The 262,500-nt window shown below is 42.0% G+C and overlaps 2 protein-coding genes across 6 annotated transcripts; one reads left to right on the top strand and one right to left on the bottom strand.

The window, feature by feature from the left end:
- Positions 1–35,402: 35,402 nt before the first annotated feature.
- Positions 35,403–39,341, top strand: LOC128691679 (leiomodin-3). The gene is made up of 2 exons (XM_053780537.2): positions 35,403–35,598; positions 37,610–39,341. The coding sequence occupies exons 1-2, from the start codon at positions 35,498–35,500 to the stop codon at positions 39,120–39,122; spliced, it is 1,614 nt and encodes a 537-aa protein (XP_053636512.2). The 5' UTR covers positions 35,403–35,497; the 3' UTR covers positions 39,123–39,341.
- A 36,499-nt stretch (positions 39,342–75,840) lies between these two features.
- On the bottom strand, positions 75,841–233,071 carry Haspin (haspin). Of its 5 annotated transcripts, none has more exons than XM_070088742.1 (13): positions 233,048–233,071; positions 210,144–210,342; positions 208,505–208,650; positions 181,471–184,471; positions 173,420–173,450; positions 152,894–152,980; positions 143,983–144,178; positions 118,336–118,521; positions 117,965–118,104; positions 112,745–112,878; positions 88,680–88,823; positions 79,393–79,544; positions 75,841–77,223 (listed from the first exon to the last, which is right to left on the bottom strand). In XM_070088742.1, exons 2-13 carry the CDS (start codon positions 210,339–210,341, stop codon positions 77,019–77,021), a joined length of 4,620 nt encoding a protein of 1,539 aa, XP_069944843.1. In that variant the 5' UTR covers position 210,342; positions 233,048–233,071; the 3' UTR covers positions 75,841–77,018. The 5 variants fall into 5 exon arrangements, with proteins under 5 accessions (XP_069944843.1, XP_069944841.1, XP_069944842.1 ...); XM_070088740.1 differs by lacking the exon at positions 233,048–233,071 and adding an exon at positions 232,693–232,769; XM_070088741.1 differs by lacking the exon at positions 233,048–233,071 and adding an exon at positions 232,533–232,666.
- Between the last annotated feature and the right edge of the window lie 29,429 nt (positions 233,072–262,500).

The raw sequence follows: 262,500 nt of genomic DNA, 5'->3' as shown, positions 1-262,500 counted from the left end.
ATGTGAACGACATGATGGAAGGGTTAGACTCAGAAGTGTCCCTGTTTGCAGATGATGTGAAGTTAATGAGGAGAATTAAATCTGATGAGGACCAGGCAGGACTTCAAAGAGACCTGGACAGACTGGACACCTGGTCCAGCAAATGGCTTCTCGAATTTAATCCTGCCAAATGCAAAGTCATGAAGATAGGGAAAGGCACAGAAGACCACAGACAGAGTATAGGCTAGGTGGCCAAAGACTGCAAACCTCACTCAAGGAGAAAGATCTTGGGGTGAGTATAACACCGAGCATGTCTCCGGAAGCACACATCAATCAGATAACTGCTGCAGCATATGGGCGCCTGGCAAACCTGAGAACAGCATTCCGATACCTTAGTAAGGAATCGCTCAAGACACTGTACACCGTGTATGTCAGGCCCATACTGGAGTATGCAGCACCTGTTTGGAACCCGCACTTGATAAAGCACGTCAAGAAACTAGAGAAAGTACAAAGGTTTGCCACAAGGTTAGTTCCAGAGCTAAGGGGAATGTCCTATGAAGAAAGATTAAGGGAAATCGGCCTGACGACACTGGAGGACAGGAGGGTCAGGGGAGACATGATAACGACATATAAAATACTGCGTGGAATAGACAAGGTGGACAAAGACAGGATGTTCCAGGGAGGGGACACAGAAACAAGAGGCCACAATTGGAAGTTGAAGACACAAATGAGTCAGAAAGATATTAGGAAGTATTTCTTCAGTCATAGAGTTGTAAGGCAGTGGAATAGCCTAGAAAATGACGTAGTGGAGGCAGGAACCATACACAGTTTTAAGACGAGGTTTGATAAAGCTCATGGAGCGGGGAGAGAGAGGGCCCAGTAGCAACCGGTGAAGAGGCGGGGCCAGGAGCTAAGACTCGACCCCTGCAACCACAAATAGGTGAGTACAAATAGGTGAGTACGCACATACACACACACACACACACACACACACCCTCCACCACTTGACACAAACACTTGACACAAACACGTACCACCCCTTCCCTAACCACCTCACCTTAGCCACCTACCCCTCCCCCAAACCACCTAACCCCTCCCCAAACCGTCTAACCCCCGCCCAACTACCTCCCTCCCTCCAATAACCATCCTCCCCCTCCCCCATAACCATCCATCCCCTCTCTCCCCCAAACCATCTAACTCCCTCCCCCAACTATCTCTACCCCTCCAATAACCATCCTCCCCCTCCCCCACAACCATCCTTCCCCTCTCCTAACCATCTATTCCCCTCCCCCTAACCAGGATGAGGACAAGGGGCTCCAAGGACGAATCTGAGAGGGAAGAATGGGAGGTAGAGCTCAAAAAAAGGGAGGAAGACTGGGGAAGGAGACTAGATGAGCTGGAAAGGAAGATGGAAGAGAGGTTAGCAGCAGAATGCAGAAGGTGGAAGCAACAGGCCACAGCAGCAGAAATCAAGATAGAGAGATTAGAAGAGGAGCTGAGACATCTGAAACAGCACAGAGACAAAGATATTACAGAAGTAGCATCGGCAATGGCTACATCGAACACAGACAACAGGTCCAAAGGAAGCATGGAAACTGAACTGTATGCAGAGGTCCTGTCAAACCCACATGGGGCCAAAACAAAGACAGGGAGCACACTAGGACAGAAAGAGAGGTTGGAAGACATTGAAGAAACTAGGACATGTGCAAGGACCTTACCAGATACCTGTGGGGGCCAGGAGCAGGTGAGCAGGAAGGATAAACCAAGAAGCATAGGGGCCATAACTAGGGAAGGGACTGAAGGAAGGAACACTCCACGGGAAGGAACTAAAACACATCAGAGGATGCAATGGGAGTCACAGTGGGAGGTGGAAAGGGAGAGATCCGTGTTTGTCTATGGGCTAGACGAAGCTAAAGGGGAAACTTATGATGAAAGAAAGCAGGAGGAGAAAAAAGCGATTGAAGATATCATGAAGGTGATAGGCGAGGGGAACATGACCCAGGTGGCAAATTTTCGGAGAATTGGGTGCTTCACAAAGAAAAGGAATCGGCCTCTCAAAGTAATTTTCAAGGCAGAATCAACCCGAACCATGATCCTGCAGGAGAAAGCACGGCTGAGAGGCAAGCAGGAGTTCCGGAGTGTGTACCTCGACCGAGACAGAACACAGGACGAAAGGAAGACAATGAAAGAGAGAGTACAAAAACGAAAGGAGAAATGGGAGGAAATGAAAAAGGAGAGCAGAATAACCCAGGATCAAATGGAAGGACAAGCGCACCCCCCAGAAACACCTGCAGAAGGACTCCAGCCACGACACCCCCAAGGCAACTGAACAATCCAAACCAACCATCACACACCGATCCCTCTGTTTCCACCCCCCGCACCACAGTTACAGTATTAGAACAGAAGTTGAAGGTTTGGTACACAAATGCAGATGGATTAACGAATAAACATGAGGAATGGCAAGAAAGAATCAATGAGAAGTCCCCAGACATCATAGCAGTTACAGAAACAAAACTCATGGAGACAATAACAGATGCAATCTTCCCACCAGGATACCAGATCATGAGGAAAGATAGAAGGGACAGGGGGGGAGGTGGGGTTGCTCTGCTCGTAAAAAACAGATGGAAATTCGAGAAAATGGAAGGAATAGATGAGACGGGAGAAAGAGACTACATAGCAGGTACACTTCAGTCTGGTGAACACAAAGTGGTCATTGCAGTGATGTATAATCCACCACAGAACTGCAGGAGGCCAAGAGAGGAATATGAAGAGAGCAACAGAGCAATGGTGGACACACTTGCTGAGGTGGCAAGAAGAGCTCACTCCAGCAGAGCAAAGTTGCTGGTTATGGGGGATTTCAACCACAGGGAGATTGACTGGGAAAACCCGGAGCCACATGGGGGTCCCGAAACATGGAGAGCCAAGATGTTGGACGTGGTGCTGGAAAACCTCATGCACCAACATGTTAAGGACACTACCAGAGTTAGAGGGGAGGATGAACCAGCAAGATTGGACCTTGTGTTCACCCTGGGCAGCTCAGACATTGAGGACATCAAGTATGAGAGTCCCCTAGGAGCTAGCGACCACGTGGTTCTGTGCTTTGAATACATAGTAGAGCTGCAAGTGGAGAGAATAACAGGAGTAGAATGGGAAAAGCCTGACTATAAAAGAGGGGACTACATAGGGTTGAAGAACTTCCTGCGGGAGGTCCAGTGGGACAGAGAACTGGCAGGAAAGCCAGTAAATGAAATGATGGAATATGTAGCAACAAAATGCAAGGAGGCAGTGGAAAGGTTCATTCCCAAGGGCAACAGTAACAACGGGAAGACCAGAACGAGCCCCTGGTTTAACCGACGGTGTAAGGAGGCAAAAACAAAGTGCAATAGAGAATGGAAAAAGTACAGAAGGCAGAGAACACACGAAAATAGGGAGATCAGTCGCAGAGCCAGGAATGAGTACGCACAGGTAAGGAGGGAGGCCCAGCGACAGTATGAAAATGACATAGCATCGAGAATCAAGACTGACCCGAAACTGTTGTATAGCCACATCAGGAGGAAGACAACAGTCAAAGACCAGGTGATCACATTAAGGACAGAAGGTGGAGAACTCACAAGAAATGATCAGGAGGTATGTGAGGAGCTGAACAGGAGATTTAAGGAAGTTTTTACAGTAGAGACAGGAAGGGTTGTGGGAAGACAGCACAGAAGGGAACATCAAGAGGGAATATACCAACAAGTGTTGGATGACATACGAACAACTGAGGAGGAGGTGAAGAAGCTCTTAAGTGACCTTGACACCTCAAAGGCGATGGGACCGGACAACATCTCCCCTTGGGTCCTTAGAGAAGGAGCAGAGATGCTGTGTGTGCCTCTAACCACAATCTTCAACACATCCCTTGAAACTGGGCAACTACCTGAGAAAGGAAACAGAAACGAGGCACTAAACTACAGACCTGTGTCTCTGACATGTATTGTGTGCAAAGTCATGGAGAAGATTATCAGGAGGAGAGTGGTCGAACACCTGGAAAGGAACAAGATTATAAATGAAAACCAGCATGGGTTCACGGAAGGCAAATCTTGTATCACAAACCTCCTGGAGTTTTATGACAAGGTAACAGAAGTAAAACACGAGAGAGAGGGGTGGGTAGATTGCGTTTTCCTAGACTGCAGGAAGGCCTTTGACACAGTTCCCCACAAGAGATTAGTGCAGAAGCTGGAGGATCAGGCACACGTAAAAGGAAGGGCACTGCAATGGATAAGGGAATACCTGACAAGGAGGCAGCAACGAGTCATGGTACGTGAAGAGGTATCACAGTGGGCGCCTGTTACGAGCGGGGTCCCACAGGGGTCAGTTCTAGGACCAGTGCTATTTTTGATATATGTGAACGACATGATGGAAGGAATAGACTCTGAAGTGTCCCTGTTCGCAGATGACGTGAAGTTGATGAGAAGAATTAAATCGGACGAGGATGAGGCAGGACTGCAAAGAGACCTGGAGAGACTGGACATGTGGTCCAGCAACTGGCTTCTCGAATTCAATCCAGCCAAATGCAAAGTCATGAAGATTGGGGAGGGGCAAAGAAGACTGCAGACAGAGTATAGGCTAGGTGGACAAAGACTACAGACCTCACGAGCACATCACCGGAGGCACACATCAACCAAATAACTGCTGCAGCATACGGGCGCCTGGCAAACCTGAGAATAGCGTTCCGATACCTTAATAAGGAATCGTTCAAGACACTGTATACTGTGTATGTTAGGCCCATACTGGAGTATGCAGCACCAGTCTGGAACCCACACCTGGTCAAGCACGTCAAGAAGTTAGAGAAAGTACAAAGGTTTGCAACAAGGCTAGTCCCAGAGCTCAAGGGAATGTCGTACGAGGAAAGGTTAAGGGAAATCGGACTGACGACACTGGAGGACAGAAGGGTCAGGGGAGACATGATAACGACATACAAGATACTGCGGGGAATAGACAAGGTGGACAGAGATAGGATGTTCCAGAGAGGGGACACAGGGACAAGGGGTCACAACTGGAAGCTGAAGACTCAGACGAGTCACAGGGACGTTAGGAAGTATTTTTTCAGTCATAGAGTTGTCAGCAAGTGGAATAGCCTAGCAAGTGAAGTAGTGGAGGCAGGAACCATACATAGTTTTAAGAAGAGGTATGACAAAGCTCAGGAAGCAGAGAGAGAGACGATCCAGTAGCGATCAGTGAAGAGGCGGGGCCAGGAGCTGAGTCTCGACCCCTGCAACCACAATTAGGTGATTAGGTGAGTACAAGCAGGGATAACAGGGAAGGCATTACAATGGATCAGGGAATACTTGTCAGGAAGACAGCAGCGAGTCATGGTACGTGGCGAGGTGTCAGAGTGGGCACCTGTGACCAGCGGGGTCCCACAGGGGTCAGTCCTAGGACCAGTGCTGTTTCTGGTATTTGTGAACGACATGACGGAAGGAATAGACTCTGAGGTGTCCCTGTTTGCAGATGACGTGAAGTTGATGAGAAGAATTCACTCGATCGAAGACCAGGCAGAACTACAAAGGGATCTGGACATGCTGCAGACCTGGTCCAGCAATTTGCTCCTGGAGTTCAATCCCACCAAGTGCAAAGTCATGAAGATTGGGGAAGGGCAAAGAAGACCGCAGACGGAGTACAGTCTAGGGGGCCAAAGACTACAAACCTCACTCAAGGAAAAAGATCTTGGGGTGAGTATAACACCAGGCACATCTCCTGAAGCGCACATCAACCAAATAACTGCTGCAGCATATGGGCGCCTAGCAAACCTCAGAACAGCATTCCGACATCTTAATAAGGAATCGTTCAGGACCCTGTACACCGTGTACGTTAGGCCCATATTGGAGTATGCGGCACCAGTTTGGAACCCACACCTAGCCAAGCACGTGAAGAAACTAGAGAAAGTGCAAAGGTTTGCAACAAGACTAGTCCCAGAGCTAAGAGGTATGTCCTACGAGGAGAGGTTAAGGGAAATCAACCTGACGACACTGGAGGACAGGAGAGATAGGGGGACATGATAACGACATACAAAATACTGAGAGGAATTGACAAGGTGGACAAAGACATGATGTTCCAGAGATTGGACACAGTAACAAGGGGACACAGTTGGAAGCTGAAGACACAGATGAATCACAGGGATGTTAGGAAGTATTTCTTCAGTCACAGAGTAGTCAGTAAGTGGAATAGTTTGGGAAGCGATGTAGTGGAGGCAGGATCCATACATAGCTTTAAGCAGAGGTATGATAAAGCTCACGGTTCAGGGAGAGTGACCCAGTAGCGATCAGTGAAGAGGCGGGGCCAGGAGCTCGGACTCGACCCCTGCAAACTCAGCTAGGTGAGTACAACTAGGTGAGTACACACACACACACACACACACACACACACACACACACACACACTCACACACACAACCATGTCGTTTTGGCCCGTTTTGGCTCAGAGGCACCCACACCGCCGTATGCACTCGGTAAAACACCTAGGTAAAACACCTAGCTCTCCTGGGTGCTTGATTCTTGTAGGATTTAGTGGTCCTGTGGGTTACGCCGTCATGTGATTTTCACTTATCATGAGGCGGGTCAAAACGACATGGGTTCGAGTCCTTGGCTAGTTACAGTGTTGCTCTGAGAACATAAGAACATAAGAAAGAAGGAACACTGCAACAGGTCTGCTGACCCATGCGGAGCAGGTCCATGTCCCCCCCCCGGATTAGACCAATGACCCACACCCCGGATTAGCCCAATGACCCACCCAGTCTGATCATCTCCACTCAAGGATGGAGCACTGCACCAGACCCAGCAGCACAAGCTAGTCAGATCCAACTCACACCCACACACACCCACTCATGTATTTATCTAACCTGTTTTTAAAACTACACAACGTTTTAGCCTGATTAACTGTACTCGGGAGTTTGTTCCAGTCATCCACAACTCTATTACCAAACCAGTGCTTTCCTATATCCTTCCTGAATCTGAATTTTTCCAACTTGAAACCATTGCTGCGAGTCCTGTCTTGGCTGGAAATTTTTCAGCACGCTATTTACATCCCCTTTATTTATTCCTGTTTTCCATTAATACACCTCGATCATATCATCCCTAATTCTACGCCTTTCGAGAGAGTGCAGATTCAGGGCCCTCAGTCTATCCTCATAGGGAAGATTTCTGATACATGGGATCAACTTTGTCATCCTCCTCTGTACGTTTTCCAGAGCATTTATATCCATTCTGTAATACGGTGATCAGAACTGAGGAGCATAGTCTAAATGAGGCCTAACCAAGGATATATAGAGTTGAAGAACAACCTGAGGACTTCTATTATTTATACTTCTAGATATGAAGCCAAGAATTCTGTTAGCTTTATTGCGAACACTAATGCACTGTTGTCTTGGTTTTAAATTACTGCTAACCAGAACTCCTAAATCCTTTTCGCAATCAGTAGTATTAAGATCTACATTATTTAGTTTATATGTGGCATGGTTATTTACCTGTCCAACATTTAGAACTTTGCATTTGTTAATATTAAACTGCATCTGCCACTTCTCCGACCATTGCATCAGTCTATTCAAATCATCCTGGAGTGCTCTAGTGTCCTCATTAGAATGAATTGGATGGCCTATTTTGGTGTCATCAGCGAATTTGCTTATTACCTGGAGTTTGCCTGGAGAGAGTTCCGGGGGTCAACGCCCCCGCGGCCCGGTCTGTGACCAGGCCTCCTGGTGGATCAGAGCCTGATCAACCAGGCTGTTGCTGCTGGCTGCACGCAAACCAACGTACGAGCCACAGCCCGGCTGGTCAGGAACCGACTTTAGGTGCTTGTCCAGTGCCAGCTTGAAGACTGCCAGGGGTCTGTTGGTAATCTCCCTTATGTATGCTGGGAGGCAGTTGAACAGTCTCGGGCCCCTGACACTTATTGTATGGTCTCTTAACGTGCTAGTGACACCCCTGCTTTTCATTGGGGGGATGTTGCATCGTCTGCCAAGTCTTTTGCTTTCGTAGTGAGTGATTTTCTTGTGCAAGTTCCGTACTAGTCCCTCTAGGATTTTCCAGGTGTATATAATCATGTATCTCTCCCGCCTGCGTTCCAGGGAATACAGGTTTAGGAACCTCAAGCGCTCCCAGTAATTGAGGTGTTTTATCTCCGTTATGTGCGCCGTGAAGGTTCTCTGTACATTTTCTAAGTCAGCAATTTCACCTGCCTTGAAAGGTGCTGTTAGTGTGCAGCAATATTCCAGCCTAGATAGAACAAGTGACCTGAAGAGTGTCATCATGGGCTTGGCCTCCCTAGTTTTGAAGGTTCTCATTATCCATCCTGTCATTTTTCTAGCAGATGCGATTGACACAATGTTATGGTCCTTGAAGGTGAGATCCTCCGACATGATCACTCCCAGGTCTTTGACGTTGGTGTTTCGCTCTATTTTGTGGCCAGAATTTGTTTTGTACTCTGATGAAGATTTAATTTCCTCGTGTTTACCATATCTGAGTAATTGAAATTTCTCATCGTTGAACTTCATATTGTTTTCTGCAGCCCACTGAAAGATTCGCTATTTATTCCCTCATCTATGTCGTTTATATAAATTGTGAACAGCAACTGGCCCAACACTGACCCCTGCGGAACACCGCTTGTGACGTGCCCCCATTCTGATTTCTCCCCATTTATGCAAACTCTCTGCTGTCTATTTGTCAGCCATGCCTCTACCCAGGAAAAAATTTCTCCTCCTATTCCGTGTGCCTTAAGTTTCCTCAACAGCCTCTGGTGTGGAACTCTATCGAAAGCCTTACTGAAGTCCATATACACAATATCATATTCAGTACCATGATCTACCTCCTCAAACACCTTAGTGAAAAAAGTTAGTAAATTCGTAAGACAGGAACGCCCCTTTGTAAAACCGTGTTGAGATTCATTAATCAATCTGTGCCTGTCAAGATGGCTACGAATTGCTTCGGCAATTATTGATTCCATAAATTTTCCCACTGTGGAGGTAAGGCTTATTGGTCTATAGTTCGAAGCAAAAGACCTGTCACCTGCCTTGTAAATAGGTATTACATTTGCCATTTTCCACTTATCAGGCACTATGCCAGTTTCTAGTGATATGTTAAAAAGATTAGCCAAAGGTATGCTAAGTTCCTCTATACATTCCTTTAACACCCTTGCTAACAGTTCATCAGGGCCTGGGGATTTGTTAGGTTTTAGTTTCTCTATTTGTCTGAGGACCATGTCACTAGTTACCGCAATCGTACATAGTTTATTATCATCATGTTCTACATAATCTATTATTTCAGGAATATCGCTAGTATTTTCCTGGGTGAAAACTGAGAGGAAGTAGGTATTGAGAATTTCACACATATCCTTATCACTGTCAGTGATCTGACCAGAGTTACTCTTAAGTGGGCCAATCTTGTCCCTAATCTTACTTCTGTATACCTGAAAGAAGCCTTTAGGGTTAATCTTTGAATCCCTTGCGACCTTAGCCTCATAATCCCTTTTTGCTTTTCTTATTCCTTTCTTTAGTTTTCTCTTTAATTGAATATATTGATTTCTTAACTGCCCATCCCCTCTTTTGATACGCCTATATATGCCTCTCTTTTGACCAATGAGATGTTTTAATCTATTGTTCATCCATTTAGGATCATTTTTGTTAGATCTAATTTCCCTACTCGGAACAAAAGTTGTCTGGGCAGCTAGAACTATGCTCTGAAAAACGTCATATTGGCATCCAAGATCACCTACCTGACCCATAGTCAGGACATCCCAATTTAGCCCACCCAGGTAATTTTTCAGTCCCATGAAGTCGGCCAAGCGAAAATCTGGGACAGAGATTTGATTGCAGTTATCTGGGTAATTACATGATATATTAAAACTAAGTGATTTGTGATCACTTTCCCCAAGCTTATCATTAACCTCAAGATTATTGATTAGTGAATCTTTGTTGGCAAGAACCAAGTCAAGCAGATTGTTTCCTCTAGTTGGTTCTGTCACAACCTGTTCTAAAAAGCAACCCTGAACCGTATCAAGAAAGTCACTAGACTCAAGATTTCCTGTCATATTGTTCCAATCAATTTGTCTAAAGTTAAAATCTCCCATAATAACAACGTTTTCATATCTAGATGCCTTATGAATTTCGTCCCATAATAGCTTACTGCCCTCCCAATCAAGGTTTGGGGCCTATAAATCACACCCAAAATTAATTTGTCATGTCCCTCGAGAAACTGTAGCCAAACAGATTCTGTGTTCGATGTCTCTAATTTTATATCATGTCTAAGACAACAATTTAAATTTTCTCTGACATACATCGCCACCCCACCACCCTTCCTGTTGACCCTGTCAGTGTGGAATAGTTTATAACCCTGTATGTTGCATTCAGAAGGCATTTCTCTATCTTTCAGGTTGAACCAGGTCTCTGTTATACCAATAATATCTATATTACCTACACTTGCAAATAATCTTAACTCATCTATCTTATTTCTTAAGACACCTACTATTTGTATAGTAAACCTTAAGGGAGCTAGTCACTCGTTGTCCTCTACTATCCCTCTTTGTTTGTTGATCAATTGATTTGCCATTACTAGCAACTTTATTTTGAATATTGTCTTTTAAACATATCCCTGAGGTATCCCGGTAATAACTGTTGTTTTTAACCCTAATGTTGCAGCCTGATTGTTTCCCACAAACACCCATACCTCTATTATCAGTTTAAATTCCTAGACAGGTCATCAATTACCCTCTCAATTGAATTGGCTAATGCAACCACTCCATCCCCAGAGAGATGAACCCCATCCCTTGCATACATATCACGTTTGCCAAAGAATAGGTCCCAGTTATCAATGAATGGGATTGCAAGTTCCTTGCAGTACCTGTCTAGCCAGCAATTTATACCAATTGCGCTAGACATCCATTCATTGCCCACTCCCTTTCTAGGCAAGATGCTACACATGACTGGGATCCCTCCCTTAGACCTAACTACTTCTATGGCTGACCTGTACTTATCCAGCAGCTCCTCTCTCCTGCCCTTCCCAATGTCATTACCCCCAGCACTAAGACAGATAATGAGCTTGATCCCATTACCTGCCATAATATTATCCAACCTGCTGACTATGTCACCAACACCAGCTCCGATATCGTTATCGATATATATATATATATATATATATATATATATATATATATATATATATATATATATATATATATATATATATATATATATATATATATATATATATATATATATATATATATATGTACTCACCTAGTTTAGGTTGCAGGGGTCGAGTCCGAGCTTCTGGCCCCGCCTCATCACTGGTCGCTACTAGGTCACTCTCCCTGAACCATGAGCTTTATCATACCTCTGCTTAAAGCTATGTATGGATCCTGCCTCCACTACTTCGCTTCCCAAACTATTCCACTTCCTGACTACTCTGTGGCTGAAGAAATACTTCCTAACATCCCTGTGATTCATCTGTGTCTTCAACTTCCAACTGTGTCCCCTTGTTACTGTGTCCAATCTCTGGAACATCATGTCTTTGTCCAACTTGTCAATTCCTCTCAGTATTTTGTATGTCGTTATCATGTCCCCCCTATCTCTCCTGTCCTCTAGTGTCGTCAGGTTGATTTCCCTTAACCTCTCCTCGTAGGACATACCTCTTAGCTCTGGGACTAGTCTTGTTGCAAACCTTTGCACTTTCTCTAGTTTCTTTACATGCTTGGCTAGGTGTGGGTTCCAAACTGGTGCCACATACTCCAATATGGGCCTAACGTACACGGTGTACAGGGTCCTGAACGATTCCTTATTAAGATGTCGGAATGCTGTTCTGAGATTTGCTAGGCGCCCATATGCTGCAGCCGTTATTTGGTTGATGTGCGCCTCAGGAGATGTGCCTGGTGTTATACTCACCCCAAAATCTTTTTCCTTGAGTGAGGTTTGTAGTCTCTGGCCCCTAGACTGTACTCCGTCTGCGGTCTTCTTTGCCCTTCCCCAATCTTCATGACTTTGCACTTGGTGGGATTGAACTCCAGGAGCCAATTGCTGGACCAGGTCTGCAGCCTGTCCAGATCCCTTTGTAGTTCTGCCTGGTCTTCGATCGAGTGAATTCTTCTCATCAACTTCACGTCATCTGCAAACAGGTACACCTCGGAGTCTATTCCTTCCGTCATGTCGTTCACAAATACCAGAAACAGCACTGGTCCTAGGACTGACCCCTGTGGGATCCCGCTGGTCACAGGTGCCCACTCTGACACCTCGCCACGTACCATGACTCGCTGCTGTCTTCCTGACAAGTATTCCCTGCTCCATTGTAGTGCCTTCCCTGTTATCCCTGCTTGGTCCTCCAGTTTTTGCACTAATCTCTTGTGTGGAACTGTGTCAAACGCCTTCTTGCATTCCAAGAATATGCAATCCACCCACCCCTCTCTCTCTTGTCTTACTGCTGTCACCATGTCATAGAACTCCAGTAGGTTTGTGACACAGGATTTCCCATCCCTGAAACCATGTTGGCTGCTGTTGATGAGATCATTCCTTTCTAGGTGTTCCACCACTCTTCTCCTGATAATCTTCTCCATGACTTTGCATACTATACATGTCAGTGACACTGGTCTGTAGTTTAGTGCTTCATGTCTGTCTCCTTTTTTAAAGATTGGGACTACATTTGCTGTCTTCCATGCCTCAGGCAATCTCCCTGTTTCGATAGATGTATTGAATATTGTTGTTAGGGGTACACATAGCGCCTCTGATGCCTCTCTCAGGACCCATGGGGAGATGTTATCCGGCCCCATTACCTTTGAGGTATCTAGCTCACTCAGAAGCCTCTTCACTTCTTTCTCGGTTGTGTGCACTGTGTATGTGTGTGTGTGTGTGTGTGTGTGTGTGTGTGTGTGTGTGTGTGTGTGTGTGTGTGTGTTTGTGTGCAAAACAACCACAAGGGGGTTGAGTGATAGCTGTAGGCCCTTCGTGTTGCAGCCAACGCTTTTTCAAGAGCCTCCAATAGTGGAAGGAATGGAGATCAACCCAGGTAGGTGAACAGGGACGTACATCAGTTGTAAGGAAACGTGCCCAGCTTTTCATCTTGAGTCGGGACTGAATCCACGTCAGTCAGATGTGAGCCCAATATTCGGCGAGTTTCCATAACAATATTAAATGATGTACAGAATTCTCGGAGTCTAAATGCCTCGCATGTTACAGATGTGGGCGCGTGCAGAGGAAAAGTTCTTAAACTGGACTAGCGTTGAGGAGACTCTGGACACTGTGCCAGAAGCAGGGGTGTGTGTGGGCTCCCCTCAAGGTCATCTACGCTCTTTTACTGGGTTTGTTGCTGCTGTCTTCCTCCACCAGGGGACCCCCAACAGCTCTGCTCAGCTTGTCAGTAACTGCAGCAGTCTTGTGACCAGCACCGAGAATGCTGCCCCCAACAACTCCACCTGGATCAGTCGAGGGAACGCAATGCTTGTTGATTATACAAAGGAAGAATTGTGTTCTCAGTCAAGAAACAGTTTGCTGCTAATAGAACTCTCTGATTATAAAGGGATGCTGAGAATATGTAAAGTGTTTAGCGGACGTTTTCTTACAGAAGAAGAGGTGAAGTCTGGTAGTTTTAATGTACCCAAGATTAAACACAACACATGCACCACGGACCAATCACATATGTCATGGGTGGGCAACAAGGACTCATTTGAGGAGGGACTCAGGTTCCAGTGCCCAACATTACTGAACAACGGCTCCTTGGGGTCACGTAACTGTCTGAGTGAGCTAGAGTGCAGCATATGTCGTGTGCCTTCCACACTAAGATATACCCTCTACGGCGCCATTAACAATTTTGACAGATATTACTTCTTACGCATGTTGCCTGATGGAAATATTTACTTTGAAGGAGATGACACCTCCAACATCACACAGGAGGGAGAATTGTGGGTGCTGAGATCTGAACTTCACCGAAAGACCTGGGCACTGAGAGGAGGATCCCGGCCAGTGGGACGTCTTACCTGGTACTCTGGTGTCCACAACATAACACTGACGCTCACTTCCTGCAACATATTACAGTTCTCTTCACATGATGGTGTCTGTTTACCCAGGAGTCAGCGATGTGACCGTCGGAAAGACTCTCCCGATCGCAGTGACGAAGAAGATTGTCGCAAGCGACTAGTGACTAAGGAACCAGACTACGATCATGAAGTCTCACCAGCACAAGATATGAATGAATTAGGTGTAGTTACGTATAAATACGACATCTTCAACATCGACCACATCACCAGCAAGGAAGGAATAGCATCCCTCGACATAGGGTTCTACATGTCTTGGCACGACCAACGGATCCGATTTTATGATTTAGGAGAAAAGATTCGCTTCATTTCGTGTAACGACTTATGGTACCCTAGGCTGGGCATGTATGCTGGGTATAAAGAAGGGTCAGAGGTTGACATGGACTGCTATAATTCACGATGCAACGCGTGGAATGATGCTGCTGTCTCTGAGCAGTACGACCTCGAGGACGCTCTAATGGGTAAGTTGCATGTTGTGATGAATGGTTTGAAAAACCGACAAGTTGAAGATTGAGACACTTATGCAGCATATGGGAATCTTTATTCAGGAAACGTTTCGCCACACAGTGGCTTCATCAGTCCAATACAAAGAGGAAGGCGTAAGGAGAGGAGGAGTATGAGGTAATCAGTCCCTCAGCCTGGAGTCGACATTCTACAAGATTGATGGACTGAACACATCGACTTCAGGCTGAGGGACTGATTACCTCATACTCCTCCTCTCCTTACGCCTTCCTCTTTGTATTGGACTGATGAAGCCACTGTGTGGCGAAACGTTTCCTGAATAAAGATTCCCATATGCTGCATAAGTGTCTCAATCTTCAAGTTGCATGTTGTTGATATATTCTCCACGGTGTTTGTCATAATGTGAGCCGTTCATTGTCTCTCTATGGAGGTGCCTTCATGCAAGCAAGAGACTCCTCATTGAAGGAATCGACGATACCCCTTTCCACGGATCAACCCTGACTGCATCGCATTCTTCCAGATACTGTATGACACGTACTGGTTTAGCTTTCCTCGCATAAAGACAATAGTAAATAGATGCATTTCAGTCACTGCGCGATCCGAGAAAGGTATCCCCGTATTCCATAACCCTAGTCCCTTGTGCCTCAAGGTATGAGCCTGGAATAGTGCAGAGTGTGGCATAAATTAATACTTCAGTTGAATACTAGCTTTGAAGATTTGAAGGGAATCAGAAAAGGCATTTGCAAGTCATCATATTGGGATATTACACAACCCAAATCTAATTCAAACCTTTCAAAGAGACCAAAAAAAAAAAAGATCAATATCATAAAACACACAAACACATTAAGTTTTAAGCATGGAAGGGATGAGGCTGATCAGAAAAATAAAAAACAGTATTTCAATTTTCCAGTTTCCAAAAACGCAAATTAGGACCCATACAGACCAATATCACTCCAAACTTTTCCCAGGTAAACTTGATCACCTTGTAAGAAAGTAATTAAGCAACTTGTATATAACATACAAGTTTTTAACGATGATCTTGAGAGTTGGGCAGGTTGGGCAATGAGAAAGAACGTGTTAATGCAGTAATTGTAGATAGACTTCCAGAGAAAATATCTACAGGACTTAGTAAAGCTACAGAAAGACTTTCACATAATGTAAATTTAGCACTTTCTGGGGTAAGTGATGATTCTGTAGGCCCAATAAATATTTTGATAGGTAGTGACTATTATGCCTCCTTTGTAAAAGGTATGGTAAAGAAATGTGGTGTCACCCTTTTGAAGACTGCAGGAGGCCATGTAATGTATGGTAGGATTCCTCACAATAATAATTCATGACTAGAGGAAACTACAAATACCATAACTGTGTGTCTTACTCATTAAATCGTACCCCAGTATAATTCTTCCATAGAGGATGGTGTTGAGCCAGTGCATAAATTGTGGGAATTAGACAGCATTGGAATAAATGTAAATGAAGGAAGTCCAGACGATTCTTTTACTCAGGAGCAATACCTGAGAGATGTAAAATTTGAATCTGGACAATACTGGGTGCGACTTCCGTGGAGACTGAACCATCCAGAATTGCCCACTAATTACAGAATGGCATATGGACAGTTAAAGGCTCAGCTCCGCGAACTGAGTAAGACACCAGAATTGTTAACTGCCTATAATGATATAATTGCTGAGCAGTTAATTAATAAAGTTATAGAAGAGGTACCTCCTGAGCAAGCCAAAATTTATGGTTACTATTTGCCACATCACAGAGTGAAGAAGAATTCTAAGACCACTCCTCTGAGGATTGTGTTTAATTGTAGTGCCAGGAGTAACAAAAATGTGCCTAGTTTAAATGACTGTTTGATGACAGGTCCGTCGTTGACGGAAAAATTAGGAGATATCTTATTAAATTTCAGGATGAAAAATTATACCTTTACGGCTGACATAAGTAAAGCTTTCCTAAGAGTGGGTTTACAAGAGGCTGACCGGGATTGTACCCGCTTCTTATGGCCTGAGAATCCTAGTGACCCACTTAGTCCTCTGAAAACCTTTCGCTTTAGGAGCGTATTATTTGGTGCTACATCCAGTCCGTTCCTACTTCAAGCGACGATAAATGCACACCTTAAACATATGGAAAGTCCATTGAGTAAAGTAATGAGCAAACAATTTTATGTGGACAATTTCCTGGGTGTGATGTCAACTGAAGAGGAACTGTTAATGACTTATGGAGAGGCTAATGAAATAATGCAAAGTGCAAATATGCCTCTGAGGGAATGGAATAGTAATTCATCCAAATTAAAGGACAAAATAAGTAAAGATTTCCCTGGAGATGAAGTGCCAAAATGCAGTAATGTATTGGGTTTAACTTGGGATACTGAGAGAGATTTGTTAATGTTAAAACCTAATAATTACAGTATGCCCAATAAATTAACTAAGAGAGTTTTGCTTGCTGAAGTTTCCAAATGTTTTGATCCACTAGGTTTAGCGTCACCCCTTACTATAAGAGGGAAATTATTAATTCAGGAAGCATGGAAACTTAAATGTGCTTGGAATGAAATTCTACCTGAGGAATTCATTAACAGGTGGGATGAATTAATTAGTGATTATGAAAAAATTCCAATGTTGGAGTTCCCACGCCAGGTGGCCAATCCAAATGGGAAAAATGTACTTCACATTTTTTGTGATGCTTCAAAATTGGCATATGGAGCAGTTGCTTACCTTCAATGTAATAGTGTTATTTCTCTTGTTATGTCTAAGGCTAAAGTGTCTCCAATTAAATCACGTACTTTACCTCAGTTGGAATTAACAGCCATTTTTGTAGGTGTCAATTAGCTAATTATATAAGAAATAAGTTGCAGGAGATAAATATTAGCGACACTGTAATTTGGTCTGATAATGAGTTATCCTTACAATGGAGTCATAATGGAAACAGTAAAATTGTGTACATACACAACAGAGTCGCTGAAATTAATCAGATGCAAGAGAAGTATAATAGTTTTTGTCAGCATATGTTAGCATTTAATCATATACCTGGTGAGGAGAATCCAGCTGATTTCTTGTCTCAAGGTTTACCTTATGCTAAATTTGTAAATGCTGTATCATGGTTTAAAGGACCGAGTTGGTTGGTAAATAAAGCTAATTGGCCTGTACAAAAGGCGTATATTGCTCCTGTTGAAATTACTGTGACCACCGCTCCAATAGTTTGTCCTCCCTTAGCCATTGATATAAATAGGTATTCTTCTTTACCCAAACTAATCAATGTAACTAAGTTGGTGTTTAAATTTCTAAACAAGATGAATATATCATATAAGTTTTCACATCCTCTTGAATACTGGATAAAGAGGGTACAAGAAGAAATCTATGGAAATGAGATTAAATTGATGATGGAAAGAAAAATTGTGAAAGGTTCCATAATAGAGAAATTGGGGCTGTATTAGAAAACAATATAATTAGGTGCAGAGATAGGTTACAAAATGCTGAATTGGATGATTATGCTAAACACCCTATCTTACTGCCCAAAACTCATCATCTAACAAATTTGATTGTTCTAAATGCCCATAAAAATGTAATGCATGGTGGGATACAAGATACCTTAAATTGTATTAGGGAAACTTTCTGGATTCCACAAGGATGGCAAAGTGTAAAAAGGGTGATTAAATGTTGGGTAATATGTCGCCGTGTGGATGCCAGATCCTATATGTACCCAGGTCCTCCACCATTGCCAAAGGAGCGTGTACAATTAGTGAAACCATTTGATGTAACAGGTGTAGACTATAGTGGTCCAATAATTTTAACAGGTACTTCAGATGGTGTTCCACTGAAAGTGTATGTTTGTTTGTTCACCTGTACTACTACTAGGGCAGTTCATTTAGAAGTGGCACAGGACTTGTCTGCAGAACAGTTTATACAGCTGTTTCGAAAATTTGCAGCTATGAGATCCTGTCCAAGATTGATGATTTCGGATAATGCCACAAATTTTGTAGCAGGTGCTCAACACTTGATAGAATTAAATAATAGTAACGATGTTGAATCTCTGTTAACCCAGCGAGGGTGTACCTGGAAATTTGTTATTCCTAGAGCCCCTTGGCAGGGGGGGCTGTACAAAAGACTTATAGGCACAGTGAAGCGGTGTCTCCATAAGGTACTACACCGGAAGAAAATTAATTTGGAAGAATTCCATGCAGTGTTAGTGGAGGCGGAGAATCGGATAAATAATAGACCTCTCTCGTACATGAGTGATACACCTGATGCAGATGTATTAACACCTCACCTAATATGTGGAAGGAAATTGGAAGCTGCCCCTGTCTATAGAGATAATCCGGAAGAAAGTGATGAAGATTACAATGATGCGGCAGTGTTGTGTAATAAATTTAAAATGTTAAATAAAGTAATTGATCATTGGTCTAATGTGTGGCGTAAGGAATATCTTCTTACACTACGTGAACACTTTTATGATGCGATAGCGGCAGTAAATCGACAGACCATTCAACCAGGTGACATTGTGTTAATTGACACTGAACAACATCAAACATTGTGGCCTCTGGGCAAAGTATTGACATTGTACTCAGATGCACAAGGTGTTGTCCGGAATGTCAAAGTGTTGTGTCGTGGCCAGGAAAGTTTACGCACAATTAATAAATTGATTCCCTTGGAATTAAATGACATTCAATCAAATGTAAATGAAAATCTAAGGGAAAGTGACACAAGTGATACAGAAGGTAATGCTGACGAAGTGATGCAGGAAGAGGAAATTGTAGTAAGACCTACTAGGAGAACAGCCACTCAAGCCAGAACCGGCTGGAATCGTCTCCTAAAGGAAGGAGTAATTTGAGTCATTTAGCAACGAACTCCGCCTGGCCGCAGTGTGGAAAATACTGTGTATATTTTCCAGAAATACAGTAGTTATATGTATATAGATGGCCATACTGTATTTAATAAAAATTATGTTATCGAAAATGGGAAGCCTGCGCCTGTGCAGACGAGACTCACCATTGTTGTTTGAATTGAGTAACAGACGTTAGTTAGTAATGGGAAGAGTTTTTCGTGCTCTAGAGGTAAAATTGGGTTGACACCTCTCAAATAGGAGGTGAAATTGTTGGATGTGCATTTCTGCATAACTTGAGATATCAGGCGACTGGACAAGACAGCTCCAGGAACCTCAGATAAGTCTGTTATGTTTAACTCTGGCCAGTGTTATTTCATGTATAGACAGTGAGGTTTTCTGAGTATGATACACATTAATCTCCAGCCAGATTGGTGAGTGATATTAAGATATTCTCCTTCTGTTATGTGTATGTGTATATATATAATCCTTTATTAATTTAATATACAGTCCAAAAATTTATATATTTACCAGAATTCCTGGTGATGTATCTTTTATTTATAATTAATAGGTCTAGAGCAACTTGTGGATATGACAGTGGTAGGTATCGAAGGGGGACATTTTTTGCGACCTAGGTGTCCCAAATTCCTACTTGTCTAACTGATAAATAATAATTATGTTTGTTCATTTACTGTTATGTACATAATGATACATTCAGATAAATGCAATTTTCCACAGAACCTGTGTCGGTCATATAACAACTGTGGAATGGGAGGCATTCAAATTCGATCCATGAAAGTCCATTTTCCTTGGATCAAGAGCCTTTCACCAGTAAGATAAAATAATACTACGCCATTTCGAGATTTAAAGTAACAAAAATAGACTCCAACGAATCTTAATGGGTACTATCCTGGGGCTAAGATATAACAACCATTAAATATCAAAGTCATTCAGTAGAGGTAAACTGAAAATTACTTAACGTGTTTTAACGGGAATAAAAACATCACGCCACGCATAAAAGTGTTAAATCTGCTGCTATATATATGAACTCCACTCCGACGTTGTCGAATATTTTGTCACCTTTTTTTTTTTTTTTGAATGTATAAAGTTCCGCTACTGAGGATTTCAGAAGTTATGTGAAGTATTGCAGGATGCTGGGAGTGTGTTCAGTAACTCTGGTCGTCAGCAACGTCAACATGTCATTTGTTCCAAGAATTTGGTCACCTTGACCATACACAAGTGTTGAAAAATTCAAGCATATTGGATGAGGCTTCTCGAGTTTTGAGTGATGTAAATGAGAAAAGTTGCAAAAAAAGAACAAAAAATCAGGCAGCTTTTTGAAGATCCTCCTTAAGAGATATCTAATGATTAGAATTTATTATTATTATTATTATTATTATTATTATTATTATTATTATTATTATTATTATTATTATTATTATTATTATTATTATTATTATATTAAAAACTAAGCGCTAAACCTACAAGGGTCATACAGCATCTAATGGTCCAGGTTGGACCGTAACTTCGACATAAGTTCCTCTCTCTTAAGCGACTAACTTGTCTATTATCCAGTCTCGTCTAGGTTGTGTTTGCTCCCGCTGGGTTATTTGTCTCTCCTCTTACATTATTTTTTTAAGGGTAAATAGTTTTTTAATGTTTTGGTAACTTTAGAAATTATATCAATGTTTTACTAGTGGTAAAACAAGTGTTTGTGTCAGGCGTTTAGCAGAGGAAGGATTAAATCTGCATTATTCCTTGCACTGAATCACCCACACAAGTTTAATGATTTACATAATTTATGAAATAATAATAATAATAATAATAATAATAATAATAATAATAATAATAATAATAATAATAATAATAATAATAATAATAATAATATATGTACATTCCTGGTATATCTATTGTAAGATAAGGTGTACATTTCTTGCAACATGCTTGCAGCTGAAAGTTAATCTGACCTTGCTGGGTTAGTCACATGTGTCCTAACATTATCATTGTATGTTCATAGGAAGGTACCTGACGGGGCTGCAGCAAACCTTGAATATTTATACAGAATGCCGCGTCAGCATCCCTTGTAAGTTCCACTTCCACCGCTTCCCCTTCGGCAGCCAGAAGTGTGTTGCGTCATTTCATTTCTTGAAAGTTATCATGGAGATGAAGTGGCAGCATGTAAGCAATGTGACTGGGCTTTACCCCGTGCATTACAGCGGCGACCACAACCTTCTGGACTACAAACTCATCAAGGTATCAGGAGAGACTGTCGTGGACGCCCACGAAAAAGGGGGAGAGAGTTCCTTCGCTGTCATCACGCTCTATCTACAGAGCCTTTGTGACTACCACCTCCTAAACAGCTTCGCCCCAAGCTGTCTCATGTTCGTCATCTCCTACGCAACATTCTTCTTTCCCATCGAAGACTTCAACGAGAGGATCATGGTGTCACTGACCTCCTTGCTAGTGTTGGCAGGTCTCTTCGCGCAGGCCACTGGTTCCTATGTTAAGACACCTTACTATAAACTGCTCGATATCTGGTACGTCATCCTCATCGCCTTCTGTTTCTGCGTCGTTATTGTTAACGTCGCCGTCAACTCGGTGAGAATGCATACTAGGTCTCGCACCTACTGTGTGCCACACAAGACTGACAAAGTTAACTTGTTCCTCACGAAGGCCAAGAGAGTTAACTTCGTGGCCCGTACCTTATTTGCCTGCCTCTTCTCGCTTTTAGTTGTCATATACACATGCTTTGCACTGGACGTTGTGTAGTTTGCTCTTCGCTTCAAAATCTATCAACTACTCACGGATTAATAATAATAATAATAATAATAATAAATCTTTATTTCTACAAGTATATGATACAACTTATACAGACCATACCTGGAGTATACCTGGAGAGGGTTTCGGGGGTCAACGCCCCCGCGGCTGGGTCTGAGACCAGGCCTCATGGTGACATCAGTGATATACTATATAGAAAGCCCCTGGTTGTGTAGATCATTTCAGGCAGATTAGGTTAATTTTGTCCCCAGGATGCGAGCCACACCAGTCGGCTAATACCCAGGTAACTACTTACTGCCAGGTGAGCAGGGGCAGCAGGTGTCTTAAGGAAATAAGCCTAAATGTTTCCACTCGTACCGTAGATCGAACCACGGACCTCAGTGTGTGATCTGACCCCTGCACTAACATGCAAGATTACTTCAGTCCTTAAAATTGTAACTGAAGTAAACTTTCAGTGTACTGTATATACACTGAGAAATATGTATGTTAATAAAGTTCAGCATATTTATAATAACTTGAGTTATATAATGCTAATATAATACATGTAATGATAATACTAAAATCTGGAATTCATTACCTGTAAATATAAAAGAAACACTACCTGTTTATAAATTCAAGTCTCTTCTCAAAGATCACTTACTCACCCAAAACCAAATAAATACTGAATAACTGAACCTTATAAATTGTATATCTTAAATGTTTCTCACGATTATATCACATAAATGTTAAACCTAAAACCGAATCTAACTTTATTATTTTTTAAATACACTACCTAACAGAATCCTTCATATGACTGAATGTACAACAATGCATGCAACCATATGACCTGTCTTTGTAATACTCACTTGTGCTTTATAGTAATCTGTTTACAATAATGTTTTATCACTGATTTCATCATTGCTTAGTTAATCTTAAGTTAATTTTAAGCCAGCCCGTAATGCTATGCATAGTATAAGTGGCTTTGGCATGCTGCTCTTACCTGTATTTTTTTTTACCTCTGTATGTGTGCTCAAATTGTTAATAAATAAATAAAAATAAATAAATAAACTAGTATAACTACTAAAATGTTGTGATTCACTGCCATACACTGTGTAATTATTTTTATTAATATATTTTAAGTACAACATCGTATTGTTACCCTGATCTATGTGACCTTGTACTCAGGATGACCTTTTTTTGTCATACTCCTTCGCTCTTCTGCCAGAATCCATCAAACACGATAGTTTCCTGTCATAGTAAATTAAACAGGAAGTTTTTTTTCTGTCATACTGCATCATATAAATATGTGTTCTTGTTATGTTGTATCATATATTAAAGTTGTCCTGTCAGACTACACCATACGCTAGAGTTTACCTGTCCTGCTACATCTTATGAGATTCATCTCACACTCAGTCTCATAGGATAGTTTCTTCTCATGTTTTATCACACAGGATAAATTTGCTGTCGTATTTCATCACACGGAATTGGATTCCTACCATAATCCATCACACATGATGGGTTTTCCCTGTCATACTTTATCACATAATGATTTCCCTGTCATGGAAATATAAACACATATGCAGTATAATGTGATCCTTTATTGACTACGTTTCGCCCACGCAGTGGGCTTTTTCAAGTCACTTGATGTGATGAATGGTTTTGAAAACCGACAAGTTGAAGAATTGAGACACTTATGCAACACATGGGAATCTTTATTGAAGAAACGTTTCGCCACACAGTGGCTTCATCAGTCCAATACAAAGTAGAAATGGGTAAGGAGAGTAGAAGTATGAGGTAATCAGCCACCTCTCTGGCCCTATGCTGCACTTACTACAAGAGTGATGGACTGAACACATCGAATCCAGGTTGAGGGACTGATTACCTCATACTTCTACTCTCCTTACCCATTTCTACTTTGTATTGGACTGATGAAGCCACTGTGTGGCGAAACGTTTCTTCAATAAAGATTCCCATGTGTTGCATAAGTGTCTCAATTCTTCAAGTCACTTGAAAAAGCCCACTGCGTGGGCGAAACGTAGTCAATAAAGGATCATATTATACTGCATATGTGTTTATATTTCCATTGTGTCGGTATTTTATACCATTTATTTCCATTTCCCTGTCATACTCAATCACACAGAATGATTTCCCTGTCATTTTCAATATAACTGGAGTATTTTTCCCGACAGCCTCCATCACACTGGATGAGTTTCACACATGAGAAAATGAACTCTTTCTTCAACATATATTGGAGTATGCGGCACCAGTTTGGAGCCCATACCTAGCCAAACACGTAAGGAAACTATAGAACGTACAAAGGTTCGCAACAAGACTAGTCCCAGAGCTAAGGGGTATGTCCTAAGAGGAGAGGTTAAGGAAAATCGACCTGACGACACCAGAGGACAGGAGAGATAGGGGGACATGATAACGGCATACAAAATACTGAGAGGAATTGACAAGGTGGACAAAGACAGGATGTTCCAGAGTTGGGACACAGCAACAAGGGGACACAGTTGGAAGTTGAAGACACAGATGAATCACAGGGATGTTAGGAAGTATTTCTTCAGCCAGAGTAGTCAGGAAGTGGAATAGTTTGGGAAGCGATGTAGTGGAGGCAGGATCCATACATAGCTTTAAGCAGAGGTATGAAAAAGCTCACGGTTCAGGGAGAGTGACCTAGTAGCGACCAGTGAAGAGACTAGGAGCTAGGACTCGACCCTTGCAACCTTAACTAGGTGAGTACAACTAGGTGAGTACAACTAGGTGAATACAATCACTCTTCCTGCAACACAATCACTCTTCCTGCAACACAATCACTCTTCCTGCAACACAAAATCTTGTTTTTCCCTGTCTTATTTCGTAATCACGTTTCTTGTTGATGGTTCGAAATTAGCTTTAGTCCACACAGTGTTCTGTAAACACACACACACACACACACACACACACACACACATACACACACACACACACACACACACACACACACACACACACACACACACACGCACACACACACACACACACACACACACACACACACACACACACACACACACACACACACACACACACACAGAATCTCCCACCAAAAGACCCCACCCGCGACATTCCCAACGCAACTGAGCAACCTATACTCCAACCCACTCACTGTTCCCTCTGCCACCAACCCCCATATCACAAACCTCACCCCAACAGCTGTCCCTTATGGGCATTCTGACCCCACCCCCATCAACACATACCCCACCTACACCACAGCCCCATATAGGCCCCCACCAAGGCTCTCCCTCCCCCAACCCCAATATACTTGCATGACCACAATGATAGAAAAGAAACTAAAGGTTTGGTACACAAATGCGGATGGAATAATGAATAAACATGAGGAGTGGAATGAAAGAATCAGTGAAAAATCCCCAGACATCATAGCAGTCACAGAAACAAAACTCGCTGAGATAATAACAGACACAATCTTCCCAACAGGATATCAGATCCTGAGGAAAGATAGAAGGAGTAGAGGGGGAGGAGGGGTTGCACTGCTCATAAAACACCAATGGGGATTTGAGGAAATGGAAGGCATGGACATGATTGGAGAAAGAGACTACATTGTAGGTACAATTCAGTCCGGAGAACATAAAGTAGTCATTGGAGTGATGTATAACCCACCACAGAACTGCAGGAGGCCAAGAGAGGAGTACGAAGAAAACAACAGGGTGATGGTGGACACACTGGCTGAGGTGGCAAGAAGAGCTCACTCGAGCAGAGCAAAGTTACTGGTAATGGGCGATTTCAACCACAGGGAGATCGACTGGGAAAACCTGGAGCCACATGGGGGTCCCGAAACATGGAGAGCCAAGATGATGGATGTGGTACTTGAAAACCTCATGCATCAACATGTCAGGGACACAACCAGAGAGAGAGGGGAGGATGAGCCAGCAAGACTGGATCTTGTGTTCACCCTGAGCAGTTCAGACATCGAGGACATCACTTACGAGAGGCCCCTTGGAGCTAGCGATCATGTGGTTCTGAGTTTTGACTATATAGTAGAGTTACAAGTGGAGAAGGTAACAGGAACTGAAGGGGACAGGCCAAACTATAAAAGGGGGGACTACACAGGTATGAGAAACTTCCTGCAGGAGGTTCAGTGGGACAGAGAAATGGTAGGAAAATCAGTAAACGAGATGATGGAATATGTGGCAACAAAGTGCAAGGAGGCAGAGGAAAGTTTTGTTCCCAAGGGAAACAGAAATAATAGGAAGACCAAGACGAGTCCTTGGTTTACCCGAAGGTGTAGGGAGGCAAAAGCTAAGTGCAACAGAGAATGGAAAAGGTACAGGAGGCATAGGACCCAGGAAAACAAGGAGATTAGTAGAAGAGCCAGAAACGAGTATGCGCAGATAAGGAGGGAGGCCCAGAGACAGTATGAAAACGACATAGCATCGAAAGTCAAATCTGACCCGAAACTGCTGTATAGCCACATTAGGAAGAAGACAACAGTCAAGGACCAGGTGATAAGGCTGAGGAAAGAAGGTGGAGAACTCACAAGAAACGATCAAGAGGTATGTGAGGAGCTCAACACGAGATTTAAGGAAGTATTTACAGTAGAGACAGGAAGGACTCTGGGGGGACAGACCAGATGGGGACACCAACAAGGAATACACCAACAAGTGTTGGACGACATACATACAGATGAGGAGGAGGTGAAGAAACTGCTAAGGGACATCGATACCTCAAAGGCAATGGGACCGGACAACATCTCTCCATGGGTCCTTAGAGAGGGAGCAGATATGTTGTGCGTACCACTTACCACAATCTTCAACACATCCCTGGAAACTGGGCAACTACCTGAGGTATGGAAGACAGCAAATGTAGTTCCCATTTTCAAAAAAGGAGACAGAAAAGAGGCACTAAACTATAGACCTGTGTCATTGACGTGTATAGTATGCAAAATTATGGAGAAGATTATCAGGAGGAGAGTGGTGGAGCACCTGGAACGGAACAGGAGTATAAATGCCAACCAGCACGGATTCACGGAAGGCAAATCCTGTGTCACAAACCTTCTGGAGTTTTATGATAAAATAACAGAAGTAAGACAAGAGAGAGAGGGGTGGGTTGATTGCATCTTCTTGGACTGCAAGAAGGCCTTTGACACAGTTCCTCACAAGAGATTAGTGCAGAAGCTAGAGCATCAGGCGCATATAACAGGAAGGGCACTGCAATGGATCAGAGAATACCTGACAGGGAGGCAACAACGAGTCATGGTGCGTAATGATGTATCACAGTGGGCACCTGTGACGAGCGGGGTCCCACAGGGGTCGGTCCTAGGACCAGTGCTATTTTTGGTATATGTGAACGACATGACGGAAGGGTTAGACTCAGAAGTGTCCCTGTTTGCAGATGATGTGAAGTTAATGAGGAGAATTAAATCTGATGAGGACCAGGCAGGACTTCAAAGAGACCTGGACAGACTGGACACCTGGTCCAGCAAATGGCTTCTCGAATTTAATCCTGCCAAATGCAAAGTCATGAAGATAGGGGAAGGGCACAGAAGACCACAGACAGAGTATAGGCTAGGTGGCCAAAGACTGCAAACCTCACTCAAGGAGAAAGATCTTGGGGTGAGTATAACACCGAGCATGTCTCCGGAAGCACATATCAATCAGATAACTGCTGCAGCATATGGGCGCCTGGCAAACCTGAGAACAGCATTCCGACACCTTAGTAAGGAATCATTCAAGACACTGTACACCGTGTATGTCAGGCCCATACTGGAGTATGCAGCACCTGTTTGGAACCCGCACTTGATAAAGCACGTCAAGAAACTAGAGAAAGTACAAAGGTTTGCAACAAGGTTAGTTCCAGAGCTAAGGGGAATGTCCTATGAAGAAAGATTAAGGGAAATCGGCCTGACGACACTGGAGGACAGGAGGGTCAGGGGAGACATGATAACGACATATAAAATACTGCGTGGAATAGACAAGGTGGACAAGGACAGGATGTTCCAGGGAGGGGACACAGAAACAAGAGGCCACAATTGGAAGTTGAAGACACAAATGAGTCAGAGAGATAGTAGGAAGTATTTCTTCAGTCATAGAGTTGTAAGGCAGTGGAATAGCCTAGAAAATGACGTAGTGGAGGCAGGAACCATACACAGTTTTAAGACGAGGTTTGATAAAGCTCATGGAGCGGGGAGAGAGAGGGTCTAGTAGCAACCGGTGAAGAGGCGGGGCCAGGAGCTAGGACTCGACCCCTGCAACCACAAATAGGTGAGTACACACACACACACACATATATATATATATATATATATATATATATATATATATATATATATATATATATATATATATATATATATATATATATATATATATATATATATATATATATATATATATGTGTGTGTGTGTGTGTGTGTGTGTAATTTGCTTCTTTTTCAGAGGAGAGGTTTAGTATATTACGTTAGGTTAGGTTAGGTTAGGTTAGGTTAGGTTAGGTTAGGTTAGGTTAGGTTAGGTTAGGTTAGGTTAGGTTAGGTTAGGTTAGGTTAGGTTAGGTTAGGTTAGGTTAGGTTAGGTTAGTCAGGAAACAGGACAAGTGTTTCCTGACGCAGGTCTTGGTCACATGACGACCTGCAGCTGCAGCTTTTGATCATCTGACCGAGACCTTCCACTAGCTTACTGCTCCACCTCCTTAAAACTTATGGTTATTATTATAACCGGCATTATATTAAATAATCATAGCTTATCAACACTTTATTCTTATAATAATCTTGTGCTTAATGTGTTTATTGTATAAATTTGTAAAACCACTATATATAATAATGTGTGAAATTATCCTCAATAAAGCTTTGAATATTACAGCTTTGCAGTTATTAATGGTCTGCGCTGCTTCTCTTTGATGAGTAACATGTATGTTCAACACTTGGGGTATCTTTACTGTGGAAACACTGCGCCTGCACGGCAGGCTTCTTTAGTCGAATGGAGATGACTTTTATACTGGAGACAGTATTAATCTCTTATTCTTGATTGAAGGTGATCATTTCTTTAACCTTGATTGAAGGTGATCACTCCTTTAGTCTTGATTGAAGGTGATCATTCCTTTAACCTTGATTGACGGTGATCATTCCTTTAGCCTTGATTGAAGGTGATCATTCCTTTAGCCTTGATTGACGGTGATCATTCCTTTAGCCTTGATTGAAGGTGATCATTCCTTTAGCCTTGATTGAAGGTGATCATTCCTTTAGCCTTGATTGAAGGTGATCATTCCTTTAGCCTTGATTGACGGTGATCATTCCTTTAGCCTTGATTGAAGGTAATCATTCCTTTAGCCTTGATTGAAAGCTAGCATTCCTTTAACCTTGATTGAAGGTGATCATTCCTTTAACCTTGATTGAGGGTGATCATTCCTTTATTCTTGATTGAAGGTGATCATTCCTTTAACCTTGATTGACGGTGATCATTCCTTTAGCCTTGATTGACGGTGATCATTCCTTTAGCCTTGATTGAAGGTGATCATTCCTTTAGCCTTGATTGAAAGTTAGCATTCCTTTAACCTTGATTGAAGGTGATCATTCCTTTAACCTTGATTGACGGTGATCATTCCTTTAGCCTTGATTGAAGGTAATCATTCCTTTAGCCTTGATTGAAAGCTAGCATTCCTTTAACCTTGATTGAAGGTGATCATTCCTTTAACCTTGATTGAGGGTGATCATTCCTTTAATCTTGATTGAAGGTGATCATTCCTTTAACCTTGATTGAAGGTGATCATTCCTTTAACCTTGATTGAAGGTGATCATTCCTTTAACCTTGATTGAGGGTGATCATTCCTTTAACCTTGATTGAAGGTGATCATTCCTTTAACCTTGATTGAAAGTTAGCATTCCTTTAGCCTTGATTGAATGTGATCATTCCTTTAACCTTGATTGAAGGTGATCATTCTTTTAGCCTTGACTGAATGTGATCATAACCTTACCCTTGATTGAGAGTGATCATTCCCTTAGGCTTGATTGAAGGTGATCATGCCATTAGCCTTGATTGAAGGTGATCATGCTTTTAGCCTTGATTGAAGGTGATCATGCCTTTAGCCTTAATTGAAGGTGGTCAGCCTCTTAGCCTAAAGAAGAGACATGAGGATGAGCACTTGTATACTGGAGCCAGAAGTGAAGTGCAACAGATGGAGGCAGCATCACTGATGGGCGGGGCCCACCAGTGTAAGTAGATCATGAAACTAAAATTGTTTAACAAGAGACATACAGAGAAAATTCTCTGAGTCAGGACACCTTGTTGTTGCTACCTTCCTTTTGTTGATTCCTGGAGTTTACCTGGAGAGAGTTCCGGGGGTCAACGCCCCCGCGGCCCGGTCTGTGACCAGGCCTCCTGGTGGATCAGAGCCTGATCAACCAGGCTGTTGCTGCTGGCTGCACGCAAACCAACGTACGAGCCACAGCCCGGCTGGTCAGGAACCGACTTTAGGTGCTTGTCCAGTGCCAGCTTGAAGACTGCGTGGGGTCCAAGAGTATGGTCCAGGACCTGTCAGTAATTATATCTGCTCTTTCCGTGTGGTTATTAATTACTCTGATCAGTATTCAGTCAGGTGCGGAAGCAGGTGTCTCAGTGGTTCTTGCCTTCCTTGTAAAGTGTTTATAGACAGTATTTTGCTTACGTTTGCCACACTAATTAAATCTCAGAAAGCACGTGATACCATAGGCTTTTAAGAACATAAGAAAGAGGGAGCACTGCAGCAGGCCTACTGGCTCATACTAGGCAGGACAGATTATATATTCTAGTATAATTTACGGCACTGCAACGTTGATAAGTATGCAGTGCAAAAAAATGCGTGATACCTGAAGCAATTTCCCAAGACTATATAAATAAATTAAAGGTGATTTCGCGATGCATCAGTAACATCTTCAAGACACTGTGAAGGAAATTATCCGGAGTTGGTCTATATACATGACGAATGTACCTCATTATGTCTACAACTTCTCATATAAAAAGTTTTTGAGAGCTGCGAGTCATCTTTTTTTTTATTATCACACTGGCCGATTCCCACCAAGGCAGGGTGGCCCGAAAAAGAAAAACTTTCACCATCATTCACTCCATCACTGTCTTGCCAGAAGGGTGCTTTACACTACAGTTTTTAAACTGCAACATTAACACCCCTCCTTCAGTAAATATTATGTAATTTTTTGTTATGTTTAGTACAGCCATGTGACTGTATACAAGAATTGTTGCCCTCTTCTCTTGCAAATTATGCGCCCTAAAGTGCCCGAAAGTGCTCTGAAGTGCCCTAAAGTGCCTGAAAGTGCTCTGAAGTGCCCTAAAGTGCCCGAAAGTGCTCTGAAGTGCCCTAAAGTGCCTGAAAGTGCTCTGAAGTGCTCTAAAGTGCCCGAAAGTGCTCTGAAGTGCCCTAAAGTGCCCGAAAGTGCTCTGAAGTGCCCTAAAGTGCCCGAAAGTGCTCTGAAGTGCCCTAAAGTGCCCGAAAGTGCTCTGAAGTGCCCTAAAGTGCCCGAAAGTGCTCTGAAGTGCCCTAAAGTGCCCGAAAGTGCTCTGAAGTGCCCTAAAGTGCCTGAAAGTGCTCTGAAGTGCCCTAAAGTGCCCGAAAGTGCTCTGAAGTGCCCTAAAGTGCCTGAAAGTGCTCTGAAGTGCCCTAAAGTGCCCGAAAGTGCTCTGAAGTGCCCTAAAGTGCCTGAAAGTGCTCTGAAGTGCCCTAAAGTGCCCGAAAGTGCTCTGAAGTGCCCTAAAGTGCCTGAAAGTGCTCTGAAGTGCCCTAAAGTGCCCGAAAGTGCTCTGAAGTGCCCTAAAGTGCCCGAAAGTGCTCTGAAGTGCCCTAAAGTGCCCGAAAGTGCTCTGAAGTGCCCTAAAGTGCCCGAAAGTGCTCTGAAGTGCCCTAAAGTGCCCGAAAGTGCTCTGAAGTGCCCTAAAGTGCCCGAAAGTGCTCTGAAGTGCCCTAAAGTGCCCGAAAGTGCTCTGAAGTGCCCTAAAGTGCCTGAAAGTGCTCTGAAGTGCCCTAAAGTGCCCGAAAGTGCCCTAAAGTGCCCGAAAGTGCCCGAAAGTGACCGAAAGTGCTCTAAAGTGCCCTAAAGTGCTCTAAAGTGCCCGAAAGTGCTCTAAAGTGCCTTAAAGTGCCCTAAAGTGCCCGAAAGTGCCCTAATGTGCCCTAAAGTGCCCGAAAGTGCCCGAAAGTGCCCTAAAGTGCCCGAAAGTGCCCGAAAGTGCCCTAATGTGCCCTAAAGTGTAAAGGATCCCAATGGAAATAAGCCACTTTGACTTTTTTGGGTTATCCCAGGTTCTCTACACATATGCTGCTATGTATGATAATCTATGTAACTGTATTTGTGTATACCTGAATAAACTTACTTATTAGGTCTCTCTCTCTCTCTCTCTCTCTCTCTCTCTCTCTCTCTCTCTCTCTCTCTCTCTCTCTCTCTCTCTCTCTCTCTCTCTCTCTCTCTCTCTCTTTTACACAGGGTTTGACAAGGTTAGGTTAAGGATCCCTAGCTTTATTGACAAGCTAAGAGCTGTTACCTACATCAGCTCATTTGAAAGCATTTTTATTGTTATGAAATATACAAGTAGGGAACAGGATGAACTTGCAGCCATCTGTGGGCCAGCATTTTCATCTGATCAACTGACTTTATCCCGTTGACATAATGCTGTACGAATGTGTTCCATACTCGAGTCATCCTGGGGATAAATGATCTCACATGGAGTGATGTTCTGGAGACGGGTACAGCCAGAGTGAAGTTGCTGCTTTCTGCCCGTCTTGTGGTATAGAAGCTTGCTTCACGCTGTCCTCGAAATGGATCCAAGTGTGGTACTTTGACAATATTGGCCTTGTACATAACAGTAAGGCCACCCACATCCCTCCTATGTTGAAGGCTCTACTGAAGTGACAGATCTATCCAGGATGGGTCCAGGCGAGAGATGAGACGCCTTGCTCTGTTCTCTACTCTGTCAACCAGTCGCAGGTGAGAAGGGGGGCAGGCGAACCAAGAACGTGGAGCATACTCAAGGTGTGAGCGTACTTGTGCCTCGTACAAAATCTTGCAACCCCTGCTGTCAAACAGATGTGAGATACAGCGAAGTGCTGTAAGCTTCCTGGCTGCCTTGTTTGCAAGATTTACAACATGGTTTTTCATGGTCAGTTTAGAGTCAAAATTCACCCCAAGGATATCAACTTCTTCTCCGGGTGCAAACACCCTCCCATTCATCCTTACTACTGCACCGACATTACAATCATGGTGCCTAGAGATCATCATTTGTGTTTTCTCAGGTGCAAATGTTACTTGCTATCTATTTCCCCAAGCTGATATAGCTCTTATCTTGTGATTGATGTAGCTTAGAGCAACTGGTATTTCTTCTCTTGGATAAGTGAATGTCAGTGTACAGTCGTCTGCATACGCATGGGATTCTGGGATGAGATGAAGAAGGTCATTGAAGTAGACATTCCATAACAATGGTCCCAGAACGCTTCCTTGTGGAACACTTGCCTAAATAGGATGTCTTGCTGATTCTGTTCCATTGAGAACTACCCTTAGAGATCTACCATGAAGGTAATCACTGAGGAGACATAGCGTAGAGCCTGCAATTCCCAGAGCCTGCAGTTTTGCTAAGATACCCTGGTGCCACACCCGGTCGAAAGCACCAGCAATGTCCAGTGCTACCACACAGCGGACTTTGAATTCATCCAGTGACTGGTGCCACTTAGTGGAGAGGTTTAACAGCAGATCAGCAGCAGAGTAACCTTTCCTGAAGCCATATTGACGGTCACAAAGTAGTGAGTGATAGTCAAAAAACTTTGTCATTTGTCTTGAGATTATTGTCTCAAGGAGCTTGCCAGTGATTGACAGGAGTGACACTGGTTTGTAGTTGCTGATTTCTGCTCTGCTCTTCTTTTTGTGAACAGGGACTACATTTGCCTCTTTCCACAGAGAGGGCCATTTACACTGTACTAGACAGTGGTGAAAGATGCGAGTTAAAGGTGCTGCTAGCTGATCTGCACATCTCAGCAATCTTGGGCTCAACTCGTCTGGGCCCACAGCCCAAACAAGTTGAGAGAGAGAGAGAGATGATCTTCAAGCTATGCATAAACACTAGTATCACTGTACTATTATGTGCAATGTACAGACATCAGTGGCAACATGCAGACCCCATCAACTTCCTAATGGAAAATGTGGACTCCCTTCTGCTACAACACAACTGTCAACGTCATAATTGTTGGTGACCTCAACCAGCACCTTATACAGAGGGGCTTTGATGATCTTTTTGCAGTATTTGACATGAGAAACTTTGTTGATTTCCCTACTCACATCTCTGGCTCCTCCCTTGACCCAGTAGTGAGCGATCTAGCAGAAGGTATAGTCACTTGTCAACCCCTCGGCTACGTTGGATCATCTGACCACAAGACTGTTTTTACGACACTTAAGATCCCAACAGAACGAGGTGAGGAGTCCACACGCACAACCTGGCTATGGGAAAGAGGTAATTGGCCAGCCCTTTGCTCTGAGCTCTCCCTGGAACGCAGGCGGGAGAGATACATGATTATATACACCTGGAAAATCCTAGAGGGACTAGTACCGAACTTGCACACGAAAATCACTCACTACGAAAGCAAAAGACTTGGCAGACGATGCAACATCCCCCCAATGAAAAGCAGGGGTGTCACTAGCACGTTAAGAGACCATACAATAAGTGTCAGGGGCCCGAGACTGTTCAACTGCCTCCCAGCATACATAAGGAGGATTACCAATAGACCCCTGGCAGTCTTCAAGCTGGCACTAGACAAGCACCTAAAGTCGGTACCTGACCAGCCGGGCTGTGGCTCGTACGTTGGTTTGCGTGCAGCCAGCAGCAACAGCCTGGTTGATCAGGCTCTGATCCACCAGGAGGTCTGGTCACAGACCGGGCCGCGGGGGCGTTGACCCCCGGAACTCTCTCCAGGTAAACTCCAGGAACCCCAACTTTAGCTCCTTAAAATTCCCGCTGCCAGTCCAGTAAATTCATGTTTAGTCAAGGACACCTTGTAATATATTACACAATAAATTTTTACTGCTCTCATATTATTTTAAAGATTTGAGATAAGTTTTTTCATCTTAATAGTGACAAGTAAATAAGACCTTTTTCTTACAATGAATGCTCTCAAGTTTACACCAGATATTAGTGTTCGTTTGTGCAAATGACTGTGGCTCAAAATTCCTTTGCGTCACCTGAAATAATAAGTAATGTTTGTTACATTATTTGTATTTACTTTAATGGGTTGAAATATATTCCTAAGAGTAAAAAGATAAACAGATGAGCAATAAGTGTTGGCACGATTAATTTATATAATCCGTGTGACTACAGTGATGGAGGTATCGGACGCGTCTGAGGCCGAGGCTTTGTAATTGTTTCTGTGTAGTCCGTGTGTGAGCTGCCTGTAATTTTTCTACTCAGAGGAGGCCGCTATGGCATTTTTTGCCCAACCTTCTATCCTTGAGCTGTCAGATGACGTCCTCCTACTCATATTCTCCTATTTGAAGTCGTGGGATCTGCTTACTTTGTCACAGTAAGTTAATTCATCTCGCTTGCACAATAGGTTTCTCTTATTTAATCACAATTAACTAGTAGTAGTATTATAATCATGGGGAAGCGATAAATGTTTAAGGATATTACGGGTGTGTAATGTGAGGCTGGATCCGAGGAAGTGGCTAAAAGCTTCAGTTCCTTGGATCAAGAGCCCTTCGCTATCCTTTATGGTGATTAATTTAAGATGTCGAGATATTAAATGGAATTGTATCAGGTAGCAAATCTTCAGACTCAGCCAGTAATTACCTGTTTGTGATTATCTGTGCAATTACCTGTTTATGAATATCTAATTATTTGTGATTATATGTCTGTAATTACCGATTTGTGATTATCTGTAATTACCTATTTGTGATTATCTGTTTGTAATTACCTATTTGTGATATCAGTAATTAACTATTTGTGATTATGTGTTTGTAATTACCTATTTGTGATATCAGTAATTAACTATTTGTGATTATGTGTTTGTAATTACCTATTTGTGATTATATGTGTTTGTAATTACCTATTTGTGATTATCTGTAATTATCTATTTGTGATTATCTGTTTGTAATTACCTATTTGTGATTATATGTTTATAATTACTTATTTGTGATTATCTGTTTAAAATTACCTATTTGTGATTGTATATTTGTAATTACCTATTTGTGATTATATGTTTATAATTACTTATTTGTAGCTACAAAAGCAGAGTTATGCATGTGGTGTTCCATCTTCAAGAATTTCTTCGTAATCTTCAGAATTTCCAGTGGTTGTAGCACTTAAATAGTCTACTGCATTTTCTTCAATATACTGCTGTTTCCTCTGGTTGTCCCTACTGCTGGTACAAAAAAAATCCTCTATCATGCCCTTCCAACTTTCCTTTTTTTTTTTTTTAATTCTGGTAATCTTTTTGTAGCTCTTCTTTGAACCTTTTCTAATTTATTCATGTCGATTTTAGAGTGTGGGCACTCTAGTGATGACCTTAGCTAATTTACTGCAACGTGATTTATTTCATGATTCAAATATAGAGGTCTTTACTGGCAAGTCTAAGAACAAGGATGGTGTTGGCATTGCTGTGGTTGCTGGTGAGAAGTCTTACTGTGCACAGCTACCATGAGAGTCCTCAGTATTCATTGCAGAGCTCCACACAGTCCTCGCAGTTGTTGTCCTGTTTGTATATTTGTGTGTGTGTTGCTTCCAGAGGTCACCACCTCCATGGACCAGTCCCAGAACAGGCCTCCATGTACAGAAATGCACTATAATTTTAAGTTGTAGTTTTGGAAAATCAGGAAACACTGTCCAGTGAGCATCAGAGAATGCAAAACAACCAGTGGTGACCATGTATACCTTTTTGCCATCTTTCTTTACCATCACTCTTTATCAGAGTTACTGGTAGGTTGACTTTGGCATAACCATCTGCCAAACTCATATCAAGGTACAGTAGCTTTTTTTTTTTTTTTAAGTTTTGATCATGCCCTGTTGCAAACTTACTGCTAAATTTATGTGGGTTTTACTCTCACATTTCATCTCTTGGGCATTTTATAAGCATTTTACTGTGGTTTAGAATAAAAGCTTAATAGAAGACTGCTCTTTTTTTAAGCTACAGGTTCATAGATACTATTTTGCTGTACAGGAGGGCCCCACTTATACAGCAGATTAGGCTCATGGCCACCTCTGTAAAGTGAAACATAACCTTTTTTCATTTTTAGATGCATATAAAAGCCTAGTAACATGTTTACACTATCATATATTGAGTAAAAGAGCTGAGCCTAAAAACTGCATATACATTACACACACATTATTTACCTTAAAATATTTTCATCCTTAGCTTAGTGAGTGATGAATATATTTATTGTAGAAAGTCTGAATAATAAAGAATGGGTATAATTGAAAACCGCTGCTTTAGTGAAATGCTGTAAAGCAAAGCGCTGTAAAGTGGGACCCACCTGTATATGTGACATCACACACAACACCTAGATTAAACATATTACAATTTCTGTGTCTATTTTCAGAACATGTGAACGTTTCAACAAAGTGGCAAGTGACAAGTCATTGTGGATTGATGTAAACTTCAGTGAAGGATGTTTATCATTACAGCAACTTAGGCGATGCCATGTGTTTTTACGCCCAACTACACGCCGTTTAATTCTGCGAGGTCATAAGAAGAAATATGCAGGGACTCCAAAATGGAAGACTCCTCTTATAAGTGCTGGCCTTTTAAAGTTGATTGGAGAAAGATGCCCTAATCTTGAGGAATTAACATTAAGTGAAGCATATATTGATGCCAACAAACTTAAAGTGACCGATTTTATGCCTGTCCAGTCTCTTAATAAATTTTGTCTGATTGACTGTGAGTTTGTGAATTTGCCATCACCATTAAGAGATGGGTCATATTTCAAAAGAACACACAAAATTCTTCCTAGATTAGAATGTTTGAAAATTATCAAGTGCACTTGGGTAGATGACTATGATGTCATGGTGCTTAGTAAAGTTGACTCTTTAAAGAAATTGGTACTAAGAAATTTGCCAAAGGTAGGAAGAGCTATGGCATACATTGCACTTGGCTTTCGATTTGGTTTCCAAAATTTAGAGGAATTAGATATGAGAGGGACTAGCTTGGAAGACAATGAAGTTATATCAATTGTGAGGAATGGAAAACTCAAGTCCCTCTATTTAGGTCCAATGGGACCCATTAAACGCTTGCCAGAAGAGCCCCCAGGAGGACACAACCTTATTATGCCAGATCCTCGGTGGCAGGAAGAAAGGCAGCAAGTTGTAGTTATCAATGTTGGACCAAATGGGCCTCAGTGGCGACAGGTAAATGATGAGGAACTGGATGGAATGGGTCTTCAGTGGGTGAGAAATGCACCTGTTGTCCAACACCACCAAGAAGACGAGGAAGATGAAGACAGACACTATTTCATTGGTAAGGATGGAAGGCCAGTTGAAGCAGAAGAAAATGATGATGATGAGGAGGAGGAGGAGGAGGAGGAGGAAGGTGGGGAAGATGATGAGGAAGGTAATGTTGCAATGAAAGAAAAAGCTGAAAAAAGACAACATAAATCTTTTGGAGGTGAGACAGCAACTGGACAGCAAGGAAAAGTGCAGGACAGCTCAAGTGAAACAGATGAAGACGAAGAAAAGAAAGGTGATTCATTAAAAAACAATCAGCATAAAGAAGATGAAGGTAAAAAGGATGCAGATGATCATGAAAATAGTGAACAGTCAGAAGATGATGACCCTGATAATGATTTGCAACAAGTCCGTGATGAATGTTTGTCTGATAAGTTAGTCCTTGCATTTGGCCAAGCAACTGAACACCTGCATACTTTGGTAGTTTCTGGATGTGCTATCTCTAACTATGGCTTACAGGAGATAATTCGGTTGGTTCCATCACTACGGCTGCTTGATGTAACCAACACAAATGTAACTAGTGGTGCTGTCCAAGAGGCAAGAGTTGCCCGACCTGACTGTGTAATATTGGGTGGTGGGACGAGAGTAGTGCGCCAGCAGAATGACAGATGATGTTGATTGGGACATATTTACATGAATATGAGAATATTCTGTTCTGTTGTATAATATGGAAATTAATACTGTATTGCCTTTGATCCAGGTATTTAAGCCTAGTGTGTGCTTAGTAAATATACAAGTACAATATGGCACAAGAGCTTACTACTGTAGTAAGATAGGTAATACTGTACTGTACAAAGTGCAGTTGCTGGATACAACAATACCTCAGGTATTCAAAACACAATGAGGATGTTGATTAACTGAAATTATCAGTACTGTATTGATATTTGTTATTTATATGTATTTTTTAAAGTATGCATACTGTATATGTGTATAAATAATACATTTATGATGACATCAGTGATTAACATAGATATTATATTATTGTTTTAGATAATGCAGGCACTTTCTAAGGAGAACTGATGTTTTTTAATGTATTGTGTTGAACATTCACTGGATTTACAAGACAACTGAAGGCTGTAATATATCTGTGACTAGTTTTGAGAGTTTTTCTACTCTCACAGTCTAACCTAAAGCCTGACTTTCCTGGTGACTGCCTACTCAGTCAGACATTTGCTGCTCATGGCCTGTAGGCTCAGAGAGCCATCACAATCTGACTGATCAGGCTTTGGAACTTGTTTAGTTCCTTATTGAAGACCTTTGTTCATACATTATCTTTTGCTTAGCATAGTGAATGAAATCACTTCTGGATATGTTAATTAGTTGGTATTGGTAGTCATATTAATACATTTTCTGAAAAATTTGCATTTTAATACAGTTCAGTTTTTAATTAAGAATTTTAAATAATACTTACTTTTGTGTTTATATCAAAATAGTATATATATTTTTTTAGCTAGTTATTGGTGTATTAATTCAATGCTTATTGCTCTAGTAACTAAATTATCATAGTCTCATATATTGCTTGTACTGTACAGTGAATAGATCAGAGTAGCAGTGTTCCTAATTGGTCAGACTTATTTGACAAATATATTTGAAACATCTTGAATTTCTTACGTGGTGATTATAGGAGAATTGCTTCTAAAAAAAAAAGTCTCAAATTCCCTCCTTCATGCAAATGTTTTTTTCTTCCTAAAACAGTTTACTGGTAGCTTATAAATTACTACTAAAATTTGTTGAAGAGAAAACTTGCACAACGTATGGAATCTGTTTTTTTTTTTTTCTTCTTCTTATTTTTACCTCTGCCCGCAAAATATTTTACTTTTTCATGTACAGTATGTATATCATGCATTACTGTAGCTAACTGTAGTTTTAGAGACAGTAGAACATTTAAAAATGAAGTAGCTGTACTGAATATTATCTTGAAATACCGTATATAAATACATTCAGAAGACTGGCACCCGGACATGTTTATTGTGTCTGCCTACCTCTGAAAATTACAGGTTTAATGCAAATTCTCCCCATGAAATTTTAACTAAAACTCACGAGCATTATCTTTAAATTCCTTTTTTACCCTAAGTACTTTTTTCCCTTTGCTCCCAATGTTAGACCTTCCTTAAGCATCACATTATTCCCAAAACCATGTTTTACCTCTGCAGCAAGAACTTTGGAGCCAAGGTTCTCCTCACTCTTGATAATTTCCCTACTCTTCCAGAGGCTTTGGTGGATATGTATCCACATCTTTAATACAATCACTGATTCATGAAATTATTATGACATTTAAGTGTAACTGTGCATGAAAAGTGATGTGGAAATTTGTTTCAGCACTGGAAGCTGACTCCAAGCTTGGAGAGCCAAACTTTTAGTGTAAATTTAACATTATAGATGCAATCAGCCACATCAAAAGTCCATGGAATGAAGTGCTCCAATCGACACTAAATGCAGACTGGAGAAAATTCAGGTCTTGTGTAGCGAATATTTTCACAGGTTTTCTCTAAGTTGAGAACCAGGTACAGGAAATTGTTCAGCTGGCAAGCAGATTGCCAGGTGAGGGCTGAAGATATGCAGGAAAACGTGAATAACTGTTAGATGACGACAGAGAAGTCCAAAGGAAACGTTCGCAGAGCTCAGTGCCCAGATACAAGGGAGGCAGATAACAGAGGAAGAACCTGAGGCAAAACAACTTCGCAACAGTTACACGAACAATTCCATGTTGCTGCTAAACAAGCAGACTTTTTCACTGAAGAGAACCCTGATAAATCTAAAGGCACTCCTTTGAATTGGGGTCTAGAGCAGCTGGTGATGCCTTACCATCTGCTGCCCAAAGTACTGGAGGGTAAAAGAGACCAAAGAGGTATTACGAAACTAATCAGTACTCCAGTACAGTTTTCAACATCAGTAAAAACAACCTCACCATCCCTCTCCACTCTTATCAGAATCATTGACATGCACCAGCAACCAGAATTTAAGGTAAAAATTAATATTTATGTAACTATCAGTATTAAATACTGTTGAGTATACCTGGTAAAGTGTATGGTAAAGTTATTATTGAAAGAATTAAGAGTAAGACAGAAAGCAGAATTGCAGATAAGTAAGGAAGCTAGAGGAAGGGTAGGGATGTGTAGACCAAATGTTTGCAGTGAAGCATATAGGTAAACAGTATTTAGATAAGGGTGAAGAGGCTTTCATTGCACTTAAAGATTTGAGAAAGGCATGTGATAGGGTGGATAGGAAAACAGTGTGGCAGTTGTTGCAGATGTATAGTGTGGCTCAGGTTAGAATATGTAGGAGAGAGAGAGAGATTATTTCCCAGTAAAAGTAGGCCTTAGACAGGGATGCATGATGTCACCATGGTTGTTCAATATATTTATAGATGGAGTTGTAAAAGAAGTGAATGCTCAGTTGTTGGCAAGAGGTGTGGGACTAAGAGAAAAAGAATCTAACACAAAGTGGGAATTGTCACAGCTGCTTTTTGCTGATGACACTGCTTTTGAGAGAGTCTGAAGAGAAGTTGCAGAGGTTGGTGAACAAGTTTGGAAGGGTATGTAAAAGAAGGAAATTAAAAGTGAACATAGAAAAGAGCAAGATGAGGATAACAGAAAATTTAGGTAATAAAAGACTGGCTATCAGATTGGAGGGAGGGAGTGTGGAGGAAGTGAATGTGAACATTCACATATTTGGGAGTGGACTTGTCAGCAGATGGATCTATGAAAGATGAGGTTAACCATAGAATTGATCAGGAGAAAAAGGTGAGTGGAGCACAGAAGTCTGTAGAGATAAAGTATGTTATCCATAGAAACAAAGAGGGAAATGTATGAGAGTATAATGGTACCAACACTCATATATGGGTGTGAAGCATGGGTTGTGAATGCTGCAGCAAGAAAAAGGCTGGAGGCAGTGGAGATGTCGTAGTGTGGAAATTAGGAAGAGGTGTGGAGTTACAAAAGGTATTCAGAGGGCTGAAGAGGGGTTATTGAGGTGGTTTGGTCATTTAGAGAGGGTGGAGCAAAATAGAATGACTTGAAGGGTGTATAAATCTGTAATGGAGGGGAAGAGGGGTGTGGGTCATCCTAGGAAAGGATGGAGGGAGGGGCAAAAGAGGTTTTGTGTGCAAGGAGCTTGGACATGCAGCAGGCATGTGTGAGTGTGTTAGGAGTGGATAGACATAAATGATTTTTGGGACCTAATGAGCTGTTGGAGTGTGAGCAGAGTAATATTTTGTGAAGGGATTCAGGGAAACCAGTTAGCCGGACTTGAGTCACGGAGGTGGGAAGTAAAATGCGTACAGTTTAAAGAGCGGTTTGGGATATTAGCTGTTTGAAGTGACATCTAAGCTGTCATATCTGGGCATCAGTGATTATGTGATTGTGTGAATGATGGTAAAAGTGTTTCTTTTTTGGGTCACCCTCATTGGGAGACGACAGTGTTGTCGAACTTAATTCGGTCCCAATGTCCCATAAAGAATAATGCAAATAGAATAAATTCATTCCAGACCAAAATTGACAATACAGCCTCTCCTCACTTAGTGACGTACTCGTTTACCTACAACTCAGACTTACGACAGGCTCTCTGACCAGTATGCATACCTAAATATACATAGAGCTGATTTTCTCTATTCTGTTTATTACTCTATACAATATACTACTGTATAAACATTTAAAAATATACTAGAAATGTTATAAATGGTGCAAAGGTAACATTAAAACAATATCAAAGACTGTTGACACAAACCCACTACCATTATAGTATGCTCCTCACTTAGCGATGAATTCGTTTACTCCATCGTTAAGTGAGGAGAGGCTGTATAATAATTTATTAATAATAATGTACTAACTGCTACATAAAAAATGTGTAAAATTATACAGCACACGAAAACTAAAAATGAATACTAAATGAAAATTTAACTGAAATACAGTGGAGCCCCGCATACCGGACGCCTTGCATAACGTACAATCCGCATACCGGACGCTTTGATCGCTAAAATTTTGCCTCGCATACCGCCCAAAAACCCGCTCAGCGCCCTTCGTCCGAGACGCGTCCAATGTGCGGCCTGAGCCAGCCTCATATGTTCCGCCGGTGGCATTGTTTACCAGCCAGCCTCCGCGGTAACATCCAAGCATACAATCGGAATATTTCGTATTATTACAGTGTTTTCAGTGCTTTATCTGGAAAATAAGTGACCATGGGCCCCAAGAAAGCTTCTAGTTCCAACCCTACAGCAATAAGGGTTAGAATTCCAATAGAGATGAAGAAAGAGATCATTGATAAGTATGAAAGTGGAGTGCGTATCACCGACCTGGTCAGGTTGTACAAGAAACCCAAATCAACCATCTCTACTATTGTGGGCAACAGAAAGGCAATCAAGGAAGCTGTTCTTGCCAAAGGTTTAACTGTGTTTTCGAAACAGAGATCGCAAGTGATGGAAGATGTTGAGAGACTCTTATTGGTGTGGATAAATGAAAAACAGCTAGCAGGAGATAGCGTTTCTCAAGCGATCATAAGCGAAAAGGCTAGGAAGTTGCATGAGGATTTAATTAAAAAAAGGCCTGCAACTAGTGATGATGTGAGTGAATTTAAGGCCAGCAAAGGTTGGTTTGAGAGATTTAAGAAGCGTAGTGGCATACATAGTGTGATAAGGCATGGTGAGGCTGCCAGTTCGGACCACAAAGCGGCTGAAAAATATGTGCAGGAATTCAAGGAGTGCATAGAAACTGAAGGACTGAAACCTGAACAAGTGTTTAATTGTGATGAAACAGGCCTGTTTTGGAAGAAAATGCCAAGCAGGACCTACATTACTCAGGAGGAAAAGGCACTCCCAGGACATAAGCCTATGAAAGACAGGCTTACTTTGTTGATGTGTTCCAATGCTACTGGTGATTGCAAAGTGAAGCCTTTATTAGTGTATCACTCTGAAACTCCCAGACCGTTCAGGCAAAAGAATGTCCTCAAGGAGAATTTGTGTGTGCTGTGGAGGGCAAACAGTAAGGCATGGGTCACTAGGGACTTTTTCTATGACTGGTTACACCATGCATTTGCCCCCAATGTGAAAGATTACCTAACTGAAAAGAAATTAGAACTTAAGTGCCTCCTGGTGTTAGACAATGCCCCTGGTCATCCTACAGACGTGGCAGAGCGACTTTATGGGGACATGAAATTCATTAACATCAAGTTTTTGCCTCCTAATACCACTCCTCTCCTGCAGCCCATGGACCAGCAGGTTATTGCAAACTTCAAAAAACTGTACACAAAAGCTCTGTTTGAAAGGTGCTTTGTAGTGACCTCAGAAACTCAACTGACTCTAAGAGACTTTTGGAGAGATCACTTTAATATCCTCAATTGTATAAACCTTATAGGTAAGGCTTGGGAGGGAGTGACTAAGAAGACCTTGAACTCTGCTTGGAAGAAACTGTGGCCAGAATGTGTAGACAAAAGGGATTTTGAAGGGTTTGAGGCTAACCCTGAGAGGAGTATGCCAGTTGAGGAATCAATTGTGGCATTGGGGAAGTCCTTGGGGTTGGAGGTTAGTGGGGAGGATGTGGAAGAGTTGGTGGAGGACGACAATGAAGAACTAACCACTGATGAGCTGATAGATCAACTTCAAGAGCAAGAGGCCAGACCTGAGGAAACTGGTTCAAAGGAGGGGAGAGAGAAATTGAAGGAATTGCCTACTACAAAGATTAAGGAAATGTGTGCAAAATGGCTTGAAGTGCAAACCTTTTTTGATGAAAATCACCCTCACACAGCTATTGCAAGCCGTGTTGGCAACCTGTACACTGACAATGTTGTGAAACATTTTAGGGAAGTCATAAAGGAACGAGAGGTACAGGCCACTATGGACAGATATGTTGTGCGAAAGAAGTCCAGTGACTCTGAAGCTGGTCCTAGTGGCATTAAAAGAAGAAGGGAAGTAACCCCAGAAAAGGACTCGACACCTCAAGTCTTAATGGAAGGGGATTCCCCTTCTAAACACTAACACTCTCTCTCCCCTCCTCCCATCCCATCAATCATCACCAGATCTTCAATAAAAGTAAGTGTCATGTAATTGTGCATGCCTTTTTCAGTTTGTGTGTATTAAAATTAACATTTCATGTGGTAAAAAATTTTTTTTTCATACTTTTGGGTGTCTTGCACGGATTAATTTGATTTCCATTATTTCTTATGGGGAAAATTCATTCGCATACCGAACATTTCGCATAACAGCCAGCCCTCTTGCACGGATTAAGGTCGCTATGCGGGGGTCCACTGTACTGTACAGTAAATGAAAATTTAACTATCAGAGGAGAGCTAATGGCAAAATTCTAGCAGCTTCAAATCTTGCAGGAGAAAGCTGGTAGGCCTACATGCAAAAGAATGGGTCCGCATGGTCAGTGTGCATGATATAAAAGAAAATCCTGCAGCACGCAATGCATAATGAGGGAAAAAACTGCGACTGTTTTTGGTTTAAAACTACGAATTTACGGTCTATTTTCATATGGTATTTATGGTTGCATTCTCATTTCTTGGTCTCATTTGATAGAATGGAGGATATATTACAGAAATAGAGATGATTTTCAATTGTTTAAAGATTAAAAGTAGCTTGAAATTGAGCTCAAAGTAGCGGAAATGTTTGATTTTTACCGATGTTCAAGAGTAAACAAATCATGTCACATATCCAATACATATCAATTGGTGGGTCTGCTATGCATTTACAAATGCACTGATATTATTTATACAATTATTACAATTATGCAGTAGTCAAAATAACAGTAAATTTTCTATTTTTGTGTGAATGAAAATTCAAAATGAAAAGCAAGCGTAACATAAGAGGGGCCTGGAGACATGACTAATGAACAGATAAAATGTTGTTTTAGTGCCAGGAATATCTGCATTGTTTATGCTGGACCTCTTCAAGGGGGGCTCCTTGGCATGGTGAAGAGGCTCTTGGTCTGAGGAATTAGACCTGTTGGTCTCCTCAGACCAAACCTAATTACCCCCCAATCCCCCCTTCCCTATCCCATCCTCCCTTTTTCCTTTCCTCCTCCTCCCCCGCGTCCCCCCCTTATTCCCTTACTCTTTTTGGCCTTTCGGAGTCTTCCCACAGGCCTACTGGTTCCTAGGTAGGGGAAAGGGTACCAGGGTCAGTCCCATTCTGTTGAGGTTTTTGGCGGTGGTCTAGTTTGCCGTGGAATCTGGATCGCCTGGGGATATCCCGTTCCCTCTCCGGTCTTCCAGGGGGGATGGCTTTGGGTGTCTTTCGGGCGACGGGTGTATCTCTGGAGGCCACCTTTCAGATTCCGGGGGTGATGGCCAAAGGAGGTATGCTTTGTGGTGGATATCCGGCTGCCCTCTCTTTTGTCCACCGAGGTAGCTTGGCAGATGTGAGGTTGCTATCCTGGATTGCTGGTTTACTGGCATGAAGGGTAGGGTATGGCATGGGTTCCATGCCGCATCTGCACTACTTGCGGTGTTGAGGTCCTCTTGGGCGCGGAGGGTGATTTCCGGCCCTTTCATTCCTCCTGAGAACTATTCCTCCCCGTTCCCTTTTTCTTTTTTTGTTTTTATTTTATTTTCTTCTTTCTTTTTTTTTCTTAAAAACAAAAAGAAAGAAGTAACCTAACCATGGAAACCCTAGTCCATGAACCTGCTACCCCCAGGCCCATTACTGATACCACACCCCATTCTGACCCTGCCTCGTTTTCTGACCACTCTTTGGGCACTCCTGATGCCCCTGTACCTCTTGCTGGTGCTGTTTCATCACCAGCTTCAGGTACCGGGGTCTCAACTGACTCCTTCGATTTGTCTGACCTCCGCCCTCCTTTGACTATGCTTCCGGCCTCTCCCTCTACAGTGCGGCAATTTTCGAATCGCCAGCCCGTCCCACATTGGACCAACAATTCTTGTAGTGGTACTGTCATTCTGCCCCATACCATAGTTCAACTGAATTTCCAGACATGTGGCAATGACATTCTTGAACAGCTGGAACTCCAGGATCTCCCAATCCTCAAAGTAGACACTTATGTCCTTCCTGCCCGCGGGCGGAGACGATACCCTTGCAATGTGGCTTGATTAACTTTCGACAGCTGTGAATTCCCGTCCTCTGTTTATGTCGCAGGACATCGGTTACAAGTTTGAAAGGTGATTCCTACACCGCAACAGTGTAGAAATTGCTGGCGATTTGATCACCCAGAGAAATATTGCAGATCTATAGCCGAATGCCCAGTCTCTGGTGCCGACGACCATTCTAATACGTCTTGCAGTTGACCTCCCTCTTGCCTTAATTGTCATGAGGCTCACCCTTCATACTCTTGCCATTGCCAGGTCTACTTAAATGAGCGTGAAATCCGTTGCCTCAAAGAAGCAGAAGGTCTCCCTTGTGTTATGGCAGTTTCTCATCACCTCTAAGGGAGACTACCCCATGTTTCTTATTCTCGTGTTTCAAAACGTCCCCCACTTCTGGGGTCCCATCTTCTGCAGCCTCCTCTGTTGTTACCCCTCCCATAGTCACTCCTGTATCTATAATTCTTTTGCTGTCCTGGGCTCAGACATCCCTACTTCAACACCTCAGTCTGTTCTGACATCTTCGAGTTCTCCCTCACAAGCCTCGGTATCAACAAGATCTCGTATGACACCTTCTACCAATCGCCGCTCTACTTCTCAGAAGTCCAAAAAATCCCCTTTGCTCAAATCTTCCTTGCCCCCTCCTTCCCTTCTTCCGCCCCCACATTTTACCTTTCCAGTCTCTGTACCTGGTTCTTCCCCTCTCACTGGCTCTATTACAAGTATGGAGGTTCACCCCCCTCCTCATTCTGTGCCTCTCTCCCCTGTCCCCTCCCAAGTCTCTCCCTCTTCTGCCACCTCCCAGGTTTCTGCTTCTTCTGTCCCCTCCCACACTTCTTCTCCAGTTCCCAACACATTTTTGCCCCCCCCCCCTACTTTAGTATAATCCATTACTGTCCCAATCTTTACTCACCCTCCTCCTCCTATCTCCAATATTGTCTCCCATACGTCTTTGAATTCAGAAACACTTGACACTATTTCAGAATATATTGCAGAGACTAAACCTTCAGTGGACACTGATCCACCTCCTGTTCCTTCTCTTCCCTCTCCTCCATCTCCACAACTCCGTTCTTCGCAACGCTCCGTTCCTTCACTGATTGAACGTCTTCCGATGCCACTGCACGTAGACTTTTCTAACCCCTCTAGTCCATAGGTGCCCTTCCCTATGGATTCCTGGTATTTTCCTCATTGCCAATCATGGCATATTTACAGTGGAATATGCACGGCCTCAGGGGTAATCGGGGTGAGCTTCAGATGTTGCTTTCCATTTTTTTCCCTGTTGGTGTTTGCTTACAAGAACCAAAATTACACTCGGCTGTTTTCCAACCTATCTCAGGCTATAATTTATTGTATTCTTCGGATCCTTTCTCAGATGGGACCTTTAATGAAAGTACCCTCCTTCTATGCAATGATATTCCGTACTGTCAACTATTTCTCCATACCTCACTGCATTACACTGCAGCCCGTATCCACTTGAATAAGTGGTTTGCAATATGTTCTTTATATCTCTCTCCTTCTCGGGCATTTTCTATCCCAGATTTTGCCTTTCTTGTTTTATCCTTACCACCACCACTTCTGTTACTTGGCGATTTTAATGCCCACCATTTCCTCTGGGGGAGGGTCTCATTGTGACTCACGTGGCATCCAGTTGGAGGCTTTTCTCGCCTCTCACCCCCTCCATGCTTTAAATACAGGTACTCCCACCCATTTTGATCCTCTTACTCATACTCTCTCGTGCATCGATCTATCGGTCTCCTCTGCACTAGACTTCGCCTGGTCTGTTCTACCGGGCTTACATGACAGCGATCATTTTCCAATTATTCTTTCTTCTCCTTCATGTTCACCACCTTTCCGTTGCGAGTAAAGATCCCAAATTGGGACCTTTACTCGCAACTCACTGCTTTTAGTGAGGTTCCTTCTTCATCCTCCATTGATGAGCTCCTACACCTCTTCTCAACGTCAGTTTTAACCGCAGCTTCTCATTCTATACCCCAAACCTCAGGCAGGCATTTTCAGAAGTGCATGCCTTGGTGGCCTCCTGCTTGTGCTCGTGCAGTGCGTTTGAAACGCACTGCATGGGGCAGGTACCGGTACAATAGAACTGATGAGAGACTAATTGATTTTAAGCAGAAGCATGCGGTTGCTTGCCATGTCATCCGTGACGCTAAACGCACTTGCTGGCGAGATTGTTTCTACCATCACCTCTGCTTCCTCTATGAGTGCAGTCTGGAAAAAAGTGAGGAAATTAAGTGGTGGTAAATACTCTCCTGACCCGGCTCCTGTTCTATGGGTCGCCGGTGTTGATATAGCAAACCCTCTTGACGTTGCCATTGAAATTGGCACTCGTCTGGTCTGTATTTCCCGGGGGCTCCATCTATGCCCCTCGTTTCTTTCCTCAAAATCTGCCAGAGAGTTAGTACCCTTGGACTTTTCTTCTCTCAGAGAAGAACAGTGTAATGTGCCTTTTACACTGCAAGAACTGGAGGCAACACTCTCAACTTGCTGATTATCTGCAGCTGGGCCTGACTACATTCATATTCGGATGTTACAACATTTACATCAGTCAGCCCATGTAGTCCTCTTACAACTCTTCAATCTTATTTGGTCACAAGGAGTTCTTCCCCAGCTGTGGAAATCTGCCATTATTCTCCCTTTCCGTAAGCCGGGTACTACGGGACGTGATGCCTCCCACCATCGTCCCATTGCTCTTACTAGTACAGTTTGCAAAGTGATAGAACGTCTGGTAAATCGACGTTTAATGTGATATTTAGTGACACAACAGTCTCTCCACTAGTTAGTATGGCTTTCATAAGGGCCGATCTACCATAGACCCCTTACTATGCTTGGATACGTGTGTTCGTAATGCCTTTGCGAATAACCAATCAGTTATTGCCATATTTTTTGACCTTGAGAAGGCATATGACACAACTTGGAGGTATAATATTTTGGCCCATGCCCACTCCTTAGGCCTCCGAGGCAATCTACCATCCTTCCTTAAGAACTTTTTAACTGACAGACATTTCCGTGTTCGAGTCAATAATGTGCTCTCCCCGGACTTTGTCCAAGCTGAAGGTGTCCCTCAGGGATGTGTTCTGAGCACAACACTTTTTCTCCTTGCTATAAATGATTTGGCCTCTGTTCTTCCATCCAATATTTGGTCATCACTCTATGTAGATGACTTCGCTATTGCTTGTGCAGGCGCTGACTGTCACCTCATTACAGTTTCTCTCCAGCATGCGGTCAACCGTGTTTCCAATTGGGCCACCACTCATGGGTTTAAATTTTCAAGTACCAAAACTCACAAAATTACTTTCACTAGACGCTCTGTCATCTCCGATCATCCTTTGTACCTCTATGGCTCCTGTATCCCTGAACGTGATACAGTCAGGTTTCTAGGCCTTCTCTTTGACCGTAGGTTATCCTGGAAACCTCACATTACAGTGGACCCCCGGTTAACGATTTTAATCCGTGCAAGAGGGCTCATCGTTATGCGAAATAATCGTTATGCGAATTAATTTTCCCCATAAGAAATAATGGAAATAAAATTAATCCGTGCAAGACGCCCAAAAGTATGAAAAAAAATTTTTTTTACCACATGAAATGTTAATTTTAATACACACAAACTGAAAAAGGCATGCACAATTACATGACACTTACTTTTATTGAAGATCTGGTGATGATTGATGGGATGGGAGGAGGGGAGAGCATTATCTTCTTACTGTTTAGAAGGGGAATCCCCTTCCATTAGGACTTGAGGTAGCAAGTCCTTTTCTGGGGTTACTTCCCTTCTTCTTTTAATGCCACTAGGACCAGCTTCAGAGTCACTGGACCTCTGTCGCACAACAAATCTGTCCATAGAGCTCTGTACCTCCCGTTTCTTCAAGACTTTCCTAAAATGGGCCATAACATTGTCATTGAAATAGTCACAAGCACGGCTTGCAACAGCTGTGTCAGGGTGATTTTCATCTATAAAGGTTTGCAGTTCAAACCACTCTGCACACATTTCCTTAATCTTTGAAGTAGGCACAATGGATTCCACAACTGGCATAGGCTTCTCAGGGTTAGCCCCAAACCCTTCAAAATCTTTCTTAATTTCCATACTAATTCTCACCCTTTTTACCACAGGGTTGGCACTAGAAGCTTTCTTGGGGCCCATGGTCACTTATTTTCCAGAAACACCACCGAAAACACTGTAATAATACGAAATATTCCGAGTGTATGCTTGGATGTTACCGCGGAGGCTGGCTGGTAAACAATGGGACGGCCGGCACATGTGAGGGCACATTGGACGCGTCTCGGACGAAAATCGGTATGCGGGTTTTTAATCGGTATGCGGGGCAAAAATTTTGCGATAAAAGTAATCGTTATGCGGAAAAATCGCTATGCGATGCCATCGTTATGCGGGGGTCCACTGTACCTCTCTGAAGGCAACTTGTCACAGCCGGCTGAACCTTCTTAAAACCCTTGCTCATCTTTCATGGGGAGCTGATCGTAGAACTCTCCTTCGCCTACATTCAGCCCTCATTTTATCGAAACTCGATTATGGTGACCAGATCTATTCAGCGGCCTCTCCTGCTACTCTCTCTAACTTTAACCCCATCCATCACCAAGGATTACGTTTATGCCTTGGTGCTTTTCGCTTCCCCTGTTGAGAGCCTCTATGCAGAAGCGAATGTTCCATCCTTGTCTGATCACCATGATGCCCATTGCCTTCGCTACTATGTACGCTCTCACGATCTCCGCAATCCTTCCATTTATAGAATGGTCACCGATATTAGTAGACGTTCTTTATTTGTTCGCCGCCCCTGTTTGCTCCATCCCTTCTCTCTTCGCCTACATTCGCTCTTGTCTTCCCTTCAGTTACCACCTTTATATGTTCATGTAGCATCTCACTTTTCCCTACCCCCCTGGGAAGTTCCAGCTGTTCGGGTATGTTCTTTCTCACTCCCTTGCTCGAAAGCCCAACTGCCTATGGTGGCTTCCCGCTCTCTTTTTCTTGACCACTTCCACTCTCATTCTCATGCCATCGCAGTGTACACAGATGGCTCTAAGTCTTCTGACGGTGTCGGACTCGCAGCAGTGTTTCCAGACAGTATCGTGCGAGAGCATTTACTATCTTCGGCTAGCATTTTTACTGCTGAATTGTATCCCATTCTTGCAGCACTTATTCGTATCGCATCTATGCCTGTGTCATTATTTGTGGTTGTCTCAGACTCCCTTAGTGCTCTACAGGCTATACGGAAATTTGATACACCTCACCCCCTAGTTCTCCGTATCCAACTTTGGCTACGCCGTATCTCTACCAAGCATAAAGATATTGTTTTTTGTTGGGTCCCTGGTCATGTTGACGTACAGGGCAATGAACGGCCGGACACTGCTGCGTGGTCAGCAGTACATGACCTACCAATTTCATATACAGGTGTTCCATTTCCGGACCATTTTGCTGTAATAGCTACCCACCTTCACACCCGTTGGCAACAACGTTGGTCAACTCCACTTGGTAACAAACTTCATTCTATTAAACCGAGCATAGATTACTGGCCGTCTTCTTGTCATCAGTGCCGAGGTTGGGAGACTACTCTCTCCTGCCTTCGCATTGGCCACACTCGTCTTACTCATGGGTATCTCGTGGAGAGGCACCCTGTTCCTCTCTGTGAGCAGTGTCAAGTTACAGTATCGATTAGCCACATTCTATTAGACTGCTCTCTCTATCACCGAGCATGCAGAATTTACCTCCGTCGTCGTCTCCGCTCTACTACTCTTTCTCTACCTTCCCTTCTTGCTGATGGACCCTCCTTTAATCCAGACTCTCTCACTGACTTCTTGACAACGACTGATTTACTCCACAAACTCTGATGATACCTTTCGCACTCCCCTCGGCCCTTTCTACCTCAATCTCTTGCTGCCCTCTACCCTTTCACCATCCACTGCCCCGCCGTTCTCCGTAACCTATTACTCATCCATCTGCCTTTTGCCACGTGATACCCTCGCTTCCTTCCTGCCCTGCAGCGCTGTATAGCCCTTGTGGTTTAGCACTTCTTTTTTATTATAATAATAATGTTTATGCTGGACCCTATTTTGAAATTGGCCTTTCCTGAATTTTGTGAAATTGGCCAAAATAGTAATTTCAGATCACTTTATTGGGTACCTTTACCTTTGAATATATACCTTTGAAGAGTTTCGAGAGTTTATCTACTCTCTGAGCCCGGCCATGGGCCAGGCTCATCTGGTGCTTGCCTGGTCAACCAGGCTGTTGCTGTAGTTGAAATAGGTAAATAGACAGTTTCTTGTACTCGATCAATAGAATAAAAAAGAGTTCTAGTGAAATAGCCGAGTTTGGTCTACTGGAAATATGAAATTGGCTCAAACTGGGTGAAATCACCAATGAGTAAATTTCACCGAGACCACCAACTTCATGATAGCGTAATTCGTGTTTTCCATCAAATTTTATAGCCCTTGTGGCTTAGCACTTCTTTTTGATTATAATCCATCAAATTTCGTAGTTTTTGTTTCATTACCTTAAAAAGATGCACAGCAAGAGCTCAGTAGATGTTTACAGCATGCGTGTTAGTCACTATACTGACTGAAACCCACACTCTTAACTCTGGTGATTACATGAACCAAGCATTGTTGATCAACAACCAAGACCACTTTTTTTCTTTTTTTTCAACAAGTTGACCGTCTCCCATTGAGGCAGGGTGACCCAAAAAGAAAATACTTTCGTCGTCATTCAACACTTTCACCTCACTCGTACATAATCAGTCTTTAAAGAGGTGCTCAGATACAACAGTTTAGAAGTCCTTCCAAACTACCAATATCCCAGACACCACCTTTAAACTGCAGGCATTGTACTTCCCATTTCCAGGACTCAAGTCCAGCTAAATCTATAATCAGTTTCCCTGAATCCCTTCACTATATATTACCCTGCTCACACTAACGGCTCGTCAAGTCCCAAAAACCATTAGTCTCCATTTACTCCTAACACACACACACACACACACACACACACACACACACACACACACACACACACACACACACACACACAGGCTACAAGCCTGGTCCAGCAACTGGCTCCTAGAATTTAACCCTGCCAAATGCAAAGTCATGAAGATTGGGGAAGGGCAAAGAAGACCGCAGACACAATATAGTTTAGATGGCCAAAGACTGCAAACCTCACTAAAGGAAAAAGATCTGGGGGTGAGTATAACACCGAGCATATCTCCTGAGGCGCACATCAATCAGATAACTGCTGCAGCATACGGGCGCCTGGCAAACCTACGGATAGCGTTCCGATACCTCAGTAAGGATTCGTTTAAGACTCTGTACACCATCTACGTCAGGCCCATACTGGAGTATGCAGCACCAGTTTGGAATCCACACCTAGTCAAGCACGTCAAGAAATTAGAGAAAGTGCAAAGGTTTGCAACAAGACTAGTCCCAGAGCTACGGGGATTGTCCTATGAAGAAAGGTTGAGGGAAATCGGCCTGACGACACTGGAGGCCAGGAGGGTCAGGGGAGACATGATAACGACATATAAAATACTGCGCGGAATAGACGAGGTGGACAAAGACGGGATGTTCCAGAGATGGGACACAGACACAAGAGGTCACAATTGGAAGTTGAAGACTCAGATGAATCAAAGGGATGTTAGGAAGTATTTCTTCAGTCATAGAGTAGTCAGGCCATGGAATAGCCTAGAAAGTGATGTGGTGGAGGCAGGAACCATACATAGTTTTAAGGCGAGGTATGATAGAGCTCATGGGGCAGGGAGAGAGAGGACCTAGTAGCAATCAGCGAAGAGGCGGGGCCAGGAGCTGTGACTCGACCCCTGCAACCACAAATAGGTGAGTACAAATAGGTGAGTACACACACACACACACACACACACTCACACTCTGGAAGTCCAAACCTCTCACCCACAAAACCACCTTTACCTTCTCCCTCAAACCTTTTTGAGGGCAACCCCTACCCCTCCTTCCTTCCCTTACAGATTTTTTTTTTTTTTTTTTTTTTTTTTTTTTTTTTTTTTTTACACAGGGTTTGACAAGGTTAAGGATCCCTAGCTTTATTGACAGCTATTTACAGGTTAAGGATTCCTAACTTTATTGGCAAGCTAAGAGCTGTTACCTACATCAGCTCATTTGAAAGCATTTTTATTGTTATGAGACATACAAGTAGGAAACAGGATGAAGTTGGAGCCATCTGTGGGCCAGCATTTTCATTTGATCAACTGACTTTATCTCGTTGACATCATTATGCTGTACGAATGTGTTCCATACTCTAGTCATCCTGGGTATGTATGATCTCAGATGGAGTGATGTTCTGGAGAAGGGTACAGCCAGAGTGAAGTTGCTGCTTTCTGCTCGTCTTGTGGCATAAAAGCTTGTTTCACGCTGTCCTCGATGTGGATCCAAGTGTGGTATTTTGACAATATTGGCCTTGTACATAACAGTAAGGCCACCCACATCCCTCCTATGTTGAAGGCTCTGCTGAAATGACAGATCTATCCAGGATGGGTCCAGGCGAGAGATGAGACGTCTTGCTCTGTTCTCTACTCTGTCAAGCAGTTGCAGATGAGAGGGGGGGCAGGCAAACCAAGAAAGTGGAGCATACTCAAGGTGCGAGCGTACTTGTGCCTCGTACAGGATCTTGCAACCCCTACTGTCAAGCAGATGGGAGATACGGCGAAGTGCTGTAAGCTTCCTGGCTGCTTGTTTGCAAGATTTACATTCTACTTTGATCCATTCTCTCTAAATGACCGAACCACCTCAACAACCCCTCTTCAGCCCTCTAATACCTTTAGTAACTCCGCACCTCCTCCTAATTTCCACACACTGAATTCTCTGCATAATATTTACACTACACATTGCCCTTAGACAGGACATTTCCACTGCTTCCAGCATCTTCCTCACTGCAGCATTTACAACCCAAGCTTCACACCCACATAAGAGTGTTGGTACCACTATACTTTCATATATTCCCTCTGCCTCCACACATAATGTTTTTTTTTGTCTCCACATATACCTCGACGCACCACTAGCCTTTTTTCCTTCATCAATTCTATAGTTAACCTCATCCGCATACTAAAACCAAACCAAACAAATCCTTTCGAAAACCAATTTGTTTGACAACCAAGGTTCCACTGTACATGAGATATGATAGAGTACAGTGGACCCCTGGTTAATGATCACCTCCGAATGCAACCAATTATGTAAGTATTTATGTAAGTGTGTTTGTACGTGTATGTTTGCGGGTCTGAAATGGACTAATGTACTTCACAATATTCCTTATGGGAACAAATTCGGTCAGTACTGGCACCTGAACATACTTCTTGAGTGAAAAAATATCGTTAACTGGGGTTCCACTGTATATTGACTGCAGTTTTCTAGACTATATATTAGATAAAAGGTGGTTGTGCAGACTAGAGTATATTTTTAGAGGGGTGACATATATCGTATTATCATAGAGTGGTAAGTACAGTGAGAGTAAGAAGTGTAGAGGGTATACTAGGAGAATGTCATCAGTGAGAATGAAGTAAAGATGAATGAATTAGACGAGACAGGTAACTATTGGGATAAAGATGGATCAGAGTACAGATAATAAGGAAGAGATCCTATAGGTATGAAGCAGATTTAAGAATGCAGTGCAGGTGCAGGTGAGAAGAGGAGTGATAGGTGGGATAATAATGTAAAGAGGGTGATAAGGGACAAAAGTAAAATGATATAACTGTTTCTCCCCTTCTTGCATCAAACCTGATTACCTTCAGTATCCTCAGGAGTATGATCCTTATGGTTTAGTGCTCCCCTATGATGTAATAATAACAACATACCTTATAAAAAAAAATCAACATACGAGAATGAAACTATATTTTTGAGCCATCCTTACCTTTAACCCTTTCAGGGTCCGTGCCGTATATCTATGGCTTTACGTTGAGGGTCCAAACCCTAGATCTACGCCATGAGCTCAGCTCACTCGAATAAGCTGTGAGAAGTAAATTTGGGCCTAGATATGAGAGAATATATTTATGTGGTATGTGTGCACCACATAAAACAAATCTTGCAACACAGTGCAAAATGAGAAAAAAAACTTAGACCATTATTTTCAATTAAAACAGCGACTTTGCAGTGTTTTTGTACGTTTTTATGGTTGTATTTACGATTTCTTGGTCTTGTTTGATAGAATGGAAGATACAGGAGGGCCCCACTTATACGGCGGGTTAGGTTCCAGGCTACCGCCGTAAAGCGGAAACCGCCGTAAAGTGGAACACCCTTTTTTTCCACTTATAAATGCATACAAACACTAGATAACAAGTTTACACTAACATATATTATGTTAGCAATAGAACCAGGCATCAAAAAACAATAAAAAAGTACAATACACACACAGTGCACTCATTACTTACCTTAAAATATTTATAGTCTTAATCTAGGGTGAGACAAGTAGTATTTATTGTAAGAAATCAAGTGTGGTATGTATGGTGTCAGCCAGGCTACCATACCAGGCCACCCCACCCACACATACTATTCTATGATATTTAAGCATCCCAGAGCGATAAAATGTATATACAGTTCACTCATTACTTACCTTAAAATATAGGGTGAGACAAGTAGTATTTATTGTAAGAAATCAAGTGTGGTATGTATGGTGTCAGCCAGGCTACCATACCAGGCCACCCCACCCACACATACTATTCTATGATATTTAAGCATCCCAGAGCGATAAAATGTATATACAGTTCACTCATTACTTACCTTAAAATATAGGGTGAGATGAGTAGTATTTATTGTAAAATATCAAGTGTGGTCAGCCAGGCTACCATACCAGAGAGAAAGAATGAGTGCATGAGAGAGGACAGCATTGTTATGTAAACAAACCAGGCGAAGGTAAGTTTTGTAAACAGTGTACACGTCTGGTTTGTGTACAAGTTACATTGTGTACAGGTTGTCTCTACATTGATATGGTAGAATAAATAAAGAAGAACACTCCCATTCTCATGTAACATCATTTTGAGAAGAAATGATGCTCTGAGTGAAGGCAATGGAAGTAAGTCACTCAGACTTTTTTGGGTTATCCTAGGTTCTCTACACATATGTTGTTATGTATTTATGTTATGTATCGTGTTTATTATATAATTTTGAAAAAAAATATCACGGATGGATTAATGAAAATGTGTATATTAACGTAATATGCAACATTTAATGATACACCGAGCTCAGACAGCGTAAACAAACTGAACAGGTTATGGACGATCACTCGGTCAGGCGAAATAGACGGTATTAATACGTGTCCAGTTTTAGTTCATTCATGTACATTTGTAAGAGTTTGTGAAACTTTTACCTTATAATATTTTTATTATTATTATAATAATTAAATCACGAAACAAATACTCTTACACTGTGTACAAGTTAGTACAGAATTATAGCTATAAAGTGAAGGCATACGAAAGGAATATTTTTCTACAGTTATCCCTAGTAACAGGTGACGGGCTAGAGAAAACGTAATTCTTCCGACACTTCTACAAACCGTTTGGTAAACATCTCGTATATATTTGTATAAATTTTTATACTGTGGGTGCATGTATCATGTTGTTACATAATGTGTTTCTTATATAATTTTGAAAAAAATATCATAGATAGATTAAGGGAAATGTCTATATTAACGTAATATGCGACATTAATGCGCCCAAGAGATTATTATTATTACTATTATTATTACTATTATTATTATTATTATTATTATTATTATTATTATTATTATTATTATTATTATTATTATTGCATCAAGAGTAGAGAGACTCTTAGTAATTTTAATGTGTACCTACATGCCAGCACAGTGTGTAAGTTTATTTAGGTACAAGTGTACACAAGTTTAATTATCAAGTACAATACATATAAAATATAAAATAACTTTAAAACACTTGAAATTTTGGAAAGTTTCCAGACATAATGAGATGTGCTCAGGGAGAATGTAAACAAACTCGGTGGGCCGCTGTGACCGTATTAGAAAGACAGGTGGGGGGAGCCGTATAGCGAGTTTTGGTCATAATTTGAAATGTCCGTATTAGCGGAACGCCGTAAAGTGAAACGCCATAAAGCGGGGCCCTCCTGTATATTACAAAAATAGAGATGATTTTGATTGGTTTTAGTATTGGAAATGGCTTGAAATTGAGCTCAAAGTAGTGAAAATTTTAAATTTTTGTCCATGTTCAAGAGTAAACAAATTACCTCACACGTCTAATACACGCCAGCTGGTGGGTCTAATATACGTTCACAAATGTGGTGATATTATTTATACAATTATTACAATATTGCATAACAGTAAATCTTCTATTTTTTGGCTTAAATAAAAATTCATTATGTGAATATTATTATTATTATTATAATCAAAAAGAAGCACTAAACCATAAGGGCTATACAGTGGAACCTCAAAAATCAAACAATCCGTTCCAGGAGCTAGTTCTAAATTCGAAAAGTCTGAAATTCGAAGCAATATTTCCCATAAGAAGTAATGGAAATACAATTAATCCGTTCCAGAAACCCAAAAATATTCACACAAAAAATACACTTTATAGAGATTAATTACAGTTTTACATACAACAAATACTATAGTTTTTAATTATGTATAGTAGTACATATAAAATAACAATTTTACTTACCTTTATTGAAGATTGGTGATGGCATCTGGAAGATAGGGAGGAGGAGAGAGAGAGTTGGGGTTAGTGTTTAGAAGGAGAATACCCCTCCATAACGACTTCAGGTAAAGCCCTCTCTGAGGTTACTTCCCTCTCTGTCTTTTAATGCCACTAGGACCAGCTTGAGAGTCACTGGACCTCTGTCTCACAAAATAACTGTCCACAGTCCTCTGTTTCTGGCATCTCTTTAACATTTCCCTAAAATGGGACATGGTTCTGTCACTGAACTTGTTGCAAAGATGGCTTGTTTCAGCTTGCTCAGGGTGGTACTTCTCCACAAACATTTGGACATTATTCCACTTGGCACAAATCTCCTTAATCTTTGAAGAAGGCACCTCATCCACTCCCTATATTAACACCTTTCGCAACATCAGCTTCCTTGATTTGTTCTTTCTTTGACAGAATAGAACCGATGGTCGACTTGTTTTTCCCATTCATCCTGGCAAGCTCAACAAATCTCACACCACTCTCATACTTCTGTATTATTTCCTTCTTCACATCTATGGTGTTTCTCACTTTCTTTACCACAGGGGTACCACTAGCAAGTTTCTTTGGGCTCATGGCAGCTTACTTCACAGTCCCACAAGCACTAAACACAACGAAATAATCGTAAAATGCGTGAATGAGAGCGCAGGTAAGTGTTCACTCAAGCATAAACAAAGCTAGACTGCTCACGACGCCTGCGCGGGGACGCGGACAGAGCGGGCCGTCAGACAAATCCCGTACCCGGCGGTCCGAAAATAGGGGCGCGTTCGATAATAGGGACACAGTTTGTCCAAAAAAATGGTCCTATTTTCGAAATGTTCAATGTGATACGTTCGATTTTTGAGGTTCCATTGTACAGCCATTATGTGAATAAAAAATCAAAATGGAATTCATTTGTAAAGCCTGAAAATGTAACTAATGAACCGAGGAAATGTTAGTTTAGTTCCAGGAATGCCTCCATTGCTTGTTCTGGACCCTATATTGAAATTGAAATATTTTGAACTTTTCACTAAATTGGCCAAATTACCAATTTCCGATCGCATTTTGTAGTTGAAACAGTTGATTTGGCGATTTCTTGTGCTCAATCGATAGAATAGAAGTAATACCACTGAAATACGCCTACCATCTGACTTACGACTGAGTTCGGTTCCAAGAAACCGGTCGTAAGTCGAACTTTACTACTGAATATCAAGAACATTTTTGTAATGACTATTTTATTGTTTTATTTTGGTATTTCATGTTTTACTTTACTTTATGTTGTTAGTACTGTATTTTATACTGTAAGGTTTAGGTTGAACCCTGTGTACAACACAAATAGTTGTTTATTTCCCAGAAATTTGGCATAAAAAACACGGTCGTAAATTGAGTGGTCGTAAGTCGGATGGTAGGTGTAACTAAGAATTTGGGCGACTGGAATAATGTAATTGGCCTAAAATAGGAGTCAAAGTCGGCAAAATCACCGATGCATAAATATCGTTGACACATCAAAATTCGCGAGAGCATAATTTCGTCAGTTTTCCACCAAATTTCGTACTTTTTGTTTTATTACCTTCAGAAAAAGATTCTCTACAATTTCATAAGAAAAATAAAAAATTATTTTTTGAAAATTCTTCGACATTGGTGCACACTTTGAAATTTGGCCTCTGGACCCTGAAAGGGTTAATTAAGGGAGAAGTTTAATAATGAATGCTCTTGATCAATGGATTTGAAGCTACCCTCCTTACAGATAAAAACCAGATTAGTACACTACCCAGGCATTGTATGACCTACAGGATTAGAGCTTTCCCATGATAATTTACCTCTAAGGGTGACATACCTCCAACTCCTTGAACTTAAGGTGACAAGCTATAACTCCTAGGCTTAACAGGGCATATCTTACAACCCTCTTGATCCAAGGCACTATTATTATTATAATCAAAAAGAAGCGCTAAGCCACAAGGACTATACAGCGCTGCAGGGCAGGAAGGAAGCGAGGGCATCAGGTGGCAAAAAGGAGATGGATAAGTAATAGGTTACGGATAACAGTGGGGTAGTGGATGGTGAAAGGGTAAAGGGCAGCAAGAGACTGAACTAGAAAGGGCTGAGGGGAGTGCGAAAAGTATCATCAGAGTTTGTGGAGTAAATCAGTCGTTGTCAATGAGAGAGTCAGGATTAAAGGAGGGTCCATCAGCAAGAAGGGAAGCTAAAGAGAGAGTAGTAGAAAGATGACTTTGGAGGTAAATTCTGCGTGCTCGTTGATAGAGAGGGCAGTCTAACAGAATGTGGCTAATCGATACTGGAACTTGACACTGCTCACAGAGAGGAACAGGGTGCCTCTCCATGAGATACCCATGAGTAAGACAAGTGTGGCCAATGCGAAGGCGGGAGAGAGTGGTCTCCCAACCTCGACACTGATGACAAGAAGACGGCCAGTAACCTATGCTCAGTTTAATAGAATGAAGTTTGTTACCGAGCAGAGTTGACCAACGTTGTTGCCAACGGGTGCGAAGGTGGGTAGCTATTGCAGCAAAATAGTCCAGAAATGGAACGCCTCTTTACGAAATTGGTAGGTCATGTACTGCTGACCACGCAGCAGTGTCTGCCTGTTCATTGCCCTGTACGTCGACATGACCAGGGGCCCAACAAAAAACAATATCTTTATGTTTGGTAGAGATACGGCGTAGCCAAAGTTGGATACGGAGAACTAGGGGGTGAGATGTATCAAATTTTCGTATAGCCTGTAGAGCACTAAGGGAGTCTGAGACTACCACAAATGATGACACAGGCATAGATGCGATACGAATAAGTGCTGCAAGAATGGCATACAATTCAGCAGTAAAAATGCTAGCCGAAGATAGTAAATGCCCCCGCACAACGCTGTCCGGAAACACTGCTGCGAATCCGACGCCGTCTGAAGACTTAGAGCCATCTGTGTACACAGCGGTGGCATGAGAATGGGAGTGGAAGTGATCAAGAAAAAGAGAGCGGGAAGCCACCGTAGGCAGTTGAGCTTTCGAGCAAGGGAGTGAGAAAGAACAGACCCGAACAGCTGGAACTTCCCAGGGGGGTAGGGAAAAGTGAGATGCTACATGAACATATAAAGGTGGTAACTGAAGGGAAGACAAGAGTGAATGTAGGCGAAGAGAAAAGGGACGGAGCAAACAGGGGCGGTGAACGAATAAAGAATGTCTACTAATATTGGTGACCATTCTATAAATGGAAGGATTGTGGAGATCGTGAGAGCGTACATAGTAGCGAAGGCAATGGGCATCACGGCGATCAGACAAGGATGGTACATTCGCTTCTACATAGAGGCTCTCAACAGGGGAAGAGCGAAAAGCACCAAGGCACAAATGTAATCCTTGGTGATGGATAGAGTTAAGGCTAGAGAGAGTAGCAGGAGAGGCCACGGAATAAATCTGGTCACCATAATCGAGTTTCGATAAAACAAGGGCTGAATGTAGGCGAAGCAGAGTTCGACGATCAGCTCCCCAGGAAAGGTGAGCAAGGATTTTAAAAAGGTTTAGCCGGCTGTGACAAGTTGCCTTCAGAGAGGTAATGTGAGGTTTCCAGGATAACCTACGGTCAAAGAGAAGGCCTAGAAACCTGACTGTATCACGTTCGGGGATACGGGAGCCATAGAGTTACAAAGGATGATCGGAGATGACAGAGCGTCTAGTGAAAGTAATTTGGTGAGTTTTGGTACTTGAAAATTTAAACCCATGCGTGCTGGCCCAAGTGGAAACACGGTCGACCGCATGCTGGAGAGAAACTGCAATAAGATGACAGTCAGCGCCTGCACAAGCAATAGCGAAGTCATCAACATAGAGTGATGACCAAATATTGGGTGGAAGAACAGAGGCCAAATCATTTATAGCAAGGAGAAAAAGTGTTGTGCTTAGAACACATCCCTGAGGGACACCTTCAGCTTGGACGAAGTCCGGGGGAAGAACATTATTGACTCTAACACGGAAATGTCTGTCGGTTAAAAAGTTCTTAAGGAAGGATGGTAGATTGCCTCGGAGGCCTAAGGAATGGGCCTGGGCCAAAATATTATACCTCCAAGTTGTGTCATATGCCTTCTCAAGGTCAAAAAATATGGCAATAACTGAGTGATTATTCGCAAAGGCATTACGAACATACGTATCCAAGCGTAGTAAGGGGTCTATGGTAGAACGACCCTTACGAAAGCCATATTGACTAGCGGAGAGACTGTTGTGTGTCTCTAAATACCACATTAAACATCGATTTACGAGACGTTCCATCACTTTGCAAACTGCACTAGTAAGAGCGATGGGACGATAGTGGGAGGCATCATGTCCTGTAGTACCCGGTTTGCGGAAAGGGAGAACAATGGCAGATTTCCACAGCTGGGGAAGAACTCCTTGTGCCCAAATAAGATTGAAGAGGTGTAAGGGGACTACAAGGGCTGACCGATGTAAATGTTGTAACATACGAATATGAATGTCGTCAGGCCCAGCTGCCGATGATCGGCAAGCTGAGAGCGTTGCCTCTAGTTCTTGAAGTGTAAAAGGCACATTATACTGTTCTTCTCTGAGAGAAGAAAAGTCCAAAGGTACTAACTCTCTGGCAGACTTTGAGGAAAGAAACGAGGGGCATAGATGGAGCCCCCGGGAAATACGGACCAGATGTGTGCCAAGTTCAATGGCAACGTCAAGAGGGTTTGCTACATCAACACCAGCGACCCGTAGAACAGGAGCCGGGTCAGGAGAGTATTTACCACTCAATTTCCTCACTTTTTTCCAGACTGCACTCATAGAAGAAGCAGAGGTGATGGTGGATTATTATTATTATAATCAAAAAGAAGCGCTAAGCCACAAGGACTATACAGCGAGGTGATGGTGGAAACATAGTCTCGCCAACAAGTGCGTTTAGCTTCACGGATGACACGGCGAGCGATCGCACGCTTCTGCTTAAAATCAAGAAGTCTCTCAGCGGTTCTATTGTACCGGTACCTGCCCCATGCAGCGCGTTTCAAACGTACTGCACGAGCACAAGCAGGAGACCACCAAGGCATGCACTTCTGAGAATGCCTGCCTGAGGTTTGGGGTATAGAATGAGAAGCTGCGGTTAAAACTGACGTTGAGAAGAGGTGTAGGAGCTCATCAATGGAGGATGAAGAAGGAACCTCACTAAAAGCAGTGAGGTGTGAGTAAAGATCCCAATTTGCCCGATCAAATTGCCAGCGACTGCTACGGAAAGGTGGTGTATAGGAAGGAGAAGTAAGAATGATTGGAAAATGATCGCTGTCATGTAAGTCCGGTAGAACAGAACAGGTGAAGTCTAGTGCAGTGGAGGAAGAGCAGACTGATAGATTGATGCAAGAGAGAGTATGAGTACGAGGATCAAAATGGGTGGGAGTACCCGTATTTAAAACATGGAGGGGGTGAGAGGCAAGATAAGCCTCCAACTGGATGCCACGTGAGTCACAATGAGACCCCCCCCCAGAGGAAATGGTGGGCATTAAAATCACCAAGTAACAGAAGTGGTGGTGGTAAGGATGAAAAAAGAAAGGCAAAGTCTGGGATAGAAAATGCCCGAGAAGGAGAGATATGAAGAACATATTGTAAACCACTTATTCAAGTGGATACGGGCTGCAGTGTAATGCAGTGAGGTATGGACAAATAGTTGACAGTACGGAATATCATTCCGTAGAAGAAGGGCACTTTCATTAAAGGTCCCATCTGAGAAAGGATCCGAAGAATACAATAAATTATAGCCTGAGATAGGTTGGAAAACAGCCGAGTGTAATTTTGGTTCTTGTAAGCAAGCACCAACAGGGGAAAACCTGGAAAGCAACATCTGAAGCTCACCCCGATTACCCCTGAGGCCGCGGATATTCCACTGTAAATAGGCCATGATTGGCGATGAAGAAAATACCAGGAATCTGTAGGTAAAGGCACCTACGGACTAGAGGGGTTAGAAAAGTCAACGTGTGGTGGCATTGGATGACGTTCAAGCAGTGAAGGAACGGAGCGTTGCGAAGAATGGGGTTGTGAAGATGGAGGAGAGGGAAGAGAAGGAACAGGAAGTGAATCAGTGTCCATTGAAGGTTTAGTCTCTGCAATATATTCTGAAATGGCTTCAAGTGTTTCTGAATTCAAAGATGTATGGGAGACCATATTGGAGATAGGAGGAGGAGGGTGAGTAAAGATTGGGACAGTAATGGACTGTACCAAAGTAGAGGGGGAGGGAAGAGTGTAAGGGACTGGAGATGAAGTGTGGGGGGGGACAGAAGAGGGAGAAACTTGGGAGGGGATGGGGGTGGAAGGCATAGTACGAGGAGGAGGGTGAATCTCCACACTTGTAATAGAGCCAGAAAGAGGGGAAGAACTAGGTACAGAGACTGGAAAGGTAGTGTGGAGGTGGAAGAAAGGAAGGAAGGGGCAAAGAAGATTTGAGCAATGTGGATTTTTTGGACTTCTGAGAAGTAGAGGGGCGATTGGTATTAGGTGTCGTACGAGGTCTTGTCGATACTGGGGCTTGTGAGGAAGGACGCGAAGATGTGAGAACAGACTGAGTTGTAGTCGGGACGTCAGAGCCAAGGACAGCAAAAGGATTAGATGCCAGAATGGCTATGGGAGGGGTAACAACAGAGGAGGCTGCAGAAGATGGGACCCCAGAAGTGGGGGGATGTTTGGAAACACGAGAATAAGAAACACGGGGTAGTCTCCCTTGGAGGCGGAGATGAGTAACTGCCATAGCATAAGGGAGACCTTCTGCCTCTTTGAGGCAACGGATTTCACATTCATTTAAGTAGACCTGGCAACGGTGGGAGTACGAAGGGTGAGCTTCATTACAATTAAGGCAAGATGGAGGTTGACTGCAAGATGTATTAGAATGGTAGTCGGCACCACAGACTGGGCATTCGGCCATAAATCTGAAATATTTCGCTGGGTGACCAAAACGCCAGCAATTTCTACACTGTTGCGGTGTAGGTATCACCTTTCGAACTTGTAACTGATGTCCCGCGACATATACAGAGGACGGGAGTTCTCGGCTGTCAAAAGTTAAACGAGCCACATTGCAAGGGTAACGTCTCCGCCCCCGGGCAGGAAGGACATAAGTGTCTACTTTGAGGATTGGGAGATCCTGGAGTTCCAGCTGTTCAAGAATGTCATTGCCACATGTCTGGAAATTCTGTTGGACTATGGTATGGGGCAGAATGACAGTACCACTACAAGAATTGAGAGAAAGATGTTTTTCAATAGTGATAGGAGTAGTATCGATATTCGAAAGGAGAGAAAGATCACGAGCTTGGGTAGCATTCTGGACAGTGACGATGCATGTACCGCTCTCGAGAGCATGAAATGAAATGTCTCTACCAACATGACGCAGGAGCGCTTTGCCAATACTATGGTCAGAAAGGTAGGCAGAAGAAGAAGTCGGTCTTAAAGTAAAGAATTTAGTCCATTGTGTGGTCTGAAACTGAGCGTGGAGAGGGAGTGCTTGACGTGTCGGTCTTTTCCGAGTAGAATGGGAAGGTAACGAAGGAGCATCATCAGGAGATTGACGTTGGCGTTTAGGAGTAGGACCGGAGTTGGTCCGGCGGGAAATGGGCGGGCGATTCGAAAATTGCCGTACCGTAGAGGGAGAAGCCGGAAGCATAGTCAAAGGAGAGCGGAGTTCAGACAAATCGAAGGAGTCAGTTGAAGCCCCGGTACCTGAAGCGGGTGAGGAAACCGCACCAGCAAGAGGTACAGGGGCATCAGGAGTGTCCGAAGAGTGATCTAAACACAAGGCAGGGTCAGAATGTGGTGCGGTATCAAGAAGGGGCCTGGGGGTAGGGGTTCATGGATTGGGTTCTCCATGGTTAGGTTACTCCTTTGCTTTTTGTTTTTAAGAAAAAAAAAAAAAAAATAAAAATAAAAAAAGAATAAAAAAAAGGGGGGAGCGGGGAGTAGTAGTTCCCAGGAGGAATGAAAGGGCCGGAAATCTCCCTCCGCGCCCAAGAAGACCTCAGCACCGCTAGTAGCGCAGATGCAGCATGGAACCCGTGCCATACCCTACCCTTCATGCCAGTAAACCAGCAATCTGGGATAGCAACCTCACATCTGCTGAGCTACCTTGGTGGACAAAAGAGAGGGCGGCCGGATATCCGCCACAAAGCATACCTCCTTCGGCCACCACCCCCGGAATCCGAAAGGTGGCTTCCAGAGATACACCCGTCGCCCGAAAGACACCCAAAGCTACTCCGGGATACAGGAGAGGGATCGGGACATCCCCAGGCGATCCAGATTCCATGGCAAACTACACCACCGCCAAGAACCTCAACGGAATGGGATGGACCCTGGTGTCCTTTCCCCTACCTAGGAACTAGCGCGCCTGTGGGAGAAATCCGAAAGGCCAAAAAGAGGAAGGGCAAAAGGGAGGGGTGGGGAGGAGGAGGAGGAATGGAAAAAGGGGAGGATGGGATAGGGGAGGGGAGAATGGGGGGTAATTAGGTTCGGTCTGAGGAATTTATTATTATTATAATCAAAAAGAAGCGCTAAGCCACAAGGACTATACAGCGCTGCAGGGCAGGAAGGAAGCGAGGGCATCAGGTGGCAAAAGGGAGATGGATGAGCAACAGGTTACGGATAACAGCGGGGCAGTGGATGGTGAAAGGGTAAAGGGCAGCAAGAGACTGAACCAGAAAGGGCTGAGGGGAGTGCGAAAAGTATCATCAGAGTTTGTGGAGTAAATCAGTCGTTGTCAAGAAGTCAATGAGAGAGTCAGGATTAAAGGAGGGTCCATCAGCAAGAAGGGAAGGTAAAGAGAGAGTAGGAGAACGAAGACGACGTTGGAGGTAAATTCTGCGTGCTCGTTGATAGAGAGGGCAGTCTAACAGAATGTGGCTAATCGATACTGGAACTTGACACTGCTCACAGAGAGGAACAGGGTGCCTCTCCATGAGATACCCATGAGTAAGACGAGTGTGGCCAATGCGAAGGCGGGAGAGAGTGGTCTCCCAACCTCGGCACTGATGACAAGAAGACGGCCAGTAACCTATGCTCGGTTTAATAGAATGAAGTTTGTTACCGAGCAGAGTTGACCAACGTTGTTGCCAACGGGTGCGAAGGTGGGTAGCTATTGCAGCAAAATAGTCCAGAAATGGAACACCTCGATAGGAAATTGGTAGGTTATATACTGCTGACCGCGCAGCAGTGTCTGCCTGTTCATTGCCCTGTACGTCGACATGACCAGGGACCCAACAAAAAACAATATCTTTATGTTTGGTAGAGATACGGCGTAGCCAAAGTTGGATACGGAGAACTAGGGGATGAGATGTATCAAATTTTCGTATAGCCTGTAGAGCACTAAGGGAGTCTGAGACTACTACAAATGATGACACAGGCATAGATGCGATACGAATAAGTGCTGCAAGAATGGCATACAGTTCAGCAGTAAAAATGCTAGCTGAAGATAGTAAATGCCCTCGTACGACGCTGTCCGGAAACACTGCTGCGAATCCGACGCCGTCTGAAGACTTAGAGCCATCTGTGTACACAGCGGTGGCATGAGAATGAGAGTGGAAGTGATCAAGAAAAAGAGAGCGGGAAGCCACCGTAGGCAGTTGAGCTTTCGAGCAAGGGAGTGAGAAAGAACAGACCCGTACAGCTGGAACTTCCCAGGGGGGTAGGGAAAAGTGAGATGCTACATGAACATATAAAGGTGGTAACTGAAGGGAAGACAAGAGTGAAAGTAGGCGAAGAGAAAAGGGACGGAGCAAACAGGGGCGGCGAACGAATAAAGAATGTCTACTAATATCGGTGACCATTCTATAAATGGAAGGATTGTGTAGATCGTGAGAGCGTACATAGTAACGAAGGCAATGGGCATCACGGCGATCAGACAAGGATGGAACATTTGCTTCTGTATAGAGGCTCTCAACAGGGGAAGAGCGAAAAGCACCAAGGCACAAACGTAAGCCTTGGTGATGGATAGAGTTAAGGCTAGAGAGAGTAGCAGGAGAGGCCGCGGAATAAATCTGGTCACCATAATCGAGTTTCGATAAAACGAGGGCTGAATGTAGGCGAAGCAGAGTTCGACGATCAGCTCCCCAGGAAAGATGAGCAAGGGTTTTAAGAAGGTTTAGCCGGCTGTGACAAGTTGCCTTCAGAGAGGTAATGTGAGGTTTCCAGGTTAACCGACGGTCAAAGAGAAGGCCTAGAAACCTGACTGTATCACGTTCGGGGATAGGGGAGCCATAGAGATACAAAGGATGATCGGAGATAACAGAGCGTCTAGTGAAAGTAATTTGGTGAGTTTTGGTACTTGAAAATTTAAACCCATGTGTGGTGGCCCAAGTGGAAACACGGTCGACCGCATGCTGGAGAGAAACTGCAATAAGGTGACAGTCAGCGCCTGCACAAGCAATAGCGAAGTCATCAACATAGAGTGATGACCAAATATTGGGTGGAAGAACAGAGGCCAAATCATTTATAGCAAGGAGAAAAAGTGTTGTGCTTAGAACACATCCCTGAGGGACACCTTCAGCTTGGACGAAGTCCGGGGAAAGAACATTATTGACTCGAACACGGAAATGTCTGTCAGTTAAAAAGTTCTTAAGGAAGGATGGTAGATTGCCTCGGAGGCCTAAGGAATGGGCCTGGGCCAAAATATTATACCTCCAAGTTGTGTCATATGCCTTCTCAAGGTCAAAAAATATGGCAATAACTGAGTGATTATTCGCAAAGGCATTACGAACATACGTATCCAAGCGTAGTAAGGGGTCTATGGTAGAACGACCCTTACGAAAGCCATATTGACTAGCGGAGAGACTGTTGTGAGTCTCTAAATACCACATTAAACGTCGATTTACGAGGCGTTCCATCACTTTGCAAACTGCACTTGTAAGAGCGATGGGGCGATAGTGGGAGGCATCATGTCCTGTAGTACCCGGTTTGCGGAAAGGGAGAACAATGGCAGATTTCCACAGCTGGGGAAGAACTCCTTGTGCCCAAATAAGATTGAAGAGGTGTAAGAGGACTACAAGGGCTGACCGATGTAAATGTTGTAACATACGAATATGAATGTCATCAGGCCCAGCTGCCGATGATCGGCAAGCTGAGAGCGTTGCCTCCAGTTCTTGAAGTGTAAAAGGCACATTATACTGTTCTTCTCCGAGAGAAGAAAAGTCCAAGGGTACTAACTCTCTGGCAGACTTTGAGGAAAGAAACGAGGGGCATAGATGGAGCCCTCGGGAAATACGGACCAGATGTGTGCCAAGTTCAATGGCAACGTCGAGAGGGTTTGCTATATCAACACCAGTGACCCGTAGAACAGGAGCCGGGTCAGGAGAGTATTTACCACTCAATTTCCTCACTTTTTTCCAGACTGCACTCATAGAAGAAGCAGAGGTGATGGTGGAAACATAGTCTCGCCAACAAGTGCGTTTAGCTTCACGGATGACACGGCGAGCGATCGCACGCTTCTGCTTAAAATCAACAAGTCTCTCAGCGGTTCTATTGTACCGGTACCTGCCCCATGCAGCACGTTTCAAACGTACTGCACGAGCACAAGCAGGAGACCACCAAGGCACGCACTTCTGAGAATGCCTGCTTGAGGTTTGGGGTATAGAATGAGAAGCTGCGGTATAAACTGATGTCGAGAAGATGTGTAGGAGCTCATCAATGGAGGATGAAGAAGGAACCTCACTAAAAGCAGTGAGGTGTGAGTAAAGATCCCAATTTGCCCGATCAAATTGCCAGCGAGGGCTACGGGAAGGTGGTGAATAGGAAGGAGAAGTAAGAATGATCGGAAAATGATCGCTGTCATGTAAGTCTGGTAGAACAGACCAGGTGAAGTCTAGTGCAGTGGAGGAAGAGCAGACTGATAGATCGATGCAAGAGAGAGTATGAGTACGAGGATCAAAATGGGTGGGAGTACCCGTATTTAAAACATGGAGGCGGTGAGAGGCAAGAAAAGCCTCCAACTGAATGCCACGTGAGTCACAATGAGACCCCCCCCAGAGGAAATGGTGGGCATTAAAATCACCAAGTAACAGAAGTGGTGGTGGTAAGGATGAAACAAGAAAGGCAAAGTCTGGGATAGAAAATGCTCGAGAAGGAGAGAGATATAAAGAACATATAGTAAACCACTTATTCAAGTGGATACGGGCTGCAGTGTAATGCAGCGAGGTATGGACAAATAGTTGACAGTACGGAATATCATTGCGTAGAAGAAGGGCACTTTCATTAAAGGTCCCATCTGAGAAAGGATCCGAAGAATACAATAAATTATAGCCTGAGATAGGTTGGAAAACAGCCGAGTGTAATTTTGGTTCTTGTAAGCAAGCACCAACAGGGGAAAACCTGGAAAGCAACATCTGAAGCTCACCCCGATTACCCCTGAGGCCGCGGATATTCCACTGTAAATAGGCCATGATTGGCGATGAAGAAAATATCAGGAATCTGTAGGTAAAGGCACCTACGGACTAGAGGGGTTAGAAAAGTCAACGTGTGGTGGCATTGGAAGATGTTCAAGTAGCGAAGGAACGGAGCGTTGCGAAGAATGGGGTTGTGAAGATGGAGGAGAGGGAAGAGAAGGAACAGGAAGTGAATCAGTGTCCATTGAAGGTTTAGTCTCTGCAATATATTCTGAAATGGCTTCAAGTGTTTCTGAATTCAAAGATGTATGGGAAACCATATTGGAGATAGGAGGAGGAGGGTGAGTAAAGATTGGGACAGTAATGGACTGTACCAAAGTAGAGGGGGAGGGAAAAGTGTAAGGGACTGGAGATGAAGTGTGGGGGGGGACAGAAGAGGTAGAAACCTGGGAGGTGACAGAAGAGGGAGAAACTTGGGAGGGGACGGGGGTGGAAGGCATAGTACGAGGAGGAGGGTGAATCTCCACACTTGTAATAGAGCCAGAGAGAGGGGAAGAACTAGGTACAGAGACTGGAAAGGTAACGTGTGGAGGTGGAAGAAGGGAAGGAAGGGGCAAAGAAGATTTGAGCAATGTGGATTTTTTGGACTTCTGAGTAGAGGGGCGATTGGTATTAAGTGTCGTACGAGGTCTTGTCGATACTGGGGCTTGTGAGGAAGGACGCGAAGATGTGAGAACAGACTGAGTTGTAGTCGGGACGTCAGAGCCAAGGACAGCAAAAGGATTAGATGCCGTAATGGCTATGGGAGGGGTAACAACAGAGGAGGCTGCAGAAGATGGGACCCCAGAAGTGGGGGGATGTTTGGAAACACGAGAATAAGAAACACGGGGTAGTCTCCCTTGGAGGCGGAGATGAGTAACTGCCATAGCATAAGGGAGACCTTCTGCCTCTTTGAGGCAACGGATTTCACGTTCATTTAAGTAGACCTGGCAACGGCGGGAGTACGAAGGGTGAGCTTCATTACAATTAAGGCAAGATGGAGGTTGACTGCAAGATGTATTAGAATGGTTGTCGGCACCACAGACTGGGCATTCGGCCATAGATCTGCAATATTTCGCTGGGTGACCAAAACGCCAGCAATTTCTACATTGTTGCGGTGTAGGTATCACCTTTCGAACTTGTAACCGATGTCCCGCGACATATACAGAGGACGGGAGTTCTCGGCTGTCAAAAGTTAAACGAGCCACATTGCAAGGGTAACGTCTCCGTCCCCGGGCAGGAAGGACATAAGTGTCTACTTTGAGGATTGGGAGATCCTGGAGTTCCAGCTGTTCAAAAATGTCATTGCCACATGACTGGAAATTCTGTTGGACTATGGTATGGGGCAGAATGACAGTACCACTACAAGAATTGAGAGAAAGATGTTTTTCAATAGTGATAGGAGTAGTATCGATATTCGAAAGGAGAGAAAGATCATGAGCTTGGGTAGCATTCTGGACAGTGACGATGCGCGTACCGCTCTTGAGAGCGTGAAATGAAATATCTCTGCCAACATGACGCAGGAGCGCTTTGGCAATACTATGGTCAGAAAGGTAGGCAGAAGAAGAAGTTGGTCTTAAAGTAAAGAATTTAGTCCATTGTGTGGTCCGAAACTGAGCGTGGAGAGGGAGTGCTTGACGTGTCGGTCGTTTCCGAGTAGAATGGGAAGGTAACGACGGAGCATCATCAGGAGATTGACGTTGGCGTTTAGGAGTAGGACCGGAGTTGGTCCGGCATGAAATGGGTGGGCGATTCGAAAATTGCCGTACCGTAGAGGGAGAAGCCGGAAGCATAGTCAAAGGAGAGCGGAGTTCAGACAAATCGAAGGAGTCAGTCGAAGCCCCGGTACCTGAAGCGGGTGAGGAAACAGCACCAGCAAGAGGTACAGGGGCATCAGGAGTGTCCGAAGAGTGGTCTAAACACAAGGCAGGGTCAGAATGGGGTGCGGTATCAAGAAGGGGCCCGGGGGTAGTGGTTTCATGGACTAGGGCTGCCATGGTTAGGTTACTCCTTTGCTTTTTGTTTTTAAGAAAAAAAAAGAAAGAAGAAAAGAAAATAAAAACAAAAAAAAGAATAAAAAAAGGGGGGAGCGGGGAGGAATAGTTCCCAGGAGGAATGAAAGGGCCGGAAATCTCCCTCCGCGCCCAAGAGGACTCTACACCGCTAGTAGCGCAGATGCAGCATGGAACCCGTGCCATACCCTACCCTTCATGCCAGTAAACCAGCAATCCGGGATAGCAACCTCACATCTGCCGAGCTACCTCGGTGGACAAAAGAGAGGGCGGCCGGATATCCGCCACAAAGCATACCTCCTTCAGCCACCACCCCCGGAATCCGAAAGGTGGCTTCCAGAGATACACCCGTCGCCCAAAAGACACCCAAAGCTACTCCGGGATACCGGAGAGGGATCGGGACATCCCTAGGCAATCCAGATTCCACGGCAAACTACGCCACCGCCAAGAAACCTCAACGGAATGGGATCGACCCCGGTGTCCTTTCCCCTACCTAGGAACTAGCGCGCCTGTGGGAGAAATCACGAAGGCTAAAAAGAGGAAGGGCAAAAGGGAGGGGTGAGGAGGAGGAGGAGGAATGGAAAAAGGGGAGGATGGGGAGGATGGGATAGGGGAGGGGAGAATGGGGGGTAATTAGGTTCGGTCTGAGGAAGAAGACCGACAGGGCTAATTCCTCAGACCAAGAGCCTCTTCACCACGCCAAGGAGCCCCCCTTGAAGAGGCGGTCTGAGGAAGAAGACCGACAGGGCTAATTCCTCAGACCAAGAGCCTCTTCACCACGCCAAGGAGCCCCCCCTTGAGGTCCAAGGCACTAGATACAGCTTCCACACACTGGAGATCACTTCAAATAGTGAGTGAATAAAAGTAAAACCTTGATAAAACAGATTTTAGATCCAAGACAATGTGAACAATAAACATTGTTCATTATTTTCTAAGTCCATTTCTAGAAGTGTATACCTGCTAGGTAAACTCCTTTTGGAAGTAACTGATTATTGTTTTCAAAATGGTCCACCATTGTCATAATCATGGCAAGATTATCTCTGGATTTAATGGAAAATCAGATTTACTGGATACCCTCATTTTTTCCCTATTAGTCCATGAAATTGAGGCTTCACTGTACTATATTTTATATGCAAAGGGAGTCTACCCTTTATAGTGTGGCTTAGCGCTTCTTTTTTATTATAATAATAATAATACCCTTTATAGTTTAGCACTTAATTTGAATATTATTGCAAAGGAATCTTGATGAAAAACAATAGTAATGAGAAAATTATTTATTGATGATCAGAATAGAAAGATTTTTATAATCACTTCACAGTATTATAACAGACCAAATAAAGCCTCACTGTGAATGATGTCACAATGATTACAGTCATTAGTCATTGTTACACGGTACATATTTTTGTCAGTTTACATGTTTGACTTTTTTCTGAAAGTTTACAAACTTAATACACAGACTTTTTGGCCCCACAACTCAGGATAGCATATATGCCAGAACATCAAACTCCTTCCATGCATCCACAAGTCAAAAACAATGTTTTTTGCTAGATACCACAAAGTCATGCCACTTTCAGCAGTTAATCCTCCAAATCAGTTAATGTTGTACAGTGCTCCTAATTTACAAGTGAACTACTGATCTTATTCTGACACTAAAATAGTAATGTCAAAAGTACAGTACACTGATAATGTGAAAGCAGATATTGCATGTGTGCATTGCTGGGTCAGTTGGGTTAAGCAGATGGATTTGGCTAGTAACTGGATGGGGACAATGAATAATGGCACAAGCTTAAAGATAGACACTATGTTTGCAGTGAAACCTTTATTACATATCATCCAGGAGTGAACTTTATCAAGAATACTTTATATCATAAAGGTTTCACTGAAAACAAACCATGTCTCGCTTCCTATCAACTTAAGAATCATTCATCCAATCCCCATCCAGTTGCTTAACCTGGATAGGAACGGCATAGACAGCTTCACCCAAAGCCAGACATTTATTTGGTTGGTGTCTATATGCAGAGTGAGAACTCCCTTAAAACTTATGACTTACCTCAAGTCAGGAACACTATAATAAAAGTATAAAAAAAATTATTCACAGAAAGGACAGTGGCAAGATGCACACCTGATTATATTTTATTAAGAGTAAATTTTGTTATAATCAAACTAATCACTAAACTCAAAAGTCATACAGTGCTACATTTTTAATAAAATATATAAAAAAATTTTGTAACAATATGACAGATCAAAACAAAGCTCTTTTCTCATTATGTATAATATATAATAGTTGAAAGGGGATACAACTCTGAATATATCTATCTGCAAAATATGGTCCCCGTTATGCATTTTACAAATGTATACAAAATAAACATCAGTATCTCCTAAAATTATAAAAATATTTATCTGTAATATAACCATGAAAACCTGTATTGTTTTAAAGTCATACATCCAGCTCTCTCATTATAAGAAATTCTGCCGCAGTCTTATAATTTAACATCTGCTGCTTCAACTTTTTAAGTTGTGCATAATGAGTCTTGTGTACTTTGGTCTTCACATTTTTAAAGTAACATCCTGACACCATCTTGTCCAGTATGTAGTGAAGCCACAACACATTAGTGTATGGCGTGTACTTCTCCCATTCATTCCTGCAAACGAGTAAATATCACTTTAAATTTATTTTTTCATGTGACAACTATATCATTGTCTATAAGAGTTAAAAGCGATAACATATTGGGTCAAACAAAGGGGTCTTGAGGGAGGGGGTTACTTTGAAACTAGTATGGGATCTTCCTCCAACTAGTGCTGTTCTCCCCTTCCTTGGATCAAACCCCATTATCTCCAAGGCTTGATATTACCTATCACACGCTTAGGCATCCCCATGAATGTACTAATATAAAAACTATCCAAGAGTTAGTTAATTTTTATATTATTTATTAACACATTGGCCATTTCCCACCAAGGCAGGGTGGCCCAAAAAAGAAAAGCTTTCAACATTCACTCCATCACTGTCTTGTCAGAGGCACGCTTACACTAGTTATATAAAACTGCAACATTAAGACCCCTCCTTCTGAGTGCAGGCACTGTACTTCCAATCTCCAGGATAAGTCCAGCCAGCCAGTTTCCCTGAACCCCTTCATAAATGTTACCTTGCTCACACTCCAACGGCACGTCAAGTCCTAAGAACTATTTGTCTCCATTAGCTCCTATCTAACACACTCACACGTTTCCTGGAAGTCCAAGCCCCTCGCACACAAAACCTCCTTTACCCCCTCCCTCCAACCATTCCTAGGCTGACCCCTACCCTGCCTTCCCTCCACAACAGAGTTATACTCTCTCAAAGTCATTCTATTTTGTTCCATCCTCTCTACATGTCAGAACCACCTCAATAACCCTTCCTTAGCCCTCTGGATAATAGTTTTGGTAATCCTGCACCTCCTCCTCACCTCCAGACTATGGATTCTCTGCATTATATATGCACCACACATTGCCCTCAGTCATGACATCTCCACTGCCTGCAGCCTTCTCCTTGTTGCAACATTCACCACCCATGCTTCACATCCATATAAGACACCATTGGTATAACTATACTCTCATACATTCCCCTCTTTGCTTCCATGGATAAAAGGTCTTTGTCTCCACAGACTCCTCGGTGCACCACTTGCCTTTTTCCCCTTGTCATTTCTATGATTCACATCATCTTTCACAGACCCATCTGCTGACATGTCCACTCCCAAATATCTGAAAACATTCATCTCCTCCTTATGCTCTAACTCCAGTCTGTTATTCAATTTTTTATTACCTAATTATTTTTTTTATCCTTATCACCTTACTCTTTCCTATGTTCACTTTTAATTCCCTTCTTTACAACCCTACCAAACTCAACCACCAACCTTTGCAGCTTCTCTTCAGAATCTCCCAAAAGCACAGTGTCATCAGCAAAGAGCAACTGTGACAACTCCCACTTTGTGTTAGTTTCTTTATCTTTTAACCCCACACCTCTTGCCAACACCCAAGCATTCACTTTTCTTACAACTTCATCTACAAATATGTTGAACAACCATGGTGATATCACACATTCCTGTCTAAGGCCTACTTTTACTAGGAAATAATCTCCCTCTCAACTACAAACTCTAACCTAAGCCTCACTATCCTCGTAAAAACTCTTCACTGCTTTTAATAACCTACCTCCTATTCCATACATTTGCAACATCTGCCATACTGCCACCCTATCAAATGCCTTTTTCAAATCCATAAATGCCACAAAAACCTCTTTACCCTTATCTAAATACTGTTCATCTATATGTTTCACAGATCAACCCAAAAACAAGGCCTACTAAATGCTCATAAACAGAGGGAATGACTGCCAACTTGTTCTAAATGCCATTCCTCTACAAGGATGACTCCTTTCTCCAACCTTGAATTTCTTTCAATAAATATATTGGCATCCAACACCACAATGCCAAGTAAAAAACAAACCACTCCCAACTAAGGAACCTCCATTTTATCAACTTATGCTGTGTCCCCATTCTCAAAAACTACTATAAATCTAAGGAAGACAATCCCAGAGTTCATCAATTCAGCTCCAACAAGCAGAAATAACGTAAGGAAGATATGGGGATTACAACATGCCCTAGCAAAACATCCACAGAAATAAAAATCTAGATTGGTAATCTCTATCAAGCATAGTTAACCAACAACATACAACAAAAGTCCCAAAGTCTATGGAAACCATGATCCTTTAGGAAGCTAGAGGTCTGCCAGGTAGCATTAGCTACTAACTATATGTGCAATTTAGTTGTATAAAATACACTTACTTATTGCTCTCTCTCATTTGCCTGTAGACATCAAACTGATAATCACCCTCTGCAGTGAACAGTGAAGGGTCATCTGCCAAATTGTTATATACTATACAATTTGGCAATTTCATCCGTGACAGAGTAAAATCAATCACTGTTGCTTTTAGTCCCTGTAAAAATAAATTATATTAGTTCTCTTACTGGTACCTTAAAATATTTTTAGTTAAAAACAGATTTTATAAAACTTGCTGCATTATATAAAGAGTTACTTGATATTAATCAATATGCCAGTGTCAATGCATGCTATTTCACAAAAGATTTCTTACATAACCAATTAAAATTTGACAATAGGCAACCTAATATGAAATTTGAATATCAAGTAAATCAATCAATTCAGTGAATTACAAAATTTACACACAATATGAGGCAAGGTGCTAAAAGTAAAACAATGTTTTTTGGGTCACCCTGCCTCGGTGGGAGACGGCCGACTTGTTGAAAAAAAAAAAAAAAATCTAGGTAGTAGGTTGGTAGACAGCAACCACCCAGGAAGGTGCTTCCGTTCTGCCAAGTGAGTGTAAAACGAAAGCCTGTAATTGTTTTACACAATGGTAGGATTGCTGGTGTCCTTTTTTCTGTCTCATGAACATGCAAGATTTCAGGTATGTCTTGCTACTTCTACTTACACTTAGGTCACACTACACATACATGTACAAGCACATATATACACACCCCTCTGGGCTTTCTTCTATTTTCTTTCTAGTTCTTATTCTTGTTTATTTCCTCTTATCTCCATGGGGAAGTGGAACAGAATTCTTCCTCCGTAAGCCATGCGTGTTGTAAGAGGCGACTAAAATGCCGGGAGCAAGGGGCTAGTAACCCCTTCTCCTGTATAAATTACTAAATTTGAAAAGAGAAACTTTGTTTTTCTTTTTGGGCCACCCTGCCTCGGTGGGATACAGTCGGTTTGTTGAAAAAAAAAATCTGTAGTCAAAATGCAGTGAACCCCCGGTTTTCGTAATTAATCCGTTCCAGAGAGAGTGACTAAACCCGAATCCGAGTAATTCCGAATTAATTTTCGCCATAAGAAATAATGGAAATCCAATTAATCAGTTTCAGACACCCAAAAGTATTGAAAAAAAATGTTTTCTACATGAAATAAACATTTACCTACACAGAAAACTGATACATGAAGAATAAAACAATAATATCATCACACTTACCTTCACTGAAGACATGGTGATGTATGGAAGACGGGAGGTGGGGAGAGGACGGAGGAGTTTACAACTGTTTGGAAGGGGAATACCCTTCCATAAAGACTTCAGGTACCAAGTCCTTATACTGGGTTATTTCCCTTCATTGTTTTTAATGTCACTAAGACCAGCTTGAGTCACTGGACCCCTGTCACTCAAAAGTGTTCCAGAGAGGTCTGTTTCTGGTGTATGTTAGGAATTATGTTGGGAGACAGGACAAGATAGTCCCTTAATATGACACTAACATCAGCTCTACGGCTTATTTATCTTGCAAAATTCATCTAATATGACGTAATAAACAATATTAATAACATAGAAACATGATATATATATACTCTAGAATGAATGAAATATGGCATTAAGAATGTCACGAGTGGTGGTGTGTTTGTTGTTGGATGTATAAGAGCCACTGAAAGATAAGCCTTGCATAGTGGTGGTGAAGGCAGCAGCAGCAGAGGTGGCGGTATTAGTCAGTAGCCCTATATACCCCCAACAACAATGGAGGAGTCAGTTTTGTGCTGTCCTTTTCCTATCGGTTAATCGCTTAACTTACTTGCTACACTGTTAATGCTACACTTTATCGTTGGCTGGCGCTACAGCCTTTATCGACTCCTGCTGCTTTAATATCGTACATATTGCAGAATCATTGAAAAAGGCACATTCTCCCCTCTCTCTCAGCCTCTTACCATGGTGGCTTATTTAGCAGTTGCAAGCACTAAAGAGAATGAAATAATACAAAATATATCATATGAATGTGTGGGATCGTCCTCACTGGCTGATAAACAATGGTACACTGACTGTACATGGAGTGTCAGGGCCGCTCAGGCAGCGCGGACACGTTCAGGACCAATGACTTGTACCAAGTTCAGTGACAATCACCGAGACAATATTTGGATGAAAAAACGTTATTTATTACCAATATTACGTATTCCGATGATGACGTAATCCGGGGATCCACTGTACTGACAAATTTTCTACTTACTGGGAATAGCTGCTGTAACAGGTATTCACTATTATTATTATTACTCTTATTGTATACGTATATGTATTTCCTATTCTCAAACAAAAGAATTTATGTAGCACTTTAACCCCCTGAGGGTCAGAGTCGTAGTTTTAGTTTTGAACACTGGGTCAGTGCCATAGAACTTCCCCATGAGCTCAGCTCACTCAGATAAGCTGTGAGCAGTAAATTTGGGTCTAGCTCTGAGAGATTGGACCTATGTAATAAGTGTGCATCATATAAAAAAAATCCTGCAGTATGCAGTGAATGAGGAAAAAACTGCAACCATGTTTTTGGTTTAAAACAGTGAATATGTGGTATATTTTCTTATGGTGTTTATAGTTGTATTCACAGTTTCTTGGTATCATTCGATAAAATGGAAGATATATTACAGAAATAGAGATGGTTTTGATCGGTTTGCGGATGGAAAATAGCTTGAAATTGAGCTCAAAGGAGCGGAAATATTCAATTTTTGCAGGCGTTCCAGAGTAAAAAAAAATCACGTAACCTGTCCAATACGCATCAAATGGTCAGTCTAATATATGTTCATGAATGCACTGAAATTATCTACACAATAATGCATAACAGTAAATGAGAGAGAGTGAGAGAGTGTGTGAGTGTGAGAGTGAGAGTGTGAGAGTGTGAGAGTGTGAGAGTGTGAGAGTGAGAGTGTGAGAGTGTGAGAGTGAGAGAGAGTGAGAGTGAGAGTGTGAGAGTGAGAGTGTGAGAGTGAGAGTGTGAGAGTGTGAGAGTGAGAGAGAGTGAGAGTGAGTGTGAGAGTGAGAGAGTGAGTGTGAGAGTGAGAGAGTGAGAGTGTGAGAGAGTGAGAGTGTGAGACAGAGTGAGAGTGTGAGACAGAGAGTGAGAGTGTGAGACAGAGAGTGAGAGTGTGAGACAGAGTGAGAGTGTGAGACAGAGTGAGAGTGTGAGACAGAGTGAGAGTGTGAGACAGAGAGTGAGAGTGTGAGACAGAGAGTGAGAGTGTGAGTGTGAGAGTGTGAGTGTGAGAGAGTGAGAGTGTGAGTGTGAGAGTGTGAGTGTGAGAGTGTGAGTGTGAGAGTGTGAGTGTGAGAGAGTGTGAGTGTGTGTGAGAGAGTGAGAGAGTGAGTGAGAGAGTGAGTGAGTGAGAGAGTGAGAGTGAGTGAGAGTGAGAGTGAGTGTTGTGTGTTGTGTGTGTGTGTGAATAAAAATTCAAAATGGAATCCATGTGTAAAGCCTGAGAACATACTAATGAACAGCAGAAATGTTATTTTAGTGCCAGGAATGCTTGCATTGTTTATTCTTGACCCTATTTTCAAATTTGTGTGAAATTAACTAAATTACCAATTTCTGAGCACTTTATTGGGTAGTTGAAATAGTTGACTGGCCAGCTTCTTGTGCTCAGTCGATAAAATGGAAAGTACAGTGGACCCCCGCATAACGGACGCCTTGCATAGCGGACAATCCTCATAGCGGACGCTTTGATCGCTAAAATTTTGCCCCGCATAGCGCCCAAAAACCCGCTCAGCGGCCTTCGTCCGAGACGCGTCCAATGTGCGGCCTGAGCCAGCCTCATATGTTTACCAGCCAGCCTCCGCGGTAACATTCAAGCATACAATCGGAATATTTCGTATTATTACAGTGTTTTCGGTGCTGTTTCTGGAAAATAAGTGACCATGGGCCCCAAGAAAGCTTCTAGTTCCAACCCTACAGCAATAAGGGTTAGAATTCCTATAGAAATGAAGAAAGAGATCATTGATAAGTATGAAAGTGGAGTGCGTATCACCGACCTGGTCAGGTTGTACAAGAAACCCAAATCAACCATCTCTTCTATTGTGGGCAAGAAAACGGCAATCAAGGAAGCTGTTCTTGCCAAAGGTTTAACTGTGTTTTCGAAACAAAGATCGCAAGTGATGGAAGATGTTGACTCTTATTGGTGTGGATAAATGAAAAACAGCTAGCAGGAGATGGCGTCTCTCAAGCGATCATATGTGAAAAGGCTAGGAAGTTGCATGAGGATTTAATTAAAAAAAGGCCTGCAACTAGTGATGATGTGAGTGAATTTAAGGCCAGCAAAGGTTGGTTTGAGAGATTTAAGAAGCGTAGTGGCATACATAGTGTGATACGGCATGGTGAGGCTGCCAGTTCGGACCACAAAGCGGCTGAAAAATATGTGCAGGAATTCAAGGAGTACATAGAAACTGAAGGACTGAAACCTGAACAAGTGTTTAATTGTGATGAAACAGGCCTGTTCTGGAAGAAAATGCCAAGCAGGACCTACATTACTCAGGAGGAAAAGGCACTCCCAGGACATAAGCCTATGAAAGACAGGCTTACTTTGTTGATGTGTGCCAATGCTAGTGGTGATTGCAAAGTTAAGCCTTTATTAGTGTATCACTCAAACTCCCAGAGCGTTCAGGCAAAAGAATGTCCTCAAGGATAATTTGTGTGTGCTGTGGAGGGCAAACAGTAAGGCATGGGTCACTAGGGAATTTTTCTATAACTGGTTACACCATGCATTTGCCCCCAATGTGAAAGATTACCTAACTGAAAAGAAATTAGAACTTAAGTGCCTCCTGGTGTTAGACAATGCCCCTGGTCATCCTACAGACGTGGCAGAGCGACTTTATGGGGACATGAGCTTCATTAAGGTGAAGTTTTTGCCTCCTAATACCACTCCTCTCCTGCAGCCCATGGACCAGCAGGTCATTTCCAACTTCAAGAAACTGTACACAAAAGCTATGTTTCAAAAGTGCTTTGAAGTGACCACAGACACTCGATTGACTCTAAAAGAGTTTTGGAAGGATCACTTTAATATCCTCAATTGTGTAAACCTTATAGGTAAGGCTTGGGAGGGAGTGACTAAGAGAACCTTGAACTCTGCTTGGAAGAAACTGTGGCCAGAATGTGTAGACAAAAGGGATTTTGAAGGGTTTGAGGCTAACCCTGAGAGGAGTATACCAGTTGAGGAATCAATTGTGGCATTGGGGAAGTCCTTGGGGTTGGAGGTTAGTGGGGATGATGTGGAAGAGTTGGTGGAGGAGGACAATGAAGAACTAACCACTGATGAGCTGATAGATCAACTTCAAGAGCAAGAGGCCAGACCTGGGGAAACTGGTTCAAAGGAGGGGAGAGAGAAATTGAAGGAATTGCCTACTTCAAAGATTAAGGAAATGTGTGCAAAATGGCTTGAAGTGCAAACCTTTTTTGATGAAAATCACCCTCACACAGCTATTGCAAGCCGTGCTGGTGACTGTTACAATGACAATGTTGTGAACCACTTTAGACAAATCATAAAGGAAAGAGAGGTACAGGCCACTATGGACAGATATGTTGTGCGAAAGAAGTCCAGTGACTCTGAAGCTGGTCCTAGTGGCATTAAAAGAAGAAGGGAAGTAACCCCAGAAAAGGACTTGCCTCCTCAAGTCTTAATGGAAGGGGATTCCCCTTCTAAACACTAACACTCTCTCTCCCCTCCTCCCATCCCATCAATCATCACCAGATCTTCAATAAAAGTAAGTGTCATGTAATTGTGCATGCCTTTTTCAGTTTGTGTGTACTAAAATTAACATTTTTTTGTGGTAAAAAAATTTTTTTTTCATACTTTTGGGTGTCTTGCACGGATTAATTTTATTTCCATTGTTTCTTATGGGGAAAATTCATTCACATAGCGAACATTTCGCATAACAGCCAGCCCTCTTGCACGGATTAAGGTCGCTATGCGGGGGTCCACTGTATACTAGCGAAATAGCTAAGAATTTGGTCGACTCAGTGTAATTGGCCTAAAATAGGACTCAAAGTGGGCAAAATCGCTGTAAATACTGCTGACAAAGCAAAATTTGCAAACATAATTTCATCAGCTTTCCATCAAATTTCGTACTTTTTGTTTTACCTTCAGAAAGAGATTATCTACCATTTAACAAGAATTTTTTTTTTTTTTTTTGATTCCTGGACCCTGTGGACAAGCTTTAGATTGGGGGTCTTAACCTTGAAAGGTTTAACAAATACATCAAACTGGCATATTCAAGAAATGCCTAAACTAATATCTGCCATCTTGTTTTTACCCATTATTTTGTTATCAGAAAACTGGCACGGCATATGTCCGAACTGTGCAAATTTTTAGCTTTTCCTCTAACCCTTATATTTTCTTATGAAATGATAATCTTTTCCCAATGGTAATGAAACCAAAAGTACGAAATCTTATGGGAAACTTAAAGAATTACGCTCTCACGAAGTTAGCGGTCTCAACAATATTTACACAGCTGCGGTTTTGCCCACCGAGCCCTATTTTCAGCCAATTTCATTGTTCCAGTCAACCGAACTCATAGCTATTTCGCTAGAACTCCTTTTGTTCTGTCAACTGAGTACAAGAAACTGCCTGTTTACCTATTTCAACTACCCAATAAAATGATCAGAAATTGGTAATTTGGCCAATTTCATACAAAATTAAACTTCAAAATACAGCCCAGAATTAACAATGCAAACATTCCTAGCACTAAAATAACATTTTCTCTGTTCATTAATCATGTCCCCAGGCCCCTCTAACATAATGGACCCTCTCTTTTCGTTATTTTGTTCCAGATAGTTCAACAAAATGTTAAATCGACTAAAGCTGAAACCATTTTCCCCATAAGAAATAATGTAAATCCAATTAATCCATTTCGGACATCCAAAAGTATAAACAATTCATCTAATGTGACATAATAAACATTAAAAACATAGAAACACGATATATACTCTAGAATAAATAATATATACCATTACGTATGTGAGGAGTAAGTGGTGGTGGTGGTGTTGGGTTTATAAGGGCCACTGAGAGGAGCCGTACATATTAGTGGTAGTGAAGGTGGCAGCAGAGGCCACCAACACTATTCACACAAAAGAATGAGAAATCAAGTATTAAACAATAACATGACACCTACCTTACTTTAAACTCTTGTTGGTGTATGGAAGACAGGAGGGGAGAGGATGGAGAAGTTACACTACTGTTTGGAAGGGAAATCCCGTTCCATAAAGTGCTCTTGCAGCTCTACCCTCTACCATAATCACTATCACCTTCTACCACCATCACTACCACCCTCTACAAACCATCACAATCACTACCACCCTCTACCACCATCACAATCACTACCACCCTCTACCACAATCACTATTACCCACTACTACCATCACAACTACCACCACCCTCACTACCACTATCATAACCACTACCACCCTCACTACCCATCACAATTACTACCACCCTCTACCACCATCACTACCACCCTCTACAAACCATCACAATCACTACCACCCTCTACCACAATCACTATTACCCTCTACTACCATCACAACTACCACCACCCTCACTACCATCATCACAATCACTACTACCCTCTACCACCATCACAACCCCTACCACCCTGTACCCACCACCACTTTCGTATTTTTCTACAAACTTTTCCTTTAATTCTTTAGTGTTTCTCACCTTTTCCAAAGGAGTGGCACAAGAAGCTTTGTTTGGGCCCATGATGGCTTATTTAGCAGTCACACAATAAACAAGTGCAAAAAACAATGAATTATTACAAAATAATTCGTATCAGCTCACAGAGTAATGTTCACTCAACCATAAACAAAGCAACACTGCCTGAGGATGGGTGTGTGGGAGGCTGCGTGTGTGGCACACACAGACCTGTACCATACCACCGACGAGAACAGAGGAGAGCAACGACAACTGAGTCACCAATATTTTTACCGTACCACTGAGGAGAACGGAGGAACGCAACAAAAACTGAGCCAATATTTTTACAGAAAAAAATCGGCCAAAACTGAAACAAGCGAAAACAGAGCCCAACGAAAAGGGTCTACTGTATTACGCTTGCTTTCCATTTTGAGTTTTTATTCACACAAAAAATATAGGAAATTTTAAGTTATGCAGACTACTGTGTTATTGTAAAAATGGTATAAATAATATAAGCGGCATTTGTGAAAGCATATTAGACCCACCAGTCGACGTATACTGGACGCGTAACGTGATTTGTTTACTCTTAATCATAGGCAAATATCCAACATTTCCATTACTTCGAGCTCAATTTCAAGGTACTTTTAGTCTGTAAGCCATTCAGAATCATCTCTATTTCTGTAATATATCTTCAATTCTATAAATTGAGACCAAGAATACGAGAATACAACCATTAATACCGCACAAAAAAAATACACCGCAAAGTTGCCGTTTTAAACCAAAAACATGGCCTTTTTTTTTTCTCTCATTATGCACTGCATGCTGCAGGATTTTTTTTATACTGCACACACTGACCACTCAGACCCATTCTCTCATATGTAGGCTTACCAGCTATCTCCCACAAGACCGGAAGCGCTAGAATTTTGGCGTGGTATTACGGGATCGACACTGGCTTGCAAGTTGTAATATTACAGAACTGACAGTGAAAGGGTTAACAAAATAGCATGCAATACAAAACTATCCCCTAGATACCATCCTAGTGCTGCCTAAACTGTGCATGTCCAAATACTAAATTATATCTTAACTATACTAGTGAGTAGGGATAGGACAATACTAAATTTTTTGCCAATACCAGCACCCAGTTTTAGGCCAATGCTGATACCATAAAAATTAGCCAATACTCACTAATACTGGTATTGTTACCAATACCATCAACAGTAGGCAATACCCACCAATACCCATACTCATTCCTAGACTGATACTGTTAAAACTAGCCAATACCTACTGATGCCGATACCCACTGATGCCAATACTTTGGTACACCCCTACTAGCAAGATCCTTCCTGCAACAGAGGTGCTTTGATGTTGATGAAGGGTACTGAATTCAAGGAACTGTAGCCATTTTTACCTATCCTTGGAACAAACCCGATTCCCCCCCCCCCATTCTCTAGGCACTGTAGGTTCCCTAAAGGTTTAGTGTTACCATGGACAAAGTAATAACACAATAATAATACTATAAAAAATTCAAATAACTGTCAAAGTAAACCAACTAACTGACATCCCCAGAGATGCCAAATTAAGAAAGTGATAAGCATAATTTCTTTCTTTTTTCCTTGATTCTGGAATTATAACTTACATGAGTCTGAAGGGTATAGGACTCTCCACGCAGCTTAAAACTAATAGAAGCCTCTGGCGTCTGAGCAACTAAAACGTTGCCCCAATGAAGATCTCGATGTTCAAATTCCAACTCTTCTTCAGCAACAGCCAGACTGTATGCAATCTATAAAAAAAAGAAAAAAGAGTACATACCTTAAGTGAAACCACAGAGTAGAACAGGTGACTTCAAATGCACAAGGAGCCATTACAACACATTTACAAACACAACCATAATGTGAACACGTACGTACAAACAATCTCTTATTTAAGATGAAAACCCAAGAACTCAAATAGTTTATAAATTTGGGTCCTGGATTTAAGGCCTACCTAATGCACATGTCTACTGTGTTGTGCCCTCTGGCAACTACTATTTTGTCTCTTTCATGTTGAAACTTCAAAGCTGTCAAAATATGTTAAGCAGTTAAATAAGCTGTTTTAATGAAAATTGCTGCATGAATAAAAATTGCACTGAAAAACTACGAGGAAATACAAAATATCTTTAACACAACATTCTACCTGCAGCTTCAGAAAATAGTCTGAAAAAGTTTCTGGAACATACAATCTCAATCCTGAGATTCATGAACAGGTGAAATTTAACATTCCAACATGCTGGCTCTCACCAAGGCAGGGCGACCCAAAAATACAAGAAACATCACTCGCATACGTCACTGTCTTTGCATAGGCAAGCAGATACAACAGTTCAAATGTCACTCCAAACAGCAAATATCCCAAACCCCCACCTCCAGGACTCTAGTCCAGCTAACTGATTCTCCTGAATCCCTTCACAAAATATTACCCTGCTCACACTCCAAAAGCTTGCCAAGTCCCAAAAACCATTTATCTCCACTCCTGTCTAACACACTCGTATATGCCTGCTATATGTCCAAACCCCTTGTACAAAAAACCTCTTTCACCCCCTCCCTCCATCCTCTCCTATGACAACCCTTACCTTCCAAGCCATCCTATTTTGCTCCAACCTCTTTATATGACCAAACCACCTCAACAACCCCCCCTCAGCTCTCTGAATAGTACTTTAGTAAATCCACACCTCCCCCTAATTTCCACGCTACAAGTTTTCTGCATAATATTTATGCCACACATTGCCCTCAAACATGACATCTCTACTGCCTCGCTGTAACATTTACAACCGTGCTTCACAACCAAGTGTTGGTACCACTATACTCTCATACATTCCCTTCTTTGTCTCCACATATACCTCAATGCACCACCCACCTTTTTTTCATCATCAATTCTATGGTTTACCTCATCCTTCATAAACCCATCTGCCGACAAATCTACTCCCCAATATCTGAATTCATTCACTCCCATACTCCCTCCCTCCAACATGATATCCAATTTTTCCTTACCTAACTCAATTGATGCCCTCATCACCTTATTCTTATCTATGTTCACCGTGGCATGCAAAGAGTACGTAACCTTTATTCGGCGCATGTACACACCCTCATTTACAGGCTATCTCCCCCAACCAGCGAACCAGGTTGCTGAGAGTTGATGATGGGGCCCCGTCGTTCAACTAGTGACCAGGTTCTAGCCAATAAGAAGATGGTTTTGGCAATTGCAGAGGTTATGTGGGTACCACTCTCCTGTCTGCCCTTGTCATTCCCATTCTAGAGCTGGTTGAAGCATGGTCTGCTCTCTTGTGGCTTCTATTTCTGCCTTGCTTACCATGGAGTGCACTAATACTTATCACTGTACATAGTGTACATATTGCTGTTCTAAATTGGTGAAGGATAATATATGTCTAAACTTTTTCTGCTGTGTTTATTTTGCTCCCTTTACACCCAGGATAACAGGCCATTTGGATTCCTGGGTTGTAATATGGGTAGCCTGTCCGAGAGCTGGAGCTGGACTTAGAGAAATGGTTGAGCTTAGGGTAAAGTTCGTAGCAGGAACATTGTGCAGCTTGCTGTCTGGCATTGCATTAGCTTTGCCAACGCTTTACAAATTTTGCATGTCAGTTACTTTGTTATGGTCAGCCTTGCTATTGTGTGATCGTTCAACAGCTCGCTACTAGCTTGTTCAGTGTGCTCGCTTCGCTACGGTCAATCTTCTAGAACAGTGTAGCTGTCTGGCATTGCTTTACAAATTTTGCGTGTCAGTTGTTACTAGCCTGTTCGGTGTGGAGAATTTTGCAGTCAGCTTTGCTTGTATGCGTATTCTGCAATCATACTGTGCATAGCTAAGCGTGTTCTGCAAATTAACGTGTTACGTTGGGGTATTCTGTAATCGTACTGTGCATAGCGAATAACTTATGTCACCTAGACGAGTCAGACGTCTGGTGTCGGCACATACTTTGCATAACCTACCTAAATTGTCCCTACAGCATTGCTGGAAAATTGCTCGTTCCATTGGCATTAAATACAAACGCACTCTCACAGCTGCGCAACTGCGTTCACTGATTGCTGACAAACTTATAGAAAAAGAGATGGCACATCAGACTCCTCCCTCTACGGGAGCTAGGGCAAAAACTACTATGTTCTCGCAGGAGGAAGATGATATATCAACAGAGCAAAATAGTCAGTATAGTGCAGCTGGGTTGTCTCAAGGTGAATCAGCGTCATTGGCACTTGAGCTGGCAAAAATCAATCTTGAGCAAACTAGGGAACAGAGAGCATTCGCAAGGGAAGAATTTGATAGGGAAAGAGAAAGGAGGCAGTTTTCGCATTCTGTAAATGATTTTAGTTTACAAAAAGCAGTACAGCTTGTTCCCCGCTTCAATGAGGCCAAACCAGAAAAATTTTTCGAAAGCTTCGAAAATCAGGCTCGAGCCTTGAGGTGGCCGGAACAGCATTGGGCATCGTTGGTTCATACAGCATTGTTTGGTAAGGCACAGGAATTTACGTCAGTATTAAATGACGCTGAATTGAAGTAGTGAAGACCACAGTGTTGGGAGCATATACATGTATCCCAGCCAAATACCGTAAGCTTTTTAAATTAAGCAGGCGGCAGCTTGGTCAATCCCTGGTGGATTTTGTACGACAGTAAACCAAAGCTTTTACCAGCTGGTATAAAGCAAGTGGTGTCTCTACCTTAGAAGATCTGGTACAGCTTATTCTGATTGATAACCTGCTGGAGTCTGTGGGACCAGAGGTTCGAGTCTTTCTGCAGGATCGTGACTTAACCACTGCATTGGAGGCAGCCAGGCTGGCTGATACCTTCGAAACTAACCGCTCCTTGTCCGAGCGGTCCAGTCTCTTTTCAACAGCCTGGCATGAGCAGAGATCGTCAACCTTGGAGAATGAAGTGCCAGCCGGAGGGAGAACGTCTATGTCAGCCAACTAAGTCACCTGGTGAGCCATGCTTCTCAACTTATGGTCTACCTGCTGAGAGACAAACTACTCAACATGGTGCATCTCGACAACAGTATCCAGAGAGACACCAGCCAGAGCGACACGTTGCAACGTCTGCAGGGAGTAAAGGGCAAGCCTGTCGTCTGCTTCCTCTGTAACAAAGTAGGTCATATCCGTCCCAACTGCCCCCACAAACCCCAACCCATTGGGAAAATCTCTAATATCCCTAGTAACATGTCCCCGAGAGAAGTAGAAAAAGGTATGGCCCCTTATTATTGCAAGAGTCTTATTTCCTTTCAGGAAAACTCGGAAACAACTGAAGCAAAGACCTTTAGAGATACTGGAGCATATTGCTCACTTATAAGAGAAGGAATATTACCCCTTTCAGAGAACACTTCCTTGAATTCCTCTGTTTTATTGGAAGCATTTGGAGGAGCTATATATTCTGTCCCTTTGCATAAAATTTATGTACAGTGCAAATATTACACTGGGTACTTGACTGTGGGTGTCTCAAAAGGATTCCCCATGAAAGATGCCATGTTATTACTGGGTAATAACATTACTACTGTTAGTGCGTGTCCTGAACCTATAATGAGTAATTCTTCTCCGGTGTTGGCCATAACTCGGGTAATATCCCAAGGGTTGTCTGGAGAGAATGTTGACCCATCCTTGGACGACTCCGATCTCGGAACAGCTACGTTGTTTTACGAGGCACACCGGCCGGAGCCTCGTAAATCAAGTGAACAGACCCCGATCAAGCCTTCCTATTCCCATTATTATTATTATTATAATCAAAAAGAAGTGCTAAGCCACAAGGGCTATACAGCGCTGCAGGGTAGGGAAGGAAGCAAGGGAATTGGATGGCAGAAGGGAGGGGGGATGATCAGCAGGTTACAGAAAACAGCGGGGCAGGGGATAGTACGGGGGTAGAAGGTAGCAAGAGATTCAAGTAGAAAGGGCTGAAAGTATCAGAATTTGTGAAGTCAGTCGTTGTCAAAAAGTCAATGAGAGAGTCCGGATGAAAGGTGGGTCCATCAGCAAGAAGGGAAGGTAAAGAGAGAGCAGCGGGGCGAAGACGACGACAGAGGTAAATTCTGCGTGCTCGTTGATAAAGTGGGCAGTCCAACAGAATGTGGCTGACTGATAATGGAGCTTGGCAATTCTCACAGAGAGGAGCAAGACGCCTCTCCATGAGATATCCATGAGTAAGACGAGTATGGCCAATGCGAAGACGGGAGAGAGTAGTCTCCCAACCTCGACACTGGTGATAAGAAGACGGCCAGTAACCTATACTCGGTTTAATAGACTGAAGTTTGTTGCCGAGCATAGTAGACCAACGTTGTTGCCAACGGGTGTGAAGGAGGGAAGATATTACAGCAAAATAGTCCGTACTTGGAATACCTCTATAAGAAACTGGTAGGTCATGTACTGCTGACCGCGCAGCAGTGTCTGCCTGTTCATTGCCCTGTACGTCAACATGACCAGGGACCCAACAAAAAAAAATATCTTTATGCTTGGTAAAGATGCGGCGTAGCCAAAGTTGGATACGGAGGACTAAGGGGTGAGGTGTATCAAATTTTTGTATAGCCTGTAAAGCACTAAGGGAGTCTGAGACAACCACAAATGATGACACAGGCATAGATGCAATACGGATAAGTGCTGTAAGGATGGCATATAATTCAGCAGTAAAAATACTAGCCGAAGATAGTAAATGCCCTTGTACGACGCTGTCCGGAAACACTGCTGCGAATCCTACGCCGTCAGAAGACTTAGAGCCATCTGTGTACACAGCAATGGCATGAGAATGAGAGTGAAAGTGGTCAAGAAAAAGAGAGCGGGAAGCGACCGTAGACAGTTGGGCTTTCGAGCAAGGGAGGGAGAAAGAACAGACTCGAACAGCTGGAACTTCCCAGGGGGGTAGGGAAAAGTGAGATGCTACATGTACATAGAAAGGTGGTAGTTGAAGAGAAGACAAGAGCGAATGAAGGCGAAGAGAGAAGGGACGGAGTAAGCAGGGGCGGCGAACAAATAAAGAATGTCTACTAATATCAGTGACCATTCTATAAATGGAAGGATTGCGGAGATCATGAGAGCGTACATAGTAGCGCAGGCAATGGGCATCACGGCGATCGGATAAGGATGGAACGTTCGCTTCTGCATAGAGGCTTTCGACAGGGGAAGAGCGAAAAGCACCAAGGCATAAACGTAATCCTTGGTGATGAATGGGGTTAAGGCTAGAGAGAGTAGCAGGAGATGCCGCTGAATAGATCTGGTCACCATAATCAAGTTTCGATAAAATAAGGGTGGAATGTAGGTGAAGGAGGGTTCGACGATCAGCTCCCCACGAAAGATGAGCAAGGGTTTTAAGAAGGTTCAGCCGGCTGTGACAAGTTGCCTTCAGAGAGGTAATGTGAGGTTTCCAGGATAACCTACGATCAAAGAGGAGGCCCAGAAACTTGACTGTATCACGTTCAGGGATACGGGAGCCATAGAGGTACAAAGGATGATCGGAGATGACAGAGCGTCTAGTGAAAGTGATTTGGTGGGTTTTAGTGCTGGAAAATTTAAACCCATGCGTGGTGGCCCAATTGGAAACACGGTCGACTGCATGCTGGAGAGAAACTGTAAGGAGGTGACAGTCAGCGCCTGCACAGGCAATAGCGAAGTCATCAACATAGAGTGATGACCAAATATTTGATGGAAGACTAGAGGCCAAATCATTAATAGCAAGGAGAAAAAGTGTTGTGCTCAGAACACATCCCTGGGGGACACCTTCAGCTTGGATAAAGTCCGGGGAGAGCACATTATTAACCCGAACACGGAAATGCCTGTCAGTTAAAAAGTTCTTAAGGAAGGATGGTAGATTGCCTCGAAGGCCTAAGGAGTGGGCTTGGGCTAAAATATTATACCTCCAAGTTGTGTCATATGCCTTCTCAAGGTCAAAAAATATGGCAATAACTGAGTGGTTATTCGCAAAGGCATTACGAACATACGTATCCAAGCGCAGTAAGGGGTCTATGGTAGAACGTCCCTTACGAAAGCCATATTGACGAGTGGAGAGACTGTTGTGTGTCTCTAAATACCACACTAAACGTCTATTTACTAGACGTTCCATTACTTTGCAAACTGCACTGGTAAGAGCAATGGGACGATAGTGGGAGGTTTCATGTCCCGTAGTGCCTGGTTTGCGGAAAGGGAGAACAATGGCGGATTTCCACAGCTGTGGAAGAACTCCTTGTGACCAAATAAGATTGTAAAGGCGTAATAGGACTGCAAGGGCTGACTGATGTAAATGTTGTAGCATACGAATATGAATGTCGTCGGGCCCAGCTGCCGATGATCGACAAGCTGAGAGTGTTGCCTCCAGTTCTTGAAGTGTAAAAGGCACATTATACTGTTCTTCTCTGAGAGAAGAAAAGTCCAAGGGTGCTAACTCTCTGGCAGACTTTGAGGAAAGAAATGAGGGGCATAGATGGAGTCCCTGAGAAATACGGACCAGATGATTGCCAATTTCATTGGCAACATCTAGTGGGTTTGCTATATCAACACCGGCAACCCGCAGAACAGGAGCCGGGTCAGGAGAATATTTACCACTCAGTTTTCGTACTTTTTTCCAGACTGCACTCATAGAGGAAGCAGAGGTGATGGTGGAGACATAATCTCGCCAGCAAGTGCGTTTAGCGTCACGGATGACACGGCGAGCGATCGCACGCTTCTGTTTAAAATCAAGGAGTCGCTCTGTGGTTCTATTGTACCGGTACCTGCCCCATGCAGCGCGTTTCAAACGTACTGCACGAGCACAAGCAGGAGACCACCAAGGCACGCATTTCTGAGAATGCCTGCCCGAAGTTTGGGGTATAGAATGAGAAGCTGCGGTGAAAACGGAGGACGAGAAGAGGTGTAAAAGCTCATCGATGGAGGACGAAGAAGGAACCTCTTTAAAAACAGTCAGGTGTGAGTAAAGGTTCAAATTTGCCCGATTAAATTGCCAGCGTGGGGTGCGAAGAGGTGGCGAATATGAAGGGGAAGTAAGAATGATTGGGAAATGATCACTGTCATGTAAGTCCGGGAGAACAGACCAAGTGAAGTCTAATGCGGCGGAGGAAGAGCAAACTGAGAGATCGATGCAAGAGAGAGTATGAGTCCGAGGATCAAAATGGGTGTGAGTACCTGTATTTAAAACATGGAGGGGGTGGGTGGCAAGAAAAGCCTCTAACTGAATTCCACGGGAATCACAGTGAGACCCCCCCCAGAGGAAATGGTGGGGATTAAAATCACCAAGTAACAGAATCGGTGGCGGTAATGACGAAACAAGGAAGGCAAAATCCGGAATAGATAATGCCCGAGAAGGAGAGAGATATAAAGAACAGAGCGTATACCACCTATGTAAGTGGATACGGGCTGCTGTGTAATGCAGCGAAGTATGAACAAATAGCTGATGGTACGGAATATCAGTGCGGAGAAGAAGGGCACTTTCATTAAAGGTCCCATCAGGAAAAGGATCTGAAGAATACAATAAATTATAGCCTGAGATGTGAGAAATAACAGCAGAGTGTAATTTTGGTTCCTGTAAGCAAACACCAACAGGGGCAAACTGGGAGAGTAACATCTGAAGCTCACCCCGATTACCCCTGAGGCCGCGTATATTCCACTGTAAAAAGGCCATGATTGGCAATGATAAAGATACTTGAAATCCGCAGGTAAGGGTTCCTACGGACTAGAAGGGTTAGAAAAGTCCACATGCGGAGGCAGTGGAAAATGTTCAAGCAGAGAAGGAACGGTGCGCTGTGAAGAAAGGAGTTGCGCAGATGGAGCAGAGGAGAGAGAAAGAGCGGAAGGTGGATCAGTGTCCATTGATGGTTTGGTCTCTGCAATATATTCAGAGATTGCTTCAAGTGTTTCGGAATTCAGAGATGTCGTATGGGAGACAATATTGGGAATGGTAGGGGGAGGATGAGTAAAGATTGGAACTGTATTGGACTGTACCAAGGTAGGGGGGGGCGAAAGGGTGGAGGGAACTGGAGAAGCGTGGCAGGGGACAGAAGAGACAGGAACCTGGGAGGTGGCAGAAGAGGAAGAGACTTGGGAGGGAACAGGGGAGGAAGGTACATTACGAGGAGGAGGGTGAACCTCTGCATTTGTAACTGAGCCAGTGAGAGGGGAAGAACTAGGGACAGAGACAGGGAGGGTAAAATGAGGAGGTGGAAGATGGGTAGGAGGTGTTACCGGACCTTTTTTTGACTTTTGAGAAGTAGAGGGACGATTTGGAAGAGGTGTCGTACGAGGTCTCGTCGATACTGAGGCTTGTAAGAGAGAACTCGAAGAAGCGAGATTAGACTGAGGCGCTGAAGTAGGGACGTCTGAGCCGAGGACAGCAAAAGGATTAGATACAGGAGTGATTATGGGAGAGGTAACCACAGAGGTGGGTGTAGAAGATGGGATACCAGAAGTGGGGGGACGTTTTGAAACACGGGAATAAGAAACACGTGGGAGTCTCCCTTGGAGGCGGAGATGAGAAACTGCCATGGCATAAGGGAGACCTTCTGTCTCTTTGAGGTAACGGATTTCCCGCTCGTTTAAATAGACCTGACAACGGCGAGAGTACGAAGGGTGAGCCTCATGACAGTTAAGGCAAGAGGGAGATCGATTGCAAGACGTATTAGAATGGTCATCGGCACCACAGACTGGGCATTCGGCGATAGATCTGCAATATTTCGCTGGATGGCCAAATCGCCAGCAATTTCTACACTGTTGTGGTGTAGGGATCACCTTTCGAACTTGTAACCGATGTCCTGCTATATAAACTGAGGATGGGAGTTCTCGGCTGTCAAAAGTTAAACGAGCCACATTGCTAGGGTATCGTCTCCGCCCACGGGCAGGAAGAACGTAAGTGTCTACCTTGAGGATTGGGAGATCTTGGAGTTCCAGCTGTTCTAGAATGTCGGTGCCACATGTCTGGAAATTTTGTTGAACTATGGTATGGGGCAGAATGACGGTACCACTACAAGAATTGAGGGAATGATGTTTTTCAAGGGTGACAGGAACAGTATCTATATGGGAAAGACGAGAGAGCTCACGAGCCTGGGTAGCATTCTGTACGGTAATGATGCGCGTACCGCTCTTAAGAGCATGAAAAGAAATATCTTTACCAACATGGCGTAGGAGTGCCTTGCCAATACTATGGTCAGAAAGATAGGCAGTAGAGGAAGTTGGTCGTAAAGTGAAGAATTTAGTCCACTGTTCAGTCTGAAACTGAGCGTGGAAAGGTAGTGAAGGACGTGTCGATCGTTTCTGAGAAGAACGAGAAGGTGAAGGTGGAGAAGTATCATCAGCAGGTAATTGTCGTTGACGTTTAGGCGTGGGACCAGAGTTGGTCCGACGTGGAACGGGTCGGCGATTTGAAAATTGCCGCACCATAGAGGGAGAGGCCGGAAGCATAGTCAGAGGAGAGCGAAGGTCTGATAAATCGAAGGAGTCAGTCGAGGCCTCAGTACCTGAAGCGGGTGAGGAAACAGCACCGGCAATAGGTACAGAGGCATGAGGAATGTCTGAAGAGTGGTCCAAAGACGAGGCGGGGTCAGAACGGGGTGCGGTATCAAGAAGGGGCCCGGGGGTACCAGGTTCATGGACTAGGGCTGCCATGGTTAGGTTACTTCTTTCTTTTTGTTTTTAAGAAAAAAAAAGAAAGAAAAGAAAATAAAAATAAAAAAAAGAAAAAAAAAGGGGGGACCGGGGAGGGATAGGTCCTAGGAGGAATGAAAGGGCCAGAAATCTCCCTCCGCGCCCAAGAGGACCTCAGCACCGCAAGTAGCGCAGATGCAGCATGGAACCCGTGCCATACCCTACCCATCATGCTAGTAAACTAACAATCCGGGATAGCAACCTCACATCTGCCGAGCTACCTCGGTGGACAAAAGAGAGGGCGGCCGGATATCCGCCACAAAGCATACCTCCTTCGGCCACCACCCCCGGAATCCGAAAGGTGGCTTCCAGAGATACACTCGTCGCCCGAAAGACACCCAAAGCTACTCCGGGATACCGGAGAGGGATCGGGACATCCCCAGGCGATCCAGATTCCACGGCAAACTACGCCACCGCTAAGAACCTCAACGGAATGGGATGGACCCCGGTATCCTTTCTCCTACCCAGGAACTAGCGCGCCTGTGGGAGAAATCCCAAAGGACAAAAAGAGGAAGGGCAAAAGGGAGGAGTGGGGAGGAGGAGGAGGAAAGGAAAAAGGGGAGGATGGGATAGGGGAGGGGAGATTGGGGGGTAATTAGGTTCGGTCTGAGGAAGAAGACCGATAGGTCTAATTCCTCAGACCAAGAGCCTCTTCACCACGCCAAGGAGCCCCCCTTGAAGAGGTTCCTATTCCCAGGTTGCAGGATTGCCAGATATGTCTGTTTCCATGCCCAAGGGACTGTCCTTCCGGGAGGAACAACAAAAGGACCCTTCTTTAAAATTCGCTTTTCAGGCAGCCATGGGTAAATCCTCTTTGGGTCATCCGGTCAAGTATGAAGTTAAAAACGATTATTTGATCTGCACTGAGACTGGTAAGGAGATAGAGGGCCGGCAATTGTATGACAGGTTAGTAGTTCCAACCAAGTTTAGACCTCAAATATTAAATATAGCTCATAATACTTCATTAGGAGGTCACTTAGGAATTACTAAAACCTTGTATAGGATCACAAAAGAATTTTATTGGCCAAAATTAAAGAAAGATGTGAAGAATCATATTAGGTGTTGCTGAGAATGTCAGCAAGTAGGGAAACCTGGACATTCCATTAAACCTGCACCTCTCTAACCTATACCTGCTGATGAAGAACCTTTTGCAGATTTAATTATAGATTGTGTAGGTCCACTACCTAGGTCAAAGTCTGGAAATCAATATTTATTTATGATTATGGATAAAGTAACCAGATACCCTGAAGCAATTCCCATGCGTAGTATTAATACTAAAGCTATTCTCAAAGCTTTAACCAAATTCATTTCTTGTTTTAGCATTCCTAAAACTATTCAAAGTGATCAAGGTACTAACTTTACTGCCAAAGCATTTAGGGAAGTATTAACCCTTTGACTGTTTCCGACGTATAAATACGTCTTACGAGCCAATGTTTCTGACGTATTTATACGCATAAATTCTAGCAGCTTCAAATCAAGCAGGAGAAAGCTGCTAGGCCCACATGTGAGAGAATGGGTCTCCATGGTCAGTGTGCACCATATAAAAAAAATCGGGGAGCCAGTGGTGCATTGTGGGAATGCCATTTCAGTTGTCATTTTTCAGCATGTCTAGTGGTAAGAAATATGTGATTCCCCAGCAAATCTGGGACTCTTCTCTTCCCAAGTGATGCTCTAACACAGATGGAAGTGTCAGTGAAGATCAATTTCATGATTTGGAGGAGTTTGAGACCAAAAGCAATGGAGGGGGAGGAGGGGAGGAAGAGGAGGAGGAGGAGGAGGGAAGGAAGAGGAGGAGGAGGAGGAGGAGGAGGAGGAGGAGGAGAAGAGGAGGAGGAGGAGGAAGAAGAAGATGTAATAATATTGTTCCCTTGAAGCAAGAAAAAAAAAAGTCCACCCCATGACAGTGACAAGATAAGGGGAGATAACATCTGATAAGAGCTGACTTTGATGAGCGTAAAGGAGGGTAATATTACATGACCATCGCCTCCCTTTGTTTTTGCTGGTACACAAACATTTCTGTCTATCTATTTGTCTGTCTGTCAAGCTCCCTGTCTGTCCATCTAGCTCTCTGTCTCAGAGAGAGCCACAAGACTGTGTCATCACGTTTACTCACATCTTCAAGCAGAGTATAGCACTTTGTCTGGATTTCTTGGGTTATCCTAGGTAATTTACACTATGTATACTTGTATTTATGTGTACCTGTGAGACAGAGATAGGCAGACAGATAGAAAGAGAGACAGATTGAAAGATATAGAATGAGGGAGAAAGATAATTAGATAGAATGGAGGAGGGGAAGCAGCATCCGACCCCATTGTTTTGACAGGCAGTAGGGGTAGTGACTAATGAGACAATATGTCACTTTGACAGCTGCTGACTTCTGACTCAAAACAATTATAAGCCACACACTCCCACACAAGACAAGGAGAAGGAGGAGAAGGAGGAGAAGGAGGAGAAGGAGGAGAAGGAGGAGAAGGAGAAGAAGGAGAAGAAGGAGAAGAAGGAGAAGGAGGAGAAGGAGGAGAAGGAGAAGGAGGAGAAGGAGGAGAAGAAGGAGGAGAAGGAGGAGAAGAAGGAGGAGAAGGAGGAGAAGGAGGAGAAGGAGGAGAAGGAGGAGGAGAAGGAGGAGAAGGAGGAGAAGGAGGAGGAGAAGAAGGAGGAGGAGAAGGAGGAGAAGGAGGAGAAGGAGGAGAAGGAGGAGAAGAAGAAGAATTGTTTGTTTGTTTGTTTGTTTTTGTAAACAAGTTTTGTAAACAATATATTGATAATTATGTTTGTGTGCTTATTGTGTTGTATACGACGAGTGTATATATATACATTGCACCTTACTTTGGTCTCATAGGCCACATAAGTTATGTGAAAAAATAAAATAGTGAAAAAAACAAAAAACCTTCAATTACAAGTAAACTAAAGTTTACCGGGTGAGCGGCAGTCGCCGCTGTTGCCATACGCGGCTCATTTTCTGCAAACTTCACGGCTCTATATCTCGGTAAGTACCGATGGCAAAAATTTTTTTTTGGACTAAAACACTCAGAAAAATAATCTTAACATTTTCATAAGAAAAAATAATTTTTTTTTTTTTGAATATTTGGCGACATAGAATGACAGTTTCAGAGAGGGGCCTGAAACAGTCAAAGGGTTAACTAGGTTAGGGAGAATCCACAACTTATCCACTGCCTATCATCCTCAGTCCCAAGGCGCCTTGGAAAGATTCCATCAGACGTTAAAAACCACGATGAGAACTTTTTGCATGCATTTTCCTACAGACTGGGATGAATCACTACCTTTGTTGCTGTTCTCCGTATGAGAGACGGTGCAAGAGTCTACAGGGTATAGTCCATTTAGACTGATCTTTGGGCACAATGTACGAGGTCCTCTTCGGGTGCTCAAAGAAGGATGGATGGGAGAAGACGTTAGTTTAACACACTACAACCCATCTTCAAGGTTGCAGGTGGCATGTCAGTTAGCCAAGGCTAACCTAAAGACAGCTCAAAGTAAAATGAAACAGGTATGACAGAAGTGCACAATTCCGCTCCTTCCATCCAGGAGACAAGGTGTTGGTGCAGGAACCTACACCTGGCCACACCTTGAAAGCTAGATTTACAGGACCTATGCAGATTGTAAGTAGATTATCTGATGTAAATTATGTGGTAGCTCCCATTGATAAGACCTCAAAAACTAAAATTTACCACATCAATCAATTAAAATCTTTTCATACACCAGATAAAGTCCCAGTAATGACTCTTTCCTCGACCTCTGAGGACGACACTGATTCTTTGCACTCTATCTCTGAAATTAATATTAAACTTTCTAATTCTGTCCTCCTCAAGGATCCTAGTCCTTTAATGGAGGGACTATCTGAAACGCAAGCAACAAGTTTAACTGACCTTCTACAGTCATATCTTAATATTTTTTCGGATGTGCCGAAAAGATATACGTTAGGCTATCATGATGCAGATGTGGGAAACTCTAACCCTATTAAACTCTCCCCTACAGAGCTAATCCTGAAAAGCAGAGGCTACTTCAGCAGGAAATAGAATTTTTGTTAAAGCATGGTTTAGTGAAGGAGTCATCTAGTCCATGGGCTTCACCATGCATCCTTGTGAAGAAGGCTGATGGAGGGTTTCGTATGTGTACAGACTACCATAAGGTGAATGAGGTCACAATTACAGATGCTTACCCTCTTCCTCATCTGGATGACGCAATTGACTTTGTGGGTAAGGCTACTTTTGTGTCCAAGTTAGATCTCCTTAAAGGTTACTATCAGGTACCTTTGACGGATAAGGCAAAGGAAATCTCTGCCTTTGTAATTCCAGGAGGTCATTATCAATACACAGTTACCCCCTTCGGAATGAAAAATTCCCCCTCTTCATTCCAGAAACTTATCCATCAGGCTATTAAAGGACTTGAAGGCATGGCAGCGTACCTAGATGATATTGTTGTGGTGTCTGATACTTAGGATCAACACCTACTTAGACTTAAGGCTCTTTTTGAGACCTTTAAGAGTTCCCATTTAACAGTTAATTTATCTAAATCTTCCTTTGGCCAGGCCACTATTACTTTTCTAGGCCATGAAGTAGGTAGTGGTAAAGTTGCACCTAAACTTGCTAAAGTTCTTGCTATTAAAGATTATCCAGTTCCTCATGATAGGAAATCTCTTCAACGTTTCCTAGGCATGATAGGATTTTACAGAAGATTCTGTAAGAATTTCTCAGATATTGTAGCCCCTCTTACCTCTCTTACTAGTCACAAAGTTCCCTTTAATTGGACCTCAGACTGTAACACTGCTTTTAATAAAGCAAAAAGATTATTGTGTACTGCACCCATTCTTTTGTCTCCAGACTTCTCCAAACCTTTTTCATTACAGGTTGATGCTTGCGAGTCTGGGGTTGGGGCAGTACTATTACAAAACGGGAACAAGGAGTTGCAGCCTGTAGCCTTCTTTTCAGCTAAGTTCCAGTCGCATCAGAGGGCTTACTCTACCATTGAAAAAGAATCCCTCGCGCTGGTACTGGCTTTGGAGCATTTCGATATTTATGTGGGCCAGACATCGCAGGTGGTCACCGTCTACAGTGATCACAATCCTTTAGTATATCTCCAAGCCATGAAGAACCACAACACAAGGCTCATGCACTGGACGCTAAGGCTGCAGCCCTATAATATCAAAATTATACATATTGCCGGCAAAGAAAATGTGTTGGCAGACTCTTTATCTAGTCTAATATTCTATTTACTTAGGTTAGGATGTTAGGTTACTTGTGGTAACCCTTTCCACGCTCTTTTTTATCCCCTGGTGTGGGTTTTTTTTTTTAGTGAGAGGATGCGGGCTACCGTCCGCCTGTATCTTGGACCTATGCTAGCCCGACTGACTGCTGTCTCACTCTGAGTTTAGGGTTTGGCTTTTTGTCACGAGAAAAGCTGAGCTCTATCTAAGAGTTGGATGGTGGAGAGGAAAGGCGGTCCCATTATTTTGTGCCATGGCGGCACGGTTACCACTGGGAGGTGGCAGCCTAATCCTGATCCTTCTCGGGGTGGGGTGTGGCATGCAAAGAGTACGTAACCTTTATTCGGTGCATGTACACACCCTCATTTACAGGCTATCTCCCCCAACCAGCGAACCAGGTTCCTGAGAGTTGATGATGGGGCCCCGTCGTTCAACTAGTGACCAGGTTCTAGCCAATAAGAAGATGGTTTTGGCAATCACAGAGGTTATGTGGGTACCACTCTCCTGTCTGCCCTTGTCATTCCCATTCTAGAGCTGGTTGAAGCACGGTCTGCTCTCTTGTGGCTTCTATTTCTGCCTTGCTTACCATGGAGTGCACTAATACTTATCACTGTACATAATGTACATATTGCTGTTCTAAATTGGTGAAGGATAATATAAGTCTAAACTTTTTCTGCTGTGTTTATTTTGCTCCCTTTACACCCAGGATAACAGGCCATTTGGATTCCTGGGTTGTAATATTCACTTTCTACATTCTTCCTTTCCACACCCTTCCAAACTTGTCCATTAACCTTTGCAACTTCAGAATCTCCAAAAAGCACAGTATCGTCAGCAAAAAGTAACTGTCAACTCCCATTTTGTATTTGATTCTGCATAATTTAATCCCACCCCTCTCCCCAACACCCTAGCATTTACTTCTTTTACAACTACATTTACAAATATGTTAAACAACCATGGTGACATTACACATCCCTGTCTAAGGCCTACTTTTACTGGAAAGTAATCTCCACTCCTACATACCCTAACCTAAGCCTCACTATCCTCATAAAACTCTCTACAGCATTTAGTAACTAAACTTATTACCTATTTCATACACTTGCAACAACTGGCACATTGCTTCCCTATCCACCCTATCATATGCCTTTACTAAATCCATAAATGCAATGAAAACTTCCCTACCTTTATCTAAATATTATTCACTTATAAGCTTCAATGTAAACATCTACACGTCCCCTACCCATTCTAAAGCCTCCTTGTTCATCTGTAATCCTGCTCTGTCTTGCCTCTAATGCTTTCAATAATAGCCTTACCATACACTTTACCTGGTATACTCGGTAGGTTTAAGCCCCTATAATTTTTACACTCTTTTGTCCCCCTTCCCTTTATATAAAGGAACTATGCATGCTCTCTGCCAGTCTCTAGGTACCTTCCCTCTTTCATACATTTATTGAACAAAAAGTACTAACCACTCCAAAACTACATCCCCACTTTCTTTTAGCATTTCTGTCATGATCCCATCAGTTCCAGCTGCTTTATCCCCTTTCATTCTACCCTGGCCAATGCACGAAATCACTGCCTCCCTCTCTTCATCAACACTTAACAGTTCCTCAAAATATTCCTGCCATTTTCCCAATACCCCTAAATCCCCTATTCTGTTTGTTCCCTAGACTTTCTTAACCTAATTTTCTCACCCTCAAACTTTTTTTTTATTCTCAGAAAAATTTGTTGACAGCACCTCACCCATTATCATTTGCTCTCCTTTTTGCACACCCTCACCACTCTCTTCATCTCTCTTTTACTCTCCATATACTCCACCCTTCTATCACTTCTGCTTTGTAAAAACATCTCAAACAAACTTTTTCTCCCTTATCACACCCTTTACCTCATTATTCCACCAATCGCTCTTCTTTCCTCCCACACCCACCCTCCTACATTCACAAACTTCTGCCCCCACATTCTAACACTGCATTTTTAAAGCTATCCCACCCTTCTTCAACCCCAGCACTACCTATACTCTCTCAAGCCAACCTTTCACCCAATAGTTGCTTATATCTCACCCTAACTTCCTCCTCCCTTAGTTTATAAACTTTCACCTCTCTCTCTTACTTGCAGTTGCCATTTTTCTTTTGCTCCATCTACCTCTTACTCTAACTGTAGCTACAGCTAAATAATGATCTGATATATCTGTTGCCCATCTACAAACATGCACATCCTGAAGTCGACCCAACCTTTTATCCACCAATACATAATCCAACCAACTACTTTCGTTATGCAATAACTTATCTTGCATACAGTAGGACCCCTGTATCTGTGGGAGATACGTTCCAAGGACCTACCATGGATACCGAAACCATGGATAGTAGCAAACCCTATACATGTCCTATACATACCTACTGTAAAATTTAACCCTTTCACTGTCGAGATCCCTGCTCACAAACTTGCTGTCAAAGAATTTAAAAAAAAAAAAAAAAGATTTTTTCTTATGAAATGATAGAGAATCTTTTCCCGATGGTAATGACACCAAAAGTACAAAATTTGATGGAAAACTCGCAGAATTATGGTCTCGCGAAGTTAGCAGTATCGGCAATATTTACGCATCAGCGATTTCACCCACTTTGAGTCTTATTTTCGGCCAATTCCATTGTTCCAGTCTACCAAACTCATAGCTACTTTGCTGAAACTCCATTTGTTCTATCAATTGAGTAAAAGAAACCACCCATTTAATAATTTCAATTATCAATTACAGTGATCAAAAATTGGTGATTTGACCAATACACAATTCAAGTGAAGCCAATTTCAAAATAGGGTCCAGAATTTGCAGTACAAACATTCTTAGCACTAAAATAACTTTCTCTGCTCATTAGTCATGTCTCCAGGCTCCTCATATAACACTTCCTTTCCATTTTGAATTTTTATTCACACAAAAAATAGAAGAGTTACTGTTATGCACCCTGCTGCATTATTGTAAAATTGGTATAAATAATATTACCTGGAGTTTACCTGGAGAGAGTTCCGGGGGTCAACGCCCCCGCGGCCCGGTCTGTGACCAGGCCTCCTGGTGGATCAGAGCCTGATCAACCAGGCTGTTGCTGCTGGCTGCACGCAAACCAACGTACGAGCCACAGCCCAGCTGATCAGGAACTGACTTTAGGTGCTTGTCCAGTGCCAGCTTGAAGACTGCCAGGGGCCTGTTGGTAATCCCCCTTATGTGTGCTGGGAGGCAGTTGAACAGTCTCGGGCCCCTGACACTTATTGTATGGTCTCTTAACGTGCTAGTGACACCCCTGCTTTTCATTGAGGGGATGGTGCATCGTCTGCCAAGTCTTTTGCTTTCGTAGTGAGTGATTTTCGTGTGCAAGTTCGGTACTAGTCCCTTTAGGATTTTCCAGGTGTATATAATCATGTATCTCTCCCTCCTGCGTTCCAGGGAATACAGGTTTAGGAACCTCAAGCGCTCCCAGTAATTGAGGTGTTTTATCTCCGTTATGCACGCCGTGAAAGTTCTCTGTACATTTTCTAGGTCGGCAATTTCACCTGCCTTGAAAGGTGCTGTTAGTGTGCAGCAATATTCCAGCCTAGATAGAACAAGTGACCTGAAGAGTGTCATCATGGGCTTGGCCTCCCTAGTTTTGAAGGTTCTCATTATCCATCCTGTCATTTTTCTAGCAGATGCGATTGATACAATGTTATGGTCCTTGAAGGTGAGATCCTCCGACATAATCACTCCCAGGTCTTTGACGTTGGTGTTTCGCTCTATTTTGTGGCCAGAATTTGTTTTGTACTCTGATGAAGATTTAATTTCCTCATGTTTACCATATCTGAGTAATTGAAATTTCTCATCGTTGAACTTCATATTGTTTTCTGCAGCCCACTGAAAGATTTGGTTGATGTCCGCCTGGAGCCTTGCAGTGTCTGCAATGGAAGACACTGTCATGCAGATTCGGGTGTCATCTGCAAAGGAAGACACGGTGCTGTGGCTGACATCCTTGTCTATGTCGGATATGAGGATGAGGAACAAGATGGGAGCGAGTACTGTGCCTTGTGGAACAGAGCTTTTCACCGTAGCTGCCTCGGACTTTACTCTGTTGACGACTACTCTCTGTGTTCTGTTAGTGAGGAAATTATAGATCCATCGACCGACTTTTCCTGTTATTCCTTTAGCACGCATTTTGTGTGCTATTACGCCATGGTCACACTTGTCAAAGGCTTTTGCAAAGTCTGTATATATTACATCTGCGTTCTTTTTATCTTCTAGTGCATTTAGGACCTTGTCGTAGTGATCCAATAGTTGAGACAGACAGGAGCGACCTGTTCTAAACCCATGTTGCCCTGGGTTGTGTAACTGATGGGTTTCTAGATGGGTGGTGATCTTGTTTCTTAGGACTCTTTCAAAGATTTTTATGATATGGGATGTTAGTGCTATCGGTCTGTAGTTCTTTGCTGTTGCTTTACTGCCCCCTTTGTGGAGTGGGGCTATGTCTGTTGTTTTTAGTAACTGTGGGACGACCCCCGCGTCCATGCTCCCTCTCCATAGGAGCATTTGTGAAAGCACATTAGACCTGCCAGTTGACATGTATTGAAAACAACATTATTTGTTTACTCTTGAACATCAGCAAAAATCAAACATTTCCGCTACTCTGAGCTCATTTTCAAGGTACTTTTATTCCGTAAACCATTCAAAATCCTCCTATTTCTGTAATATATCTTCCAGTTTATCAAATGAGAAAGCGAGAATACAACCCTAAGTACCATACGAAAATCCACAGCAAAGTCGGTGTTGTAAACCAAAAACACAGTCTTCGTTTTTTTTTCTTATTATGCACTGCATGCTGCAAAATTTTTTTTTATACTGCACACACTGACCACTCAGACCCATTCTTTCATATGCAGGCCTACCAGCTTTCTCCTGCAAGATCGAAAACTGCTAGAATACTGGCGTAGTATTAGGGAACCGACACTGGCTTGCAAGCCATAATATTACAGGACCAACAGTGAATGGGTTAATTGATAAATTATGTACTATTAGTGGAGAATTATCACTTTTTCACTAATGGGAAGTACTTCTGGCTTCACTTAGGATTTAAAGAACTGTTAGCTTCTCTACTTTTGTGCTATGGGACCATTATTATAAAAAATTAAGAGGTATTTTTGGGCTACAGTAAACCATGGATACATTTACTTCTGGTACTTCAAACTTACCTACCACACCCTTTACAACCATTCCTCCCACTTTCACATTCATGTCAACTACCACAATTGCTCTCACTAGGGAGTTTTGAACCCAAAATCCCTCTCTCTCTCTCTACACTTACCTCTTCTCCAGATGCATAAACACTTACTATAACCCACTTTTCACTCCAAATAATCCTTGATTTTTTTTTTTTTATCAAGTCGGCTGTTTCCCACCGAGGCAGAGTGACCCAAAAAAGAAAAAATCCCCAAAAAGAAAATACTTTCATCATCATTCAACACTTTCACCTCGCTTACACATAATCACTTTTTGCAGAGGTCCTCAGAACACAACAGCTTAGAAGCATATACGTATAAAGATACACAACATATCCCTCCAAACTGCTAATATCCCGAAACCCCTCCTTTAGAGTGCAGGCATTGTACTTCCCATTTCCAGGACTCAAGTCTGGCTATATAAAAACAACTGGTTTCCCTGAACCCCTTCACTAAATATTACCCTGCTTACACTCCAACGGATCGTCAAGTCCCAAATACCATTCGTCTCCATTCACTATCTGACACGCTCACGCATGCTTCCTGGAAGTCCAAGCCCCTTGCCCACAAAACCTCCTTTACCCCCTCCCTTCAACCTTTTCGAGGACGACCCCTACCCCGCCTTCCTTCCCCTACAGATTCCTATGCTCTCCATGTCATTCTACTTTGATCCATTCTCTCTAAATGACCAAACCACCTCAACAATCTCTCTTCAGCCCTGACTAATACTTTTATTAACTCCACACCTCCTAATTTCCACACTCCGAATTTTCTGCATAATATTTACACCACACATTGCCCTTAGACAGGACATCTCCACTGCCTCCAACCGCCTCCTCGCTGCTGCATCCTTGAATTTACACATTTATATTCCCTCTTTTATTGCCATAACTGATCCTTCAACATTATTGCTACTCCTTCCTTAGCTCTAGCTCTATTGGAAACCCCTGACCTGAGCCCATTTATTTCTCCCCACAAACTCTCTTACCCCCTTTCAGCTGTTTCACTTAGAGCCAGGGAATCTAGTTTCTTTTCATTCATAAAGTCCACAATCGTCTCATCATCCACACTACATCCATACACATTCAAACATCCCAGCTTGAAGGTTTTCTTCTTTTTATTTTTAGTAAGCTATAAGGGGTTACTAGCTCATTGTTCCCTGCATTTTAAATGACTTTTACAACATTCATGGCTTACAGAGGTAAGATTTTTATTCCACTTCCCCATGAATATGAAAGGAAATAATAAGAACAAGAACTACAGGTGTACTTCCCTTCATCCAAAACCCTTGGGGCCTGTATTGTTTCGAATTTCAGACTTTTCGAATTTCAAAATGATTCTCAATGCCTCCACGTGGAGGTGTGGTCCAGCACGGAGATGACCGACGCTCGACGCTCCACACTCCATGAAAAAACTTCAGTTTTCAAAACTTTTCGAATTTCAGAATTTCGGATGAAGGGATGTGGACCTTTATTAAGAATAAATCAAAGAAAACTCAGGTGTGTATACATAAACATGTACATGCATGCCTAGTGTAATCTAATTGTAACAAGATATACCCGTTATCTTGTGGTTTATGAGTCAGAAAAAAGACATCAGCACTCCTGCCATCGTATAAAACAAAATACAGGTTTCCGTTTTACACTCATTTGGAAGGACAGTAGTACCTCCCTGGGTAGTTGCTGTTTACCAGCCTACTACTATATCCTTGAGAAAATTATTGCTGGCAGGTCTCATATTCTTCAGGCAGATTGTTTAATTAGACTTGAATGAGTAAGCAATCTAGTCACATCTAAATAAAAGTGTACACTAGACTATTACCCACCCAAGTCCAAAAACCTCTTCTCTCTCAGGGTAACAAATGTAGCAGTAGTCCAGCTGGATGAAGTGGCATGTTGCAGACAAGTATGAATATAAAATGACAATTGCAAAACAAGCTTTTATTTAGGGGTACTTTTATGCTTGTGAAGTGCTACTGACCTAAGGTACTGAAACTACCCTCACCTTCCTACAATCAAACCTGATTACCTCCCATTTTCCAAGCACTTTGACCCCTATGAATTCCTGTAAGGCAGTGAAGGGCCAATGCACATTACATTATAGCAACAATTCTTTTTTATGCATTATTTTGTATTTATGTGGTGCATTATTTCATGATGATAGTATTATAATTATCCATGCTTGAGAAATAGCCCTATATACCTAAAAAACTCTAGCAATGAAATACAATTTTATTAAATCAGAACACAGGGTAAGTTTTTAATATCAGTTATGACAATGATTCTGGTCCAAAGGAAACTGGACCACAGCAGCCAAGTTGTGATTTCTAAATAAACCTGTGGGCTGCTAGGAGGAACAACCTGCTAGCAACAAACAACACTGCTAACTCTACTACTCTCCTTAGCTTGACATGAGATTTATAAATAACAAAAAGGCACAGTACCATGACTGGAGTAATACACAAAACCCACACATAGGAGAGAGGAGCTTTCAATGATCTTTCGGTCCAACTTGGACTTCTCTCCTATGTGCGGGTTATTTGTGTATTATGGGATTTGTGCTTGGGGATCTACTACTGCAAATCACATAAAACCCTAAGTTACCCAACAAAAATCACCTGTTAAAATAATCATCAAATCAGGTTCTATACAAAACACACTCCAACTATTCAAAGATTCAATTTACTCAACATACAACACATCTACATTTATTACTATGCATTTTATATATAGAGTTCCCTTAGAATGAACTTCAGCCCAATGCTGACTCTTCCTAGAGCTGTAACAGAATATACAATCATACAAGAAATGGCAGGGTGACCCTTCCTCAGTGGGATATGGCCAGGGGGGAGGGGAGAGAGATAGAGATAGAGATAGAGATAGAGACAGAGACAGAGACAGAGAGACAGAGAGACAGAGAGACAGAGAGACAGAGAGACAGAGAGACAGAGAGACAGAGAGACAGAGAGACAGAGAGACAGAGACAGAGAGACAGAGAGACAGAGAGACAGAGAGACAGAGAGACAGAGAGACAGAGAGACAGAGAGACAGAGAGAGAGACAGAGAGACAGAGAGAGAGAGAGAGACAGAGACAGAGAGAGAGAGAGAGAGAGAGAGAGAGACAGAGAGAGAGAGAGAGACAGAGAGAGACAGCGAGAGACAGAGAGAGATAGAGATAGAGAGATAGAGATAGAGAGATAGAGATAGAGAGATCGAGAGAGAGATCGAGAGAGAGATCGAGAGAGAGATCGAGAGAGAGATCGAGAGAGAGATCGAGAGAGAGATCGAGAGAGAGATCGAGAGAGAGATCGAGAGAGAGATCGAGAGAGAGATCGAGAGAGATCGAGAGAGATCGAGAGAGAGAGAGTATTTTAGATATACAGGTTTGACTCACCCAATATAAGAACTCCATGCAAATAAAGGGCCCTAAATGTTTGCAAACCTAATGAATAAGCACACTATTTTAAATTTAATATTGCATCAACATCTACAGTAGTGCACACCTAATCAAACCACATCACATGAATGTAATAAACAAACAGGCACTGTATTTACAAATACTGAAAACAAAAAACATTTAAAAAACAAAAATCTAGTTAAATTTTACCTGATAAAAAATTGCCAAAGCATCTCTGGCATTGTTGAAAATGTAACTTTCCAAATCACATCCTCCATGCCCAAACTCCAACACAATATACAACTGAGAATCGAGGAATCTATCTGGACGATCATTCTCAGACCCTGTGGAAACACTAGATGAATTTCTTTGCCGCAAATATAATTAATAAAAAGACTCGTATAATATGTAATGTAAATTGTTTGTACAATAAGTGTACTTTTAATACCATCTTAAAAATAACACACACAAACCAAAAATATTCTACACAGCTGTTCTTCACTTTATGAAACAGATGCATTCCGAGCCCATACCAGGTATATTAAACTATATAAGGCCATCAACACTTTTTTTTTTCAACAAGTCGGTCGTCTCCCACCGAGGCAGGGTGACCCAAAAAAGAAAGAAAATCCCCAAAAAGAAAATACTTTCATCAACATTCAACACTTTCACCACACTCACACATTATCACTGCTTTTGCAGAGGTGCTCAGAATATAACAGTTTAGAAGCATATACGTATAGAGATACACAACATATCCCTCCAAACTGCCAATATCCCAAACCCCTCCTTTAAAGTGCAGGCATTGTACTTCCCATTTCCAGGACTCAAGTCCGACTATATGAAAATAACCGGTTTCCCTGAATCCCTTCACTAAATATTACCCTGCTCACACTCCAACAGATCGTCAGGTCCCAAGTATCATTCGTCTCCATTCACTCCTATCTAACACGCTCATGCACGCTTGCTGGAAGTCCAAGCCCCTCACCCACAAAACCTCCTTTACCCCCTCTTTCCAACCCTTTCGAGGACGACCCCTACCCCTCTTTCCTTCCCCTATAGATTTATATGCTTTCCATGTCATTCTACTTTGATCCATTCTCTCTAAATGACCAAACCACCTCAACAACCCCTCTTCTGCCCTCTGACTAATGCTTTTATTAACTCCACACCTTCTCCTAATTTCCACACTCCGAATTTTCTGCATAATATTTACACCACACATTGCCCTTAGACAGGACATCTCCACTGCCTCCAACCGTCTCCTCGCTGCTGCATTTACCACCCAAGCTTCACATCCATATAAGAGTGTTGGTACTACTATACTTTCATACATTCCCTTCTTTGCCTCCATAGATAACGTTTTTTGACTCCACATATACCTCAACGCACCACTCACCTTTTTTCCCTCATCAATTCTATGATTAACCTCATCCTTCATAAATCCATCCGCCGACACATCAACTCCCAAGTATCTGAAAACATTCACTTCTTCCATACTCCTCCTCCCAAATTTGATATCCAATTTTTCTTTATCTAAATCATTTGATACCCTCATCACCTTACTCTTTTCTATGTTCACTTTCAACTTTCTACCTTTACACACATTCTCAAACTCATCCACTAACCTTTGCAATTTTTCTTTAGAATCTCCCATAAGCACAGTATCATCAGCAAAAAGTAACTTTACTCATTACCTACTGAAAATGTATATCGCACTTAATTACCAATAGAAATGAAATATCACATAACTGTTAATGCCCATACAGGGGAAACCTGTACCCAATTCAAAAATATAAATCAGACAATGAAATTCAAAAGCTGAAAAGCCTTGTACTTACATTTTTATTATCATGTTCTGATCATTCACAGAACTTGCAATCATTCTGGCCCAGTGAATAAAATTGATGTATGACCGAGTTCGGTTCCGAGAAACCGGTCACAAGTCGAAATGGACGTACATCGAACTTTACTACTGAATATCAACATAACATTTTTGTAATGGCTATATTTTGTTTTATTTTGGTATTTCATGTTTTACTTTACTTTTTATGCTGTTAGTACTGTATTTTATACTGTAAGGTTTAGGATAAACACTGTGTAAAACACAAACACTTGTTTATTTCCCAGAAATTAGGCATAAAAAACATGGTCCTAAGTCGAGTCGTCGTATGTCGAGCAGGTCGTAAGTCGGATGGTAGGTGGGAGACGGCCGACTTGTTGGGAAAAAAAATTATATATATATATATGAGTTAGAGCTAAACAAGTAGCAATAATGTTGAAGGATAAGATATGGCATGAAAAGAGGGACTATAAATGCATTAATTCAAGGATTATGTGGAGTAAAATAAAGGTTGGATGTGAAAAGTGGGTTATAGTAAGCGTATATGCACCTGGAGAAGAGAGAAGTGTAGAGGAGAGAGAGAGAAAGATTTTGGGAAATGTTGAGTGAATGCATGGGGAGTTTTGAACCAAGTGAGAGAGTACTTGTGGTAGGGGATTTCAGTGCTAAAGTGGGTAAAAATGTTGTGGAGGGAGTAGTAGGTAAATTTGGGGTGCCAGGGGTAAATGTAAATGGGGAGCCTTTAATTGAGCTATGTGTAGAAAGATTTGGTAATAAGTAATACATATTTTATGAAAAAGAGGATAAATAAATATACAAGGTATGATGTACCTCATAATGAAAGTAGTTTGTTAGATTATGTATTGGTGGATAAAATGTTGATGGGTAGGCTCCAGGATGTACATGTTTATAGAGGGGCAACTGATATATCAGATCATTATTTAGTTGTAGCTACAGTTAGAGTAAGAGGTAGATGGGACAAGAGGAAGGTGGCAACAACAAGTAAGAGGGAAGTGAAAGTGTATAAGCTAGGGGAGGAGGAAGTTCGGGTGAGATATAAGCGACTATTGGCAGAAAGGTGGGCTAGTGCAAAGATGAGTAGTGGGGGAAGGGGGGGGGGGGGGTTGAAGAGGGTTGGATGAGTTTTAAAAATGCACTACTAGAATGTGTGGCAGAAGTTTGTGGTTATAGGAGGGTGGGGGCAGGAGGAAAGAGGAGTGATTGGTGGAATGATAAAGTAAAAGGCGTGATAAAAGAGAAAAAGTTAGCTCAAGAGAGGTTTTTACAAAGCATAAGTGTTATAAGAAGAGCAGAGTATATGGAGAGTAAAAGAAAGGTGAAGAGAGTGGTGAAAGAGTGCAAAAGGAGAGCAGATGATAGAGTGGGAGAGGCACTGTCAAGAAATTTTAATGAAAATAAGAAAAAATTTTGGAGTGAGTTAAACAAGTTAAGAAAGCCTAGGGAACGTATGGATTTGTCAGTTAAAAACAGAGTAGGGGAGTTAGCAGACGGGGAGGAGGAGGTATTAGGTAGATGGCAAGAATATTTTGAGGAACTTTTAAATGTTGAGGAAGAAAGGGAGGTGGTAATTTCATGCACTGGCCAGGGAGGTATACCATCTTTTAGGAGTGAAGAAGAGCAGAATGTAAGTGTGGGGGAGGTACGTGAGGCATTACTTAGAATGAAAGGGGGTAAAGCAGCTGGAACTGATGGGATCATGAAAGAATGTTAAAAGCAGGGGGGGATATAGTGTTGGAGTGGTTTGTACTTTTGTTTAACCTGTAAACGGACCAAGGAGATCTACGTTCACATGTGTAGTGCTACAAAAGTAGATCTACGTTTTTTTACATATTTTCAAATATAACAAAAAAAAAGTAGATCAAAGTTTTTTTACACATTTTCAAATGTTAAAAAACAAAAAGAGATTGTAAAAATTATAGAGGAATAAGTTTATTCAGTATACCAGGAAAAGTGTACGGTAGGGTTATTATTGAAAGAATTAGAGGTAAGACAATGTAGGATTGCGGATGAGCAAGGAGGTTTTAGAGTGGGTAGGGGATGTGTAGATCAAGTGTTTACATTGAAATATGTATGTGAACAGTATTTAGATAAAGGTAGGGAAGTTTTTATTGCATTTATGGATTTAGAAAAGGCATATGATAGAGTGGACAGGAGAGCAATGTGGCAGATGTTGCAAGTATATAGAATAGGTGGTAAGTTACTAAATGCTGTAAAGTTTTTATGAGGATAGTGAGGCTCAGGTTATGGCGTGTAGAAGAGAGGGAGACTACTTCCCGGTAAAAGTAGGTCTTAGACAGGGATGTGTAATGTCACCATGGTTGTTTAATATATTTATAGATGGGGTAGTAAAGGAAGTAAATGCTAGGGTTTTCGGGAGGGGGGTGGGATTAAATTTTGGGGAATCAAATTCAAAATGGGAATTGACACAGTTACTTTTTGCTGATGATACTGTGCTTATGGGAGATTCTAAAGAAAAATTGCAAAGGTTAGTGGATGAGTTTGGGAATGTGTGTAAAGGTAGAAAGTTGAAAGTGAACATAGAAAAGAGTAAGGTGATGAGGGTATCAAATGATTTAGATAAAGAAAAATTGGATATCAAATTGGGGAGGAGGAGTATGGAAGAAGTGAATGTTTTCAGATACTTGGGAGTTAACGTGTCGGCGGATGGATTTATGAAGGATGAGGTTAATCATAGAATTGATGAGGGGAAAAAAGGCGAGTGGTGTATTGAGGTATATGTGGAGTCAAAAAACGTTATCTATGGAGGCAAAGAAGGGAATGTATGAAAGTATAGTAGTACCAACACTCTTATATGGATGTGAAGCTTGGGTGGTAAATGCAGCAGCGAGGAGACGGTTGGAGGCAGTGGAGATGTCCTGTTTAAGGGCAATGTGTAGTGTAAATATTATGCAGAAAATTCGGAGTGTGGAAATTAGGAGAAGGTGTGGAGTTAATAAAAGCATTAGTCAGAGGGCAGAAGAGGGGTTGTTGAGGTGGTTTGGTCATTTAGAGAGAATGGATCAAAGTAGAATGACATGGAAAGCATATAAATCTATAGGGGAAGGAAGGCGGGGTAGGGGTCGTCCTCGAAAGGGTTGGAGAGAGGGGGTAAAGGAGGTTTTGTGGGCAAGGGGCTTGGACTTCCAGCAAGCGTGCGTGAGCGTGTTAGATAGGAGTGAATGGAGACGAATGGTACTTGGGACCTGACGATCTGTTGGAGTGTGAGCAGAGTAATATTTAGTGAAGGGATTCAGGGAAACCGGTTATTTTCATATAGTCGGACTTGAGTCCTGGAAATGGGAAGTACAATGCCTGCACTTTAAAGGAGGGGTTTGGGATATTGGCAGTTTGGAGGGATATGTTGTGTATCTTCATATGTGTATGCTTCTAGACTGTTGTATTCTGAGCACCTCTGCAAAAACAGTGATAATGTGCGAGTGTGGTGAAAGTGTTGAATGATGATGAAAGTATTTTCTTTTGGGGGATTTTCTTTCTTTTTTGGGTCACCCTGCCTCGGTGGGAGACAGCCGACTTGTTGGAAAAAAAAAAAAAAATATATATATTACCTTTTTTTTCATGATAGAGATCCCATAGATGTAGCATATCCTGATGATATCTGCCTTGTACACACCAACACTTTAATAAATGAACAAAGTTCTCGCACCAATTTTCTTCTTTGTCTGCCTTTCGTAGGTTACTCAGTTCTCTACCGAGTAAAATTCTTATTACACTGAGCATAGGAAGTTTAGAAAACTGAACAAAATACAGAATAAACTTAAATATGCAAGATAAATTATAATATCCATAATGCCAATAAATTTATTGAATAAAATGAACTGCAACAACTAATATTCATTTTCATTCATTTTCAAGAGCAATAACTAAGTAATATTACAACAAAATTTCTTAAAAAAAAAAAAAAAAAAAATTTACTTACAGAGAAATAATAATCTCTGACAAAATTTCCTTAAATGTCTTCTGAGGTTCTCCATTTACATCAAAATTTCCCTCAATGGGCATAACCTTAAGAACTGCAGCACCTTCCAAGCTACTGGGATTGGGTTGAGTCATAAATACTTCACCATATACTCCCTCACCAATTTTCTTACAACAACATAAACATCTGTGGAAACAAATAATTCAATTTCAATATCAAAGTCAGAATACCACCTCAAACTAAATATACACACCATATATTAGATCCCAGCCCATTTTCAGGCATAACTTTCATAAGAATTTGTAATGATAAATGTCTACTAAGCACTTTTTTTTTTTTTTTTTTTTTTTTTTTTTAACATGCTGGTCATTCTAGATAGTAGGTTGGTAGACAGCAACTGCACAAGGAGGTACTACATGATAGTAGGATTGCTGGTGTCTTTTCTGTCTCAAACATGCAAGATTTCAGGTACATCTTGCCACTTCTACTTACAAGCATATATATACACTCCCCCTCTGGGTTTTCTTCTATTTTCTTACTAGTTGTGTGTGTTTTAAGAGGCAACTAAAATGCTGGGGGCAAGGAGCTAGTAACCCCTTTTCCTGTATAAATTACTAAATTTAAAAAGAGAAACTTTCGTTTTTCTTTATGGGCCACCCTGGCTTGGTGGGATACAGCTGGTTTGTTGGAAGATGATGCTGGTCATCTCCCACCTAGGCAGTGTAACCCCCCTCCCCAATCATTGTCATTCACACTACCACCGTCTTTGAAGAGGCACACAAATATCTCAGTTTAGATGTCACTAAAAAGCAAATATCCAAAACCCCTCATTTAACCCCTTGACTGTCACAACCCCAAATCTTGAGGCGTCTCATGGTGTCGCAAAATCCCCCCCTCCCCCCAATTATTTTTTCTTATGAAATGATAGAGAATCTTTTCCCAATTGTAATTACACCAAAAGAACGAAATTTGATGGAAAACTGACAGAATTACGCTCTTGCGAATTTAGCGACCTCGGTGATATTTACAAATCGGCGATTTTGCCCACTTTGAGCCCTATTTTCGGCTAATTCCGTTGTTCCAGTCGACCAAATTCATAGCTTTTTCTTTAGAAATCCATTTGTTCTATCGGTTGAGTACAAGAAACTGCCCATTTACCAATACGATATTAATCCGTTCCTGAGAGCTCATCGTATGCCAAAATTATCAGAAGGCAAATTAATTTTCCCCATAAGAAATAATGGAAATCAAATTAATCCGTGCAAGGCACCCAAAAGTACTATGAAAAAAAAGTTTTACCACATGAAATATTAAGTTTAATGCACACAGACTGAAGAAGACATGCACAGTTAGTAGTACTCTACTAACGATAGAATACATGACACTTACCTTTAATGAAGATCTGGTGATGATTGATGGGACGGGAGGAGGGGAGAGTGTCGAACTTATTGTTTAGAAGGGGAATCCCCTTCCATTAGGACTTGAGGTAGCAAGTCCTTTTCCAAGGTTACTACCCTTCTTTTAATGCCACTAGGACCAGCTTGAGAGTCACTGGACCTCTGTCGCACAACAAATCTGTCCATAGAGCTCTGTACCTCCCGTTCCTTTATGATTTGTCTAAAATGGGCCACAACATTGTCATTGTAATAGTCACCTACATGGCTTGCAATAGCTGTGTTAGGGTGATTTTCATCCATAAAGGTTTGCAGTTCAACCCCCTTGCACACATTTCCTTAATTTTTTAAGTAGGCACAATGGATTCCACAACAGGCATAGGCTTCTCAGGGTTAGCCCCAAACCCTTCAAAATCTTACTTAATTTCCAAACTAATTCTCACCCTTTTTACCACAGGGTTGGCACTAGAAGCTTTCTTGGGGCCCATGGTGACTTATTTTGCAGAAACAAGCACCAAAAACGATGTGATAATATGGAATGTACCGAATGTATGCTTACATGCGAGCACACTGCCTGGCTTATAAACACTGGCACTCACGTCGACGCATCCCGGATGAATCGTGTGTAGCGGGTTTTTTAACGAGTGGCGAGGCAAAATTTTGGAGTTAAAATTTATCGAATACCGAATTTAACATATACCGATGCCATCGAATACCGGGGGTCCACTGTATATATACGTCAAACACAGTGGCTCCTAAGACATATATATACGACCGAAACAGTCAAAGGGTTTAAGTGCAGGCATTGTACTTCCCCCCTCCAGGACATGAGTCTGTCTAACCAGTTTCCCTGAATCCCTTCATAAAATACTACCCTGCTCACACTCCAACAGCTTGTCAAGTCTCAAAAACCATTCATCTGCACTCTTGTCTAACACACTCCCATGCCTGCTCTATGTCCAAGCCCTTGTACAGGTCCGCCATCACAAATCCGGCAATCAGTTATTCGGTTCCTTCAGTTATTCGGCACTAATTTTGGCTAGCATAATTTCAAATTTCCAGAGTTGCCACACCAACCTGCTGGTACTGTTTGGTGGTGCTACTTGCTGCACAAGTCATTCCAATTTCTTTTTGTCCATTATTGTTTTAACCTGCTTACTTTTAGCCCTAGCCTTGGTTCCAATGAATAAAAGAAATGCTTCTCATTATGTAAAGCACCAACACAGTACATTATCCATTAAAGATAAGGTACCTTTGAAGCCACTGTTGGATGCCATGAGCTCAGTCTCATGAAGCAGGAGAATATGCTTTATTATTATGCTAATATCAACACTACAGCTTATTTGCCTATCACAACTGATCTAATATGACAAACAATATAAATAACATAAAACATGTTAAATACTCCAGAATGAATAATATTTGTCATAACACCGAGCAGTTCGACAGAGTTATGAAGAGGATATGGTAAACAAATACCATTCTTCTATCCTTGTCTTGGGGGCTTATATTAGAGAAAACGGAGTATAGCACAGGGCTAACTATGATATACAATCGTACTCCACCATAAATATGAAACAAAGTTATTTTCTCTCTATAGGTTATCACACATAGCAGCATGTGTGTAGAGAACCTAGGATAACCCCAAAAAAGTCAACATGGCTTATTTTTAGTACCTGGCTTGGGTTAGCCATATATGATTTTTGGTAAATATTCGATTCCCAGCCAGGGTAGAAACATTAGGCGTGTTTCTTTACACCTGTTGTCTATGTTTACCCATCAGTAAATGGGTACCTGGGTGTTAGTTGACTAGTGTGGGTGTTATCCTGGGACACTGACCTAATTTTCTTGAAATACTCAGCATAACAAGTGCCTTTCTACACAGTGGTATGTCACTGATGTCAGCTAGGCCTGTATATCTTGTACTTGTACGTGTAGTAAATAAAGATATTATTATTATTATTATTTTCTCAGTTGTTTGTTGGGTTATCTCATTCAAACTTGGGCAATGTATGATGGAAAGATACTTCTTCACGTACACCAAAAATGAAAGAAATCAGACCATAAATAGCGGAGTTCACTTCTCAGCCATTAGCGGCCGCTTAGCGGTATATGTATTTTTGTATGGTTGTTATGGTTATATTCTCATTTTTTCGGTCTCATTTGATAGAATGAAAGATATATTACAGAAATAGATATGATTTTGAAATTGCACTCACAGTAGCGAAAATGTTCTACTCTTTAGCGAAGCTCAAGAGTAAACAAATGACCTCATCGTCCAATACCTGTCTGCCTGCCAGTCTAAATTCCAGTACGGAGTCAACAATGGATTGACATTATTTATACATTTATTACAATAATGCAGTAGTCTGCATAACAGTAAATCTTCAATTTTTTTTTTTTTGTGAATAAAAATTCCAAATGGTAACCAAGAGTAATATAAGAAGGGCCTGCAGCTGTGACTAATGAAAAGAGAATGTTATTTTAGTGCCAGGAATGTTTGCATTATTTATTCTGGACCCTATTTTGAAATTGGCATCTGTTGAAATGTGTGTGAAATCGGCCAAATTGCCAATTTCTGACCACTTTATTGGGTAGTTGAAATAACTGAATGGGCGGTTTCTTGTACTCAGTTGACACACTAGAAGTAAATAAGTTTATTCAGGTATACACAAATACAGTTACATAAATTATCATACACAGCAGTGTATGTATAGAGACCCTAGGATAACCCAGAAAAGTCAGACAAAGTGATTTATTTCCAGTACCTGGCTTGGGCTTGCCATACATGATTTTTGGTAAACTTTTTTTTTTTTCTCGGTTGTTTGTTGGGCTATCTCATTGAAACTTGGGCAATGTATGATGGAAAGATGCTTCTTAACGTACAACAAAAATAAAAAAAGATGGACGATAAATAAGGGAGTTCACTTCTCAGCCAGTTCACTTCTCTTTGCAGTATATTTTCGTATGGTTTTTATGGTTGTATTCTCATTTTTTGGGCTCATTTGATAGAATGGAAGATAAATTACAGAAACAGACATGATTTTGATTGCTTTCATGACGAAAAGTACCTTGAAATTGAGCTCAAAGTAGCGGAAATGTTCGATTTTTGCCGATGTTCAATGAACTGTGTAAGTCAAGTTGGTTAATTTTATTAAGTGTATTCTAACCTAACCACTCTGTAATTCGGCAAACTCAGTAATCTGGCACACTACAGGTCCCAATGATGCCGGATTTGTGATGGAGGACCTGTACACAAAAACTTCTTTTACCCCCTCCCTCCAATATTCTGTATCACAAGGACAAAAAGGTGACTAAATTACTCTTAACAAGGCTATTTAAATGTCATATTGGCCAAATTGCCTAATTTAAATCCAAGGAAATTTTTTTTTTTAAATTTGTATCATTATTTGAAGCAAAAGTTCAACATTTAGAACACTGTACTTTGCTAGTAACATCTTAGCAAGGGGATAAAGATATGTGGGTTGAGGACCTAGGCCCAAACTACTTCAAGAATTTTAAGCGAGATTATGCCAATAAAGTGGACCCCCACCATACGATGTAATCACCTTACGTTAAATCCACCGTACGATACATTTTAACGCAAAAATTTTGCTTCACCTCATGCGATTTATCCGAGACGCGTCCCATGTGTGGCCTGAGCACGCCTCAGTTGCCCCGTGGGTGCCAGTGTTTACAAGCCAGCCAGTGCGGTTGCATCCATGCATACAATCGGAACATTTCATATTATCACAGCGTTTTTAGTGACTGTACCTGCAAAATAAGTCACCATGGGCCCCAAGAAAGCTTCTAGTGCCAACCATGTGGTAAAAAAGGTGAAAATTACTATGGAAATGAAGAAAGAGAGAATTGCTAAGTACGAAAGCGGAGTGCGTGTCTCGGAGCTGGCCAGGTTGTATACCAAACCCCAATCAACCATCGCTACTATCGTAGCCAAGAAAACGGCAGTCAAGGAAGCTCTTCTTGCAAAAGGTGCAACTTTGTTTTCGAACAAGAGATCGCAAGTACTCAAAGATGTTGAGAGACTGTTATTGGTGTGGATAAACGAAAAACAGATAGCAGGAGATAGCATCTCTCAAGCAATCATATGTGAAAAGGCTAAGAAGTTGCATGAGGATTTAATTAGAAAAATGCCTGCAACTAGTGGTGATGTGAGTGAATTTAAGGCCAGCAAAGGTTGGTTTGAAAGATTTAAGAATCGTAGTGGCATAGTGTGATAAGGCACGGTGAGGCTGCCAGTTCAGACCAAAAAGCGACTGAAAAATATGTGAAGGAATTCAAGGAGTACATAGACAGTGAAGGATTGAAACCTGAACAAGTGTTTGTGACAAAACAGGCCTGTTTTGGAAGAAAATGCCAAACAGGACCTACATTACTCAGGAGGAAAAGGCACTCCCAGGACATAAGCCTATGAAAGACAGGCTTACTCTCTTGATGTGTGCTAATGCTAGTGGTGATTGCAAAGTGAAGCGTCTATTGGTGAAGCGTTTATTGGTGTATCACTCAAACTCCCAGAGTGTTCAGGCACAACAATGTCCTCAAGACTAATTTGTGTGTGATGTGGAGGGCAAACAGTAAGGCACGGGTCACTAGAGACCTTTTCTATGACTGGTTACACCATGCATTTGCCCCCACTGTGAAAAATGACCTCCTGGAAAATAAATTGGGCCTTAAGTGCCTCCTGGTGCAGTGGACCCCAGTTCGCGATGCTATCGGTATCCGATAAATCCGGTAACCGATGCATTACATCGCAGAAAATTTGCCTCGCTTCCCGATACAAAACCCGGTATGCGATGTGGTTCGTACGAGACGTTCCCATGTGTGGCCTGAACTGCCCAGTGTGTGCCAGTGTTTACAAGCTCGCCAGTGTGAGCGCATCTAAGGATACATTCGGTACATTCCATATTATCCATATTATCACTGTTTTTGGTGCCTGTTTTTGCAAAATAAGTCACCATGGGCCCCAAGAAAGCTCCCAGTGCCAACCCTTCGAGACCAAGGGTGCTAATGACTATTGAAATGAAGAAAGAGATAATTGCAAAGTACGAAAGTGGAGTGCGTGTGTCGGAGCTGGTCAGGTTGTATAGTAAACCCCAATCAACCATCTCTACTATAGTGAGCAAGAAAACGGCAATCAAGGAAGCTGTTCTTGCAAAAGGTACAACTGTGATTACAAAACAGCGACCGCAAGCGTTAGAAAATGTTGTGAGACTGTTATTGGTGTGGATAAATTAAAAACAGATAGCAGGAGATAGCATCCCTCAAGCAATCATTTGTGAAATGGCTAGGCAGTTGCATGACGATTTGGTAAAATTATTGCCTGCAACTAGTGGTGATGTGAGTGAATTTAAGGCCAGCAAAGGTTGGTTTGAAAGATTTAAGAATCGTAGTGGTATACAGTGTGATTAGGCATGGTGAGGCTGCCAGTTATGTTGTGCGACAGAAGTCCAGTGACTCTCAATCTGGTCCTAGTGGCATTAAAAGAAGAAGGAAAGTAACCCCAGAAAAGGACTTGCTACCTCAAGCCCTAATGGAGGGGGATTCCCCTTCTAAATGCTAACACCATCCACACTCTCCCCTCCTCCCATCCCATCAATCATCACCAGATCTTCATTAAAGGTAAGTGTCAATTATTCTTTTGTTATTTATTGTTATTGTAATTACTATTCTATTGCATTAAACTTAATATTTCATGTGGTAAAAGTTTTTTTTTTCATACTTTTGGGTGTCTTGCATGGATTAATTTGATTTCCATTATTTCTTATGGGGAAAATTGATTCGCTTTCCGATATTTTTGGTTTACGATGAGCTCTCAGGAACGGATTAGTATCGCGAACCGGGGGTCCACTGTATTAGAAAATGCTCCTGGTCATCCTTCAGACTTGGCAGAGCGACTTTCTGGGTACATGAGCTTCATTAAGGTCAAGTTTTTGCCTCCTAATACCACTCCTCTCCTGCAGCCCATAGACCAGCAGGTCATTTCAAACTTCAAAACACTCTACACAAAAGTGTTTTGACTAAGAGAGTTTTGGAAAGATCACTTTAGCATCCTCAATTGTGTAAACCATTATAGGTAAGGCATGGGAGGGAGTGACTAAGAGGACCTTGAACTCTGCTTGGAAGAAACTGTGGCCAGAATGTGTAGACAAAAAGGATTTTGAAGGATTTGAGGCTAACCCTGAGAAGCATATGCCAGTTGTGGAATCAACTGTGGCATTGGGGAAGTCCTTGGGGTTGGAGGTTAGTGGGGAGGATGTAGAAGAGTTGGTGGAGGAGGACAATGAAGAACTAACCACTGATGAGCTGCAAGATCATCTTCAACAGCAAGAGGCCAGACCCGAGGAAACTGCTTCGGAGGAGGGGAGAGCGAAATTGAAGAAGTTGCCTACTTCAAAGATAAAGGAAATGTGTGTAAAGTGGCTTGAAGTGCAAACCTTTACGGATGAAAATCACCCTCACACAGCTATTGCAAGCCGTGCTGGTAACTATTACAATGACAATGCTGTGAACCACTTTAGACAAATCATAAAGGAACGGGAGGTACAGGCCTCTATGGACAGATATGTTGTGCGACAGAGGTCCAGTGACTCTCAAGCTGGTCCTAGTGGTATTAAAAGAAGGGAAGTAACCCTGGAAAAGGACGTGCTACCTAAAGTCCTAATGGAAGGGGATTCCCCTTCTAAACATTAACAACTTCCACACTCTCCTCTCCTCCCAGCCCATCCCATCAATCATCACCAGATCTTCAATAAAGGTAAGTGTCAGTTTGTGTGTATTAAAATTAATATTTCATGTGGTAAAAAAAAATTTGTTTTCATACTTTGGGGTGTCAGGAACGGATTAATTTGATTTCCATTATTTCTTACGGGGAAAATTAATTCACCTTACAATAATTTCAGCATACGATGAGCTTTCAGGAACGGATTAATATTGTATGGTGGGGGTCCACTGTACTATGGTAAATGGTCATCAAATTAATTACAGTAAAAGTGAAATAAGTTTACTGTGCAGTGGACCTCCGGTTATCGGCCGGTTCAGTTATCGGCCAACTCGGTTATCAGATGGTTTTTCAGCGCCCGGTTATTGGCCGTTAATTCGATTATCGGCCATTTGGGAGGCATCCATCCGCCGGCTGGGGCCGCTTGCAAGTCAGTTTGGCTTCGTCTCTGGGTGAGTGAGGAAGCTTCTGCTCATTCATCCAAACATTTTGCTATAATCCATCGTTTTTTGTGGTTATTGATCGAGTACAACTTCAAAACAAGGAACTATGGGCCCAAAGAAACACGTTACATAGTACCGTGTATGAAAACATGCATATATATTGTTTATGTGCAATGTATATTTAACCCTTTGAGGGTCGACAGGCCCTCTCCGAAACTCATTCTCAGGGTCGGCCAAATTTAAAAAAAAAATTTTTTTTTTTTTTCTTATGAAAAAAATAGTTTTTTTTTCTAAATATTATAGGCTAAACAAAAAATTTTTACCGTCAATACTTACCGAGATATGGAGGCGTGAAGTTTGCCAAAATTGAACAAAATCTGGTAACATCGCCGACTGCCGTCACCCGGTATTTTTCTATTTACTTTTTTATGTACTATTTTCAATTATTTTTCAATTTTTCTTTTTCTGAGTAACTTTTACGGCCTCTGAGGCCAACATGATCAGTATTTTGTACATTATTTCTTTTTCAATACTACACAATAAGGGCATAAACACTGTTGTCATTACTTTGTTTATAGAAAATATTTGGTTTAGAAAGACACGTAAGCAAACACTATAACATATTTATTAGAAAACGTTTCGGTCCTGGGACTTTGATCACGGTCCCAGGACCGAAACGTTTTCTAATAAATATGTTATAGTGTTTGCTTACGTGTCTTCCTAAACCAACTTGTCGGTATTTATTACCAAGGTTTATACCATAGAAAATATTTACACAAACAAACGATATGTTGCTTATTACTATTTTTCTATATTTTATATACACATATACAGTCACAGGGAATGTTTCTAGAAGTTCTGCAGCCTGTGGAACTCTTTGAAACATGGTGTCATGCACAGTGGTGTTTTACATTCCTCACACATAAAACGGGTGTCTCTGCGTTGTGTTCGTTTTCTTGTATGTACACAGACGTAACACCTCTTCTGAGCCTTTTTCTTGAAAGCAGTAGCAGGCAGTTTTACCAGGAAGTGATCACCATGCTTCAGACGAGCAGGTAGTTGTTGATAATTTGGTGGGCGGTCAATTGCAGGTGCTGTTCCTTGGTACTTGAATACTATTTGTCTGATGACAGACAAACAGAATTTGCCGTACTGTGGTTTGTTTCTGGTCCGCATCTTATACATATTATAAGCATTGAGCATGGAAATGTCCAGAAGATGGAAAAACAGTTTGATGTACCACTTATAACTCTTGCGAACACAATCAGCAAACCCAATCTGCATGTCACATTTGTTCACTGAACGCATGTTGAAGGTGTAATCAATCACAGCTGCAGGTTTTAGAATGGGTTCATTGCTCTCTCTATGCTGCCTGCCACTGTCTGCCATTTCATTAGGGTGAACTGATGACAACAGTGTGACATCTCATTTGTCATGCCACCGAAATGCCATGATGTCATTGGCAGCAAACGCCTGCACCTCACCTCTACGAGTGCCAGCGTCAAACCTGGGCATATGTTTCCGATTTGCACGCACTGTGCCACACACATCTGTCATGTTCACTCGCAAAAAATCACTGAGTGAGGGGCTTGTGTACCAGTTATCTGTATATAATATATGCCCCTTACCAAGGTATGGTTCTATCATTGTTCTAACCACATCACCTGAGATGCCCAATAACTTCCTGGTATTTTGCAATGTATAACTTCCAGTGTACACAATAATATCCAATACCAGACCACTGTAACAATCACAAAGCACAAACAACTTTATACCAAAGCATTTCCTCTTGCTTGGTATGTACTGCTTGAAAGTCTTCCTTCGAACAGAATCAAAGACTCATCAATTACAAGCTTCCTGAAGGGATAAAAATGCGTACTGAATTTCTCTCAGATACACAAACACATTCCTAATCTTATATAACCTGTCAGTTCTGTCAGGCCTGGTTTTGTCTGAGAAATGAAGCATACGTAACATTAGCACAAATCGATTCACTGGCATTATATCACTGAAACCTGGGGTTGCAATCAGGCGGTCTGTTGACCAGTATGATTTCACTTTGTACTTATACACATGTAGCATAAGCACTATTGTGGCAAAGAAAAGATACATCTCAGCCACAGTTGCCTCCTTCCACTGGTGTAGACGTGCTTTTGTTGAAAGTAATGTGTTTGCCATGGTGTACTTGTAGTATGTGTTGCTTTCCACGACAATACTTTCCATCAGTGGTTCGTCAAAGAATAACTCGAAACATTCCAGTTCAGTGGCATTGTTCCCAAGTGTACAAGATGGCCGTATTCCACTTTGGCTGCCATCAAACTGGTGGGCATTTGGAACAAAATTGACAGCTTCCTGCCAATCCCAGGTGCGGTCTGCTGGTGGGTACTGGACAATGACAGGTGGTTGTGGTTGTGGAGGTTGTGGTTGTGGAGGCTGGTGTGGTGGGTGGGTGGGGGATGGTGGCCTTTGTTGTAGATCAGCTGAGGCAGCGGCGTGGGTGGCAGCGTGGGTGGCAGCATGGCCCACTGCTGGTGCCTCACCACCGGCACCACTACCACCACGCACATTTTCCATCCCAATTGCAACAGTATCATCGTCATTTTCACTCTCTGTTCCTGTTGTACAGCCACGGGATGTACTCCGAGATGCACTCCTTCCCCTTGGAATAGCATATGGCACACTACCAGAGCGCATATATCGTCGTATATACCGACGCTTCACTGGGGAATATTGCACTTCACTATCACTACTGGAACTAGTTTGAAGAGCTTGTAGTTCATATTCACTATCACTATCATCACCCATGCTCTCATCTGAGTCTGGGATTTGGGAAAATAGAAGTTTCCTCTTGGATTCTGGTACAACTGAACATAAACAAGACGGCCCAGCACCAGAGGTGGAAGGCTGAGGGTCGTCTGGGTTTTCCTCACTATTACCGATATTATGGTCATTAGTTTCGGTCAAAACCTCACCAAAACCTTGAAACTCATCTTCACTGGCACTTCCATCTGTATTAGAACTGTCACTGGGGAACAAAAGTGTCCCAATTCGCCGAGGAGTGAGGAGCTTCTTACCGCGAGGCATGGTGGACATTGTTTACTAAGATGGCGTTCCCACAATGCACCACTGGGTCCCAGATTTTTTTTCTACCGCTCACACCAACCACACAGACCCATTCTCTCACATGTAGGCCTACCAGCCTTTTCCCGCGAGATTTGATGGCGCTAGAATTTGTGCGTACTAGTACGTCAAAAACCCCTGCACGTAAGACGTACTAGTATGTCCGAAACCCTCAAAGGGTTAATAATAATCACTGGTACATTAAATGTCTTATTTTACGTTAATATAGACATTTTCATTAACCCATCTATGATATTTTCTTCAAAATTATGTAAGAAACACGTTACATAGCATATAAACATGCAATGCTTATTATATGCGTTGTATATTTAATAATCACTCTTTGCCACATTATATGTCTTATTTTACGCTAATACAGACATTTTCATTAATCCATCTACGTTTTCTTCAGAATTATATAAGAAACACATTACATATCATGTAGTATAAACATGCAATGTTTATATGTTATCGAGTGGAGAGCGAGATGGAGAGAAAACACTACGTTTTCTCTGATGCAGCGTTAAGAGAAAACTGAATCTGGCGACTGGTTCAGTAACTGCCCTTCATATGCATTTGTTAAAAAATTTTGCCATGAATTATTCATTGCTTCTCCCTTTGTTTATGGTGGCATCTAAAGGTAGTTGTTAGAAACGATTAACTTAGTGAACATGGTAATAATATGGAAGTATTGTGTAATAATATGGCTGTGTTTTGTAACAGCTGTGTAGTGTAGCCCCGGGGGAGGGGGGGGCTACATACGTGTACTGTACCTACAAATACAGTGGTCCCTCGTTTTTCGTAGTTAATCCGTTCCTGGAGTTGCTACTATTATCAAAATCTATGATTTGTGAATCAATTTTCCCCATGAGAAATAATGTAAATACAATTAATCCGTTCCTGACACCCAGAAGTATTAAAACAAAAAATTTTTTTACATGAAATATACATGTAGTACATAAACAATACAATGGGAAATGATGAATGAAACATTAACAGCGTAACACTTACCTTTATTGGAGATTCTTCTTAGTGTATGGGAGACTTAAGGAGGAGAGAGATTGGATTGTTTACAGTTTGGAAGGGGAATCCCCTTCCAGCAACACCTCAGGTACCAATTGCTTTTCTGGGGTTGCTTCTCTTCTCTGTTTCTTAATGCCACTAGGACCACCTTGAGAGTCACTGGAGTCCTGGCTCACAAAATAACTGTGGAGAGAGCTCTGTTTCTGGCGTCTCTTTAACACTTCCCTAAAATGGCCCAAGACTTTGTCACTGTACATGTTGCCAATATGGCTTGCACCAACCTTGTCAGGGTGATGTTTCTCCATAAAGCTTTCCATCTTACCCCACATAGCAAAAATCTCTTTAATTTCTGAAGAAGGCACCTTCTTCCATCTCTCTTCCTCCTCTGCAACAAGATTCTGAGCTGCGATCTGTTGCTGTTCCTGCTGAAGCTCTTGCAGCTCCTCGGTGGTGAGCTCTTCGTTGTGGTCTTCCACCAACTCTTCCACATCGTCCAAACTCACATCCAACCCCATGGAACTCCCCAGTGCCACAATTGATTTAACAACAGACATAGGCTCATCAGGGTCAGTCCCAAACCCTTCGAAATCCCTGTTGTCGGCACAATCTGGCCACAATTTTCTCCAAGCAGAGTTCAAAGTCCTGGTAGTCACTCCCTCCCAAGCCATACCTATAAGGGATGCTATAAGGAGGATGCTGAAGTGTTCTCTCCAAAATTCCCTTAGGGTCAAGTGAGTGTCTGTGGTCACAGTCAAGCACAGTTCAATGATGTTTTTCTTAAATTCAATCGTATTTCTCACCTTCTTTACCACAGGCTTGGCACTAGGAGCTTTCTTTGGAGCCATGGTAGCTTATTCAGTACTTGCAAGCACTAAAATGAGTGGAATATTATGAAATATTTTGTAGGAGCATGTGAGGGGACCTTCACTCACTGATAAACAATGCTAGACTGGCTTAGTAGGGAGGCCGCCCCGGCTCACACCGTGTGTACGCATCCCGGATGAACTACTATTCGCAAGTCGACCTATGATTAGCGAGCCCATGTTCATACGAAAATATCCCTATGATTTCCGAAATCTATGATTCCCGAGAACTATGAAAAGCGAGGGACCACTGTACTGCTACCTACACTGACTTCCTACAAATAAATACTACGCGCCTCTTGCCCTACATTAAGACTACAAATATTTTAAGGTTAGTAATGAATGTACTGTAGCAGTAAATGACAGATTAAAGAGGTGTGTGCAATGTGGACTACGGTGCAAGCTTTTGTAGAGAAACACCACCCTGACCAAGTTGAAACAAGTCATATCTGCAACATGTTCAGCGACAAAGCCCTGTCCCACTTCAGGGAAATCTTAGATGCCAGAAACAGACCTCTATGGACAGATTTGTTGTGAGACAGGGGTCCAGTGACTCAAACTGGTCCTAGTAGCATTAAAAGACAAAGAAGGGAAGTAACCCCAGAGAAGGCTTTGCTACCTGAAGTCTTTATGGAGATGGATTCCCCTTCCAAACACTAACTCCTCCCTCTTTCCTCTTCCCTATCTTCCAGAACCCAGCATTAGCCTTCAATAAAGGTATGTAAAACTTACATAATTGTTAAAAAAATAATTTGTTTTGTGAATATTTTTGTCTGGAACGGATTAATTGTTTTTTTTTTATTATCACACCGGCCGATTCCCACCAAGGCAGGGTGGCCCGAAAAAGAAAAACTTTCACCATCATTCACTCCATCACTGTCTTGCCAGAAGGGTGCTTTACACTACAGTTTTTAAACTGCAACATTAACACCCCTCCTTCAGAGTGCAGGCACTGTACTTCCCATCTCCAGGACTCAAGTCCGGCCTGCCGGTTTCCCTGAATCCCTTCATAAATGTTACTTTGCTCACACTCCAACAGCACGTCAAGTATTAAAAACCATTTGTCTCCATTCACTCCTATCAAACACGCTCACGCATGCCTGCTGGAAGTCCAAGCCCCTCGCACACAAAACCTCCTTTACCCCCTCCCTCCAACCCTTCCTAGGCCGACCCCTACCCCGCCTTCCTTCCACTACAGACTGATACACTCTTGAAGTCATTCTGTTTCGCTCCATTCTCTCTACATGTCCGAACCACCTCAACAACCCTTCCTCAGCCCTCTGGACAACAGTTTTGGTAATCCCGCACCTCCTCCTAACTTCCAAACTACGAATTCTCTGCATTATATTCACACCACACATTGCCCTCAGACATGACATCTCCACTGCCTCCAGCCTTCTCCTCGCTGCAACATTCATCACCCATGCTTCACACCCATATAAGAGCGTTGGTAAAACTATACTCTCATACATTCCCCTCTTTGCCTCCAAGGACAAAGTTCTTTGTCTCCACAGACTCCTAAGTGCACCACTCACTCTTTTTCCCTCATCAATTCTATGATTCACCTCATCTTTCATAGACCCATCCGCTGACACGTCCACTCCCAAATATCTGAATACGTTCACCTCCTCCATACTCTCTCCCTCCAATCTGATATTCAATCTTTCATCACCTAATCTTTTTGTTATCCTCATAACCTTACTCTTTCCTGTATTCACCTTTAATTTTCTTCTTTTGCACACCCTACCAAATTCATCCACCAATCTCTGCAACTTCTCTTCAGAATCTCCCAAGAGCACAGTGTCATCAGCAAAGAGCAGCTGTGACAACTCCCACTTTGTGTGTGATTCTTTATCTTTTAACTCCACGCCTCTTGCCAAGACCCTCGCATTTACTTCTCTTACAACCCCATCTATAAATATATTAAACAACCACGGTGACATCACACATCCTTGTCTAAGGCCTACTTTTACTGGGAAAAAATTTCCCTCTTTCCTACATACTCTAACTTGAGCCTCACTATCCTCGTAAAAACTCTTCACTGCTTTCAGTAACCTACCTCCTACACCATACACTTGCAACATCTGCCACATTGCCCCCCTATCCACCCTGTCATACGCCTTTTCCAAATCCATAAATGCCACAAAGACCTCTTTAGCCTTATCTAAATACTGTTCACTTATATGTTTCACTGTAAACACCTGGTCCACACACCCCCTACCTTTCCTAAAGCCTCCTTGTTCATCTGCTATCCTATTCTCCGTCTTACTCTTAATTCTTTCAATTATAACTCTACCATACACTTTACCAGGTACACTCAACAGACTTATCCCCCTATAATTTTTGCACTCTCTTTTATCCCCTTTGCCTTTATACAAAGGAACTATGCATGCTCTCTGCCAATCCCTAGGTACCTTACCCTCTTCCATACATTTATTAAATAATTGCACCAACCACTCCAAAACTATATCCCCACCTGCTTTTAACATTTCTATCTTTATCCCATCAATCCCGGCTGCCTTACCCCCTTTCATTTTACCTACTGCCTCACGAACTTCCCCCACACTCACAACTGGCTCTTCCTCACTCCTACAAGATGTTATTCCTCCTTGCCCTATACACGAAATCACAGCTTCCCTATCTTCATCAACATTTAACAATTCCTCAAAATATTCCTTCCATCTTCCCAATACCTCTAACTCTCCATTTAATAACTCTCCTCTCCTATTTTTAACTGACAAATCCATTTGTTCTCTAGGCTTTCTTAACTTGTTAATCTCACTCCAAAACTTTTTCTTATTTTCAACAAAATTTGTTGATAACATCTCACCCACTCTCTCATTTGCTCTCTTTTTACATTGCTTCACCACTCTCTTAACTTCTCTCTTTTTCTCCATATACTCTTCCCTCCTTGCATCACTTCTACTTTGTAAAAACTTCTCATATGCTAACTTTTTCTCCCTTACTACTCTCTTTACATCATCATTCCACCAATCGCTCCTCTTCCCTCCTGCACCCACTTTCCTGTAACCACAAACTTCTGCTGAACACTCTAACACTACATTTTTAAACCTACCCCATACCTCTTCGACCCCATTGCCTATGCTCTCATTAGCCCATCTATCCTCCAATAGCTGTTTATATCTTACCCTAACTGCCTCCTCTTTTAGTTTATAAACCTTCACCTCTCTCTTCCCTGATGCTTCTATTCTCCTTGTATCCCATCTACCTTTTACTCTCAGTGTAGCTACAACTAGAAAGTGATCTGATATATCTGTGGCCCCTCTATAAACATGTACATCCTGAAGTCTACTCAACAGTCTTTTATCTACCAATACATAATCCAACAAACTACTGTCATTTCGCCCTACATCATATCGTGTATACTTATTTATCCTCTTTTTCTTAAAATATGTATTACCTATAACTAAACCCCTTTCTATACAAAGTTCAATCAAAGGGCTCCCATTATCATTTACACCTGGCACCCCAAACTTACCTACCACACCCTCTCTAAAAGTTTCTCCTACTTTAGCATTCAAGTCCCCTACCACAATTACTCTCTCACTTGGTTCAAAGGCTCCTATACATTCACTTAACATCTCCCAAAATCTCTCTCTCTCCTCTGCATTCCTCTCTTCTCCAGGTGCATACACGCTTATTATGACCCACTTCTCGCATCCAACCTTTACTTTAATCCACATAATTCTTGAATTTACACATTCATATTCTCTTTTCTCCTTCCATAACTGATCATTTAACATTACTGCTACCCCTTCCTTTGCTCTAACTCTCTCAGATACTCCAGATTTAATCCCATTTATTTCCCCCCACTGAAACTCTCCTACCCCCTTCAGCTTTGTTTCGCTTAGGGCCAGGACATCCAACTTCTTTTCATTCATAACATCAGCAATCATCTGTTTCTTGTCATCCGCACTACATCCACGCACATTTAAGCAACCCAGTTTTATAAAGTTTTTCTTCTTCTCTTTTTTAGTAATTGTATACAGGAGAAGGGGTTACTAGCCCATTGCTCCCGGCATTTTAGTCGCCTCATACGACACGCATGGCTTACGGAGGAAAGATTCTTTTCCACTTCCCCATGGACAATAGAAGAAATAAAAAAGAAAAAGAGCTATTTAGAAAAAGGAGAAAAACCTAGATGTATGTATATATATATATATATGCATGTGCGTGTCTGTGAAGTGTGACCAAAGTGTAAGTAGGAGTAGCAAGATATCCCTGTTATCTTAGCGTGTTTATGAGACAGAAAAAGAAACCAGCAATCCTACCATCATGCAAAACAGTTACAGGTTTTTGTTTCACAGTCATCTGGCAGGACGGTAGTACTTCCCTGGGTGGTTGCTGTCTACCAACCTACTACCTACTTCCATTAATTCTTAGGGGAAATATTAATTCGGTTTTCGGCCATTTCGGTTATCAGCCGACCTTCTGGAACGGATTACAGCCGATAACCGAGAGTCCACTGTATATATTTTATTTTATTCACATTTTCTTAAAAATATTACCTAGCACCACATGCTCTATTCCTTTTTATTGTAGATAATGTTACTATATTACATATGAGGTATCATGAAGAATAAGGATATGTGAGAGTTATTACAAAAAAATTAAAACTATTTAATTTTTTTAATATAGCTCAAGAGCATTTTTGGTTTTTATAACCAAGTTTTAGCCCTCTGAGGGTCCGACCCATAGTTCTATGGCTTTGAAGCCAGGGGTCCGAGCCATAGTACTACATCATGAGCTCAGCTCACTCAAATAAGCTGTGAGCGGTAAATTTGGGCCAAGATATGAGAGAATGTATCCATGTGGTAAGTGTGCACCATATAAAAAATCCTGCAGCATGCAGTGCATAATGAGAAAAAACTGCAACTGTGTTTCTGGGTTAAAGCAACAAATTTGCGATGTATTTTCGTATAGCTTTTACAATTGCATTCACGGTTTCTTAGTCTCATTTGATGTACTCAGTAAACTTATTCCCCTATAATTTTTACAATCTCTTTTGTCCCCCTTCCCTTTATATAAAGGAACTATACATGCTTTCTGCCAATCCCTGGGTATCTTCCCCTCTATCATACATTTATTAAAGTAAAATACCAACCACTCCAACACTATCTCCCCCTGCTTAAAACATTTCTGTCATGACCCCATCAGTTCCAGCTGTTTTATCCCCTTTCATTCTATGTAATGCATCATGCACCTCCCTCACACTCACATCCTGGTCTTCTTCACTCCTAAAAGAAGTTATACCTCCCTGGCCAGTGCATGAAATTACCACCTCCCTTTCTTCATCAACATTTAAAAGTTCCTCAAAATATTCCTACCATCTACCCAATACCTCCAGCTCCCCAACTACTAACCCCCCTACTCTGTTTTTAACTGACAAATCCATTCGTTCCCTAGGCTTTAACTTTTTTATCTCGCTCCAAAATTTTTTCTTATTTTCATCAACATTTCTTAACAGTGCCTCTCCCACTATTATCTGCTCTCCTTTTGCACTCTCTCACCACTCTCTTCACCTTTCTTTTACTGTTCAAATGCTCTGCTCTTCTTATAACACATCTGCTTTGTAAAAACCTCTGATAAGCTACCTTTTTCCCTTTTATCACACCTTTCACTTCATCATTCCACCAATCATTCCTCTTTCCTCTTGTACCAGTGGCCAAGTGGTCGAGGAAGTATCAATAACCTTGATAATAATCCATGCGCAACATTTGTGCAACATCCTTTCAATTTTGATACTACTGGTAGTGTCATCCTGCCAGAATGACCTATAACCTATACTCTAAGTAAAGAGAAACAATTCTGGAATGTGTGATACATGTTTGGCAGGCTGGGTGGCTGGTTGTCTGGGTGGGTGGGTGGTTGGGTGGGTGGGTGGATGGGTGGCTGGCTGGCTGGCTGGCTGGCTGGCTGGCTGGCTGGCTGGCTGAGTGGGTGGCTGGCAGGCCGGGTGGCTGGCTGACTTTGACTATGCATTTCTACCTGTATCTATCTCTGCCTATCTCTATCCCTGTCCCTGTCCCTGTCTCTGTCCCTATCTCTGTCTGTCTCTGTGTCCGTCTCTGAGTCTGTCCGTCTGTCCCTGTGTCCGTCTCTGAGTCTGTCCGTCTGTCCCTGTGTCCGTCTCTGAGTCTGTCCGTCTGTCCCTGTGTCCGTCTCTGAGTCTGTCCGTCTGTCCCTGTGTCCGTCTCTGAGTCTGTCCGTCTGTCCCTGTTTCCGTCTCTGAGTCTGTCCGTCTGTCCCTGTGTCCGTCTCTGAGTCTGTCCGTCTGTCCCTGTGTCCGTCCGTCTGTCCCTGTGTCCGTCTCTGAGTCTGTCCGTCTGTCCCTGTGTCCGTCTCTGAGTGTCCGTCTGTCCCTGTGTCCGTCTCTGAGTCTGTCCGTCTGTCCCTATGTCCGTCTCTGAGTCTGTCCGTCTGTCCCTGTGTCCGTCTCTGAGTCTGTCCGTCTGTCCCTGTGTCCGTCTCTGAGTCTGTCCGTCTGTCCCTGTGTCCGTCTCTGAGTCTGTCCGTCTGTCCCTGTGTCCGTCTCTGAGTCTGTCCGTCTGTCCCTGTGTCCGTCTCTGAGTCTGTCCGTCTGTCCCTGTGTCCGTCCGTCTGTCCCTGTGTCCGTCTCTGAGTCCGTCCGTCTGTCCCTGTGTCCGTCTCTGAGTCCGTCCGTCTGTCCCTGTGTCCGTCTCTGAGTCTGTCCGTCTGTCCCTGTGTCCGTCTCTGAGTCCGTCCGTCTGTCCCTGTGTCCGTCTCTGAGTCTGTCCGTCTGTCCCTGTGTCCGTCTCTGAGTCCGTCCGTCTGTCCCTGTGTCCGTCTCTGAGTCTGTCCGTCTGTCCCTGTGTCCGTCTCTGAGTCCGTCCGTCTGTCCCTGTGTCCGTCTCTGAGTCTGTCCGTCTGTCCCTGTGTCCGTCTCTGAGTCTGTCCGTCTGTCCCTGTGTCCGTCTCTGAGTCCGTCCGTCTGTCCCTGTGTCCGTCTCTGAGTCTGTCCGTCTGTCCCTGTGTCCGTCTCTGAGTCCGTCCGTCTGTCCCTGTGTCCGTCTCTGAGTCTGTCCGTCTGTCCCTGTGTCCGTCTCTGAGTCCGTCCGTCTGTCCCTGTGTCCGTCTCTGAGTCTGTCCGTCTGTCCCTGTGTCCGTCTCTGAGTCTGTCCGTCTGTCCCTGTGTCCGTCTCTGAGTCTGTCCGTCTGTCCCTGTGTCCGTCTCTGAGTCTGTCCGTCTGTCCCTGTGTCCGTCTCTGAGTGTCCGTCTGTCCCTGTGTCCGTCTCTGAGTCTGTCCGTCTGTCCCTGTGTCCGTCTCTGAGTCTGTCCGTCTGTCCCTGTGTCCGTCTCTGAGTCTGTCCGTCTGTCCCTGTGTCCGTCTCTGAGTCTGTCCGTCTGTCCCTGTGTCCGTCTCTGAGTCTGTCCGTCTGTCCCTGTGTCCGTCTCTGAGTCTGTCCGTCTGTCCCTGTGTCCGTCTCTGAGTCTGTCCGTCTGTCCGTGTCCGTCTGTCCCTGTGTCCGTCTGTCCCTGTGTCCGTCTGTCCCTGTGTCCGTCTGTCCCTGTGTCCGTCTGTCCCTGTGTCCGTCTGTCCCTGTGTCCGTCTGTCCCTGTGTCCGTCTCTGAGTCTGTCCATCTGTCCGTGTCCGTCTGTCCCTGTGTCCGTCTGTCCCTGTGTCCGTCTGTCCCTGTGTCCGTCTGTCCCTGTGTCCGTCTGCCCCTGTGTCCGTCTGCCCCTGTGTCCGTCTGCCCCTGTGTCCGTCTGCCCCTGTGTCCGTCTGCCCCTGTGTCCGTCTGCCCCTGTGTCCGTCTGCCCCTGTGTCCGTCTGCCCCTGTGTCTCACAGATACACAAACAATTATACAGTGTAAATTGCCTAGGATAATCCAAAAAATCAAAACAAAGTGCTATACTGGGCTTGTAGATATAAGGCATAATAAGCATGACTGGCAAGTAATACTCATTTTCATTTGTTCAGGAATCAGACGTGACAACTCTGCATCTCTGCATCATGTGTAATACCTGTTGGTTCCGAAAGAGAGAGAGACAGGAAGGCAGAGACAGGAAGACAGACACACAGGCGACAGATAATCAGAGATAAAGAGACAGCTAGACAAACAGACATGTTTATATGTAACAGTGAAAACAAACAAACAGTCAAGACAGTGCATGATCATCAAGTGTCACGTGTCCACTGCTGCACTGTCAGCTGTGGAGTGACACTCGTCTTACACGATGCTTCAAGGAGTTTCATATATACTCTATGTCTAGAACATTGCTGGGACCTATAAATACTTTGTATATATTTCTAGACAATAGTAGGTGACCAAGGCAGGTGAAAATGTTCACCTGTCAGTGTGTTTGTGACTATTAAAGTGTTATTTCAGTACCTAATATTAGTGTCAGAACAAAGACTGGCTATGAAATTACAAGTACTACTATAAATTGTAATTATTGTCCATGGGGAAGTGGAAAAGAATCTTTCCTCCGTAAGCCATGCGTGTCGTATGAGGCGACTAAAATGCCGGGAGCAATGGGCTAGTAACCCCTTCTCCTGTATACAATTACTAAAAAAGAGAAGAAGAAAAACTTTATAAAACTGGGTTGCTTAAATGTGCGTGGATGTAGTGCGGATGACAAGAAACAGATGATTGCTGATGTTATGAATGAAAAGAAGTTGGATGTCCTGGCCCTAAGCGAAACAAAGCTGAAGGGGGTAGGAGAGTTTCAGTGGGGGGAAATAAATGGGATTAAATCTGGAGTATCTGAGAGAGTTAGAGCAAAGGAAGGGGTAGCAGTAATGTTAAATGATCAGTTATGGAAGGAGAAAAGAGAATATGAATGTGTAAATTCAAGAATTATGTGGATTAAAGTAAAGGTTGGATGCGAGAAGTGGGTCATAATAAGCGTGTATGCACCTGGAGAAGAGAGGAATGCAGAGGAGAGAGAGAGATTTTGGGAGATGTTAAGTGAATGTATAGGAGCCTTTGAACCAAGTGAGAGAGTAATTGTGGTAGGGGACTTGAATGCTAAAGTAGGAGAAACTTTTAGAGAGGGTGTGGTAGGTAAGTTTGGGGTGCCAGGTGTAAATGATAATGGGAGCCCTTTGATTGAACTTTGTATAGAAAGGGGTTTAGTTATAGGTAATACATATTTTAAGAAAAAGAGGATAAATAAGTATACACGATATGATGTAGGGCGAAATGACAGTAGTTTGTTGGATTATGTATTGGTAGATAAAAGACTGTTGAGTAGACTTCAGGATGTACATGTTTATAGAGGGGCCACAGATATATCAGATCACTTTCTAGTTGTAGCTACACTGAGAGTAAAAGGTAGATGGGATACAAGGAGAATAGAAGCATCAGGGAAGAGAGAGGTGAAGGTTTATAAACTAAAAGAGGAGGCAGTTAGGGTAAGATATAAACAGCTATTGGAGGATAGATGGGCTAATGAGAGCATAGGCAATGGGGTCGAAGAGGTATGGGGTAGGTTTAAAAATGTAGTGTTAGAGTGTTCAGCAGAAGTTTGTGGTTACAGGAAAGTGGGTGCAGGAGGGAAGAGGAGCGATTGGTGGAATGATGATGTAAAGAGAGTAGTAAGGGAGAAAAAGTTAGCATATGAGAAGTTTTTACAAAGTAGAAGTGATGCAAGGAGGGAAGAGTATATGGAGAAAAAGAGAGAGGTTAAGAGAGTGGTGAAGCAATGTAAAAAGAGAGCAAATGAGAGAGTGGGTGAGATGTTATCAACAAATTTTGTTGAAAATAAGAAAAAGTTTTGGAGTGAGATTAACAAGTTAAGAAAGCCTAGAGAACAAATTGATTTGTCAGTTAAAAATAGGAGAGGAGAGTTATTAAATGGAGAGTTAGAGGTATTGGGAAGATGGAAGGAATATTTTGAGGAAGTGTTAAATGTTGATGAAGATAGGGAAGCTGTGATTTCGTGTATAGGGCAAGGAGGAATAACATCTTGTAGGAGTGAGGAAGAGCCAGTTGTGAGTGTGGGGGAAGTTCGTGAGGCAGTAGGTAAAATGAAAAGGGGTAAGGCAGCCGGGATTGATGGGATAAAGATAGAAATGTTAAAAGCAGGTGGGGATATAGTTTTGGAGTGGTTGGTGCAATTATTTAATAAATGTATGGAAGAGGGTAAGGTACCTAGGGATTGGCAGAGAGCATGCATAGTTCCTTTGTATAAAGGCAAAGGGGATAAAAGAGAGTGCAAAAATTATAGGGGGATAAGTCTGTTGAGTGTACCTGGTAAAGTGTATGGTAGAGTTATAATTGAAAGAATTAAGAGTAAGACGGAGAATAGGATAGCAGATGAACAAGGAGGCTTTAGGAAAGGTAGGGGGTGTGTGGACCAGGTGTTTACAGTGAAACATATAAGTGAACAGTATTTAGATAAGGCTAAAGAGGTCTTTGTGGCATTTATGGATTTGGAAAAGGCGTATGACAGGGTGGATAGGGGGGCAATGTGGCAGATGTTGCAAGTGTATGGTGTAGGAGGTAGGTTACTGAAAGCAGTGAAGAGTTTTTACGAGGATAGTGAGGCTCAAGTTAGAGTATGTAGGAAAGAGGGAAATTTTTTCCCAGTAAAAGTAGGCCTTAGACAAGGATGTGTGATGTCACCGTGGTTGTTTAATATATTTATAGATGGGGTTGTAAGAGAAGTAAATGCGAGGGTCTTGGCAAGAGGCGTGGAGTTAAAAGATAAAGAATCACACACAAAGTGGGAGTTGTCACAGCTGCTCTTTGCTGATGACACTGTGCTCTTGGGAGATTCTGAAGAGAAGTTGCAGAGATTGGTGGATGAATTTGGTAGGGTGTGCAAAAGAAGAAAATTAAAGGTGAATACAGGAAAGAGTAAGGTTATGAGGATAACAAAAAGATTAGGTGATGAAAGATTGAATATCAGATTGGAGGGAGAGAGTATGGAGGAGGTGAACGTATTCAGATATTTGGGAGTGGACGTGTCAGCGGATGGGTCTATGAAAGATGAGGTGAATCATAGAATTGATGAGGGAAAAAGAGTGAGTGGTGCACTTAGGAGTCTGTGGAGACAAAGAACTTTGTCCTTGGAGGCAAAGAGGGGAATGTATGAGAGTATAGTTTTACCAACGCTCTTATATGGGTGTGAAGCGTGGGTGATGAATGTTGCAGCGAGGAGAAGGCTGGAGGCAGTGGAGATGTCATGTCTGAGGGCAATGTGTGGTGTGAATATAATGCAGAGAATTCGTAGTTTGGAAGTTAGGAGGAGGTGCGGGATTACCAAAACTGTTGTCCAGAGGGCTGAGGAAGGGTTGTTGAGGTGGTTCGGACATGTAGAGAGAATGGAGCGAAACAGAATAACTTCAAGAGTGTATCAGTCTGTAGTGGAAGGAAGGCGGGGTAGGGGTCGGCCTAGGAAGGGTTGGAGGGAGGGGGTAAAGGAGGTTTTGTGTGCGAGGGGCTTGGACTTCCAGCAGGCATGCGTGAGCGTGTTTGATAGGAGTGAATGGAGACAAATGGTTTTTAATACTTGACGTGCTGTTGGAGTGTGAGCAAAGTAACATTTATGAAGGGATTCAGGGAAACCGGCAGGCCGGACTTGAGTCCTGGAGATGGGAAGTACAGTGCCTGCACTCTGAAGGAGGGGTGTTAATGTTGCAGTTTAAAAACTGTAGTGTAAAGCACCCTTCTGGCAAGACAGTGATGGAGTGAATGATGGTGAAAGTTTTTCTTTTTCGGGCCACCCTGCCTTGGTGGGAATCGGCCGGTGTGATAATAAAAAAAAAAAAAAAAAAAAATTTTATGAATTAAAATAAAAACGAGAAAAAAAAAGGTATATCGGCAACACTTCTGCAAGCGGTAGGGCTCGATGCTGCCGTAAGGTGAGCATCCAGCATCAACTTCACGGTCTTATATATCGGTAAGTACTCGTACTATTTTTTTTTTTTGGGGGGGGGGGGAGGGGTTATTGCCCAGAAAATTGCAGTCTTGAATAAAAAAAAAAAATTCAAAATATTCAGACCGCTGGGTGAGTGAACGCAGATCTACGTTTGGACAGTTTAAGGGTTAACTGGCAAGTCACAGACTAACCTCTCTGTGAAACAATCAGTAAGTGGCAAAGGTTCCTCTTGCTCGCACAATAATAGCACATGCTCCCGAGGATCTGAAGGTATCAAATTTGCCTGATTTCTGTCGTCCTCATTATTGAATGTAATCTGAAGTCTTGATTTTGACCGATTATGAACCTCTTCCCAAGGATGAACTTCCAAGTTATTTATTCCACAACCTGAAAAATTAATAAGACAAAAGTCATATAAAATTTTTACTTTTTATAACACAATAGCCATTTCCCACCGAGGTAGGGTTATCCAAGAAAAAAAGGAACACAGTCACCATCATTCATTCGATCATTGTCTTGCAAGAATGACCCATCAAACTAACATCGTTACCTCTCCTGGAGATTGCATGAATAATACAGTGGACCCCGCATAACGATCAGCTCCCAATTCGACCAATTATGTAATTGTATTTTTGTAAGTGCTTTTGTAGGTGTATTTTTGGGGGTCTGAAACTGACTAATTAATTCACAATATCTCTTATGGGAACAAATTCGGTCTATAACTGCACCCAAACAGACTTCTGGATTGAAATAATATCGTTATCCGGGGGTCCACTGTACTTCTGACCATCAGATCACTAGTCTGGCAAACTGGTTTCTCTGAATACAATCATGTTACCTTGCTTGACTCCAACAACACATTAATTATAAAAATCATTTGTCTCTACTCAAACCTACATATGCTCACAAAAGCCTGTTGGATGTTCAAGCCCATGGCACTCAAAACTTTTAAACCTTCCCTCCAACCATTCCTGTGTTAATCTCTACCCCATCTGCCTTCCTTCCCAGATTTATATAAACCCTTGTAATCATCCTATTCTACTCCATCCTCTAAATACCTAAACCATCTCAACAACCCCTCCTCCACCTCTGAATTACATTTCTGGTATCTTCACACTCTTTCACTCTACTGCTTACTCCCTCCATAATATTCACACCACACATCACCATCAAACATTACATCTCTACTGCCTCCAGCCTCCTCCTCCACTATATTGTGTAAATTTTCTCAGGCCTTTTTTTATTTTTTTTTTTTTTTTTTTTTTTTAACATGTCAGCTGTCTCCCACTGAGGCAGGGTGACCCAAAAAATAAACACCTTCACTATCATTGCCTTTGTAGAGGCACCCAGAGACGACAATCTAGATCTCACTCCAAACAGTCAATATCCCAAACCCCTACTTTAACCCTTTCAGAGTTTTCGACGTACTAGTACAGCTTACGCACCAGAGTTATTGACGTACTAGAATGCCTAAATTCTAGCTCCTTCACATCTAGCAAGAGAAAGCTGGTGGGCCTACATATGAAAGAATGGGTCTATGTGGTCAGTGTGCGCAGTATAAAAAAAAATCCTGCAGCACACAGTGCATAATGAGAAAAAAAAAACTTTGACCGTGTTCTTGGATTAAAACAGCGACTTTGCACTGTATTTTCGTATGGTATTTATGGTTGTATTCCAGTTTTCCTGGTCTCATTTTATAAAATGGAAGACATATTACAGAAATTTAGATGATTTTGATTGGTTTCACAATGAAAAGTACCTTGAAATTGAGCTCAAAATAACAGAAATGTTTGATTTTTACCAAAGTTCAAAAGTAAACAAATCATGCCAAGCATCCAATACACATCAACTGGTGATTCTAATATTCTTTCACAAGTGCGCTGATATTAGTTATACCATTTTTACACTAATGCAGTAGTCTGCATAACAGTAAATCTTCTATTTTTTGTAGGAATAAAAATTCAGTGGAAAGTAAAAGAAATATAAGAGGGGCCTGGGAACATGACTAACGAACAGAGAACTTGTTATTTTAGTGCCAGGAATGTCTGTCTTGTTTATTCTGGACCCTATTTGGAAATTGGCATCTTCTGAAATTTGTGTGAAATTGGCAGAATTGCCAATTTCTAACTTTATTGGATAGTTGAAATTTGTAAATGGGTGGTTTCTTGTACTCATTCGATAGAAAAAATGGAGTTCTAGCGAAATAAATATGATTTTTGTCGACTAGTACACAGCAATTGGCCAAAAATAGGGCTCAAAGTGGGCGAAAACGCCGATAGGTAAACATCGGCGAGACCGCTAAATTCGCGAGAGCATAATTCCGTAAGTTTTCCATCAAATTTCATACTTTTGGTGTCATTATGATCGGGAAAAGATTATCTATCATTTCATAAGAATTTTTTTTTTTTCCGAAAAATTTTCGACCCTGAGAACAAGTTCAGGAGAGGGCCTCTCGACGCTGAAAGGGTTAAAGTGCAGGCACTGTACTTCCCATCTCCAGAACTCAAGTCTGGCCAGCTGGTTTCCCTGAATCCCTTCATAGATGTTACCTTGCTCACACTCCAACAGCTCGTCAGGTCTCAAAAACCATTCGTTTCCGTTCACTCCTAACGTGCTCACACATGCATACTGCATGTTCAGGCCCACTGCACACAAAACCTCTTCTACTTCCTCCCTCCATCCTTTCCTATGATGACCCCTACCCCTCCTCCCATCCACTACAGATTTATACACCCTCCAAGTCATACTGTTTTGCTCCGTCCTCTCTAAATGACCAAACCACCTCAATAAACCCTCTTCAGCCTTCTGAATAATACTTTTTGTGAACTTCACACCCCCCCTCCTGAATTCTCTGCATAATATTTACACAACACATCGCCCTTAGACATGATGCATCCGCTGCCTCCAGCCTCCTCACTGCAGCATTCACAACCCAGGATTCACACCCATATAAGAGTGTTGGTACCATAATATTCTCATACATTCCATTCTTTGACTCCATGGATAACATTTTTTGTCTCCAGACACCTCAATGCACCACTCGCCTTTTCTCCATCAAATCTATGGTTAACCTCATCCTTCATAAACCCATCTGCTGACACATCTTCTCCCAAATATCTGAACACATTTACTTCTTCCATACGTCCTCCCTCCAATGTGATATCCAATTTTTCTTTACCTAATTCGTTTGATACCCTTGTCACCTTACTCTTATCTATGTTCACTTTCAACTTTCATTCTTTACACACCCTCCCAAAATTGTCCACTAACTTCTACAATTTCTCTTTAGAATCTTCCAAAAATACAATATCATCAGCAAAAAGTTAGTGTGTCAACTTTGTATTTGATTCCCGATTATTTAATCCCACCCCTCTCCCCAACACCCTAGCATTTACTACTTTTAAACACCATCTATACAGTGGACCCTCAACCAGCGATGGCATCGATTAACGATAAATCTGACTAGCGATACATTTTAATGCAAAAATTTTGCCTCAACTAGCGCTTAAAAACCCAACCAGCGCTATTCGTTCCGTACCATACGCGTCCACTTTGGCCTGAGCGTGCCTCACTTGTCCCTTGGTGCCAGTGTTTACAAGCCAGCCAGCCACTGCAGTCACTTCCAAACATACAACAACTGGAACATTTCATATTATCACAGCCTTTGTAGTGATTGCACCTGCAAAATAAGTCACCATGGGCCCCAAGAAAGCTTCTAGTGCCAACCCTACAGCAAAAAGGGTGAGAATTACTATGGAGATGAAGAAAGAGATCATTGCTAAGTATGAAAGTGGAGTGCGTGTCTCTGAGCTGGTCAGGTTGTATAATAAACCCCAATCAACCATCGCTACTATTGTGGGTAAGAAAATGGCAATCAAGGAAGCTGTTCTTGATAAAGGTGCAGCTGCTGCTGCACCACAGTCAGCTGTTGTTGTTGCTGCACCACCATCAGCTGTATTACTCGAAGATGTGGAGAGAGTGTTGTTGGTGTGGCTTAACGTGAAACAATTACCGAGAAACGATTAACCCTGGAGGGTCAGGTTGTATAATAAACCCCAATCAACCATCGCTACTATTGTGGGTAAGAAAACAGCAATCAAGGAAGCATTTCTTGCCAAAGGTGCAGCTGCTGCTGCACCACAGTCAGCTGTTGTTGTTGCTGCACCACCATCAGCTGTATTACTCGAAGATGTGGAGAGTGTGTTGTTGGTGTGGCTTAACGTGAAACAATTACCGAGAAACGATTAACCCCGGAGGGTTAGCCACCCAGGATAACCCAAGAAAGTCAGTGCATCATCGAGGACTGTCTAATTTATTTCCACTGGGGGTCCTTAATCTTGTCCCCCAGGATGCAACCCACAACAGTTGACTAACACCCAGGTGAACAGGAAAAAATGCCTGGAACTAGTGCTCATATTGGTGAGGTTAGTGGGGAAGATGTGGAAGAGTTGGTGGAGGAGGACAATGACGAACTAACTACTGATGAGCTGTTAGAGCATCTTCAACAGTAACAGGCCACACCTGAGGAAACTGCTTCGGAGGAGGGGAGAGAGAAATTGAAGAAGTTGCCTAATTCAAAGATTAAGGAAATGCGTGCAATGTGGCTTAAAGTGCAAACCTTTTTTGATGAAAATTACCCTCACACAGCTATTGCAAGCCGTGCTGGTGACTATTACACTGACAATGTTGTGAAACACTTTAGGATAAAGGAACGAGAGGTACAGGCCTCTATGGACAGATATGTTGTGCGACAGAAGTCCAGTGACTCTGAAGCTGGTCCTAGTGGCATTAAAAGAACAAGGGAAGTAACCCCAGAAAAAGACTTACCACCTCAAGTGCTAATGGAAGGGGATTCCCCTTCTAAACACTAACAAGATCAACGGTCTCCCCTCCTCCCATCCCATCAATCATCACCAGATCTTCAATAAAGGTAAGTGTCATGTAACTGTGCATGTCTTCTTCAGTTTGTGTGTATTAAAATTAATATTTCGTGTGGTAAAAAATTTTTTTTCAATACTTTGGGGTGTCTTGCACGGATTAATTTGATTTCCATTATTTCTTATGGGGAAAATTAACTTGACTAACGATTATTTCGATTAACGATGAGCTCTCAGGAACGGATTAATATCGCTGGTTGAGGGTCCACCGTATATATTTTTTTTAACACATCAGCCATTCACCAATATGGTATGGTGGCCCAAAAAAGAAAAATTTTCATTATTCACTCCATCACTGTCTTGCCAGAGGTGCACTTACACTACAGTTACAAAACTGCAACATTAATCTATAACTTTTTTTTTTTTTTTTAACTCCTTCAGGGTCCAAGGCCAAAATCTGAAGTGGTGCTCCAGTGTCCAAGAAATTTTGAAAAAAAAAAAAAAATTATTTTTTTCTTACAGAATTTAAGAGCATATTTTTGTGAAGGTAATAAGACAAAAAAAAAATTCTGATCAGTACTTACCGAGATACAGTGCCAAGAAGTTTGTCAAAAATGATGTGGTGGCGGCAACATCGACGAATTCCACATACGCGCATTACATTATTTTGCGGTTTTTACATTTTTTTCTTTTCTTTTCCAATTTTTTTTCTATTCCTACTAACATTTGGGGCCTGATAGACCAATACTGTATATAATGTATATATATAAACTCACTGTATTGAACACAATAACTGCACTAAAGTTATTATCATATTATTGTTTACCACTGTTGTTTATTACAATAAACATGCACAAATCTTGTATAATACTAATGTTCTATCATATATTTACATATTTACAATCACTGGACATGGTTTTAGAACTGCTGGAGCTTGTGGAACTCCTTGAAACAAGGCACCATGCACAGAGGCACCTTACATTCCTCACACATAAACCGAGTGTCTATGCGTCTTTGTTGCCGTCGCTTTGTTTGTGCACAGACAATGCATCTTCTGAGCAAATTTCTTCTGAGTTGAAGGAAGTTGTATTATGAAATGATCACCTTCCCTCCTCAAACGCTTGGGTATATCCTGAGTAATTCGAGGACCTTGTTGTATAGCAGGTGTTCTTACCTGGTACTTCATTATGAGTTGTCTGACAACAGACAAACAAAATTCACCATACGGTGTTCTGTTGCCAGTCTTTATTTGGTACATATTATATGCATTGAGCATTGAAATGTCCATGAGATGGAAGAAAAGTTTCATGTACCACTTGTAACTCTTACGAACACAGTCAACAAAACCAATCTGCATGTCACATTTGTCAACCAAGCGCATGTTTTGTGTATAATCAATCACTGTCACTGGTTTTCGAATACGTTCATTAGTCACTCGATCAACTTTGCCACTGTCTTGCATTTCATTACAGTGAATGGTTATCAACAATGTGACATCTCGTTTGTCATGCCACCGTAATGCCATGATGTCATTGGCAGTAAACACCTGCACGTCATCACCACGAGCACCTGCGTTGAGCCTGGGCATATGTTTACGATTAGAACGCACTGTGCCACACACATCTGTCTTGTTCACTCGCATGAAATCACTGAGTAATGGGCTTGTGTACCAGTTATCGGTATATAATGTATGCCCCTTACCAAGATAAGGTGCCATCATGTTTCTCACTACGTCACCTGAGATACCCAATAACATCTTGGTATCTTTCAATGTTTTACTACCCATGTATACAACAATATCCAACACCAAGCCACTGTCACAATCACAGAGTACAAACAGTTTTATACCAAAGCGTTTCCTCTTGTTCGGTATATACTGCTTGAATGACAGTCTACCTTTGAACAAAATCAAAGACTCGTCAATTACAAGATTCTTGAATGGATAAAAGTATATGCTGAACTTTTGTTTAAGATACATGAAAACATTTCTAATCTTGTATAACCTGTCACTTCTGTCAGGCCTGGTTTTGTCAGAGAAGTGCAACATATGTAAGAGTAAGATAAACCTGTTCACTGGTATGATTTCACTGAAGACCGGGGTAGAAATTAGCCGATCTGTGGACCAGTATGCTTTTATATTATGCTTATACACATGAGGCATAAGCATTATTGTTGCAAAAAGCAAATACATTTCTGCAACAGTCGTCTCTTTCCACCTGTGTAGTCTTGACTGTGGTGATAAGATCGTATTTGCCATGGTGTACTCAAAATACTTATTACTTTCCCTGACAATAGTTTCCATCAATGGCTGGTCAAATAATAATTCAAAGAATTCCAGTTCATTGGCCGTGGTTCCAAGGGGACAAGTAGGTACAATTCCACTTTGAGAGTCATCAAAGTGGTGAGGCTTGGGAACAAAATTGGGATTTTGCTGCCAATCCCACATACGGTTTGCTGGTGGATACTGGACATCATAGGCTGGTTGTGCGGGTGGTTGTGGTGGGCTGGTGGCTGACGCTCCGCTTTGTCCTTGAACTGACGAGTCAGCAGCGTGGGTCCCAGCGTGGGCTGGCGAGTCACGCATGGCGGTGCCACTATCATCATCACTAACACCATCCACTGATGCCTGTGGTCTATCCATGCCAAGTGTAGCCACATCATCCTCACTATCACTACCTAAAACTGGTGTAGGGTCACGGGATGTACTCCGGGATGTACTCCGTCCCCTGGGCACAGCATAGGGTACACTACCCGAGCGCATGCGGCGGCGAACATACCGACGCTTCACTGGTGAATATGATTCCTCACTATCACTACTCGAATGATCGTCTAGTGCAATAAAATCACAATCCACGTCACTATCATCATCATTACTGAAGTCAGAGGCCTGGCCACGCGAAAATATTAGTTTTCTCTTGCATTGAGGAACAACTGACCGTGAGTCACGAGTGCCCACACCAGAGGTAGAAGGTTGAGGATCGTCAGGGTTTTCTGCACTATTATCGATATCCTGGTCATTCTTTTCGGTCACTAATTGATCAAAGCCATAGAATTCGTCTTCATTTCCACTTCCATCAGTGTCAGAACTATCAGATAGGAAGAAGCGTGTCCCAATTTTCCGGGGAGTGAGAGCTGACTTGCGACGAGGCATGGTGAACAAGGGTAACTGAGCCGGCGTTCCCACAATGCTATGCGGGCGCCTAGATTTTTTGTTTATGGCGCACACCCACCACACAGACCCGTTCTCTCACATGTAGGCCTATGAGCGTTTTTGCGCTAAATTTGAAGGCGCTAGAATTTTGGCGTAGATCTACGGTTTGGACACTCAACGTGAAGCCGTAGATCTACGGGACGGACCCTGAAAGGGTTAAGCAAGTCGGCCGTCTCCCACCGAGGCAGGGTGACCCAAAAAGAAAGAAAATCCCCAAAAAGAAAATACTTTCATCATCATTCAACTCTTTCACCTCACTCACACAATCACTGTTTTTGCATAGGTGCTCAAAACACAACAGCTTAGAAGCATATAGGTATAAAAATACACAACATATCCCTCCAAACTGCCAATATCCCGAATCCCTCCTTTAGAGTGCAGGCATTGTACTTCCCATTTCCAGGACTCGAGTCCGGCTACATAAAAATAACCTGTAACTATAATCTATAACTATGTTAACTTATTCCCCTATAATTTTTACACACATTCTCTGCCAATCCCTATACCTTCTCCTCTTTCATACATTCATTGAACAAAAGTACCAACCACTCCAAAACTATACATCCCCCTGCTTTTAATATTTCTGTCATGATCTCATCAATTCCAACTGCTTTACCCCCTTTCATTCTACCTAATGCTTCATGCACCTCCCCCACACTCGCATCCAGCTCCTCTTCACTCCTAAAAGATTTTATACCTCCCTGTCCAATGCATGAAATAACTGTCTTCTTCTCTTCATCAACATTTAACAGTTCCTCAAAATATTCCTGCCATCTTCCCAGTATCTCCAATTCCTCATCTACTAACTCCTCTATTCCATTATATATCTCTAGGAATCCAATATTTACCCAATTTATCATGTGAAAACACATAAGGAAAACTGAAAACATCCTAGTATCTTAAGGCATCTTTCCTTCGGTGCCTAATAAAATCATATTTATTATACCGACATCACTAAAACTTTAGGCAAAAATACTTCTTTTTTCTGCTAATTTAAAAACCTTCTCTACTTACTTGTCTCTAATGGAATGGATGACATGCGAAGACCTGAAATTTTTCTGTTCTCTTTTAATATGCAGTGTAACGTCTGTCGTCGAATATCTGCAAGAAAACAAAACAATCGCCAAGTTGCCTTTGACTTCTATAAATAATCATGCCACTTTCCTTTTGCACACAAAGGAAGGTTGCCAAAACAAAATTGGCTACACATGTTGGCTACTAACTTCCTTCACCTACAAGGGTGAAAGCTCTCCCATTTCCTAAGAATTAGAACTGCAAGTCTACCCATCAGCATAAAAAAAAAAAAGGACTAACATATTTTATTATATACCCTGTATATCATATCTAGGAAATGACTGAAAGCCAGAGCTCACCTCCCCAAACTCAAATAAGTAATTACAAAAAAATTGTTTAATGGTGAAAGGAGAAACATTCAGCAATGTTTTTTAAAAATGCTGCCAACTGGTTTTGCTAAAAATATCATAGTTGTAATAGTACTACTGGATTATCTTGCATGCATATACAATCAATTATATCAGTTCAAAATTTTTTAAAATGTTTTCTCTAGATTTTTCAAGATTTCACAATTCCTGTACATTTCAGCATAAAAACTAACACAGCTTGTACGGTCCAATCCCCATAATTGTTTAACAGATATATTCACCATAAGGTTAACAGCAAACGAGATAAAAAAAAAAAAAAATTGCATAATACAGGGAAGAATGTTCCCACTCCCCATAATTTCATAATATATCGCACATTTTGTGTACTGTGAATACAAAAGCTTAATAATCTACAAAAATAACTGGCATAAATTTAGGTGGTTCAGACATGTAGAGAGAATGGAGCAAAACAATGACTTTCGAGTGTATAAATCTGTAGTGGAAAGAAGGCAGGGTAGGGGTCGGCCTAGGACGGGATGGAGGGAGGGGGTAAAGGTGGTTTTGTGTGCGAGTGTCTTGGACTTCCAGCAAGCATGTGCGAGCGTATTTGATAGGAGTGAATGGAGACAAATGGTTTTTAATACTTGACGTGCTGTTGGAGTGTGAGCAAAGTAACATTTATGAAGGGAGTCAGGGAAACCAGCAGGCCAGACATGAGTCTTGGAGATGGGAAGTACAGTGTCTGCACTCTGAAGGAGGAGTGTTAATACTGCAGTTTTATAACTGTAGTGTAAAGCACCCCTCTGGCAAGGCAGTGATGGAGTGAATGATGATAAAAGTTTTTCTTTTTCGGGCCACCCTGCTTTGGTAGGAATCAGCCGATGTGTTAATAAAAAAAAATAAATAAAAAAATTGCTCCTCCATAAATGTATATTGCTCTATAAATAATCTTGTACTTGGGGAAGAAAATGTTGAAAAATATTAGTTTAATTACCCAAATTTGTGAGGGCTAAGAGTCACCAAGATCCCTGGAAATTCTGAGTTCCTGAGTACCACTAATCTCAGTCTGTGCAAATTTTAGATTTGTGCTCATTTTGGGTTTCTGAAGACATATATATTTAAATCCCAACTTAAAGGTTTTATTTTTATTTTTAGTAAACTATACAGAAAGGGGTTACTAGCCCATTACTCTCAGCATTTTAGTTTATTTTTACTACACGCATGGCTTACAGAGGAAAGATTATTATTACACTTCCCCATGGATATGAAAGGAAATAAGAACTGGAAGTATTAAGAAAAGAAAGCTCAGATGAGTGTGTACAAACGTGTACATTCATGTGTAGTGTGACTTAAGTGTAAGTAAAAGCAGGAGACATACCTTTGTTATCTTGTGGTTTATGGGACAGGAAAGACACCTGCATTCCTACCATCATGTAAAACAAATACAGGTTTTCATCTAACACTTATCTGGCAGGACAGTCATACCTACCTGGGTGGTTACTGTCTACCAACTTATTATTATCAGACTGGAGGGAAGGAGTATGAAAGAAGCAAACATGTTCACATATTTGGGAGCAGACTTGTCGGCAGATGGGTTTATGAAGGATGAGGTAAACCATAGAATTCATGAAGGAAAAAATGTTGGTGGTGCAGTGAGGTATCTGCGGAGACAAAGAACATTATCCATGGACGCAAAGAAATGAATATACGAGAGTATAGTGGTACCAACACTCATACATGGGTGTGAAGCACGGGTTGTGAATGCTGCAGAAAGAAGGCGGCTAGAGGTAGTGATGTTGTGTCTAAGGGCAATGTGTGGTTTAAGTACGTATTACGCAGAGTATTCCTTCAGCACGCAGTGCATAATGAGAAAGAAAAAAACTCCAACCTTTTTTTTTTTAATTAAAATGCTGACTTTGTAGTCTATTCTGGTACAGTATTTATGGTTGCATTCTCGTTTTCTTGGTCTCATTTGATAGAATGGAAAACATACTCAACACCAGTAACTACAACACTAAAATGATCGACCTTTTGAGTGATCAGTCTACATACGAATCCATCAGCACTCAACAGTGAGACACTCACCAAAGATTTTCTATACAAAACCAGACAAATACTCAAACGCACTAGAGAAGGGAAGAAACTTCTGTACTTGTTACCAAGCAACCCTAAACCAGCACACATGTATGGTTTACCTAAGACCCATAAACACAATATTCCTCTCAGACCAATCACGTCAGGTATAGGCAGTGCTCCACACAAACTAGCCGGAGTTCTTGCCAAACATCTTTCCTGCCTTCTGGGGACCATCAGCCTCGCTCATCTTAAACACTCAGGCGACCTTCTCAACCGCATCCGAAACCTCTCCATCTGTAACAAGAAACTAAGCAGTTTGGACATGACTTCCCTCTTCACAAAAGTACCTACCACAAAAGCCATCGAGGTTCTACGACGTAAAGTCAATCAGGACCTTAATCTTCCTCTACCTCCCGGAGATTTTGTCGACTTGATTGAACTCTGTTAATTTCAACTGTTTTTCTTTCAATAACAAGCTCTACAAACAAACCTATGGCATGGGAATGGGGTCCCCCATCAGTGCCGTCCTAGCCAACTTATACGTACATGGAACACCTAGAATCCGAACACTTCACCAACATCATCCCTTCAAGCGTCACTTGGTTACGTTAAGTGGACGACGTCCTCATAATAACTCCCAAACGTTTTGATGTACGCAATCTTCAGGCAAGGCTCAACGCAGTTGAACCGGCGATCCAGTTTACACTAGAAGAAGAGTCCAATGACAAGCTACCTTTCCTCGACGTCCTCATTCACAAAGCAGACAACAACCTACCAATAAAAATGATCTCGCACTTCTATTCCAATCAAGATACCAAGGCCAAAAGAGGCATCATCATCGGGTTTTTTCTAAGAGCATACCGAATTTGTAGTCCCGAGTTTCTTGACGAGGAATGTACATACATTCACTAAACCTTCACCGAGTTACATTTTCCTTCCTTTTTCATCAAAGATTGCAAGAAAAGAGCTCTTCAGATCATTAATTCTCCACGCACCAACACCACTCCCAACAAAGTTATAATTCTTCCCAACAGCCAGGTTGCACTGAACGTTTCTAAAGTACTTTCACAAGCTAACACCAGAGTCGCCATCGCTTCTAGCACTTCAATAAAGGATCTAACCAGGACAAAATCAAAGCACCACGAACCAGTCACTGCAGGGGTTTACACTATACCCTGTGGAGGCTGTGACAAGATTTATGTAGGTGAAACAGCAAGAAACCTCGACACCCGCCTCAATGAACACATTTACTCATGTAGGAACGATAACTTGAACAACGCCTGTGTACAACACCGAAATTTCACCAATCATCTCGTGAAATTCAGGGACGCCCAATTAGTGATCAAAGAAACTAATTTCCGCAGAAGCAAGTGCCTCGAATCAGCACTGATCACTGTTTCGAATACAATTAAACAAAACAACGGCAGCTTCACCATCCTCCTGAAAACAGCAAACCCTGCCATCACATAGTCTCTCCTGTTAATACTACACAAAGCACATTACAGAGTGATCACTGAAACAGGCCTTCTCTATCCAGTCTATATTTGTCTAACCTATTTTTATGTTACCGAAGTAATAGCTTTTATATCCTTTTACTCATTATGAATTAATTGCTCTACCATATTGTATTACTACTACTACAACTTTTGTCACTACTACTACTACCACTAGTATTGCACCTCACTCTGAGCCTTTATATACCCTCAGTGTCCATATACTGTTTGTATCGGCTTGACTAAGCTCCTGGAGAGCGAAATGTTGCCACAATAAAATGTCACATTAGTTGCACTTGTGTCCTTTTACTTTACAAAATGAGATCAGGAAAACTAGAATACAGCAATAAATACGATACGAAAATACAGTGCAAAGTCGCTGTTTTAATCCAAAAACACGGTCAAAGTTTTTTTTTCTCATTACGCAGTGTGCTGCAGGATTTTTTTATACTGCGCACACTGACCACCCATTCTTTCTTATGTAGGCCTACCAGCTTTCTCTCATTAGATTTGAGGGAGCTAGAATTTAGGCGTACTAGTACGTCAAAAGCCCTGGGGCCTAAGCCGTACTAGTACGGCCGAAACCCTGAAAGGGTTAAGAAGATTTAGCTGACCATGGCAAGTTGTCTTTAACAAAGAAATGCGAGGTCTCCACGTCAGCCAGCGATCAAAGACCAGGCCCAGAAACCTGACCGTATCACATGCCGGAATATGTGAACCATGTAAGTACAAGGGAGTATCCGGTATAAGCAGGCGTCTAGTGAAGGTAATGAATTGGGTTTTCATACTGGTAAATTTAAAGCCATGAAAAGTGGTCCAATGGGAGACTATCACAACCTGAAGGGAGGCTGCTACTAATCAACAGTCAGCACCCGAGTAAGCTATAGCGAAGTCATCAACATAAAATGATGACCAAATATGCGAAGGAAGAATGGAAGAGTAGTACTGAGGACACAACCTTGTGGGACTCCTTTGGCTTGTACAAAGTCCGAGGAAAGCGAGGCGCCAATACGGACCCAAAAATGTCCATCGGACAAGAATGCAGCAATGAAGTTTGTCAGATTACCGCGGAGGTCTATGGAGTGGGATTGGGTTTGAATGTTATACCTCCAAGTAGTGTCATATGCCTTCTCTAGATCATAGACCTCTAGGACAGAGAGGTTGTTAGCAAAGGCATTTCGAATATACGTATCGAAGTGGAGCAAGGGGTCTAAAGTAGAGCAGACTTTGCGAAAGCCATATAGGCGAGGGGAAAGGCTATTGTGCGTCTCTAAGAACCACATCAGACATCTATTCACCAATCGTTCCATCACCTTGCAGACCACACTGCTCAGGGGAATGGGATGATAGCGAGGTGTAAAGCCCTGGGGCACCCGGTTTGCGAAACGTTAGTACAATAGCTTATTTCCAGTGTTGTGGGAAAACCTCTCGCTCCCAAATTAGATTAAAAAGATGTAAAAGAACGGGAAGGGCCATAGAATGGAGATGGTGTAGCACATTGATGTGAATATTATCAGGTACCGGTACAGACGGCCGGCACATAGAAAGCGTGGACTCTAATTCTAGAGGAGTAAAATGTATGTTCTGTGGCTCCAATCCATCGGAGGAGAAATCTAAGGGCAACTGCTCTTTGGTAGGTTTAGACGCAAGAAATAAGGGACAGAGGTGAAGCCCTCAGGGGATACAGACAAGATAGTTCCCGATTTCTGTGGCAACTTCTAAAGGTTCTGCAACAAATTCCAGCAACCCACAAAACGCGAGCTGGGTCCGGAGTGTACCTGCCATACTTTCTGCATCTTTTTCCATATCGCACACACAGGGAAAGACGTGGCAATGGTAGATATGTAGTCTCACCAACAAGCACATTTAGCGTGGAGTATGATGAAGCGAGCAACTGCCCTTGCCCCTGAAAGTCCAACAGACACTCCGCGGTACGGTTATATCGATAACAGCCCCATGCAGCACGTTTTAAACACACCGCGCGGGCGCATGTAGGAGACCACCAAGGTACGCATGTCTGAGAATGCCTACCTGAGGTTTGGGGAATAGAACAAGTCACCACAGTTAGGACCAAGGTCAAAAATTGGTGCACCAGTTCATCAATAGACTATGAAAGTGGGTCCACGCAACAAATGGTAACATGGGAGTACAAGTCCCAATCTTCTTGAGCAAATTGCCAATGAGGGTTACAAAATGGTCGGGTATATGTAGTAGAAGTAAGAAGGATAGGAAAGTGATCACTATCATGTAAATCTGGAAGAACAGACCATGTGAAATCAAGTCCAATGGGTGAGGAACAGATAGAAAGATCAATGCAGGACAGAGACAGAGTGCGAGTCAAAATGGGTAGGAGCACCTGCATTTAAAACACAAAAAGGATGAGAAGCGTCTCCAAATGATCACCACGAGTCGCAGTGGGACCCTCCCCACAGGTGATGGCAAGCGTTAAAATCACCCAACAATGTTGATGAGCAGCGGTAGAGAAGAAATTAAAAAAGCGATATCAGAGATACAGAATGCACAGGAGGGAGAAAGATAGAGCGCGCAAACTGTAAACCACCCGTGTAAATGAATCCAAGCTGCAGTATAATGCAGCGGGGAACAAATAAAAACTTGCTGATACAGTATATCAACGCGCACAAGAAGTGCACTTTCATTAAATGATTCATCAGGTAAAGGATCTGAAGAATGTAATAGCACATAGCCCGAAACAGGGCAAATGACAGCAGAACAAATTTTGGGCTCTTGCAACCCAACACATACAGGAGGCAACTAGAAGAGCAACAACTGGAATTCTCCTCGATTGCCCCAAAGGCCACACATATTCCACTGTAAAAAACACATGTACAGAAATAAAATTGGCAACAATAAGAAACGATAAAACCTATGAGCTTTTAGGATCTGTAAAGTCAACATGCGAGGGTAACGGTAAGCGTGTAAGCAAGGAAAAATGTGAATGTTGCGGAGGAATAGCATTGCAAGGGTCGCAAAATAGTAGGGGTAGCCGTCGAGTTGGCGACCATCAGCGGTGTCGTCTCCACAATATAGCTGGAGATACGTCTAACATCTCTGTTGTTAAAGAAGCCGATGACACCATGATGTCAAGAGACAGGAGAGGCCTTGCAAGAAAAGGTCGGAGTTACTATGGAGGCAACTAAAGAGGTCTGAGGGGGAGGGGTATGAAGGAGTATGAACCTGGAGAGATGCGTCGGCTGGTACAGAAGAGGCCTGCAGTGTAACAGGAGACGGAGGAGGTTGGAAAGTAACTATAGAGGAAGATGAGGGGTGGGCAGGGGAGGAGGGGACTACACAAGGGGGGGGGGAACCTCTACCTTCGTGTGAGCTGGAAAGGGAGGCGAGAATGAGGCTCCGAGGTAGAAGATATATGTATTCTGTGCAGATAATGGACGCAAAGAAAGTGTAGGTCTGCGAAGCCTCAGACTGAGAAGCAAGCGAGATGAAGTAGAAGTGGGAAGCGGTGTGGAGGTAGGAATGTCAGAGGATAAAACTGCAAAAGAATTAGAAACTGAGGATTGAGAGGCGGGAGGCCATCGAGGTTGGAGGTCTTCGGGCTACCCGAGCATACGGGACACAAGACGTATTGGAATGATCTGCTGCACTGCAGACCAGGCATTCCGCCACAGATCTGCAGTGTTTAGCGGGGTGTCCAAAACGCCAGCAATTATGACACTGTTGGGGAGTGGGAACTATTTGACAGACCTCTAGGCGATGTCCCGCAATATAGACAGAGGACAGAAGTTCATGGCAGTCCGAGGTTAAACGACCGATGTTACTAGGAAAACGCCTCCGCCCAAGAGCAGGCAGGCTGTACGTATCTACCTTGACAATAGGGAGGCTCTGAAGGGCTAATTGTTCTAAAATATCCTTGTTGCAAGACATAAAAATCACTGAACAATGGTACATGGTACCACTGCTAGAATTAAGAGTAGGGTGCTTACGAACGGTGACTGGTATGTTATCTATGGAAGTGATGCGGGAGAGCGTGAGCTTGCTCTGAATTCTGCAGCGTTAAGATACGCGCACCACTTCGAAGAGCGTGAAAGGTTATATTTTGGCCGTGCCATAAGAGTTTTACCAATTCTGTGATCAGAAAGATAATCAGTTTTAGACATCGTTCGTAAAGAAATGAATTTTGTCCATTGCGTACTCGTTAGCCCGGTACACAAAGGCAATGAGTGTCGTGTAGGTCGTTTTTGAGTGGTCACTGACGAACTGTCATCAGTAGGTTGTCTTGGACGCTTAGGAGTAGAACCGCGGGCGGTCGAACACAAGGGAGGTGGGTGATCCGAGAACTGTCTCACCATATTTCGGGAAGCCGGTCACACTGTGAAAGGCATGCTAGAAGCAGCAACATGAATAAACAGGTGATGCCACAGCACCTGAACCAGGTGACAAAGCATCACCAGCAGAAGGTACAGGGGTATTAGAAGTCGAGAGAATGGTCCGATAACAAAGCCAGGTCAGAACAGGGTGTGGGATCAGAATGGAGCATGGGAGGAGGAAGGGTTTCACAGTGCAAAGACTCCATAATAATAGGTGCATCTTCTGTAATATCTTCTTTGTTATTTTAAGAAAAAAATAAAGGGAAGAAAAAAAAAGAGGGACAGTCGCTAGGAGGTATGGAGGGGGCTAAAGCTCCTCCCCTCTCGAGCCCACTGGCAGTGAAGATGCAGCATGGATCCCATGCCATGCCCTACCCTTCAAGCCAGTAAACCAGAGCTCCAGGATAGCAGCCTCACATCCACTGAGCTACCTCGGTGGACAAAAGAAAGGACGGTCAGAAACCCGCCAAAAAGCATACCTCCATCGGCTGCCACCCCCTAGAACTGACAGGCAGCTTCTGGAGATATACCCCTCATCTAAAGGGCACTCTGTCCTCAACCCAGAAATCTGGGAAGGAAGCAGGGCATCCTCAGACAATTCAGATTCCACGGCAAACTACACCACCCACAAGGGACCTCACGGAGGGGGACAAACCCCAGCATGCAACCCCCCACCTAGAAATTGTAATATCAGAGGGGACAACCCCAGAGGCTACAAACAGGATGGGGAAAAAGGGGAGGGTTGGGAGAAGGGAGGGAAGGGGAAAAAAGGGGGGGTTATGGGGAGGAAGGGACAGGGAAGGGAGGATTAGGGGGTATTTAGACTGGGTCTAAGGAAGGAGACCAAAGGATTTGATTCCCGAAACCAAGAGCCTCTTCGCCACGTCAGGGAGCCCCCTTTGAAGAGGTGAAGTAAATGCAATAATATTGACAGGAATCATAAAAAAATTATTGTTCTACAATTGGCTTGTGGAATACTGGAAATATTCCAAATATTTTGGGATTTGTGTGGAAGAAAAGGGCAAGATATTTTGCAAATGTCAAAAACTTAGCAACTTTATTTTTTTGTAGAATAACTAAAGATAATTACGTGATTACTTCCAGTGAGAACATCGCACTAGCATTGTTTTGTAAGTTCCAAGTCCCAAAACCACATTTTGTTCTGCCATTTAGGCCAGGGTTCTTGTCAAATGTCATTTTCAGTAAATATTTTTTTTCAGTAATTTTTTTTTTTTCACTTGCATCTTGGATTTTGGCTCGCAACTCATAGCGAAAAACCGACCGAGCGACGGCTCGTAACTCGGAAAACTCTTAAGTTGGGGCACTCGTAAGCCAAGGTACCACCGTACAGAAATACCTTATACATGTATAGTACAGTTAATGTGTGCCAAGAAAATACCATATTATGCAATACCATACTGTTTTCATGTAATGCATTTCAACAATATGATTAAATGCATTGGATTGCAAAAATATTTAGTCTTTTGCTTAGTACAAATCAATGCACACAAAATTCTTGCACACACTTGTAAATAAAGAAATTACAAATGATAAAAATGAAAAACTAGTAGTACTAAAGATTTTCATTACAGTTGTAAATAAACAATATACTATCCATACAAAGAAAAAAAAGATCATTTTTATTTTGAAAAATAGTTCAACAACAGTTTGCACAATTTTTTCCTTTTTATCAGCATATTGTAGGTAGTAGGTTGGTAGACAGCAACCACCCAGGGAGGTACTACCGTCCTGCCAAGTGAGTGTAAAACGAAGCCTGTGATTGTTTTACATGATGGTAGGATTGCTGATGTCTTTTGTCTGTCTCATAAATATGCAAGATTACAGGCATGTCTTGCTACTTCTACTTACACTTAGGTCACACTACACATACATGTACACATTTATTTATACACACTCATTTGAGTTTTCTTTGATTTTATCTTAATAGTTCTTGGTCTTATTAATTTTCCTTTTATATCCATGGGGAAGTGGAATAAGAATCTTTCCTCCGTAAGCCATGCGTGTTGTAAAAGTCAACTAAAATGCCGGGAACAATGGGCTAGTAACCCCTTTTCCTGTAAAGATTACTAAAAAGAATAAGAAGAAGAAAATTGTCAAAGTGGGAAGTCTGAATGTGCGTGGATGTTGTGCGGATGATAAGAAAGAGATGATTGTGGATGTTATGAATGAGAAGAAGCTGGATGTCCTGGCTTTAAGTGAAACAAAGTTGAAGGGGGTGGGAGAGTTTCAGTGGAGAGGAATAAATGGGATTAGGTCAGGGGTTTCAAATAGAGTTAGAGCTAAAGAAGGAGTAGCAATAATGTTGAAGGATAAGCTATGGCAGGAAAAGAGGGACTATAAATGTATTAATTCAAGGATTATGTGGAGTAAAATAAAGATTGGATGTGAAAAGTGGGTTATAATAAGCGTGTATGCACCTGGAGAAGAGAGAAGTGTAGAGGAGAGAGAGAGATTTTGGGAAATGTTGAGTGAATGCGTGGGGAGTTTTGAATCAAATGTGAGAGTAATGGTGGTTGGGGATTTTAATGCTAAAGTGGGTAAAAATGTTATGGAGGGAGTAGTAGGTAAATTTGGGGTGCCAGGGGTAAATGTAAATGGGGAGCCTTTAATTGAGCTATGTGTAGAAAGAAATTTGGTAATAAGTAATACATATTTTATGAAAAAGAGGATAAATAAATATACAAGGTATGATGTAGCACGTAATGAAAGTAGTTTATTAGATTATGTATTGGTGGATAAAAGGTTGATGGGTAGGCTCCAGGATGTACATGTTTATAGAGGGGCAACTGATATATCGGATCATTATTTAGTTGTAGCTACAGTTAGAGTAAGAGGTAGATGGGAAAAGAGGAAGGTGGCAACAACAAGTAAGAGGGAGGTGAAAAGTGTATAAACTAAGGGAGGAGGAAGTTCGGGTGAGATATAAGCGACTATTGGCAGAAAGGTGGGCTAGTGCAAAGATGAGTAGTGGGGGGGTTGAAGAGGGTTGGAATAGTTTTAAAAATGCAGTATTAGAATGTGGGGCAGAAGTTTGTGGTTATAGGAGGGTGGGGGCAGGAGGAAAGAGGAGTGATTGGTGGAATGATGAAGTAAAGGGTGTGATAAAAGAGAAAAAGGTAGCTTATGAGAGGTTTTTACAAAGCAGAAGTGTTATAAGAAGAGCAGAGTATATGGAGAGTAAAAGAAAGGTAAAGAGAGTGGTGAGAGAGTGCAAAAGGAGAGCAGATGATAGAGTGGGAGAGGCATTGTCAAGAAATTTTAATGAAAATAAGAAAAAATTTTGGAGTGAGTTAAACAAGTTAAGAAAGCCTAGGGAAAATATGGATTTGTCAGTTAAAAACAGAGTAGGGGAGTTAGTAGATGGGGAGATGGAGGTATTGGGTAGATGGCGAGAATATTTTGAGGAACTTTTAAATGTTAAGGAAGAAACAGAGGCAGTAATTTCATGCACTGGTCAGGGAGGTATACCATCTTTTAGGAGTGAAGAAGAGCAGAATGTAAGTGTGGGGGAGGTACGTGAGGCATTACGTAAAATGAAAGGGGGTAAAGCAGCTGGAACTGATGGGATCATGACAGAAATGTTAAAAGCAGGGGGGGATATAGTGTTGGAGTGGTTGGTACTTTTGTTTAATAAATGTATGAAAGAGGGGAAGGTACCTAGGGATTGGCAGAGAGCATGTATAGTCCCTTTATATAAAGGGAAAGGGGACAAAAGAGACTGTAAAAATTATAGAGGAATAAGCTTACTGAGTATACCAGGAAAAGTGTACGGTAGGGTTATAATTGAAAGAATTAGAGGTAAGACAGAATGTAGGATTGCGGATGAGCAAGGAGGTTTTAGAGTGGGTAGGGGATGTGTAGATCAGGTGTTTACATTGAAGCATATATGTGAACAGTATTTAGATAAAGATAGGGAAGTTTTTATTGCATTTATGGATTTAGAAAAGGCATATGATAGAGTGGATAGAGGAGCAATGTGGCAGATGTTGCAAGTATATGGAATAGGTGGTAAGTTACTAAATGCTGTAAAGAGTTTTTATGAGGATAGTGAGGCTCAGGTTAGGGTGTGTAGAAGAGAGGGAGACTACTTCCCAGTAAAAGTAGGTCTTAGACAGGGATGTGTAATGTCACCATGGTTGTTTAATATATTTATAGATGGGGTTGTAAAGGAAGTAAATGCTAGGGTGTTTGGGAGAGGGGTGGGATTAAATTATGGGGAATCAAATTCAAAATGGGAATTGACACAGTTACTTTTTGCTGATGATACTGTGCTTATGGGAGATTCTAAAGAAAAATTGCAAAGGTTAGTGGATGAGTTTGGGAATGTGTGTAAAGGTAGAAAGTTGAAAGTGAACATAGAAAAGAGTAAGGTGATGAGGGTGTCAAATGATTTAGATAAAGAAAAATTGGATATCAAATTGGGGAGGAGGAGTATGGAAGAAGTGAATGTTTTCAGATACTTGGGAGTTGACGTGTCGGCGGATGGATTTATGAAGGATGAGGTTAATCATAGAATTGATGAGGGAAAAAAGGTGAGTGGTGCGTTGAGGTATATGTGGAGTCAAAAAACGTTATCTATGGAGGCAAAGAAGGGAATGTATGAAAGTATAGTAGTACCAACACTCTTATATGGGTGTGAAGCTTGGGTGGTAAATGCAGCAGCGAGGAGACGGTTGGAGGCAGCAGAGATGTCCTGTTTAAGGGCAATGTGTGGTGTAAATATTATGCAGAAAATTCGGAGTGTGGAAATTAGGAGAAGGTGTGGAGTTAATAAAAGTATTAGTCAGAGGGCAGAAGAGGGGTTGTTGAGGTGGTTTGGTCATTTAGAGAGAATGGATCACAGTAGAATGACATGGAAAGCATATAAATCTATAGGGGAAGGAAGGCGGGGTAGGGGTCGTCCTCGAAAGGGTTGGAGAGAGGGGGTAAAGGAGGTTTTGTGGGTAAGGGGCTTGGACTTCCAGCAAGCGTGCGTGAGCGTGTTAGATAGGAGTGAATGGAGACGAATGGTACTTGGGACCTGACGATCTGTTGGAGTGTGAGCAGGGTAATATTTAGTGAAGGGATTCAGGGAAACCGGTTATTTTCATATAGTCGGACTTGAGTCCTGGAAATGGGAAGTACAATGCCTGCACTTTAAAGGAGGGGTTTGGGATATTGGCAGTTTGGAGGGATATGTTGTGTATCTTTATATGTGTATGCTTCTAGACTGTTGTATTCTGAGCACCTCTGCAAAAACAGTGATAATGTGCGAGTGTGGTGAAAGTGTTGAATGATGATGAAAGTATTTTCTTTTTGGGGATTTTCTTTCTTTTTTGGGTCACCCTGCCTCGGTGGGAGACGGCCGACTTGTTGAAAAAAAAAAAAATCTTTATAGCACTGAATATCATTTTGTAAAGCTCGCCTAACCCTAATGTTTCATTCAATGTTTGGATCCACGTTCATTATGAAGTCACGAACACCTTCTACTTTTGCAGTCAACGTTAATAGCTCATCCAATGTGAATTCTTTTCGGGGGCAGCATTTTTTTTTTCTTCTTCTTCTTGAGTTTCCTTTGTTTCTTCATTTAAATGCAGCTGATCCATTTCCATGTGCTGCATCATCAAGATCATCGGAATGAGTCACTGCACTGACACATTTTTACAATCCAAAGCTTCTAATCTGAGATGATCTTTCCCAGCTGCACAATGTTTTCACACACAGTTTCAATATGGGATTTAAAACAGGCAAACTCAAAGTAAAAGAAACTGCCGAACAGCTCTCATGTTGCTTACAGTTACTTCAAGCGATGACTTGCTTATGTTTTCAATGGTATTTCAGATATTGTAGCCTTTCCAAAATTCTTTTAAACTTATGGCATTTTCTCCCATTACAGTGGACCCCCACGTTTCGGCGGCCGCGACTTTCGTGAAATCCGATTTTCGGCAACTTTTTTCATCAAAATACAGTGGACCCCCGCATAACGATCACCTCCCAATGCGACCAATTATGTAAGTGTATTTATGTAAGTGCATTTGTACGTGTATGTTTGGGGGTCTGAAATGGACTAATCTACTTCTCAATATTCCTTATGGGAACAAATTCGGTCAGTACTGGCACCTGAACATACTTCTGGAATGAAAAAATATCGTTAACCGGGGGTCCACTGTATAGCCTAGCGGTTCGTGATTGGCCTCGTGATTCTACGACCGTCTGGTACGCGTCTGCCCAGCATCAGCACCACAAAACCAATCTCCTGCACCATTCGTCAGTGTGCCACTGTTTATCAGCGAGTGACCATCATCGCATGTGTCCATAGGATACATTTTGTAATATTCCATTCTCTTTCTGTGCTTCCAACTGCTAAATAAGTCACCATGGGCCCAAAGAAAGCTAGTGCCAGCCCTCTGGTAAAGGAAGTGAGAAACACGATCGAATTAAAGAAAGAAATAATAAAAAAATATGAAAGTGGAGTGCGTGTTTCAAAGCTTGCCAGGATGTATGGCAAACACCGTTCAACCATCACTTCGATCGTGGCGAATTGAAAGGAAATCGAGAAGCTGTTGTTGCAAAATGGAAAGATATGCTGACAAAAAAGAGATCGCAAATACTTGAAGTGGAGAGGTTACTGTTAGTGTGGATTACCCAAAAACAGTTAGCAGGAGATAGTGTTATGCAGTCGATAATTTGTGAAAAGGCAAGGCAGTTGCATGACTATCTCATAAAAAAAATGCCCTCAACGAGTGCTGATGTTTGTGATTTTAAGGCCAGCAAAGGCTGGTTTGAGAGATTGAGGAAGAGTAGTGGCATACACAGTGTGGTAAGGCATGACGAGGCTGCAAGTTACGACAAAAATGCAGCTGAAAACTATGTTCAGGAATTCAAGGGGTACACAGAGGCTGAACAATTCAAATCCCAACAAGTGTTCAATTGTGACCCAATGAAAGACAGGCTAACTCTCATGTTTTGTAGTAATGCTAGTGGGGATTGCAAAGTAAAGCCTATACTGGAGCAGCAACAGCCTGGTTGACCAGGCGAGCACCAGACGAGCCTGGCCCATGGCCGGGCACAGAGTAGATATACTCTTGAAATTCTTCAAAGGTATATATCAAAGGTGCATCACTCTGAAAATCCCAGAGTGTTCAAGAAAAACAGTGTCGCCAAGAGTAAATTGTGTGTGATGTGGAAGGCTAACAGTAACGCACGAGTCACAAGGGAAATTTTCCTTGCTTGGTTCAATGAAGTGTTTGGCCCCAGTGTGAAGAAATACCTCCTGGAAAATAAATTAGAACTCAAATGCCTCCTGGTAATGGACAATGCTCCTGATCATCCTCCAGACCTGGAAAAGCAAATGGTGCAGGAATTTCGTTTCATCACAGTGAAGTTCTTGCCCCCTAATACCACTCCTCTCCTCCAGCCCATGGACCAGCAGGTCATTTCAAACTTCAAAAAACTGTACACCAAAGCAGTGTTTCAAAAGTGCTTTGAAGTGACCTCAGATACTGAACTGACCCTAAGAGAGCTCTGGAAAGATCACTTCAATATCCTCCATTGCATAAACCTTATAGGAAAGGCTTGGGAGGGAGTGACTTCCAGGACTTTGAACTCTGTCTGGAGAAAATTGTGGCCACAATGTGTTCAAGAGAGGGATTTTGAAGGGTTTGGGGCTGACCTTGAGGAGCCTATGCCAATTGTGGAAAGTATTGTGGCATTGGGGAATTCCATGGGGTTGGATGCGAGTTTCGAGGATGTGGAAGAGTTGGTGGAGGACCACGATGAAGAGCTAACCACTACAGAGCTGCAAGAGCTTCATCTGCAACAGCAACAGACCACAGCTCAGGAAATTGCTTCAGAGGAGGAGGAAGAGATGGAGGAAGGTGCCTTCTTCAAAGATTAAGGACATTTGTGCAATGTGGACAAAGGTGCAAACATTTAAGGATGAACTTCACCCTGACAAAGCTGTTGCAGGCCATGCTGACAACAGGTACAATGACAATGTGTCCCATTTTAGGGAAGTCTTAAAGAAACGCCAGAAACAAGAGCTCTCTGGACAGACATTTTGTGCGACAGGGGTCCAGTGACTTGCAAGATGGTCCCAGTGGCATTAAAAAACAAAGGGAAGTAACCCAGGAAAAGGACTTGGTACCTGCAGTCTTTATGGAAGGGGATTCACCTTCCAAACAATAATGTACCTTCATCCTCTCCCCTCCTCCCGTCTTCCATCCACCCAGAGTCATCAATGAAGATAAGTGTAATATTATTTTATATATGTATGTACTTGATTTATCATTGTTTTCTGCATGTAAATCTTTATTTAATTTGAAAAAAAAAATAATTAATATTTTTGGGTGTCTGGAACAGATTAATTGGATTTATATTATTTCTTATGGGGAAAATGGTTTCGCCATTTGTGAATTTCGACTTTCAGCAGACTTTCTGGAATAGATTAATCATGAAAGACAGGGGTCCACTGTATTACTTTTATGGCTTGCACCAAGGTATATACATCTTAAATAATTGGCCTTAAATGTAGCAATGACACAGTGATCCACTGGCTGCAATAATGATGCTGTGTTCAATGGCAGGAAAATGGCAATGACATTTTCATTCAAGTCAGGAGAAGGATGACCTGGTGCATTGACCAAAAAAACAATTTTAAAAATCTGTCATTATCTTTGCAACAACATTCAACTGCAAAGCTAAAATAATTTGCAAGCCAATCTTCAAACAACTGTCTCGTTACCCAGGGTTTCTTATTTCACTGCCATATAACAGGAAGGCCTAGGTAGTAGGTTGGTAGACAGCAACCACCCAGGTAGGTACTACTGTCCTGCCAAGTGAGTGCAAAACCAAAGTCTGTAAATGTTTTACATGATGGTAGGATTGCTGGTGCCTTTTCAGTCTCGTAAACATGCAAGATTTCAGGTACTTCTTGCTACTTCTGCTTACACTTAGGTCACACTACACATGCATGTACAAGCATATATGTACACACCCCTCTGGGATTTCTTCTATTTTCCTGCTAGTTCTTGTTCTTGTTTATTTCCTCTTATCTCCAAGGGGAAGTAGAACAGAATTCTTCCTCCACAAGCCATGTGTGTCAGAGTTGGCTAAAATGCTAGGAGCAAGGTGTTAGTAACCCCTTCTCCTGTATACATTACTAAAATTAAAAAGAGAAACTTTTGTCTTTCTCTTTGGGCCACCCTGCCTCTGCTGGAAACAGGTGGTTTATTGAAAGAAGATTACAGGAAGAGAATTTTTGAATAGGATTTAAGAGCCCTTGGATTTTCTGCTCTGTACACTAGTATAGGCTTCAATTTAACCCTTTCAGGGTCGGTGTCGTACTAGTACGGTTTGCACACCAGGGTTGGTGCTGTACTAGTACACGTAAATTCTAGCGCATTCAAATCTAGCGAGAGAAAGCTGGTAGGCCTACATATGAAAGAATGGGTCTATGTTGTCAGTGTGCACAGTATAAAAAAAATCCTGCACCACACAGTGTATAATGAGAAAAAAACTCTGACCGTGTTTTTGGTTTAAAACAGCGACTTTGAAGTGTACCTTTGTATGGTATTTATGGTTGTATTCTAGTTTACCTGGTCTCATTTTATAGAATGGGAAACATTACAGAAACTGAGATGATTTTGATTGGTTTCACAATGAAAAGTACCTTGAAATTCAGCTCAAAGTAGCAGAAATGTTTGATTTTTACCAAAGTAAACAAATCATGCCACACGTCCAATACACGTCGACTGGCGAGTCTAATATTCTTTCACAAGTGCACTGATATTATTTATACCATTTCTACACTAATGCAGTAGTCTGCATAACAGGAAATCTTCTAATTTTTATTAGAATAAAAATTCAAAGTGGAAAGCAAAAGAAATGTAAGAGGGGCCTGGGGACATTACTAAAGAACAGAGGAAATGTTATTTTAGTGCCAGGAATGTCTGTCTTGTTTATTCTGAACCCCATTTGGAAATTGGCATCTTTTGAAATATGTGCAAAATTGGCAAAATTGTTAATTTCTGACCACTTTATTGGATAGTTGAAATCGGTAAATGGGTGGTTTCTTGTATTCACTTGATAGAAAAAATGGAGTTCTAATGAAATAGTTATGATTTTTGTCAACTAGTGCACTGGAATTGACCGAAAATAGGGCTCAAAGTGAGCGAAATCGCCAATGCGTAAACATCGTCAAAACCATGAACTTCACGAGAGCATGATTCCATAAGTTCTCCATCAAATTTTATACTTTTGGTGTCATTATGATCGGGAAAAGATTCTCTATCTTTCCATAAGAAAAAATATTTTTTTTTTTCCGAAAAATTTTCGCCCCCGAGAACAAGTTTAAGACAGGGTCTCTCGACCCTGAAAGGGTTAACAATCACTTGACGTATACAATGCTGTAGCCATGCCATGTCTCTATTTTATCTTTATTTCTTATACGTGCACATACCGATGCTTCAACCATTTTCTTGTCACATGCTGTTTTAGCATATGATGCACCATCTTCATGTTATATAATTTCCAATTTTTCATCTAACGTTAACCATTTACATTTGCTAGAATGTTCAGCATCACTGCATTTCCTCTTTCCACTCATATATGCGTATAAAAGAGGTATCACTCTTTTTTTTATTAACACATCGGCCGTCTCCAACCAAAGCAGGGTGGCCCGAAAAAGAAAAACTTTCACCATCATTCACTCCATCACTCTTGCCAGAGGCATGCTTACACTACCATTATAACACTGCAACATTAACACCCCTCTTTCAGAGTGCAGGCACTGTACATCCCACCTCCAGGATTCAAGTCTGACCTGCCGGCTTCCCTGAATCCCTTCATAAACGTTACTCTGCTCACACTCCAATGGCAAGTCATATCCTAAAAATCATTTGCCTCCATTCGCTCCTGTCTAACACACTTCCACATGCTTGCTGGAAGTCCAAGCCCCTCTCACACAAAACCTCCTTTACCCCCTCCCTCCAACCCTTCCTAGGCCGACCCCTACCCCGCCTTCCCTCCACTACAGATTTACACACTGTTGAAGTCATTCCATTTTGTTCCAGCCTCTCTACAAGTCCGAACCACCTCAACAAGGAAATTAAAGTGAACATAGAAAAAAACAAGGTGATGCAGGTAACAAACAATTTAGGCAATGAAGCATTGGATATCAGATCGGAAGGAGGGAGTATGAAGGAATTGAATGTGCTTGGATATTTGGGAGTGGACTTATCGGTAGATGGGTCTATAAAAGATGAACCATAGAATTGATGAAGACAAAAAGGTGAGTGGTACAATGAGGTACCTGTGGAGATGTGGAGACAATGTTATCCATGGAGGCAAATTGGGGAATGTATGAGAATATGGTGGTACCAACACTCCTATATGGGTGTGAAACAAGGGTTGTGAATGTTGCATGGAGGAGACTGCTGGAGGCACTAGAGATGTCTAGTGCCTCCAGCAGCCTCCAGATGTGTGCTGTAAACATTATGCAGAGAATTTGTAGCTTGCATATTAGGTGCGAGGTTACTAAAAGTATTATCCAGAGGGCTGAGGAGGCCTAGTTTAGGGGGTCTGAACATTTAGAGGATTGCACAAAATAGGATGACTTGGAGGGCTTATAAATCTGTAGTGGAGGGAAGGCAGGGTAGGGGTCATCCTAGGAAAAGATGGAGGGAGGGAGATAAAGTTTTGTGTGTCAGGGGCTTGTACATCCAGCATGTGTGTGTAAGGGTGTTAGATAGGAGTGGGGGCAAATGGTTTTTGGGATTTGACAAGCTGTTCGAGTGTGAGAAAGGTAACATTTGTGAAGGATTCAAGGGAAACCAGCTAGTCAGACTTGAGTCCTGGAGGTGAGTAGTACAGTGCCTGCACTCTGCAAGAAGGGTGGAGAGGCATCTGAATTGTAGTGTCTGTGCACCTCTAGAAAGACAGTATTAATAGAGTGTATGATGGTAAAAGCTCCTTTTATGGGCCAATCTGCTCAGTGGGAGAGAACCAGTGTGTTTAAAAAATAATAATTCATACAATAATGTTTTCATTTTAAATCAAGAGAAACAATTAAGTTATAAAACTACACAGGAATACCAAAGATAAATAAACAGTGACATTAAGAATTTGCGAATTAATGATAATTGCTTGATAATAACAAGTATGCATATCATTAACAAGATTAGCAAAAACTATTTAATTTTTCATCTTTAATCATTCTTATTATTGAAGAAAAGTTTAATGACTCACCATCACACTGCCCAACAGCACTGTGGAAAATCTGCAAAGCAATACAGTACAGTTAAGTCATCATTTATTAAATGACCAAACTAAAATTAAATAAAAAAAACTTTAGAATACATCTATGTTTTCAGACGATGCTAAAATTTACATGCTGTTATTTTTCACTACAATCCATTTTGTATCAGGCCTGATCAAAAAAATCTCTACATCTACACCTGGATGCGAGTAAGGAAGATATATAACGCCTGAAAAATAGTATGGCAAGTGCAATGGAAGGAAGAGTGCAGGGAAGGGGTTATTTTTAACTAGGATACAGTGGATACACTGTAATGTAATTGTTAACTTTAAAGTTATTTTTTTTATTATTAACATGTCGGCCGTTTCCCACCAAAGCAGGGTGGCCCGAAAAAGAAAAACTTTCATCATTCACTCCATCACTGTCTTGCCAGAGGCATGCCTACACTACAGTTGTAAATATGCAACATTAACACTCCTCCTCCTCGTAATTTACTTGCCTACAACCACCTGAAGCTTTACAACAACATGCGAGACAGGACTCTAGCAGATCTATGTAGTAAAACTGACTAACAGAGTGTGGTCAGTTATGTCAACTGTGGTGGACAGAGGCGAGATTCTTTTGCCATGATCATAGCAATAACAGTTCTGTGACCAATCGACTTCATTCACTGTTCTGAATTAATTACTACAGTGAATTTTGTCCCATATTTCCATTAAACTGAGGTTCCTTAACCTGAGTTCACTGTACTGCAACACTTTAATAAGGTATGCTTAAAATAAGGCCACAATAAGCAACACACTTACCAGTACCTCTAGATCTACATGTAAGGCCTATCCTTTATATTTAAAAATGTATTCAACTTACAGTATAAATATTGTGACCTCCAAAAACATTCAACACCACAGGCAACAAGGTAGATTTTCTTTGCAAGTTATTAACAGCCAACATAAGTGATACAGAAAAGGTGTTCCAAGCCCTCTATTACTAATCTTCATCCCCTTGCAATTTTTTTTCTCATTAGGGGACCTGAATGCTAAAGTAGGAGAAACTTTTAGAGAGGGTGTGGTAGGTAAGTTTGGGGTGCCAGGTGTAAATGATAATGGGAGCCCTTTGATTGAACTTTGTATAGAAAGGGGTTTAGTTATAGGTAATACATATTTTAAGAAAAAGAGGATAAATAAGTATACAAGATATGATGTAGGGCAAAATGACAGTAGTTTGTTGGATTATGTATTGGTAGATAAAAGACTGTTGAGTAGACTTCATGATGTACATGTTTATAGAGGGGCCACAGATATATCAGATCACTTTCTAGTTGTAGCTACACTGAGAGTAAAAGGTAGATGGGATACAAGGAGAATAGAAGCATCAGGGAAGAGAGAGGTGAAGGTTTATAAACTAAAAGAGGAGGCAGCTAGGGTAAGATATAAACAGCTATTGGAGGATAGATGGGCTAATGAGAGCATAGGCAATGGGGTCGAAGAGGTATGGGGTAGGTTTAAAAATGTAGTGTTAGAGTGTTCAGCAGAAGTTTGTGGTTACAGGAAAGTGGGTGCGGGAGGGAAGAGGAGCGATTGGTGGAATGATGATGTAAAGAGAGTAGTAAGGGAGAAAAAGTTAGCATATGAGAAGTTTTTACAAAGTAGAAGTGATGCAAGGAGGGAAGAGTATATGGAGAAAAAGAGAGAGGTTAAGAGAGTGGTGAAGCAATGTAAAAAGAGAGCAAATGAGAGAGTGGGTGAGATGTTATCAACAAATTTTGTTGAAAATAAGAAAAAGTTTTGGAGTGAGATTAACAAGTTAAGAAAGCCTAGAGAACAAATGGATTTGTCAGTTAAAAATAGGAGAGGAGAGTTATTAAATGGAGAGTTAGAGGTATTGGGAAGATGGAGGGAATATTTTGAGGAATTGTTAAATGTTGATGAAGATAGGGAAGCTGTGATTTCGTGTATAGGACAAGGAGGAATAACATCTTGTAGGAGTGAGGAAGAGCCAGTTGTGAGTGTGGGGAAAGTTCGTGAGGCAGTAGGTAAAATGAAAGGGGGTAAGGCAGCCAGGATTGATGGGATAAAGATAGAAATGTTAAAAGCAGGTGGGGATATAGTTTTGGAGTGGTTGGTGCAATTATTTAATAAATGTATGGAAGAGGGTAAGGTACCTAGGGATTGGCAGAGAGCATGCATAGTTCCTTTGTATAAAGGCAAAGGGGATAAAAGAGAGTGCAAAAATTATAGGGGGATAAGTCTGCTGAGTATACCTGGTAAAGTGTATGGTAGAGTTATTATTGAAAGAATTAAGAGTAAGACGGAGAATAGGATAGCAGATGAACAAGGAGGCTTTAGGAAAGGTAGGGGGTGTGTGGACCAGGTGTTTACAGTGAAACATATAAGTGAACAGTATTTAGATAAGGCTAAAGAGGTCTTTGTGGCATTTATGGATTTGGAAAAGGCGTATGACAGGGTGGATAGGGGGGCAATGTGGCAGATGTTGCAAGTGTATGGTGTAGGAGGTAGGTTACTGAAAGCAGTGAAGAGTTTTTACGAGGATAGTGAGGCTCAAGTTAGAGTATGTAGGAAAGAGGGAAATTATTTCTCAGTAAAAGTAGGCCTTAGACAAGGATGTGTGATGTCACCGTGGTTGTTTAATATATTTATAGATGGGGTTGTAAGAGAAGTAAATGCGAGGGTCTTGGCAAGAGGCATGGAGTTAAAAGATAAAGAATCACACACAAAGTGGGAGTTGTCACAGCTGCTCTTTGCTGATGACACTGTGCTCTTGGGAGATTCTGAAGAGAAGTTGCAGAGATTGGTGGATGAATTTGGTAGGGTGTGCAAAAGAAGAAAATTAAAGGTGAATACAGGAAAGAGTAAGGTTATGAGGATAACAAAAAGATTAGGTGATGAAAGATTGAATATCAGATTGGAGGGAGAGAGTATGGAGGAGGTGAATGTATTCAGATATTTGGGAGTGGACGTGTCAGCGGATGGGTCTATGAAAGATGAGGTGAATCATAGAATTGATGAGGGGAAAAGAGTGAGTGGTGCACTTAGGAGTCTGTGGAGACAAAGAACTTTGTCCTTGGAGGCAAAGAGGGGAATGTATGAGAGTATAGTTTTACCAACGCTCTTATATGGGTGTGAAGCATGGGTGATGAATGTTGCAGCGAGGAGAAGGCTGGAGGCAGTGGAGATGTCATGTCTGAGGGCAATGTGTGGTGTGAATATAATGCAGAGAATTCATAGTTTGGAAGTTAGGAGGAGGTGCGGGATTACCAAAACTGTTGTCCAGAGGGCTGAGGAAGGGTTGTTGAGGTGGTTCGGACATGTAGAGAGAATGGAGCGAAACAGAATGACTTCAAAAGTGTATCAGTCTGTAGTGGAAGGAAGGCGGGGTAGGGGTCGGCCTAGGAAAGGTTGGAGAGAGGGGGTAAAGGAGATTTTGTGTGTGAGGGGCTTGAACTTCCAGCAGGCATGCGTGAGCGTGTTTGATAGGAGTGAATGGAGACAAATGGTTTTTAATACTTGACGTGCTGTTGGAGTGTGAGCAAAGTAACATTTATGAAGGGGTTCAGGGAAACCGGCAGGCCGGACTTGAGCCCTGGAGATGGGAAGTACAGTGCCTGCACTCTGAAGGAGGGGTGTTAATGTTGCAGTTTAAAAACTGTAGTGTAAAGCACCCTTCTGGCAAGACAGTGATGGAGTGAATGATGGTGAAAGTTTTTCTTTTTCGGGCCACCCTGCCTTGGTGGGAATCGGCCAGTGTGATAATAATAATAATAATAGACTACATTGACAATTCACATGGGATAACCTGGATGCCCTAAACAGAATTCTTGAGAGGAAAAAAACTCACTGTATACATGCTGGTACTTCCTGGGTCAGTGCCAGAATTTCTGTACTGCAGAGGCTTAGGAGTACCTACATGATTTGAAGGGGGGCTAGGAGACCTGTGTTGCAGTAGCATTATTTTTATTTAGGGAGCTATGGGAGACCGGTCTTTTTATTTTTGGGGGGGAGAGCACCTCTTGGCACCACCACTATATACCTACATAGCATTAGATCACATTATGGGGACCAAGATAGGTGCATTATCCCATCTTCTATTTTAATACACCCCAATACAAAAATTTTATAATGAAGTATTATTAATACAGGAATATAAAAATCGGATACCAAATTGGGGAGGCGGAGTATGGAAGAAGTGAATGTTTTCAGTTATCTGGGAGTTAACGTGTCAGTGGATGGTTTTATGAAGGATGAGGTTAATCATAGAATTGATGAAGGAAAAAAGGCGAGTGGTGCGTTGAGGTACATGTGGAGACAAAAAAATGTTATCAGTGGAGGCAAAGAAGGGAATGTATGAAAGTATAGTAGTATCAACACACTTATATGGGTGTGAAGCTTGGGTTGTAAATGCTGCAGCGAGGAGGCAGTTGGAGGCAGTGGGGATGTCCTAAGGGCAATGTGTGGTGTAAGTATCATGCAGAAAATTCGGAGTGTGGAAATTAACCCTTTGACTGTCGCGGCCGTATATATACGTTTTACGAGGTGCCGTGTTTGACGTATATATACTCATAAATTCTAGCGGCTTCAAATCAAGCAGGAGAAAGCTGGTAGGCCCACATGTGAGAGAATGGGTCTGTGTGGTCAGTGTGCACCATATAAAAAAAATCCTGGAGCACGCAGTGCATAATGAGAAAAAAAAAACTCCGACCGTTTTTTTAATTAAAATGCCGACTTTGTGGTCTATTTTCGTATAGTATTTATGGATGTATTCTCGTTTTCTTGGTCTCATTTGATAGAATGGAAAACATGTTACAGAAATAGAGGTGTTTTTGATTGATTTTACTATAAAAAGAACCTAGAAATGGAGCTCAAAGTAGGGGAAATGTTTGATTTTTGCCAATGTTCAAAAGTAAACAAATGATGCCATTGTCCAATAAATGTCCAACTAGCCATTCTAATATGCAGTCATGAATGGGTTGATGTTATTTATACAGTTATTACAGCATTGCAGTAGTCTGCATAATAGTAAGTCTAATATTTTTTGTTTGAATAAAAATTCAAAATAGAAAGCAAGAGTAATATCAGAGGGGTCTGGAGACGTGACTGATGAACAAAGAAAACGTTATTTTAGAGCCTGGAATGTCTGCATTGTTCATTCTGGACCTTATTTTGAAATTGTCATATTTTTTAGTTTTTGTGAAATTGGCCAAATTGCAAATTTCTGACCACATTATTAGGTAGTTGAAATCAGTAAATGGGCAGTTTCTTGTACTCAATCGATAGAAAAAATGAAGTTCTAAAGAAATAGCTATGAGTTTGGGCGACTGGAACAATGGAATTAGCCGAAAATAAGGCTCAAAGTAAGCGAAATCGCCGATTTGTAAACAGCGCCGAGGTCGCTAACTTCGCGAGAGCATAATTCCGTCAGTTTTCCATCAAATTTCGTTTTTTTGGTGTCATTACAATCGGGAAAAGATTCTCTATCATTTCATAAGAAAAAATGATTTTTTTTTTTTTTAAATTTTGCGACACCAGGAGACACCTCAGGATTGGGGGTTGCGACAGTCAAAGGGTTAAGAGAAGGTGTGGAGTTAATAAAAGTATTAGTCAGAGGGCTGAAGAGGGGTTGTTGAGGTGGTTTGGCCATTAGAGAGAATGGATCAAAGTAGAATGACATGGAGAGCATATAAATCTGTAGAGGAAGGAAGGCGGGGTAGGGGGTTGTCCTCGAAAAGGTTGGAGGGAGGGGGTAAAGGAGGTTTTGTGGGCGAGGGGCTTGGACTTCCAGCAAGCATGCGTAAGTGTGTTAGATAGGAGTGAATGGAGACGAATGGTACTTGGGACCTGACGAGCTTGTAGATGAATGGTTCAAAGAACCGACATGTTGTTAAATTAGACATGTGCAACTCTTGGGTATCTTTATTGAGGAAACGTTTCACCACACAGTGGCTTCATCAGTCCATACAAAGGATAAACTTGAAGAACAGGAGGAGAATGAGGTAATCAGTCCCTCAGCCTTGAGTCGATGAGGTCACTCAAGGCTGAGGGACTGATTACCTCATTCTCCTCCTGTTCTTCAAGTTTATCCTTTGTATGGACTGATGAAGCCACTGTGTGGCGAAACGTTTCCTCAAAGATACCCAAGAGTTGCACATGTGTCTAATTTAACATGTCGATTCTTTGAACCATTCATCTACAATCCTGTCAGACACTGCAACTTCTTGGGATCTTAATACTTGGGAATTCTTCTCTTGCCTAACCCTTGGGCACGACCTACTTCCACATTGGACAAATGTGACACCACCTACGACTGCTGCACCTCTCCTGCCATAAGGTTTATGAGCTGCTTCTCCACTCCTATGCCGTATTCTATTGAAGATTGATGGACTGACCACATCGGCTCAAGGCTGAGGGACTGATTACCTCATTCTCCTCCTGTTCAAGTTTATCCTTTGTATGGACTGATGAAGCCACTGTGTGGCGAAACGTTTCCTCAATAAAGATACCCAAGAGTTGCACGTGTCTAATTTAACAACCTGACGAGCTGTTGGAGTTTGAGCAGGGTAATATTTAGTGAAAGGATTCAGGGAAACTGGTTATTTTTATATAGCCGGACTTGAGCCCTGGAAATGTGAAGTACAATGCCTGCACTTTAAAGGAGTGGTTTGAGATATTGGCAGTTTGGAGGGATATGTTGTGTATCTTTGTATATGCTTCTAAACTGTTGTATTCTGAGCACCTCTGCAAAAACAGTGATTATGTGAGAGTTGAAAGTGTTAAATGATGAAAGTATTTTCTTTTTGGGGATTTTCTTTCCTTTTGGGTCACCCTGCGTCGGTGGGAGACGGCCGACTTGTGTATAATTAAAAAAAAAAAAAAAAAAAAAAAAAAAAAAAAAAAAAAAAAGCAACCCGTCCTCCGTTCTTTCAGAATCACTGAACCTTAACTTTACAATATAAAAACACAGAAGTGTTGAATACATGACTGTACACAATTAAATTACTTAACCCTTTCACTGCCCAGGCCCCCAATCTGAAACTTGTCCAGTGTCCAAGAATTTTCAAAAAAATTTGTTTTTTTTTCTCTCATGAAATGGTAGAGAATCTTTTTCTGAAGGTAATAAAACAAAAAGTACAAAATTTCATTGAAAATTAGCGATATTACGCTTTCACGAATTTTGCTGTGTCAGCAATATTTACACAAGCGATTTTGCCCACTGAGTCCTATTTTAGGCCAATTACATTGTTCTAGTCATCCAAATTCTTAACCTATTTCGCTAGTATGTCATCCATGTTATCGAGCAAGCACAACCAATTGCCCAATCAACTATTTCAATTACCCAATGAAGTGATCAGAAATTGGTAATTTGGTCAATTTCACACTAACATTTCCTCTGTTCATTAGTTACATTTCCAGGTGTTACACACAAATTCCATTTTGATTTTCACACAAGAACTTTTATTCACACCAAAAAATAGAACATTTACTGTTATGCAATATTGTAATAGTTTTATAAATAATATCAGCGCATTCATGAACGCACATTAGAGCCACCAGTTGACTTGGACGCGTGAAGCGATCTGTTTATTCTTGAATATTGGCAAAAATCGAACATTTCTGCAACTTTGAGCTCAGTTTCACACTATTTTCAGTCCTAAAAGCAATCAAAATCACCTCTCTTTCTGTAATATATCTTCCATTCTATCAAATGAGACCAAGAAACCGAGAATACAACCATAAAAACCACATGAAAATACATCGTAAAACTGCCGTTTTAAACCAAACACAGTCAGTTTTTTTCCTCATCATGCACTGCGTGCTGCAGGATTACTTTTATATGCGCACCATTCTATGAAGGGACAAAAAGACCTCAAGCATTTTTCTATTCCACCCATGCTCTGTGTGCATATACAAGTATAATACAGTAGTGCACTGGTCAATTGTGATAACTCACTATTCTGAAAATATGCAGAAAGACAAACTGAATATTTCAGTTTAAATCTGATGCCCTCAGCAGAGAGATGAAGACTTACTTTTGGAATGGCTGTGCTTCTGAAGGGCCTTTTCCATCTTGTCCCCGACATCTTAAGCATTTCACCAAGAGCAGGCATGAATCCATGACCATTAAGTTCATGGGTAGAAGTCAAACTTGAAATAGAGTGCACTGATTTCATAGACTTGGAGCTTTTGTTACCAGCATTATTAAATTCTTGACCAGCTTCAACACCACGAGACATGCAGTTACATTCCCGAGACTCAATACTTGCTTCTTTAAATTCTGCTAGATTATTAGGACTTTCCAGTTTTATGACAGAAGCGCCATCAATCCTCCTTTCAGATGCTTCAACCGAGCCAAATTTTGGTTCCATGGTTCCAGCCTCAATGCTAAGTTCTCCCTGAGTTGAAGGTTCATCCCTAGAAGATGCCAAAATTTCACAATCACTCTCTTTACCTGAAGAACACTCTTCAGAAGAAATTGAAGGTTTACTAATTTCTCGACTACAGCTTGCCTTATAATAGATCAAATTATTTCTTTTCCTTTTTCTGCCTTTCTTGAAGACCGAAATAAAAGAATTCTTAGATGTACTACCAAATGATGCACGGCCGATTCTACAGCTACTGCATCCAACTTTTGTCATTTTTGCTAATAATTTGCTTGTATTCATTACATTCGATACCTTCTCTTTTCTTACATTTCTATGCCCAGTATTATATTCCCTCAAAGGCAGTCTCTCCAACTTAGTGTTCACTGAAAGAAACTGTGAGCACTGTTCATTTGTAGCAATAGTCAAAGGAATTGTATTTTCACATTTTAACAATCTACAAGACCTTCGCTTTCTTGTCAAAATAGGGGACTGTTCAGTGTCAGAAATGTTTATTGTATTGCATTTTAATCTTGACCTTGAGAGGTACGAAGAGTGCTCATTATCAGATTCCTGGTTTTGAGCTGCAGTATAAAAATTTTTGTGCTTCCTCTTTTGTATTCTCTCTGACTTTCTGCTTCTACAAAATGAGGAGCGCTGTTCAACAAGTGGCCGATTTTCTTTACCAAGCGCCACTCTTGATTTTCTTGTTAAAATTATTGACTGCTCAACTTCAGCTGATCTGCTAGATATATTACCTGTTTCAGAAGTGCTTGTCACAGCATGACCAGAACATGTTGAGGAGTGATCAAATTTCAACTGCTGTGCAACTCTTTCAGATTTATTTCTTTTCCTACTTGAGAGCATTAGGTTTATGCTAACAGTATCCTCCTCTCTCTCTGCTACTAGGATTACAGATTCTCCTCCTGCAGAGAGGTCTACTGGAGATTTTAATCTCCTTACTTGTGGTCTTTTAGTCATATTTCTTTTCCTCCTTTTCAAATTACCCAGCTTCAGAGATATATCTGTAAAATTGTCTTGGCTCCTTTCCATTGTTGTACTTGTTTTTGACACTTCTTTATCACGAGTCACTTGGATCTGGGATGATGTTAATTCGGTTTGTAAGCTACTTTTAAAGTTATATACAGGCACAAATGCTCCCTCTGGTCCATTCATTATTTCACTGCAACCATTAATGCCTTTTACTGATTCACAATTCTTTTCCATTTTAAAACTTGCATCGACATTTAAACCACATTTATTAGATGTTACACAGGTTTCATATCTACTTCCTAAAGAGGAACTGCCTCCAGTTACATTTGACAATGCTGCACTTTTTTCTTTATGAATCATTGGGCTCTCAAACACTGAAGAATCTATAGAAATGGCATAATTTTCCCAGGGTACAGGGGAAAGCACATTGTCATTTGAAGGAGAAGCATTAAAGCTAAAAACTGTTTTGTGCTTATTAGCATCTGCGGGAGTACTTGTGCAAATGCTCGATTTCCCAGAACGCTGAGAACCTGGAGAGTTCTCCGATTTTCTATTTGTTATTTTAGGGTCCAATGAAAATACACACCTGGTTTTTAAATTGTCACTTTGTTCTGAGGAACTGTGCAAACATGAATCAGTTACTCTACTTTGTACTGGAGATAATTTATTTACAGAATTAAAATTTTTTTCGACTGTTAAAGTGGGCTCTGGCCGATCCGAGATTCGGTACAATTTTATTATAGGTATCTTAAGTCTGTGATTGGTATTCAAGGTGACTTTATTTCTTAAATCATTATTTTCATCAAGGTCAAGTAAAACATTTGCTTTCATTGTATCCTTACATCTTGCATTAGATGGAAAACTTGATTTATCAATTACATCAATCTTTCTTGCAGTTCTCCTGACAGCTCTACCTCTTTTTCTGTCTCCTACTAAACTGGTTAACTCTTTTCTTTCATGAAGCATTTTACTACTAACTGGCTGACCTGCTGCATTCTCATTATGCACTGTAACACACGAGTCATCACCTGTTGATAAAACCTGAGAAGTCATGACCTTAGTTTTGGTAGAGATCACTGATAAGTGATTTTTCTGGGTAATATTACCTGCCACATTTTGATAATCAACAGGATTTGATTCATAATATGATGAAAAAAGCTGAAGAGATTTACTGCTCACTGATTCTGAGGTCTTCTCTGCATCATTTTTATGGGTAAAGTGCCCTACTTCTTTCTCATTATTAACAATGCCAGAAGTTTCATTATGTGATGAGAAAAGCTCAGGAGATGCAATTACCTTACATTCTGTATGGGGTACCAGTAATTCATCAGTGTGGGTAATATGACCAGCACTATCACAATGTTGTACATTATTATTTTCAACAATATTCACTGGTTTATTATCTGATGAGAATACCGGAGATAGTTTTGAATTTTTCTTTATGTAGGAGACCGGAGGTTTCACCTTAAAAAGCCGATGCGTTATATCACAGTGCTGTATATCTTTCTTTCTTCCTTCATAGTTTTCAACTTCAGGCACAGGCTGCAGACCTTTGCCCGTTGAAAAGCTTGAATCCTTAGCCGGGTTTGCAGATAGGGATTTAAACAGCACACCACTAAGTTCTAGAGAGCTTACAGATGATGATGGACAGTTGACAATCTGAGATATTTGTGTAACCCTGAAAAAATATAATTCAAAACTAAATGAAAGCTTATCAAAATCAATAAAACTAAATTATTTGAAATTAAGTCTCTCATTACAGAACTTCTAAAAAGTACTAATAAGCTACATAATGAAAATTGCCCTTATCTTTGATCAGAATATCTCAATCATAAATAGCTACTAACAAATGCTTAAAATGATTCTTCCTTAATTAATGCATTATATTTCTTTATCAGTTTAAAAAGTAGTATGTACAATATTATAAATGAATAAGAATTTAAAATTATAAACAAGAAAGTCTGTATGCAATACTATGAAGCATTTTTGTTAAAGGCTACAATTCAAGGAATATTCTACTGCGAGAAAATTTTAATGGTCTCGGGGAAAAGTTCAAGAAAAAGGAATGTCAAGTTAACTGATCCTGGAAAAAAAAAAAATCAGGGGTCATCATGGACAAAAAAGAATGTCGCTGGAAGATCACACAGATGAAGTCTTGAGCAACTCTCATGTCACATTTGTATACTTTAAAGTAACTTTCAGATACTGTTTATGGACAGGAAAATAATAAAAATAACTATTTGCATTGTACACTAGACTAAAATTAGAATATGTAGCAGTGATGGTGTCCCTACCTAAAAAAAGTAAACACTGAAAAATCCAAGGATGTGCTACCAAATGACTTTTAAAGAGAGAGAAAAAAAAGGATTACTAAATCCACAAATACTTAAAAATGTCCTTGCTAACTGATAGAAAGAAAAGAGAGAATACAGTAGGGCCAATCTTTACGGCGTTCCGCTAATACAGTGATTTCAATTTATGACCAAAACTCAATATACGGCTCCCCACCTTTTTGATACGGCGCACCCCACCTGGTTTCTTTATATTCTCTGTGAGCACATCTCTGATAATTATATTTATGTGTACCTGTACCTAAATATACAAGTACTTACACACTGTGCTGGCATGCAGGTACACATTAAAATCACTAAGCGTGTCCCTCTAGGCTTAATGTAATATTAGTACTACGTAATAATAATCACTCTTGGGCACATTAAATATCTTATTTTACATTAATATGGACAGTTTCATTAATCCATCTATGATATTTTTTCAAAATTATATAAAAAACATGTTACATAGCACATGAACATGATATACACACACAGTACAATAAATTTCACATTATTATTATTATGGGTGTGGTAGCCAGCGAAGGGAAAACATTGTTTTCTCTGGTTCAGCACCAGAGAAAAAGTATGAATCTGCGTTTGGCCCAGTCACTCCCTTCCACTATTGTTTGCAATTCGCCATTTCTCAGCATGAATTCTCATTACCTCTCCCTTCATTTATGATGGCATCTAAAGGTAGTTGTTAGAAACGATTAAACTCAGTGTACAAGGTATGTCGCTGGTAATAATATGACTCTCAGCCGCATTAAATATCGTATAGCTATGTACGTAGGTGTAGCCCAAGCAGCTACCCCTACAGGCTACCTACACCTGACTTCCCACAAATAAGTACTACTCACCTCTCGCCCTACATTAAGACTACAAATATTTTAACGTAAGTAATGAATGTACAGTGTATGAATTTTACTTTTAATTGTGTTTTTTAATGCCTAGTTCTATTACTGTTTTCCAGCAGTAACCTGGAACCTAACCTGCTGTATAAGTGGGGCCCTACTGTACTTAACTACGAACAAGGTCATGAAAAGGACAATTAAATAGAAAAGATTTCCTAGCACTACTGCATGCTTATATGAGAGGAAGGCTGGGCAGGTGATGAGAGTAATGAAAACTCCAAGCAATGAAAAGATTGGATATTGAAATGGAGGGAGCAAGTCTGGAGGAAGGACATGTACCGGTGTTCAGCTATTTGGGAGAGTACTTGTTGGCATATGGGTCTATAAATGACGAGGTGAATCACAGAAAAGATAAGGGGGTGGGGGGATAGGTGGGTGGTTGGTGGGTGGTGCATTGAGGTACTTTTGGAAACAACTTTATCCATGGAGGAAAAGAGGAAAATGTACCCAATTATAGTGGTATGAACATTGTTAAAAGGTACAAAGTATGGACTTTAAACATTACACAGAGGAGGCTCGAGGCAGTAGAGATGCGAGGTTTGAAGAAGACAGTGTAAACATTATGTGGAGGATTCGAAGCATGGAAATTAGATGTAGGGCTGCCAAAATTATAATTAAAAAATAAGGAGAGGATATTGAGGTAGTTTAGACATTCAGAGAGGATGAAGTACAACAGGATGGCAAAGAGAATATATAAATCTGGAGTGAAAAAAAGAGGGGTGAGGGAATAATAGTAGCTGTTATTGCTGTTATTTATGGAGCACTGAGTACATCACTCAGCACTCACAGGCTTAATAAAAAATATACACAATAATAAGGATAACATCAACAAACAATACAAGCAACAAACATTAACATTCACCATAAATAAATACTATCATACCAACTTAACCCGTTCACTGTCGAGACCCCTGCTCGCAAACTTGCTCTCAGTGTCGAAGAATTTAAAAAAAAAAAATCTTATGAAATGACAACCTTTTAACAATGGAAATGAAACCAAAAGTACGAAATTTGGTGGAAAACTCACGGAATTATGCTTTCATGAAGTTAGTAGTCTTGGCAACATTTACGCATCAGCTATTTCACCCACTTTGAACCCTATTTTGGGCCAATTCCATTGTCCCAGTCAACTATATTCATAGCTATATCGCTAGCACTCCTTTTGTTCTATCAATCAAGTACAAGAAACTGCCTACAGTGGACCCTTGGTTTTTGTGTTTAATCCGTTCCAGAGCAATTCGCGAAAACGGAAACCATTTTCCCCATAAGAAATAATGTAAATTTAATTAACCCTTTGAGGGTCGACAGGCCCTCTCCGAAACTCGTTCTCAGGGTCGGCCAAATTTAAAAAAAAAAAAAAAGTTCTCTTATGAAAAGATAATCTTTTCCCGATCATAAGGACACCAAAAGTTTGAAATTTGATGGAAAACTTACGGATTTATGCTCTCGCGAAGTTAGCGGTCTCGGCGATGTTTACGCATCGGCGATTTTGCCCACTTTGAGCCCCATTTTCGGCCAATTCCACTGTACTAGTCGACAAAAAACATGAATATTTCGCTAGAACTCCATTTTTTCTATCGAATGGATGCAACAAACCACCCATTTATGAAACTCAACTATCCAGTACAGTGGTCAGAATTTAGCAATTTTGCCAATTTCATACAAATTTCAAAAGATGCCAATTTCCAAATTGGGTCCAGAATAAACAAGAAAGACATTCCTGGCACTAAAATGACATTTCCTCTGGTCATTAGTCACGTCTCAAGGCCCCTCTTATATTCTTTTGCTTTCCACTTTGAATTTTTATTCTCACAAAAAATATAAGATTTACCGTTATGCAGACTACTGCATTAGTGTAAAAAATGGTATAAATATTATTGGCGCACTTGTGAAAGAATATTAGACTCACCAGTTGACGTGTATTGGACCATTGGCATGATTTGTTTACTTTTGAAATTTGGTAAAAATCGAACATTTCTGCTACTTTGAGCTCAATTTCAAGGTATCTTTCATTGTAAAACCAGTCAAAATCATCTCAATTTCTGTAATATGTCTTCCATTCTATAAAATGAGACCAAGAAAACTAGAATACAACAATAAATACCATACGAAAATACAGTGCAAAGTCGCTGTTTTATCCAAAAAAACGGTCAAAGTTTATTTTTTTCTCATTATTCACTTTGTGCTGCAGGATTTTTTTTAGACTGTGCACACTGACCACATAGACCCATTCTTTCATATGAAGGCCTACCAGCTTTCTCCCACTAGATTTGAGGGCGCTAGAATTTAGGCGTACTAGTACGTCAAAAACCCTGGGTCGTAAGCCGTACTAGTACGTCTGAAACCCTCAAAGGGTTAATCCGTTCCACTCAGAAGTACTATTAACAAAAAAAATTTATTTTTACCTTAAATTAACATACACAAAAGAATGAACATTCAACATGACACTTACCTTTATTGATGGCTGTTGTTGATGGATGAGAGACAGGGAGGAGGGGAGAGGGAAAAGGTTATTCTTTGGAAGGGGAATCCCCCTCCATAAGGACTCCAGGTACCACGTCTTTATCTGGGGTCACTTCCCTCCTTTGTTTTTTAATGCCCCTAGGACGAGCTTGAGAGTCTCTGGACCCCTGTCACGCAAAATATCTGTCCAGAGTGCTCTGTTTCTGGCATCTCTAAGATGTGCCTAAAATGGGACATGACAGTCATTGTAAAAGTTGCCAGCACGGATTACAAAAGCTTTCTCAGGGCGATATTCCTCCACAAATAAATGTACTTTAGTCCACATTGCACAAATCTCCTTAATCTTTGAAGGCAGCACCTTCTTCCATTTCTCTTCCTCCTCCTCTGAAGCAAGTACCTCAACTGTGGTCTGTTGCTGTTGCAGATGAAGCTCTTGCAGCTGATCAGTGGTTAGCTCTTCACTTTGGTCCTCCACCAACTCTTCCACATTGTTACCACTCACATACAATCCCATGGAATTCCCCAATGCCACAATTGATTGCACAACAGGTGTAGGGTCGACAGGGTCAGCCTCAAACCCTTCAAAATCCTCCTCTTGGACAATCTGGCCACAATTTTCCCCAAAAAGAGTTCATCGTCCTGGAAGTCACTCCCTACCAAGCCTTATCTATAAAGCCTATGCAGTGGAAGATATTGAAGTGATTCTTCCAAAACTCTCTTAGGGTCAATTCAGAGTCTGAGGTCATGTCAAAGCACCTTTGAAACACTGCTTTGGTGTACAGTTTTTTGAAGTTTGCAATGATCTGCTGGTCCATGGGCTGGAGGAGAGGAGTGGTGTTAAGAGGTAAATGCTTCACTGTTACAAAACTGAATTCCTTAGACAACTGGTCTTCTAAGTCTGGAGGATGAGCAGGAGCATTGTCCATTAACAGGAGGCACTGGAGTGGCAATTTATTAATCAGGAGCTATTTCTTCACACTCGGGCCAAACACTTCATTGAACCATTCCAGGAAAATTTCCCTAGAGACTCGTGCCCTACTGTTAGCCTTCCACATCACACAATTTACTCTTGGCAACGCTGTTTTCCTTGAACACTCTGGAATTTTCAGTGATACACCAGTGAATGCTTCACTTGGAAATCCCCACCAGCATTACCACACAAGTGAGTTGGCCTGTCTTTCATAGGCTTGTGTCCTGGGAGTGCCTTTTCCTCCTGTGTGATGTAGGTCCTCTTTGGCATTTTCTTCCAAAACAGGCCTGTTTCATCACAAGTGAACACTTGTTGGGGTTGGAATTTTTCAGCCTTTACATAACCTTTGAACTCCCGTACAGATTTTTCAGCTGCTCGTTTGTCTGAACTGGCACCCTCACCATGCCTTACAACACTGTGTATGCCACTTTGCTTCTTGAATTTTTCGAACCAGCCTTTGCTGGCCTTAAATACACCAATATCAGCACTCGTTTCAGGCAGTTTCTTTATGAGATCACCATGCAACTGCCTTGCTTTTTCACATATTATCGACTGCACAACACTATCTCCTGCTAACTCTTTCTCTCTGATCCACACCAACAACAATTTCTCCACTTCTTCAATTGTCTGGGATTGCTGTTTGGTTATCACATTCACCCCTTTCACCACATCAGCTTCCATGATTTCTTTTCTCTTTGCCACAATGGAGCCGATTGTTGATGGCACCTTACCGTACATCCTGCCAAGTTCAGCAATGCGTATGCCACTATCAAATGTCTGTACAATTTTTTTTTCATTTCTACGGTGTTCCTCACATTTTTAACCAAAGGACTGACACTAGGAGCTTTCTTTGGGGCCATGGTGGCTTATTTAGCAGTCACACGCAATAAACAAGTGCTAAAAACAATGGATTATTATGAACACGCTAGATAACAGGGATATCTTGCTACTCCTACTTACACTTTGGTCACACTTCACAGACACGCACATGCATATATATATATATACATACATCTAGGTTTTTCTCCTTTTTCTAAATAGCTCTTGTTCTTTTTTATTTCTTCTATTGTCCATGGGGAAGTGGAAAAGAATCTTTCCTCCGTAAGCCATGCGTGTCGTATGAGGCGACTAAAATGCCGGGAGCAATGGGCTAGTAACCCCTTCTCCTGTATACATTTACTAAAAAAGAGAAGAAGAAAAACTTTATAAAACTGGGATGCTTAAATGTGCGTGGATGTAGTGCGGATGACAAGAAACAGATTGAATATCAGATTGGAAGGAGAGAGTATGGAGGAGGTGAACGTATTCAGATATTTGGGAGTGGACGTGTCAGCGGATGGGTCTATGAAAGATGAGGTGAATCATAGAATTGATGAGGGAAAAAGAGTGAGTGGTGCACTTAGGAGTCTGTGGAAACAAAGAACTTTGTCCTTGGAGGCAAAGAGGGGAATGTATGAGAGTTTAGTTTTACCAACGCTCTTATATGGGTGTGAAGCGTGGGTGATGAATGTTGCAGCGAGGAGAAGGCTGGAGGCAGTGGAGATGTCATGTCTGAGGGCAATGTGTGGTGTGAATATAATGCAGAGAATTCGTAGTTTGGAAGTTAGGAGGAGGTGCGGGATTACCAAAACTGTTGTCCAGAGGGCTGAGGAAGGGTTGTTGAGGTGGTTCGGACATGTAGAGAGAATGGAGCGAAACAGAATGATTTCAAGAGTGTATCAGTCTGTAGTGGAAGGAAGGCGGGGTAGGGGTCGGCCTAGGAAGGGTTGGAGGGAGGGGGTAAAGGAGGTTTTGTGTGCGAGGGGCTTGGACTTCCAGCAGGCATGCGTGAGCGTGTTTGATAGGAGTGAATGGAGACAAATGGTTTTTAATACTTGACGTGCTGTTGGAGTGTGAGCAAAGTAACATTTATGAAGGGATTCAGGGAAACCGGCAGGCCGGACTTGAGTCCTGGAGATGGGAAGTACAGTGCCTGCACTCTGAAGGAGGGGTGTTAATGTTGCAGTTTAAAAACTGTAGTGTAAAGCACCCTTCTGGCAAGACAGTGATGGAGTGAATGATGGTGAAAGTTTTTCTTTTTCGGGGCACCCTGCCTTGGTGGGAATCGGCCAGTGTGATAATAATAATAATAAATATTATGAAATGTTTCATATGACCTGGTAGGATATGTTCACTCACCAAGAAACAACGCTACACTGCCTGAGAATGCATGAGGGAGGTGGCTTTGTCTGCACGCTGGGCACTGGGCAGGTTCCGTAAGATTGACGAAAACGGAAGAAATCTACGAAAACAAAGGAAATCGATGAAAACAGAAGAAATCTATGAAAACGCAACCAAAATACGTGTATCAACAAAAACAGAAATCGGCAATATCGGAGATCAACGAAAAGGGAGGGTCCACTGTATTTACCTATTTCAACTACTCAAAGTGATCAGAAACTGGTAATTTGGCAAATTTCATACAAAATTCAAGAAAGGCCAATTTCAAAATAGGGTCCAGAATAAACAATATAAACATTCCTAGCAGTAAAATAATATTTTCTCTATTCATTAGTCATCTCCAGGCTTCTCTTATATTACGCATGCTTTCCATTTTGAATTATTATTAGCACAAAAGATAGAAGATTTACTGTTATGAAGACTACTGAACTATTGTAAAAATAGTACAGTGGATCCCCGGTTATCGGCCGGTTTGGTTATCGGCCAACTCGGTTATCAGCGAGGTTTTTGGCGCTCAATCGGCCATTCGCTCGGTTATCGGCCGTTTTGGACGCGTTCATCCGCCGGCTGGGGCAACTTGCGCTTCAGTTTGGCTTTGTCTCTCGGTGGCTGAGGAAGCTTCTGCTCATACATCCAAACATTTTGCTTGTTTACCATTGTTTTTAGTGGTTTTTCTTGCAGTGCAACTGTGAAATAAGTAACCATGGCTCCATGATAAGGCTTGGAAGGGAGTGACTTCCAGGACTTTGAACTCTGCTTGGAGAAAACTGTGGCCAGATTGTATCCAAGAGGGATTTTGAAAGATTTGAGACTCACCGTGACCCTGACCCTGCCGACCCTGTGGACTCTATTGTGTCTTTGGGGAAGTCCTTGGGGTTGGAGGTGAGTGGTGAGGATGTGGAAGAGTTGGTGGAGGCCCACAGGGAAGAGCTTACCACTGAAGAGCTGAAAGAGCTTCAACTTGAACAGCAACAGACTGCAGCTGAGGAACTTGCTTCAGAAGAGGAGGAAGAGGGAGTGAAGGAGGTGCCTTATTCAGAAATTGAAGAGGTCTGTGCAATGTGGACCAGGGTGCAAGCTTTTGTAGAGAAACACCACCCTGACATAGCAGAAACAAGCCATATCTGCAACATGTTTAGTGACAAAGCCCGGTCCCACGTCAGGGAAATCTTAGATGCCAGAAACAGAGCACTCTGTACAGTTATTTTGTGAGACAGGGGTCCAGTGACTCAAGCTGGTTCTAGTGGCATTAACCCTTTGAGGGTCGACAGGCCCTCTCCGAAACTCATTCTCAGGGTCGGCCAAATTTCAAAAAAAAAAAAATTATTTTTTCTTATGAAAAAATAGTTTTTCTAAACGTTATAGGCTAAACAAAAAAATTTTACCATCAATACTTACCGAGATATGGAGGAGTGAAGTTTGCCAAAATTGAACAACATCTGGTAACATCGCCGACTGCCGTCACCCGGTATTTTTCTATTTACTTTTTTTATGTACTATTTTCAATTATTTTTCAATTTTTCTTTTTCTGAGTAACTTTTATGGCCTCTGAGGCCAACATGATCAGTATTTTGTACATTATTTCTTTTTCAATACTACACAATAAGGGCGTAAACACTGTTGTCATTATTTTGTTTATAGAAAATATTTACACAAACAAACGATATGAAATGTTGTTTATTACTATTTTTCTATATTTTATATACACATATACAGTCACAGGGAATGTTTCTAGAAGTTCTGCAGCCTGTGGAACTCTTTGAAACATGGTGTCATGCACAGTGGTGTTTTACATTCCTCACACATGAAACAAGTGTCTCTGCGTTGTTGTGGGCGTTTTTTTGTATCTGAACAGACGTAACACCTCTTCTGAGCCTTTTTCTTGAAAGCAGTAGCAGGCACTTTTACCAGGAAGTGATCACCATGCTTCAGATGAGCAGGTAGCTGCTGATAATTTGGTGGGCGGTCAATTGCAGGTGCTGTTCCTTGGTACTTGAATACTATTTGTCTGATGATAGACAAACAGAATTCGCCGTACTGTGGTTTGTTTCTGGTCCTCATCTTATACATATTATAAGCATTGAGCATGGAAATGTCCAGAAGATGGAAAAAGAGTTTTATGTACCACTTATAACTCTTGCGAACACAATCAGCAAACCCAATCTGCATGTCACATTTGTCCACTGAATGCATGTTGAAGGTGTAATCAATCACAGCTGCAGGTTTTAGAATGGGTTCATTGCTCTCTCTATGCTGCCTGTCACTGTCTGCCATTTCATTAGGGTGAACTGATGACAACAGTGTGACATCTCGTTTGTCATGCCACCGAAATGCCATGATGTCATTGGCAGCAAACGCCTGCACCTCACCTCTACGAGTGCCAGCGTCAAACCTGGGCATATGTTTCCGATTTGCACGCACTGTGCCACACACATCTGTCATGTTCACTCGCAAAAAATCACTGAGTGAGGGGCTTGTGTACCAGTTATCTGCATATAATATATGCCCCTTACCAAGGTATGGTTCTATCATTGTTCTAACCACATCACCCGAGATGCCCAATAACTTCCTGGTATTTTGCAATGAATAACTTCCAGTGTACACAATAATATCCAATACCAGACCATTGTAACAATCACAAAGCACAAAACTTTATACCAAAGTGTTTCCTCTTGCTTGGTATGTACTGCTTGAAAGAAAGTCTTCCTTTGAACAGAATCAAAGACTCATCAATTACAAGCTTCCTGAAAGGGTAAAAATGCGTACTGAATTTCTCTTTCAGATACACAAACACATTCATAATCTTATATAACCTGTTGTTTCTGTCATGCCTGGTTTTGACAGAAGTGAAGCATACGTAACATTAGCACAAATCGATTCACTGGCATTATATCACTGAAACCTGGGGTTGTAATCAGGCGGTCTGTTGACCAGTATGATTTCACTTTGTGCTTATACACATGTGGCATAAGCATTATTGTGGCAAAGAAAAGATACATCTCAGCCACAGTTGCCTCCTTCCACTGGTGTAGACGTGATTTTGGTGAAAGTAATGTGTTTGCCATGGTGTACTCGTAGTATGTGTTGCTTTCCATGACAATACTTTCCATCAGTGGTTCGTCAAAGAATAACTCGAAACATTCCAGTTCAGTGGCATTGTTCCCAAGTGTACAAGATGGCCGTATTCCACTTCGGCTGTCATCAAACTGGTGGGCATTTGGAACAAAATTGACAGCTTCCTGCCAATCCCAGGTGCGGTCTGCTGGTGGGTACTGGACAAAGACAGGTGGTTGTGGTTGTGGAGGTTGTGGTTGTGGAGGCTGGTGTGGTGGGTGGGTGGGTGGAGGCTGGTGTGGTGGGTGGGTGGGTGGGGGATGGTGGCCTTCGTTGTACATCAGCTGAGGCAGCGGCGTGGGTGGCAGCATGGCCCACTGCTGGTGCCTTACCGCCGGCACCACTACAACCACGCACATTTTCCATCCCAATTGCAACAGTATCATCGTCATTTTCACTCTCTGTTCCTGTTGTACAGCCACGGGATGTACTCCGAGATGCACTCCTTCCCCTTGGAATAGCATATGGCACACTACCAGAGCGCATATATCGTCGTATATACCGACGCTTCACTGGGGAATATTGCACTTCACTATCACTACTGGAACTAGTTTGAAGAGCTTGTAGTTCATATTCACTATCACTATCATCACCCATGCTCTCATCTGAGTCTGGGATTTGGGAAAATAGAAGTTTCCTCTTGGATTCTGGTACAACTGAACATAAACAAGACGGCCCAGCACCAGAGGTGGAAGGCTGAGGGTCGTCTGGGTTTTCCTCACTATTACCGATATTATGGTCATTAGTTTCGGTCAAAACCTCACCAAAACCTTGAAACTCATCTTCACTGGCACTTGCATCTGTATTAGAACTGTCACTGGGGAACAAAAGTGTCCCAATTCGCCGAGGAGTGAGGAGCTTCTTACCGTGAGGCATGGTGGATATTGTTTACTAAGATGGCGTTCCCACAATGCACCACTGGGTCCCAGATTTTTTTCTACCGCGCACACCGACCACACAGACCCATTCTCTCACATGTAGGCCTACCAGCCTTTTTCCCGCGAGATTTGACAGCGCTAGAATTTGTGCGTACTAGTACGTCAAAAACCCCTGCGCGTAAGACGTACTAGTACAGTGGACCCCCGCATACCGTACGCATCGCATACCGTACAATCCGCATACCGGACGCTTTGATCGCAAAAATTTGGCCTCGCATACCACCCAAAAACCCGCTCACCGTCCTTCGTCCGAGACGCATCCAATGTGCGGCCTGAGCCAGCCTCATATGTTCCGCCGGTGGCATTGTTTACCAGCCAGCCTCCGCGGTAACATCCAAGCATACAATCGGAATATTTTGTATTATTACAGTGTTTTCGGTGCTTTATCTGGAAAATAAGTGACCATGGACCCCAAGAAAGCTTCTAGTGCCAACCCTACAGCAATAAGGGTGAGAATTCCAATAGAAATGAAGAAAGAGATCATTGTTAAGTATGAAAGTGGAGTGCGTGTCTGAGCTGGTCAGGTTGTACAAGAAACCCAAATCAACCATCTCTACTATTGTGGGCAACAGAAAGGCAATCAAGGAAGCTGTTCTTGCCAAAGGTTCAACTGTGTTTTCGAAACAGAGATCACAAGTGATGGAAGATGTTGAGAGACTCTTATTGGTGTGGATAAATGAAAAACAGCTAGCAGGAGATAGCGTCTCTCAAGCGATCATAAGCGAAAAGGCTAGGAAGTTGCATGAGGATTTAATTAAAAAAATGCCTGCAACAGTGATGATGTGAGTGAATTTAAGGCCAGCAAAGGTTGGTTTGAGAGATTTAAGAAGCGTAGTGGCATACATAGTGTGATAAGGCATGGTGAGGCTGCCAGTTCGGACCACAAAGCAGCTGAAAAATATGTGCAGGAATTCAAGGAGTACATAGAAAGTGAAGGACTGAAACCTGAACAAGTGTTTAATTGTGATGAAACAGGCCTGTTTTGGAAGAAAATGCCAAGCAGGACCTACATTACTCAGCAGGAAAAGGCACTCCCAGGACATAAGCCTATGAAAGACAGGCTTACTTTGTTAATGTGTTCCAATGCTACTGGTGATTGCAAAGAGAAGCCTTTATTAGTGTATCACTCTGAAACTACCAGACCGTTCAGGCAAAAGAATGTCCTCAAGGAGAATTTGTGTGTGCTGTGGAGGGCAAACAGTAAGGCATGGGTCACTAGGGACTTTTTCTATGACTGGTTACACCATGCATTTGCCCCCAATGTGAAAGATTACCTAACTGAAAAGAAATTAGAACTTAAGTGCCTCCTGGTGTTAGACAATGCCCCTGGTCATCCTACAGACGTGGCAGAGCGACTTTATGGGGACATGAAATTCATTAAGGTGAAGTTTTTGCCTCCTAATACCACTCCTCTCCTGCAGCCCATGGACCAGCAGGTTATTGCAAACTTCAAAAAACTGTACACAAAAGCTCTGTTTGAAAGGTGCTTTGTAGAGACCTCAGAAACTCAACTGACTCTAAGAGAGTTTTGGAGAGATCACTTTAATATCCTCAATTGTGTAAACCTTATAGGTAAGGCTTGGGAGGGAGTGACTAAGAAGACCTTGAACTCTGCTTGGAAGAAACTGTGGCCAGAATGTGTAGACAAAAGGTATTTTGAAGGGTTTGAGGCTAACCCTGAGAGGATTATGCCAGTTGAGGAATCCATTGTGGCATTGGGAAAGTCCTTAGGGTTGGAGGTTAGTGGGGATGATGTGGAAGAGTTGGTGGAGGAGGACAATGAAGAACTAACCACTGATGAGCTGATAGATCAACTTCAACAGCAAGAGGCCAGACCTGAGGAAACTGGTTCAGAGGAGGGGAGAGAGAAATTGAAGAAGTTGCCTACTACAAAGATTAAGGAAATGTGTGCAAAGTGGCTTGAAGTGCCAACCTTTTTTGATGAAAATCACCCTCACACAGCTATTACAAGCCGTGTTGGCAACCTGTACACTGACAATGATGTGAAACACTTTAGGGAAGTCATAAAGGAACGAGAGGTACAGGCCACTATGGACAGATATGTGCGAAAGAAGTCCAGTGACTCTGAAGCTGGTCCTAGTGGCATTAAAAGAAGAAGGGAAGTAACCCCAGAAAAGGACTCGACACCTCAAGTCTTAATGGAAGGGGATTCCCCTTCTAAACACTAACACACTCTCTCCCCTCCTCCCATCCCATCAATCATCACCAGATCTTCAATAAAAGTAAGTGTCATGTAATTGTGCATGCCTTTTTCAGTTTGTGTGTATTAAAATTAACATTTCATGTGGTAAAAAAATTTTTTTTTCATACTTTGGGTGTCTTGCACGGATTAATTTGATTTCCATTATTTCTCATGGGGAAAATTCATTCGCATACCGAACATTTCGCATAACAACCAGCCCTCTTGCACGGATTAAGGTCGCTATGCGGGGGTCCACTGTACGTCCGAAACCCTCAAAGGGTTAAAAGACAGAAGGGAAGTAACCCCCAGAGAAGGCATTGCTACCTAAAGTCTTCATGGAGGGGGATTCCCCTTCCAAACACTAACTCCTTCCTCTTTCCTCCTCCCTATCTTCCAGAAGCCAGCATTAGCCTTCAATAAAGGTATGTAATACTTACATAATTGTAAAAAAAAATTTTTTTTTTTGGATATTTTTGCTTGGAATGAATTAATTTTATATCCATTAACTATGGGAAATATTAACCTTTTCAGGGACTGTGCCGGAGATCTACGGCTTTACATTCAGGGTCCAAACCGTAGATCTACTCCATGAGCTCAGCTCACTCTGATAAGCTCCGAGTGGTAAATTTTGGCCTACATATGAGAGAATACATCTATGTGGTATGTGTGTGCACCACTTTAAACAAATCCTGCAGCACAGTGTATAATAAGAGAAAAAAACTGATTTTCGATTAAAACAGCGACTTTGTAGTGTTTTTTCGTATGTTTTTTATAGCTGTACTTGCGATTTCTTGGTCTTATTTGATAGAATGGAAGACATATTACAGAAAGAGATGATTTTGATTGGTTTTAGCACTGGAAATGGCTTGAAACTGAGCTCAAAGTAGAGGAACTGTTAAATTTTTGCCGATGTTCAAGAGTAAACAACCTCACACGTCTAATACACGCCAGCTGGTGGGTCTAATATATATTCACAACTGTGGTGATGATATTTATACAATTATTACAGTATTGCATAACAGTAAACCTTCTATTTTTTGGTTTGAATAAAAATTCATTGTGAATAAAAAATCAAAATGGAATTCATTTGTAAAGCCTCAAAATGTAACTAATGAACAGAGGAAATGTTAGTTTAATGCCACGAATACCTACATTGTTTATTCTGGACCCTATTTTGAAATTGGAATATTTTGAACTTTGTGTTAAATTGGCCAAATTACCAATCAGTTATTTTGTAGTTGAAACAGTTGACTTGGTGATTTCTTGTGCTCAATCAATAGAAGTAATACTAGTGAAATAGCTAAGAATTTGGTCGACTGGAATAATGTAATTGGCCTAAAATGGGAGTCAAAATCGGCAAAATCGCCGATTCGTAAATATCGCCGACACATCAAAATTCGCGAGAGCATAATTTCATCAATTTTCCATCAAATTTCGTACTTTTTGTTTTATTTTTTTTTTTTTTTATTATCACACCGGCCGATTCCCACCAAGGCAGGGTGGCCCGAAAAAGAAAAACTTTCACCATCATTCACTCCATCACTGTCTTGCCAGAAGGGTGCTTTACACTACAGTTTTTAAACTGCAACATTAACACCCCTCCTTCAGAGTGCAGGCACTGTACTTCCCATCTCCAGGACTCAAGTCCGGCCTGCCGGTTTCCCTGAATCCCTTCATAAATGTTACTTTGCTCACACTCCAACAGCACGTCAAGTATTAAAAACCATTTGTCTCCATTCACTCCTATCAAACACGCTCACGCATGCCTGCTGGAAGTCCAAGCCCCTCGCACACAAAACCTCCTTTACCCCCTCCCTCCAACCCTTCCTAGGCCGACCCCTACCCCGCCTTCCTTCCACTACAGACTGATACACTCTTGAAGTCATTCTGTTTCGCTCCATTCTCTCTACATGTCCGAACCACCTCAACAACCCTTCCTCAGCCCTCTGGACAACAGTTTTGGTAATCCCGCACCTCCTCCTAACTTCCAAACTACGAATTCTCTGCATTATATTCACACCACACATTGCCCTCAGACATGACATCTCCACTGCCTCCAGCCTTCTCCTCGCTGCAACATTCATCACCCACGCTTCACACCCATATAAGAGCGTTGGTAAAACTATACTCTCATACATTCCCCTCTTTGCCTCCAAGGACAAAGTTCTTTGTCTCCACAGACTCCTAAGTGCACCACTCACTCTTTTTCCCTCATCAATTCTATGATTCACCTCATCTTTCATAGACCCATCCGCTGACACGTCCACTCCCAAATATCTGAATACGTTCACCTCCTCCATACTCTCTCCCTCCAATCTGATATTCAATCTTTCATCACCTAATCTTTTTGTTATCCTCATAACCTTACTCTTTCCTGTATTCACCTTTAATTTCCTTCTTTTGCACACCCTACCAAATTCATCCACCAATCTCTGCAACTTCTCTTCAGAATCTCCCAAGAGCACAGTGTCATCAGCAAAGAGCAGCTGTGACAACTCCCACTTTGTGTGTGATTCTTTATCTTTTAACTCCACGCCTCTTGCCAAGACCCTCGCATTTACTTCTCTTACAACCCCATCTATAAATATATTAAACAACCACGGTGACATCACACATCCTTGTCTAAGGCCTACTTTTACTGGGAAAAAATTTCCCTCTTTCCTACATACTCTAACTTGAGCCTCACTATCCTCGTAAAAACTCTTCACTGCTTTCAGTAACCTACCTCCTACACCATACACTTGCAACATCTGCCACATTGCCCCCCTATCCACCCTGTCATACGCCTTTTCCAAATCCATAAATGCCACAAACACCTCTTTAGCCTTATCTAAATACTGTTCACTTATATGTTTCACTGTAAACACCTGGTCCACACACCCCCTACCTTTCCTAAAGCCTCCTTGTTCATCTGCTATCCTATTCTCCGTCTTACTCTTAATTCTTTCAATTATAACTCTACCATACACTTTACCAGGTACACTCAACAGACTTATCCCCCTATAATTTTTGCACTCTCTTTTATCCCCTTTGCCTTTATACAAAGGAACTATGCATGCTCTCTGCCAATCCCTAGGTACCTTACCCTCTTCCATACATTTATTAAATAATTGCACCAACCACTCCAAAACTATATCCCCACCTGCTTTTAACATTTCTATCTTTATCCCATCAATCCCGGCTGCCTTACCCCCTTTCATTTTACCTACTGCCTCACGAACTTCCCCCACACTCACAACTGGCTCTTCCTCACTCCTACAAGATGTTATTCCTCCTTGCCCTATACACGAAATCACAGCTTCCCTATCTTCATCAACATTTAACAATTCCTCAAAATATTCCTTCCATCTTCCCAATACCTCTAACTCTCCATTTAATAACTCTCCTCTCCTATTTTTAACTGACAAATCCATTTGTTCTCTAGGCTTTCTTAACTTGTTAATCTCACTCCAAAACTTTTTCTTATTTTCAACAAAATTTGTTGATAACATCTCACCCACTCTCTCATTTGCTCTCTTTTTACATTGCTTCACCACTCTCTTAACTTCTCTCTTTTTCTCCATATACTCTTCCCTCCTTGCATCACTTCTACTTTGTAAAAACTTCTCATATGCTAACTTTTTCTCCCTTACTACTCTCTTTACATCATCATTCCACCAATCGCTCCTCTTCCCTCCTGCACCCACTTTCCTGTAACCACAAACTTCTGCTGAGCACTCTAACACTACATTTTTAAACCTACCCCATACCTCTTCGACCCCATTGCCTATGCTCTCATTAGCCCATCTATCCTCCAATAGCTGTTTATATCTTACCCTAACTGCCTCCTCTTTTAGTTTATAAACCTTCACCTCTCTCTTCCCTGATGCTTCTATTCTCCTTGTATCCCATCTACCTTTTACTCTCAGTGTAGCTACAACTAGAAAGTGATCTGATATATCTGTGGCCCCTCTATAAACATGTACATCCTGAAGTCTACTCAACAGTCTTTTATCTACCAATACATAATCCAACAAACTACTGTCATTTCGCCCTACATCATATCGTGTATACTTATTTATCCTCTTTTTCTTAAAATATGTATTACCTATAACTAAACCCCTTTCTATACAAAGTTCAATCAAAGGGCTCCCATTATCATTTACACCTGGCACCCCAAACTTACCTACCACACCCTCTCTAAAAGTTTCTCCTACTTTAGCATTCAAGTCCCCTACCACAATTACTCTCTCACTTGGTTCAAATGCTCCTATACATTCACTTAACATCTCCCAAAATCTCTCTCTCTCCTCTGCATTCCTCTCTTCTCCAGGTGCATACACGCTTATTATGACCCACTTCTCGCATCCAACCTTTACTTTAATCCACATAATTCTTGAATTTACACATTCATATTCTCTTTTCTCCTTCCATAACTGATCATTTAACATTACTGCTACCCCTTCCTTTGCTCTAACTCTCTCAGATACTCCAGATTTAATCCCATTTATTTCCCCCCACTGAAACTCTCCTACTCCCTTCAGCTTTGTTTCGCTTAGGGCCAGGACATCCAACTTCTTTTCATTCATAACATCAGCAATCATCTGTTTCTTGTCATCCGCACTACATCCACGCACATTTAAGCAACCCAGTTTTATAAAGTTTTTCTTCTTCTCTTTTTTAGTAATTGTATACAGGAGAAGGGGTTACTAGCCCATTGCTCCCGGCATTTTAGTCGCCTCATACGACACGCATGGCTTACGGAGGAAAGATTCTTTTCCACTTCCCCATGGACAATAGAAGAAATAAAAAAAAGAACAAGAGCTATTTAGAAAAAGGAGAAAAACCTAGATGTATGTATATATATATATGCATGTGCGTGTCTGTGAAGTGTGACCAAAGTGTAAGTAGGAGTAGCAAGATATCCCTGTTATCTTAGCGTGTTTATGAGACAGAAAAAGAAACCAGCAATCCTACCATCATGCAAAACAGTTACAGGTTTTTGTTTCACAGTCATCTGGCAGGACGGTAGTACTTCCCTGGGTGGTTGCTGTCTACCAACCTACCTTCAGAAAAAGATTCTCTACCATTTCATAAGAAAAAATAACTTTTTTTTTTTTAAATTCTTGGACCCTGGTGCGCACTTTGAAATTTGGCCTCGGGACCCTGAAAGGGTTAATTAGGTTATCGGTCATTTCAATTATCGGCGGACCTTCAGGAATGGATTACAGCCGATAACCAGGGGTCCACTGTATAAATAATATCAGTGCATTTGTGAAAGCATATTAGACCCACCAGTTGATGTGTATTGGACGCATAACGTGATTTGTTTACCTAGAACATCATCAAAAATCGAACATTTCTGCTACTTTGAGCTAACTTTCAAGCTACTTTATTCTGTAAACCACTCAAAATCACCTCTATTTCTGCAACATATCGCCCATTTTATCAAACAAGACCAAGAAAACGAGAATACAATCAAATACCATACAAAAATACATCGTCACATTGCTGTTTTAACCCCTTGACTGTTGCAACCCCAAATCCTGAGATATCTCCTTTGTCGCAAAATTTAAAAAAAAAAAAAAATTTTTAGGAAATGATAGAGAATCTTTTCCCAAATTTAATGACACCAAAACAACAAAATTTGATGGAAAACTGACGGAATTAAGCTCTCGCAAAGTTAGCGACCTAGGCGATATTTATGAATCGGCGATTTCGCCCACTTTGAGCCCCATTTTCGGCTAATTCCATTGTTCCAGTCAACCAAACTCATAGCTATTTCTTTAGAACTCCACGTTTTCTATCGATTGAGTACAAGAAACTGCCCATTTACCAATATCAACTACCCAATAACGTGTTCAGAATTTTTCAATTTGGCCAATTTCACAAAAATTAAAAAAACATGACAATTTCAAAATAGGGTCCAGAATGAACAATGCAGACTTTCCTGACTCTAAAATAACATTTTCTTTGGTCATCAGTCATGTCTCCAGGCCCCTCTGATATTACCCTTGCTTTCTATTTTGAATTTTTATTCAAACAAAAAATAGAAGATTTACTGTTATGCACACTACTGCAATATTCTAATAATTGTATAAACAATGTCAACCCATTCTTGACTGCATATTAGAATGACTACTTGGACATTTATTGGAAAATGACATCATTTGTTTACTTTTGAACATCGGCAAAAATCAAACATTTCCTCTACTTTGAGCTCCATTTCAAGGTTCTTTTCATAGTAAAACAAATCAAAATCAGCTCTATTTCTTTAATATGTTTTCTATTCTATCAAACGAGACCAAGAAAACGAGAATGCAACCATAAATACTATACAAAAATAGACCACACAATCGGCATTTTAATTAAAAAAAAAAAAAAACATAGGAGTTTTTTTTTCTCATTATGTACTCTGTGCTGAAGGATTTTTTGTATATGGTGCACACTAAACAATGTAGTAGGCTGGTAGACAACAATCACCCAGGGAGGTACTACCATCCTGCCAAGTGAGTAAAACGAAAGCCTGCAATTGTTTTACATTATGGTAGGATTGCTGGTGTCTTTTGTCTGTCTCATAAATGTGCAAGATTACAGGTACGTCTTGCTACTTCTACTTACACTTAGGTCACACTAAACATACATGTACACGCTTATTTACACCCACTCATCTGAGTTTTCTTTGATTTTATCTTAGTTCTTATTCTCATTACTTTTCCTTTTATATCCATGGGGAAGTGGAATAAGAATCTTTCCTCCGTAAGCCATGCATGTTGTAAAAGTCAACTAAAATGCCGGGAACAATGGGCTAGTAACCCCTTTTCCTGTAATAATTCCTAAAAAGAATAAGAAGAAAATTGTCAAAGTGGGAAGTCTGAATGTGCGTGGATGCTGTGCAAATGATAAGAAAGAGATGATTGTGGATGTTATGAATGAGAAGAAGCTGGATGTCCTGGCTTTAAGTGAAACAAAGCTGAAGGGGGTGGGTGAGTTTCAGTGGAGAGGAATAAATGGGATTAGGTCAGAGGTTTCAAATAGAGTTAGAGCTAAAGAAGGAGTAGCAATAATGTTGAAGGATAAGCTATGGCAGGAAAAGAGGGACTATAAATGTATTAATTCAAGGATTATGTGGAGTAAAATAAAGGCTGGATGTGAGAAGTAGGTTATAGTAAGCATATATGCACCTGGGGAAGTATAGAGGGGATTGAGAGATTTTGGGAAATGTTGAGTGAATGCGTGGGGAGTTTTGAACCAAGTGCGAGAGTACTTGTGGTAGGGGAGTTTATTGCTAAAGTGGGTAAAAATATTGTGGAGGGAGTAGTAGGTAAATTTGAGGTGCCAGGGGTAAATGAAAATGGGGAGCCTTTAATTGAGCTATGTGTAGAAAGAGGTTTGGTAATAAGTAATACATATTTTATGAAAAAGAGGATAAATAAATACACAAGGTATGATATAGCACATAATGAAAGTAGTTTGTTAGATTATGTATTGGTGGATAAAAGGTTGATGGGTAGGCTCCAGGATGTACACGTTTATAGAGGAGCAACTGATATATCGGATCATTATCTAGTTGCAGCTACAGTTAGAATTAGAGGTGGATGGGATAAGAGGAAAATGGCAACAAGAAGTAAGAGGGAGGTGAAAGTGTATAAACTAAGGGAGGATGATGTTCGGGTGAAATATAAGCAACTATTGGCAGAAAGATAGGCTGGTGTAAGTATGAGTAGTGGGGGGGGGGTTGAAGAGGGTTGGAATAGTTTTAAAAATGCAGTATTAGAATGTGGGGCAGAAGTTTGTGGTTATAGGAGGGTGGGTGCAGGAGGAAAGAGGAGTGATTGGTGGAATGATGAAGTAAAGGGTGTGATAAAAGAGAAAAAGTTAGCTTATGAGAGGTTTTTACAAAGCAGAAGAATTATAAGAGTAGAGCATATGGACAGTAAAAGAAAGGTGAAGAGAGTGGTGAGAGAGTGCAAAAGGAGAGCAGATGATAGAGTGGGAGAGGCACTGTCAAAAAATTTTAATGAAAATAAGAAAAAATTTTTGGAGTTAAACAAGTTAAGAAAGACTAGGGAACAAATGGATTTGTCAATTAAAAGCAGAGTAGGGGAGTTAGTAGATGGGGAGATGGAGGTATTGGGTAGATGGTGGGAATATTTTGAGGAACTTTTAAATGTCGACAAAGAAAGGGAGGCGATAATTTCATGCACTGGCTAGGGAGGTATACCATCTTTTAGGAGTGAAGAGCAGGATGTGAGTGTGGGAGAGGAAAGTGAGGCATTACGTAGAATGAAAGGGGGTAAAGCAGCTGCAACTGACAGGATCATGACAGAAATGTTAAAAGCAGGGGGGGGACAGTGTTGGAGTGCTTGGAATTTTTGTTTAATAAATGTATGAAAGCGGAAGGCACCTAGGGATTGGCCGAGAGCGTGTATAGTCCCTTCATATAAAGGGAAGGGGGACAAAAGAGATTGTAAAAATTATAGAGGAATAAGTTTACTGAGTATACCAGGAAAAGTATACAGTAGGGTTATAATTGAAAGAATTAGAGGCAAGACAGAATGTAGAATTGCGGATGAGCAAGGAGGTTTTAGAGTAGGTAGGGGATGTGTTGATGAAGTGTTTACATTGAAGCATATATGTGAGCAGTATTTAGATAAAGGTAGGGAAGTTTTTATTGCAATTATGGATTTAGAAAAGCCATACGATAGAGTGGATATGGGAGTAATGTGGCAGATGTTGCAAGTAATATGGAATAGGTGGTAAGTTACTAAATGCTGTAAAGTTTTTATGAGGATAGTGAGGCTCAGGTTAGGGTGTGTAGAAGAGAGGGAGACTACTTCCCAGCAAAAGTAGGTGTTAGACAGGGATGTGTAATGTCACCATGGTTGTTTAATATATTTATAGATGGGGTTGTAAAAGAAGTAAATGCTAGGGTGTTCAGGAGAGGGGTGGGATTAAATTATTGGGAATTGAATACAAAATGAAACTTGGGTTGTAAATGCTGCAGCGAGGAGGCGGTTGGAGGCAGTGGAGATGTCCTGTCTAAGGGCAATGTGTGGTGTAAATATTATGCAGAAAATTCAGAGTGTGGAAATTAGGAGAAGGTGTGGAGTTAATAAAAGTATTAGTCAGAGGGCTGAAGAGGGTTTGTTGAGGTGGTTTGGTCATTTAGAGAGAATGGATCAAAGTAGAATGACATGGAGAGCGTATAAATCTGTAGGGAAAGGAAGGCGGGGTAGGGGTCGTCCTCGAAATGGTTGGAGGGAGGGGGTAAAGGTGGTGTTGTGGGCGAGGTGTTTGGACGTCCAGCAAGCGTGCGCGAGCGTGTTAGATAGGAGTGAATGGAGACAAATGGTATTTGGGACCTGACGAGCTGTTGGAGTGTGAGCAGGGTAATATTTAGTGAAGGGATTCAGGGAAACCGTTATTTTATATAACCGGACTCGAGTCCTGGAAATGGGAAGTACAATGCCTGCACTCTAAAGGAGGGGTTTGGGATATTGGCAGCTTGGAGGGATATATTGTGTATTTTTATACGTATATACTTCTAAGCTGTTGTATTCTGGGCACCTCTGCAAAAACAGTGATTATGTGTGTGAGATGAAAGTGTTGAATGATGATGAAAGTATTTTCTTTTTGGGCATTTTCTTTCTTTTTGGGTCACCCTGCCTCGGTGGGAGACGGCCGACTTGTTAAAAAAAACTAACCACACAGACCCATTCTCTCAGATGTGGGCCTACCAGCTTTCTCCTGCTTGATTTCAAGCCGCTAGAATTTACGAGTATAGTATATATATGTCAAAAACGGTGGCTCATAAGACGTATATATACGACCAAAACAGTCAAAGGGTTAAACCAAAAACATGGTCACAGTTTTTTTTCTCATTATGCACTGTGCTGAAGGATTTTTTTTATGCTGCACACACTCACCATTCAGACCCATTCTTTTGCATGTAGGTCTACCAGCTTCTCCCACAAGATTGGAGGCCGCTAGAATTTTGGCGTAGTATTACAGAACCGACACTGGCTTCAAAGCCATAATATTACGGGACAGACAGTGAAAGAATTAAAATAGCAAGTGTCAATTAAAGGGACGGGATAAGGGCTTATGGAGGTTCTGAGTACAAGGGGTGTGAATATCCAACAGGCTTGTATGAGTGCATTACATCTGAGCAAGACCCAGTAAGTGATTTTTGTGACTTCGCATGCTAATAGTGTGAGCAAAATAATATTTATAAAGGGACTGAAGACAACCAGTTACTCAGCCTCAAGTCCTAGAGGTGGGAAATACAAGTGCCATCCTTAACTCTGATGCCACACTCCATGAGTACAAATGTAGGCCTACCAGCTATCTCCCACAAGATTGTGCAACTCCATCCCCCAAGTTCAAATAGGTAATTACACATTATACAGACTCAATTCTGTAAAGAATATAGAAAAAATCCTTGAAAAAATAAGGTAAAAGAAAAGAAAACCAACAGTACTGTGAAAGAATAAATAAAAGGTGTACTATACTACAGGTATTAATCATGGAACCAACCTGAGATTTTCCAAAGAATCTATGATACACTGAACACATACCTGACATCTCCAACAAGTTTGTCAAAGGTATTATCAGCAGAAATGCGACTCGCACCTAATGTAGAATTAGCCAGGAGACTGTTGACCGCAAGAGGCTTTCTTACAGTACTGGAATTCAGCAAAGTATCTTCAGAAAGGGCCAATGACTGAAAATACATACTTGTAGAGAGAGACATGGACTAAATACAAAAAAAACTGTTAGTGGTATGTATGCATTAATATAGGGGAAACTCTTAAAACAATAAACAATGAAAATGCAAAACTCTCAAACTCTCTTCAAGAATCACTAAATACAATATATTCTGGGGAATGTCATCTAGATCAGTGCCTGAATATATCTGAAACAACTTTACTGAAAGCAGAAAATAGTCTATGTGGATAGCAAGGTGCAGATTTGGGTAGGTAATGTTACCATGGCTGCTTAACGTATTTATAGATGGGGTTGTAAGAGGAGTAAACACTAGGGTGTTGGGGAGATGGTGTGAAAGATAGTGAATCTGGTACAGAGTAACAGTTGTCGTAGTTGCCTTTTTTTCAATGACATGGTTCATTTGGGAGTTTCTGGAAAAAGGTTGCAAAGATTCATAAACAAATTTGGGAGGGTATGTAAAAGAAAATTAATTATTATTATTATCAATGGGGAGCACTAAACCCATAGGATTATGCAGCACCTGTGGGGGGGAATGTGGAAGGAATTCAGGCTTAATTCAGGAAACTGGAGCAGATTCAATTCCCTAGATCAAGAGCCCCTCACCAACATCAAAGAACCTTCCTTGAGGGGAGAAGAAAATTAAAAATGAGCAGAAGAAAGGGAAAGGTGATAAACAAAAAATGCAGATAATGAGAGATTGAATATTAGATTGGATGGAGTATGGAGGAAGTAAATGTATTCAGATATTTAGAAGTGAACTTGTCAGCAGATAGTTCTACGAGAGATAAGGCGAATCATAGTTGAAGAAAATAAGATGGGTGATGCACTGACACATATGTGGAGACAGAGAATTCATCCATGGAAGCAAAAAGGGAATGTACCAGAGTATAGCAGCACCAACATACAAATAACCTGCACAATGGAAAATGAAACTTATGATATTTCAGCCCAACTTGAACACTAACTGTGAGACAAGTTAATGGTCCAAGTCAACCTGAATCACCATTATAAGTTTCATTCTCCTATGTACACATTATTTGTATATAGTTTCAAGTCACAGTATTGTTCCTTTTAATTCGCACTTCATAGTTCACGAATGCTGATACAGATCCTGATTTAAATCTCCCATCATAACAAAATGGTAATCAATACTACTTTGAAAATAACTCTCTACTACACAGCAAGTCAAACAATACCAAGAATATATCAATATTTAATTAAGTTTAATTCCTGAGTAATCACTATGATGACTTCCTAGCACTCCTAGATTCTTTAATTGCTAACATCTCCTGCTATACTTACTGAAACTCGGCTCAAGCAGGATAACAGTTATCTTAACCTTGCTTGTTTACCTTGCTTGGTTACACAGCCATTCATAACTGTAGGCCTGATGAAATAGGGGAGGGATAGCAATTTATATATGTCAATTACCATAATTTTATACCATACAGTATGCCACTATATAGTTTTTTGCTTGTTTGTTTTTACCTTCACTCCTTTAACAAGTGCATTAATGGAATCTTCTGAAGAATTTTCAGCTCTGGCATTTTCATTTTTCTCAATAAATAGATCATCAAATTTTGGTACAACCACACGCTGCTTGTAGCGGGCACGTTTCTCTTCCTCTGTCTTTGGGGGTTTTGGGGCCCTCGAATATGTACCACTGCATACACGATAACGACCCATCCTGAAAAAAAAAAATTCTCGATTCAGCTCATCTATAGTATCTGGATGGGATTTTACAATTATACACAATATATATTAACCTTGTCACTATCCAGACCCCTAAAAATAATATTGTTCTAATAGACCCCTGGCTATCTACAAGAGGGAGCTAGACAGGCACCCCAAGTCAGTACCTGACCAGCCGGGCTGTGGTTCATACATCGGTTTGTTTGCAACCAACAGTAGCAGCCTAGTTGATCAGGTCCTGATCTACCACAAGGCCTGATCATGGACCAGGCCTCAGGGGGACTGACCCTCAAACACCCTCCAGGTATTGTAGAGATAAAGATTATTATTTCTATTAGTTATTGCTATCACTGTCATCACTATTTTTTTTTTATATTTTATTTAAAATACGATACATAACGAGGACATGAGACCCTGTGATCAAGGGTTAAATACATTTAAAACATAAAACATATCGCATATGAACAACTGAACATTAATAACAGGGAAAATAACCTACACCATAAACACTATACAGTAACAATGCACTCCTACCTAAACATACACAATGCACACCATATACAGTAATAATCCACACAAAAATCCTGGACCATCCTTGACAAAGTCTATGCCATGCTCATTAAATACAATAAATTCAATATGCATGGCATACCACACCTATCCACAGGATGTATTCAGCTGTATCCCAGTACAATAAAAGGCAATGCAAACAATACATGCTAACCCCATAAGCGAGGTCAAAAGAGGAAAGAAAAATGCATGTGAAAACAACCATCCAAACAGGCCATCACTATCTTGCATAGAACCGAGGCCACACATGACATGAAACACAAGAAAAAATTACAGATCCAAGCACAATAACCATATCACACTGAACTTTAGTAACACGTCGGGAAATCGTGAACATAGCAGTTAACATATAACCTAATATGCCAACAAGGGCATGCTCCTACATGCACAAGCACCAGACGCACTGAAGTACCTTAATAGAGGTAAACAACCCTGCGATACCAACATAACATATGACATGTCAGACACAGTGATGACAAAACCTCAAGAATCACATCCAGCAATGCCCAACTGAACGAATGATAGCTTCCTCACCTGGGGAAGCCCTCCCATCACTCGTACCCACATACATAACATGGGATACAGACCTTTACTACAGCCCTCCTTGGCTCCACAAGAGCACCGACTGCCTATACATAAACTACACAGGATCCACAAAACAACCATCCATAAACCGTACCTCCCAAACCATACATAATCTTCAAACATTCAGGTGGATTCACACACTCAGGCACTCACCCCTTACCGAGAGACCAGCTCGCTGCAATCCCTGACTTCCTCAAATTTAATAAATCCCCCACTGTGAAACCACGGTACCTACTGAAAAATCTCTGTCCCACCTCCATCCATAAAGGTCCCTGTTACAACACTTCTTTCTGTTAAAGGTCACTGCTACGACCTTCCTACATTCCCCCACCCATTTATCCCTTATCGCCCACAAGACAAACAAAATCGACTACCAGGTACACCACAGCTCTCTAGACCTGTGCTCCCACTCCACCCACATCCAAACTTAGCACCTACAAAACCGACAGTCCTCCCCCCCAACCCAACATACCACGTGCCCCATCCATTCCCTCAACACCTAAACATTTGCAAAAGTATACCACATGAAACACCATGTCTTCCCCCCCCACACTCTTTACATGCCCCATCCTCCCTAATCAGTCTATTATGTAAAACCACCCCCGGCAGCAGGATCCCATGAAGGAACCTGTACATTACCTCCCTCTCACACAGCCTTATACACAACCCTCGTAAGCGACCCCAAATATCCATCCACGTGTACACTGGGTACACCTCTTCCACAGAAGCCACCTAACGAGTCCCTACCACTTTGTCAATGGCCCCAACCCGCAGATGCACCAGATCCCTAAAAATGCATTAACACCAGTAACATATCTTCGCAATCCCTTAAATCCCTACCCCCCCCCACCACCTTCGGACATCCTCATACACAATGCCGATCTTCCGCCCCACCCCTCCCACCTGCAGGAACCCATGCTTCACAAACACTCTTCAGTCTACACTCAAAAGAAATTAACCCCAGCCCTCCCTGGCGTACTGGGAGCGTTACCACCCCCCTCCTCAACCAATCACATCCCAACCCTCAAATGAAATGGAATACCCTACACAACAGAAGCTTAACATCCTTCGGTACCAATGGGTACATCACCGCCACATGCCATATTTTACTACACAAAAGTATGTTAACCACTATTACCCTTTGGTGCAGCGTGAGGCGATTCGGCCACAACCCCTCTAATCTTCTGATCACACGATCCACAACACTGCCTGTTACGTTTTGAGTCTCTTTTCAGGGAGGAGACCCGTGTAGACAGCCTGTACTGTCTGCACAGACAGCCTCTGCTGTCTGCCAGCTTAGTTCATATTTCACGCCACTAAGGTGCTGCCCTCTGGGCCTGCCCAGGTCTATGGGACGCTGGTCCCACACTCACTCACTCACTCAGCGGCCTAGCAGGAAGACACAAGGCCTACTAGTTCTCTCCCTCTCATGGGCATGGCCCTACCCGGGCCATGGGCACAACACACAAGCCTGTGTACCCACCACTACATTGCAAATAAAGTGAGAAGCCTCCGAAGACGTTTATCATTGAACCCCGCTCTGCAAGAGCCACCAAACAAACTCGCTATACCCGTTAGTAACAACAGGTGAAGACCAACTCAGGTCTTCTTACTCTTTTCAAACATTTTTATATATTCAATTCAAGTTTATTCTCTATAATGGTTACAATGTGGGGTTTACAGGTTTTGGGTATTTTGTGGTTTACATGTTATAAAATACTAATTACAGAGGGGGCCACTAGGACACCTAGCATGGCTAGGCATTTCGAGCAGACTTATGGTATTAAGGCTAAGTGACTACATCATAATTTGTGAGTTTAGCAATGTGAATGCTTTTGTTTTGGCACAATACAAGGTGTCTATATTCGAGTATCATAGGCAAACTTATGACTAGTTAGGATTTATTATTTTAAGATTAAGATTAGTATTTCTGGGTTTATAGTCAGTGGGTGAGCGAGTGTAATTTTGAACCACCAGGTGGCAAAAAAGTTCTATAATGCTTTATCTGGTTTTATTCAGTATAATACTAAGATTATAGCCACTTAGTAAATTAAATAAAAGTCCCGTACTTATAGGTGGGACAGGAATAATTCAGGTATACCTTTCCTTATACACTCATATGTACACAATCACTATAGTTTCGTAATCAATGGCCACAATACATCACTGGGATCTCTGACAGCCAATGAAGTACAGGATAGGGTTCCTTTACCCCTTCCTCAATCAGTTACATACAACTACAGCTAGAACAGGTTAGATACTATCACGAGACTTCAACGGTTATAGAACACAGACGTAGTCTATTCATCAAATTGCTTCACTGAATGGCTGACTACACAGACATAACCCATCAAGTATTCCAACACTGACGTAATCCAAGCAACCTCAGTTGAACCTAGAGATCCAGGTTCAAAGGTTCTACTGGGGTTTGCAACGAGAGATTAAAAGAGCTCCGTGGCTTGGTGCTTTCTCTACCAGAGGCGAGAATGAACTGTTATGGGTAAAACTCCCTTGCTTGACATCACCTCGGAATAAGTGAGAGTTTGTGAAGCATAAACAACCACAAGGCAATTCAACATATGAATACTAAACACTGCAGGTTTATAAAGCATCCTACCAGACAAAATAAAATCAATAATTCATGGCCAGATAATATTATAAAACTAGGAGTCTTTATTTTAGCTACGAATAAAGGTACCAGTAATATAATACTAAGTGAAAAAGCCGTAATTACACACTAATCAATTGACCCTTCTTAAATTATGCACAAAGGGCGTAACACTGCCCGAGTTGACATGCCTCGCCTCCCTCTCATCCCTCATGTACACAACCCCACAAATCTTCACCTGATCCACTACACACCACCTCCCCCACTCTCCCTCCCATCCCAATCCCCATGAACTTCGACTTAGCTACATTCACCCTCATGCCTACTGCCTCCCAAATAAATCCACGAGCCACCCCACACTCCCTAAATTCTCCCCCATGCACCAGGACCATCGTATCATCAACATAACCAACAATTCCCAGTCTGCCACAACCCAGCTCCCTCACACACGTCTCTGCCGCCCTATAAAAAGGATCCTGAAAACATGCAAAAAGAAGCTGAGAGAGAGAACAACCCTGTCTCAAACCCCTTCCCATCACGACATGCGACCCCACCCTTCCATTCACCTGCAAACACATACCCACCCCCAATAAAAAGTGCGTGCCCAACACACAATCTTTTCCCCAAACCCTTGTCACCATATAATATGCCACAAAGCTTCCCTTTCCACATTATCGTATGCCGCACTCCAATCCAGCGCCAACACTCCTCCTCCCCCTCCTTTTGTGCACTCACTATAAATCCTCTAATTACCCCATGCCTCATACACTGACCTCCCTGGCACCCCAAATTGTCTTGTTGCAACAACTCTACCAATGACCCTTTTCAACCGGTTGCCCAGTATTTTAGCAAATAATTTATAATCCACATACATAAGCGATATTTCCCAATAGTCCCTCATCGTTGAAGGACCATCCCCCTTGGTACCATGCCCACAACCGCTGTTGCCTGCAAAACCCCCATCTCTCCCCTCTCCATCACATTGAACAGCCTCACCAAAAACCCCTTTAAAACACGCCAATGCTGTACACAGAATTCACTCGGCAGACCGTCAATCCCTGGCACCTTACCGGTGTGCATTCCCATCAATGCCATCCATACCTCATCCCCCTCGATAATCCCACCTAACGCCTCCCTGTCCCCCCTTCTCAAGAACACACTGTACCCAACCCCCCCCCCATGTCCCATAAAGCAGCCTCCCACAAACCTACACTCCTCATATATGACCCATTCCAGGCATCCACACAACCTCCCATACCCTCCATTGTGACCAACTCTTGCCCTTCCCTATACCCTCCCATCTCCTCATGCACACACAATCCTACCATTTCCGTGGCGGCTTGCCGATACACGCCCACGGCCTGTCTTCCCACACCACCACCTCCAATCCCCACCCCCATGCCCGTGCCACATCAAACCTCTCATTCTGCAATTCCTTGATATTGTCTTTCAACCCCTCTATTGCTTCAACAGAGTATCCCCCCCTTATCCCATAACATTCCCACAACTGCCCCTCAAGATACCTGATAAGCCCCTGGGAAAACAGCCTCCCTCCTCCCCCTCCTAACATAAAAGTCCCAGATCTGCTGCTTAGCTACCTTATTCCACCAACTCAACAAATCCCCCACCCCACTCTCCCCCATCCACAGGCTCTCCCACAATCTCACGAACAAAACCCTCCCTTCCTCGTCATTAAGCAGCCGGACGTTTGATTTTCAGTAACTCCCGTACCTGCGAGACAGTTCTCCCCACCCCAACTCCACCAATACCCTCCTAACCACGTCCAACACATGCACCCTCCTAATTTATGCCGTCCTAGTCACACACAAATGATCAAGCCTAGCTGCGTACCCCCTCCACACAAAGGCACATTCCACCTCCCACGCAGCACTCCCCCACCCACGTCTACTAACCCCACTCCTTTTAACAGATCCCCCAAAACTATTGAACAAAACCCTCCACCCCCCCCCCATTGTTCCACATCCTTGCGACATACCACACAATTCCAGTTGCCCTCCACGACCGATAGGACGAGGGAGCGACCGAAGATGATAGACCAAAACATTCCTCACAAAGGCATTCTTAACTCTGCCGTCCCCCTCAGCTGGACCATAAACACAAACACCACCCGTTCCCTCCCCCACAACCCATCCACCCTCAAGACCATCCCCTCACTACTCTCTACACTATGATGTACAACAAAGGGGCTGGTTTCCCTCACCAATGTAGCTACGCCCCCTTTGATTCTCAACAAGTGCGCCACAAAAACAGTAACCCTCAAGCACAAGCTCTCATCCAAGTTTGTGATTGTGCTCTGGCACAAACACAACATCCACCCATTCTGACCTAAAAACACACTAAACCACTTACACTTCAACCTATGCCTTAACCCTTAAACTGTCCAAATGTAGATCTGTGTTTTTTCAACATTTGAAAGTATGTAAAAAAATGTAGAGCTTCTTTTGCTTTTTTTACATTTGAAAACTTGTAAAAAAAACGATAATTTTTTTTTGTCATATTTGAAAATATGTTAAAAAACGTAGATCTACTTTTGGAGCACTACACATGTGAATGTAGATCTGTTTGGACAGTTTAAGGGTTAAACCCTTGACATTGACAATTAAACGCCTGAAGCTGACTGAAGTGGTTTCCCTTTGGCACCGACACCTCGATCCACCTGTCTACGACGACCACCCCGGTCACCACCCGATCCCCAAGAACCACCTTTCACAGTCCCTGGTCCTTTGGATACTCCAGGGCCACTCCTTGCCACGTCTGCCCACACCTTTTTACCAGAACATTGTGCTGGAATAAACATATCCTCCGTATCAGAGAGTGCAGCCGCCCTCTTTCGCAATCCACTATCCTCTTTCATTGTTTCCTCTTGGAGGCCATCATTATGAATAACTGCCTCCACTGTACAGAGCCTCATAGCATCAGCCACTTCACCTACCCCTTCCCTCAATCCACCTCGGATGCGAGGTTAACAACAATCCCCTCCACCGACCCCACACCTGGGGTACCCAACATATCATGCAGCAGCCTCCTCATGTAACTCCGTCTGCTCCACCTCCACACCGAACTCGACATAGTCTTTCCCTCCCTCGTCCCAGCCATCTCCTCCTGGACAACCAGAGCCTTCGGATGACGTCCAGCATCCTTCGACCCCTGCTGACAATCATACTGCATCACAATGTGATCGTAGGCCCTGCATACTCGGCAAGTGCGACGCTGCCCGCATGTGACCATCACTTGCATCCTGAAATCTTCCAAGATCAGAAATGATGGGATGGGGTGTCTCAACGTCATTTTCAACATGAACGTTCCCTCAGATAGTACAGCATATGTTCCTTCCGTCCACTTTCCCAACGTAGCCACGTGAACCATCCCACAAAGTTCAAAAATAGCTCGAAGATCCTGTTCATCTGCCTCAAAAGGCACACTACGGACCTTTATCCATGTGTAATAACGAGACACGTCACACAGTCGCACACTTACAGCAGGGTTGACATCGAGACAAGCCTCTTGAAACCTGCCCACCAAATTCTCGTCGATACCAGCGTTGTGGAGTCTGACGAAGATCCTGTAAGCACAGTTTAATGCCACACCATATAGCTCCTCGTTGGCAACACAATAAGTATCGCAAATAATGGCTGGTAGCAATACCGAAGCATTCTGTGCAGACACCACCCCCCGCACCAATTCTATTACCTGGAGTTTACCTGGAGAGAGTTCCGGGGGTCAACGCCCCCGCGGCCCGGTCTGAGACCAGGCCTCCTGGTGGATCAGAGCCTGATCAACCAGGCTGTTGCTGCTGGCTGCACGCAAACCAACATACGAGCCACAGCCCGGCTGATCCGGAACTGACTTTAGGTGCTTGTCCAGTGCCAGCTTGAAGACTGCCAGGGGTCTGTTGGTAATCCCCCTTATGTGTGCTGGGAGGCAGTTGAACAGTCTCGGGCCCCTGACACTTATTGTATGGTCTCTTAACGTGCTAGTGACACCCCTGCTTTTCATTGGGGGGATGGTGCATCGTCTGCCAAGTCTTTTGCTTTCGTAGTGGGTGATTTTCGTGTGCAAGTTCGGTACTAGTCCCTCTAGGATTTTCCAGGTGTATATAATCATGTATCTCTCCCTCCTGCGTTCCAGGGAATACAGGTTTAGGAACCTCAAGCGCTCCCAATAATTGAGGTGTTTTATCTCCGTTATGCGCGCCGTGAAAGTTCTCTGTACATTTTCTAGGTCGGCAATTTCACCTGCCTTGAAAGGTGCTGTTAGTGTGCAGCAATATTCCAGCCTAGATAGAACAAGTGACCTGAAGAGTGTCATCATGGGCTTGGCCTCCCTAGTTTTGAAGGTTCTCATTATCCATCCTGTCATTTTTCTAGCAGATGCGATTGATACAATGTTATGGTCCTTGAAGGTGAGATCCTCCGACATGATCACTCCCAGGTCTTTGACGTTGGTGTTTCGCTCTATTTTGTGGCCAGAATTTGTTTTGTACTCTGATGAAGATTTAATTTCCTCATGTTTACCGTATCTGAGTAATTGAAATTTCTCATCGTTGAACTTCATATTGTTTTCTGCAGCCCACTGAAAGATTTGGTTGATGTCTGCCTGGAGCTTTGCAGTGTCTGCAATGGAAGACACTGTCATGCAGATTCGGGTGTCATCTGCAAAGGAAGACACGGTGCTGTGGCTGACATCCTTGTCTATGTCGGATATAAGGATGAGGAACAAGATGGGAGCGAGTACTGTGCCTTGTGGAACAGAGCTTTTCACCGTAGCTGCCTCGAACTTTACTCTGTTGACGACTACTCTCTGTGTTCTGTTAGTGAGGAAATTATAGATCCATCGACCGACTTTAAATGTTATTCCTTTAGCACGCATTTTGTGCGCTATTACGCCATGGTCACACTTGTCGAAGGCTTTTGCAAAGTCTGTATATATTACATCTGCATTCTTTTTGTCTTCTAGTGCATTTAGGACCTTGTCGTAGTGGTCCAATAGTTGAGACAGACAGGAGCGACCTGTTCTAAACCCATGTTGCCCTGGGTTGTGTAACTGATGGGTTTCTAGATGCGTGGTGATCTTGCTTCTTAGGACCCTTTCAAAGATTTTTATGATATGGGATGTTAGTGCTATTGGTCTGTAGTTCTTTGCTGTTGCTTTACTGCCCCCTTTGTGGAGTGGGGCTATGTCTGTTGTTTTTAGTAACTGTGGGACGACCCCCGTGTCCATGCTCCCTCTCCATAGGATGGAAAAGGCTCGTGATAGGGGCTTCTTGCAGTTCTTGATGAACACAGAGTTCCATGAGTCTGGCCCTGGGGCAGAGTGCATGGGCATGTCATTTATCGCCTGTTCGAAGTCATTTGGCGTCAGGATAACATCGGATAGGCTTGTGTTAATCAAATTTTGTGGCTCTCTCATAAAAAATTCATTTTGATCTTCGACTCTCAGTCTGGTTAGCGGCTTGCTAAAAACTGAGTCATATTGGGACTTGAGTAGCTCACTCATTTCCTTGTTGTCATCTGTGTAGGACCCATCTTGTTTAAGTAGGGGCCCAATACTGGACGTTGTTCTCGATTTTGATTTGGCATAGGAGAAGAAATACTTTGGGTTTCTTTCGATTTCATTTATGGCTTTTAGTTCTTCCCGCGATTCCTGACTCCTAAAGGATTCTTTTAGCTTAAGTTCGATGCTTGCTATTTCTCTGACCAGTGTCTCCCTACGCATTTCAGATATATTGACCTCTTTTAGCCGCTCTGTTATTCTTTTCCGTCGCCTGTAAAGGGAGCGCCTGTCTCTTTCAGTTTTACATCTACTCCTCCTTTTTCTTAGAGGAATAAGCCTTGTGCATACATCGAGTGCTACCGAGTTAATCTGTTCTAGGCATAAGTTGGGGTCTGTGTTGCTTAGTATATCTTCCCAGCTTATATCGGTTAGGACTTGGTTTACTTGGTCCCACTTTATGTTTTTGTTATTGAAGTTGAATTTGGTGAATGCTCCCTCGTGACTAATCTCATTATGTCGGTCTGGGGCTCCGCGCATACATGACTGAACCTCAATTATGTTGTGATCTGAGTATATTGTTTTTGATATGGTGATATTTCTTATCAGATCATCATTGTTAGTGAAGATGAGGTCTAGTGTATTCTCCAGTCTAGTAGGCTCTATTATTTGCTGGTTTAAATTGAATTTTGTGCAGAGATTTAAAAGCTCGCGTGAGTGTGAGTTTTCATCAGAGCTGCCTCCTGGTGTTATTACTGCAACAATATTATTTGCTATATTCCTCCATTTTAGGTGCCTTAAGTTGAAATCCCCCAGGAGCAAGATGTTGGGTGCAGGAGCTGGAAGGTTTTCCAGACAGTGGTCAATTTTTAACAGCTGTTCCTGGAATTGCTGGGATGTTGCATCCGGAGGCTTGTAGACTATCACAATGACTAGGTTTTGGTTCTCGACCTTTACTGCTAAAACTTCCACTACATCATTTGAGGCATTTAGCAGTTCTGTGCAAACAAGTGACTCTGCAATGTACAGGCCAACCCCCCCCCTTTTGCCTGTTCACTCTGTCACATCTGTATAGGTTGTAACCTGGGATCCATATTTCGTTGTCCAAGTGATCCTTTATGTGGGTCTCAGTGAAAGCCGCGAACATTGCCTTTGCCTCTGCAAGCAGTCCACGGATGAAAGGTATTTTGTTGTTTGTTGCTGGCTTTAGACCCTGTATATTTGCAAAGAAGAATGTTATCGGACTGGTGGTATTGTTGGTACTGGGGGGGGATTTTTTTTCCGGCATTAGTATCTGTATCTGTTGGTTTGGAGTGGAGGCCATCGACTGTGGTTCCACTCCAGGAATGACTGGATTTGGTGTACGATTTCTGCCATTTCCTGCCAGTTTTTTTTCCTTCCTGGCACTAAAAAACCTCTCCCTCTTGAGTGGCTGTGGCTACCCAGGTTTTCCCATGGCCTGGATGTTTTGTATCTTTTTGTCCCCTTTAGATGGTATGCCTGGCAATTTAAGTTATAGCACAGTCTTTCCTGTACTGAAGAGGTACACATTTCAGGGTGAAAAAGCTTACAGGAAGGGAGTTTGCATTTTCCTGTTGTCATATGGGCATGGCATTTCCTAGGGTGGTCATAGTTGCACGTCCCATCTGTTTTTCCAGATTTCCCATGCCAGCAGATACCGAGTGCATAGTATGTGCACAGGCTTGGTTTCCGTTTGCCTTGGGTTTCTGTGACTGTATTCCCTGTTGGTGCATGTTTCCCTGTCTTACTTCTATCCTCCCTAGCACCAACAATGGAGCTCCCACCATTTGTTTTTGGTAATATATCCTCACTATTGCTAGTGGAGTCCTCTTGTTTGCTATTTCCTGCGGTATTTCTAGTTTGCAATATTGGTTTTATCTTATCTTTGACTACACTTGTTTCCCTACTATGGCTCCTGTCCCCTATGCGGTCATTCATATGTATTCCTTCCTGCGTATAATTCCCGACTACCTGGACAAAATCTCCAGCTTCACCATTACTGTCTCCCAGGACAGCATCTCCAGCTTCACCATTACTGTCTCCCAGGACAGCATCTCCAGCTTCACCATTACTGTCTCCCAGGACAGCACCTCCAGCTTCCCCATTACTGTCTCCCAGGACAGCACTATCAGCCCCCCATTTACTGACTACCAGGACATCACCTCCAGCCTTACAGTTTCTGACTACATGGCCAGTATCAAGGGCAGTACCATTCAGCCCGGACTTTTTATGTTCCCATCTGTTGTAGAAAGCTTCCAGGTTTTCTATGAAAGCAGCTTTGATGTTGACCTCTTTTAATACCCTTGTGATTTTAGTCCACAGATTTATCTCATTTGGGCATACCCAAAAACACTTCCCTGTTTTAATACTGCTTGTAGCTAGTTCTTGGATATCTGCACAAGGGGCGTGACACCAATTTCCACAGAAATGACAATTTATGCATGTGGAAGCCCGTTTGTTTGACTGACCACAGACTACACACAGCTTCATAATGATTTGAATGGTTTATTTACTGCAATTCTACTAGCAACCTCTTGAATATTCTATTAATAACCTGCTAGGTGGTGCACAACGAAACCGTTTGAAACCAGTCCAGGGTTCGGACCAGTCAAGGGTTCGGAGCAGACAGTGTTTGCGCGTTGTCATCCCTGTTGCTCCATTTTGTGAAAACCAAGCTTTCACCAATTGTCAGTAGGGGGCAGTCCAAGCACACGTCCGCTCTTCCCAGAGGTCGAGTGACGAATCCGAAATAAACTCATAACTACTCATAACTACTACAGGAACTCTTCGCAAGAACTACTTGCTGGAAGTTTTAGTCAAATAATTTGCTATAATGTTTATGGAAGTTATTACAAAAGTTGGGCAAACATAAATAAGTTAAGTACAAGTACATAATTACAATTATCATATATAATTTAGCATGATAAAAATAACTGGGTATCTTACGGCAGATGTTTCGCCATTGGATGGCAAAATGTCTACAATAAAGATACCCAGATGTTGCATGCGTGTCCAATTTTCATCTCGTCGGTACTGTATACCATTCACGTACAACATAATTTAGCACGTGTAAAATACCTAGGATAACCCCCCAAAAAAAATCAGTGACCTATTTCTATGTAGATACTAATCTAAATTTCAGCATTACTACCCAGGTTATACAATAAACTCAAGGGCCATAGTAATTATTATTATTACAATCTAAACTAAGCACTAAAACCACAAGGAAGGCCAGTAGTAAGTACATGTATAATATTTCAGGCTAAATACAAGTCTATGCTATGCTTAAAATTTACTCATTCATAATAAAAATCGAAATTCTAAGAAATAATAGTCAAGTTAAGCAGGGCGAGTGGTACAAGTTACATACAAAATATGATAATACATACTGACATTAATTAACACTACTAAGAACTAGCAAATCTTATTCAACTCAACATGCTCAAAACAAAGCCTACTAAATTACTATTAATATATATTTCTACATGTACAAAGTATAAGAGACAAGGTAAGATTTTGTTCAAATTTTTAACCCCAGAGGGTTAGCCACCCAGGATAACCCAAGAAAGTCCGTGCATCATCAAGGACTGTCTTATTTCACTAGGGTCTTCAATCTTGTCCCCCAGGATGCAACCCACACCAATCTAGCACCCAGGTATCTACCTGCTTGCTAGATGAATGGGACAACAGGTGTATTATTATTATTATAATCAAAAAGAAGCGCTAAGCCACAAGGACTATACAGCGCTGCAGGGCAGGAAGGAAGTGAGGGCATCAGGTGGCAAAAGGGAGATGGATGAGCAACAGGTTACGGATAACAGCGGGGCAGTGGATGGTGAAAGGGTAAAGGGCAGCAAGAGACTGAACCAGAAAGGGCTGAGGGGAGTGCGAAAAGTATCATCAGAGTTTGTGGAGTAAATCGGTCGTTGTCAAGAAGTCAATGAGAGAGTCAGGATTAAAGGAGGGTCCATCAGCAAGAAGGGAAGGTAAAGAGAGAGTAGTAGAACGAAGACGACGTTGGAGGTAAATTCTGCGTGCTCGTTGATAGAGAGGGCAGTCTAACAGAATGTGGCTAATCGATACTGGAACTTGACACTGCTCACAGAGAGGAACAGGGTGCCTCTCCATGAGATACCCATGAGTAAGACGAGTGTGGCCAATGCGAAGGCGGGAGAGAGTGGTCTCCCAACTTCGGCACTGATGACAAGAAGACGGCCAGTAACCTATGCTCGGTTTAATAGAATGAAGTTTGTTACCGAGCAGAGTTGACCAACGTTGTTGCCAACGGGTGCGAAGGTGGGTAGCTATTGCAGCAAAATAGTCCAGAAATGGAACACCTCGATAGGAAATTGGTAGGTCATATACTGCTGACCGCGCAGCAGTGTCTGCCTGTTCATTGCCCTGTACGTCGACATGACCAGGGACCCAACAAAAAACAATATCTTTATGTTTGGTAGAGATACGGCGTAGCCAAAGTTGGATACGGAGAACTAGGGGATGAGATGTATCAAATTTTCGTATAGCCTGTAGAGCACTAAGGGAGTCTGAGACTACTACAAATGATGACACAGGCATAGATGCAATACGAATAAGTGCTGCAAGAATGGCATACAGTTCAGCAGTAAAAATGCTAGCTGAAGATAGTAAATGCCCTCGTACGACGCTGTCCGGAAACACTGCTGCGAATCCGACGCCGTCTGAAGACTTAGAGCCATCTGTGTACACAGCGGTGGCATGAGAATGGGAGTGGAAGTGATCAAGAAAAAGAGAGCGGGAAGCCACCGTAGGCAGTTGAGCTTTCGAGCAAGGGAGTGAGAAAGAACAGACCCGAACAGCTGGAACTTCCCAGGGGGGCAGGGAAAAGTGAGATGCTACATGAACATATAAAGGTGGTAACTGAAGGGAAGACAAGAGTGAATGTAGGCGAAGAGAAAAGGGACGGAGCAAACAGGGGCGGCGAACGAATAAAGAATGTCTACTAATATCGGTGACCATTCTATAAATGGAAGGATTGTGTAGATCGTGAGAGCGTACATAGTAACGAAGGCAATGGGCATCACGGCGATCAGACAAGGATGGAACATTTGCTTCTGTATAGAGGCTCTCAACAGGGGAAGAGCGAAAAGCACCAAGGCACAAACGTAAGCCTTGGTGATGGATAGAGTTAAGGCTAGAGAGAGTAGCAGGAGAGGCCGCGGAATAAATCTGGTCACCATAATCGAGTTTCGATAAAACGAGGGCTGAATGTAGGCGAAGCAGAGTTCGACGATCAGCTCCCCAGGAAAGATGAGCAAGGGTTTTAAGAAGGTTTAGCCGGCTGTGACAAGTTGCCTTCAGAGAGGTAATGTGAGGTTTCCAGGTTAACCGACGGTCAAAGAGAAGGCCTAGAAACCTGACTGTATCACGTTCGGGGATACGGGAGCCATAGAGATACAAAGGATGATCGGAGATAACAGAGCGTCTAGTGAAAGTAATTTGGTGAGTTTTGGTACTTGAAAATTTAAACCCATGTGTGGTGGCCCAAGTGGAAACACGGTCGACCGCATGCTGGAGAGAAACTGCAATAAGGTGACAGTCAGCGCCTGCACAAGCAATAGCGAAGTCATCAACATAGAGTGATGACCAAATATTGGGTGGAAGAACAGAGGCCAAATCATTTATAGCAAGGAGAAAAAGTGTTGTGCTTAGAACACATCCCTGAGGGACACCTTCAGCTTGGACGAAGTCCGGGGAAAGAACATTATTGACTCGAACACGGAAATGTCTGTCAGTTAAAAAGTTCTTAAGGAAGGATGGTAGATTGCCTCGGAGGCCTAAGGAATGGGCCTGGGCCAAAATATTATACCTCCAAGTTGTGTCATATGCCTTCTCAAGGTCAAAAAATATGGCAATAACTGAGTGATTATTCGCAAAGGCATTACGAACATACGTATCCAAGCGTAGTAAGGGGTCTATGGTAGAACGACCCTTACGAAAGCCATATTGACTAGCGGAGAGACTGTTGTGAGTCTCTAAATACCACATTAAACGTCGATTTACGAGGCGTTCCATCACTTTGCAAACTGCACTTGTAAGAGCGATGGGGCGATAGTGGGAGGCATCATGTCCTGTAGTACCCGGTTTGCGGAAAGGGAGAACAATGGCAGATTTCCACAGCTGGGGAAGAACTCCTTGTGCCCAAATAAGATTGAAGAGGTGTAAGAGGACTACAAGGGCTGACCGATGTAAATGTTGTAACATACGAATATGAATGTCATCAGGCCCAGCTGCCGATGATCGGCAAGCTGAGAGCGTTGCCTCCAGTTCTTGAAGTGTAAAAGGCACATTATACTGTTCTTCTCCGAGAGAAGAAAAGTCCAAGGGTACTAACTCTCTGGCAGACTTTGAGGAAAGAAACGAGGGGCATAGATGGAGCCCTCGGGAAATACGGACCAGATGTGTGCCAAGTTCAATGGCAACGTCGAGAGGGTTTGCTATATCAACACCAGTGACCCGTAGAACAGGAGCCGGGTCAGGAGAGTATTTACCACTCAATTTCCTCACTTTTTTCCAGACTGCACTCATAGAAGAAGCAGAGGTGATGGTGGAAACATAGTCTCGCCAACAAGTGCGTTTAGCTTCACGGATGACACGGCGAGCGATCGCACGCTTCTGCTTAAAATCAACAAGTCTCTCAGCGGTTCTATTGTACCGGTACCTGCCCCATGCAGCACGTTTCAAACGTACTGCACGAGCACAAGCAGGAGACCACCAAGGCACGCACTTCTGAGAATGCCTGCCTGAGGTTTGGGGTATAGAATGAGAAGCTGCGGTATAAACTGATGTCGAGAAGATGTGTAGGAGCTCATCAATGGAGGATGAAGAAGGAACCTCACTAAAAGCAGTGAGGTGTGAGTAAAGATCCCAATTTGCCCGATCAAATTGCCAGCGAGGGCTACGGGAAGGTGGTGAATAGGAAGGAGAAGTAAGAATGATCGGAAAATGATCGCTGTCATGTAAGTCTGGTAGAACAGACCAGGTGAAGTCTAGTGCAGTGGAGGAAGAGCAGACTGATAGATCGATGCAAGAGAGAGTATGAGTACGAGGATCAAAATGGGTGGGAGTACCCGTATTTAAAACATGGAGGGGGTGAGAGGCAAGAAAAGCCTCCAACTGAATGCCACGTGAGTCACAATGAGACCCCCCCCAGAGGAAATGGTGGGCATTAAAATCACCAAGTAACAGAAGTGGTGGTGGTAAGGATGAAACAAGAAAGGCAAAGTCTGGGATAGAAAATGCTCGAGAAGGAGAGAGATATAAAGAACATATTGTAAACCACTTATTCAAGTGGATACGGGCTGCAGTGTAATGCAGCGAGGTATGGACAAATAGTTGACAGTACGGAATATCATTGCGTAGAAGAAGGGCACTTTCATTAAAGGTCCCATCTGAGAAAGGATCCGAAGAATACAATAAATTATAGCCTGAGATAGGTTGGAAAACAGCCGAGTGTAATTTTGGTTCTTGTAAGCAAGCACCAACAGGGGAAAACCTGGAAAGCAACATCTGAAGCTCACCCCGATTACCCCTGAGGCCGCGGATATTCCACTGTAAATAGGCCATGATTGGCGATGAAGAAAATATCAGGAATCTGTAGGTAAAGGCACCTACGGACTAGAGGGGTTAGAAAAGTCAACGTGTGGTGGCATTGGAAGATGTTCAAGTAGCGAAGGAACGGAGCGTTGCGAAGAATGGGGTTGTGAAGATGGAGGAGAGGGAAGAGAAGGAACAGGAAGTGAATCAGTGTCCATTGAAGGTTTAGTCTCTGCAATATATTCTGAAATGGCTTCAAGTGTTTCTGAATTCAAAGATGTATGGGAAACCATATTGGAGATAGGAGGAGGAGGGTGAGTAAAGATTGGGACAGTAATGGACTGTACCAAAGTAGAGGGGGAGGGAAAAGTGTAAGGGACTGGAGATGAAGTGTGGGGGGGGACAGAAGAGGTAGAAACCTGGGAGGTGACAGAAGAGGGAGAAACTTGGGAGGGGACGGGGGTGGAAGGCATAGTACGAGGAGGAGGGTGAATCTCCACACTTGTAATAGAGCCAGAGAGAGGGGAAGAACTAGGTACAGAGACTGGAAAGGTAACGTGTGGAGGTGGAAGAAGGGAAGGAAGGGGCAAAGAAGATTTGAGCAATGTGGATTTTTTGGACTTCTGAGTAGAGGGGCGATTGGTATTAGGTGTCGTACGAGGTCTTGTCGATACTGGGGCTTGTGAGGAAGGACGCGAAGATGTGAGAACAGACTGAGTTGTAGTCGGGACGTCAGAGCCAAGGACAGCAAAAGGATTAGATGCCGTAGTGGCTATGGGAGGGGTAACAACAGAGGAGGCTGCAGAAGATGGGACCCCAGAAGTGGGGGGACGTTTGGAAACACGAGAATAAGAAACACGGGGTAGTCTCCCTTGGAGGCGGAGATGAGTAACTGCCATAGCATAAGGGAGACCTTCTGCCTCTTTGAGGCAACGGATTTCACGTTCATTTAAGTAGACCTGGCAACGGCGGGAGTACGAAGGGTGAGCTTCATTACAATTAAGGCAAGATGGAGGTTGACTGCAAGATGTATTAGAATGGTTGTCGTCACCACAGACTGGGCATTCGGCCATAGATCTGCAATATTTCGCTGGGTGACCAAAACGCCAGCAATTTCTACATTGTTGCGGTGTAGGTATCACCTTTCGAACTTGTAACCGATGTCCCGCGACATATACAGAGGACGGGAGTTCTCGGCTGTCAAAAGTTAAACGAGCCACATTGCAAGGGTAACGTCTCCGCCCCCGGGCAGGAAGGACATAAGTGTCTACTTTGAGGATTGGGAGATCCTGGAGTTCCAGCTGTTCAAAAATGTCATTGCCACATGACTGGAAATTCTGTTGGACTATGGTATGGGGCAGAATGACAGTACCACTACAAGAATTGAGAGAAAGATGTTTTTCAATAGTGATAGGAGTAGTATCGATATTCGAAAGGAGAGAAAGATCATGAGCTTGGGTAGCATTCTGGACAGTGACGATGCGTGTACCGCTCTTGAGAGCGTGAAATGAAATATCTCTGCCAACATGACGCAGGAGCGCTTTGGCAATACTATGGTCAGAAAGGTAGGCAGAAGAAGAAGTTGGTCTTAAAGTAAAGAATTTAGTCCATTGTGTGGTCCGAAACTGAGCGTGGAGAGGGAGTGCTTGACGTGTCGGTCGTTTCCGAGTAGAATGGGAAGGTAACGACGGAGCATCATCAGGAGATTGACGTTGGCGTTTAGGAGTAGGACCGGAGTTGGTCCGGCAGGAAATGGGTGGGCGATTCGAAAATTGCCGTACCGTAGAGGGAGAAGCCGGAAGCATAGTCAAAGGAGAGCGGAGTTCAGACAAATCGAAGGAGTCAGTCGAAGCCCCGGTACCTGAAGCGGGTGAGGAAACAGCACCAGCAAGAGGTACAGGGGCATCAGGAGTGTCCGAAGAGTGGTCTAAACACAAGGCAGGGTCAGAATGGGGTGCGGTATCAAGAAGGGGCCCGGGGGTAGTGGTTTCATGGACTAGGGCTGCCATGGTTAGGTTACTCCTTTGCTTTTTGTTTTTAAGAAAAAAAAAGAAAGAAGAAAAGAAAATAAAAATAAAAAAAAGAATAAAAAAAGGGGGGAGCGGGGAGGAATAGTTCCCAGGAGGAATGAAAGGGCCGGAAATCCCCCTCCGCGCCCAAGAGGACTCGACACCGCTAGTAGCGCAGATGCAGCATGGAACCCGTGCCATACCCTACCCTTCATGCCAGTAAACCAGCAATCTGGGATAGCAACCTCACATCTGCCGAGCTACCTCGGTGGACAAAAGAGAGGGCGGCCGGATATCCGCCACAAAGCATACCTCCTTCAGCCACCACCCCCGGAATCCGAAAGGTGGCTTCCAGAGATACACCCGTCGCCCAAAAGACACCCAAAGCCACTCCGGGATACCGGAGAGGGATCGGGACATCCCTAGGCAATCCAGATTCCACGGCAAACTACGCCACCGCCAAGAAACCTCAACGGAATGGGATGGACCCCGGTGTCCTTTCCCCTACCTAGGAACTAGCGCGCCTGTGGGAGAAATCACGAAGGCTAAAAAGAGGAAGGGCAAAAGGGAGGGGTGAGGAGGAGGAGGAGGAATGGAAAAAGGGGAGGATGGGGAGGATGGGATAGGGGAGGGGAGAATGGGGGGTAATTAGGTTCGGTCTGAGGAAGAAGACCGACAGGGCTAATTCCTCAGACCAAGAGCCTCTTCACCACGCCAAGGAGCCCCCCTTGAAGAGGGACATTCCGACGTATAAATACGTCTTACGAGCCAATGTTTCTGACGTATTTATACGCATAAATTCTAGCAGCTTCAAATCAAGCAGGAGAAAGCTGCTAGGCCCACATGTGAGAGAATGGGTCTCCATGGTCAGTGTGCACCATATAAAAAAAATCGGGGAGCCAGTGGTGCATTGTGGGAATGCCATTTCAGTTGTCATTTTTCAGCATGTCTAGTGGTAAGAAATATGTGATTCCTCAGCAAATCTGGGACTCTTCTCTTCCCAAGTGATGCTCTAACACAGATGGAAGTGTCAGTGAAGATCAATTTCATGATTTGGAGGAGTTTGAGACCAAAAGCAATGGAGGAGGAGGAGGGGGAGGAGGGGAGGAAGAGGAGGAGGAGGAGGAGGAGGAGGAGGAGGGAAGGAAGAGGAGGAGGAGGAGGAGGAGGAGGAGGAGGAGGAGGAGGAGGAGAAGAGGAGGAGGAGGAAGAAGAAGATGCAATAATATTGTTCCCTTGAAGCAAGAAAAAAAAAAGTCCACCCCATGACAGTGACAAGATAAGGGGAGATAACATCTGATAAGAGCTGACTTTGATGAGCATAAAGGAGGGTAATATTACATGACCATCGCCTCCCTTTGTTTTTGCTGGTACACAAACATTTCTGTCTGTCTATTTGTCTGTCTGTCAAGCTCCCTGTCTGTCCATCTAGCTCTCTGTCTCAGAGAGAGCCACAAGACTGTGTCATCACGTTTACTCACATCTTCAAGCAGAGTATAGCACTTTGTCTGGATTTCTTGGGTTATCCTAGGTAATTTACACTATGTATACTTGTATTTGTGTACCTGTGAGACAGAGATAGGCAGACAGAAAGAGAGACAGATTGAAAGATATAGAATGAGGGAGAAAGATAATTAGATAGAATGGAGGAGGGGAAGCAGCATCCGACCCCATTGTTTTGACAGGCAGTAGGGGTAGTGACTAATGAGACAATATGTCACTTTGACAGCTGCCGACTTCTGACTCAAAACAATTATAAGCCACACACTCGCACACAAGGAGGAGGAGGAGAAGGAGGAGGAGGAGGAGGAGAAGGAGGAGAAGGAGGACAAGGAGGAGAAGGAGGAGGAGAAGGAGGAGGAGAAGAAGGAGGAGAAGAAGGAGGAGAAGAAGGAGGAGAAGAAGGAGGAGAAGAAGGAGGAGAAGAAGGAGGAGAAGAAGGAGGAGAAGAAGGAGGAGAAGAAGGAGGAGAAGAAGGAGGAGAAGAAGGAGGAGAAGAAGGAGGAGAAGAAGGAGGAGAAGAAGGAGGAGGAGAAGAAGGAGAAGAAGAAGGAGAAGAAGAAGGAGAAGAAGAAGGAGAAGAAGGAGAAGAAGAAGGAGAAGAAGAAGGAGAAGAAGAAGGAGAAGAAGGAGGAGAAGAAGGAGGAGAAGAAGGAGGAGAAGAAGGAGAAGAAGGAGGAGAAGAAGGAGAAGAAGAAGGAGGAGAAGAAGAAGGAGAAGAAGAAGGAGAAGAAGAAGAAGGAGAAGAAGAAGGAGAAGAAGAAGGAGAAGAAGAAGAAGGAGAAGAAGAAGGAGAAGAAGAAGGAGAAGAAGAAGAAGGAGAAGGAGAAGAAGAAGAAGAAGAAGAAGGAGAAGGAGAAGAAGAAGAAGAAGAAGAAGGAGAAGGAGAAGAAGAAGAAGAAGAAGAAGAAGAAGAAGAAGAAGAAGAAGAAGAAGAAGAAGAAGAAGAATTGTTTGTTTGTTTGTTTGTTTTTGTAAACAAGTTTTGTAAACAATATATTGATAATTATGTTTGTGTGCTTATTGTGTTGTATACAACGAGTGTATATATATACATTGCACCTTACTTTGGTCTCATAGGCCACATAAGTTATGTGAAAAAATAAAATAGTGAAAAAAACTACAAACCTTCAAATACAAGTAAACTAAAGTTTACCGGGTGAGCGGCAGTCGCCGCTGTTGCCATACGCGGCTCATTTTCTGCAAACTTCACGGCTCTATATCTCGGTAAGTACCGATGGCAAAATTTTTTTTTTTGGACTAAAACACTCAGAAAAATAATCTTAACATTTTCATAAGAAAAAAAATTTTTTTTTTTTTTTGAATATTTGGCGACATAGAATGACAGTTTCAGAGAGGGGCCTGAAACAGTCAAAGGGTTAACATCAAAAAGAATCACGGGGCACCAGCTGACAGTGACATACTAGATATCAAGCCCCTTATGCAGAGCATGACGGGCAAATTAGGTCACTTTTATCCCAGGATGCGACCCATACCAGCCAACTAACACCCAGGTACCTATTTTTCTGATGGGTTAACAGGGACAACAGGTGTCTTATGGAGAAAAAACGTCCTGTTTCCACCTGTAACTGGGAAAGAACGAGCTTACTGTACTAGCAACCAAGATGACGTTTTTATTAGCAAGTTATATGACATGGTGCTCTCAGTAACTGGTGAACGTATTAATTTTACACTAAAATATTTCTCATTTTGTTAAAACAACGAATTAAAAAAATGGGTTTCCTTCAGCAAAACAACACAAAAAAAAGTCTCAAACACAATGAACATTTTGTTGGATGGAGGTAATACCCGTGAGAGAGCACACGGCTACATCATGCGAATTTTGCGTTCTTTACGAGATGAATGTAGCACTTAAAAGAAAAAATTCAGCCATCTTCCACACTTTGTTGTCAACTGCGCCACCCTGCACTCCTCCCAACCCTCACCTTCTGACTATACCTATACTTACTCCGCATTGTAACTATTCTTCTTTACTAATTGACTATAACCACCAATCAGATTGTAACACATTAAGTGCGTGTTAAAATGTAAGGTATAGCAGGATAAAACAGCTGTACCAGCAATTCGAATAAATTTGTTACTTTAATAGCAAATACTGTTCGAACGCAGCCTAGTCTCGTCCTCTCATTGGTGCAATTTTTGAATCTTATCCCTCCTATTGGTGAATTCTCCTGGGAGTATTCTTTTTTTAATAGCTATTGTCTCTAAACCCTCGTGGGTCAGTCATCGTTATTAGTAATTGTTATGCGAGTGTAACTCCTTGATGCCGCTGAGGGGCTCTTGATCCAGGGAACTATACCTACCTTCCCCTTCCTCGGATTGAATCCTAATGCCTCCCAATCGCTTACGAGTTTAGCTCATAAATGAATGCAAAAATAATTATAACAATAATAATATTATTATTTATAACAATACGGTGATTATTTAAATCCTGTTCTTGTGTTAGTTTTTTTTATATTTTATTTAAAATATACAGTATGCATGTATATCACACACTGACGTAATCACAATACATGAAAGCATTCATAAGAAAACAACATCCTTATAACTAATGGATGACAACCTACCCCTGAACATACATAACAAAATTACTACTAGCCAGTCCTGACATTTGTATTCATATCTTGTATGAAAACTGTATATACAAAAGTTTTTATATAAACTAATGCTTTGGCCTCTTAATTTACATTGTAATATTAGCATTTTATGTACCTAAACATTCTGTAGCTATTCATCCCCTAATTTTGTATGTTTTATTTAGAGCACACAGTATACAATATACATGTAAATCATACATGATTGACTGAAATCACTAAACATGAAGCCATATATAAGAAATACACTATCCTTATAACTAAACGATTTACTACCCACACCTGAACATACGTAACAAAAAATGCTACAAAACTTGCATGTATAAACTCTGTATATATAACTGTAAACCATACATGAAAAACTTGCATCAAGAACATAGCACTTAACAGAAAAAAGTACCAGGGTTGTGACCTAAATTAATATAAACTTTAAACGAAACAAAACCAAACATATATAAATTTTTACATAAAACAACATGACATAAAACAATAAGTTGATATATGCCTCCTCTCACCACACACAAGGTACACAGTATGAACAGTTTGAAAAATAACCCCTTAATCCGTATGTGTGTATATAATCCTACCTCATTAACCTCCAATCAGAGATGAGCACTTAATAGGGCAACGTTCAATGCTATCTCCTATAACACAAAACATTCTAGTACACCTCCCTCCCCCTCTTCCCCCTCAATTAGGCAACCACCACTGTCTCTCGGTAGTATACATTACCCTGTTGCTCAGTCTCCCAGTTTTACATGAGCATATAAGCCTGTCACATCGCAACAGTATCTCAATCACAACAAACCACACCCAAGCATTCTTACTGCATACATGCGTACAATACCTCTAAACAATAATATATACCTCAACCCTCTTACATAGGTGTGATGGTAAGTGACCAAGCATGGCAAGGCGTTATACTACTATGTTCCACAGTCAGCCCTCCTGGCCCTATATCACTCTCTTATTTACCCCTATCTCACCTATGGAATTTGTGCATGGGGCTCAACAACAATTAACCATCTCAGACCATTAATTACCCAACAAAAGGCTGCAGTCAGAATGATAACAAATTCCCACTACAGGCAGCACACTCCACCAATATTTAAAACACTAAACCTACTCACCATACAAAACATCCATACTTATTACTGCACCTATTACATACATGTATGTACAAGGCTTATTCCTCTAAGAAAAAGGAGTAGATGTAAAATAGAAAGAGACAGGCGCTCCCTTTACAGGCGACGGAAAAGAATAACAGAGCGGCTAAAAGAGGTCAATATATCTGAAATGCGTAGGGAGACACTGGTCAGAGAAATAGCAAGCATCGAACTCAAGCTAAAGGAATCTTATAGGAGTCAGGAATCGCAGGAAGAACTAAAAGCCATAAATGAAATCGAAAGAAACCCAAAGTATTTCTTCTCCTATGCCAAATCAAAGTCGAGAACAACGTCCAGTATTGGGCCCCTACTTAAACAAGATGGGTCCTACACAGATGACAGCAAGGAAATGAGTGAGCTACTCAAGTCCCAATATGAGTCAGTTTTTAGCAAGCCTCTAACCAGACTGAGAGTCGAAGATCAAAATTAATTTTTTATGAGAAAGCCACAAAATTTGGTTAACACAAGCCTATCCGATGTTATCCTGACGCCAAATGACTTCGAACAGGCGATAAATGACATGCCCATGCACTCTGCCCCAGGGCCAGACTCATGGAACTCCGTGTTCATCAAGAACTGCAAGAAGCCCCTATCACGAGCCTGGGAATCCCCTTTGACCCATGCATGTCAGGAGAATTGATAGGGAACAGTGTAGTAAAGAAAGCGAATGCCAGGCTGAAGTTCCTGTATAGACAAGCACAGTGTCTACCTACTGAGGCTCGCAGGACCCTATGTCTAGCCCTTATACAATGCCATATGGATTACGCTTGCTCTTCTTGGTACTCTGCCTTGACAAAAAAACTGAAAGATAGACTGCAAATCACCCAGAACAAAATCGTAAGATTCATCCTGGGGCTGGGACCAAGAGAACATGTAGGCCAGGATGAATTACAGCAGTTGGATATGCTGAATGTTGAAGACAGAGTAAAACAACTGAAGCTAAATCATGTTTATAAAATTGCTCACAAACAGTGTCCAGAATATCTTGCTGTCAATTTTGTCAAGATTGGGAACCGCAGCAATCATAGTACTAGGGGGAGAGAGCACAACTTTGTAGTACCCACAGTCAGTGGCCAGGCTTCAAACACCTTTTATTGTACAGCAATAAAGGAATGGAACAGACTACCCACAAACGTCAAGGCCAGTCATAGCTTGAACCAGTTCAAGAAGACTGCCAAAAAGTGTCTGATGAATGAAGCAACAGAAAGGGAGGGGAATGATTTTCTATTTTTTAGCTAAAATACGTGTAAATTTTACCTTATTTATTTATTTATTTATTTCCAATTTGTGCACACATACAGAGGTACAAAAAAAAATACAGATAAGAGCAGTATGCCAAAGCCACTTATACTATGCATAGCATTACGGGCTGGCTTAAAATTAACTTAAGATTAACTTAGCAATGATTATTATTATTATTATAATCAAAAAGAAGCGCTAAGCCACAAGGACTATACAGCGCTGCTACTAAGCAATGATGAAATCAGTGATAAAACATTAATGTAAACAGATAACTATAAAGCACAAGTGAGTATTACAAAGACAGGTCATATGGTTGCATTCAGTTAGGTAGTGATTCTGTTAGGTAGTGTATTTAAAAAATAATAAAGTTAGATTGGGTTTTAGGTTTAACATTTATGTGATATAATTGTGAGAAACATTTAAGATATACAATTTATAATGTTCAGTTATTCAGTATTTATTTGGTTTTGGGTGAGTAAGTAATCTTTGAGAAGAGACTTGAATTTATAAACAGGTTGTGTTTCTTTTATATTTACAGGTAATGAATTCCAGATTTTAGGGCCTTTTATGTGCATTGAGTTTTTGCATAGTGTGAGATGGACACGAGGAACATCAAAGAGTGATCTGTGCCTTGTGTTATGGTCATGTGTTCTGTTGAGGTTGGCAAGGAGATGTTTGAGGGGAGGGTTAATATCAGAGTTAAGTGTTCTATGTATGTAATAGGTGCAGTAATAAGTATGGATGTTTTGTATGGTGAGTAGGTTTAGTGTATTGAATATTGGTGGAGTGTGCTGCCTGTAGTGAGAATTTGTTATCATTCTAACTGCAGCCTTTTGTTGGGTAATTAGTGGTCTGAGATGGTTAATTGTTGTTGAGCCCCATGCACAAATTCCATAGGTGAGATAGGGGTAAATAAGAGAGTGATATAGGGCCAGGAGGGCTGACTGTGGAACATAGTACCGTATCTTCGATAGTATGCCTACAGTCTTGGAAATTTTCTTAGAAATTTGATGTATATGTGTATGAAATTTGAGTCTATTATCAAGGTGGATTCCTAAGAATTTTCCCTCTGTTAGTTTTGTGATAGGTGATCCATTTATCATTATGTTAAGAGGGACATCTGTAGCTCTGTTACCAAACTGAATGAAGTAGGTTTTGTCAATGTTTAGTGTAAGTTTGTTAGTCCTCATCCAGGTAGATATTTTCTGTAATTCGGTATTTACAGTATTGGCTAGCGTGACTGGGCTCGGGTGAGAGAAGACGTATGTAGTGTCATCTGCAAATAGTGTGGGTTTGAGTAATTGCGAAGCATTTGGAAGGTCATTTATGTATAGGAGAAAGAGAAGAGGGCCAAGGACACTTCCCTGTGGGACACCAACTGTAATTGGTTGTGCAGAAGAGTTTGCCCCATTTGCGTACACATATTGGCTTCTGTTGCTGAGGTAAGACTTGAGGTAGTTGAGGGAGTGCCCTCTTATACCATAGTGTGACAATTTTACGTGGAGCAAGTCATGGTCAACTGTATCAAAAGCTTTACGTAAGTCAATGAAGATCCCCAGTGGGACTTCTTTTTTCTCTATTGCAGTGTATATATGTTCTAGCATGTGTATAATAGCATCATTAGTATTTTTATTAGGCCTGAATCCAAATTGGCAGGGGTTGAGTATGTTTTGGGAGATAAGGTAGGAGTAGATTCGTTTATGAATTAATTTTTCGAAGATTTTTGAGAGAGGGTGTAAGTTGGATATTGGCCTATAGTTATTCAACTCTGTTTGGTCTCCTCCTTTGTGGATCGGGGTGACCCTTGCTATTTTGAGTACTGTAGGGAAGGTGGAGGATTCAATGGATTTGTTAAAGAGTGTTGCAATGATTGGTGATAGCACTTGTGACACTTTTTTGTATATAAGGGGTGGTAAGGTATTTAAATCTCCTGCCTTGTTTTTTAGTGCGTTGATAGTAATGACCCTCGTATTGTAGATAGTCGTAATGACCCTCGGGTAGTAGATAGTCTTAATGACCCTCGTATTGTAGATAGTCTTAATGACCCTCGTGTAGTAGATAGTCTTTTTAGTATGATAATAAGAGGTTATCTTCATTATAGAATAATAAGAAAATATTATAACCTTTATATTATAATAATAAGGTAAAAGGACCCCAATGGAAATAAGTCACTCTGACTTTTTTGGGTTATCCTAGGTTCTCTACACATATGCTGCTATGTATGATAATTCTATGTAACTGTATTGTGTATACCTGAATAAATTTACTTACTTACTTACTTATTCCATCCTATGGAGAGGGAGCATGGACACGGGGGTCATCCCACAGTTACTATAAACAACAGACATAGCCCCACTCCACAAAGGGGGCAGTAAAGCAACAGCAAAGAACTACAGACCGATAGCACTAACATCCCATATCATAAAAATCTTTGAAAGGGTCCTAAGAAGCAAGATCACCACCCATCTAGAAACCCATCAGTTACACAACCCAGGGCAACATGGGTTTAGAACAGGTCGCTCCTATCTGTCTCAACTATTGGATCACTACGACAAGGTCCTAAATGCACTAGAAGATAAAAAGAATGCAGATGTAATATATACAGACTTTACAAAAGCCTTCGACAAGTGTGACCATGGCGTAATAGCGCACAAAATGCGTGCTAAAGGAATAACAGGAAAAGTCGGTCGATGGATCTATAATTTCCTCACTAACAGAACACAGAGAGTAGTCGTCAACAGAGTAAAGTCCGAGGCAGCTACGGTGAAAAGCTCTGTTCCACAAGGCACAGTACTCGCTCCCATCTTGTTCCTCATCCTCATCCGACATAGACAAGGATATCAGCCACAGCACCGTGTCTTCCTTTGCAGATGACACCCGAATCTGCATGACAGTGTCTTCCATTGCAGACACTGCAAGGCTCCAGGCGGACATCAACCGAATCTTTCAGTGGGCTGCAGAAAACAATATGAAGTTCAACGATGAGAAATTTCAATTACTCAGATATGGTAAACACGAGGAAATTAAATCTTCATCAGAGTACAAAACAAATTCTGGCCACAAAATAGAGCGAAACACCAACGTCAAAGACCTGGGAGTGATCATGTCGGAGGATCTCACCTTCAAGGACCATAACATTGTATCAATCGCATCTGCTAGAAAAATGACAGGATGGATAATGAGAACCTTCAAAACTAGGGAGGCCAAGCCCATGATGACACTCTTCAGGTCACTTGTTCTATCTAGGCTGGAATATTGCTGCACACTAACAGCACCTTTCAAGGCAGGTGAAATTGCTGACCTAGAAAATGTACAGAGAACCTTCATGGCGCGCATAATGGAGATAAAACACCTCAATTACTGGGAGCGCTTGAGGTTCCTAAAACTGTATTCCCTGGAATGCAGGCGGGAGAGATACATGATTATATACACCTGGAAAATCCTAGAGGGACTAGTACCGAACTTGCACACAAAAATCACTCACTACGAAAGCAAAAGACTTGGCAGACGATGCAACATCCCCCCAATGAAAAGCAGGGGTGTCACTAGCACGTTAAGAGACCATACAATATGTGTCAGGGGCCCGAGACTGTTCAACTGCCTCCCAGCATACATAAGGGGGATTACCAACAGACCCCTGGCAGTCTTCAAGCTGGCACTGGACAAGCACCTAAAGTCGGTTCCTGACCAGCCGGGCCGTGGCTCGTACGTTGGTTTGCGTGCAGCCAGCAGCAACAGCCTGGTTGATCAGGCTCTGATCCACCAGGAGGCCTGGTCACAGACCGGGCCGCGGGGGCGTTGACCCCCGGAACTCTCTCCAGGTAAACTCCAGGTAATACATAGAACACTTAACTCTGATATTAACCCTCCCCTCAAACATCTCCTTGCCAACCTCAACAGAACACATGACCATAACACAAGGCACAGATCACTCTTTGATGTTCCTCGTGTCCATCTCACGCTATGCAAAAACTCAATGCACATAAAAGGCCCTAAAATCTGGAATTCATTCCCTGTAAATATAAAAGAAACACTACCTGTTTATAAATTCAAGTCTCTTCTCAAAGATCACTTACTCACCCAAAACCAAATAAATACTGAATAACTGAACCTTATAAATTGTATATCTTAAATGTTTCTCACAATTATATCACATAAATGTTAAACCTAAGACCCAATCTAACTTTGTTATTTTTTAAATACACTACCTAACAGAATACTCCATTCTACTGAATGTACAGCAATGCATGCAACCATATGCGGTGTTGTGCCTTTTTTGGTATTTAACGGAGAATGTTGTTTTGGTGCTGGGAGTGTTTGCACTGTTAGTTCTGGACCCTATTTTGAAATTGTAGGAAAGAGGGAAATTATTTCCCAGTAAAAGTAGGCCTTAGACAAGGATGTGTGATGTCACCGTGGTTGTTTAATATATTTATAGATGGGGTCGTAAGAGAAGTAAATGCGAGGGTCTTGGCAAGAGGCGTGGAGTTAAAAGATAAAGAATCACACACAAAGTGGGAGTTGTCACAGCTGCTCTTTGCTGATGACACTGTGCTCTTGGGAGATTCTGAAGAGAAGTTGCAGAGATTGGTGGATGAATTTGGTAGGGTGTGCAAAAGAAGAAAATTAAAGGTGAATACAGGAAAGATTAAGGTTATGAGGATAACAAAAAGATTAGGTGATGAAAGATTGAATATCAGATTGGAGGGAGAGAGTATGGAGGAGGTGAATGTATTCAGATATTTGGGAGTGGACGTGTCACGTGAGGTCACAGACCCTGAGCTGCTTTGGGGATTAGTGTGGACGGTTACAAAGCATGGCTTGCTTCTGCAGTGTTTTAAAAATTGAGGTTGGAGAGTTGAAGGAGGAGGTCTTGCTTCTCCAGGAGGAGATTAGGAGGCTGAAGGTCCACCTCAATGGGTCTGGGAGAGAGTGTGAGGTGGCTGGAGTTGTGGGGAATGAGGCTTCAAGTGAGGTGCAGTCTGTCTCTCGCTGTGAGGAGGCTGTAGTTGGGGAGGTAGCAACGGCTACCAGCAGTGAGGTGCAGTCCAGCACCTGCTACAAGTGGCGAGTGGTTCACAGTAATGGAAGGCGCATCAGAGTAAGGAAAGTTAAGAGTGAAGATCTGAAGGTAGGAAATCGCTTCTCTGTTCTTCAGGATGAATGTACTTCAGTGGCCAGTGAAGGTAAGGGTACTACTGCCCCTGCTAATGGAGGTAAGCGCATTCTTGTGGTTGGTGACTCTCAGGTAAGATATATTGACCGTGCTTTTTGTAATAGGAATAAGAAGATGAGAGATAGAGTGTGCTTCCCTGGAGCTGGTGTTGGGGACATTGTCAACAGGCTGGATAATATCATGTCAGGTAATGGGAACAAGCCCATTATCTGTCTCAGTGCTGGTGGAAATGATATTGGGAAGGGTAGGAGAGAAGAGCTGCTAGATAAGTACAGGTCAGCTATAGATTTCATTAAGTCTAAGGGAGGGATCCCAATCATATGTAGCATCTTGCCTAGAAGGGGAGTAGGAAATGAATGGTTGTCTAGGGCAATTGGTGTAAATTGCTGGCTAGACAGATACTGCAAGGAACTTGCAATCCCATTCATTGACAACTGGAACAACTTTTATGGCAAACATGATATGTATGCAAGGGATGGGGTACATCTCTCTGGGGCTGGGGTGGTAGCACTTGCAGACTCGATTGAGAAGGCCATTGGTGAAATGCCTATGATTTTAAACTGATGGAAGATAGAGGTATGGGTGTGTGTGGGAAACAAGCAGGTTGCAACACTTGGGTTGGAAACAGTAAACGTATAAAAGGCATTCAGCATGAAGTTATAAATAAAGACAATAGATCAGGTCAGCAAACAAAGGGGGACAGCAGAGGGCAGCAAGGGACTAGCTCCCTTAAGGTTTACTATACTAATAGCAGGAGTGTAAGAAATAAGATAGATGAGCTAAGATTAATTGCAAGTGCAGGAAACATAGATATTATTGCTATAACAGAGACCTGGCTCAATCTGAAAGATAGAGAGATGCCCTCTGAATGTCACATACAAGGCTATAAATTATTCCACACTGACAGGGTCAACAGGAAAGGTGGTGGAGTAGCGATGTATGTCAGAGACAATTTAAACTGTTGTGTTAGACAAGATATTAAATTAGAAGCGTCAGCCACTGAATCTGTTTGGTTACAGCTTCTCGAGGGCCGAGAAAAACTAATTTTGGGTGTGATTTACAGGGCCCCAAATCTTGATAGGGAGTGCAGTAAACTTCTATGGGACGAAATTCGTAAGGCATCTACATACGAAAATGTTGTGCTAATGGGAGATTTCAACTATAGACAGATTGACTGGAGCAATTTGACAGGAAATTTAGAGTCAGGTGACTTTCTTGATACGATCCAGGATTGTTTTTTAAAACAGTTTGTGACAGAGCCAACTAGGGGAAATAACCTCCTTGACTTGGTTCTTGCCAGTAGGGAAACACTAATTAATAATCTTGAGGTTAATGATGAGCTTGGGGAAAGTGATCACAAATCACTCAGTTTTAATATATCATGGAATTCCCCTAATAATGGCAATCAAGTCTCCGTCCCTGACTTTCGCTTGGCTGAGCCCGGTCCCTGGACCCATTGTGTACCTCTGTAATCTGTAAATACCTTTGTAACTTGTAATGATTGTGACTAGACCTACCTGGAGTTCATTACCTTTGTAAATTGTGAGTTCATTGCCTTTGTAAATTGTGAATTCATTACCTCTGTAACTTGCTCAGCTATCAAAACTTTGAGGCCCAGTCCCTGGACCCATTATGTACCTCTGTAATCTTTTGACTACCGCCCACAGGATGGGTATGGGGTGCATAATAAACATATTAAACTAACTGATTTCATAGGACTGAAAAATTACTTAGGTGGGCTGAACTGGAATGACCTGACTAAGGGTCAGGTAGGTGGTGATGGTTGCCGATATGATGCTTTCCAGGGCATAGTTCTAGCTGCTCAGTCAAATTATGTTCCAAATAGGGAAATCAGATCAAACAAAAATGATCCTAAATGGATGAACAATAGATTAAAATATCTGATTGGTCAAAAGAGAGGCATATATAGGCAAATCAAAAGAGGAGAGGGGCAATTGAGAAATCGATATATTCAGTTAAAGAGAGAAATAAAAAAGGGAATTAGAAAAGCAAAAAGAGATTATGAGGTTAAAGTTGCAAGAGAATCGAAGACTAACCCAAAGGGATTCTTTCAGGTATACAGAAGTAAGATCAGGGACAAGATAGGCCCACTCAAAAGTTCCTCGGGTCAGCTCACTGACAGTGATAAGGAAATGTGTAGAATTTTTAACACATACTTCCTCTCAGTTTTTACACAGGAGGAAACCAGCGATATTCCAGTAATGATAAATTATGTAGAACAGGACGATAATAAACTGTGCACTATTAGGGTCACAAGTGACATGGTCCTTAGGCAAATAGATAAATTAAAACCTAACAAATCCCCAGGCCCTGATGAACTGTATGCAAGGGTTCTAAAGGAATGTAAAGAGGAGCTTAGCACACCTTTGGCTAATCTTTTCAACATATCACTACAAACTGGCATGGTGCCAGATAAATGGAAAATGGCAAATGTGATACCTATTTTCAAAACAGGTGACAGGTCCTTAGCTTCGAACTATAGACCAATAAGCCTAACCTCCATAGTGGGGAAATTTATGGAATCAATAATTGCCGAGGCAGTTCGTAGCCACCTTGAAAAGCATAAATTAATCAACGAATCTCAGCATGGTTTTACAAAGGGGCGTTCCTGCCTTACGAATTTATTAACTTTTTTCACTAAGGTATTTGAGGAGGTAGATCATGGTAATGAATATGATATTGTGTATATGGACTTCAGTAAGGCTTTTGACAGGGTCCCACATCAGAGACTATTGAGGAAAATTAAAGCACATGGAATAGGAGGAGAAATTTTTTCCTGGATAGAGGAATGGTTGACAAATAGGCAGCAGAGAGTTTGCATAAATGGGGAGAAATCAGAGTGGGGAAGTGTCACGAGCGGTGTTCCACAGGGGTCAGTGTTGGGCCCCCTGCTGTTCACAATCTACATAAACGACATAGATGAGGGCATAAAGAGCGACATCGGCAAGTTTGCCGATGACACCAAAATAGGCCGTCGAATTCATTCTGACGAGGACATTCGAGCACTCCAGGAAGATTTGAATAGACTGATGCAGTGGTCGGAGAAGTGGCAGATGCAGTTTAATATAGACAAATGCAAAGTTCTAAATGTTGGACAGGACAATAACCATGCCACATATAAACTAAATAATGTAGATCTTAATGTTACGGATTGCGAAAAAGATTTAGGAGTTCTGGTTAGCAGTAATCTGAAACCAAGACAACAGTGCATAAGTGTTCGCAATAAAGCTAATAGAATCCTTGGCTTCATATCAAGAAGCATAAATAATAGGAGTCCTCAGGTTGTTCTTCAACTCTATACATCCTTGGTTAGGCCTCATTTAGATTATGCTGCACAGTTTTGGTCACCGTATTACAGAATGGATATAAATTCTCTGGAAAATGTACAAAGGAGGATGACAAAGTTGATCCCATGTATCAGAAACCTTCCCTATGAGGATAGACTAAGGGCCCTGAAACTGCACTCTCTAGAAAGACGTAGAATTAGGGGGGATATGATTGAGGTGTATAAATGGAAGACAGGAATAAATAAAGGGGATGTAAATAGTGTGCTGAAAGTATCTAGCCTAGACAGGACTCGCAGCAATGGTTTTAAGTTGGAAAAATTCAGATTCAGGAAGGATATAGGAAAGTACTGGTTTGGTAATAGAGTTGTGGATGAGTGGAACAAACTCCCAAGTACCGTTATAGAGGCCAGAACGTTGTGTAGCTTTAAAAATAGGTTGGATAAATACATGAGTAGATGTGGGTGGGTGTGAGTTAGACCTGATAGCTTGTGCTAACAGGTCGGTTGCCGTGTTCCTCCCTTAAGTCAATGTGACCTGACCTGACTTGGTTGGGTGCATTGGCTTAAGCCGGTAGGAGACTTGGACCTGCCTCGCATGGGCCAGTAGGCCTTCTGCAGTGTTCCTTCGTTCTTATGTTCTTATGTTCTTATATGACCTGTCTTTGTAATACTCATTTGTGCTTTACTGTTATCTGTTTACAATAATGTTTTATCACTGATTACATCATTGCTTAGTTAATCTTAAGTTAATTTTAAGCCAGCCGGTAATGCTATGCATACAAGTGGCTTTGGCATGCTGCTCTTACCTGTATTTTTTTGTACCTCTGTATGTATGTTATGTATGTATATACACAGAGGGTAATACAGTCATCATCCCATGGGACACGCATGCAAAAATATAAACCTAAAATCCCCACTACCATGGCGTAATAGCGCACGAAATGCGTGCTAAAGGAATAACAGGAAAAGTCGGTCGATGGATCTATAATTTCCTCACTAACAGAACACAGAGTAGTTGTCAACAGAGTAAAGTCCGAGGCAGCTACGGTGAAAAGCTCTGTTCCACAAGGCACAGTACTCGCTCCCATCTTGTTCCTCATCCTCATATCCGACATAGACAAGGATGTCAGCCACAGCACCGTGTCTTCCTTTGCAGATGACACCCGAATCTGCATGACAGTGTCTTCCATTGCAGACACTGCAAAGCTCCAGGCGGACATCAACCAAATCTTTCAGTGGGCTGCAGAAAACAATATGAAGTTCAACGATGAGAAATTTCAATTACTCAGATATGGTAAACATGAGGAAATTAAATCTTCATCAGAGTACAAAACAAATTCTGGCCACAAAATAGAGCGAAACACCAACGTCAAAGACCTGGGAGTGATCATGTCGGAGGATCTCACCTTCAGGGACCATAACATTGTATCAATCGCATCTGCTAGAAAAATGACAGGATGGATAATGAGAACCTTCAAAACTAGGGAGGCCAAGCCCATGATGACACTCTTCAGGTCACTTGTTCTATCTAGGCTGGAATATTGCTGCACACTAACAGCACCTTTCAAGGCAGGTGAAATTGCCGACCTAGAAAATGTACAGAGAACTTTCACGGCGCGCATAACGGAGATAAAACACCTCAATTATTGGGAGCGCTTGAGGTTCCTAAACCTGTATTCCCTGGAACGCAGGAGGGAGAGATACATGATTATATACACCTGGAAAATCCTAGAGGGACTAGTACCGAACTTGCACACGAAAATCACTCACTACGAAAGCAAAAGACTTGGCAGACGATGCACCATCCCCCCAATGAAAAGCAAGGGTGTCACTAGCACGTTAAGAGATCATACAATAAGTGTCAGGGGCCCGAGACTGTTCAACTGCCTCCCAGCACACATAAGGGGGATTACCAACAGACCCCTGGCAGTCTTCAAGCTGGCACTGGACAAGCACCTAAAGTCAGTTCCTGATCAGCCGGGCTGTGGCTCGTACGTTGGTTTGCGTGCAGCCAGCAGCAACAGCCTGGTTGATCAGGCGCTGATCCACCAGGAGGCCTGGTCACAGACCGGGCCGCGGGGGCATTGTCCCCCGAAACTCTCTCCAGGTAAACTCCAGGTAACCTCTGGCACTTTTTTTTTTACAGCCTGAAGTTTTGGGCACTTATACATCACTGTATTTACTTTTCTAGATTTTATTCGTCTCCACCACATCAACTTCTATTTACTCACTATTTGATGGCTATGGTAGGGAGACTGGTGAAGATTACTGGAAGAATAATTTGGTTTTCGTTGTGTATATTGCTACCGATGCCAACTACAGGTTTTATGTATTTCCACAAGTAACTGTAATTACTCTATACTTCTCGTATTTCAGAAAGGAAGAATTTTCTAATGTTCGTCACTCCACCACTCAGTACCATTTTGTTACTGTTATTAGCTACAGCAACACTGGAGAAGAATTCTGGATGACAGATGATTTTGTGTTGCTCAGTCCACTGACAACTCTATACTGGTTATCGTATTTCTACAAAACTGCACACTTTTCGTATTTCCTCAAGATTGTGCACCTTTTTGTAATTCAATATTAATTTTTACTCAATGTTAACACTAGACTATACGTCAGGTACACTAGCAGGTTTAGGAACATTATTAATACAAGTTAACCTGGTAGGATCCTGGTGACGGTTTACAACATATCTAGGCCTAACACTTCCGTCTTAATATACACAATAGCATTTATTATGTTATCTTATCTTTACACTACGGTACCACTGTGATATACACTGTAACACTATATATGACACTATTATCAGGGAGACTTCCTTTTCTCCGACAATTTTTTTCTGTTATTTTTTTGCAAGCGGCACACAGCCCATAGTTCCCCTCTGAGAGTCAGGTTCTGCTATGTTATTGTACACGTTTCATCCTTTTATGTCTCAGTGTACACTATTTTTTTCTAGATTAGTTCCAAGCGCTGGAGGGATGTACCTTATAAGTTCACTGACACAGTTTAAAGTTTCTTGTAAGCAAGATTTTTTTTTCTAGATTTTGCTACCGAAGTGGCTAGTTTATTGAGCAGCCCATACCATCGTGTGGACGGTAGCGCGAGAGCATGTGGATACACAAAAGGCCTAGGAACTAGGCCCCAAAGGGTTAACAGGAATACATATGGATTTATATCTACATATCTATAGTTCACTTATCTGTTACAAGCAAATTTAGGAAATTTGCTTAGTATATCTGGTATTTTATTTTCATTAATAAGATGTAAGCAAAAAACCGACATAATCCACTAAAAACGACAGAGCGCGCACGCGAGCCAGCTCAGGATAAGAGCTAATAATGATGACAATACTACTACTAATAATAATTGGGATACAGAAAATAGAGGTGGAAATCTGTCTTTTAATTAATAACTGTATAAAGGAACCCCTCAAGGGAGGTTCCTTGACTCTGGTGAGGGGCTCTTGATCTAGGGAATTGGATCTTTGCTCCAGTTCCTTGAATTGAGCCTGAATACCTTCCATCTCCCCCACATGCGCCATATGGTCCTACGGGTTTAGCGCTCCCCATATAATAATCATAACATTTTTATTTACTACAAGTACATGTACATTATTATTATAATCAAAAAGAAGTACAAGGTATGCAGTCCTAGCTGACATCAATGACATACTACTATATAGAAAGCCGCTTGTTATGCACAGCATTTCGGGCAAATTAGGTCCTTGTCCCAAGATGCCACCCATATCAGTCGACTAACTCCTAGGTACCTATTTCACTGATGAGTGAACATAGACAACCATGGTAAAGAAACACGCTCAATGTTTCTACCCGAGCTGGGAATCAAACACAGACCCTCGCCGCGTGAAGCAAGGAGGCTTCTTACTTTATCTGCGAGATCGTGAGTACACAGGCAGTCGAGTTGTCCTGGCCCAGGAGACTTACGCTGAGAGGGAGAGAAGAGTGGACCTTGTCTCTAGGTTACGCTGGCGCCGAGTGAAATAACTCCCGTATTTTTTATATATTTTATTTAAAACATTATATACATAAGACATCGATAGGTCATTCAGTATACATTAAATAAAGATTATGCCTACACAATACAAATAAAAATAATACACTCAAACGCTCAATTCGAAGGGGTCATGCACCACTGCACAATGCCAATCCACTTTACCCAAAGAACTACAACAAAAAATAAAATATGCTCTCCATCAAGTACCTATATATCTAAACTATACTTCTTAGTCACACAAGACAGGAATGCAAATTATCAACAGGAAATCACCAAGACTCGCATTGCCGGGGCCAGGAGCTATGAATCGACCCCCTGCAACCACAAACAGGCGAGTACAGTCCCCGCACAACATACCAGTTGTGTAGCCGGGATTTCATTCTTCTCGGAAGCTTCAATTCAGCTAGGATTTCATTCTAGGGGACTTCTGCTAGGATTTCAGTCTGAGGAACTTCAGCTGAGATTTCATTCTGGGGACTTCAGTCAGGATTTCATTTTGGGAGAGCAAAATTATTCTAGTCAAATAAAGCGCTAAACCGACAAGGGTCTCCGGGGAGGGCAAAAGCCAGGATTTCATTCTGGGGGACTTCAGCTGGGATTTCATTCTGGGGGACTTCAGCTGGGATTCCATTCTGGGGAAGACTTCAGACAGTATTTCATTCTGGGGGACTTCAGCTAGGATTTCATTCTGGATAGACTTCATCTAGAATTGCATTTGGGGAGGGCAAAAGCCGGGATTTCATTCTATGGGTTTAAAAATTTAAAGAGGTTGAACAAATCAGAGAAATCACCCTTAAACACAAATGATTTTTGCATGTAAAATTTCTTAAACTATCGTGCTTTTTGTGATCACTGGTCAATATAATAAATTGAAAACTAGCCATTAATTGAAAAACAAAATAAAAGTTATTTGCCTCTAGGGGGCTCATGCCCGTGTGTGTGCAACTGACACATACAGAAGGGCTCCACGTTACAGTACTTTGCTTTATGCTGTTTCACTAATACAGCAGTTTTCAATTATACCCATTCTTAATTCATTCAGACTTCATACAATAAATATATTCAATAAATATATTTTGTGTGTGTACTGTATATGCATTTTTAGGCCTAGTTCTATTGCTCAATATATGATAGGGTAAACATGTTATCAGGCTTTCATATGCATTCGAAAGTGAAAAATGGCTGTTTCACTTTACAGCAGTAACCTGGAACCTAACCTACTGTATAAGCGGGGACTGCCTGTACACACAACATACACTAATGAAATATGTACATCACTAACACACACAAAAATACACATTATACAGTACATTAATGTTAAATTAATTCCTTTCTTTATTAAGTTATCCTCTCTCAATTTTTCTGATCAATCCCTTCAAAAGGCAGTAGATGTTGCCTTGGTGAAGGGCTCTTGATCCAAGAAATTGGAGCTACTCTCCTCTTCCTCAAGTCATACCATTTTGCCTAGCATTTCCAAGGCTCTGTTGGACTCTCTTGGGTTTAGCACATCTCGACCAAGGTAGAGTAACAAAAGAAAGGGAGATGCATTCACCATTATTATCACCTTATACATATAACAAAATAATCCTGCAGGCACTAACTTGCCAGTTTTATGGCAAATTAGTGCCATAAAACTGGCATAATACTTACCCTTCTGGACCACCAAGGAATTGTTACCATAAGCAAAAAAAAATACATGTATATTGAACATTATGATACCATCTTAATGCTACACCATATTCCAGTACGTACATATTTTTATGCCTTTCCCTTTACCCTTTAAGATTTTAAGGGAAACTCTCCCTATGGGACTGACCTATTTCCTCTTGTGGGGTGCTGTCCATAAGACAGATCATGTAAAACCTATTCCAGTTCTTCATAAGTGTTTGAGGCCTGGACACCTACTGTTGAACACTATAAGAATATATTCACATTCCCTAGTACTTATTATTATTTCATTCATGGGGTAGAGCTAAACCCAAAAGGGTCATACAGCATCTGGGGAAATGGAAGGCATTCAGGTTTGAGCCAAGGAAGGAAAATACAGGTTCAATTCCTTAGACTTAGATCAGTAGCTTCTCATTGGCATCAAGGAACTTCTTTTGAGGGGTTGGGAATTACCTGATTGACTAATTTTTTTCATACTATTATAAGCATTATAAGAGGAAGTGCTAAACCCATAGAAGTCATACAGGGCAAGGGGAATGGGAAGCAGTCAGGTTGAGTCTACAGAAGAGAACGATTTGCTAGTGTCTTTTACATAACCCAGTGTTTTGTTGAAAGAAAATACATGTATCAAAGTCAGTAAATATTACTGTCATATGAACACAAAATCAGTAATTGGAAACTTCATTCAGACAATGTTCTGCATGTACAACAAGCTTTTTCAAGTCAGCAGAATGTACCTCTTGAAGAGGACTTTACAGTATATAGGTGGGAGCAAGGAGAGGTCAGATGCTGTGGTAGTGCAGTAGTTCAACTTGACGGTTGGTCTCAATGATAGGCTTCGCTCAGCAGCTTTATTGCTAAGGGTTTGGTAGTTTGTAGCAGTTGGCGAGTATACAATTTGAAGGTGCTTAGTCCCTTAGCCTTGATGTTATGTACACATTTGAACAGAAAATTTGTACATATTTGGTGTAGCAAGGTCCAATAGGCACCCCCCTCTAAAGTGCTCCTCTGAGAGTATGAAGTTATGAAAATAATCTATTGGGTAAACGGACACATACAACATTTTAAATATTTTATTTCAAGCTGTGTTTTGCTCACCAGGAGTTCTGTCAAACCTTAATGTACATAACTGGCAGAATGAAGACATAATATAGTGGACAGCTGTGGTGTATGGGTGGGGCCATAAAGGTAGCAAGAGTGAATAAAAATTAAAAATTACAGTGTTTCATAACACTCATTAAGTGAAAGCTGTGTTATGGAGCCTCAGGACAATTAACGATAGCATTTCAGAATGTTAATGCTATTTTGGGTAATTGCACTGGAAATAGCGATACACTTCTATACACCATGCAACTTCATGAGATGACCATGACCATGAGAACTGCTACAAATCATACATGTATTGTTGTGGTTTTTGGTCATGCAGGCATAGCTGTGTTACCTAATCCATGTTTCTAAATTCCTCAAAGTTTCAAGAATCTGTATTTTCTGGCATTCCACAAGGAATAACATACACCTCTATTACTGCTCTTAATTATGACTGGAAGGTTGAGTTCTGATAAAGTTTTTGAGGGGAAATAGTATTAGCTATAGCTACTAATGTTGAATGACAAGGGGGCTTCAGTTAAACATACATAAGAAAAGCCCCTACTCTTATACAACATTAGAGTAGCTATAGCTAATACCATCACCATCAAAGACTAAATCAGAATGAAAACTTTCAATCCTGAGAGCAATGACAGAGGTGTAAACATTATTCCTTGCAGGGGATACCAGAAAATATACACTGATACAACATTAAGGAATTTGGAAACACAGATTATGGAACAAAAGTATGCCAGCACCACTGATAATCGCATGCATATATGATTCGTTGCAACTCTCAAGGTCATCTAAAGAGGTGAAATGATGCAAGATTAGTCATCAAACAGATCTACACAGCAGGAATTATACAGAAGCTTCCCCTCATTGCTTTCCCATACAATTACCTAAACCAGTAGCAACTTTACCATTTCTGAAGTGTTATCAAGAAATGTCCTAAGGACCCACAACACAGCCATCATCTAATATTGTTATTTACAAATTATTACAATTTTTTAATTTTTATTCTTTGCTCCTTTACCTGTGACTTGAAAGTATTATTAAGGCTCTCTGTTGTTACTTTTATGTTCAGGCCCCACTCTTGCTCCTCACTTGTCCACTATACTGAATATGTCCTCAGTTGGTTCACTTATGTAGCACATTAAGGCTTGACAAAGTTCCTGGTGAGTGAACTATAGCCTGCAAATGTGTTCATTTACATAACTGCCTAATTTAGTGGCCCTCTGTAAGGTTTGGGCTAGGTCAGGTTTCTTAAGTTACATTGTAGCCAATCAAGTCTGTATTTCCTCTGGTGGGCTTTTTACAAACTGCTTTTAAGATGACATGCCCATTCTGTGAGGTTGATACAGCAGGTTTTGGAGAAAGGAATGCTGGAGGCTGACAGTTGAGTTGGAGTAGATTGAGGAAGGACCATGGAGAAAAACTTTTGAATAAGATACATGTGCAACATTTGGGTATCTTTATTTAGGAAGCTTTCAGCAACCAGTGGCTTTATCAGTCCAATATAAAGAACAATCCTGGAGTAGGTGGAAGACATGAGTAACTAGTTTAAGGTGATCAGTCCCTCAACCTTGATGAATCTGTATGCAATAGTAGAAGACAGATTCATCATGGTTGAGGGCCTGATCACCTTAAACTAACACTTTTTTGTCTTCCACTGTCTCCAGGATTGTTTTCCGTATTGGAATGATAAAAGCCACCAGTTGGCAAAACATCTCCTAAATAAACATGCCCAAGTGTTGCATATGTGTCTTATTCATCTATTTGTCAGTTTTTAAAAATAAAAACTGTAGACTTTAATTATAAGGTCCTGGTATTCTCTACATTAAGGTTCCATTATCTGTGTGGTGGTGACTGATATGTTGCAACAACTGTTACAACTTATTGAGTTCATTTCATGCATATTTTAAATAACATTCTACAACCTGTTCTATTACCAAGGTTTTCCACTTGAAATTTATGTACATATCTAATTTCCAAGCGTGCCTTTAGTCATACTATTGATGGATTATATGTTAAAATATTTCATTATTGAAATAAATAATATAAATTGCTGTATTTTTAAGCTTAGAGATTTTGTCACAATAATTCAGTCATTTGTGGCAACAATTTGGATGCTAATGAGAAAAGTAAATCCTCTCTAGAAAGTGATATTTTTATAAAACAAATTTCACAATTACTAATTGTACAAAATACAAAAAGAAAATACAGTACAATACTTATACAGTATTGAAGAAACAAGTGATTGTTGGATGGACATGACTTACTGTTCAGTGGCAAAACATTCAATTCACAACTAAAAAGAATTCTAGTTTGATTTCTGAGAAAAACAGGACATATCTGAAAGCTGTGATTTCGTGTATAGGGCAAGGAGGAATAACATCTTGTAGGAGTGAGGAAGAGCCAGTTGTGAGTGTGGGGGAAGTTCGTGAGGCAGTAGGTAAAATGAAAGGGGGTAAGGCAGCCGGGATTGATGGGATAAAGATAGAAATGTTAAAAGCAGGTGGGGATATAGTTTTGGAGTGGTTGGTGCAATTATTTAATAAATGTATGGAAGAGGGTAAGGTACCTAGGGATTGGCAGAGAGCATGCATAGTTCCTTTGTATAAAGGCAAAGGGGATAAAAGAGAGTGCAAAAATTATAGGGGGATAAGTCTGTTGAGTGTACCTGGTAAAGTGTATGGTAGAGTTATAATTGAAAGAATTAAGAGTAAGACGGAGAATAGGATAGCAGATGAACAAGGAGGCTTTAGGAAAGGTAGGGGGTGTGTGGACCAGGTGTTTACAGTGAAACATATAAGTGAACAGTATTTAGATAAGGCTAAAGAGGTCTTTGTGGCATTTATGGATTTGGAAAAGGCGTATGACAGGGTGGATAGGGGGGCAATGTGGCAGATGTTGCAAGTGTATGGTGTAGGAGGTAGGTTACTGAAAGCAGTGAAGAGTTTTTACGAGGATAGTGAGGCTCAAGTTAGAGTATGTAGGAAGGAGGGAAATTTTTTCCCAGTAAAAGTAGGCCTTAGACAAGGATGTGTGATGTCACCGTGGTTGTTTAATATATTTATAGATGGGGTTGTAAGAGAAGTAAATGCGAGGGTCTTGGCAAGAGGCGTGGAGTTAAAAGATAAAGAATCACACACAAAGTGGGAGTTGTCACAGCTGCTCTTTGCTGATGACACTGTGCTCTTGGGAGATTCTGAAGAGAAGTTGCAGAGATTGGTGGATGAATTTGGTAGGGTGTGCAAAAGAAGAAAATTAAAGGTGAATACAGGAAAGAGTAAGTTTATGAGGATAACAAAAAGATTAGGTGATGAAAGATTGAATATCAGATTGGAGGGAGAGAGTATGGAGGAGGTGAACGTATTCAGATATTTGGGAGTGGACGTGTCAGCGGATGGGTCTATGAAAGATGAGGTGAATCATAGAATTGATGAGGGAAAAAGAGTGAGTGGTGCACTTAGGAGTCTGTGGAGACAAAGAACTTTGTCCTTGGAGGCAAAGAGGGGAATGTATGAGAGTATAGTTTTACCAACGCTCTTATATGGGTGTGAAGCGTGGGTGATGAATGTTGCAGCGAGGAGAAGGCTGGAGGCAGTGGAGATGTCATGTCTGAGGGCAATGTGTGGTGTGAATATAATGCAGAGAATTCGTAGTTTGGAAGTTAGGAGGAGGTGCGGGATTACCAAAACTGTTGTCCAGAGGGCTGAGGAAGGGTTGTTGAGGTGGTTCGGACATGTAGAGAGAATGGAGCGAAACAGAATGACTTCAAGAGTGTATCAGTCTGTAGTGGAAGGAAGGCGGGGTAGGGGTCGGCCTAGGAAGGGTTGGAGGGAGGGGGTAAAGGAGGTTTTGTGTGCGAGGGGCTTGGACTTCCAGCAGGCATGCGTGAGCGTGTTTGATAGGAGTGAATGGAGACAAATGGTTTTTAATACTTGACGTGCTGTTGGAGTGTGAGCAAAGTAACATTTATGAAGGGATTCAGGGAAACCGGCAGGCCGGACTTGAGTTCTGGAGATGGGAAGTACAGTGCCTGCACTCTGAAGGAGGGGTGTTAATGTTGCAGTTTTAAAAACTGTAGTGTAAAGCACCCTTCTGGCAAGACAGTGATGGAGTGAATGATGGTGAAAGTTTTTCTTTTTCGGGCCACCCTGCCTTGGTGGGAATCGGCCGGTGTGATAATAAAAAATAATAAAAAAAAAATCTGAAAGCCTCCTTACATCTGCTGCCCCTGTTCACCTAACAGTAAACAGGTACCCAAGAGTTAGTCAGCCACTGTGGGTCACATCCTAGGGAAGAGATGGAAATATCCAAACAGAAATAAGCCACAATGTTTGGCTCTCTTAAGTTATGCTGGGTTAATAATCTGAAGAAAATCATCTTCAACATTTAAATGTTATAAGAGTAATAATTTCAAATATATAATACTGTAATTGTAATACAAGTGTATGTTGATAAGATGGCCAGGAATTTTTCTCCATGCATGTATGAATACCCATATGCTTGCAGCAACTGTAACATCATAATGCCTTTGTTTTACATCATAACACTGAGTCACATAATGTGGACTGGCTTGGGGCAAGCACGATCATCCAAACAAAAGACAGGAACAGAAGAAAATACCTTGAATCAGCTCTCATTCATACCACAAACCATCACTCAGAACTAGCAATGTTTCCAGTTGGTGGGACCCCTGGCTCACAATGCTCCTGAGAATGCATCCCTCTCCTGAACTGACAGTCAATTCACACATCATAACTCCTAATCACACATTCTCTCAACTTTATATACATTTGCTTACTAAGCACTCTCTATAAACTTGAAAAAAGTCTGGTCTCAGAACAAAACATCTCAATAAAGGTTTCCATTCTCCCAGTCTTTTTATCAGCTTGTCGGTATACAGCATATTAAAAATATAATTAAAACTCATGTCGATATCACTCATGTAGATCTGCAGCAATGGATGAATATTGATCTACCTCAAGTTCTGCATAGCCTCTCCATGTATATACAGTATATACAGTGGACCCCCACCTTACGATATTAATCTGTTCCTGAGAGCTCATCGTAAGCCGAAATAATCGTAAGGCGAATTAATTTTCCCCATAAGAAATAATGGAAATCAAATTAATCCGTGCAAGACACCCAAAAATATGAAAAAAAAAATTTTTTTTACCACATGAAATATTAATTTTAATACACACAAACTGAAGAAGACATGCACAATTACTACTCTACTAAGAATAGAATACATGACACTTACCTTTATTGAAGATATGGTGATGATTGATGGGATAGGAGGAGGGGAGAGTGTGGAAGTTGTTATTGTTTAGAAGGGGAATCCCCTCCATTAGGACTTGAGGTAGCAAGTCCTTTTCCGGGATTACTTCCCTTCTTCTTTTAATGCCACTAGGACCAGCTTGAGAGTCACTGGACCTCTGTCGCACAACAAATCTGTCCATAGAGGTCTGTACCTCCCGTTCCTTTAAGATTTGCCTAAAATGGGCCACAACATTGTCATTGTAATAGTCACCAACACGGCTTGCAATAGCTGTGTTAGGGTGATTTTCATCCATAAAGATTTGCACTTCAACCCACTTTGCACACATTTCCTTAATTTTTGAAGTAGGCACAATGGATTCCACAACCGGCATAGGCTACTCAGGGTTAGCCCCAAACCCTTCAAAATCTTTCTTAATTTCCATACTAATTCTCACCCTTTTTACCACAGGGTTAGCACTAGAAGCTTTCTTGGGGTCCATGGTGACTTATTTTGCAGTTACAAGCAAAAAAATCACTGGGATAAGGTGAAATGTACCGAATGTATGCGAGGATGCGACCACACTGACTGGCTTGTAAACACTGGCACCCACGGGGCAGCTGAGGCCACACGTGGGACACGTCCCAGACGAATCACGTAAGGCGAGTTTTTTTTGTCATGAGGTGAGGCAAATTTTTGCGTTCAAATGCTTTGTATGGCAGATTTAACGTAATGCGATGCATCCGTAAAGCGGGCGTCCACTGTGTGTATACAGGTCTCCCTCACCATTCGCGTTTTCAACTTTCGCGGGCTTCACACATTCGCGAATTCCCAACCGCCAAATTCCCAGCCTCCAAATTCCCAGCTGCTAAATCATATTTAAGTTTCCCGCCACCTACGAGTCCCTACTACCCTCCCTCCTACCCCCGCAACTGGCAGCCAGCCGTCCCGCCAGTGTGGTGAGTGTTTTGTTTGTTCATTATTCGCTATTAAACCACAGTATAAATAATGTAAACCCATTCATAACTGCATATTGGAATGGCTATTCGGACAGGTATTGGATGGTGACATCATGTGTTTACTCTTGAGAACAGCAAAGAATCGAACATTTCTGCTACTGCTAATAATAATAATAATAATAATAATAATAATAATAATAATAATAATAAATACGATAGAATTGAAGAAGGAAATTGTACAAAAATACGAGGGAGTGGTTGACACATCGTCAGTGTGGCTTTGTTTATGCTGGAGTGAGCATTAGTTTCGGTGCTCTTCCAAATATTTCACAATAATTCATTGTGTTTGGTGCTTGTAGATTGAGTGCGACTGGAGTGGTAGAGGCAGTGGTTGAGGAAGCGGTTGAGGCAGTGGGTGAGGCAGTGGGTGAGGCAGTGGTTGAGGCTGTGGGTGAGGCAGTGGGTGAGGCAGTGGTTGAGGCAGTGGGTGAGGCAGTGGTTGAGGCAGTGGGTGAGGCAGTGGGTGAGGCAGCGGTTGAGGCAGTGGGTGAGGCAGCATTTGAGGCAGTGGGTGAGGCAGTGGGTGACTCAGTGGGTGAGGCAGTGGTTGAGGCAGTGGTATTTAATAATGTACATGTTATTAATAATAATAATAATAATAATAATAATAATAATACATGTTATTAATAATATGTATTATTATTATTTTTAACATGTTATTAAATACCACTGCCTCAACTGCTGCCTCAACCGCTACCTAAACCGCTGCCTCTACCAGTGCCTCAACCGCTGCCTCAACCACTGCCTCAACCACTGCCTCTACCATTGCCTCAACTGCTGCCTCAAATACTGCCTCACCCACTGCCTCAACCACTGCCTCACCTACTGCCTCACCCACTGCCTCAACCACTGCCTCTACCATTACCTCACCCACTGCCTCACTCACTGCCTCAACCACTGCCTCACCCACTACCTCACCCATTGCCTCACCCACTACCTCAACCGCTTCCTCAGCCACTGCCTCTATCACTCCAGTCGCACTCAGTCTACAAGCACCAAACACAATGAATTATTGTGAAATGTTTGGAAGAGCACCGAAACTAATGCTCACTCCAGCATAAACAAAGCCACACTGACGATGTGTCAACCATTCCCTCGTATTTTTGTACAATTTCCTTCTTCAATTCTATCGTATTTATTATTATTATATTATTATTATTATTATTATTATCTACTATTGTTATTATTTAGCAGTAGCAGAAATGTTTGATTCTTTGCTGTGTTCAAGAGTAAACACATGATGTCACCATCCAATACCCGTCCGAATAGCCATTCCAATATGCAGTCATGAATGGGTTCACATTATTTATACTGTGGTTTAATAGCAAATAATGAACAAACAAAACACTCGCCACACTGGTGGGAGGGCTGGCTGCCAGTTGCGGGGGTCGGAGGGAAGGTAGTAGGGACTCACAGTGATTGAGGAAGTGGTGGAGGCAGTGGTGGAGGCAGTGGTAGAAGCAGTGGTGGAGGCAGTGGTATTTAATAAAATACATGTTATTAAACCATAACATGTATGTATTTAGTACAATTTACGATGCTTTCATGTATTTTATGATTGTTCATGGTTCAACAAGTTAAGGAAGCAGTATTGTATTATATTTCCCTACAATATATTGGGGCACCAGACATTCGCGATTTTTCAGCATTCGTGAGGCTCTTGATCCCCTAACCCTCGCGAATGTTGAGGGAGACCTGTATATATATATATACATACACCTACCATCCGACTTACGACCTGCTTGACATACGACAACTTGACTTATGACCATGTTTTTTATGCCAAATTTCTGGGAAATAAACAAGTGTTTGTGTTGTACAGTGTTTATCCTAAACCTTACAGTATAAAATACAGTACTAACAGCATAAAAAGTAAAGTAAAACATGAAATACCAAAATAAAACCATAAAATAAAGTCATTACAAAAATATTATGTTGATATTCAGTAGTAAAGCTCGACTTACGTCCATTTCGACTTACGGCCGGTTTCTTGGAACCGAACTCGGTCGTAAGTCGGTTGGTAGGTATATATATATATATATATATATCTCTATATATATATATATATATATATTATATATATATATATATATATATATATATATATAATATACATATACAGTGGACCCCCGCATACCGTTGGCATTACATAACGTTAAATCCGCATACCGATACATTTTATCGCTAAGATTTTGCCTCACATACCGCTAAAAAACCCGCTCAACGCTGTTCGTCCGAGACGCGTGTAATGTGCGGCCTGAGCCAGCCTCACATGTTCCGCCGGTGGCATTGTTTACCAGCCAGCCTCCGCGGTAACATCCAAGCATACAATCGGAACATTTTGTATTATTACAGTGTTTTTGGTGATTTTATCTGCAAAATAAGTGACCATGGCCCCCAAGAAAGCTTCTAGTGCCAACCCTACAGCAATAAGGGTGAGAATTACTATAGAGATGAAGAAAGAGATCATTGCTAAGTATGAAAGTGGAGTGCATGTCTCCGAGCTGGCCAGGTTGTATAATAAACCCCAATCAACCATCGCTACTATTGTGGGCAACAAAACGGCAATCAAGGAAGCTGTTCTTGCCAAAGGTTCAACTGTGTTTTAGAAACAGAGATCGCAAGTGATGGAAGATGTTGAGAGACTCTTACTGGTATGGATAAATGAAAAACAGATAGCAGGAGATAGCATCTCTCAAGTGATCATAAGTGAAAAGGCTAGGAAGTTGCATGAGGATTTAATTAAAAAAATGCCTGCAACTAGTGATGATGTGAGTGAATTTAAGGCCAGCAAAGGTTGGTTTGAGAGATTTAAGAAGCGTAGTGGCATACATAGTGTGATAAGGCATGGTGAGGCTGCCAGTTCGGACCACAAAGCAGCTGAAAAATATGTGCAGGAATTCAAGGAGTACATAGACAGTGAAGGACTGAAACCTGAACAAGTGTTTAATTGTGATGAAACAGGCCTGTTTTGGAAGAAAATGCCAAGCAGGACCTACATTACTCAGGAGGAAAAGGCACTCCCAGGACATAAGCCTATGAAAGACAGGCTTACTCTGTTGATGTGTTCCAATGCAAGTGGTGATTGCAAAGTGAAGCCTTTATTAGTGTATCACTCAGAAACTCCCAGAGCGTTCAGGCAAAAGAATATCCTCAAGGCTAATTTGTGTGTGCTGTGGAGGGCAAACAATAAGGCATGGGTCACTAGGGACTTTTTCTATGACTGGTTACACCATGCATTTGCCCCCAATGTGAAAGATTACCTAACTGAAATGAAATTAGACCTTAAGTGCCTCCTGGTGTTAGACAATGCCCCTGGTCATCCTACAGACGTGGCAGAGCGACTTTATGGGGACATGAGCTTCATTAAGGTAAAGTTTTTGCCTCCTAATACCACTCCTCTCCTGCAGCCCATGGACCAGCAGGTTATTGCAAACTTCAAAAAACTGTACACAAAAGCTCTGTTTGAAAGGTGCTTTGTAGTGACCTCAGAAACTCAATTGACTCTAAGAGAGTTTTGGAGAGATCACTTTAATATCCTCAATTGTGTAAACCTTATAGGTAAGGCTTGGGAGGGAGTGACTAAGAGGACCTTGAACTCTGCTTGGAAGAAACTGTGGCCAGAATGTGTAGACCAAAGGGATTTTGAAGGGTTTCAGGCTAACCCTAAGAGGAGTATGCCAGTTGAGGAATCCATTGTGGCATCGGGAAAGTCCTTGGGGTTGGAGGTTAGTGGGGATGATGTGGAAGAGTTGGTGGAGGAGGACAATGAAGAACTAACCACTGATGAGCTGCTACATCAACTTCAACAGCAAGAGGCCAGACCTGAGGAAACTGGTTCGGAGGAGGGGAGAGAGAAATTGAAGAAGTTGCCTACTTCAAAGATTAAGGAAATGTGTGGAATGTGGCTTAAAGTGCAAACCTTTTTTGATGACAATCACCCTAACACAGCTATTGTAAGCCGTTCTGGTGACTATTACACTGACACTGTTGTGAAGCACTTTAGGGAAGTCATAAAGGAACGAGAGGTACAGGCCACTATGGACAGATATGTTGTGCGACAGAAGTCCAGTGACTCTGAAGCTGGTCCTAGTGGCATTAAAAGAAGAAGGGAAGTAACCCCAGAAAAGGACTTGACACCTCAAGTCTTAATGGAAGGGGATTCCCCTTCTAAGACTCTCTCCTCCTCCCATCCCATCAATCATCACCAGATCTTCAATAAAGGTAAGTGTCATGTAACTGTGCATGCCTTTTTCAGTTTGTGTGTATTAAAATTAATATTTCATGTGGCAAAATTTTTTTTTTCATACTTTGGGGTGTCTTGCACGGATTAATTTGATTTCCATTATTTCTTATGGGGAAAATTCATTCGCATAATGATAATTTCGCATAACAATGAGCTCTCAGGAACGGATTAATATTGTTATGCGGGGGTCCACTGTATATATATATATATATATATATATATATATATATATATATATATATATATATATATATATATATATATATATATATATATATATACAGTGGACCCCCGCATAACGATCACCTCCGAATGCGACCAATTATGTAAGTGTATTTATGTAAGTGCGTTTGTACGTGTATGTTTGGGGGTCTGAAATGGACTAATCTACTTCACAATATTCCTTATGGGAACAAATTCGGTCAGTACTGGCACCTGAACATACTCCTGGAGTGAAAAAATATCGTTAACCGGGGGTCCACTGTATATATATATATATATATATATATATATATATATATATATATATATATATATATATATATATATATATATATATATATATATATATATATACATATATATATATATATATATATATATATATATATATAATATATATATATATATATATATATATATATATATATATATATATATAATATATATACAGTGGACCCCCGCATAACGATTACCTCCGAATGTGACCAATTATGTAAGTGTATTTATGTAAGTGCGTTTGTACGTGTATGTTTTGGGGGTCTGAAATGGACTAATCTACTTCACAATATTTCTTATGGGAACAAATTCGGTCAGTACTGGCACCTGAACATACTTCTGGATTGAAAGAATATCGTTAACCGGGGGTCCACTGTATATATATCTATATATATATATATATATATATATATATATATATATATATATATATATATATATATATATATATATATATATATA

This window comes from Cherax quadricarinatus, chromosome 26 (assembly GCF_038502225.1).
Source record: "Cherax quadricarinatus isolate ZL_2023a chromosome 26, ASM3850222v1, whole genome shotgun sequence".
Classification (NCBI taxonomy): domain Eukaryota; kingdom Metazoa; phylum Arthropoda; class Malacostraca; order Decapoda; family Parastacidae; genus Cherax; species Cherax quadricarinatus.
This window is presented reverse-complemented; position numbering and strand designations above follow the sequence as displayed.

What these genes read in the sequence shown, in the direction of transcription:
- Haspin (XM_070088740.1), bottom strand. Translation starts at nt 232,754, where the DNA reads ATGTGTTACAATCTGATTGGTGGTTATAGTCAATTAGTAAAGAAGAAT. An exon ending in TCAGAGATTATTATTTCTCT is followed by an intron (nt 118,105 to 118,335) that starts GTAAGTAAATTT and finishes TTTACTCGGTAG; the next exon opens with AGAACTGAGTAACCTACGAA. An exon ending in CAAATGAGAGAGAGCAATAA is followed by an intron (nt 77,224 to 79,392) that starts GTAAGTGTATTT and finishes ACTCGTTTGCAG; the next exon opens with GAATGAATGGGAGAAGTACA.
- LOC128691679 (XM_053780537.2), top strand. Translation starts at nt 35,498, where the DNA reads ATGGCATTTTTTGCCCAACCTTCTATCCTTGAGCTGTCAGATGACGTC. An exon ending in GATCTGCTTACTTTGTCACA is followed by an intron (nt 35,599 to 37,609) that starts GTAAGTTAATTC and finishes GTCTATTTTCAG; the next exon opens with AACATGTGAACGTTTCAACA.